Source organism: Bacillus rossius (assembly GCF_032445375.1).
Source record: "Bacillus rossius redtenbacheri isolate Brsri chromosome 4 unlocalized genomic scaffold, Brsri_v3 Brsri_v3_scf4_2, whole genome shotgun sequence".
Classification (NCBI taxonomy): Eukaryota; Metazoa; Arthropoda; class Insecta; order Phasmatodea; family Bacillidae; genus Bacillus; species Bacillus rossius.
This window is the reverse complement of record NW_026962011.1, coordinates 23,588,705-23,821,911: the sequence shown is the minus strand read 5'-3', so window position 1 is coordinate 23,821,911 and position 233,207 is coordinate 23,588,705. Positions and strand designations below refer to the sequence as shown.

The 233,207-nt window shown below is 35.9% G+C and overlaps 5 protein-coding genes across 11 annotated transcripts; 2 read left to right on the top strand and 3 right to left on the bottom strand.

Annotated features, from left to right (window-relative positions):
• Nucleotides 1-1,791: 1,791 nt before the first annotated feature.
• Nucleotides 1,792-55,802, bottom strand: LOC134542259 (ribosomal protein S6 kinase beta-1). The gene is made up of 12 exons (XM_063386374.1): nucleotides 55,536-55,802; nucleotides 55,332-55,372; nucleotides 48,781-49,039; nucleotides 40,865-40,998; nucleotides 39,364-39,426; nucleotides 36,264-36,392; nucleotides 35,629-35,719; nucleotides 35,384-35,500; nucleotides 30,951-31,082; nucleotides 29,936-30,043; nucleotides 28,925-29,160; nucleotides 1,792-23,555 (listed from the first exon to the last, which is right to left on the bottom strand). Coding segments are annotated over exons 1-12 (1,395 nt in total). The 5' UTR covers nucleotides 55,620-55,802; the 3' UTR covers nucleotides 1,792-23,554.
• Nucleotides 55,803-56,142: 340 nt separating this feature from the next.
• On the top strand, nucleotides 56,143-77,302 carry LOC134542409 (uncharacterized). Its single transcript, XM_063386621.1, has 4 exons — nucleotides 56,143-56,338; nucleotides 57,605-57,724; nucleotides 62,112-62,290; nucleotides 73,159-77,302. The coding sequence occupies exons 1-4, from the start codon at nucleotides 56,284-56,286 to the stop codon at nucleotides 73,246-73,248; spliced, it is 444 nt and encodes a 147-aa protein (XP_063242691.1). The 5' UTR covers nucleotides 56,143-56,283; the 3' UTR covers nucleotides 73,249-77,302.
• Nucleotides 77,303-78,834: 1,532 nt separating this feature from the next.
• On the bottom strand, nucleotides 78,835-115,608 carry LOC134542408 (long-chain-fatty-acid--CoA ligase ACSBG2). Of its 4 annotated transcripts, XM_063386616.1 has the most exons (16): nucleotides 115,531-115,608; nucleotides 111,542-111,635; nucleotides 110,141-110,342; nucleotides 105,673-105,807; nucleotides 100,394-100,589; nucleotides 99,163-99,264; nucleotides 94,453-94,602; nucleotides 90,773-90,841; nucleotides 89,233-89,414; nucleotides 87,734-87,899; nucleotides 87,429-87,557; nucleotides 85,793-85,942; nucleotides 84,969-85,109; nucleotides 80,431-80,556; nucleotides 79,196-79,316; nucleotides 78,835-79,086 (listed from the first exon to the last, which is right to left on the bottom strand). In XM_063386616.1, exons 2-16 carry the CDS (start codon nucleotides 111,633-111,635, stop codon nucleotides 79,007-79,009), a joined length of 2,043 nt encoding a protein of 680 aa, XP_063242686.1. In that variant the 5' UTR covers nucleotides 115,531-115,608; the 3' UTR covers nucleotides 78,835-79,006. The 4 variants fall into 4 exon arrangements, with proteins under 4 accessions (XP_063242686.1, XP_063242688.1, XP_063242687.1 ...); XM_063386618.1 differs by lacking the exon at nucleotides 94,453-94,602; XM_063386617.1 differs by lacking the exon at nucleotides 111,542-111,635 and having other exon boundaries at nucleotides 115,531-115,576.
• Nucleotides 115,609-144,313: 28,705 nt separating this feature from the next.
• LOC134541771 (large ribosomal subunit protein uL11) lies at nucleotides 144,314-156,034 on the bottom strand. Its single transcript, XM_063385435.1, has 6 exons — nucleotides 155,877-156,034; nucleotides 153,185-153,258; nucleotides 150,887-151,067; nucleotides 150,041-150,159; nucleotides 149,490-149,589; nucleotides 144,314-144,353 (listed from the first exon to the last, which is right to left on the bottom strand). Exons 1-5 carry the CDS (start codon nucleotides 155,911-155,913, stop codon nucleotides 149,503-149,505), a joined length of 498 nt encoding a protein of 165 aa, XP_063241505.1. The 5' UTR covers nucleotides 155,914-156,034; the 3' UTR covers nucleotides 144,314-144,353; nucleotides 149,490-149,502.
• Nucleotides 156,035-156,289: 255 nt separating this feature from the next.
• LOC134542377 (dystrophin-like) lies at nucleotides 156,290-229,869 on the top strand. 4 transcript variants are annotated; one of them, XM_063386558.1, is made up of 15 exons: nucleotides 156,290-156,364; nucleotides 157,929-158,054; nucleotides 162,516-162,588; nucleotides 162,686-162,746; nucleotides 173,603-173,739; nucleotides 174,079-174,286; nucleotides 184,740-184,983; nucleotides 186,338-186,449; nucleotides 192,864-193,030; nucleotides 194,602-194,655; nucleotides 195,282-195,400; nucleotides 197,134-197,277; nucleotides 212,258-212,381; nucleotides 212,931-213,330; nucleotides 225,476-229,869. In XM_063386558.1, the coding sequence occupies exons 4-15, from the start codon at nucleotides 162,694-162,696 to the stop codon at nucleotides 225,613-225,615; spliced, it is 1,902 nt and encodes a 633-aa protein (XP_063242628.1). In that variant the 5' UTR covers nucleotides 156,290-156,364; nucleotides 157,929-158,054; nucleotides 162,516-162,588; nucleotides 162,686-162,693; the 3' UTR covers nucleotides 225,616-229,869. The 4 variants fall into 4 exon arrangements, with proteins under 4 accessions (XP_063242628.1, XP_063242627.1, XP_063242630.1 ...); XM_063386557.1 differs by lacking the exon at nucleotides 157,929-158,054; XM_063386561.1 differs by lacking the exon at nucleotides 194,602-194,655 and having other exon boundaries at nucleotides 156,305-156,364; nucleotides 225,476-229,868.
• The last annotated feature ends 3,338 nt before the right edge of the window (nucleotides 229,870-233,207 follow it).

The window sequence follows — 233,207 nt, the reverse complement described above, 5'->3', positions numbered from 1 at the left end:
TGAGGTCACCACAATCTACGAGAGAGATGCAAGCAAAAGAATAAATAAATCAAATATACATTTTCTATGTAGTACAAAAATAAAGCTTTAGGTCCTGGTGAATGACTGAAACAGCTCTCAAAATTTTATAGTACTGACTTGAAAATTGTATTTATAGACAATTGTGAAGTTTTCTGGTATTTTATCCTAAACACTACAGTAAAAACGACAACTCAAAGTTTCCTCAGTACAGCCTCTACACTGTCAGCTTTTACATTTCTTGATTGTGAAAACCATCAGAATGATTTCAATGTACTTATTTGAACGAAATTTTATAGTAGACCTACTGTATTAGCACAATCTGTAAACATAAAACCAATGTGAATTTCAGAAAAATTTTCAATTTTAATTTAGAAAAAATTCATTGATTAAAAATACAAAAGCATTTCTGTGGAAGTCAGGTACTGCTTTAAAGCATAAGGGCCAAACTTCAGTTGCCATGTGGTATTTTCATCAGTGATAGATGCAAGGAGAAGTTATTTAAATATGGAAGATAGCGATCGGTGAAGGCAGTATGCAATATTTTGGATGATGCAATGTAAGCTGTTACAACACCTGGAATTCCAAACCACACAAAAATTGATGCATTTAAAAGTGATAATAATATAACTGTCCAAACCTGTTGTTGTTGATGTAAGATTCCTAAATATACAAATTCTAATTTTAAAATATTTTTTTACAACTGTTTGTCATGCCATTATTTTTTACCAAGCCAATTATACGCTGGCAGAAAAAAGATGTACGACAGGTTTTTACTTGTAGCTGACTGACTCTTTTTTTTTCTTTCTTTTTGGATTTGGGAAATTATAATTTATTCACTTAAAACCCAATGTCTGCTGACATACAGCTAACACCATGTGAGCAGGCTCTTTCTGTTAGCACACAGTCAAGTTTATCCAACTTTGGCCATTTTGTTACTTATACTGTTTTTACTTAGCAGCCTAGGATTTATAAATAGGTTGCACTAAATTGCATTGATTTTAATGTTTTCTAGCAAATTTTGTCATGCAACTCAAATATTTGCTCAACTATTAGTGTTGTAACACACTAGAACTCATTGCCTGAGCTATATTTGGAAAACATACAAAAAAAACTTCTGTACCAATTCTTTTGAAATAATTTTTTTTTATAAATATCAGAAACTAGCAAAAAACCTAAAAATTCAACATTGCTAGTGAAGCTGAGCTTTAATGAACAAATGCAAACTAATGATTGTAGACACCATTTTTGATCATTAAACTTGGATAGGTCACAGATGGTCTGGTTTAAGAATGATGACAATGACAGGTTATCACTATCCTGCTGAAGCAAAACAGAGAAATTGTTTGATTTAAACACACTTCAAGTATGTATTCATGATTTTTTTTTTAGCCTAAACTAACTTTCCACAGAATTGCATAACATTGATAAAATAAGTCCAAAATTAATTAAAATATAAATTAAAAGTTCTACAGAAACAAACCAAAATTATTAAGATGTTGAATAGTATATATGTGTGTTAACACAAACACTTTCGATCCTTCAATCATGACATGTGAATAAAAAATATGGTTGTAAAAAGGTTGCTTAATGACTAACGAGCAAACATACAATGGAACTAGTATAGATTCATTTAGACTAGGTGTTGCTGAAATGACAACCACACCACTTAGCAATGACTTTACAGCTCAGATACAACACAATAACTACTAAAATAACATCCAATCAAAATTATGCTTTACAGTCTTCAGTAAACATGGTTCTAACATTATATTTCTTCTTTTTTTTTTTTTTTTGGCATGTTCAGTTCTGCAAAACACTAGTAGTTACTTCCTTAAAATTGTAGATGCTTAAGACACTGTACAAAAACCTTACATTTTTTTCAGTAGTATTTGGTGTTCACAAAATGAGCATAATAACAAAAAAAAAATACAAACAGCAATGGTGTTGAACAGCAGCCATAATATTATTCATTGGGGAAAAAAATCAGTTTTTTTAACAGTGAGATGTCATATTCTGATGCTGAATACAGTATGTGAATGAATAGTTTCAAACTGACTGTTTTCTGTTTCTTGTTCTACATACAATAAAAATACATTGTGCCCCACACTTTCAAACAATGTAGCCACACTACTGAACACTACCTAACTTCAGTGAGATGAGCTGAAAAACAACAGATAAGCATCTAAACTGTCTGAAGGAAAAAGAAAAAAAAAAATGCAAGAATTAATTTTACAGCCAATGCATGAACCATTCCATTAATGTTGAACATTCATCTATTCGCTGTTTGGCACAACTCGAAAAAACTTGAACGAAGAATTATGCGCAAGGCAAGAGGGCATCTTGACCTACCATGCAGGCAAAGGCAGCATGTTACGTTGTGCTCTTACACCCTGATAATTCGACTACGGGGCCTTCAAGACTCGAGAGGATGCTAGATGTCCTCACACACACACGAGTATTTTGCCTCAGCAGTCATGGCCACTAAGCGAATCCTACTGTAAAAGAAATTTGTAAGTTTAAAATATGTCAAATTTCTTGAATATTTTAAGCCACATTCATTCAGTTTATAATCCAATCATTTTAGCATCTCCTTCCACAGGTACTGTTAAGACTTACAAGGGGAAGCTACGATGTTCAAATCACAGATTTTATTCAAACTTTGTACACTTTTGGTAGTTCATTACTGTACCGGTGCATTGTGACCATGAGCGCGAGATGGCGGTGGTCCAGTGGTTAGTATTCAAGCTCCGTAATCGCTGGAGCTCTGAATCAAGTCCTACTCATGGTTTTTTTTAATTATTATTTTTCAACACTGGTCATATTCTTTCATACATATTACAATTAAAAGGTAATATAATTTTTAAAAAAATGTGTATTTGCATTAACTTTTATTGAATTTCCAATTTTTTTTGTGTTCACTAATGTTTATTATTACAAAAAAATTCATACAAAAAAAAAAAAGAAGAAATGTCAAAATTACGACAGGAAAACATTTCCAGCAAAACTTTATGTTATGTCAGTCGTTTCCTTGTCCATAATTATAAATGAAGTATTTGTTGTAATAATAAAATTAGTGAACAAACAATAAAAAATAGGAAATTCAATAAACTTTCACGCAAATACACATATTTTTTCATTGTATTACAATTGTAATATATATGAAAGAATATGACCAGTGTTGAAAAAAATATGAATTTACAAAAAAAAACCATGAGTTGGACTAGATTCAGAGATCCAGCGATTACAGAGCTTGACGGCTAACCACTCACCACCGCCATCTCGCTCTCATGGTCACAACGCATCAGAACATATTTGACATGTAAAACTTCTCTTGCGATTTTCTCGAAAACGCCCAAGTAATACGTCTTACTACTTGCACATTATGGTGTCCTAATGAAATACTTAAAGTGTACAAAGTTTGAATAAAATCCGTGATCCAAACGTCATAGCTTCCCCTCGTTAGTCTCACATGCCACGTTGGTTAATTAATTATTTATTACAGTCAAACCTCAATAATAAAAACCTGAAGGGACTATAAATTTGTCACTTTGCAGTATTGAGGTTTGTATTAATCAAACTATTACAAAATTTAATTACAATTTTTATGTAACATCTAAATAAAATTTGAATCATTTTTTTTTTCAATTTATTACATGCATAACACTCCTAAAAAAGGATATTTTCCAAGAAATATTGCAAACAATTTAATACAACCCAAAATGTACTTTGTAAAATTAAATTTTAGGATGGCTACACCTATGACTAAAACCAATACTTTGTACGTTACTTTTTTAAAGAATTTAAGACAGAATAATAAAGCAAATGTTTGGAAACTAACTACATAAAGACACATAATTATTTTGTACGAATATAACATTTCTAAGTTCTTTTCCCCAACCAACACCAAACCAAAAAAATGGCTAGAATATTATTTTAGATATTTCACATTCTCTATATTATTATAGGACATTTGTATTAAACATCCTTTAATACATGTAACGATTTCCCCTAGGAACAAAAATACTTTGTATTACATAATAACCATACTTTTGTACTAAAAAAAATACTTAGCACTATAACTCCAAAATAATTTGTAGGGACTGTGAGAATACTTTGTATTAATGAAAGTTTTGTATTTTTATTAATGATATTTTACTGTACTATAGATGTTATTTAAGGGTAATTCCTGTAAATTTATCATGATAGCTCTTTTTAATTTGTTGTTTGACAGCAAATTTTGCCACCAGATGTTTACTAACCATTATTAATAGCAATGGGTCAAATCCCAATTTTCTAGAATCTGAATCCCAAAGAGTACTTCAATATACCCCTCAAATCCAAATCTAGAACTTAAAGGTCCGAAATAAAATAAGGTACAAGAAATGAAACACATTAACTATGCTGTTGAAACATTTACCCTTTTAAATGGTTTATTCATTAACTAAGTTTCCAGGATCAATTTCTTAGAGAATGGTAACAGGTTAAGTATGAAACAAATTAACTTAGTAAACTTCAGAGGTTGTCAGTGTTGAATTTTGTACTTTACGTCATTTCCTCTAATATTTTTCTTAGAATCTTTTTCCTCCAATATCGAATCCTTCGTATACTAAGGATTGGTCCATCCCTAGTTATTAGCAAGCTGTAAAATATCACACAAGTAGGTTATGAACCTTTGCATCACATTTTACTGCTATTAGATTAACATTTAGTAGTAACAACTTACACAAAATTGTGGCAAAATACAAACTGGAAGAGAGCTATCGAGATTGAAAGCAATAGCCCTTGAAAGGAAGAAACGGCATGAAATGAAATAACCATCAGTGACATGTGAGACATAATACCTTGTTAACTCTTACCTTGATAAAAGTCCTGAAGGTATGTGCAGAAATGTCAGGTCTCTGCAACTCTGTACTAACATAAACTCAACTATGGAGCCGAGCCAGTAATAATTTCAGAAGCTACTCTCATACTTAAGAATGAAACAAAGGCCCAAGAAGCAACATTCAGTCACACATCATTATAACATGCAAGTTACTCTTATTACCTCATGTACTGTATATAAAAGTAAATAACATCTGTATTTTCTTCTATGCAACTTTTCTTTCTTTTATATATATACATTAATACGTTATTTTGTAAATACAAAAATTATTGATTATAATTGTTTGCTATTAAAAAAGTACATACATCATTAGAAGAAAAATCAAGACACTAATAAATATCTTGAAAATATGAGACTTTTTTTACAGCCAATTAAGTCAAATAATTATGAAAAATTAAGCCTGGTACAAAAAGGCATATTCTGTCAGCAATAAACATGAACATTGAAAGTACTCACTGCTGACTCACAAGTAATATCATAAAGGGAGAGTTAAGCCAATAATTTTAGAGGGGGAGAGGGGGAAAAATTCTATGTCACAGGCATATTACATAAGAATTCTATACTTGTATATTCACACATACACACATGTAGCCAAACATCTTTAACGTGTGTATATCATCCCTTCTAATTGAACCATTTACTAAATGCTCATCATGAAATTGTTATTCTTTATAAGTTCAATGTGTACAGATAATTATTAAAAGGACTTATTTATTAAAATAAACAACAAAAATAAAAAAGTTAAGATTTCTTATTTGTGCATTCAAGGTAACTTATTTCATTTCTGACATTCTTACAAGTTAATAAAACTGTCATATTGCTGAATGTTTATAAAATTTTACAATTTTATCTAGCGTTCTCATCCACCTATCGACTCATTCAGTGCTCATAAAAGAGTGTACAAACTATGAATTATCTGGCCTCCTTACGATACCCTAACTGAGTTCGCTCTCCCCTTGCTCATGTTTGAGCTGAAGGAAGCTGACCGTATGTACCAGGCTTTGACAAACTGTTGAAGTTAAACAGACACAAATGTTTTCATTCAATGACTTAATAAAAGAAAAAGTTAGAACTGTTAGCTACACACTCAAAATTTTAAACTGCTTGGTTAATACAAATCTTCAACTACACCGCCATAAATATATTCTTAAAACTGCAATGATCAATCTCAACAAACATACAAAGTACATTGTTTGATGAATAAAGTACCATATTCTTGACTACTGTCACAGCAAAATCCACATGGGCAACAAACACCAATCAGCAGTACCATCACGTTAGGGAAAATTGGGAGTATAGACAGCATCTTAGCAAACATTTCATTGATAATTATTTTCTTACCTTATCCCATCAGTTTTGAAAATGGATCACCATATTCCAGATCAGATAGGCCTACATTTTAAATTGTGGGACTCAACTTTTATTGAATTTATCTACACTCAGCCCAATGGTGTGTAAATCAACATTTACATCATGTAACAAATTACAAGAAGTCATTTCAAGTGAAGCAATTAATTGAAAAGTTATATTTATTTACATTAAATAACATTTTAGTAAAGCAATTTTCTTTTTAGTTAAAAGATAACTGAAAAAAATATATCTGCTAATTTCGAGCAATTAAAACTTTCGAACGGTTTTCATGTAAAAATTAGTGATCTCCAAACACCACACACTGTATTATAAGTATTTGATCTTTAGCCATGAACATCAAGACTGATCTGGTTGGTAACTTGTGGCTTGCAGCACATGCAGTCTGTACCTTTTAAACATGATTGGCCTTAACAATTCTTAATAAGAATAATTTAATACAGTAAAATGTTAAACAAGTCAGTCAATACAATAAAACTAAAACATAATAAAGTGTTGGTAAAAATGATAAACATAGGCAACACATTTCACAGAGAAAAATAAATTTTTGATGTGAAATTTTAAAAATAATTGGCTAAGGTTTTTGAATTCTGAAATATCATTCAAATAACTATAAAAGCAATTTTTCATTAAGTTTATGAAAAATAATTTTTTACTTGTTAATGATTACTGCACTGAAGTTATTTTAACAGTTTTCTATTTCGTTCTTGTAACAATACTAGACATGATAAGTACACTATTTTTTTTCTTTCAATTTAATAAGTACAATCATTTTTACTAAATGTCTGTGCTTTATAAAAATATTTTTACAACTTGATTCATTGCCACTGTGTTCAACTTTGTGTGTATCTTTGAAGAACTGTTAAAAGTGTAGAACCCCCAACTTGGTGAAAACAGATTAAGATCCAGCAAAATTATCAATTTCTGGTATGACACTGAAAACATTCTTTTACACTATAAAATTTCTTTTGATGTTGGTACCTTTTGATGCAGCAAGTTTTCTACAAAATAATCTACAAATGGGATGAAAACTACCTTTATAAATTAACATCATCATTGTACAAAGTAATGCCAAACAAATGAATAAACACTCACCGTTTCAAACAAAACAAAGTGTTCAACATTGAGTCATTATTTTGATATGTCATTCCATTTAACTTTAGTAAGCTACAATAGCAGTCTCCTGTTGCTTGGAGTTTTTCCTGTTGTCAAAATCTTTTTTAGTAAAAAACTTCCTGAAGAAGCTTTTGGAGTCGGTTAGCAGTGAGCTCTTAGCTTCACACAACTGCATTAAGCCAGTAATTCATTGAAAAACAATTTACACCAGGAAAAAAGCTGCATGAACTCTAGAGTCTGAAAACACTACTCTTGGATGACAACTTGTGCTGTTGTTAAGTCCACACAAACAAAATGTGGCTAGAAATATTTTCCTTCCATTGCAAAGGTCAGAATCTCTGCGGGCATTGAATTCTGGTGTCCTTCTAGTCTTTGGTGTGAAAGGCTAGATAAGATTCTATTCAGCACACTCAGGTTGATCACTACTGCCTGAATATATATATATGTATGTAGGTATATATATTATATATATGTTTATATTACACACTCATGTATACACATATACAACAGAGTTCCCACTCTTACTTCAGCTCATTTCCTTGAGCATTCCCCATTTTCCCTGTGCCATATCATTGGTATATACGGCAAAATAACATATAAACTACATATAAACTCTTTTCCTGCATATACAGTATGCACTGTTATTTTGAGCAACACTAAGAAACCAAACACTGCCAACCTGATAAAGATAATGAATATATTTTTTGATCAAACTTTTAAGAGATACATTATAAATTGTGATTAAAGTAAAGACTATGCCTATAGATATTTGATTATGCTTCAAATTAATACAAAATAGGTTGTTTGTATCCCTTACACTCAATGTTAGCGAAAGTCGGATATGGATCACTAACAGCAAATGAATTTATAATTAAAATACATGTTCGTATTATGAAAAATTACGGACATGTTTTTAACGTAGATACTGATGATTTCCCTGTTTTTGCAGGTTTTCAAGACACATTTTCAATTCCCTGAGTTTTTCTTGGTTGCGGGAATCCTGTATATATTACACACACACATGCACAAGCACGTAAGCACGCATGTGTACACAAACAAAATATACTGGCTTTTTCTGAAACATTTGTTGGGCATAAACTTAATGGGCGGAGAATGGGGGTAAAATTTTCCCAAAAATTCTTTCCTGGAAAACTAACATCTTTAGTTTCTGTAGTTTCCTTCGTTGTGCCTGACGCTCACCAGAAGCAGTTATGCCCCACGTTCTTGGCGTCTAATCATATATTCTTAACTCGTAAGCCATGATGTTTGAAATACGAGAGAGAAAGATAATGGGGGGAAGAAAAGGAACATATGTTCAGAAATGAAATTCTGCAGAGTTGCAGATGTGAACAGCTTCGTGCAAATTTGAATTTTGCTTGCACCATGGCAGATCTCCACTGGCTGAGAGGATGCCTGATCACAGTAAGTGATGTTCAAATGCTTCTCATTACAAGCCGGTAGGAGTAGATGTTTACAGTCATACGCAGAAGTAACCAGCTCTCTGGTCTCCCTTTGTAGTATAAAACTCCCTGTTTAAGGCAGTTGCTGACAAAGCCGCATGAACGTCTTCCTATCTGGTACATGTCCTTTGTAAAAAAGTCCTTGGTAACTGCACACTGTTCCTGATGAAATTCCTTTCGCCTCCCCACACCCCACTACACCATGTGCATGTTGGCCAATGTAAAGTCTACCAGTGCATGTTGGCCAATGTAAAGTCTACCAGTGCATGTTGGCCAATGTAAAGTCTACCATGTTATTGCTGTTTGTCAAATCTGTAATTCCAGCACTGTGTACTCACTAACAGTCAACACTGCGCTAATTTATCACAACCAACCATCTACAGTGTTATATATTTACTGGTGCTAGCTGCTAGCACATGTTGTGAACTATGTATGTGTCCCGCTTGTCACCTGCTTCTCACAGAGCATTTTATCATCACTGCACCACTGCTCACTTTGGCATTCCCTACCACCTACTAAATTTGTGCCCAGCAATTTCCAAACACACTATTTTTTTTACCACAGGATTAACCAATATAATATTTAAACAAATCTGGTTATTACTAAAATAACTTTTTTTAAGGACATATATTTTTGGATTTTTTTAGTAAGATACCTGGAGTGAACACAACACCAGTATAAAACATTTTAGGAGCATCCAATCAAATGTCATTAGATTCACTCTTCAAGTTTTATCTTTTCTGCCCATAACTGATGAACATAATATAAAAATATCAACTTTCGAGAAAGCATGTGTGGCTTATTATTTTGAATCTTGAGAATTACCCATATTTTAAATTAAATTTATGGCATAATTTTTTTATCTTAACATTACATGGTATTTTTGGTATATTTCTTTTTTATTAACTTCAACAACTAACAGGAACCTTACCTTCACTTCACTTTCCCTCACTGCCTAAGTTTTCCTATCAGCCTGGCCAGCTATGAGGTGCTGCTAGCTTCCCACCATCTTACCACACAGCTACCTGTTTCAGGTAGCTGTGATTACGTATCAACTTAGCCTGCCTCGCTGGTTACTACGAGAATGTATGCCTGCTTTGCTACGCTCTGATACCAACCCAGGTTGGCACAACGTTCAGTGGCGATATACCAAGGACCGCTATGCATACTCTGTTCCCAGAACATCCGCATTTCCTCCCCTCACCACGGCAGTGCCATTTAACCTCCAGCTCCTCTTGCCACCAATATGTGAAAATAAAGCCCCAACCAGAAGGCAACCTAAGTATTCCTCCGCTCACCAGTAAACCCCCTCCCTAACACCAGTGCGGCAACTAGTGGCAGAGCTAAGAAATACAGCCCCCACCACATAGCCTCTTCTGGGTAACTAATTATGCTTCTGTATACCCTCTAGTGACAATTGTTCTTCAGCTGATTTGCACTTTGTCTCATCAGTGCACAGTTTAACATAAAGTTCTTAGAAAACATCTTCCATGCAGTCAAATACATAGCGAATAGTGTTTTTTTTTCCCCTGAATTTCTATCTACTTTGGGTTTTCATAACTTCTGCCATGATCTGATTTCGTAACAACCCACATTATTTGGTAAGTGGATGCCAATATCAGCTATTATATATCTTACATGTTTTCTCTCATGCTTATCCTACTTTCTTCTTGTTTTTAGTACAGGTTAATTTTTTTGTGCAGTTAGCACCTAGACCAGATCCTACAATACCGCCATGGGCTTTGTAACACTTTCTGCGCTGCTGCCTTTTCGGATTCATCTCTTCCAGTTTCCATTCAATGCTTTGAGAATGGAAGCAGTCTTTAGGCTTAACAGCTGGCGTGCTGTGTGCTGATCCAGATAAGGCTAGTCCTTGTATTATTATTATTACTATTATTAGTTGTTGAAAAAGACAAGACAGAGACTGCTCGCACCACTCACATGCCTCAAGGCAAAACCATAGGTTACCTGGTGCAGTAAAAGTTATAAAGAAGTGGAAATTCCATCTTTTCTAGCCAATTAGATGGAAGAGCACCCATAAAAAAAAATGGCGACAGTAAATTTCATGGGAGATGCTGCCTGCAGATGCACAGAGAATTGAGACATGCCTCTCATAAAAGAACTACTAGAGTGGTTCTTCAACGGAAGATGAGATGTAAAATAGGATAGCTGTGAGCTACAGGAAGCCATGGAGATAACCACCACTGTCGTCAGAACTCTGGTATGGTAAACACCAGGATCCAGAAGGGAAAAAGGAGGGGGGGGGGGGGGGGGGTCAACTGGGAAGAGAGCGTACATTTATCCAGAATTCAATAATTTGCATAATTTCCCTTTCCCTGAGAAGATGATTTGGATACTGGAAGACTGCATGCAGCGGTGTCCTGAGAGATCCAATAATACCAGCTGCCACAACAGCCTGGCGATGCTTCAAATTGTGTGTGTAAGAAGGGAGAAAAGAAAGGTTTCTCAATTGAAAGGAATACTGGCCCACCCACCCACTCACTCACTGGTCTGGTGAAAAAACTGCAAAATTAATCGGAGAGAGGCAGTTGTTCACAGACAATAAATATGTACATTCAGTTGTGCTGATACATTTGTATATGCACAAAAATCTCCTAACAATCAGGGCAGTATCAACTAAACTTTCAGATGATTGGTAAAAAAAAATTAACCATAAGTAGGTACTGAAGTGAAAATTTGTGTTACATTAAGATGAAACTGATAGTGTACAGAGTACATTAATGTTTTCAGTAAACTGCTTACAATCATAATAATAATTTATAATTTCTTGAATGGGTCACAGGAAAACTAACTCAACACATTACAGTGGAAAAACAAAAATTAACGGTACCAACAACATTTTCAATCTCACATATTTAATTACAGAAATAGTCTTTGCACATATCAAATATGAAAATGACAACTAGGAAAAAAAAAAAACACGAACAAAATAAAAACACAGTAAGCAAATGTCTTTTAAATTTAAAACATATGAAGAAAAGAACACTTTGCTGCCAAGTCAACACACATTTAAGAAAAAATAGCAATATTCTAACTATCAACACATAATTTATTATTCAACATAACCCTACCTGCTACCAACACGAGCCTGTCACTAACTTCAGGTTTTATTTTGTTTTTAAAGAATTGTTATTTAAATAATAAATAGTATATAAAGTTTTTACAAGTACAGGTTTTGCCTTAGAAAAAGTAACAAATTACAATTTCAAAAATAAAAATTTTTATATGAAACATTTAAACTTTCACTCAAAAAACTATAATTATTAATGACAGCCGAAACATTTTTCTAAACTTAAAACTTCCCCCTGGGTTTAACACTTTATCAAAATCAAGTTTATCACACTTAAAAACACACAAATTACACTAATATACTAAAGATAATTTCTAAATGAACAATTTTAGCCTGTTTTTTCAAAGCAGCAGGAGTCTTGCAATCCTCGATACAAAGACGACCTCAAGAGTCAAGACATACCAAAAGCAATCAGGATCACAATTAAGCACAAACACAACTTGACCTAAATATGGTGCTAAATAGTAATATAAGAGTCAAATGAAAATGATAAACCTATTCATTCTTGTGTCACACTGACAGAGAAAAAACGTGACAGACCATAATAATTATAATTGACCCTTTGTTTTTAGTCAGGATCGGAAAACACATACAGCAAATGCTTAAACGTGACAGACCATAATAATTATAATTGACCCTTTGTTTTTAGTCAGGATCGAAAAACACATACAGCAAATGCTTAGTCATACGGACTATGGTTCATCAACTAACAGTAATGCAAGTATTTGAAACATATAGCCCTGTCAAAACAAAGCACAGTATTGCTACGATATTTTGATGTCTTGGAGAATGCTACTCGAAGTAGGAAGCTGATATCATTGCCTAAATTTACAATTCTGCTGGAATGAGTTCAAAGCAGGTGTTCTTATGTGGATGCAGTTGACTGCAATAAAAACAATAAAAGGCACTGTGTGTCGATCCTATAGGACGACGCTGCCCAATCCTAGAGACGATTGTTTCTGGTCAGCCCAGAAAATGGTGGGAGAGTTGAGGGTAAGTGGAGCGACAGGAGGAAACCACAGTACCCAGAAAAAACCATCCCCACACATTATGAGAATCTTGATACATAATTTTCTTTTACACCCTGTTCAATGGAAGGGTGGGGGCAAGAGGCCAGAAAATTGTATCTCTAAACATTGCACACTAGAGTTTTATAAAATTCTCTTGTTTAATATCAAAGAGCAGTCTAATAAAAACTACACAAGAAAATTATAAGTGTAGTTTAAGTTATAGGATTTTTACCCTTCTATCTTAGTGAGCGGATTTTTTTGGGCAGTGTATTAGAACAGTAGAAACTCCGGTGGCAAAGTTCTGTGAGTGAAGTTATTATTCATCTAAATCACATTATCCGATTTTGAACTTATTTCACAGTTCTGGCACTATTGTGGATCATAAATGTTCTACCACCTCCATTCTGCCACTACCCCATTCCCAAATCTCACCCTGAACACAATACAGAATGACCGGCAACAACACATCTCTCTCTTGGGCCAGACAGCCAGGTTTGCTAAAGAACCAGTCTCTTCCGTCCATTTCGACCAAGCCTCGGGCATGGACGTGTGGATACTGATACAAAGCTGAACAAATAATTATCTACAGCACTGAAACCACCTCACAAAGCTTCCTTTATGTACTGATAAGTTCAGGGGAACTATAACACTTAAAAAACTCATCAGTCACAATCACCTCGAACCAATCTTAACTTCTAACTATAAAAAATAATAAAAGTATTTCAATTATTTCTCTAATTAACTGGTTTATACTACTGAAAACTGAATTTCTAATAGATATAACTGCTAAGCTATAACTAGTAAAGTCTAAACTGACGTACATAACAGAGTTGCAGAGGTAGTTGTCAGATTATTTGATCGCAAGCCAATGTTTGAAATACTTATGGTAACAATTTTTGCACATTGTTTGTTGGGTAAGTTATTTTCTTTCAGCTTACAATGCAATTCTTGTCAGAGCATCATAAAATGACACAAAGTCTACAACAGTAACACCTTCATATTTGATGAGAAGCCATGGAACATTAACATTACTGTCTTTGAGCTATTATAGTGCAACACTATACATTTCTGTAGCTGGTAGGAGGAGACTAACTATTTATGTCTATAGGGGCAGAAGTATTCATCAAGAATATCAATCACATAATTTTTTTGACAGTATTATGTAGGAGGGTGTGCATTGGAAATTATTTCAGCTTTTACTTCACTTGGCAAAAACCCACAATCCTAGCCAATTCAGACAGTCAAAACTAGATGCATTGAAAAATTGATGTAAAATCAGTTTAACAGATTGATGTATTAATAAATTAATGATGACTCAACATTACATCAACATAGAGATCATTAAAGACAATCAGACAAATAAATCTAAAGTCAATACTGTGTGTTTGGGTTTGTCTTTTAAATCTTTATACGAACTGCAGGAACAAGCAGTTAATTGAAATAACGTAAAATTAAAAAAAGCAGAAAACACAGGTGAAAATCTTTAATATTTTTTTTGAAATATTTTCTTTCACAAGCAAACAATGACTTCACTGAAAATTTTTACCAGTTAATTTCCAAGTGCACAATTTTGGACCAAAGAAAGGACAGCAGATATGTATTCAAAACTGTGCAATTCTAACAAACGGCTACCATTTCACTTGCTAAAAATGCTGCACTAGATGACACATATCAAAACTAATGCCAACTTCTGCTAAATTAATTCACACTTGTTACCAAAAAACCTCTTAATTTGTCATAAATTTTTATTCAAAAAATTTATTATATCTGAGCTAGACCTTAGTTAGCGGTAAATGTAATTAAATTTGCTACTGCACCAGAAAACGTAGTGACTGCTAATAACTGCTGAGGTAGAACTGGCAAACTAGTTATTTAAGACAATTATATTAATTTCCCAGTTAGCTTGGTTAGTGATTTCTGCTAAAACTTTCTGTTAAAAATTTACGAACTTACCTTTTTGTATAGTTTAATTTTTACATAAAACAGATCAAGACACATATAATGCTGACAATATAAAAACGTAAATTCATATAAAAATTTTTAAACTATATTAGAGTATATAATAACAAAGCTGAAAAATCAATGTCCATAAATAGCATGAATACTAATACAGAATGTGTGCACATATTTTTTTAAAACATAATTCTACCTCGATGTTTCAGTGTAACTGGTGCTACAAAAATTAACATACCACTGCTGGTGCTTATAACTTTCAGAAATGCATGCTCCAACAAGACACAACCCAGACAATAGTTACGGTTAAAAATACAGATTAGCTTTACATAGACACTGTAGCAAAAAGTAACACAAATGTTCAAAAATAAATTACACAAATTTCTTTAAGGAATTTCTGACTGAACAACAAAATTTCAATTTAACCACAATAACTAATGAATAGGAACATATGAAAACATGATTTACATTTTCCATTCCACGGTTGAATACCAGTCCATGCTAAAATATTGTGCCCTCATATTTTAATTGATAATATTAAGTATAAATGTAGACATGGGTTTGAAGTTCATCATTCCAGAATATATATCTATAAACATTTCTGAAGTAATCCAGCATGTGTTGGACATAAAACTATTATGTCCTTACCTAGAGATGCCTAGTGTTTAAATGAAGAAAGTGAATCAACTCCGGAGGTGAATCCGGAAGACCCAAATGAACAGATGTCGGCTAAAAAGCAGAATACCTTGTTCCTTGAATTACAGCCCAGGGCTCATAATCTACCCACATTTCTATTGAAAGTTTGTTGTGAATGCTATAAATAGCTGGGTAACAGTACTGTCCCAATGCCCCACATTACAATGTCAGTTGCTCTAACTTGAACAACTGTCTACATTTTTATCCTCATACGCAATCTTTCTCGAAGTACAAAGGTTTGATTTTAAAATTGTGCCCCCTCCATTGGGCATTATATCGTTCCTTTAGTTATTAACTTTATCTACATTTTAATTTAGTTAAGCATGCTCTCAAAGCTAAAAACTACAACCTAGATGTGGTTGACACAGTGCACTCAACCCACCTACTTCAACCTCCCGCACACAAGAACTGCACTGCACTCATCCACAATCAAGAACGTCACACACCAAATACTGAAAATGCAATCCAACAATCTCTGAACGTGATAATAACCGCTAGTGCTGGAGAATACAATACCATGCATGTCTGTTACAAAACAAACACAAGCACGGATAACTGTGGACAAAAAGACAAGTCTCGGGAGAAAAGAGAAGGAGAAATGGTGGGAATCTGGAGGTAGTGGAGGGATTTGTTCTAGACCTTGCTACTGGTCGGAATGTGCGCACGAATGTGGCGAGGAACCAGAAATTTTAATGCAACTAACTGCCCTGTAAACTAAAATAAATCTTAAGTTCTTTGTACTATGACTTACTTAGGCTTATAGATCTTTAAACATAATGTAAATTTGATGCTTCTGTTCCAAATACTCAATGTAGTATACACAGTAAGTAAAATTAGTCTTACATCATCTAGGGGCATTAAAAAAAATGTAGATACACACAAACCATGTGAAATGCATTAACATTTTTATGGTCATGTTGTGAAAGCCTGAACTATGCTATACCTAGTATCAAAGTTACTAGTTACCAATTTTAATACTGAAATGTTTAACCATGTATACAATGGATTTTTTTTGCAGCTCAATTGTATACTCTCACTTTAAAATTTCAAAAAAGCTACATAAATAGTGGCTGTAATGAAAGTATCTTTATCTAGACATAATCATAACCAAGCTGTAAATATAATTTTGCAATTAGTTTGACATTTTCACAAAAATTAGAGACAGATATTTTGTAAAAGAAACTAAGAATAAATATGAATAATATTTTGGAAAACATTTATTTTTGTACGCCTCAATGTATATTTACTAATAACTCTACAACTACTCCACTAATTCTTACAAACTATTATTAGTTAGCTTAAAGCCTAAATTAACAGCTAATGAATGGTGCAAATAAGGCTAGGTGACAAACTCGTTGCAAGTACACTTCATATTTTTCATTTTATCAGTTATCAATCTAGCTAATCCATTTAAACAACATCTCTTCCCTTCAAATCTATATTTATTTCTGAAATCTTGTTCTTGTTTTAAGGCTTGTAATATGCTGGCATTAAAGAAACACTAACATAATATTCTACTAAGGGACCAGGATCATTTTATCTACTACCAAATGTTAGCTGTAAACAAAAGTTTATGTGGATGGATATTTTTTTTATCTGGCATCCTCTAAAATAACAGGAACCAGTTACTGATACCACAATAAAACCAGCCATTGGTGCTTGCACAACTATACTAAATAAAAACAAACAAAAAAATATCAAAGAATATGTAGGAACTGCAGCATGTAACAGAGAGCAAATATTTAAGTACGTTTAAATTTGTTTATTCTAAGCAAAATTTAAATTTAAATTTATTTTGAAATTAAGAAAATTGCTTTCTAATTTTTTATGACTTAACATAAAATAGCATAAACAAGTTATTCCACTTGATATAAGATAAATTGTCAATGATTTCAAATTGCAAAAGAGTACAATAACAATCAGCGCTCTTTAATTAATTTTCTTAGATTTAATTCTCTTTAATTCATATTCACAGATCGATCCGCTCACATTCAGGTTTCTTCGGGTGCATTACTGCCGTTTTCTAGTGGGTTACACATCATGTTTGCACAATACTACAATAATGTACATACAGTATACAGCCATATAGCATCTTATTATCACTAACTTAAAATATCATTGTACTGTGCATTAATGTTTTTGGATTCCAGTATACATAACTACATTGATGTTAGATAATTCGTAAAAATCACTGATCCGACACCACCATGTTCCTGAACGTAACAGATTGAAAAGCATTTACTGTATTACAGTATTAGGTATTTACATAAATATATGACCTAGAATCTAAAAAAACTTTTAATCCTTGATTATAAGATTATTTCTATTTATTATTAAACAACGTACAAAATAAGTTGAACTTGAATGAAAAGTAAATAAAATATAAGACAACCTTGATTATGTGCCTGATTTTATTAGAAAACATTGAATGAACATACTCAGACTATAAAAAAAACCTAGAAAATAAGACCACCTTTAAAAAATATCTACCTTCAGCATGTCACAAATATTTTGCACAGGTTTTAAACATTTTTCAATGTTTTTAAATGCAAGTGTTTACAAATTTTTATGCACTTCAAATTACTTCAATGAAAACACAAGAATATAATATTTTACAGCATATACAACTAAAATGTGCAAGTTGAAAAGCTTAAAGCTACTACTCATCTTGTATGATAGGTCAACCTGTGTGATGGTAGTACTTATGCTACTGTTACACCCAGGAGGATGGAAATGAACTATTTTTAGAATAAACTGACTAGCTTCAAAACAGTTTTTATCCTTATATGTATATCCACACTTACAACCTCCATGTGTTGGTGCTATATATTTAGGTCTCAATCTTTTAATTTCAATATTTCAGCAGATTGGCAGGACTACAATCCTGACCTATGTTTCACGACCACCAATGAGGAAAACCTGCCCAAAAACTATCTTAGAACAGGTACTAGTTCTTTTAAACAATGGTAATCATTTAACAAACAACAAGGTAAATGAGCATGAAACACCTGAACACAAGAACCTTTGTAGTTTCATGTCCAACATGAAAATAAATCTCCATAGGCATTCTACACATCTGGCCTTGACGCAGTAGGCAAAATCCAATGCCCACCAAGCGCTTTTGTTCACAAAAGCTTTTCCTGCAAATTTAAAGATCACAAAATTTGACACTTTTTAACCAGGGCTGACAAGCATGTTCCCCATTGTGCAACAGTTGTAACAGACAAACACATAAATTAACCACAGTAAAACCCTGTTAAGAAGTTTCTTGAGGTACTTGGAAATTCAGACTTATTAACAGGGAAAACTGATTAAAATTGTTTAATTATGTATATGTATTTATAAGTAAAGTGCTAAATTCTTTTAAACTTATTATGCAAGAAATTGTCTTAATTGGAATTTATTAACAGGGTTTTACTACCCACTAAGGAATCAGCCTTACACCAACACTGTGGGAAACAGCTTATCATGCCAATTAATTTTTTTTGCTAAATCAACTACTTACTTCAAATTGTTCAACTTTTTTTTTTCAAAACAATATAAATCATTATTTATTTAAACACAATTAAAAGTGTCAAATTGATAAAACGGTTCACTTTAAAATAACTATGATAGTATCAGACATCAAGTAACATTAACTTATATACATAATTGTAATTTCTAAATTATAATAAATAAAATAAAAAAATATTTCAAACCTGATTGATAAGAAAAAATCAACTCCTTACATAACAATAATATAAGTATTTCATACTGAATTTTAATATTAACATTCCAAACAAATAACCAAGAAACTGCAATCAAGTGATTGCATGCTTTGTTTTGTTTAAGGCTGGAATTTGTAAACCCTCAGAGTGAACGACCATTTTCTTTAGCAGTTCTACAAATTATAATTCTTTGTTGCATGGTCAAAAGGGCTTAAGTCAACCTGGTTGCCATAAGACTCGTGCTCTTTTGACCATGCACTAAAGATATTGATAATTCAGGTTCAATATTGGTTTGGTGGCACTCACATCCTTTGACATTAAGCTTTTTCATTCATGTTCATAACATTTTTTTGAAAGGTTAGTTTTGAAGCTCTCAATATGTCTTGTGATTACATACAACTTGAATCCTACCAGCATTCAGTTGTGACAACAGGAAGCCCAGCATTCCTCACACTTTTCCAACACATTAACAGTTTACACGCAAATGCTATTGAGCTACTAAGACTAAGATTTTTTCTGCCCATAAATTATTGCCAAACCTGACAAACAGAAGATAATACCAATCCGAAACCACTGTGAGGTTCACGAGCTGCCTCAACAGATCATCTACAGGTACATGTTAAGGAATAGACTTATATTCTCTCCCTAGTTTCAAGTTATGGCCCTTGAATATGCAGTGGTCTTCATGGTGTTATTTTCTTAAAAAATAAGGTAAGCAACTAAAAATACAAAAAAAAAAATCTTTCTAAATACTAAAAAAACCCTAAAGGTACCACTCATAGTTTTCCTGTTTAATAAATAAAATAAAATAATTAAAAAAATTATACAATCATATTTATACTTCTTTCAGAAAATATTTAACTCAGTTTTACTGCATTGTAATATTTTACATACCAAAAAATAGTGATCTTGAACTACAGTACCACATATAATAACTAACAGAATTATCATTTTAGTTCCGTTTAAAGAATTAAATATTTTTTTTTAAACTGAGGTGTGGTGAAGAGATTAACAGTGGAGAGAGAGAATAAAGGTGGAGAGAGAGGAGTGGAGATATTGGTTGAGTTGAGTGGTTGATAGTATGATAAGTCATGGTAGTTTTACTCCTACACACAAAATTGACCTGGCTACAGGATGAAACCTGTAGTGAATAATGCAGAAGTCCCAAAATCCAAATTTTAATGTTATTTTTGAAAACTTGTATAGGGTTGGGAAAAATTAGCATCTGGCTATAAATGCTATTTTTTTTCAGCTAAATCCATTTAAATTTCATTCATTTGTAAAAATATAATTTATAAAATACTACATAACTGCTACATATAGGTATTTGACAGTTTTCAAAATCATTGTACAAAATTATCTTCTTACACTCAGAAATAACCCTCTCTTGTAGACTTTCAGTGACCTGAACCAGCTTGTATTCAAACTATGCTGTTTGTCTAGGACACAAATGTATGTATAATTAAATTATTTAAATTGATGATTGTCACTTCAGAATTATCAGCACTTCAGTTAATACAAAAATACAACAGGTCCACCGCAGACTTTCCCATCTCACAGACGAAAGGTGTTTGATTGGCTAATAAGATGAAAACAAAATAGCCTGCACTTTCTTGTATCATACTTTAGTGAAAAGTGTGAAAGTAAACCACAGCAATAGTACATATACTTGGCGTTCCTCCAAATGTGACTTTTAACCCATGCATTCCAGTTATCATTCTCTACACTAGTTTTTGTTACCATACTTCGTGATATTGCCATGTCTCTGTGATGCAACCAAATTATATACATTTCGAGAAAACTTTAAAATACAACCCAACCTAACCCAATTGATCCAGAATTTTTGTACATTACTCTTAAATTAAAACTGTAACTTAATGTTTGTTGGCATATTGCAGTCTCAATTATTATTTTTTAGTTAAATAAGCATTTAAATTTTTTTGTGGTATTAATCTAAACCGACATTAAAATATTGTGGTTTTTGTACAAAACCAAACTAAAGGGTTTTTTGCAGGTATTTGTACATATATGTGAATATTTGGTTTGCAAATATTTACAACTTAAACATTAGGTTTTTAATTAATTGCATCTAAAATGCTAATTTCACAATAACAGATGCTTATATTTATACAATAATATATGGTAATTTTGGAAAAAATAGATGCTAATTTTTCCAGACCCTAACAAACCTCAAATAAAATGTTTCCAAATTCTCCAGTATAATCAGGTGAATGCATTTTTTTTAAGCAATCAGGCACACACATATGTACACATATATGCACACACACACATTCACAAACACATTAACTACACACACATGCATACACACAACACACAAGAAGTAGGCAGGCAAAATTTCACACAATTTTTCACTTTCTCCTGCCAAATTATTGCATTAGTTCAGTATTGGTTGGTGACATTATGCCTTGTGTACTTGTACAGCGAAGTTTCACAAACCAAACTTGTTTAATTGATATTGCAAACATATAAAACACGAAATAATTAAATACATAGGTAATCAACCCAAATTGCAGCAAAGAATACAACACTGTAAATATAAATACAATAAAAAATGTATATGGTAAAACTTAAAAATATTACCTAGATACACACAGTAACAAATTAGTATCCTCTGCTCACTATGATATCATGTGGATCGGACACAATGACAAGTCAAATATGTAATGGTACACAATCCCAACTAACAAACAACAGTTTTTTTTCCAGAATAATTATTGTATAAGTGAGCAATCACATTGTTGTTTAAAGTTGGAAAACTTCGAAACCATTTTGTCTATTTATTAAGACTGTCATTTCATCCAGCCTTGAGTCAAAAACTCCCAGCACAGTCACTTCAAATTAAAAGAAGCTTATTGCTATTGCAGCCAACCGTCAATGTAAAATAAACTCATCATGATTATAATAAAACAAATAAGTAAATTTATACACACAATTTCCCAAACCTGCGATTTCATTTTGCTGAGGTGAGAACTTCACCCATGTTTGGAGTGCTGAAAACTCACTGCATTAAAGGTACCAATGTTACCATTACCAAAGACCTAATTCACCCTAAAGCTTAAACTAAAACCTTTATGTACTAATAACCTCCATCATCACTCACAAAGAATTATTTTTGCCAAGCACAATCACAAAACCAAATTGTTTGTGCATGTGTGTGCAATAATACATAATCTATAAAAGTAATCAAACCATGTCACAGCACAACACATATTTCCTACTTGCTTGGCTATATTTGTAATACTTCACAGCTATTAAATTTGTCTCTTGAATGGCAAAAATGACTAGTATTACAATAATTAATTCACAAAACATGATAAAAACACTGAATTACACATGCACACATTTCTCAATTCAGTAAAAGTATGACCTCAAAACAACTAGTTTAAACTATCGTGTTACAAAGGCAAAACTAAGGCCTACAAGATTCTGTCCAAGAAATAGACGCAGCACATCAGCGAAATGATGGAAGAATTCATACAAGTTCAGCTTTTGGTCCGTCGTCGTCGGGCCGCGGCGAGGTCGTGAATTGGCGAGAAGCAATTAGGTTTAGTCGTAACGATTCAGCGCTGGTGTTCGAGGTCTCTGCAATCCTGTGTTCTAAAGGGTGCTGTCTCCACAGCTGAGAAACTGCTCTGCTTAGCAAGTAGGCAAGATACTCGACCACACTTCCCTGTCCGGTCGGTTTGGAATGTGAGTGATTCCTTCGGTAGTCGACAGCCACAGCATAGATGACCTGAGGTTAAGTGTAGAACCGTAGTTGGTAGCAGTGATGGCTTTTGCTCAAGTCTGTACGCGATATCAAAATGAAAAATTCAACTGCTCACGTTGAAGCCACTAAAAAAATCTCAGCCGGAAGTTTTGGGATTTCTACGTTGTTTCCGAAGCACGAAACTGAATGGTGATGCACGCAGGCTACCGTGGTTATGGTAACAAACAAGTGCAAAACCAAGTCCCTTGTGAGCGCTGTTCGTTGCTGGGAAGCGACAAAGATCAACCCACAACCCTGCACTAAAAACAAATAAGTTGCATATGCTTAGGCCACGGCAAAACCTTGAACACTTTCGGTCATTGCTAAAAGTATGGTTCTCCACTTTTCTGCAGTTTGATATTGATATACTTTTATATATAACTTAGAAAACAACTAAATATAAATATTTACATTGAAGCTTTGCCAAATACAACCATTGTCAAACAAACTGCTTCAAATTGTTGCTAAATTCAAACGTACGCCTGTGAACAAAAACACAACAAAATATAAGATATTTGTGTTGCTTAACCTTAACACCATTTTTTTTTTTTGCTACCAATATCTTTACTGAAAAATGTTTAAAGGTTTTCAATGTGTTTTAAAAAAATATAATATAAAATATTCATTTATCACTGTCAATATTCATCATTCATTTCATTATTTTCTTATTTTCTTTCATAAAAAAAATGACTTCATTCTTTTTATATATTGGGGTGTTCAAGTTCTTTTTTATAGGGTCGAAGTCAAATTCTGAATCTTCAAACTTCCAAAGTTCGAAGGCGAAGTTAAAACTTTTCAACAGGATAATTGCAAATTTTTCAAAGTCTGATATCTGCACTTTAATTTAAAATATATATATATATATATATATATATATATATATATATAACACTGATTTAGTAACAATGTATGTTACTATATTATTATTTTGATTCAAATTTTAACAGTATTTACAGAAATCAAACACAAGAGTTTGATCATATATTACTAACTGGATGGTGCTGATTATTTACAGTTTAGCCTAGGATAAGGCTTATTTCTGGAGTCATCCCTGGCTTATCAAAAATTTCATATTGATATTACTACCATAAAGTAACTATTAAAGAATTATTTTGAAATCAGTTTTAACAAATATTTATATGTTTTAATTAATAATGTTTAGGAAACCATAAGGGATTAAAAGACAAAAATTAACATTTGATATAGAATTTTAGAAGTAACCTTAAAGTTTTTACACAGATTGTTTGCACCATGTTTAAGTTTTAGCACTAACTTTTTGCACCACTCTTACGAATTTTTTTTTACAGTTTTTTTGAGTCCCTACTGATATTACAATCAACATTTCAATTACTGGCCACATTATATGAAAACACATTTGAAACATTTTTTTTTTATATAAATATGTTAGGGAACATAAATTTTTTCTATAATTTTAAATTTTAAACAAGATAATTGAAAATTGTGAACTGCTTATTTAATATGTTACTTGTAGTTAAACTGTGCCCATGTTGATAATTTTTTAGATTTGCCTTTAAAAATTTACTTACAATTATTCAATAAAATATAAATATTATTAAATCTATCTTAAATAAACATAGCAAGTATTAAAAAATAACGCCTATACCTGCAGTGTCGATACCTTGAAATTGGCCAAGAGCAGATTATCGGCCGATACCTAATAGAAGTATCAGCTATTGGAACAGCCCTACTTATTAATGTTATTAAATATTTAAAGAACATTTGTTGATGAAATTGTGACATATCTTAATCTGCAAGAGAATTTTTAATAGAAATTAGAAGAAACGCCTTCAAATAATAGCCATAAATTTCCCACTATGCACCAAGCATAAATCTTTACACAGTTCCCATACTCCAACTGTAAACCATTTCCTCGAGTTTTCCCTATAACGTAAATATATTATACTAAAACTATTTATCGAAACACATTTGGACCACACATAACATGTAAAATTGAACATAAAATTTTCTCCTTATACATAGATTGCATCAATGCTATGCAACCAATGCTGTAATTCAATAAAGTAATACAGTAGAACCTCATTTTTACGTACCCGCGATATACGAATTCCCGCGATTAATGTATTTTTTTTACATGCACTGTCAATTTCCCTATACTAATAATGCATTCTTTTCCCGCCTTGTGCAAAAGCATTTCCCACTGTTTACGTAGAATTAGTGCTGTATTTCGTGGCAAACCATCGGAAAATTTAGAGAAAACAATAAATTCTCAAAATGAATAGCGTGAAGTTTAATTATTAAGCGTTACTGCATGAGTGTATGGTCACCACAGCTTCGTTCGCCATTGTAAACAACTTACTTTTTTTTTGTGCCACGTGCTATTGTACACCATACGGCCATGAACCAAACGTATGGTGACATAAACATGAAAATTAATAAGTACGTATGTACTTTTCTTAGCGTTTCTTAGTTTAAATGTATTATGCATGAAAATAAAGGCGAAAACTTGCATTTTAAATACACAAAAGAGCGGATTACTGTTCCATGATTAAAATACGTTTTAAGCAACGTACGAGTTTCCTATAAATATGGCATCTTCGTGCATATTCGGCGATGTTCATTTTAACACATTAGAAACATTCTGAAAAGTCAAATGGCTGCAATGAATATCCAAACAATGCAATGGCAATTTAACATCTATTCCTCAACGTAAACAATTATATTGATGGTGGTAGCTATCGTTTTATAGTATTATTTCTCAAAAAATCTGAAATTAATAAAACTTTAACACGTAATTAAATACAAAGTTCAAAAATCGTGTTACAAAATTTCAGCACCAAGTGGCTATATCAAGATGCTTCAACATTCTCATCTCTTACACAAGAACAGCAAATTTCATGTTTAACTTTCGGCAATAATGAATAACGGAGATATTGGATATATTTATAATTTTAATTATGTGAGATAGTGAAGTTCTAGTTAATATATAAAAACGTAAACGTCTCTGACATATTATTAAGTGTGGTATATATTTTCTTATTGTTTCCCATATATGTAGTGAGATGATAAAAAAATTTGAACATTTCCCTCATTTTGCGTTTTCCCGGTTTTTACATATTTTTTTCCTGGTCCCTTGAAATATGTAAAAATGAGGTTCTACTGTATGTAATCTGTAATATCAAACCACTATATTAGATCAAATTTTGAAACAATACATTATATTGATAGTGACCAGATAAATGACTATCGACATTTGATTGTGCTTTGAATCATTAATCAATACACAGTGTATTCATTAGCTGTTCCTCAGTTTAATTATTAAAACATAAGATTTAACACTTTTAACTACAAATGAATTTTTGTTTAAAGTATCATTTTTTAAGACATTAAAGAAACACACTAGTATGAAAAAATTACTAATCCAGTTATGTAATTAACATTATGCCAATTTCCCTGAGTTTTCAAGGCTTTGAAGACACCTTTTCAATTCCCTGAGTTTTCCCTGGTTTCCAGATTTTGTCTGTCTGTGGGAAACCTGCTCTATGTACACAGTTTTTCACAGAAGAAAAGCAGTAAATGATGTAGTTGTTCACCATTGAGTCCAACAGACATTTGTTTTAGCAAACTGTGTGTAATACATACTGTTTTCACCCAATATAAAATTAAAAACCTTGCTTAATTCAAAAGATTTACAATCAATTGGATGGATTTCTTAGTAATTGAAACTAATCAAACAAAATATCAATAAATTAAGCACAAAAAATTAACAAAAATTCTGATTAATCTGAGAACTCCTGTTTAAGTACAAAAAAACCTCTGAAAGTACCAAGAAATAAACTTTGACTGAAAAGGTTTTATTGAAAACCAAACCACAGGAATCTGAATCCTTTCAACTTAAAGGGAATCAATGTAATCAGAATTGACACCCAAATACAATAAAATAATTGAAAACTGAAATTATTTATCAAAATGAATGACCTCGTTCAAAAGATGGAACACATTATTAAATTTTTAAACTTTCTTATGATTAAAATGATCAAACCAACTACAGAATGCCAAAACTAACAAAGAAAAAATATGATTAGCAACTATCTACACATTGTTACAGATAAGGCGTCTTTTTTTGACAACTGCTTCAGCAAACAGTCAGACTTTGGCAGCGGAATATAGTTATGAAATTTTAAAAAATGTAAAAATGCATATACTTATGTACACATGTTGTAAGCTATACAGAAAAATTCAGTTGAGAATTTTCTCAAGGGACTCAATATTTATAGGTCAAATACTAAATTATTTTAACCTTTTAGTAGAAAATTTCCTAATACAGTGAAACCCCATATTTACGTTAACAGTATGTATTTACGTTTTCCCGTTATTTACCTCCTTTGTTTTTGGCCCAATTGATTTTCCATAAGGCGGTATATGTCGTTTTCACGCTTATTATGTCGGAAAAGTTTCTTCATTCCCGTTATTAACGTCTCATTCAGTGTTTACAAACATCAAAACATGGCCGCCATAGAAGAAAGATACATCAAAAACTGCGTATGTGAATGCGTTCGCGCCGTGAACAGTGCAAGTAACCTTGCACAATTCACAATGACTTTTATTTCCACAGCTTTCCGCTACGAGCGCTGGTAGTATCATTGGCTTTAGCGGTAAATGTATTTGACACATCTTTAACTCTTTGTCGTTATCAATATGTGAGAAAATGGAGAAAGTGAAACTGCGAAAACCTATCACCGTTGCCGATAAAATTAAAATAACTCTGCGAGACTACATTGGAGTATCTGCTGGTGAAAACTGTGATGGTGTTTTTGATAATTGTTATACTTTAGAGAAGCAGATCATGAGCATGAACACTCAAAGATGCAAGCAAACCAAGATTTTTGATTATTTTACAAAGAAATAGGCCTAAGTTAGGCTTGAAAGTTTTTGCACATAAGCCTACAAAACTTTTTTTATGGTAACATTTTATCATGGCACACATAGCTTCAATGCTGTATTCACACCATTTTATAAGTTATATGTTGTAAATTTATTTTTGTTTACATAGGCCTAATGAAGGATTTTTTTTAAAGATATTTCGTTCGCAGTGTCTTTTTTTGAGGTCTCTGACTACTGAAGTAAAAGGAGTGCATTAAACCAGGTATGTTACATTTTAAAAATATGTTTCCCTGAATTTAAACTTTCCTGGTATGTATTTACACTTTTTGTCTCTGTTCCCCTGAAAAGTGTAAATAAGGGGTTTCACTTCTTTTTTCTCTTCTTTGGCATGGTTAAAGGAAAACGAAGTGCAGAGTTCATCAACCAACAAGGTGGTAAATCTCGTAGATAACTCTATGTTATAATTTTCAATTTTCTCTGCAAATAAATTATAATAAAACCTGAAGAAAACCAAATTGCAGTGTTCACTGGCATCAGCATTACAAAAAAAAAAATTTTGTAGTTGTAGTTGTTGGTTCAATATTTATAGTTGTGTTTCGTCGTATACATTGACTTTGAACACAATTGGATGAATCATGCATGCACACAGGGGCTGTGTAATCAATTTTTAGATAATAAAACTGTTTAAATAGCACCATTTTCCACCTTGAAGTACAAATTTTCCCGGGGGAGGACCCCCCGAACCCCCCACTTCAATAGGGGGGATCGATGATTCTTTATAAAAAGGTATATTGCCCCCCCCCCCCCCCCTTTTGGAAATTTAGTTGTTGCACCCCTGCATGCACACATGTATACTCTCAACATGCCTACAGAAGTATAACTTGGAAAATATTTATTGATTCATGATTAGCTAGCTTGGTTGAGCTGTGATGGTGTGAATGTTCGCTGAAGCACCTTACTCGGAGGAAGAGAGGACTGGTGCACTCACTATACATGGGGCACTCCTTGAACCTCCATCATCTCCTCTTGACAGCTGCCGTCCATGTGGAAGCCCCGGTTGTTCTGGGCGAAGGCGAAGCCGGCCGGCGAGAGGTGGTGGCGCGGGCTGAAGGGGTTGCGCATCACGGGGGGCGGGAAGGCAGACTTGCGGGGGGACCGCGCCTTCACGATGCGGGGAGGCTTGTACATCTCATCCAGCACAGAGGGCGCGACGTAAGTGAAGCCCTGGAACCAGTTTGAGAGGGCGAACTCACGTACCATCCATTCCCGCTCGGCTGAAAACTTTTGAAATCAATAATCATTTGGGGAAAAAAAAATCATTACCGGTAGTGAACTGGGAATAAAAAACTAGAGTTGGGCGTGATAAAGAATTATGGCTCGGGAAAAAAGAATTTCCCATGGGAAACAAGACAGGATCAGGAAATATTTGAGGTTACAAATTTCAAAAATTTCCATTCTATTTTTTTTTGTAGGCCCAAATCTAGGAAGAAGTATACATTGATGTAAGCAAGTAATTTTCAAGGACCATAAAATAAAGCTTTTAATGCTAACCTTATTTAATTTTATGATAATGGTGCAGTGCTTCCTTTGACAATAGTTTGTTAACAAGTTTGGCAAATGGTCATGTATACTACCGGAATAAATTCAGGAAACAAGAAAAAGTAATTTTTACCTGACATTTAGGGAAAACAAATTCTCAGTTTTGGGGGGGGGGGGAGGGGGGGGGGAAATCGGGATTTTCACAGTTAAAATAAAACCACCTGTTCATAATACGCTGACTAATCAAGAAAGTGTTTCTCATAAAAAATTATATTTTTGGTTGCTCCTAAAACTTGTTTATTTCATTAATATGCATTCAAATAAATACTAAAAACCAACTATTACATGCTTATACCTGACCAGGCTCCGACAATACAACTTCGGCGTATGGCTAAAAGATACTAACATAGTTCATTTGAGCTAAAATCAGCTACTGCAAGAAGGAACCCAGGTGTCCTACCTGGAATACGAGGTTCGCACTTTCACTCAGGGACGACTCGTCCGGGGAGTCGATGGGCGTCTGCTTGGTGAACTTTGTGTCAAACTGCGATACGTCATCTTCACTAGACTGAAACACACCAAAATCACACAAAATAAAAATAAAAACCTTTTGGAAGGAACCATAACTTAATGTCGAAGTTTCACTGGAAAATAAAAAGTACAACATGGACACACTACATTATTGGCTCCATTGAGGATATTAGTAAACTGTCACAATTGTCTAAAAGAGTGAAAATATGCCCATCATAAGTTTTGATGCTAACATAAAAGGATTCGAAGTCCAGCAAATCAAACACATAAAGTTAGTATAAACTCATAAAACATTGGTACAGCACAAAAATAAATTTATCCATGAATAATAGATCTGTTTAAGACTCCTTTCTCTGTTTCACACTTTTAATAAATGTTTATACAGTAGAACACTGTTATAACAATTTTAAAAGGGGGCATAAGGAAAGAAATCATTATAAACAGGAAAACGTTATAAGCGGAAAATATCAAATTTGGCACAGCTCAAGTGTTTGAACTTTTTACCAAATGACTCATCAAGCTACATAAACAAATTTAATGTTGGTGGAACCTCTGTGGATCTGGAAAACATTATATCAAGGTGTTGCAAACTTACTATAATGCAGGGCTATGAAATGATAGACAACATTGTTCACTGTAACATTTACTGGGCACCATATCTCTGCATGCACAGTCATGCGCAGAGCCTACAAGCACACACTCACCTCGTGCATGAGCTCTGCCGCTCCCGCTTCACGGCACCCCTCTGTCCGCTACCCTTCAAAACCGGTTTCAATCCTCCCCTGCCTGACCCTCTCCTGCCAGTACAGTCTGTCCATCACCATTATTGATACACAACATCAAACACAAGGTTATCCTACATCTGTAAACAGCGATATAACCAAATGGTCCGGCAGAGACATGCAGCAAACATCCCTGCCCTCAGGAGGGAGCGTCGAGCTCACCAGTGAAGGCTTGAAGGGGGGCTCCAGCTTGCGGCTCACCACGTCCCCCCAGTTGATGTGCCTGAAGAACGGGTGCACGCGGACGGCCTCGCCGTCCCCGGGGGAAGACCCCAGTCTCTGCGACACTTGCCTCTACGAAACAAGCCCGCCATCGTTCCACCCGGGCTCCCTCCTCGGTTCGCACAAGCAAAACAGCACTGTTTCATCACGTAAATTACAAGTGCACAAAACAAAATATGACTTCTGTTACCATTTTTGTGTGCAGATTTTCGTAACTCAAGTGCAACATAAAGTGCTACGTTATGCTAGATACTTCCCGGCTAAACTTGTCCATCATCCGCACACGGTTGAAAGCACAAGAAATCAATTTGCTGGCATCATAACATAAGATCCGCAAACATCTGGCGAGGCTGATGTGATTTATAGACAAGCCATTAAATAAATTATTTAATACTTACTTACACAAATAAAATACTTGTAACTAGTTGACAAGAAAGAGTAAGTAGATATTCAGGAGACTCCCAAAATGGAAGAAAGTACATGTTGATATTTTAGTGTAAATACTCCAGATACCAAAAAAATTAGTCAATTATTTTGTTGAGTTTTATAGCAACAAGACCAAATTACAACAATTTCATTTACTTGCTTGTTTATGAATGGAATTCTGACACAGTAGACCAATACAGTGGTACCTTGTTATGATTTTTTTCAAGTGGGCATAAGGAAAAAACATTATAAGCAGGCAATATCCATTTAGCACTTGTCAGTGTTTGTGAAATGCCTATTTCCAATTCCTTCAACTTGAAAAAGTGTGATTTTAGGATTCCCACCTGTAAATGAAATAAATTAAACTATTAGCAATAGAAAACATTTTTTTTTGCCATCACACAATAGTTGGCAAACTAATAATTATAGTACTACATAAATCTGAAAACACATTCAAACACAAGGAACGCAAAATTTGTTATTATTAGAGACCATATTTTGTGGTAAATAAGAATGACAGATTTCGGTATTTAAATGGTACTGTTTTGGTATATTAAGGCGGTGAATTTTATTATATTTCGTTGCAAAAGCTGCGAAAAAAAATTGGCCTATATATTATTTATTGAAAATTTTTGGTTTAAAAAAATGGCTGTATGTAGCAGTCTTGTAAACAAAACCATATTTTACACAAACAAAAATGCACAAGAGTAAGAGTGGACTATATTATATAAGAACTTCTAAAAGTTACTCACCAGCAGTACAAAACACAAAGGACAGAAACATATGAAAAGTACATTAACAACTTAACGCTAATTAAAATATGATGTTAACATTACTTCCATGTTGGATGGTGTCAAGTTGCATCTTTTGTCTGTTAATACATTTCCATAAGCTGAAAAAGCACGTTCACAGTCAACATTAGTCACTGGCATCCACAAAACATTTTCTGCCAATGTTGCAAAAACTGGATGCTCCTCCTTCAGTCCTAAGACAACATCAAGGATGCTTCCAGAGTCTTGCTTCTTGAAGTGCTTTGTAGCCTTTCAGGAAGTCTAATTTACTGTGTTCTTTGAGCAGTGGTACTTTTTGTGTCAAAGCATGAAGTTTATCGTCAGCAATATTACTGATAATATTGCGCAAGTCAAACAAAATACCCAAGCTCTTAAAACACTCATGAGCTGGATCTTGCAAGACTAACTCATTCAATTTTGTGAGACACTTTGCACCTAGGCTTCTTAACTGAGCTTTCACCTCACCTGACCGAACAGACGGAAGTGTTTTGATGATTGTCGTGGTCTTGTCACCCATGATGCCATCTGCCAGCAACTCAAAACTGTTCTTGAGGTCACCAAGTTTGCAGCACAATTTTATGCACCAGTGGTTTCTTGCCAGATTCCAGTTCCACTATGTAATTTCAGAGTTGCTCAAAATGCTCAATTACAAAAGTGGCTTGGCAACTGATAACATTAATAGCAGACTGTGACAAACTCTTGTAGTAATCAACTGCTGTAACTGACAGATCTAATGTGGATACAACATATTCCAGTACATCAACAAGATAATCAACAATGTACTTAACTGCAAAAAACCATGAATTCATCTAGTCATTATGGGTGATGGAAACAGATTGCTGGCTTTCTCCCCCTCAGGATACTTTTCTTTCAGGAAGGTGACATAGTTGTGTTTCCTTTTGCGAGTATTTTGAAACAGCTGCTTAGTCTTCGCAATGCATTCATTCAATTCCGGCAGTGCTTGTGGCCATAAAGACTGATTAATACTGAGTTTGTGGTCCCAGCATTGCACATTCAACAGTTCTTCTGATATAAGAACTTTCATTGAGCTATCATTCATGTTTGGTTATGTTGCTTCCTGTATAGAGCACGTGCACATAGTCAAATATCAATATCTCGCCGATTGCATGCAACGCGTGCTCTCTGTCAGGTACCGAGTTAACATTTGATAGCCCGCATTCTTTCATGACAAGCATGTACTACAACGGTAGTTACGCGTTAGTTCACGTCACAGTTTCAAGTCCCTTGCGTTCGGGTCACAGATTTTGTTTTTCTATTTAAAGTGAAAGAAAGGTTTTGGTTTAATGAATTATTAATAAAAAATGGTTTCGCATACTCCACCTTTTTTTTAAATAAACTTACTTTCCATGAACGTGTTTTGTTTTTATTAATAACTTTACCTAACAAAATTTTTTTTTCCGCATAATTGTCGCACCCCTACTTTTCAAACTTGATTTTAGAATAAAATGTGCGACGATTATGTGAGAAAACATGGTACATAAAAACCTTCACTTTCAAATTCTTGCGCACGCTGAAACACGGACACAATTTTTGGCATGATTACGATTACTCTACTTAATTGTCTGGCGTATCCAAACGGTCAATGTGGTTTGTTTTTGCAATATTTTATTTCCCTTTTCGTAGCCCATAGATACAATATTGACGAAAATGACGCACAATGGTCTGCACATCTTAAGCCATCTACCTTCAGATCTATCTAGCGGCGCAAATGGAACTACCATTATTTAATCCACGTTCAGATCCATCTAGTGGTGCTTATGAAACTACATACAATAGAAGTTTGCTTACTTTTTTTTTACATAATAATCTAAGGAACGGAACTTTAATATTATTGTTGACGTGCCACAGACGACAGTCCAGCTCCAGCACATAATAAACTGTTTTTGGGAGTTATATGTGTTATTAGTGTGACGTTAATATTACGTTTAACGAGCGTTTTCAACAGGATTTCGTGTAAAAATCTGCCAATTTCGCGAAAATTTGAAATTAATGAATTATTTCGCATTCTCCTTGGAAATAAGTCAATTTTACTGTTAATTTCACATCGCGAAAAAATAGGGTCTAGTTATTATTTTTGAAGACAAGGGTGCCACCAGACACGTAACTGCCAACTTTATGCAAAAAAAACCTACGTGAAATGTAAAGTAAACATTTGCATGTTAAACTTCAAAAATGGGATAAGTGTTAGAATATTTAATTTAAATAAATTTAAATATAGGCAATGCATCATTTGTGAAACTTTGTATGCAGTAAATAAATACACTGTCCTTATTGGAAAAATGTCGGGAATTAAAAAATGTGATGTTATAAGCAGGAAAAATTATAATAAGGAACATTACAATAGGGTTCTACTGTAGTAACAAACTTTGAGCAAACTAAAAACAGCCACAGTGAAATAATGTGACCAGAAGGCAAAGATCACCAGCCGGAAACCACCCAAAAATATCTGAACGTGAGTGGCTTCGTTGGTACCACATTTATAGAATATGTCGAACCACTGAATGCCGGATTAAGATCTGTAAGAAATTAATTTCCCCAATCAGTCAAAGTATTTACACTCCCACAGACATTACATTATTCCACCTCAAAACCTGCATTAAGGCCCGTCTACAATAGTCCGAACCTGTGGGTCGTCCGTGTCCTTATCCTAATGTGAATGATGTCACATTGTCACACAGAAAACAGCCCAGTCTACAATTGCAATGTCCGAAACTATTGATCTCTAAAGTAGTCACCAGAGCTCAGTAAATTATAAGTGCCAAAATAATTGTTTTTCAATTTTTTTTGTTTACTATAGTATGCTTTGTAAATATGTACGCAGCTAAGTTTGAATATTTAGCTAACTTGTGAAATTTGTGGGAGTTCAATAATATTTCTTTATTCTGTAAGGCAAAAGTAAATGCTAATAAATTTCCACTTGTTTACCTTTTTAAACGGGAACAGGAAATTCAATCATCGTGTGTTTTTGTTTTTCTATACTACCAAAGGATTGGGACAAAAATCAAGTTGACCAATGTACTCGACCATCGCCCACACCATGTACGGCGTCAGAAGGTCACGTGGGCCAATCAGTGATCAGTGTACGTCGGACACAGTTTAGGGCATCACAATTGTAGAACAGGCCTTTCAACGTACCTTTAGAAGCTTCCTGATCAGGTCACGAGCATCTGGGGTCAGGTAAGGAGGAAGCGACAGCTTCCCTTTCAGTATCTTCTCTATGGTCCGTTTCCTGTTTTCTGCTGTGAACGGTGGCTAGGAAAACAAACGTCAAGTTGTAACATTTGTGCGGGGAAAACACACTTTGTGAGATGTTGAGTTGAAAGCAATGGCAACGTGAAATTCAACTGCACACTACGTCTACGAGTCAGTGATGCACTCACCGCCCCCGTCAACATGTCGTACATCAAGGCACCTAATGACCACCAGTCCACAGCCTTCCCGTGACCACTCCTCGTCAGTATCTCCGGAGCCCTGCACAAGTACACCGTCCACAAGAGTAACAGATGTATGTAACAAATGCTATATAGAAAAAAGAAAGACTTTTCTTTAAAGCACCCTAGAACACAATATAGTCACATACAAGCATGAAAAACAAATTCTTCTCCACAAACAGTTACAGATTGTTGTAGATTTTAAAATTTCTGAATTTTTATGACTAATGGCAGAAACATCAGAATCATAAAATAACACTACAGCTGCTACACATTAACAGTAATTTGTTTTACAAAAAACTAAACTGACTGTATTAAGAGAAAGAGAAAATAAAAAGAAGTGAAATGTTTGAAATTCAAAAGTCAAAACAGCTAAAACTAAATGCCAGTAAAAATAAGGAGAGAATACAGCACTACCTATGATTACTTTTGGACAAAATAGTTTGAAGGCCAAGGCACTTTGCACAATCTTGGAAGATCTATTATCTTACATGTATGTATCTTAAAAATAGCTTAGTATTTTACAATAAATGAGTTGATAACAGCAATTGTTAAAGAACATATCAATGTTTAACCATACTCACATATACTCTATAGTTCCACAAAATGTGTGCGTAACTATTCCCTCCTGAATGTGCTCTTTACAGAGACCAAAGTCTGTGAGTTTCACATGACCATGAGCATCTAACAATATATTTTCTGGCTTCAAATCCCTAGAACACAATATAGTCACATAACCAACCAAAATACATTATTAGTATTTATTTATTCTTTCATGTGTAATAAAACCTTATAATGCATGGCACAAATTACAACAGGTGATTTACCGGTATAAAGGATAAATTTCATATTTATAAAAAAAAAGTTATATTAAAAATTTTTGGAAGAAAATCCTCAGTATTTTTAAGTGAAAAATTTGGGTTTTTAACCAAACAATGCCAAAATTGGCATAAGAATTTGAGTTATCACTAATGCTAAAAAAGAAATGTCCATACTGATAGCAAGATACCATACAAAAACAATTACAAAAACATTTATTCACAAAACAATTATCCATGTAAAAATGTAAACAGCAGAGTAAACATCCAATTAAAATATTAAACAAAACCTATTTTTAAAAAAAATACATATAGGTAAATTATTTTCACTGTTTCACAAAATGAAGTAAGACTGCAAATTTACTAATCAATAATCTGTTATGAGGATTTTTTGTTTTGTACACAAATGTAATGTGATGCTTGGTTAATGTGTTTCGACAAAATACACTAGAACCCAGATTTTATGAACCCCAGATTTAACGAAGCAGACAATTTTACAAATACTCTCAGGAACTGTCAAAAAAAAGTCAGAAATTTCGACACCAAAACACAAACACTGGTCGGCCTAAAAATTGGCCCAGACACAATTCCTGCTGATTCTTATATAAAATGATATTTTGAATCCGAAAATGACTCCCATTTTCCCCCATAACCCACTGTTTTCGGGAGAGGTCACCCCTCCCCCCCCTTCCCACACTACCTATATTTACCACTTTTCAATAATTTGAAGGGATGAAACATTCAAAATGATGATAGATTAATGAAAAAAAAAAAAAAAAAAAAAAAAAAAAAAAAAAAAAAAAAACTCAATCAATAAATAAGCTCTTTTTTTTTTTTGAAAATTAAATTTCTCCAAAACTTGCATAATATGAAATGTTTATCACAAAAACACATTAAAATTAGTGCTGTGCCGATATGAATTGGCAGAAGCTGATTTTTCCGATATCTTTTTGAATCGACATTTGTTTATTTTTAGGCCAATATTACTGAAGAAAAAAAATGTCTGTCATAACGTAAAAATCCACCAGTACCCTTTTCACTTTTCGTGTTACTACATACTTTGACCTCATATCATTTCTTAGCTACATGTACCAGCCGTACATATCAACCCTAAACATCCTGTGTTTTAATAACATTCATGAATCTAATACATAGTAGATAAATGGATCACCATTGCGGTAAAATTAGATAAGAACACAAACTTGATTTATTTAGAGAATGACTGTCGCCACTATAAACAACAGAAAATACCAACTACATACTTGAACTGCAAAGAAATGTTTAACATCGTGACAAAAGACTTTTTTTTAATCAACTGGGCATCAAATTTTTAAATTGAAATTAAAAAATGCAATAATATAGGGCTTTACATAACGTAAATTACTTTTACTGAATCCAGTGCAAAGCAATTACATGAAATGCACTTCCATGTAAATGTTTGGTACCGTGAATTTTTGCTGCTGCACATATTAAGTTAGTATTGGAATTCCCATTCTTGAATTGTAAACAATTAGTCTTACAATCTTGCAGACTTTAAATTCTTTTTTTATTCTATGTATTTCATGAATCAATATATTTCATAGTTACCTGCAAGTTATCTTATTTTAAATAATTACATATTAAGTAATTAAAATTTCCAGCCCCCATTAGTAAATTAATTTTTAAATAAGCAACTGACAGATTACCAACAAACAAAATAAGCTAAAAATTCCAGTTTAAAAAAAAAGGTAATTTTTCTTTTATAAACTGAAAACGAAGAATTTTTTGTGACTAGACTGAACACAATTATGCAGTTATGAATATCAGTTTTACAGTTATAAATGCCAATAAATATTTCTGTACAACAGAAACAAAGTATTTCTGCTGCAAATTAACCTTGTACCTGCTACTAGTGTTCCAATGGTGAGATATTTCAGCACAATGTGATATTTTTATGTAACTAAAAGACATTCATTGAAAAATTAAGAATGTTTTCTATAATGTGCCATTGTATGGCTATGTAAATTGTGTTGAATTGTTTACTGTAAAATGTTTAATGACAGCGAAATTTAGTTAAGCACTCACTTGTTTTTGTATTTATATTACCTACTGCTGGTAATAAAAAAAAACACCCCATTCAGATCATCTTAGGTTATTTTTCTTTTTAATCAACTTTTATTCACGCAAACGAAAATACATGTGCATTTGCATTGCATGCTTTTCTTACAATGAGACATTTTGGGTAATTTAGTACATTAATAAATTTTTTTCAATCAAACTGTGTTTTCCCCATAATGGTTCGGAATAGGTGAATCAGCAATAATTGTATTGGCATATCTGCAAAATTTTGTGAATCGGTACAGCCCTAATTAAAACCATTGACATGAACTTCAAAATATTACAATGAAAATATAATGAATTATAATTTTGTAACCTGTTATTTTTTTTAGTAACAGTAAGATGTAAACAAATACAGATAAGATTTAATCTATGTATATAGTATGCCTGATACAAGCATGTTAAGTTCTTGAAATGAAATATTTTAAACTTGGAATATGAATAAAACAACAATAATAAGTATGATTTTAAATTGTTACATGGCTTTATTAATCATAATGTTACAGTTGCAACTAAACACATTTAACTGAAAATTAACTTTAACCATCACAAAGATTTCTTTTCAATTAGGGTTTTTTTATCTTAAATTTCAATCTTACAGAAAATAATATGAATTGTATTTGAGCCAATGGTTGTTTGGTCATGATTATTTAATGTTCCGCAGTTTGACTATTTAATTTTACTAAATGTCACCTCACAAATCACAACACACAAAATTAATAATTACTTAATTTTGTTAATTATTAATATAATGTAGAAATGCTCTTACCTATAAATTATTCCCTGTACATGTAAATGCTCTAATGCTAAAATAATTTCAGACAGGTAGAAACTGGAACAAGAAACAAAACATTACACACAACTATTCATTAAATATGAAAAGTTTAATGTTTTAGAAAACTTATTTACAGTGAAGTATGTATGTACATACTGTATATTCATGAATTTTAAAAGCACAAGTATAGTGGGTAGCCACATTGCTTTGTAGCTGCCATAAAAACTTACTGTACTTAAAACGTACAGTACATATAAATCACCAAAACTATAGCAAATATAGGTATAGTGTCAGTTATACATAAAACAAGAGTGTATTTTTAAAAATATTAATTATGTTGCCACTATTTTACCGAGATTGAATAAGCTTAAATAAAGGAGAGAAAAAGAGGGAAAAAAATATATTTTTTTTTTCATAACAAATCTTCAGTTCAGATAATGAATAGTTCAGTATTTTAATGACATTGTGGTGAATTCAACATACAGCATTATAGGAATTTATATTTGGTTTTTTCTACATAGTAAAAGTGATTGGGCAGAACTTCATGTATATGATTGTGTGCTTATGGGAAAAGTACAAGCTATCTATTCAAAAAATGTTAATTAGAAATTGTGAATGCAAATAGTGAAAGTTAAAATCAGCAAACAAGCCATTTAAGAGCACCTTCAGCAACAGTATTGCGACTGACTGTTTGCTGGTGATCATTCTTCAATACTGGGGAAATTACAAACCATCAATTCTCCAGCTAACAACATGAATTTCTATTGCCCAGTGGAGAATAGTTTCCGAGTCAATCATCAACCATTTAAAGAAATGTTGCCATTTTAACACCATAAATGGCACTGTGCTGGCAAAATGAAGATGATGGCAATACCAGTAGCAGCAGCATCGCACATACTTGACAGTGAATAATTTGGACTTACTGTCATCTCAACAAACACTACAAATACATCCAAAAAAACTAGAGTAAACATAAATCATTTTGTTTAGTGATGTGACAAGTTCAAATTCATACTGGTCTAGGTGAGTTAGGCATACTTTAATTTTATTGCACGTTTATATTCAAAGAGTTTTCAAGTACTACTACGTATTTTGAATTGTGATTTCCATTTCATAAAGACTTTTTTATAGACTCACAATAAAAAAAGTTTTGATACATATTATATTCAGTCATATTATTTTTGGGTGACTACGGTGTTTTCAATCATAAATTCATACATGCCATAGACATTATACACAAAAAAATTATAACTAAAAAATACTATAGTTTGAAACAAGAAACAACTAATAATATAAATTACTGTATTTGAAAAAAAAAAAAATGTTACTGTTATGGTCATTATGGACTACAATAACATCTTACAGTAAAGCTGAGTTAAGTAAATAGCAGAATGTTATATATATGTGCATTTAAAACTAAAAAATAATATTTTCCCACCCGACGAGTCGCAAAAGAAACGTTGAAGGGAATGAAAGGCGGTGCTGGGTAAATTACCACGCGGTGTCTTCCAGGAAGATGCCTTCCCTCTCCAGGTGCATGAACAGCTCCCCGCCGCTCAGGTACTCCAGGATCAGGTACAGCTTCCCTCCCGTTTGGAACGCGTAGATGAGATCCACGATGAAGGGATGCTGCAAACACACACTGAACAATTCAGAGCCAAGATCCGATAGCTATGTACATTTAACAGTTTCATTGTGAAAAAATTTAAGGAAACCATCTTCTGGTTGTTATTTTCATGAATGTGTGTTTACATGTAAGCTAGTATTTTCACAAAATATTGCATTTATCACATTATTTTTTTTTATGAAAACATGGAATCATGTAATTTGAAGTACTAACATCTTTTATTAACAGAAAAAAAAAATTATTGCATGATTTTTTTGTAACTGACAGTAACATTTTTTTAAATTTTACCTTTTGTTACTGCCTTTTTACTACATTATTTTTTAATATGAATCTAAAAAACTTTGTATGCAATGTTGATAGACCAATTATATATTCTTATGGTGTTTATCTGTAGGCATATAGCCTAACGTTTATTACATCGCCCAGGTTGAAATGGTGCACGAAATTTCTTGTTTTCTTCTTTTTTCTTTAAAAAAAAAAAAAAAGCTTCAATTCAACTTTGACACTACACGAAGAACGTTATATATTTGTTCGTTAAGGATTTACATCATACAGTTCAGTGACTAAAAATCACTAGTTCTACAAATCATTTTGGTAAAATGTGAATAAAACCTTCACAACAAACTACCTGTCCACTGTATAGGTGGGAACAGCAGTAATTTGAGTCAGGCTCTTCAGATGGGGACAGTGTGTTTCTCCTCCCTTTTGACCGGCTTTAGACATGCAAAGCCAGTCAGCCTGCCCCCTCCCCTGAAATGTGGGAGTTCAATTCCCCCCCCCCCCCCCCTGCATGCACAGGAGAACTGAAGGGCTGAAAACTGCAGTGTTGCCAGTTCTGCTCGACCCTTCTCCCTTAACCAGGTCAAGACTCTGCAGGTCAGTCAAGGTGACATTCCGCCGGAGAGCCGAGAAAAGCTTGATGGCCCAACAGAAAAACCTTCTCGCACAATTAGACTTTTTAAAGGCATTACTGCACTGAACGCAATAACTGGGGTTAATTATTTTGAAAATAGAACATTAATACACATGTTATGCACTAATACATTAAAAATGGTTGGATGAATTTTACTAAATCAACAACCTATATACCTTGAAATTAGATGTTACAAACATGGGTGATCATGTTATTACGTTTAATTTTCTCATGGTACCTTACTCTGGGAGTCTTGATGTTATAATTTATTTATAACCCATATGTTAGGAACCAAATGAATCAGAAACACACATTAATCCACCACTGTCATTTTTGCCGGATAACTGTACGTCAATAGTTTTAACGAGAATATCAACGAAAATACAGTACACACTATACATAAATAGTATTTAAAACTAGTTTTAATAAGCTTCTGTAAAGAAAGAAAAAATACAGATAAGAAATAGTATTCTAAAAATTTTTTTATGAGAATGTACCTGCAAAATGTTAAATTTTACACCTTAGAAAACAGGAAACACCGTACTAAATGAATACCTGCAGTATCTATAAACTTTAAGCGAACAAAAAACACCAGCAGGGCAGTAATACGACCTTGTGGCCTAGATCAATATCTGAATTCCACCCCAAAAAAAATTTGAACACAAGCAGCTCAATTGGTGCAGGATTACTGAATATGCAGTATCATAGAATGGACAAGTAAAATTTGTGGTATGATGATACACATGAAAAATCATGAATTTTCGAAATATTGTTATGAACCACATATCCCAGTAATGACCAGATCAGTTTAATCTGGAGATAAATAAACACATGTGCACTATCACAGATGTAGTGGGCTGACATACCATTTGCATCCAATCTCAGACAAACATAGTGATTGCAAACAAAGATACACACAGACGTAATGACATGGTAGATCAGGTCATGAGATATCCTGCTATCTGTGACCTCAAGGTCAAAACAGAGCCTAGCCTTGTCAAACACAAATAGCAAGGACGTTGGCGGGAGGACATCATCCCAGTGCCACAAGATATTAGATAAATAATTTCATTAATATTGATACCTCACTTTTTTTATGGTGGTTAAAGACTGATAAATTTGTGTCTCGTTTATCCAATCTTTGCTTATCTGACATTCCATGTTATCAACATCCCACTGTAAAAAAAAAAAAAAAAAAAACATCAATCTACAACAAGAACTGCAAATTGTGAGCATGAGAATTGTCTAGTTTTTGTTGCTCTTATATACTGCTGCAGCTAATTAATTTCTCAGTTAATTTTTTTTCCATTTTTTTGTTGTAAAACATGATTATTTTCATAACATGTAAAATGCTAACATACTTTGATGTTTAGTAATCTTCTCTTAAATATCCCCCCTATTATCCACGATTTCATTAATTCAACGTTCACATGGCCCGCTTATGTCGGATAAGCGAGACACTACTGTAATAACACTTCATGCAGCCACATTGACAAAACAACCAAATTACCATGTAAAATAACAAATCAATTTCAAAGTACTTTTCTGTTAGGTCATATTTCATTAATGTTTTAATTATATCAGAAATGCTACTTTTATTTAAAGGTAAACAGTGTAAATAGTCAGCCTACTTACAGAATTTATTTTGTGTAGCTAATGTTAATTTGCATGCTGCAAATTCACATATCTTTTATTTTGCAATATATTAGCAAATTTTGTTAACTAACCCAGCATTGCTAAAATCCAGGTCCATCAGTTTCATTGCTAATTTTCATTGGGATTTTCTTCATTAATATCCTTTCTAACTGATTTATTTAATTATTTCCACAATTTCTTTAAATGTCTGCATATTTATTTTACCATATTGTTCTATATGCTGTTTGCACATTGGCATGGAAGAAATTTATACAGGGGCTTTGTAATGGAGAGTAAATGCAGTCACTGTGATGACTTATGCGTGTGACGTGGTCAGCCTACCGCCGATTGTCCACACAGAAGTCACGAAGATATGGTCTTTCGTGATTTTAGTTAACCTGCTGTGCGCAATATGCAGGGCCGAACTATGAAGATGGGCGAAATTTGTGCGGGCCAACTTATGCTGTTACAAGTCACAATCGTGCCCGGCTAATACAACAATTGTTCCTTACACATACAGAAAACACTTGAAAATTATTTCATCCCACGTAGTAGGTAGTAGAGCGTAAAGTTCTGTCTATGATTACTCATGTACTCAAATCTGTTGATGACTGTTTTAAATAAATAAGTTCAAAATTGGTTTTGGTCATTTATTCTTCTTACATCAATAAATTTACATGTCTTTTACACTATGTATCTGGAAGATTAAAAAAAACTCCCTTTTTCAAATTGCTCTCCGGTCCTGTGCCTATATGAAATATTGTTCTTAGCGGCTTTGTCGTCTAGTTACTGAACAAATGGGAACCATTTATGGAGGACCAACAGACAACCTGAACTTGCACGCACGTCTAGGGCCTACATTTCTAAATAAAACTTCCAAAAATTGAAATGGGGGGGGGGGGGGGGGGGGAATAAGGCCGAAGCTTACCGAGGAATGGTCCTGGTACACATACGTGAAATGTCCGCCTCTATGCACTTATGAAATTTTTTTTTTGGTGAGCCGCAGAATGGTGCAACCTATCTGCCAACCACTGAAGAGACTACGCAACTGCGTGGAAAGTGGCCGCTGCGTGACCTCGCCAACCAATCAAAATGCACCTCTCATATCCAAGGATACAACAACACATAAAAATACAAAATCCTGGTTCTTTCTGATTGGCTATTACAAAACCTGGTAATTTTACCATTTCTCATAAGAGCTAACACCTGCCCATTTTCTAAACATAAAGACCACACAAAGAGCACACCAGAAGTCTCGGTAAAAAATAAACAACGTCTGGAACATTGGCGTCACAGTGTCGCACACCTGTATCTCATCCTTCCTTTCCCCAAAAACTACACATGTTCTTGAACCATAATTATAGCTTATAATGAACACAAACATAATATATACGCATGAAATCAATACTGAATATGCATTCAAACAAATACTACCCAAGCAAAAAATACTAAAATCAGTAAAAATATAGTTAAAGTGCTTTTTCAAACAAAATAATTAAATATCACACACTATTATAAAAATATTCATGTTAATAAAACAAAACCACAAAACGAGGTGACCATGACCCTGAACCACATAATCAGCTGATACACTGACTCCATTACTGAAAAATATTAGTAATACTCTGCAAAGTTGGCAGGACAGGGGCTTTGCAATGCTGTAACACATGTCTGTGCTGATGGTGCCTGAGGTGAAGCCAATATCTGCTACTCCCACACCTAGCAGCTGAGATTGGTAAATTTGTCGCCACTACCCCAGTTTCAAGCTTTTCGACAATAAATTCTCCAGTGCGCTACAAAACTTTGCAGTATTTTTACTTAAGTGAGTCTGTTTCTTCGATGTCATTTGCGTGTTACAAACAAGTACTCAACAGTCCAGAGATTATAGGCTTGATAAATTTACAGACTAGCCACTGAGAACTTGCATTAAGATTTTGAAACCTAATTATTTACATAATTTAAGAGAATCCATAACTTGCATTCAAGGAACTTTTACAATTCATCATTTTCAATTGACATTGTTCTAAGTCAAAGAGAAGACAACATATGGTGGCCGGGTTGGTTACTCAACAACATAATTTATATAATTAATAATTTTTATTAATGTTAATTTGATTGAGTTGACATAATAATTAATTAACATTTTAATACATGTCATTATTTAAGGGTCAATGTGTATGTGTAAGTTTATAGTGTGTTCATTTTGTCTATTTCACATACACGTGAACACCACAAACAACCTCATTTCAATCACAAATCATTTCCTAATTAATATTCATTCAATGATACCCATGCAAAACACACAGCAAATATTCATCATCATCATCATCATCATCATCATCACATTCATTCTGGTATCGGCAGAAACTGCCTTTCACAACTGTGGATCATACATATTGAAAATCATCTTCCTAACTGGGAAACAACCAACCAGACACACTACAGAATTATGACTCGCCAACGTGAGGCAAGCCTCTTACTCTACACAACATTAACTACTATCAATTAAAATTGTTACCGGCCAGGTTGATTCAAAGCTAAAGTATGTTGAAAGGGTAATTTTTGAAGTGTGATCGGAAACAGTTTTAACAATAAATAGGATAGTTTTATCCCTTTACTGTGCATGTCTCAGCATACTCCAGCACACCTATAAGAAACTGAGGATAGTTAACGTCTATTTGTCTGACTAGCAAAATTAAAAGCAAAGGAAGAAAAATGTGTGCCTTAACAGACTGTACTTAGTCAACCAGCTATTTTACACATGCCCTGTCATGAATTTACAAAATACATCACTTGACTTTAGACAAGAGTCCCCGGAAGTAGGCAGAATAATATCCCAAAGCATGTTGCCACTATGATATGCAAGTTTTGAAAAAAAAATATTTGGTATTCATGAATAATTTGACATTTGATACCACCTCAGACCTGCCAACATTCAAATTTAAAAAATCATGAGGTCCTCGATAAAAATTTTCTGGCCCATAAATACATGTTAGATATAAAAAACAACAAATGAGAATCTTTAAATTTAAGTGACCTACCTGTACATAAATTTACATAGTCTCTGCTTCAAAATTTATTTCAACAAATTATAGGTTGCAGATTTAATTTAGTTGAACATAATTTAGCGCTGTCGTGTAATGATCATGCAGGGCCACAACTAAAAAAGATGTAAAATAACATTCTGCTAGTGTAACACTATTATCACTGTTCACAGCAAAATTAAATTTTTTATTGGAAGCAATACACTTCACGTGTTAGTTGTATTTTTTTAGCGACATATTTCACAATGTCTCCTCTTCCACTATGCGAGATAGAAAAATCAGCATGGCACACGCTACAAAACGCAAAATTTCTTCCTTTACGTGACTCGAGTATTGATGGAAACTCGTTACTGTAAGCTTACGTAAAACTTGTTTTGTAACTTTTACAAACAAAATCTCGGGGCCCCGAAAAATCGTGAGGAAATACTATTTTGGTGTGAGGGCGTGAGATGGACCTTAAAATCGTGAGCCTCACACCAAAATCGTGAGAGTTGGCAGGTCTGCCACCTTTCAAACATATATTTACTTATTTGTTATCAATGCAATGGATAAACCAAGTGAGACTCATCCACGAAAAAATTTAAGTGATAAAAAAAATGTACGAGGATAAGATATAGTCAAATTTGGATTTATTTTCGGCAACATAACACACATGTTACAAATCATCTGCGATTACAATTAAAAATTACTAAAAATACTCTATTTTTATGCATAAAACCAGGTGGATCAACAAAATATTTTTCAAACTTAAAATTCTACTAGTTTGAAAAAATGTATTTTCAGAATATTTTTCTAAATTTTTTGCATATACAACACTCCATTAAGGTTTTATTTTACTGTATTTTCCATAAATTTACTAATGCTGGTAAAGTATGTGAAAAAAATCACTATTATGTTTAAAATCAATCTGAAAAATATTTGCTATATGATTCAAAATTAGAGTTGAATAAAAAAATGATTTGCAGAAGCCTATTTGCCACTAGCTGTCCTGCCTGGAACAGAACCCAGATCCCCTTGAAAGAAGGGAGTTATCTGACCAATCAACCACCGGCTGTGAAGAGATAAAGGTGAGCATGGAAGCACCATGAGAAAAACTTTAAAAACCCATTACTTTGAATATGGTCTTTGAATGATTCTTACATTGGGAAAGACTGATTGAAATCATTTATTTTGGACATACGCCATTACTAGTTTGCACTGAATGTCTTGGGGTAAACATGAAGAATGGACAAAGAAAGATGCATAAACTATCACATGGAAAACAAGACAAAAGAGGCCATGTCAAATGTTAAAAACATAGATAGCACAGACGAATACAGTGGGCTGTATTGTCCAGATCATCTGTTTAGTATCATCATTGGGTTCCTTTGCCTGTCCTTGTGTTATCTAAGGTGGTTGTTCATCTGTATTTACTGTTTTTTTGTTGCAACTGTCTCATCTTTGTCAGCCCACTGTGTTCCTCTATGTCGTGAGTTCATTATAATTCCTTCCACAGAATTCTCTGAGTCATATATACTTTTAACATTTGACATTGGTTCACTTTAGATTGTTTTCCATGTGTTTATGTATTCATCTTTCTTCATCAGTTCTTCAGGTTTTCTCAATGACAAACAGTGCAAACTAGCAATGGTATATGTCCAAGTGATGATCTGACCCATGCCTCCTCTTCCGAGTCTACTCTTTAAGGGGCCCGCCTCGTCAGGGGTGTATGTGTGTTAGTGAGGCGGGATGATAAGTGCGACGCTCGCTCGTGCTTCTAGCGCGGTGTCGCCTCTAAGCGCAAGGCTCTGAACTGGCGCGCAGTCTTCTCGTCGTCACAGGATAACTGTGAAATTTGAGCGGTGACCGTAAAATTATATGGCTGAGCAATGAAGATAAAAGTGTAATGCAAGTCCCTTAAGTGCTTTAAAGAATCTGTACCGGTTGTTTTACGCCTAAAAATTACTCTGAAAACATGCGTTTAAGCCATTTTAACTCTTCTAGAAATACCGTTTAAAAACTTAATCCAATATCAAAAGTACTTTTCGGCCCTCAGCGAACCCTAAAATGCTTTTCGTAAGCAGACCCCACTCGGATATCACGAGTAGTTTTGAAATTGCGTTGTTTTTCCTGAAGCTCTGCACACCGTATGTGTGTCCGGGTAGGCGGGCCCCTTAAGGAGACGACCCCGACCGCAGGGAGCGGCAACGCACCTTCACCGCCTCCAGGATGTTCCGCTCGGCCTTGGTGTGCGCCGTGTCCTTCTGGTTGCGCACGATGGAGGCCTTGCGCAGCACCTTCATGGCGAAGATGGTGCCCGAGTCCTGGCCGGTGACCTTGCGCACCTGGAACACCTTGCCGTAGCCGCCCTTGCCCAGCACCTTGCGCAGCTCAAAGTCCTGCGGCCCCGTCTTCTCCTTGCCTGTGTTCACGTTCTGCTCCGACAGCTGCACGGTCTCGCAGCCCTCCGACCTGCCGACCCACACGGCCGCGTCACACACTTCCCCAGCACCCGAGCTCCGTGCCACGCACCAGTCATTCTCAAACTTGTTTCAAGTCGCGGCACATTTAAAATAAATGATAATAAAGTCACTTATGTATTACTGCAAAAAAATTTAACATGCCATAAGTTTATGAGAAACGAAAGCCCATAGTCATTAAAATAACACATAATTAATAACAAGGTGTTAACAAAGAGCAGTATATTCGTAACGAAATGGTAGGTCTATAATAGAGCAACTATATTTATTTTTAATCTGGACACACATTTCTCTGGAACACCACGGTGCGCCCTGGTGCACACTTTTGAGAACCACTGCTACATGCACAGTTAACACACAGTTCTTTCATTCAGGCTTCACTTCCCACAGACCAGGGATAGTGGGGAGAAAAAGGCAAGGAACCATCCCAGCAGTGGTCTAGAGTGGCTTCGGAAAACCGTGGGAAACCACAATCAGAATGGCCGCACCGGGATTCGAACCTGGATCATCTGGAATATGAATTCAGTGTCTTTCCACTGCGCCCACTAGCTCCACGAATCAGAGTTTATTTAGCATGTGGAGTTTCACACACATTGAAGCGTCCTGCCACACAATAGCTTGCGTGAAATTTATGTTTCGTTAACAAACTAATAACACAACTTTAACAAATAGTTTTTGAATAATGACTCTTTCAGCATAATGTTAAATACATTTTATTCTGAAAGCTACGCAGATGTACAAAGCAAACCAACTTGAAATATAAACAAAAAAAAGACAAAAGTTTTACTTTTGTGAAGTTGACAGTAGTTAATAAAAAAAATACAGGCTCTGCTTTGCTTCTTACTTCTACAAATTGTGTATACTTTCGCTACTTGTATAAACTTAGTCATTAGAAAATATAAATGTTTATATGTTGTTATCATGTTAGTTGTTTCTCTAATGAACATGAAACAATAAACTGACTACTTGATACATATTTTTAAGAAGCATTTTTTTTTCTGCATGAAAATGGGCTTTTGACAAAAGTTATTTTCAATAAAAATAGGTATTAAAACTGCAGTTATCACTATACAGCAAAAAGCTTTTTCATTGGTTTGAAATTATTAAGCCATTTCTCTGCACCAGCAGGTATATAGCAAACTATAAGTTATTAAAGTTGAGATGTATAATGATTTACTAGAATAAAGATCAAATCAGTTCACTTCGATAATAACTACTTGTATACCGAAACCAAATATACATTATTTTAATTTGAACTAGGCTCTGCTTGTCGGATTTGAAACCAAAGGAATAGAATTTAAGTTTAAAATAATTGTAGCACGTAAGCACGTACTCACAGTTTGTTTGCACTCTTGATTTTTAAAATGACAATACGTGTAAACAAAAAAAAAAAGGTAATTTGTAGTTAAGTGGTACAATATGAAACTTATGCATCCATATCCTGCACAACTGATCTAGTGTCAGATGTAATTTTTTTGCCATTCTTGGTTGTCGAGTATTGCACAGATTTCTTTATACCGTGAGTTATGTCAAAGAATATACTGTTTATAACTAAGACATCACAATTGTCATATACTTTTCCCATACAGAATACAGAAAATAGCCATAATTGTTCTTATCATCGTATGATGCTTATACTGCAAGAAAATATAAAGGTACAAAAACCTACACACTATAGACCTATTAAATCATCTGCAGTATTTTTTCAGCACTGTCATAGCTGAATGTCCAGTCCTGGAAATTGTCTCCGGTGTTGCTTCAACAGTAACTTGTAGCCTACAAGTGAACTAAGTACACTTCCATAGTATACAGCATAGGCAATCAGTCTGCTTCACTTTACTTCTGAAGCGTATGCAGAAATTTTTTACGGGGAGAGGGGGAGAGTACCCTTTCAGGGAGGGGAGAATACATTGACTTTATCCCCCATGTCTATATCCCTGCTTTACTTCCAGGAGTGCAGAGGACACACCATCACACCTGCTTCATTTTCTTCTCGTTACTTTTTACTATTCTTGTTTCCTGCTCACCTCGGTTAGGTTAGGAAGCATAGCTCTCTGAATTACCCATAAAAAATACATTCTGTTGAAATTTCAGAGAAAACAAACAAATTATCCTGAAACTCACATAGCGTGAGCTCGGGGAAGCCAAATGGCTGACATTTGGGACAAATGAAAACATTATTACAAATTTTATAAAATAACACCCATCTCTAGTAAACTACAGTTTTTTTAACACAACAAATGGTGCTGGTATAAATCAAACATTAAAATTAAATTTAACAATAATTCTTAACATAATTCCAAAATGTGCAACACAAAATATAAAGAATTTTTTTTAAATGTTATAAACTCCATATTTGTTTAAATTCTTCTTCTTCTTCACACATTAATACCAACTGCTTCTAAATATTTCACATTAAAATCACATTCTGGGACCACCTTCAGGATGGCTTAATGCAAAATAAAAATACTCTAATCAACTGGTGATAAACTAAATATGTAATTTCCTACAAATAAATTATCAAAACATCAAGTGCAAGTTAAGTATTCCTGGCAGTAAATAGTCAAGATAACTGTAAAAAAAAAATGCACAAAAAATTTGTAGGTCCAAATTAAGTAAAGTTGAGTGGCACTAATGACAGCAAAAACCTACTTCTCATGAGAATTAGACAATTCCAAATTGAAATTATTTCATTTTAAAGTTATGTAAAGCAAAGCCAACAGATCTCTGGTTCTATATGTTGTTGTTAAATGATTATTTTTACTGTGTAAACCAGCAGTTTGAAAACCCATGGTTGTGAACTAAAACTGTCTCACAGGAACAGTACTTAAGTCACAACCTGGTTCTTACGACACAATCGTAGAACTACTGGATTGTTACAAAACTACGGGGAGGGTCACTTCCTCAAACTATCACAGAGAAGGATTTTATTTAGGATCAGAATTAAATTTTTTTTTGAGAGGTACAGACATGAAACGTTTGTCTGATATGAGTGTGCACAAGCTGCTGTACAAATTCCTCAAATGTGACAGAACATGTTATTGAAACAAAAATATAAAGGATATGCCAGACCAAAGATCTTAACAGGCCCACCTAGCCAGGGGTGTATGTGTGTTGGTGGGGCGGGATGATAAGTGTGACGTTTGCTGGTGCTTCTAGCATGGCATCTCCTCTAAGCACAAGGCTGTGGACTGTAACACAGTCTTCTTATTGTGCACAGGGCAACTGTGAGTTTCGAGTGGTGACCATAACATTACATGCTGGAGAAATGAAGATAAAGGTGTAGTGCAGTCCCTTAAGTACTTTCCAGAATCAGTACCGGATGTTTCATTATATAAATTATTCTAAAAACATTCATTTTAAACTTTTATACTTTTTAAAAATACTGTTTACAAACAAAATCTGGACACTAAACTACTCATCCGCTTTCAGCATATTCTTAAAATGCTTTTCGTAAACAGACCCCACACGGATATCTTGAGTATATTTCAAATTGTGTGGTTTTTCCTGAAGCTCTGAACAAAGTGTGTGTGCCTGGGAAGGTAGAACCCTTAACAACCATGCTGTGTGTAGTTTTAATACATGTACATGCAACACTACTATTCCATTACCATTTTTTAAATTAGTTTTCAATGAATTTTAGGTTTACTCCTCGACACGACAAATTATGCATTGCTTTTAACACGGGGGCAAGTTGTACCCAACCACAAATCTATTAAAGCTCTGGCAAAATGAGCTGATGATCTGCCGATGGGCATACTGTCTGTTGATAGTGATTTGGCATCTGACTGGCTAAGCTGTCTGTGCATGACTGTAGAGCCGTACCATTAGGTACGGTTAATTTTAATTATTTAGGCATACCGGCCAACTGTCGATCGGCAGCCATTACTAATAATGCAAAACAATCATGAGGCATGATAGATTTGATCAAACAGAGTAACAAACATGAAACATTCATTAAATTGTATTACATTAATATATTTATTATATTAAAATACTAAAATATGTTTTCAAATAAACACTAAAAATATAATTCTCTTATAATCCATGCAGCAATAACTATTCATAGTTCACAATAGTGATTATCACTATGCCACCTAATCATGCCAATTGACAATCATACTAAGCTCGTCAGTAGGGCTTCAAAAGTTTATGTGCAGTGTGGATTGGTATAGCAGTTGGTAGTATTTAGTATTTTGGTTCAAAATACATCAGCTATTTTATACTTTTTCTTAATTTTAAACTAATGTGGGCTGACAGGCAAAGTTTGTGTAAATATGCAGCTATGAATACGTAATGTTTCATGGGGCTGATTTATAAACGTGTTTGCCATAAAGTTAGATTCTAAAAATATTCTTTGTTTCCTAATATTTAAAAGAATCACACAAATAATTATAATGGTAAACTAATACTTATTAGCCAACAATTAGTAAAGACAGCAGTTCTTAAAATTAACCATAAATTAAAATTTATGCATACAAGTAAACTGTATTTGTTGAAAGTAGTGGTTTATATAAGTATATATTTCTTCTTCTGAAAATGGTATAAATATTTTAAATGTCCACCAAATTCATATTTATAAAAAATGTTAATGCATTTATAACACATACCTATCAAGAATTATTGTGACTATAAACAAGAAGTGTTGAATATGTGATCATAAATCAGGTGAAAGGTTGGTTAGATTAGTTCAGCAACATTAAAATACTGTAAAATTGTGAAAATATATAAATTCTTTTATTATGGAGATTTATAATTGCATTGGAATTTTTGGAAAAACTGTATAATTTGAAGTCCTGTCGGTTAATGAATAAAAATGTGTAAATATTAATGGAAAATTAATGATATCACTGCAGTTAAATTACTGTAGATAGGTAAGTTACTAATTTAAATTCATATATTATAATCGTTTTTCATGGGTTTCCCCCCACACCCTCTCCGCTTGCGATTTTTTTTTAGAATCCATTGGGTATTGTAAAACACTAATTTGTGGGATGATCAAATCACATTAGTAGAAATAAATAAACAATTTCCAGATTTTTTTCCCCTCAACATATGCTACTTTTAACATCTAAGTTATCGCCATTTTTTTTATGCAACTGGTTGCTGGTTGAAAGGCAAACAGCTCAAATTACTTAGAATAAAATGAAGCATTGCATTATATTATAATATTCTTACATGACAATAGTAGAGAATTTAGGGTATACCTCATTACGAAGGTCACAAGAGAAGAAACACTTATTAATATTTATATTAAATTAGGTAAAAGAGAAAGTATGCAACAGTGACTTATGTGATTTAATTATATAATGAACATATTTCTGGAACAAAATTATAATAAAGAAATTATAAATAGCTTTCAAATATCAGTGTAATATAGGTTTAATCAGGGCCGCAACTAGTCTCTGGCACCCGGGGCATGAATGGATTCATGCGCCCGCCCCCCCCTCTTTTTTTGCACATACCACACCAATAAAGCGGAGGAAGGGGGGGGGGTATCCGGGGGCCCTTCCACGGAAAAATTGTGTTATTTAAGCATTTTCCATACCTACATGTAACAGTTTCTGTGCTACTGTAACTTCCATGTATGAACCCACTACCAGTTGTAGTAGGAATTACAATTCAAGCCGGCGATTTCGGCACCCCCACAGCTCTTTGCGCCCGGGGCGTTTGCCCCGCTTGCACCCCCCTAGTTGTGGCCCTGGGTTTAATCATCCAATTCATATGAGTGATACATGGTGACCCATGTTCACATGCCCACCTTTGAGTCACCACCAAATAGTCGGTTTAAATACTGTAGTTTAAAATACCATATCTAATTTTTATTTTCTACAGGACCACAGTACAGAATGTCGCTCTGCCTATATTATGTATTTTTACCAGTCTACAAATAATTTTTTGCAATGTCAACGAATTCCAATAGCAAGCCATTCTTCTAGTGATTAATTAACTATGTAAGATTATACAGACTGAGGCTGTTTTAATTTATTTCTGGCTAATCCTACAATAACCATAAAATATATGTTATAAAATCACCAACAAAACACTTTCAATCCTTAACAAATTCTCAGCCCATATAAACATAAATCTCACAATGAACAGCAGTATTCTAACAAACTTTACAGATAACGATTAGTTTCATTTGTTCCTTTAGGGATAGGGATCCTAACACACATTCATTAACCCCTCTAAACTTTAGAAATTATTTTACCCCCAATAATTATGTGTACACAGAATTCCACGTTATTTCCTTCAAAGAACTTACAAAGTTGGCTACTACTCACTCTATTATGGCATTTACATTTGGATCTTGATCATAATCGCCCTGAAATAAAAACAACATGGTTTTAGCCACATGACCATAACCTAATATCTAAAGAGTTGTGACTTAAATTTAATGACAAAGCTCACACACTAACGTGTGTTGTGAATCCTTAACGTAAACAATATAATAGCATCTGGCTGAAATCACTTAAAAATAATATCACCTCGTCCAATTCAATGGTATCATCGTCAGAATCATCTTGATTAACATCTGGATTGTCTATATCAATGTCAAAAACTCCAGCCATGATTTTACTGTTACATTGGCATAACGTCTTAAAGAATTCTTTACGAAATTTTGACCTTCCCTAACGTTACACTAACAAAACCCACACAATTGCTCCACCTGCTAGTAGTGTGGAAATGGGGTTATTTGCGAAAAACCAATGTTATGAAAGGTATGGACGTCACTTCTAAAGCTTAGCTTCGCAAGTGCTGATTTCTTGAATTACATCTTCAAAAAGTCTAAAAACAAATACAAATTACTTTTTGATTTGAAATAGTTTATAAAATGTTCTAATAATTGTATTATAATGTTATTTTTTTATTGTTTATACGCCTTTAATTTTATGTGCATTAATAAATGTAATGCAAGTGAAATATTTTCCATCAAATGTTAGTTAATAAATAATAATTTCTTTTTATTTAATTTTTACGTAATTTTACAAGTAAAATAGTTTTTTTAATGTAGCTTTAAAAACGTAAATTTTTAACTGTGCTACATTTTGCCAGATATTGTTGGTGCACGTCATTGAACATCTTAAACAAAACACTGTCATATTATTAATTTCTCAAACATTAAACGTTATTTGTTTTGGGCGTGGTTTTTTTTTGTTTGTAGCAAACTAAATATTGAACGTGTTAATGTATGACTACAAAATATACTGCTTATTAAGCTGAGGGAATTTTAAGATGGAACCACCTTTTGTTTTATTAATAATTGCAGCTTTTTGTGCTATAGAGTGTGGTAAGTCATCTTTTACTTGTAATACAAGTGCTTGGTTGCGAGCCACATCTAGGTACGTTCAACTCATTACAAACTCACATGTTTTGAAGAATCCAGGGACTGTGCCCTTATTACTTTTAAATATTCCTTCACGTTTGGAGATAGTACGTACATGGCTAGCTTCACTGCCACTATTTTCTAATATTGAGTAAAGTTTACTTCACGAAATTTTTATGGGATTAAATGGGTGATTTCACAAATTGTCTTTTAGGTTTCAATACTGTGGTAGGCCTAACGTATGCCATCTTTAGGTAACTAAGGCTGTATCCGAATACTTAGGGATGCATCCTTTAAGTTCACATCCCTTCATCCCTAAACAAATGCACCCACAGTTTAAAGGATGCATTCTAAAGGATGTACGATATCCGAATTGTTTTACAGCTAGCACTACCTGTTGGTTTGTTGTACTTATGTGGATTGGCATTTTATATTCATGACATCTAAGATGGGCCAGTAAAACGTAAATGAACATTCAAAATTGTAAACAATTTCAGATGATTTCAATTATCGTTGGGAATTGAAATATAGAAGAAAATTTGAATTGGGGACTTTTTGTTCCTACAAATCAAATTAATTCACTATTTATGTGAATTATGTAAACATATACTTATGGTATAGGCCTAAGTATTTATAAATACCATAGTTACATTTCACGTGTTTATCTTCTATTTCAAAATCCATTTTGATTAACTATCTTGTATCACAAGTTTGCTCTTTAAGGGTTATGTTCACAATAACAAAGCTAAGGGATGTATGGACGTATCAGTGGATGCGAGACTCGCATCCCTAAAAATCTCGAATTAGTGGATGCATGAGAGGATGCATCGACATCCCTTGTGAGAATTCGGATACAACTCATAGATGGCTGTGTCCATTACGATGCACTACCTATGGATCCCTTAGCTAAGGAATCCATTAGGCCACTATTCGGATACAGCTTAAGTATGTTGGGATGCAGCATACTTTAGTCTCTTTTGCTGTAAAAAATAGACAGCCACTATTTGAAGTTTCATAACAAAATAACTGTTATTAATTTTTACTGTAGATAAATTGAAATGGCTGCAGCAACAAAAGCATTATAAATTCATGAAACATCTTAAAAATATGTTTCAACTCACAAATCCCAAGAAGAAATTATTTTAATCATTTTGTATGATGATAATTTTAATATGCTAATAATGAATCTGAACTGGCAGGCAGATTATTCGTACATTGTTTTTGTTACAGCCCATGGCCTGGAGTGTTATGTGTGCACAAATCAAGATGCCAACTTAGGAAAGTGCCTCCAAACAATTAAAACTTGTGAGCCTGGTGATGACATGTGTTTGTCGGAAACAAGTTGGGGATGTAAGTTCTATAACAATTTTACTGTGCAGACTCTTAACTTAAGATTTCTGTCAGCCCTAAATTTTTTTAACTTTTATGTTTATAGTTCAGTCGCTGAATCTTCATGCTCTTTGAATAAAACCTTTAAAAGATCATGCCGTATGTGTCATGTTTGGTTGTTTGTTGCGGTAGTCCTTGGTGGCCGCTCTGCTGAGGCATCACTCGTGCTTGTATGTAGTGGTTGTGGTGGTTGTGGCGGTTGTGGCTTTCATTCCTGACCTTTGCATGATTTAAATTACAAGAACTGATAAAGGTCCAAGTGGTTTGGAACCCACTGTAATTTTGGAGGTTCTGCCATTGTAATTGTGCAGAACCGTATGATTTTAAAACTTTTACGTTTTATGTAGTTTGCACTTTACAGGACTTTAGTTATCTAACGGTATTGTTAAGGGAGGAGTAGGAACCAAAGATGCAATTTGGTTTCAGCAGATTTCAGACCAAAACAACTAACAATTTTTTTCTAATATAATTGTTTAGGTATTAAAAATTGAGCTCAGTTAGAGCATTGACATAATTAAGTAGAATGCCCAAAGTTAATATTTACTGGCTTTTTTTTCCTGTGAAGTCATTATCATTTAGTATTGAATTAAGTTTGGGAAATGACTATAACTATAACTAATGATGCTGTCAATATACATTATATTATAGTTATAAAAAATCTTGTGTGCCTTCCACCTTAACAAAATAAAAATTTCAGTATTAAACTATGAAAAATTAATACTGTACAAGCTAAAAGCTGTTGAAACTAAGTTGGCATTTTTTCTGTACCTATATTTCCTCCTTTATATGAAATTAAAATGGTGATGAAAACTATATACATACTCTAAATTTTTATTACGTTTGGTATTTTTAATGTCCGAGCTCCTTACCTGCATATTTGTGGGTTTGCACAGCTTTGGGCAAAAGAGCAGTGCTCTTTGCAACTGGACATTTGGTTTGCTTAGAGCTGGCAATAAGCAGTATTCTCAATATCTTATGCTTACATTCATGACATGTAAACAGGGGTGTAGAAAATGTTATGTATTCATGCCAAAACTTTAATGCTTTGATGTTCTTTAATAATTTTAGTCAGTAATATATTATAGTATTATTGCATCAATCTATTTAAAATAATTTCTTGAGCATAGGTACATCATTGCTGGTTTACCTTGGATGTCATAAAAAAACCTCAATAGGTCAACAAAGATGAACACATAAACATACCTACGGAAAACAAGCCAAAAGTCAGCTGATGTCAAATGGTTAATAACTAGAGAGTTATTTAGGTAGAAAAATAAAAATAAATAAATTACAGCACAGATGAACAAAGTGGGCTGCATCAGTCTAGCTGCATTAAATTCAACGAGAAATGTTTTAGAACTAGGAAATGATGGCAGCAGCCTAAAGACTTTGTGCATTTTGTTTGGAATTGGAACTGTGGGCCCGCATAATAAACAAATTTCAAAGGTGCGGAGCTATGTTTGGGATGTTTCAAGAGACGTGCATGGGTACATGCTCCCATGGGAATCTCACATCTGCTTCTGCTGGGCAGTAGTAGCTAATGATAAGATATGGAATGTTTGCGTTACAAGAGAACTGGGGTAACCCAGCAGTAATGAGAGTGAGACAATCGTGTCTGTCTAATGAGATGGACCTAACAAAAAAAAATGTTATTTTTAATTTTCTAGCTATTCACTTAAATTTGATAAGTTTTTTAAACATGAATTTTTACATAGTTATAAACTGACTGAATGGCAATTTTTCCAATTTAACTTGTTGGTCCTCATATTAAAATTTGTAATTTTTTAAGATGGTCACATGGTCTAGCTAACCAAAAGTATAATTTGCTTTCTTATGTACTATAGGTGATTTTTAAGCTTTTAATTTTCTTCTGAAATTTCATGTTACATAGTGCTATTGAGGGGAAGTTCAATTCTAATTTTTTTCTCTTCAGTGATTTTTTTTCTTCTGCATATAACCAACCATCCCCATCACGGTGAATCATACATCAGACTATCATTTTCAGCACTGAACTATCCATGAAGCTTTTAATAATGTTGCCACTAACACTTCAAATGTTTTTAAAAATTTAAACTACCATTTTGTTTACGATTTTTAAGTTAGTGTGTTCAGGTTGGTACTTGTTTGGAGCATCACAACCAAGTTAATCCTCGCCATCTGCAGCGACTGAATTACCTCACCTCTGTGATTTAGGTATTGATATTAGTGACTCTAGTTGCATTTATAGTGAAGCATTGGCTAATAGTTCATGGTCTCTGTGGAAAGTGCTGTTGTCACCAATCGATGAGCAATCTCTCTCCCCCCCCCTCCCCTCCTTATCCACCCCCTCAATGAAATAAACCTTCCATTATGAAGGGGGAGAAATAAAGGTTGCCACTGGGGTGTTGTAATGCTGTTAGATGTACTGAGAAAACTGAGTGCAGAATAGGTGTATCAACAAGGAATTGTGCAAGCAAGCAGTGCCAGAAATTTTATTCCAGCAATCTTCAGATACTCTTCTTTGCTTTATTCGATTTGGAATATTCAACAACTGATAACATAGTTTGACTGGCAGTGGGGACATTAAAAAAAAAATGTTTTAAACTACTACTACTCCAGTAGAACTGGTCTACTGTGTATATTTTCAAAAAAGTAGCTCCAAGGAAGCATGCAACAGCAGGCAATAGCTTTAAGTTTGCCTGACCTAACTTATTAAGAGCCCATGAGCTTACGAAACAACCTACTTGTTACATTCAGCAGTGGATGAAAGATTGCCTTTGGAATTGTCTTTTCCAAATTTTTTTTATTCAGGGACTCCTGACTACTCAAGAAGTCAAAAAGAAGTGAACTTACAAGAACCTGTTGTCTATAGCAATTAATTAAAGAACTTTCTTCTGAATAAAGGTTTCTTCATAAGACATAGAAATGTAAGATCACTGTTAGTAAAAATTTTTTTACAAAGTCCAGGCCAGTGTCGAAAATAATTATAATTGGTAATAATTTCCAGAAACTTTTTCAAATGTATATAATATTCAAAATTTATTTTTTATTACTTATTAAAGAATAGCTATATTGTGATGAACAGCAATATAAAGCTAAATAACACTGAAATGTAATTAATGGATTGTTTAATCATAAAATAGAGTGATAAAAATAGTAAAAACCAGGAATGTTATTTAAAATAAATCTATCCAAAAAATTGTTATTTTATTAATTTCATTATTTTATACGTTTGTGCAAATTGTATGGCTCGTGTGGATTGGAAAAAATAATTCCTTGTAGCACACTGGTTTTTTATAGTTATTTTTAAGATTTTAAGTAAATATGCCTCAACTTCTAGAAATATATTTAATTTGAAAAGTATAGATAGACTGTACAACAGATAAAATTGCACTATTCTGAAGGGGAAAAAAAACTATGTTTAAGTAAGCAAAATTGTAATGTTCAGTTTTTGTATACTGGCTGCAAGATATACAGAGTTGTTAAGTAACGAATTACAAGTAATCGGATTACTTTTCAAGTAACTTATACTTGTAACGAATTACATTTAAAAAATGTAATTCGTACTTGTAATCGGAATACATAACATTAATTGTAATCAATACTTTAAGGTAATCAATACTTTATATTTACTTGCCGTTACTTTTATTCTCGGAACGTATAATGAATACAATTAAGAACAAGAAGGTCATACACTTTTGTATTAGTAAAGTTTATAATTTTACGCTTGTAGTGCTACGATCGTATGCACAACATCTATGATCAAAAATGAAGAGCCATAGTCACATGCAGTGTCTCCAACATTACCCTATCCTAAAGTCTGCATTTATAAAATTTAACACATCGCTGCCGTCAAGTGCTCCCGTTGAGCATCTTTTTAGTGTTGGTAAAGATGTTTTTGCCATCACGAGAGGGAATCTATCTGATAAGAACTTTAAAATGCAATTGTTTTGTAAGGTCAATTCCAAAATTTAAAGACTGTTACTTTTATTACAGGTAGCTACTTGTATGAAGTCTTTTTATGTTATTTAAGCAAGTTTGTCCTCAAATATTATTCATTTAATTAAAGATAATAAATTTAATCATTACATGAAATCATTGTTTTAACAAAACATATATGTATGTATGTTTATTAATGTAAAAAAGTGTAAAAAATTCAGTTGTAGGTCAGTTTTAAAATGGTAGCGGAAATTAATTGTAATTTTACTGATTACTTCTATGTAAAGTAATTTTTACTTGTAATTAGTTACATTATCACCCCAGTAATTGTAATTGAGCCCAATTACTTTTTTTGAGTACTTTTAACAACACTGAAGATATCTCAGGTAGAAGTTCATTGCGACTAGTATTTGTGCGTGATGTGTTGCAGCGGTGCCGTACTGGTCGCAAGGAGCGGAGAAGCAGTACTACATCTCCAAGCGCTGTGCCAACAACAACACGTGCGTGCGCACGAGGAACAAGTACATGGGCCTGTGCACGCACATCTGGTACGAGGACTGGAAGTGCTCCGACTGCTGCCGGGGCGACAGGTGCAACTACTACGTCTTTGTGAGTTCTCCCCCCCTCGCTTCACTCGTCCATCACCGTGTGTGCGTTTCTCACCGTGTCTTCAGGTCACGATGGAAGTCACACGCAGCCTTTTTCCAATGTGACACCTCACTTCAGTTCATAGTTGCGTATTAAATGTAAATACAGTCGAACCTCAATAATACAAACCTGATGAGACCATAATTTTGTCACTGCAATAATAAGGTTAGTAATGACTAGGGGTGTTCGAAGTCCATTTTTTTATGGTCGAAGTCGAAGTCAAATTCTAAATATTCAAACTTCCGAAGTTCGAAGTCGAAGTCGTAAATTTTCTACAGAATAATTGAAGTTTTTTCACAGTATTGATATTTGTTTATTTATTTATTTTAAAGACAAAAAAAAATGTTTTTAAACAAACATCTCTAATGTATGAACTGTATTACATTCGCCAGCATACTTGGAGACTGTTTGCTTGTACTGGGGATAGGATTGTCTTCATCATGATCACGCTTGCGTGCAACCGATATCACTTCTAAAATGTTTAGTTTTTCACATTAACAAAATCAGTATGCTCCGGAACGTATGTTAACCTTGGGGATAAAAACACTATCAACGCCGTGTCTCGTGTACTACGTGTGTATGGTAAAAAAACCTCCCGCCATTCAGTAGTTTCGATGTTAAAACAAATGCTAAAAGCCAAATATCGTGTTGGAATATTGGAATTGGCATAAACAGATATTTTGTTGACATAGTTTACTTACCAATTTCAACATTTTCCAACATTTACGACAGAAATCCGTACGTTGATACACTGAAACCCATATATTAAAGGATTAGGAATAATCTTTATTGTGCAAGGAAACAAAATATATAAAAAAAAATGTATCCACCACTATTTATTTACATTCCGTTTAGCCTTATTTTTGGTTAAGATCATAAGGCTCACTTAACTTCAATAGTTTCAGACCACAAATAATTAAATATTTTAACTTCATCAATGCAGTCATTTGTAACTACCCGAAAACTCTTTATTGCTGAAACTGAAAGTAACGTTTACGTAATTTAATATTGAGATAATTATTTGGACGCGCACAATCATATAATGATGCTACCAGGATGGCCAACCGATGCTATTAGAAATCTTAAGACTTAATATTGTTAAAATGTATAAATATAATTCCCAAATATCCTTTTTTGATATGCACATTAAGTATAACTGTAATATTTTTATGTGTTTAGGATGAAACAAATATTTATTTTATTACTTATTACCATTTCATCGGAGCATGATGCAAATGTGCTTTTTTAAAAATCATGTCACGTTGGCCAACCTGCATGAAAAAAAAAGATGTCGCTGCCGACCGTCGCCGTAGATATTATTTAAATTATTTTTGCTTATGAAGTAACTAATATACGGTTCTAAACTCAGTTTTACTGTAATAAAGTGATATTATATTTACGCCAATCATCGTTACAATATTTTTGAATGAAGCTTCAAGATAATTGACAAGTTATTCATGATTCCTTCGAAAAAAATTCTTGGTGTTAACTTAGAACCGAAGTCAGCAAGCTCCGATTCAACTTCGACTTTTTCGAAGTTTCAAACAACTCTAGTAATGACCAAACTATTACAAATTTTAATTAACATTTTTTTTAAATTTCTAAATCAAATTTTAATAAATTTTAATCTTGCATACAATTTTATGCTGCACTGTATTTTTAGTTCTGTAAAATACAGTTTTAGGATAGCGACAAAAAAATTTTTCTACTGTTTCACACTTAAAAAGATTTACGTAATCAGAAGATTAAAGCAGATGTTTTGGAATTACCTACAAAAAGATATAACATTTTGGAAGAATAAAATTCTTATGATTTTTTTCCTAATGGCATCATTGTTATTTTAGTTTATACTTCACATTGTTTCTTTTCATTATCGGAGATATTTATATTAACCATCCTTTAGTACATGTAATTCTTTACCCCTGTATAAAAAATGACTTTGTATTACCAATAGCCATACTTATGTATTAAACAAATTACTAAGCACTATAACTGCTATGTAATTTCTAGGGACTATGAAAACACTTTTTTTATTAAATGAGATGTTTGTATTAACAGGGTTCTTTTTATAAATGAAGTTTTACTATAGTAAATAGTTGAAGAATGTGCATTTAAGTCATATGAAAATGCACTCTGATAGGTTTTAGTTTTTTAACATAAAAATATGCACATTATTGTGAATAGTTAGTCCAAGACTTCCTTAAATTTGAAGTTGTTTTATACCTGAGGTGACATACATATGAAGAGGTGGATTTGCATTCAATTCTTTTTTATTAGAAAAGAAACTATTGACTCCATACTAGTACAGTAATTACATATAAGTAAACCAAATGAAAATTCATTATGTACTCAAACATTCATTTAACTCGAATAAAAAAAATGTTTCATTTACTTTTACTGAGTGAATCTCTTATCAAAATTTATTGAAAATGAATGTTCAAAATGTTTTACTTTTATCAAATTCACTTAAAAAATTTTACACAGGCCTTATTTAGTTATTTGTTCATAACCATAGCAGACATGATAATGTATCCAACAATAAGTTAAACAAGGAGAGCCTTTATATCTACTACAAATTAACACCACATACAGTTGTTTATTGAATGTAAAAAAAATACTGAAGGTTTTAGGAACCCCAGAAAGGCAATGTTATATATTAGTATTTGGTCATAACTTCACTCTAAATTCATAAACTAATCAGTTTTTCTGATGAATTATATGTCCATTAAAAACTCTAATGTACTTTAATACAAGCTTGAAAAGAAGAATTTTGTTTTTTTGCAAGGTGATTTACCCTTATCACAACTGGTTCCATTTGCTACAATGAATAGAAGCAAGATTATATAGTGGATAGCGATAAAACAGAAAAAACAGCGAAATAAGTAAATACACTGCCAAACACTGAAATGGAAATCAATAATGACACATAATACCAACATTCAGCAAAATTCACTTAAATAACCTTATTATAATTATTAAAATACACAAATTATTTATTAATCTTTAGTTTAGATTTTTTTTTAAATATCCTAATATGTTATGTTCAAAGTAAAATAAATAAAAGCAGTCTATAGCTGATACCATATAATCATGGGTAAAGGCCTATAGAGAAATATCACAAGAAAATATACGTGGGTGAACCGGTAGAGGAGGAGAGTGCATCAGTGGTGATGCCACTTCAATGCATGTGCTAGCAGTCGAATGGGAAGAAGGCAAAAAAAAGGAGGGGGTACATAGTGTAGCATGCTATATGCTAGTTGTAACAGCCAGAATGGGAGATGGCAGGGGAAGATAGAAATGATGCAGCAGTGATACTGCGGAATTCTCGTAACAGTGGTTGTGTTTGTCTACCCATCATTTTTCTTAATGGCTAACGATTGATGCTACAGAATCTTTTATTTTATTTAAAGTGCAAAAATAGGACATGTTTACATGTTATTTTTATTATTAGTATTTCACTAATCAGTGTTGTTTTTTTTTTTTTGTTTTTTTATCTTATATATGTTAACTTGTCAATTTATGTTGTCATAGTATTGATTTTGTGAATTTGACCAACCCAGAACTTAGCCAGATATGATTTATCTAGAAGTTTACATTTTGATTCTATTTATCTTTGGTTTTAGTTTCTCTTCATATTTTTTTTGTTTGATTAAATATTCCATTTTTGGCTATGCTATGCATCAATACACATTTCATTATATTCACTTACACCTTTGCTAAGCTCATCAAGTAGGTATTTCTGAGTCTTCCATAGTTTTTCTTAGGATGGTTTTTCCTTGGCCAGTGAGTGAACGTGAATATTAATTTTTCTTCAATAATAATCAGAAGCAGAAATGTAATGTCGAGTCTAGACTTCAGGTGTGGCAAGACATATCCCATGCATGAGGCGGTCCCGGGATCTCGCATTGGAGACAGAAAGATACGTGACAACCGCAATTTTAACTATATTTCATCTAGAGTCTAAGTCTAGGAAGTCTGGATTGTATTTTGATCAGACTTAGTAGTCGTCACAGTCCGAGTATACAACCGCGTCTTGCAATGGACAATGTTTATTGCCTCAAGAAATCTTCAGAGCTGAGATGTTCCCTGATGTCATCATTGGTGAGGGCAATCCTATTTTAGAAGTTTTCAGCCAACCCAAAGGAAGACAGCATTTTTCCAGAACTACAGATTCTTACTAAATCGTAGTGGTATACACCTTCAAAGATTCATACCAGATATCCTGAATCAAAAAGGGACAGGTCCAAAGGTCCTGAACTCCAAGAATATTCTGTTACACTCCCTGAGCTAGTAATTTAAAATTACTCGTAAATTGTTTGAAATACTATATGCAGATGGTCACTCTAAGACCATATTCCATATTGAGCTGTTATCATAGGTATAGTTTAGCTGAATACTTGGGTCGTTCAGTAATATATTAAGTTGGAAACTTTTCCATTATAAACTGCAAATATTGTTTTTAAATGTGTGCATATCATATGCGTTAACTGCATTAAGAATATACATAGAAAATGGAATTAAAAATAACATTTTATCTATGTTTCAACCTTTTATTTTTAATGTTTTATGTTAAAAAATGAGACCCATACAAGGCAAAGACCTACTGAAATAATTAACAAGCGTTTATTAGGTGAGTGTATTGTTTATAGCCTCTTAGCCGGACACAAAACACACACAATTTTTTATATTACAAATATATCAAATGGTTTATCATTATATCATTATATTTCATATATTATTTTCATTGTATCATTCCTGCATTTCCACCACAAAAGTATCTACAATTTACTTATCGTTTGGAAAAGAGTTATTGATTTGTGCAATTATCTTCATAAGTATCATTCATTTATATGTGGTTGAAAATGTAAAAATAAAAAAGATGTATAGACTTAAGAGGTTAGCATTATAAGTGTAATTTATTTTTGGTATGTGAACACTTTTATTTGAAATGTCAAAAAGATAGACTTGTGAGGTGGACTTTATAAGTGTAATTTATGTTTCATGGGAGTATTTTTTTATTGTTCTTTCATTTTATTGAGTTGGAGATCATGATTTAACTTCATGCCTAAAAATAATAAAAAGGTAAAAGCAGATAGGAGATATTATCAAAGCAATGTGTAAATAAACTGCCAAAAGAGGCGTCATAAATTGCCAGTGAATGGATGGGAGAATACAGCAGCGGAAAAAGACATTTTTTTTCATTTGAGAGCACACCCGCATCCTTACTATTATCAATTATTATTATCTCTTGTTCAGTTAAATGAATAATTGAATAACCAATAATTTATCTTTATCTATACCTCGTAGTTTCACTTCTGTCGCTCTAGTACTCCACGCACACAATTTTCTTTATTATTGAATGTTTTAGTTGCATATTTTGGTTTAACTCAGTCTAATCAATGTATGTACTAGTACAGTGAACTCTCGATATCTCGGACTTCGATATCCCGGACTTCGGATAACTCGGACATCTGCAAAAGTGAGGTGCGAGTCATACGTGGGTATTTGCTGGCGCGAGGTGCGAGAGACTTGGCAACAGTGCGTGGTGGGTGGATCGGGAGACGTGGCAACGGTGCACGGTGCGCGGCGCGCCGAGGTGGCTATTGTTATTAGTACGAGCTCGTCACGCCGGCGGTAACAATGCCAGTTATTGATGCACTTGTGAACTAATGGGTAGTTAGAAAAAATAAATCGACACGTAGCAGTATCTTTTTTGTTTATGTTCAGTTAATTCTTTGCACATTATAATGGCGCCTAAACGAAAATGTGTATCTTTAAGTATTGCGCAAAAGTTAAAATTGATTGAAAGGCTAGAGTCTGGTGCATCTGTGGCTAGTTTGTGCGTAGAATTTGGGATTGCTAAACAAACTGTTTCGGATATAAAAAAACAAAAGGAAAAGTTGAAGGCGTTTGCTGTGAAGTGTGATGCTGAAGAAACTGTTGCTAGCAGAAAACGTTTAAAGTTGCCAGGCGATACAAACTTGGAAGAAGCTGTACACAGATGGTACGTACAGCAAAGATCCAGTGGTGTAGCAATTCGTGGTGTTGAGCTACAAGCAGCTGCCGACAAGTTGGCTAAACACATGAACATTCAGTTCAAAGCAAGTGACGGATGGTTGTGGCGTTTCCGACACAGACACGGCATCGTTAATAAAAGGATGTTCGGAGAAGCTTTGAGTGCAGACACTGCGAGTGTCGAGCCATTCAGAAAACGGCTTTGCACTTTAATTGACGATGAAGGACTGACAAAGGCGCAGCTTTACAATGCGGATGAGACGGGCCTATTTTGGCGTTCGCTGCCTGAAAATACACAAGCTTATAAACATGAGGGCACTGCGCCTGGGCGTAAACTGAGTAAAGAGAGGCTGTCTGCTCTACTGTGCGCCAATGCTGACGGCAGTCATCGTCTTAAGTCGTTTGTCGTGGGAAAATCACGCCGACCTCGAAAGCTAAAGGATATAATGACTGATCTGCCAGTTCACTATACCAGCTCAAAAAATGCTTGGTTTACACAGTCAATTACAGGTGACTGGTTTCATAAACAGTTTGTGCCTGAAGTAAAGAAGTTTCAGACGGAAGTTTTAGGCATTAATCCAGAAGATGTCAAGGCTTTGCTAATTGTTGACAATGCACCATCCCATCCCAATACGGAGAAGATGTGTAGCCAGGATGGAAAAATTAAATGCTTGGCATTGCCTCCTAACACCACATCTCTTATCCAACCCATGGACCAGGGAATAATTTTAGCATGCAAGAGAATATACAAGAAAAAATTTTTAGACGAAGTGATGGTGGTGTTGGAAGAACCAGAGGACAAAGAGGATGATACTCGAGGAATGAGAACACTGCAGAACATTCGAAATTACAGCATTAGGTCTGCAATTTTCAACTGGGCTTCGGCATGGAAGGAAATCAAGACATCTACACTTGCAAATGGGTGGAATAAACTGCTCTTTGACGATGCCATAGAGCCAGATTTTCTAGGGTTTGAAGCCAGTGACTATCAGCGCACACTAATGGCTGGAGGCGAAACAGATGTCACAAAAGAAGACGTCACTGAATGGTTGGATGCTGATGAAGGAGATCTTGGTTATCAGTTTCAGACTGAGGAAGAGATAGCTCAATATGTTTTGTCTCCTACTACCACGCAGCAAGACACAGACGAAGAGGATGAATTAGGGCCGCTATCAAAGCAGGACCTTTCCAGTGCTAGACAAGCCCTGGATACTCTTATCAACATTGTTGATTCAACTTCAGATGCTGACCTTCAGTCATATTACAGACATTTCCGAGCAGCACGGGAATTAGTAATCAGTAAGCAGCAACACAAGACCGTCCAGAAGAAGATTGACAGCTTTTTCAAGCCTTCGAAGTCAACAGAATCTGCAGAAGCTAGGCCAGCTGATTTACTCTCCCCTTCATGCTCTTACAGTGACAGCCGCGAAAGTGTGTTTTACTCAGACTCTGACTAAACGATGTAAAATCAGAACATGTTACAGTGATAATTAATGTTTATTTTCACAGTTATAAATTTATATTACATACGCTCATAAAAACCTTTATCGGTACGTATTTGTTATCGGTAAATATTTTGTATCATTATCTCCCACGTTTTCCGTCCGCCCCCTCCATTCCGTAAGAGACGTTAAGAAACAGACAGCTGACCTCGCATATCTCCGTCTCTCTCTTTCATCTCCTCCCCTAGACCATTCCGTAAACAACACGAGTCTCCGCTGTAGGCAAACACTGGATTCATTATTCAGCATATAGCACAGGCTTATCTTATCACGTCCCTTAAGTTTTTTGTATTTAAGATGCAATGTAATACCACAGTCAACCGTAGCCCTAAAATAACTTGCTGTGTTGCCACTTCCCTCGTGCCATGTGTACTAACAGTACAGTCTGTCCCGTTTGTTAAAACATATGGCTGTCTTCTCTCCCTTTATTTCCCTTCGGTATCTCGGACAAACGGTAACTCGGACCACCTCTCACCCCTTTTAGTCCGAGATATCGAGAGTTCACTGTATTGTTTAATGTACACATTTGAAGTGTCTTACCATGAATAATTGTTGAAGCAGTTGATCAGTATAATTGTGCTTAACATGTAAATTCAAATTTTAATGATGATAAAGACAAAATTCACTATACATATTTAGTAACGAAATGTGGTTTTTTACACCACCATATAATCGTGGCGCTCGCAATGAATTATAGAGGAGAGTTAATGCTAGTATTCTTCCCCTAGTTCTCCTGCTGCTGTTCTCTCCAGTTTCTTTGTTTCTCTAATCCTGTTGGATGTGAAACATATCTGTGTATGTTTGACTGAGATTTTGAAGGCTACGAGAACAAAATTAGTTTCTTCATATCTTATGTTCATATTTTGACAATCTTATCAGTATCCTAAATTTGGAGGTCAGGTAATATGTTTTTATGCTCTCTCTCTCTCTTTTCTTTTTAAAGCATCTGTAAGATGTTTGTTTTCCCTTATCTGCATGTAGATAATGGTGGTCAGTATGCACAGTCTGATATGTGCCCTTAATTACAGTTTCCATGTTATGGCTTTATCGTGTTGTAGTTTTTGCTCTGCGGCAATAATGCTGCAGAAATTGCAGCCTATCCTCCAGTTAAGTTTATTAACGCCTGACTGAATGTTGATAGGAACTAACATTACTAATACGGTAGTTTCTTCCAGGGGTTTTCATAGAAATTTTATTTATTTTTATTTATTTTTAGTGTCGAGTAAATTCCTATTTCTGAATATGCTGTTTCCATCAATTCTAATGGGATTGATGAATTTAAAAAAATGGTTTTTGAATCAAATCTAGTTGATGTATCATGTCATAATAATTGAATAAGATCATCAAAGTCAGTTTGTCTGTAGTACATTAAAAGAAAAATTTTGATCGCTTAATATGTAGCGTTTGATTACTGTTTTTTTAAACTAATAAGTATTTTTTTTAACTTTTTTTAATTTATCATTTTCGAATTTTCTTTGGGGTATCTGGTCTATTATACACATTCATATAGTGTTACAGTCTAAACCTCCAGCTAGCTTAAATTGCTCTGTGGTAGATGCATAAAACACTTGAAAAATTGATTGAATGTTGAAAAAAATATTTAAGTTCCAAAAATAAATGTTACCACCAATGATTGATTACTGAAATAAAGTCTCTCAGACCAACTGATTTTTACTGTTTTTATTTATCATTCACGAATATTCACAATTCAAATGGCCGCCATCTTCCAACCACGAAAAAAAATACATTACGACATAACAATCTGGTCGCACAAAAAACATTCAATCTTTACTTGTATATTGGTACCGAAATATGAAAAATACATACTGTTCGTTTGTAAATCTTGTAATTGCTTGCAGTTCACAGTACACACAGGTGTGTATATATTATGCATGCTAGCTAATCTGAATACTTTATAAAATTCTTCAGTTGGTATTGCATTATATAGACTCCACTGGTTCTAACATGTGCTCATATTAGGTTTGCGGCTGTACCAGTCTATGTTTTAGTTGAATTTCGTGCAGTTGCTGTTAGAAATGACTATCCGAAAATAAGATTACAAATGTTAATACTGCAGTGGAACCTCTTTAATCTGGCACGTTTTGGACCTTTGCTATATTATATTAGCAATTTTTCTCGATTATCGAACGTCAGTATAGTTCTAACAGGAATAGCAAAGAAAAATTAACTAACCTACAGTAGAGTGATATTTTAAACACACTGTAAAAAGTTGTGTGTATAAAGAAAAAAATTGCAGATGTACATTGGTCTTTTTTAAAAAAATTGTTATGAAAATATACTTGTTAAGTGTGAAATGTAACCTGGTATGAAACAAGAAGCACTGTACTGAAACGAAAACAGACAGTAACACTAGACTCTGACAGGGATCGCAAGGTTCCTTACTGCCCTTAAATTTCACCATTGATCCTAAAAACCAATTTAAAACATATTGTGTGTATTATTTTTATTATTTCCTTTTGGACTTTGGCAGCAAAGCAATGTTTCGCACATGCACTTTGTCAGTGTTTCACACTGGTATTCAGCTCCTCAAATACTCTGTGTGCCTATGTTTCTTTCGTCAATGCTGAAGCAGCGCATGATCATTTTTTTTAATAATAATAATTTTACCTAGGGTAAACTTTGAGTAAAACAGAACTATATTGATATTCATGTCTATCTGCAAATATGTAAATACTTAAAAAAATTCTTAATTTTTATTAATGTTTAAAAGTATGAACCATGTCTGAGCCACTGAAAATGCCGGCAGGGCAGTTACGCGACCTGGTGACTGTCATCAGCCGGTATCCACCCATTTACAGAATGTCATAAACCGAAGAATACTAGATGCCGAACTAAAGACTGTTACTGGAATGCATTTTTTTTAGAGCCATGATTTTAGGGTATTTTTAAATTATTGTACATTAATAAATATAATATAATCACTCAAGTATCAATGGTGTTAATGGAACTTATACACCTACATAACTTTTAAGCAATGGCAAATAAAAAAAATATTTGATTGATTGTGCAGTTTATGTTTATTTCTAGTGCCAACATAAATTATTCTACTTGGTACATATACTTAAGTTTTTTAAATAAAATCATAAACTAAAGATGTATGAAATGAATACTATCTTTTCGTAGACAAACTCGGGTAATTGAGGTGATTTTGACTCGCACGTGTGGCAGTGTATTGAGCTCAGTTTAGCCGTTATTTCTATTTTATCTCTTATTCACCATAATCTTGCCTCTGACTCTGTATATTTGGATGCAGATGCAGTGCGTTGAAGAGATACTCCCTGTGTGTTCCAGCTGAGTGGCAGCCTGGCCCAGTCCAGCGCTGTCGTCTTGGGGCTGTGCGCGGCGTCTGTCGTGGCGATGGGGCAACTGCTGTGGACCTAACGGCACGGCTCGACTCGGACGTCAACCATCCACACGTGCAGTTGGTGGCTGCACCCACCTCTCGCATGTTTTATCTCAGTGCAGACGTAGACCACTTCCGTCCAAAAACTACCGTTAGGGTGGTTCACCGATATCTAATGCTCAGTGTAGTGTCGTCTTTTTTTTTTTTTAATCAGTGTTCAGGCATAAATCAAGCCGCTGCCTCGGGGAACTTTGTAGAACTTTAATGATTTTTTTTTAATCAACTAATGTTTATATAGTTATGGAAACTTGTTCTTGTTGAGAAAATGGTTTGGATATTTGATTCTTAGGTTGTGTATAGCCCAGTGATCTCCAATGTAAATGGTACAGATTTTATCTGTCAATCTGTTGATGATTTACTGGAAGGAGTGGTTCTGAATATGTTAATAGTATCAATAGCCAGGAAAGATTGAAAAGTCTTTTGTGGGAGTTCCGTGGACATTATTTATTGAACTAACTCGGTAAAGTCTAGGCCAAACCCCCTTGATGCCTGTGTTGTTTTAATTTTCTCATCGTCCATGATCGTACCTCTGAATACACTGTACCGGAAGGCAAGGGTTGATCACTAGGTGGCTCGATTGCAGCTACGTGCACTGACTGACAAGGTTCTTTTGTACCATCCTCAGAAATAGGATGGGACATACATGGCTGGCCAGCGTATCTCAACCTTTGGGTTGAATGTTTCATCATCAGTAAAACCATTGCAATCATTATCGTGGAAATCAGTTGTCAAGATCTATTGTTTCCAATGTGTAAGTTAATATGTATTTGTATTATGCTTGGCAGCTTTATTTGTCCACTACTTTTAGTGCTGGTTTCGTATTAAATTTAATTTTTAAAATAAGTGTTTTTTCATGTAGATCTGGATGGTTCCAGAAGTCAATGAAGGAGAGTCAAAAATTCATAATGATTATTACCTTACATGCAGTCACCCGCATGTTCAAATCTGTGATGTCTGACTATCACAAGCTTAAAACTTTTTATTGTTAGCAAACCATAACTACTTGAAAATTAGGGTACTAAGGTCTCACTGAAAATTAAATGACCAAATGACATAATTGGGGGGTTAAGAGTAGTGTTCTTCCTCTGAATATGTGTATCTCCTGAGTTCCAACTTATCCCAAAGATTTTTAGATCTGATAAAATTGTTAGCATTGAGATCTGTTCAAATACCTTTACTTTTTGTTTTTCATATTTAGTGATTTGTTTCGAAAGCTGTCTCGCATGTATGAGCACTCGTAGTGTTTTTTCTTTTATTATTATAATTAAATGGCAGAGCCGTGAAGGAATAAGGGTGTAGCAGCACTTAACGTAAAATGAGATTGATATCATACAGGCAGGCCTGCCTATATCAGGGTTAATTTATATGCAGTTGTGCCAAGTGATGAACTGATTAAGGAGTATTTATTAATAGGAAAATTCTAAAAGGATTTTACAGTTATCAACTAAAATATAGCACCGAGTACTGATACTTTTGTTTGTAGACTTTGTATACACAGATTATGTTTAAAAAGCAGGTTTTAATATTAGAACTGTAACATTCATGTTAGATGCATAGGCGTGCGCAGGACTTCAGTATTGGTGGTGCCAGATTACACAAAAGCCCTGTCATTCACGGACTCCGAGCCTAAAGCGGGGGGGTCCGGGGGTCCTCCCCCGTAAAAATTTGGATTTGAAAGCACAAAATGGTGCTGTTTAAGGTGTTTCCGAACAAAAACATTAAATACACAGATGTAAAAATTTTAACATTTTTTATGACAAATTATGGCTTTGAATGTTATAATCACCAGGAAAACTACTAAACTATTTACAGTTTTAAGCTTTGTTGAGCCATAAAGTAAATTGCACAAATTGTTTGCACGGAATTTATGCTGGTGGCTTTGAAAAACCGTACTTATATGTTTTCTGAAGACGCCAAATAAATGCTAGAAAAAACATTTTCAAATGTTAAGTTTTAAAATCAACAAATGAAGGGAGTTTTTGTAACATACCTAAAATATATAAAATATTAAAATAATAAAAATACACAAATACACAAATAAGAGTGGGAAAAAGTTTTAACTTTTGGAATACAACAAAAATGTTTTGTCGGCGACTGCATATAAGTCATCGAGTAAGCCTATCCTTTTAACTAACTAAACTCTCTCTCTTTTTTTAAATAAACCTTGGCGGACGGCGGCTATTATTCCGTGCGCCTGCCGAGTGGAGTGAACAGTGGACACCGAGCGTGCATTCTATGTAATTCGAGGAGAATTATGAGAAGTATTTACATTTCAGAAGTTTCGTAGCCGCGGCCCGCATGTACCACACAAGTAATTGCAACTGGCTTGTTTCCGTGTGTATAGTTGGTTCAATTGATAATTGATATACCGATAGTGTTATGAGCACATATCTGTAACTCTACACGATTGGAAAACATATTTTTTTGGAAATAATACGGATTTTTGTAAGTATGTATTATTTCTGCTTGTAAAAAACAAAATAACGTTAACCCTAATGGTGGTGCCAAGGCACCTGTGGCACCTACCGTGTGCACGCCTATGGTTAGATGTATAAAACTTTGCAAATACATAGATTAAATCTATTCTTAAATATCTGAAATATTGTTAGAATTTTTTATATTAACGTAACTGTGTAGTATAGACACCAACTACAAAGTTTGTATTTTTATTTATACAAATTGGTTATGCTGTTGTAATCGTCCATTAAATGTGGCAGTTCTGGGGATGTAACATGTATTACTGGTTCTGGTTGTAATAATTGTTTTAGCGTTTTACTGAATATCTTTAACTGTGTAATACTTAATTTTAAAATGTGCTGCTTCTGCAGATTAAACAACATTTATATTTTATTGACCTCGTGAAAGAATGATGTATGTGATGCAAGAATTTTAGGAAGCATGAATTTTGTATGCAAAAATTACATTCCACTTTTTTAATGCCACGTGCAGTTTCATTTTTCTTTAATGGTTCAACTGATGATCAAGTATACTTGCTGTAGGTATTTGTGTTAATTAAATTCAGATAATCTTGTTTATGTAAGTCAATTTCTGTTTTTATATTTTAATTTTTACATTGTTCATGTACAAAAAAGTTTTTTATAAGCTTCAAATTAAAATTTGTGCCTTACCTCATTGTGTTTTTAATTTGTATTTTAATTCTATAAGCACTAGTTTTTTCTTTCATCATCTTCATCTTCATTGTCAATTCTAAACCACATGTTTCTCTAAAATAAATTTGGAAGTTAATATTGTAGCTTAGAATCAGAAGTATCTAAATGTTTGCTGATTTGTCACATGTTTAATTGGCAACATTAATTGATAGTACTGTGTATCTACTATAAACGTTCTAAAACCACTTTCCACTTTGTAAGAAACCAAGAGAGACATTGCTTAATACATTTCAGGTTTGCATTTTGCCCTCTGCTCCCATTCATGAAAGAAAAAAAAAATTAAAAACAAGTAACTGATTACACAGTTTGTAATACAGATGACCTGCTGGTGATTCAGAATGTAACAAGATCCCATCCAAATTTTCCTGGATTGTAATAAACTTTATACTATCAACACAGCCAGCATGCTGAAAATAACAAATGCAGAATAGAGGTCATTAAAAATTACCATAAATTTGTAGAGCAGTAAAATTAGGTTTCGGTAAAAAAATAATTCATTATAGGTAATTTTGGTATTGTGAATTTCAAACGAATAAAATTCTGTTACTGTACACATCTTAAGTGATCTATTGAACCTGTATGGCAACAGAGGTTTTCGAAATACCCATGGCCATAAGAGCTGTCAGGTTTAATTCTCTAGAGTACACTAGAACCCCAGATTTAACGAAGCAGCTATTTTACGAATACACTCTCAGGAACCGTCGAAAAATTGGAAATTTTGACTCCCAGAATATAAATAATCAGAATAAATTTGAAATAAATCAATCGCAATGAAAGCTTATAAAAATATATATTTTTGAATGCACTGTGTATATTATGTGTGGGTGTTAATACTCTTGATTGTGTTCCAAAAAGAACAAAAAAAAATCGGACATTCAGTTTTAAAATACGGCAATGGCAGCTTCTGCGATGTTCGTGGACACACGCGTAATTAGTCTGCCTGGGCTGGCAGCATCAGCGTGATCATAACATATTGCTTACCTCTCCCTCCCCTGGTTTTCGTTCTCTTCAAGGCCAAAGCTTATCCTTCCCAGGGACACAAACCACCTTGTCTTACCTCTCTTAACATTCCCTTCCCTCTCTCATTCTCTACGTGAGAATACTATTAACAACTCCCCCTCCACATCATTTCAGCGATGAAAGTCAAAACACCACACAGTGTCGTATAGTCCATTTGTGGTAAAATGAATCTTTTTAAGGCCCACACGACAGCTTTATTTACAATTAATAATTACGGTGTAAGCTGTTATGGTATCGGACATTAAATTAAAAAACAAAACTGTGGACTAGGTGAACTTAGTTTATTAGTCACTTAGCAGTATTTCTGCTGGAAACTCACAAATAAAGATACTCACTTTTCTCTCACCGCATTCCAACAACTATCATGTGACGTATAGCAACCACAACCGTGTGCAGCGTGAGATGAAAGAAAAGCAACTGAGTAGCGACTTCCTCCCCCTACAGCTTAATTCCTTAGTTTGGCAACCCATAGTTATTTAAAGCACATGTCGTATTCTTCACATCTGTTAGGGAGGTTTACCAGTAAAATAGTGCTAAAAAATGGTTTTAGTGATGTTTGTAGCCATAGAGAGTAGTTTTTCAACTAAACTTGCACAGCGCTCAGAGACAAAATGGCATAAGTGAAGCAGTTTGTAGGTACGACAGGCAGTTTTTCAAATAAGCTCTTTTCAACTTGCTAGACAAACAAATAATTTCCACTGGCTTTTAAAACTCACTGCTTTTTTGCACCTAAAGGTACAGTGTGTCTTAATGGATGTGTTTGTCATTACAGTGCAGTGTTCTTAACCACAAAAGCCTATGATCACTTTTATGTACTTCTTACCCTCGATTCTGGTAATTCATATGCTTTCGTAAACATTTCTAACTGAGAGTTGTTGAAGATTAACTTATAATGTTGATTAGGGGAAGCTTGCAAGGCATCAAATTCTTTCCAGCTTATTACATTACGCAAAATCATGTGCCAAATTTAAGTGAACCGACATTTTTTTCAGTTATAAAAATTTGGAACCACAAACATTGACAGTGCATGTTCATGGCTGAAATATTTTCAAATATGTATATTAAGTTTACATTTCCTTTTGATTTAGTATCGATGGCTTAGAATTTATATATAAAATAAAGTACAGTTTTGGTACCAATGAGTCCATTGAAAATTTTATAGATGTAATCTGTAATCACTTAATTACAATATGTAATTTTTGATTAAAGTAAAGATTATGGTACATGGTAATTCTTTCTTCAGAATTGTTTGCAGTTTCTGTTTTGCGTATGTATGTAGAACCTATGTAGTTATTTTTTATACTTCCGGGACTTCATTATGTCTTGCACAGCAAAATAATTTGAGTTATTTTCTTAAATAGAATTGGACAATACTTTTTTCAGTAAGAATACTTATGGTTTTTTTTATTAATTTGTTACACTGTCACTCCTCAAAAGGAATTTTTTTACAATGTGTAATAATGTATTGTATTTGTGTTCTGACTCATAAAAACTGGCTTTACTGTCACACAGTTACTTACAGCATAGTACTTTTATCAAATGGACTTTACACATTACTGTAAAGTTGTTCGATGGTGCTTCTGTATTGTGTTTCAATGACTTTCCGTTTGAGTTTCAGTGTCGGCCCTGCAGACAAAAACATTAACCATGCATTATTAACTACGGCCAGAGTCATATGTAGTTGCGCCACAATTATAAAGTTTTTTTTTCGTGTGAGTAAAAAAAAAATACTTGCCTAGTTCACCGGTTTTCACGGAGAAGTCTTGTGGCAAAATGGAAAACTTCTGAATCTTCTGTGCGTTGGAGGTGGCTCTGCTGTTGACCTGGTCTATGCCATCTTGTATTGCTGCCATCACCTTAACAAAAAAAAGTATTGTTACAGGAGAGGTAGAAATCTACAACTGACTTATATATTTTTCCCACTGGCTTTAGTTGTTAAATCTCTCACCTCAGGCAAGTATGATTTAGATGGTTGATGCAAGAGCAGAAGCATAAATGGAGAAATTTATTTTAGTGTAATTACATTTGTAACATTATTTTGCTGTGTTAAATTGATTTGGTAAAGGTATTTTACCAAAAGTAAATCTTTAATGGTGTAATCAGCTTGTTGCTGTCAATGTCATGCTTGTCAGATGTTTTATTTTTATTCTATTTTTCAGGGGAATATATTACTCTAGCACCCTCTCAGCTATGCTCTGTGACACAGAGCTGGTTGCCTCCTCTTATCCAAGATACAGTTGTGTTGTTTTTAGCTTATCACTAGGGGCCAGAAAAATTAGCAATTTACCATAAATGCAATTTTTTTGCTAATTTTAACTTTAAATGCAAATTTTTTTTGATAATTTGTGGTATATATGCCATTTCAGCTCATTTTTTAATACTTTTTTTTCTGCTAAATTAGTTTAATTGTCATTCATTTGTAAAATACCCTCTATAAAATTCCCCAAACTGCTAAACTTTGTATGACTGTTTTTAAAATGGTGATACAAAATTTATCGCTTTACATTTATACCTGATTCATGTTATATTTGTACCTGGCAGTTTGTCTGGGATTCATGCACATGTAGAATTAAATTTTTACTACCCTATATTTGTTACTGAAGACTTATTTGCAAATCAGTTAATGCAATATCTTTGTTGCAATTTTTTTGCGACTCATGGACCTGACCCAATGAACCCAATTATTTGTGATTTTTTATTATAAATTCAACCTCCATCTTAATATTTGCTAGAATATAGTAAGTACAGTACTTCTTTGTAAAATTAACATTTGAATGTTTTTGTATTTTCAATCTGAAAAGGCGTGAAATTTTTTTTGTACAAGACTATTTTCAAAGATTTCAAATGTAAATATTGAGTTTTAAATGTGTTGTATGAAAAAAGCTAACTTCACAATAACTGATGCTGATTTTTCCAGCCCGTACCTGTCACGAAGGGAAGGGTATGGAGAGGGGAGGGTGGTCAACTCACCTTCTCGTTACCAGACTGCAGCAGCTGTGCAACCGTGCTCGCGTCACATGACAGCTTCTCCAGCCACCTCCTGGAGTCGCTGCTGAGCCGGTCCAGCGGCAACCCCGAGTCCGGATCCTGCTCCGTCTGGCCGCGAGCAGAACACTCCACGTAACTCCACTACACACCTTGGTGTCTCATGTGGTACATGCTATGTTACCTTACCAGTACTGCCAAGTACTACAGGTTTCGGGCATGTGTCGTTTTGCCTAAAGGTGTTTTGCCTAATTTTAGGCAAAATGCCGTTAGGCAAATCGCCGTTAGGCAAAATGCCGTTAGGAAAATCGCCGTTGGCCAAATAGGAGTTAGGCAAAATGCCGTTAGGCAAATCACCATTAGGCAAAATGCCGTTAGGCAAATCGCCGTTAGGCAAACCGCTGATAGGCAAAACACTTTTAGGTTAGCTTAGGTTAGCTTAGGTTAGCTTAGGTTAGGTTAGGTTAGGTTAGGCAAAATGCTGTTAGGCAAATCGCCATTAGCAAAATGGCGTTAGGCAATTTGCCATTAGGCAAAATGAGGTTTTGTCATCAGAGTAACATTTTAGGCAAAACGCCGTTAGGCAAATCGGAGTTAGGCAAAACGCCGTTAGGCGAAATGACTTTAGGCAAAATGCCGTAACAAATTCATGTTTAGGCAAACCGCCGTTAGGCAAATCGCCTGTTACTCCAGGTTTCCCATAATCATTACTAATTCAGGGATCCAGCTACGGAATTACAGACAAGAGTATACGGTGAATTGCGATAAAACTGAATAATACCAAAAAGCATGTCAATACATCAAAAAGCACCAAAATACAAATAAATTCATGAAATAAATTAGCATTTTTAATTAAAACATTAACTGACTTCACAAAACCATAATTTAGAAGATAAAATTAAAACAATTTAATTTAATTAGCATGATTTTTGTACCAATATGTTTGTATTAAAAATATATTGCAAAATTTTTTACTTGCAAACTCATTTTTACGTTACAATGTTGATATATTTTCTTAACACACAAATTCCTTTGATTTATTTTTATTCCCAAGAAGTTAGTAAAGCTTATTACAAATGATTATATTGTGATTTTTTGCAAAAGTATATCAGTCAAAAAGACAGGTTTTTGAGTAAAAAAAAGTATAATGAAACTGTGAGATTTGTTTATTATGCTCTCTTTATGAATAAACAAAATTCATAAAAAATAAAAACATTAACACAGTAATCTTCTGTTTTAAGAATTAACTTGGCCGGAAAATAAAACCATAAAATCTTGTCTCTATTAATGACAAATCAGAACGTATGCATGTCCTTCAGCGTTTCACGCGATAAATCTGATACATGTAGTTGGTTAGACATTGGCTGCATTAATGGCATATAAAATTTGGTAAAATCCAGTTTGGTTGATTCCAGTTTAACTTGTTAGGTTTGATGTACAAACAAATTTACATACCTCCAAGGAGATTCAAGAATTAACCCGCCAGTGCACGGGTTGGGTCTGTGAGACCCAGCATCATGCAATTCTTTGAATCGCTAAGAGATGGCAGAAGCTGTTCACTTGTGCAACCTGATAGCTTCCTTTCCAAAACTGTTTAGTATCTCTGTGGACTTGCAGCAGAGTGGCAGTTATAGTTTCCGAAGTACTGTGCATTTTATCGACTAGTGGGTCTGTGGGACCCAACCCGTACAATTATGTAAGTTTTTTTTAATGTATGCTTTGACTGTTTTTTATTTTTCTTGCTTCTTCACACAGCCTTTTAAAATAATACATGTGTATTATAATAAGTATAGGTTTAGTCTATATATGGTAATGATTTTCTCTTCTAGGTCCCGTAGGAAACAGTTGTACAATTTGAGTAATCCACGCGATGTGGAGCAAGTTATGGCACTTCTAGAAGAAACGTTGTCCGATGAAGATATTTCTGACTGTAGACTCTGATGCCGATCAAGATTATTGAGTTAGCAGCGACCATAATGTCCATAATAGTTCTTCAGAAAATGATTCAGATGAAGGAAAAATACAATCAAATAGCACTGAGAACAATTACTTTTTAGGGAAAAACAGGAAGACAAAGTGTGGAAAAAGTAGACCAATGCAAAGTGTTCGTACTAGAAGTCACAATATTGTAAAAAAACTTCCAGGTGTTACAGGGCTAGTGGATGCTGGAGTTTGTTTTTTGACAACAATATGATTGAAAAAATTGTTGTGTTCACAAACAAATACATTTTAAAAATTTATTCTGGTTATAAAGATTATAGTGACTGTAAACCAACATCACTGACAGAAATAAAATCTCTCCTTGGACTACTCTACGGAATGGGTTTCCTGCATGGTGGAAGAATGAATATCCAAGACTTTTGGTCTACTGATGGTTTAGAAACGGAGCGGTTTCCAGCAACCATGGCTTTCAGACGCTTCCGATTTCTTCTGAAATGTATTCGCTTTGATGATATCGAAACCAGGCAGCAGAGGAGAGAGAGTGACAAACTGGCAGCAGTGAGGGAAATTTTTGAAGCATTCAATGGAAACTGTAAAAAATACTATTCCATGGGTGAGTTTATGACATTGGATGAAATGCTTCTTTCTTTCAGAGGACGATGTGGTTTTAGAATGTATATTCCATCGAAACTAGGGAAATATGGAATAAAAGTTTTTTTACTGGTTGATGCTAAAATGTACTATACATACAATCTTGAAATATATTGTGGTAAGCAACCTGCAGGGCCATATCAAGATGTGAGCTTCAAACCGAGTGATATTGTTGAAAGAATGTGCTTAACTGTTTCTGGAAGTGGGCGTAATTTGACGATAGATAACTGGTTCACATTGTACGATATTGTTGCAAAAATGAAGAATGAACACAACATAACTATTATTGGAACTGTCAGAAAAAATAAGGAGCTGCCACCACACTTTATTACAGCTGCAAAACGGGAACCTCACAGCAGTGTATTCGGCTTTCAAGAAAACATGACTCACGTTTCTTATGTTCCAAAACGAGGAAAAACTGTATTGTTGTTGTCGTCTATGCATGCCGATGATAAAATTGACGAGAGCACAGGAGAACAAAAAAAGCCAGAGATCATCACATTTTATAATTCAACCAAAAGTTGTGTGGCTTGTGTCGATGAGAAGATTGCATTCTATAATGTGGCTTGTAACACTAGAAGATGGACAATGATAGTTTTCTACGCAATGCTCAATATTGCAGGTGTCAATGCTTATTTGGTTTATCGAGCTAATGATCCCACTTCCCAAGATGGAATAAACAGAAGAACTTTTCTGAGAAAACTGATGTTCAACCTTACGGAGGAGCACATCAAAGAGAAAGCCATGTGTAAATTTCTTCCTAAAAGCATTCGCAGTGCTGCAAAAAGAATATCCGAGTTGCCAGAAGAAGAAGAGCAAACAAGTGATGGAAACAAAAGAGGACGATGTGCTTACTGTAAAGACAGGAAAACTCGCTACTCATGTTGCAAGTGCAGAAAATATCTGTGTTTATAGCACAGTGCCATCATGTGCAGTAACTGTAAAAATGACACGTGAAGTTTATGTGAAAAGTAATGGCAAAACTTTCATATCAACAGTAATTTTGTAGTTTTTATTCCATAATAGGTCTTGTGTGCAATATTATAGGGATTTGTAAAATAATGGCTAGGAATTGAGCAAACAAGAGCACAAGAAAATTGTGTGTATTAGAGAGAGAGAGAGAGAGAGTGTGTGTGTGTGTGTGTGTGTGTGCGTGTGTGTGTGTATATATATATATATATGTATATATATATTTTTAAAAAATTTTGTATTGCTGCAAAGGTTGGATGGAGGAATATTGAATCGAATAAATTTCATAAATGGGACGAGCTGTGAACTGTAAAGACAGGAAATCTCACTACTCATGTCGCCAGTTCATAAAAATTAATATATATCTTTTTAGAGTAAAATGTGTTTATGTAATGACTTGTAATGATCCTGTGTGAAGTTAAGTTAGTTATTGCTTCTCCCATAATGGCATGACAGAAGTTTCAAGTCAATTGTAATTGAACATTTCTGCTTTTTATGCTTTAGTGAAATATTCTGCAAAATAATGTAGTCTTTTACAAAAAAATATATCTGAAAATTTGTACTCAATTTTTTTAATGTGTATGATTGCGTATATTGTACGTCGATTTTTTAGCAATTACCATAACAAATAATAAAAGACATAGTCAAAATAATAACTTTTTTCAGCATATTTATTTATGGGTCTGAGAGACCCAACCCGTTCAATTATGTAACTTTTTTTAACCCGTGCACTGGCGGGTTAAAGCATGCAATGCTAGCATTATAAAATGTTAACTAGAATGTAGACCTTTTGTAAAGAATTTAACATGTGTGTGTGTGTGTGTGTTTTAGACCTGTGTGATTTTTCAAATATTTAATGAATGTGTAAGTTATTTGGTGTCACCCTTGTGTCTGTTTCGTGTGTGCGTGAATGTGATTACTGATACTGAGACGTGTGCCAGGAAGTTGCTGGCACTGCCTACCTTGAATGTCAGCAGAACAGAGAGAAACTTTCTCTTGTCTCCGACCAGGAAAGCGTGACTGACGATGGGAAGCTCCTTTTTTACCTCGTTTTCTATCTGCATGGGGGGGACGTTTTCTCCCCCGGAAGTTATTATTATCTCCTGCAAGGAAAGAAAAAAAATTGATTCATGTGCATGGGACAAAGAAAAAGTTAGTTTACCTTCAATATGATGTACAATTTTTTTTAATAGTCTAAATTAAACCTTTATAATATACCATTGAAACTGTGACATCCTTTTATGGAAATCCTGTATTTAGGAAATGCATGCCTACAAAAAACAAACATACAGAAGCATGGGAGCGCTCAGGTCAACGGAACGCTTATGTAATGCCTCATTCATTATTTTTAAGTCGTAGACACTGAGCAGGTGTACATTCTTTTGATTGTAAACTCAGCAATATTTAAATATATTTCTGTGGATAAGGCACATCTGAAAGGTTTTTACAAAATTCTTATAAATAAAATATAGTGGTTTCATTTCACAGACTGAAAACGATTGTTGATGAAAACTATAACGGTGCAAACTGTGTATTGCGTGGGAAAATATTTAATATTTAATTTAATTTTACGTATGTATGGTTGAGATGCGTTTTTTTTTTAGAATTTGTAGTTTAATATATTTTTTGTATCTTGCAAGATTGATTGAGACAGGTAAAACAAAGAAAATTTCTGGGAAACTGTCTAGAGTAAGAGTGTGGGAACCCTTGTCACCAGCGAGTAATGTCAAAAATTTGCTCTTGCGCTTTACAAGTTCACTCTCTGCCGCTGTGCAATTGTTCGTACCTTCAGCCTGCCCAAGACGTAGATGAAACCACAGTCGTCTTGCCGACCTATGTCTCCGGAGTGAAGCCACCCTTCGCCATCCACAGACGCACGGGTGCTGGCCTCGTCGTTGAGGTACCCCATGAACACGTTACGTCCCCGGAACAGCAACTGGTCACAAAACGAGGCCACATTAGCGAGAGAATGTTCTGTAACGCCACTCCTCGTTTCACACCATCATCATTGTAAATCCTCAGCTTATCTTATGGATGATTACTGACACCTAACACTGAATTACTAATTGTAATAAGTAGAATCTTACTTTGTAATAATCCATCTTATTTTATCTTCAGTGCTACGCTATTCGGATTTTATATTAAGCTTTAATTTTCTTATTTTTATTTATTTATAATACTGTTACATTTTTTTCTCAAAGATCAATATTTTAACTTATACTTTTTAATCAGTTGTGTGTACTAGTATCTGTTAGTTGTTCAGTAGTATAAATTTTCTGGTTTTAATGTGTTTTGTGTCTTAGTTGACATTTTGTCTTGTGTTCAGTGTGGTGTATTGTCCTGCTTCATAACCTAAAAGTTACAATATTTTTGGTAGGCAAGTAACAAATAATACATTAATTACTTGAGAAAAATGGTACTAAATTATATTAAATAATATAAAAAATACATATATACGTCTTTACGGGATTTCAGCCTCAACGTAAACCAGGGCCATTATCGCTAGTGTGTTTCCCTCGGGGCAAGTACCTTGGGTTTGACCCCAAACGAGGGCCCTTATTGCTAGTGTGTTGCCCTCAGAGCAAGTACCTTGGGTCTGATTCAGAGACTGCAATAATCCTAGAAAGGTTCCGTCACCTTAAGGGTCCCGCCTTCCTGGGCACACATACAGCGTGCAGAGTTTCAGGAAAAACAATGCAATTTCAAAACTATTCAAGATATATGTGTGGGGTCTGCTTACATAAAGCATTTATAAGTTTGCTGAGGGCCGAAAAGTACTTTTGATTTTGGATTAAGTTTTTAAACGGTATTTTTATAAGATTTAAAATGGCTAAAATGTGTGTTTTCAGAGTAATTTTTAGGTATAAAACAACCTGTTCGTATTCTTGAAAGCACTTAAGGGCCATGCATTACACCTTTATCTTCATTTCGCTGCCATATAATGTTACGGTCTCCGCTCAAATAACACAGTTATCCTGTGATGATGAGAAGACTGCACGTCAGTTCACAGCCTTGAGCTTAGAGGTGACATCACGCTAGAAACACCAGCGAGCGTCGCACTTATCAACACGCCTCACTAACACACATACACCCCTGATGAGGCGGGTCCGTTAAGCTTCTGTGCATAGAAAATGTGTCTGTAAACTTTACCTTAACTATATCATCTTAATCAAATATCAGCATAAGTAATAATTGTTGCCAATATTCATCATTAAATCAATTATGTCAAATTGAAACCCAGCATCTATGGTGAGTTAATACAAACTATGATGTGGAAATTTGAAGAAATGGAGGATCCTTTCAATATTTATTTGTGTAAATTGAGCAGATGCTTCAACAAGATACTCAAACTCGTGCTGAGAAGCTTATACTCATTTTTTTTTATATATTTCACCCAAAATGCATTTAGGTTCGTATCTTACCTCTCCAACTCCTTGTGTAGGGACTTGTATTTTTGTTTCAGTTCCAGGCAGATTCCTGCCTATACTGCCCACTCGAAATGCTGTGTGCAGCGATGTCGTGTGTACTGGGATCTCAGACATTCCATAACCCTAAAAAAGGAACGAACTGGCATTAAAGGCCGTTTTACGCATGCACGTAAAATAATATTACTTTTCTAAATGGTTTGCTTGAAATATGTTCTCAATGGTAAAAATAAAAAATTACGCTCGTGAATAAGTTGTGCTGTATTTCCTACACCTTTTTAACATTACCATTACATACATACTTCAAGTATAATCATGTCGTAGCTCATGAAGAACTCCTTTGTATCATCTGATAATGGTGCGGCGCCCGAGGATAACACTGTACAGCAATCAAACCCGAGGGCAGTCTTCACTCTGTCGAAGACTAAATGTTTCGCCAGTCTGTAGCCAACACTGATGCCCTCGATCCTTTAACAACAGAAGCAGTTGGGTGACAAAAGATATTCTTGATTACAAGAACAATATAAATTAAACTTTTTTTTTAGTAAATGCCTATTTAACTGTAGTTAACTCAATCAGTCGTGTTAGGTACTGAAAGACCTTTATTTCTTTAAAAAATACTAAAAACCAATTTTAAGAGTGTTTATATAACAATATGTTAGTCTTTTTTTTTTTTACATGTGTAAACATCTTAGCTCTCGGTGTACAGCATTTGATACGAGTTGCTTCGTGAGTGGAACGGAAGTTGAATAAACGGAAGTGTGTAACCAATGCGCCAAGATGGCAGACCCACGTGTAGCAACATAAACTCGTGTTTAATCACTTTCGAAAAATTAGGGGACATACCAATTTAATTGATGTGCCAAGTGAAATTACCCTGGAACATATTTGGAAAAAAAATACTCATAGTAAAAAGTAATTGGAAGTTTTAAAATGACATTACAGGGATTATAATATGTATTTTCCTTGCGAAACCTCAATAGGCTCAATAGCACAGCGGCAGAGAGTGAACTTGTAAAGCGCAAGAGCAAATTTTTGACATGATTCAAAACTCATCACTGAAAAAAAAAAATTCTTTTACTTTATTGACATAATAATAATATATGATGTAATAGTTTGGAACCAGCTCAATAAGGTTAAGGTTTGGTTGTAGTAAGTATTTACAGACTGATTTTAGTTATTCAAGCAAAAACAAACATACACTTAGTGTTATAAAATGTTTTAAAATGTTTCAGGTTAATATTTTTGTAATGTCTTAGTAACTTCTTGCAATACCTTTATAGTATTAACTGTTAAATGAATTTTTACAAGTTTAGCAGTATTATAATAAAATTCCTTGTCAAAAATCAGGTCCAAAGATGGTGTTAAGGATATTTTCAAGTCTTTTTTTCTTTTATCATAGCAATTTCTAATAGTCAAAAATTTCCATGTGTTTTGTACTGTTATCTACGTGTGATGGTGGCAAGCAACATTTATGATTCAGGCAGCAAATTCTAGCGGCAGGTGCAGAAAGTACGTTTGTGATTCACATCGGGAAATTTTGGTATTTTAAAAGTGATTTTTTTTATCAGTACATTTATCATGCTCTGCATTATTTTAAAGAATGATATGTTAAATTTTGTGACCAAGTTTTGTGTTATAAATTTATTTGCATCGTGAGAACACATGAATTTGCTCGTTACTGCGAGGTTAGATGAGATGTTTACACATTACTGGTAAGTACTTAAGTGCAATATAAAGCTTAAATTCACATGTTACACTTTAACATCCTGCATTCTACAATATTTAAAAAAAAATTCACCCATTCATTTTGGCGATGTTATGCTGTAGACTTTGCCGCCTTGCCCACGATACAAAGCTGTTTTTAAGATTGCTGTTCTGATTGGTACTGTGGTCAATCGCATCTCGAAGCTTTTCCCATACTCGCGGCACCCCGAAGAAACTGGTGGGTCGAACCTTTTGCACTGTTTGGAAGAGTGTTCCCTGAAATTAAACACCAAAAGTTTATTTGAAAAAATCAATTGAAGTTACATTCTTATTATGAACAATAGTACCAATTGTATAGACTCCTGGTTGCAGTTAAGATAAGTAAGATATTTAGTAAGTTATGACCAGGAGTGAGTATCTGTATGATTCTCAGGGAAATAATTCCCATTTCACAGTTATGATTTTACAGGTTTAAGTGGGCCCCCTCAGAGATGGGCTTTTTAATTCCAGGGGGACCAGTATTTAAGCCCATGGTTTTGATCAGATTATGGGCTCTAGTTGCGACTGAAATATTCTAGACCTGATGAAACCTTACGTTAATATGTTAAATTTGTGCCACCATACATAATATTATAATGCACTGAATTAAATGCCTCTTCTGCCACAACAAATTTTCATTCATAGAAGCTGCATTACTAATAGGTTTTGGTGTTAGCATACGCAAAATTTAAGTGTTCCATTTCCATTCTGTTGCTGCTCCTAATAAATACAGCATTGGCAGATTTTACTACACTTAATTTAGTTTGTGTGTTACATGTTTGTAGCAACACCCTGGCTGAACTGGCAAAGATGAGAACTTGTACAAATGACATTGAAATAAACACACAGACTGGACAGCGACTGAATAGATGGCGGTGAAAACTGGAAAGCTGTTTTAAAAAAATATATCCACGTCAATCATGTTGCCGCTTGAAATAATCTAGACCACGGACCCTCCGAGGTTTGGACAAGGATTGCTGTGGTTGACAGCCAGAGCATCCACTGAGGACATTCTGATGAAAATAGTTGCAGTTTAGGAATGGTCATGTAACCATAGGGCCATCTTTGTAAGTGCACCATTCTGCCAAATGACTGCGCCACCATAACAGTTTATTCAGTACGGATGAGCCATTGCTTGTAAACAGAATTATGTACGTATTTTAAAGTATAGTGTTTGTATGGAAAAATTACATGATTAAATACAGTACATTGCGTGTGCCTGAAAATGAGTTAAAAATGAAGCTAGTTGCTGTAACCGAGGGACAGATGATGACTTGTGAGTGTGCGTACCAGAGCAGCAGTGTAGTACTGATGAGGGAAGGAATAGGAGTAATTAGTTGTCTAGGTAACATTAGTTCTCATTCTGCTTCTGTCTCCCCCCCCCCCTCACCCAATACCAAGAGCCACTATTTTTAGACAAATTTTATAACTCATATAAGTTCCTAAGTTACTATATGGCCCTTGTTAATAGTTTGTAACTTTTAACTGAGTATGAATGTGTATTAAATAGTCATTCAAATATTATAATTGAGTCATTGAATTAACATGCTAATACTTAAAAACATATTATTTATAAGAGAAAGTGCATTATGTACCTTCAAAGCATCCTTGTCTGCAAAATAAATAGTTATTGCTGCTTCTATCGGTACGTAAATGTCAATAACCTGCAAAATAAAAATTCAGTTCACAAAACAGCTTAATGTGATGTAAAAAAATCAACATAGTTTGACTACATTTTTGTATGGAAAAAAAAAAAACACCGGATTGCGAGGAATTGAAACATTAAGGGTTCCATAAATACTGTCTCAACAGTTTCTGTCCGTCAGACCAGCTCGGGCAGTCTCAGGAATCAAACAGAACTGAATATTTTTCAGACTCCCACTGCGAGAGGAGTGCCAGACTGAGGAATCACCGTTGATCCATCATTCTACCATCAGGGGCATTTAGTGTGTGTGTGTAGGGGGAGGGGGGGGGGGTGGTGTTGAGGTGGGAGGGAGGGGACACAGAAGAGTCTATGAATGCATTGGCCAGGTCTTCGGACAAATGACATTTCATGCCACCCTACTTCACCAGTTTTTTTTTTAATTCTTGTGCTAACTGTGGTATAAATTTTCTTCTATTACTCTATTCTCATTGTCCAAAAAAAAATTTTTTTTAGCTCTTTCTCTGGCCCTTACTTCAAGGGGTTTACATCTTCCAACTGGTCAGAAGGTTGTGGAAGAGTAAATATTCCCAGGATTGGAACATGTGTGAGTCCTTCCATTATTAGTCAATATCTGCTCTGCCCCTCCTTCCTCCACCTGCTCCATTCAGAACAGCTATACAGAATGAGTCTGGATTCAACCACAAACTTCGTCTTCAGGTCCTTCATAACAAAATAAGTTAAAATCAACTATATACTACTTACGGTATATAAACTGTCTCCCAAGTATGGTATATCAATTAAACATAATCCAAACATTCAGTGCTAAGTACTTTCTATATTATTTACAATAAAAATGTTGTTCAACCCCAACTTCAAAGACATGTAACAGACTTGGGAAACAATTTATACCATAAGATGTATTATGTTTTCAACTTATATGTAGTGATGAACCTGCAGCCCTGCAGCCAAAGTTTGTTGGTCACACTCAGTCTGTATAGTTGGCTTGACTGACTCATAGTTTGCTCCGCAAGGCAGCAGTTGGTCGCAAAAAAAAAATTGACGCCGCTGTTCATTCCCATCTCCCTCCTCACGGTTTTTAAAATAGCAAATCCAGGGAGGGATGATATTGGAATAACTACATCCCCTCTTCAGATTTTACAGGGAGTACGTTTTCTTTTGTAGCTCAAATACTTCATTTTGTAAGTCAATGTTGCCTAATATGATTTGTAATATAGCACACTTTAGATTAACTGGTAGAATAAAACAAAAATCCAAAGCAAATATGAAGTGCAATAATAATTCATCTTTAAAAGACAGAATCAAACAAATCCTTCTGTGAAATGAAATCCTCGCTACGCCCTTGTGTACCACTTATTAAGATTTCATTTTATTAATGGGTTGATATTTTAGCATTCTGTAACTTTAAGGTTTATTGTATTTATTTTGGGCATTTTTATACTTTCGCGGGGCATTTCATTTTAATTTTCCCACTTAGGTCTAGCTTCCGGCGTCCAAAACCCCCTTTTACTTCCGTCTGGGGACGTCCAAAGTTTGTCCCCGTTCGTCGTGCAGCCTTTGTGCGACATCTGGTGGCCAAGTGTGAACTACATCTCAGGCCCTATGACTACCCCTGAGCCATCGATGCCATCAGCTGGCGCCTTCAGAAACTTCTCACAACTCCGTCGCAGTGTACTACACAACACGCAACAACTGTCAGGATGGGTTCACATTTAAAAAAAAAAAACATAAGCTAGTACATAGCAGGCCATGCGCTCGTCTGTGCACACGACCTATGCGAAATTGATTACATTTGAAATTGTACTGTTAATTCCAACCAATCAAATTTCGGGATATATCCGACATCTGTTTGCAGTGTTAGTAACTATATTAACTACCACATGATTATCCCGTGACATCTGACCAATTTGTGAGAACAGTTTTTCAACGTATAAATAAATGTTATATAAAAAAATTTTAGTTAACCATTTTAACCAAGCATCAGGGGCGCAGCCAGTTGGGGGGGGTTTAGGGGTTCTAACCCCCCCCCCCCTCTTTAGCCCCCATTTTTTTTTCTTATCTGAAAGCAGGTTAGCTAAAAGCCTGGGTGTCTTACTGCTATCACCGGCCACTGCACTGGAGGGGAAGAGTAAGCGAGCCCTACCGATTCTCCTTCCTTCCCCTACCTCTGTTGCGAGCAGAAGCTATAATCTAACTGGTGGGGAGCTTCACTCCCTCGCCGAATTAGGTACACGTAACTTTTGTAGCATTACACAACCTACCAGCGCACACACAGGCCCGTGTGTCAAACTTATCCCACAAGACACGCACCCCCGCCGTCGATTCAAATGATTCTTCACCAGTGTGGGGTGCACCTGATTTACTATGCACTTAGCGAGTAATAGAAACTTCGGTTTCTGGCCCCGCCCACGCCTACTGCCCCGGATGGCAATATGTTGAATCGGCGGCGGCAGAAGCTATAAGGTTGTGACGCCATGATGGGTCCCAAGTTTTCAAATATCTTACTAATGTATTTAACCAGTAATTATAAGCAGGTGGTGACTGGGTAACTCTTCAAGCTAAAGCTAATTGTTTCCAGGAATAGGCCAGTTCTGCCGAAACCCAACCATTTTTATTCCCTTTTTTTTTTTTATATTGTCGAGCTTCGAGCATGATTTATAATTTTGAGTGGACGTGGACAAGGCACTTGGATTGATTAAAATATCTTTAATTAATTTCTTACTTCATCACTCAAACAATTTTTTATTAAAAAATTAACAATATATTTACCATTACAATATTTAAAGTCAAGTACCGAAAACTGCTCAAATAGCACTATTTTACACCTTAAAATCCAAATTTTTCCGGGGGAGGACCCCCGGACCACCCACTTTAATAGGGGGACGACGACCATGCTTCTTAACCCCCCCCCCCCCCCCCATCATACACAAATCCTGGCTACGCTACTGCCAAGCATGAATTTATTTTTCAAACAGGTAGTACTCCTGAGCATTGTGATATCTCGACAATTTATTCCCACTTAAACAGTTCTCTAATCCCGCCAAAATGACTTCCTACTCTACTCTCATTGGTTGTTGCGCCATGCGTCCGTGACAGAAATACAATATATTAATTTCCCTTCTACGCGAACGATCTGTCTCACAATCACACGACCGTCCTATGCGCTATTGTCAGTAGCGTAGCCAGGATTTGTGTATGGGGGGTGTTAAGAAGCATGAGCCCCCCCCCCCCCCCCCGAATTAAAGCTGGCGGTCCGGGGGTCCTCCCCCGGGAAAATTTGGATTTTAAGGTGTAAAATAGTGCTATTTTAGCAGTTTTCGGTTCTTAAATTAAATATTGTAATGGTAAAAATTTTATTAATTTTAATATGAAATTTGTTTGAGTGATGAATAAGAAATTAATTAAAGATTTGGTGCTAAAAAGGGGGGGGGGGGGGGGGGGGGTTCGAACCCTTAACACACCACCCCCCCACCCCCCCGGCTACGCCCCTGGCTATTGTGAATGAGTAGGTTCGAAATCATCGCGGTAAAATGCGACTCGTGCGCGCGCGACCCCACTGAAGTTGCAGCCCTGGGCCGGCGGTGTTGACGTGTCTGGCCGTGCGGCACGCACCTGGGCCGCGACGTGGCTGAGCGGCAGGAAGCTGACGGCGCGGCGCGGCTCGCCCGGCACGAAGCCGTGCGTCTGCGCCACCCTCTGCGCGGTCCACGTGAGGTTGTCGTGGCTCAGCATGGCGCCCTTGGGAGCTCCCACCGTGCCGGACTGCGAGCAGCCGTCAGCCCGGGGCGGGAGCGGGGATTCATTTCAAAACAAGAAGAAAACAAAACATCGTGAGCAGGGGCTCAGCCAGGGGGGCGGCGGCGGGGGGGGGGGGGGGGGGGTAGGGGTTTCAACCCCCCCCCCCCTTTAGCACCAAATCTTTAATTAATTTCTTATTCATCACTCAAACAAATTTCATATTAAAATTAATAAAAATTTTACCATTACAATACTTAAATTTAAAAACCGAAAACTGCTAAAATAGCACTATTGTACACCTTAAAATCCAAATTTTCCCGGGGGAGGATCCCCGGACACCCCCCCCCCCCCCCCGGGTTTAATACAAGGAGGGGGGGCATGCTTCTTAACACCCCCCATACACAAATCCTGGCTACGCCACTGGTCGTGAGCGAATCTTTCAGTGCTCGCCAGAGATGTGCAACATCTACCCTCGGTAACGCAGAGGTGCCCACCCCCCCCCCCCCCCCAAACACTATGACTCACCCCCCCCCCCAAACACTATGACTCACCCCCCCCCCCCTAACCTAATGATGCACACCCCCCCCCCCCGAAATATTTTATGCCATTTTCTCAATGATTTACTTAATTATTTTATAATATTATACTTTTTTAGTATTATATTTTATCACATTTTGCATTAATTAAAACTGATTTTATAATAATAATAATAATTTTGGTCATATCAGGTCATATTTCCATCCTGAACCGATAGATGCCAAACTGCTTTTGTTGAGGAAAGTGCGGGGTTGCCAATTTGATTTAAAAGATCCCTTTCAATTATCAAAGCACCAGAAATGTATTTTCACATTAGAAGCTATAATTATGTAAATAATATATACATTTTTCTCGTCTTTTAACCACCACCCCCCCCCCCCCCTGAAATTTTAATGACGCAGTCTGCGTTGTTACCCCCCCCCCCCCCCTCGCCCTCCCTGTAGGCACCCCTGGGTAACGAGCAAATACACGTGTTTCTAATGTTGCAAATACACTTGGAATACGGAACTCGGACACGAAATTTTTACGTGGAATCCTGCCACTGTTCATTAGGTCTGACAACGACGCTCGTCTACAAATCCCGCGCGCGGTGAATGTAGAAGAAATGCGCAGGCAAGGCTGCGCAGTACCGCATTCTCTTGGCCGAGTTCCACCGTGCCTAAAAAAAAAAAAAAAAAAAACCCACGCGAGGCAAATGTCGACTTATCAAAGATTTGTGCCGAGAAAATAAAATAAAACTGCTGCAGACAGACACCCCCTCCCCGAATGTAAACTAACCCTGGTGATTTAATAAATCCAGAGGGTTGGCAACTGGGACCTGCGAATATGACCACCCCACAGTGCCGTAGCCAGGATTTTGTGGAGGAGGGAGTCCATTATAACCACTATATCATATTTCACAAGTATTAGTCATAATGAAATTATAAAATAAAATTGTTCGTCACACTCAAAAATACCAGGGATTACATAGTAGACATTTAGTACTCCAACGTTTACACATAACATATTTAAGTAACTTTTTCGTCTGAGAAAAGAAAAATTGACGTCTTATACATTATTTATTTTAATTTAATTGTTTTTAAAAAAATGTCCTTAAGAAGTCCATTACTCTGTGATTTCCTTAAGACAAGGCATAAGTACGTATGTGTAAATGTTAATAAATACACGAAACACGCATTTCAAGTTTGTATGAAAGACATACTTACAGTAACACATGTGGAAACTGGCATGAAATATGGACTGTACTTGGGAACACGATTCCTACGGCTTCTGTGCAGGAGGGTTGTAATATTGAGGAAATACACTATTGTTGACCACTATGGATTACAATAATATTTCCAAAAAAATGATATCTCTGTAACTTTGTGTAGTTAAATTGCTGTTATTTTCTAATTTTGTTTTAGCTTTTTTGACGTGACAACGTCTAATAAATCTTTGAACGCCGGCTGCACGCACGAAAAAGTGTCCCGTAACGCACATTGTCCCACTACGGATGTGTCCTGTTATGCTCATTGTACACATGCGTGGCATCTCTCTTCCACTCGATTGGAACAACCATCGATTTTACTTTTCAATCATATTTTCGTCGTTTGAATTATTAATATTATGTAATTTAACGATCGTCCACTGATTTTCAGCACAATCGGTACGGTTATTTAAAAGTAATGTTGAATATTCAAATCAGGGGCGTAGGGAAGGGGGGGGGGGATCATAGGGATCCATCCCCCCCCCCCCAAAATGATGTGTGGAAGGTTTTTTTTTACCTGAGTTGAGTTTGTAATTTGTGTTATTTTAATATTCAAAATCAATAATGTTTACAGCAGAACAATATTCAATGTTATATTATGAAAACTGCTAAAATAGCACCATTTTGCACGTAAAAATCCAAATTTTTCCGGGGGAGGACCCCCGGACCCCCCCGCTTCGTAAAGGGGGGTGGGTGAATAGCCAAATGTTTAATCCCCCCCCAAAATAAAATCCTGGCTACGCCCCTGATTCAAATACGTTTTTAACTAACAATGGTGTTTTACAGTTACACATAATAATTCAAATTACACCTGGGATCTTTTGCACAATGTTTTTAAAAATATTGTAACACATTATAAATAAGTTTGGTGTATTTGGGATGCGCATTTGTTATACAATCTTGTTATAAAATAGAAATAATATGTATAATTCCCCTACAGTGCTGATATCTACGGTGACGGACGCGAACCGAATGAATCGCGAAATATATCCGCTATCGTGTGAACCAGGCACTCCTTAATATATATTTTCCTTTGTTTATCGCGAGGGGCGTCATTATTTATGAATTATAAATAAAATTGCGTGGCCGGGGCCACAATTGCATATCATTTTGAGCACTGGAAGACATAAAAACAAAAATATTCTCGACGGATTTTAATCTCTGGTTTTCATTGCTTATTACAGCAACATTTTCGGCAATAAAGGTAAATTATTTTTGCATTTTAAAAATCTGATTACTAGTATAATTTCAAGGATTTATTCTTTTATTATTTAAAAAAAGTAGCATCTGTCGGCGAGTGCAGTAATAATAGGCTATGTTAGATATTTGATTACAATTTATTTATATGAAAACTTCTTCATAATTATATTTAAACGAAAAGTTAATATGGTTTTCATTGCTTATTACAACAACAATTTCGGCAATAAAGGTTAATTATTCTTGCATTTTAAAAATCTGATTACTAGTATATGATTTCAAGTATTTATTCTTTTATTATTAAAATAAAAATGATTCAATTTTATTCGCAAAAGTATGCAATCATTTCATCAATGTTTTGTTATGACGTCACAAACTATCGTCCGTAAACCGACTTTACAGACAAACATTTTTTTTTTTTTTTTAAATTCCTGAAGGGAGGGTTGTGGACTCTCAGACCTCCCCACCTGGCCACGCGCCTGCGTACCACAGCCTCAACTCTAGCCACGCCTCTGCACGCGAGCATCTGTCGGACCCGCGTCTACTCAGTAGCTCAGTGCGGTTCGCTCCGCGGAGGAGCGAGCTGCTTGCAACGGGTGGCACGACTGCTCTGGGCTCAGCTCCGGGGAGGTTAATAATGTTGGCATGGTCTCAAACGTTCCTTAACTGGACCCGGATATTTTCTGAAGGTAACGAAAAACCGGAGAAAAGTACCGATGCTCCAGCAACCTTATCTCGATTCACCAGGAAAAAAAACTCATAAAATAATGCCCGATTTCGTTTGCATCTCACCATCTCGTCATTTGCCCGGGGAAGAAATTGTGATTTGCTTTCTCTCTCTCCGTCGCCCCTCTTTGTTTTTGCAACAGCAATAACCGTACCAGGCAACCGTGTTCACTATATGCCAAATTTTAATTTTTTTTTTTCATATCCCGTATACTCAACCAGTGTTTTAAGTGTAGGTTTATTTTACCTACTGTATTTTAAGAAGTAATTTAGAGATCAAGGTTCAATGGCAACACAAAAGATTATTTTAAAAAAACTCAGTTTTAATTGTGTTACATTTTTTAATTACAGTATTGAAACAATTATTTGACAAAGTACAGAAACTAAACTGACTTTTACTGTTGTATGACGTAAATACTAAAAAATTTCAAATTTCAATGAAAAAGTTATGTTAGGAATAATGTATATAATATTAGATAATTAGGACATATGAACTTTACAGTTTTCAGTCGATTAGTATATGTTGGATACACTTTAATATCCGCCTTGTTTTTACACTTTTTGTAGTCTACAGAAATTTGTCGGTCCATCCTGCTTCGGGATAGGCCACATCCCCCCCCCCCACCCAAAAAAAAGCACCCCCCTCTCTCTCCCCCCCCCCCCCCAATCAAGACCGTCTAGTATTCAGAAGGCAACAAAGTAATATCACAATTTATGAAAAAAAAAATTGCGACTACGAGTCTGCAAATGCCATAAACAGTTTTGTTTACCATTGTGCATTCCAAATATAGCTAGTAACCTTTAAGTGGGTAATATGTATAGTTTTTTGAGATACTTTTTTAAGCCTTATACAAATCATATAATATAAAGCAACCAACCGTGTACACGAGAGTGCAGCACTCGTTGATTGCCAGAGTCTTCAACGTACTCTCCAGCTGCTCGTCAGATTGCTCTCGACCAATCCTCATGACGTCTTCCCACTGCAACAAGGGTTGGGGTACCTATTATAGTATAGCAACTTGCCTCAAATGTGTCTGTTCTCTGTAGCAGTAACTGTGGTTCCCATTCCTCGAACTGTCATCTTGCAAAAGCATCGCATGATGTTAGTTTGCGAACACTGACAACCACCTGAAGTTGTTCACGAAAACTGTTCGCAATGTTATAAACAGTTGTTTTTTAATATATGACCAAAATAAAGAGCGAGTGTATCTCAGTACACGTGATAGAAGTGAAACTTATTTTACAATTCAAACCTCGACTCCTAAGTATATCATAATGGTTAAAATGGCAGAGAGAGAGAGAGAGAGAGAGACAGAGAGAGAGACAGAGAGAGAAGTCAATTTTCTAAAAATAACACAGCGCGGGGTTTTTGGCCGTCATTTATTTTTCAAGTATTTAAGAATCATAACCTTTTTTTATTTATTAGAAATTTTATTGAATTGAAAATAAATTAATAAACATGAATGAACAAAATAAATAATCTGTTAAAAATAACTGTTCAGGAAATCAATAATTATTTATTAATCATTAATGATTAACTAACAATAAATTTTACTCGCTGTTGAAATACATCATAAATAATAACTGTACGTGTTACTGTTTCTTCAAACAATTCTGCCATTTAGAACACGCCAAATCTTTGAACGATTTATGAAATTAATAACAGGTATTGCTATCTATGCGGTAAATGCAGTGACTGTCTCAACAGGACACTATACGTTGCTAATTGAACAAGGAGGAACGCGAGCGCGTTGGCAGAAAATATAAAATTCAAAGCATTCACAGCTGACTGTATAGGATGCCTATATCTATTTTCTGAAACGAGCGCATGCGCACACTCTTGTTTTATTCTTCCGTTCATTTATCTCTCTCGGTTCTTTTTTTTTTTTTGTGGGACGAATCATTGCACAAAGAGCAGAAAGAAAACGAGCCCAGCAACGTATATTGCATAGTGTTCTCTGTATATCTCTTCGGCCGAATTTTCGCGTCAGAAACTTTTCACAACAATGTTTCACTGTTGCATTAAAATTTGCGCCCAAATAAGCTTCAATAAAAAACGAAAAATGCAGATGGCGAGTGTTGAAGATGAACCAGCCGTGGGGCCCTTACCGACAGCACGCCAGGAACCCGCGGCGCGCCCGAGTACTGGATCACTGTCGCGAGCTCTGGCAGCCGGTCCTTCACTGCCAGGATCTTCTCCAGCTGCTCGTGGTCCCCCGCGACCGCGATGTTGGCCCGGCTGTCGCTCAGGCAGTGGTAGCACGCCTCGGGGGAGTTGGTGGCGTAGATGCCGCACGCCACCCCCCTGCATGTGCATTACGTTCCATTTAGATACATGCGTGGCGGATGCGATGTCGTAATTCAAAATGGCGGAAAGTCCTAGAAAACAAAATGGCGGAAAGTTCTAAAAAACAAAATGAAGGAATCCAAGATGGCTGAAGGTTCTAGGAAACAAAATGGTGGAAAGTTCTAGAAAACTAAATGAAGGAATCCAAGATGGCGGAAGGTTCTAGAAAAAAAATGGCGGAAAGTTCTAAAAAACAAAATGAAGGAATCCAAGATGGCTGAAGGTTCTAGGAAACAAAATAGCGGAAAGTTCTAGAAAACTAAATGAAGGAATCCAAGATGGCGGAAGGTTCGAGGAAACAAAATGGCGGAAAGTTCTAGAAAACTAAATTGCGGAATCCAAGATGGCGGTCGGTGTCATGGTATAAGTCCCAAGACGGCCGACGTGACGTCACAATCCAAGATGGTGGCAGGCACCACAGCATCACAGCCTGAAGCATGTTGTTGGACCTAATAAATTATAGAACTCGAGTCACCTAACATACCTGTATGTTTACATTATATTCAATTTCCTGTTTTAATGTAGCCACAACACATGTGCACCATATAATTTTACTTAGTCAGGGGAAATATTTCGGCAATTCAGATGTACATGTTAATAATCTCAGTCACAATAAATTTTAAGCAATGATAAAACAGTGCATTTTTTTTTTTCGGCTAGTGGGTTTTAGCCGCATCAAAAGTGAAGAAACAGTCCTCTTGCCTTTAAATACTTTCGCCCGTGAGGTGAGTGTTCTTTTTTGTTGGCTGCAGTTTTGGGTCAATCAGATTGGCCAGCAGCTCCGTCCACACACACATAAGCCCATCTCCGATAGACCAATTCTCCCAGCCAACCAGAAGGAAATATGCCTTTGATTGGCGGCTCACAGCTGCAGTCAATCAGGAAACACTCATACCTCAGGCGAAAGTATTTGAAGAAAAGAGGACCGCCAAGACTGTAACCCTGATGATGGCGACTGCAATGTGAACCGAAACGTTGGTGAACTCTTCGCTCTTGAAGCAACTAAAACCCGCAAGTCAAGAAACCTCTGTCACTGGGCGCGAAGTCTGAGATCATCAAGAATTATAAAACGAAATATAACACTATTTAAATGTTAAGAACATTTAATATATAACACTATTTATTTGATATGTACATGTAATATATGCACTAACTTTTATGTACATTTAATTGTTTGTAACAAATAGTTTAAAATTTTTAATTGAAGATTTATATAGCCTATGTATCTTGATTGTATTCAATATTAGGAAACCAGAGCTAGGTTGCGTACACAGTAAAAAAATTTGTGTAAATTTTCACATTCAGTGTAAGTGTATTTTACATTTTTGTAGTGTAATTAAGAAAAAAACACATACAGCTTGTGTACTTTTACACATTCCTTGTGCAAAACTACTACCATGTCCTATAAACTATAACTTAACACCATATGTAGGCTGATATTCTAAAAACCCATCATTGTTGTGAAAATACACAGTTGCCGTGTAAATTAACGCATCTCCTAATAGTTTTATAACCCACAATGTACTAGCAAAATGTCATTAACATATAAAGTAAAATAATGTGTTATGTTATGATAATAATGTACCAACGGTGTGTGTGTAATTATACACAAACAGTATGTATTTTTAAATACTTTTAGCAAGTGTAAATTTACTCACTTTTATACCCTGGGTGTCTATAAGAAAACATTCTTTGTGAAAAATTACCACAATATCGTATAGTTTTAAACCAAAAGTAGATTATTATCCTAAATACTCAACATTGATGTAAAAATACACAGTTTCCGTGTAAACGAAAAATTCTCTCGAAAGTCTTACGCCCATTACGGTAAAAAAAAAAAAAATAGATTTACATTTTAAAAGAGCCTGTTCGAACTCTGGTCCGCAACACCATGGTTTTCCGAAACCTTTCCATACAAATGCCAGGATGGTTCTTAATTGTGGGCTGTTTTTTATCCCCCAATATATTTGTATCTTCCAGTTTCTGTGCTAATACTCGCTGTTGACTGGCTCGTCTAGTGAAACTAGGAGCAAGGAGCCCATTTCCTCATTACTTAATGTACAATTTTTCAAACTAAACAATAAGAAAAAACAGCGAGCGAGTCACTCAGTACTCGCCAGAGACGTGTAACATGTAACCTTGGTAACAAATTCCTGTGTTCTCATGTTGCAAATACACTTATTATACGAAACTCGGACACCAAATTTAACGTAGAGACTTTAAAATAATGCCGAGCGTGATCAAATGGTGTAATCAATAACATTTCTGGACGTGAATGACTAGTAGTTTCCGAACCTACCGCTAGAATTCGTTGCCGCGACAGCTGCGTCGACTATTGCATCATTCGATTTGCAGAGAAAAGGTTAAACTATTTATTGAAACGGCTCCGATAAAAGCGAAAAAGACTTTTTAAAACCCTAAACCCCGGGTTTGGACCTGATTTTCTAAAAAGAATTTCACTAAAATGCTACCCATCTTGTTAAAATTCATTAAACCGTTAATACTATAAAATTTCTCCTTGGCTTTGTGAACTTTGGTTCGCGTCATCCGCCACAGATGACAGCACCTAATTACACATTTCCGTTCCGTGCTACTTCCCTTACATTCACGAAATTATTCCTACCAAATGCCTTGTACCGAGAGCTAAGATATTAAATATAAAAAATATATAAACAATAAGTACCTACTGCAAACGTAAACGTTACTGTAAACGTAAATTTGAAGAAAAGAATTGTATGTAACTTGTAACGATTGCAGTTTTTGTCCTTTCAGGGCAGATACAAGTATATTTCGGAACTCGACCGGGCCTCCTTTTGTACTTGGGTCTCGTGGACCCCCCTCCTCCTTTTTTCCCACCTTCGACGAAAGCCATGGCTGTAAACGAATAACTCCTCCAGCGATGACCGCAACAGTAATTTTTCCACAAAATAATATTTTTTACATATGAAATATTACCGAATCCCTTAAAAAAATTTTTTTTAACCTTTGATTTACCGTTCAGGTACCAGATCATTTAAATATTAAGTTTTACAGAGAATGATGAAATAACCTGTGGGGGTTAACGTAGTTTAAAACATGATCGGGATCCAATCAAGGAGATGCTTAATCTCTATTTGTCTGATGCACCACGCTGTGTGTCTGCCTTAAGGTAAAATGGTGCTGCCAAAATTGAGCTGCAACACGCTTTGTAACTTGAATGTATGAAACAACTGTTTAGAGCAGTGGTTCACAAACTTTTTCAGCTGGCGACCCACCTTCATTTATAGGAAAACCTCCACGGTCTATCGGTCCATGGTGGAGTAAAAAACCTTTATTTGTATCGTATCCTTTCCTTATGTGTATATAATTTACTATAAAATATTGCATATATAAATGTGTGTGTATTTGTGCTTTTTTTTTTAAGATACCGATTGATTATTAATAAACAATTTGTGTTCGGATTTGAAAATGGTTGACAAAATATAAGCACTTTGTAGCAAAAACAGTTATTTATTTAGCAATAGATATGTGTTTGCACACAATTCGATTTGTTTCGATTTTCTTATCTTTTCTGACGGTTTATTAGATTGTTTCTGATAGTTTTAGGATCGAGTCACGAACCACCAGTGGGTCGCGACCCACCGTTTGGGAACCGCTAGTTTAGAGGATAATCCCAAGGGCGTAGGAACCGGGGGGGGGGGGGGGACAGGGGGGACGTGTCCCCCTGGACTTTTTGGGTGGAGGGGACTGTCCCCCCCAACTTTCTAGACCGTGATATTTATATGTTATGATATTATTCTGCCCAACTTTATTTGTAATTTCTTCACTCTCAAATTATATCTTAACCCTTAGCCGGAGACGTGAAAATATTTGACATATCTGGTGACGTGGTGCCCCTCAGACCCCCAAAATGTTTTGTAGAAATTAACTGATTAGAAATTATTTTTGTTCCATGTAAAATTATTTAATGCATTTTTATACTTATTAATTTAATTAAAAAATAAATTAGTAAATAATTATTTACGAATTATAAAATACAATTTTTTCCATTGGTGCTTGCTCAAATAAATCTAAAAAATGCCTATTTGTAATAATTGCTTTTTTTTAAAAAAAAAAGCAGATGGTAGCCTAAAAGTTTTATTTGCTATTCAATATAGATATAGTGACCAAACAAAATATAGAAAACTTCTATGAATAATAAGACTTTTTCATAAAATCTACAAAAGATAAATTTTCCCAAAAAAAGAAATTACTTTTTTCCCCCAAAAATTGTTTCCTTGCATAACCAATGCTTAAACCACAACAAAATATATAATTTAGCTAACTAGAAAGCACATGCATACTTATATATTTTGAAAATGGCATTTTTACATAAAATCTGTTAAACATTGTTTGAAAAAATTAAATTTGTACGAAAAGTCACTGTTTGCTCTGTAATCATCACACATTGCTTTTCCACACACACTTTGATCACTTAAGTCACTAAAAATATCTTTCAACCACTTAGAAATAGTTTCGTCATAATCTAAATCGCCCACACTTACACATGTTCGTTTAGAAGCCATTTTATCACTTCTGAGATAGAAACATAACTGGTGACGTGGTGCCACTACGACCCCAAGTTATCTTTGCGACCTGATATCTAGCGCCAGACAGCGTAAACAAATCTGACACTGCAGGAGGAGACTATGTGATATCCAAGCGAAAGGTAGATGGTACCACAAGCAAGTGCCTTGAACTGCACATAGATGGCAGCAAGTTAAAGTTTTGCTGGGGTCACGGAGACCCCACGTCTCCGGATAAGGGTTAAGGAAACAATAATAATGTTAACATCGATGTATCCAATGGTTAGATACAAAAAACTGCTTTAAAAGCGCTATTTTGCACTTTTAAAATCAAAATTTTCCGGTGGAGGACCGCGTGGTTTTTTTTTTTTTATTTTGGACCGCCAGACCCCCCCGTCTTAATGGGTTTACATGACATCGAAATCATTATTTGTCCCCCCCCCCCCAACTTTATGAACTCAGCTACGCCAATGGATAATCCCCAGATGTGTACTCACCCGGCGTGTATGGCCGCCAGGTCCGAGATGAACCACTCGGGGGAGTTGAAGCCGAGTATGCACACTCCGTGCCAGCGCTTCAGCCCCAAGCTGAGGAACGCCTTGGCGCAAGTCCGCACGGCCTCTCTGTACTCACTGAAACAATAGTGACATTTACCTACGGGCGTGGTTCCCTTGAATGTTTTGCGTCTATTACGAGGCGTGTCGCGTGTCCAGGAAGAAAGTACCGTTTGATCATTAATGATAAAAAAAACTACAATCATAAAAGTACACAAAGACCATTTTAATTTTTCAGGCAAAAAAAAATTCATACATATACAGGGTGGCCATAAAGTCTTTGTACAATTTCAAAAAAAAAATCATAACACAAAAAGCATTGCAGTTAGAGATGTACTGTTTGTGGCACAGCTCACAGACAAGGCGTGGGTGTACATTTCTTGAAATTAGACGTAAAAATAATATACTTAAACTGTATGTATTATTTTTTGTTTGTTTTTATAGTTCTTATATATTTTTCCCTAAGTCTAATTCTTAGTACCTAGGGTTTAGGTACCAATATACATTACTCAAATTTGGTAATAGTAGGCTACTAGATGAACTGTCGGCGTGTAGAAGTGACAGGCAAATGGGGAAACAAGCATTCATATTTAATGTCTAAGTGATTTTAATGTGCAGTTCAAAATCCCAAGCCTTCCAGAAACATAACCGGCATTGGAGGTAAGGTCTGCCATCGGACATAGGAGTCAGCCTTAACACAACAGGCAGAGCACCCAAGGGGGGCTGACCACACGCCTGCGTGCTTTGGGCCATTTTGAATTAGTGGTTTGATAAATTAAAAGCCCTTGCTGCACTACGCAATGTAAAGGTCACTGTCAAAGTTTTCTCACCAGTTAGCAACGTCCGAACTGGGTTCTGCTCTTGGATTTTACGTTGCGTTCTGAGTGACAGACAAGCCTACCAACCGCAGCGCGTCTACGGAGGCATCTGTTGAAAATTCGTGATCGGCAATTTATATTTACGGTGCAAATTTGGATCATGTTCCCCAAGAGAAGAAATAAGAGGGTTTCTACTTATTGCACATTTATCATAAAATTTCTCAGCAGTTCTGATGTAATAATCCTTCAGGAGTTCGAGTTTAAGCTCTCTGTGAGTGGCCTTGACGGAGCAATACACAGGCACATCTGCCGCGATACTAATGCTCTTATTCTGAATTCCCTGCAACTTTATTACATGCATTTCGGCTGGTGTTGCCCACACTGACAACACATACCTTATTATTGGTTTTATTAGAGCGTTATAAATTACTATGCCGTTTTTAACAGAGCTACATAATCGTTTACTCATGAGCCTAGTGAAAGCTGCTTTTCTTTTCGCGTCTATGTGATTGCACCATAGTAGTTTTCTATCCATGTTCACGCCTAGATATTTAACAACACTTTTGTGAGGAATTTGTTCATTGAATAGTGTTAGTTGTGGCCTATTATCAATTTTTTTTTTTTTTTTTTTCCTAGCCTAAGTTAATTCTAAGTGTGTAGGGGAGGGTCCAGGTTAGGGGAGGACCTAAGTGTGTCTCAGGCCGAAGCCTATACACTCTACCATGCGGGTTTTTAACCATGCAGGACAAGGGCGCGTGCATCGTGTGCTATTGGGGTTTACTGGCCAGCCATGGCTGCAATTGGCGCCATGACTGACGCCCCATTGGTCGCCTAGCTTAAAAGCTAGCTAATGTGACCCAGGTAAAACCTGCATAGACACAGGGAAAACCCTGGGCCGGTTCATGCGGGGATCAATTAACATGCATTAAGCAAGCAGGTAACTACTGGACAAGAGGAAGAAGGGTCCAGGTAAGAAGAGTTGGAGGGGCTGAAAAATCAACCATGCTGGAGTTGGGTGCTTGGGCCTTGCGGCCCGCATTTAAAGGTTGGGAACTCCTGGGTTATTATTAACCAGGGGCGCAAGCACCCCCAGGGGCGGGCGACTTCACTCGTCAGCCCAGCCACAGCTGCCCAGGCAGCCACAGTTAAAACAGAAGTGGGCAGACGAGCCAGTAAACCGGCTCGAACTGCTGGCTCTCGGAGCGAAAGGCAGCCTGACATTGCGCCATCTTCATCTTCCTTCTTCCAGTCAACAGCCAACGACCTTTCAAACCAGGGTGGGGGTAAGTCGTTCAGGCGAATGAAGTATCTTGCGAGTCGGACCCTCTTGCCCCCCAAATTCCCGGGTCGGTTGAAGGTCGCGCCGCCCAGGCTACCACTGGCTCCAACAGGGCCCCAACTTGAAGGCGCCGCCATCTCTTCCTTCAGAATTCCGACGCTGTTCAGTTCCGTTGCGCGCGCGGCAGTCCACAGTTCCGCAAGTTCCAGCCCGCAGTTCGTCTACACTTCGCTACTAAGGCACATCGAGCTCCCCTGCGGTGCCTTCGCCGACGAAGCTGCTTTCTGCCGCGCGCCGAGCTACATTCAGGCTACCTTTCTCCCCGACAGCCGTGATAACGACTCCACAGGCCGGCCATTGGTCCGCGGACTGCTATTGGTTATTCACAGCCACCCCAGCGAGATTGCAACTCTCGGGCTGGGCTCCCGTATCCGCCACCCGCGGGACGCGGTCGGTAGCAGATGGCGCTGCTAGGCCGCCCCCAGCACGCACACAAAACCAACACGCACTGCCAGCCTTCGGTTACCCAATAGGTCGCAGGGAACTCCCAGCCAACAGCCCGCGAGAGAGATGCGCACGCCCCGAGAGACGACCACCGACCGGCCTATTATCGAGTGGAGAAAGATCACCGATAAATCCCGGATATATCCGAAGTACATCTCTTGCTCGTGAAACTTCGACGGTAAAAAAAAAATTATAAAAAAAAATTGCGACCTTTGTACAATTTCACGATTTTTGAGTATTTTAACATTCTCTGGCTTAACCCAACCACATTTTCGTTTTAATAACGATCACCTTAGCGTACGAAAACATAACTTCAAAAAAAATTTGCTAGAAGTTTACTCATGTAACGCACCTAACATACCCTACGTTTTTCTTTCACTACATTAAAAAAAAATGGTGGATGGCCGCAACGCGCGTTAGAAGAAAAACTTCACACTTCAACAATACACTTGAACAATAAAACAAAATATTGATTAATTAACTTGCACGATGAAAATAGTCAATAAAGTGCACAATGGAGGTTTACAGGTGTAACAAAAATGGCGGCGCAAATTCTGCAAAGAATCTTGCAGTTGTCTGACTATACTTTATTAGTTACAAGCTCAAGTACCCGGCGTTGTTTTACACAGATCGAAGAGGTCACATTTAAGGAGATGGGAATATTTTTTTCTTAATCAGAAGTAGACAGTATTTTTCCTTTGTTTTGAACTTCAAATGTGAAAAAATTTCATCCATAAGTACCAATAATCTGCTTTAAGGGGCGGGAAAGGTATATGAGGGAGATTTTTTTTAAAAATCTCATGTAGTCAGTGACCATATTGTTTTGAACGTCAACCGTACAAAATTTCATCACTCTCTGAGCAAAACTGTAGATTTGTGTAAGAAACAAACCCACAGGCAGGTAGCCATCGAGAGCCCTACTACAAGGAGTTGCAGTTTTGGTTTTTCGTTGCGTTCTGATGAGTCATGACCTGGACAGTAAAGACCGTCTGAGAAGAAGTTTCACTTGAAAAAATAGATCCGAAGATGCAGGAATGTGGATCATTCGGGCGCCCGACTCGCGGATCAGCCAGTGAGTGGTAGGTTCCTTCGCCTCGCCGGTGGGAGCACCCGAATCCTCACATCACTCAGAAAGACACAACTTAGAACAGTGAAAACTTATAATTCTTGTAAACATCCAATATAATCAGAACTGACATTAGTTAGAACGATGATAACTTAGAAACAAGAACCCCGAAACACAACTTATAACCGCCATAACTTAGAAACATGTTACTTAGGGCAGTATTCCAAGACGTTCAGGTGAAGTAGCGAATAAGCACTGCTTTTTTGGGATGCAACCGTAACCCAACTCGCAGGCCGTATTCCAGAACGTGTCCAAACCGAATCCCAGTATGGGAACAGAAAAGCAAAAATGCATTCTAGCGGAAGTTTGGCAACTATAGATACACTTGTTACGAAAAAAAAAATCCTGGAGATCGCAGCACCGTCGAATGGTGTTAATCTAAATTTCTCAAGTACTTTTGACGTTGCCATTATTTTTAAATATGACCATTAAAGTGTATAAAATGTATTCCAAAATAGTTTCGTTACCATACAGTTACATTCGGCACACCAATCAATTTTTTACGTTTTCCCAGATATTTACAAAAAGGCCCGGATCGGAAATGGATATGACACCAAAATCCGTGTCCCAAAAATGAGGAACTGGAATACTGTCATAGTACAGGAGCAGCATATTCAACACCTAAACCCTTATTTAACGCGGAACCGAAGCGCTTGGGAAGTGGCGAGAGGCATGGACGGCGACCTGAAGGTGAGCAGGGCCCAGTCGTCGCGCTCGGCCCAGGCGAGGGCGGGGGTGGCAGGCTGGCTGGTTGCCGCGCGGTCCAGCAGCCCCGGCACGGACACGGGCGTGAGGGATGCCTCGCCGCTTTCCCCCAGCCGCAGCCGCACCCTCCCGGCCGGCGAGCTCGTCCCGGCGCCGTCGGCGGGCACCACCTGGTCCGGCCCTGCCGCAGCCACAAGCAGCATCTCACAGCTTCTCACAGGTTCGCACAGCATCTCACAGCGTCTCACAGCTTCTCACAGGTTCGCACAGCATCTCACAGCGTCTCACAGCGTCTCACAGCTTCTCACAGCATCTCACAGAGTCTCACAGCTTCTCACAGGTTCGCACAGCATCTCACAGCGTCTCACAGCTTCTCACAGGTTCGCACAGCTTCTCACAGCATCTCACAGCTTCTCACAGCTTCTAACAGCATCTCAAAGCTTCTCACAGCTTCTCACAGCTTCTCACAGCGTCTCACAGCGTCTCACAGCGTCTCACAGCTTCTCACAACATCTCACAGCTTCTCACAGCATCGCACAGTGTTTCACAGCCTCTCACAGCATCTCACAGCTTCTCACAGCGTCTCACAGCGTCTCACAGCTTCTCACAGCATCTCACAGCTTCTCACAGGTTCGCACAGCATCTCACAGCGTCTCACAGCTTCTCACAGGTTCGCACAGCTTCTCACAGCATCTCACAGCTTCTCACAGCATCGCACAGTGTCTCACAGCCTCTCACAGCATCTCACAGCTTCTCACAGCTTCTAACAGCATCTCACAGCTTCTCACAACTTCTCACAGCGTCTCACAGCGTCTCACAGCGTCTCACAGCTTCTCACAACATCTCACAGCTTCTCACAGCATCGCACAGCCTCTCACAGCATCTCACAGATTCTCACAGCGTCTCACAGCGTCTCACAGCTTCTCACAGCATCTCACAGCTTCTCACAGCATCTCACAGCTTCTCACAGCATCTCACAGCTTCTCACAGCATCTCACAGCTTCTCACAGCATCTTGTATCATCTCACAGATTCTCACAGCTTCTCACAGTATCTCACAGCTTCTCAAAGCAACTCACAACATCTGACAGATTCTCGTAGCATCTCACAGCATCTCGCAGCATCTAACAAGCTTTATCTTGAATCAAGTTAGATCTGTTAGGCACGCATGGCAAGCATAATTAAAGCCAGTGTCAAGTTTGTCGCAAGCTCACATGCTATGTATACTGAATTTGATTACTTGACAAAGTAAAACATTGCAACATTGGAACATCAAAGCATGTAAGTACATATAATTAAATCAAAATATTAATAATGTATAAAAAGCAAACAAATCTACACACAAAAGAGATAGATCTTCCGAGACGTTATTTCGAAATACCTTCCAAATATTTCTCCGGGCACATTTCTGCTGTGGTCCTAGAGTTCCTTGGGACGCCAGGCTTATTTTTCACTACAAACTTTGGAAACATCATCTGAAACCATCGGGGATGAAACATATTCAGTGACCAGTACAAATCAGCGCACGTTAACATACGCAACGCCCTCAAATTTTTTGGCCAGTCATTCCAAAATACGTGACTTAATGCCTCCCCCCCCCCCCCCTTCTCCAAAATGAAAAAAAAGTGCACATCTTTGAGGAAACATCTAGATAGTAAAATACGTTGAATTACTAAGCTACGCTATTGAGAAGCAGGCAAGCGAAAACACACTTCTCCGATAGGGCGAGCATGACAATGAATCAGCCTAGCCAGGAGTGTGTTTGTGTTAGTGAGGCGGGATAGTAAGTGCGACTCTCGTTAATGCTTCTAGCGCGATATCTCCTTCCTCTAAGCGCTAGTGATCTTAACTGGCGCGCAGTATTCTCGTCTTGTATAGCGCAACTGTGAGGTATGAGCGGCGACCATAACATCAGATGGCGGAGAAAGTAAGATAAAGGTACATAGCAAGGCACTTGGGTGCTTTCAAGAATCGGATCTTTTTATGTCTGAAAATTATTTTGAAATCACGCCGTTTTAAAAATCTTTTCAGTCGCGTAAAAAAAAACAAAAAAAAAACAGTTTAATACGGAAACATAACTACCCATCCGCCCTCGTAAGCGGACACCACTCGGATATCTCGAGTAGTTTTCAAATCGCGTGGTTAATTCTGAAGATCTGCACGCAGTTTGTGTGTTTGTGTGCGTAGGTGTGTGTTGGTGTGTGTGTGTGAGTGTGTGTGTGTGTGTCTCCGTCCGGGTAGGTGGGCTTCTTAATGCTGCCGGCTGCAATCGTGGGAGAGGATACAATTAAATGCAATACTAAGCGGATCATTGGCGTAGCTGTGTTCATAAAGTTTGGGGGGGGGGGGGGACAAATAATGATTTTGATGTCATGTAAACCCATTCCCCTCTTACTAATACGGGGAGTCCGGGGGCCCTCCACCGGAAAATTTTGATTTTAAAAGTGAAAAATAGCGCTTTTTAAGCAGTTTTTGTATCTAACCATTGGATACATCGATGTTAAAATTATTATTGTTTCTTTAAGATAAAATTTGATGAGTGAAGAAATTACAAATAAAGTTGGGCAGAATAATATTATAAAGTAAAAATATAACGGTCTGGAAAGTTGGGGGGGGGGGGACAGTCCCCTACACCCAAAAATTTGGAGGGGGGGGACACGTCCCCCCTGTCCCCCCCGGTTCCTACGCCCTTGAAGCGAATCCTGACTGAGCCACTGAGAAAAGTGGCGGGGGAAAAAATTGTGCACGTGACCACCACATGCGTTAGAAGTGAAACTTCGCAGAGAGAGGGGTGGGAAACTTGCAGTGTACTACAGGGCCGTGGAGAGGGTGCGGAATCCCCGATGTCTGGGCACCGAGGGGATACTAGAGATTATTTTTAATGTTGGCTTTACTCTGATAGGACGCAATTTCAAGTCTTTTGTTCATAAATGACCAAAGGAAACCTTACAAGTTATGCGATGCGCGCACATATCACGCTTACAGTTATTACTATGGTAACGCTAACGTGTTGTGTTGTACATTAAATAATAATGATTGGGGAAAAACAAATTATTTGCCGCCGGGACTTTGGGTACTCTAGAGTCTATACGGCCTGTGGGTTCACATATATTTGAATCACGTGTACAAGTAGTGTGTAAGTACACAAGTGCGCAGGCGAGTGCACACGTATGCGAGTGCATAAGAACGTGTGCAAGTAGCCGAGTGCGGGAATATACGAGAGAGCAAATATGGAAGTACATAAGTGTGCGGGTGCGCAGCCAAGTAGGTACACAAGTGCGCAAGTATGCGAGTGTGCCAGAACGAATGTGTTACATAATGCAAACATTTGAGGGTGCTGCTGCTGCCATATAAATTATGCTTTGGCAAGTAATTTTATAGCTTGACTGTTAGTGTTGCATTCTTCGTTACTACAAGAACGTCACGGCTCGACTTACACCGCCACTTGTAAAGAAGTTTCGCTTCAGAAATGAACTCCGTGTACGACTTAAGAAAAATAATGAATACAGCGTGTCGAACACTTGGATAATATCAATACTCAAGAGGTTTGGGGGACTAGGGATGGTGAATACACTGTCGCGGCGATTTTGTCGAGTAACTGTAAGTCGCGACGTCGTGGAAGTAATTTATTTTTTCAAACCTAACTAAGAGTAAGTGTATTTGTTTGGGAGTCATCTGTGTTAGGGAAGACTCTAGGTGCGCCCTAGGCCAAAGCCTTTACGCCTAATCGTGCTGGGTGTCAGCCATGCGGAAAGGTTAGCATGCACGGTGTGCTTTGTTTGGGGATTGGCCTGCCACGGCAGCAATATGCCACGTCCACTCGCTCGCCGGGAGCACGGAAAGCCACCGTCTATTGAGCAGCGCATTTTCAGCGACACGCGACATGCGACACACTAGGCGCTGTTCGTCCAGCGACAAACGAAAACTTAACTTGCGCGACGTGCGACGCCAGAGTGGCCAGTAACTCCGTAAGAAATGTCTTGTGAATTTCAACTAAATGTTATCGTCTTTCGCGAAATGATGAACAAAACGAGACACCGCACCGTACGTATTCCGTGTGTTGGGCATTATTTTTGTGTAAACATATCAGTTCTCGGTAAACAGCATTTGGTAGGAGTAATTTCGTGAATGGAACATAAATGTGTAACCACGGTCTCGAAGTCGTACAGATGGCGGACCTACGTGTAGAAACATAAATCCGCATATAGTCACTTTCGTAAACATTAGGGGGCACAAGGGTGGGGCTGGGTGGACCCCTGGGTCCAGTGTCCCAGCCCCGCCCTGTTTATTTTTAAATGTTTAACTATTATAAGTTTTTGTACAATCTGGAAAAAACATATTGAATAATTTTATAAATAAAGCTTAGTCTGGACTTAGCCTATAAAATAGTAACCATAATTATACCCCGATTTTCAGGTTAAATAACATTCTTAAAAACAGTGTAGGTAAGAAATAACCTTGCAATTTCAACGTAGCACATGACTGTAAAATTGCCGCCCTCCCCTTCCGTCCCCTATCCTGGGTACAGGGCCCGTAATCGAATATGGGGGCCATGGGACATACCAAACATATTGGTGCGGTAGCACAGTGATAGAGCGAGCGCCTGCTGAAAGACACATTTTCAAACGTGGTTTAAACCTCATCACTAGAATTTTTATTTATTTTTTCCAATAAAATAAAAATATTATGATATAATAATGTTAAATAAGCTCAATAAATATAAAGTTGGTTTGTAGGAAGTATTTGCAGGAGGATTTCCGTCATTTAAGCAAAAAAAATACATATGCTTAAGTGTTATATAATATGTATTTTAAAATGTTTCAGATTAATATTTTAGTAATGCCACATAAGCGTAACTTCTAACGTGTGCGGAAACTTTATAGTATTACCTAAGTGTTTAGTGAATCTACTAAAGATGACGGTAAGCAACTGATCATAGATTGAATTATATGCATAAAGATTTACGCAATCATTGTGTCTTTTCCAAGTTTTCGAATTCAACCGCTGAGGTAATGTAAAGAGGATAAGTTTGGATATATAATAATAAATCATATATTAATTTAAGGATAATCAAGAGAGAAACAATATTGTATATTGAAAAAAAAATTAAACATAAAAATTAATTTGTGAAAAAGAGCACTATATTTGGATACATTAATGAGAATATTTTGCAACGAATCTTAAATATAAGCCGTTAATGAATACTTCAGCTAGTTTTAAATCATGCATAGGTTTGAAATGATATTATTTGTGGTTTCCAGGAACCTACGAAGTACTGACAATTTTGGCTTGGAAGACCAGGCAACAAATTATTTTTAGGTTCAGTCGTACGTATATAAATTAATTAATATATACATTTTAGTCACTCACCTAACACATTTCCTTCATACATAAATATGCCGCACCTAGCTCTACAAAAAATAATATTACGTTTTTCAGAATTTTTATTTCGATGACAATGATGTCTGTTTATCTTCTGAAATAAGCTCAGGGAAACATTCGCTTATGAAAGTCCCGTCTAACTAATTATCTGCCACGTTGTTGAAGTTCTCCTTTGATAAACGACTGGATTAACCACTCTGAAACGTGTTCGGTTATCACTGAAAAACCACAAAAAACTGTGTCACTTTCATTAACACGTATGTGTTTACTTTCTTCGATAGACGTCCCTGCAATTGAGGCAATTTGGATGACGAAGAAAATTTTCAACTATCTAGTAAAATGTCACTAAGCTAGAACATTTTTAAAAATAAATACTGTTTTCAGGAAATTATAAGTTGGAAAATGAAAAAAAAAAAAACTAGATTATAAAACATTCATAAAAATTAACGTACAAAGCCTGCAGTTAAGTTAGTTTTCGTTTACCATTAAATGAGTGCTAATGTTTTCAGTTTCGTGGCATTGTAGCTGCATACAATAGAAGTGGAGATGTGTTTTTTTTGCAACCTACATAAAATGGATTAGAGAACTGAAAGTTTCTAAATTTAATCTAATGGTATTAACTGGCTAAATGTGAACATCATTAAAATTCGACTTGTTGAATTTCATGTTAGGTTATTTCGGTATCAAAGTTAGTACTATGTAGCCTAAATGGGGCTCCGGGGACAAGCTTCAGGCTGTGGAGCCGTGGAGCCGCCCACCATCTTGGATTATGACGTCACAATGGCCATCTTGGATGGCCGTGACCTTGATCTTTGACCTTGACCCCGGCGGCCATTTTGGATCCGCCATTATGGATCCGCCATCTCGGATGACGTCATTTTGTTTTCTCGAACATTCTAGCATTTTTTTTCCCGCCATTTTGAATTATGACATCACCATTGCAATTTCCTTTATGGCCGCCATTTTTAAAATCTTTATTTATTACCCGATTTTAATGAAAACAATTTTAAAATTTATAAAAAATTCAATTAATAAAATTCTAATAAAAAGATATTTTAAAAACATAAATTTAAGACTTGGAACTCGGAGTCCTTGGTTCGAACCCGGTGAGGGAAAAAAATAAAAATGGCAACCGATCCTTCCCTCATGGTGGTTCCAGGCAGACTGACCCCACCACTTTTTTCATAGCATATATATCATCAGATAGTATGACACCATGTCCGCCATCTTGAAAATCCGTAATTTTAATGCTATATATTCGGTAAAAATTCCAAAATTCATTAAATAAATTTTAATCAATATTCTGATTGATTCGATCGATTCCTGTCCTTCGTTCGATCCCTGGATAATGCAGAAAATTGTAATTTTATGTAAAAAATAATAATTTCAATAAATCATGATCAAAATTCTTAAAGAGGCTTAAAATCCTATACTACCAGTCTCCAGTAAGCCGTTAGGTCCACCATCTTGGAAATTTGTATTTATTGACACATAAATTTATAAAAAAAAATTAAATTCATAAAAAAATCAATCATTAATCTACCTATTGAATCGATACATGGTCAATAAACAAAATGAAGTAATTTCAGGTAAAGGTTACAGGTTTGAGAAAATAAAAACACCACGAGTTCTTTTAAAAAACAAAAAAAATTCATAAATTATACACTACTACAAGAACAAAAAAAAAACAATCAAATTACTAAAGTCTTGAGCATTTCTCGATTTCTGCCTCTACCACCCACGAATTAAAGCGAGGTGGAAAGCCCCACCACTTAACGTAGGATCGTCCATTTCTTCGTTTTATAATCTTCTCCACCAAGTACGTATCGGGATACAACGTAGGCTGAATCTCTTCGGCATAGAAGGAGCCACGGACAGGTTTGTGGTCCAAATCTTCGAGGTAGTAGGCCCTAGGCTCTGATTCACGTACATGTGTCACACGGAAAAGTTCGGGACTCCAGTTCACAGTGAAAACTTTCTCGAAGATACCTTTCTGCTTGGAGATTCGCACAATGTCGCCGACGTTAGATTTAAGCTTTCGTGGATCTTTCTTCTTCGTGTTGGAAAACACTGTTCGAAGTAAGCGATTGTCCTTTATGTCCTTTGGCTTCATTTTCGTGGTAGAATGCACTGTGAAATTATACTCGCTTATTAGTTTCAGCAAGACGTCAAGCCACTTGTAATTTCCGTTAGCCGTGAACTGTTGCCACATCTTGGAACGCAAAGTTCTGTTAAACCTTTCGACAACGGAGGCTTTGACATTACTAAATGTAGAATAGTGTTTGATATCATACTTCTTCATCAAAGCCTTGAAGGTTGCATAGAAGAATTCTATCCCGAGGTCCATTTGCAGGTGCGACGGTACACGACCACCCCGCAAAATATTGTCCATGGCCTTGGCTACTTCAGTTGCAGTCTTTGATTTTACAGGTCTAGCCCAAGCGAACTTGCTATAACCATCGATGACTGTCAACATGTACTTGACACCTTTATTCAATCGGGAATACGGTATCACCTCAACAAGGTCCGCCTGGAATAAATCATCAATTCCACGAACTATAAACTTGCGACGAAGGTATTTTCGTCTAGCAGGAGCATTGAAGTTCGCGAGCGATTCCGATTCGACTCATTGTATGTAGCCTGCTTCCCTCAGTTCTTCAAGTATTGAGAATATTCCGTTGATGTGTGAATAGTTTCCTACACTAAGCGAAGCATGTAGAATTCTAAGGCGATCAACTAATTCATTGGGGTCGTCCAAATATACATAGTCAAATTTCTGACCACTTTCTAGCTTTTTTAAACCTTCACCATGTATTGTTAGTTCACTAAAGAGATCAGCGAGAATGTCGATTTTTTCATGATCTTCGTCTTTATATACGCCACTATCTGGATCGTTATCACAAAAATGTGCATTGGTTAGCTCTAGCAGTTTTTTGTACTCTTGTAAGTTTTTGTGAGAATATCCTTTAGGCTCCCTGCGAAACAGCAATTCGTACAGACCCGGAGTCCCGTGCGTTTTGAACGCTTCTACGTGCACTATATTCCTGGTAGAAAGTCTATTTCTTTAGCACCGAGGAACCACTTATTATGTTTTCTGTACACTCCATAGGTCGCGTCATTATTCCGACTTGTAAACGATATCAGGTATGGTCGGACCATTGCATTAACTTGGTGTCCCTTTTTCGATATTTTTTTCTTGCGCGTGGACTCTGTACTCGTTAAGTCCTCTTCTTCTCGATTTGGTTCATACTTTCTCTTCTTTACAGTTGGAATTTCATCTTCAACTTCTTTCTTCACATTGATGGCTGGTTCTTCCTTATTTTTAAGTTCGTCGAGGCGACTAGTGATTGGTTTAAATATCTCTTCATTTTCCATCTCACGTGCAAGTCTGATTCGCCTAGCAAGTAGATATTTTTCACGAACAGACTGTATAGCTCGATGAAGGTCACTGGCCAGGTCTGACCTTGTACTGGCTGAAAACATATTGCAAGACCTCCTTTTATACTTTTTTATTCGTTCGCAGAAACTTCTTTCTTGTGTTTGGCTAGATCTGAATTTGTTGACAAGTGAGTTAGTGAGGTTTTCAGACTACTTTGAAAAGTCCTCAAATCGTCACGTCTGTGTGCATTCGATACTTCGATCATGTCGCGAATTCGAGAATCCAAGGCTTCCACGCGCTGGTCGATTGCAACGAGATACTTAGTAATTGATTTTTCACACTTTCTACTTTTTGAGCCAGTAGCGAAATGTATTTGCGGATAACGTCGTCATGAGACTTGAGAGCAGTACGCAAGTCTCGACTGCTACGACCGAATTTCGAAATGCTATGATTCATGTTTTTTCGATAAACTGATCGAAACCTTATCTGCAACTACCCTTATATAGAGGCCAGTCTTTGACTATAACTAGGAATCCGTGTTATTTTTTCCAACACAAGGAGCACATGTTTTTGAATTCCTGGAATTTCATGTCGATGTTTACGTGATCGTCATAAGCGTGACGTAAATTAAGTTCGTCCATGCGAAAAAGTACTATGACATTTGCGTTGTCTCGTAGGAGATGTTTTGGAATACGACTGTACGTCTGACACAGGTAAACGCAGTCTACTTTAGCGTGTCTGCCCATGGAAAAGTACTCTTGTATTATGCCTTGCTTCTCACACATTACATCGTCGAAAACAAACACGGAATTGGCTTTCGTTTCGCAGACAAACTTGTGAAAATTCTGACATAAATACTGTTTCGTTTTCGATAATAATTCAGTTACGACCGAGCATTGCTAGCGACAAGATGTACTGCAACCTGCAAGGTTTCCAGAGCCAAAATGGATTCGTGCTCAAGGAAATTAGCGTCACCTCCGGAGACAAGATTCGAACCCGCACGTTCCGACCTCCGTATTTCTGTAAATTATTAGACGAAAAAAGTAAACGCACGAATGAATGACTACGTAAATACTACCATGGCCTGGAGTGGGATTAAGGTAAAATTCTGTACCAACAAGTGAAAAACACTATTGAAGATTTATTATTTCAAAACGAAATAATTTACGTTGCTGGACCTGAGCAGAAGAAATGGCTGAGCAAGTTGTGTGATGCGTCAGTTGAAATTGTAGACCTACAGACCGACTATGGCTGTCCTTCCCTGCACAAGTTTAGTGCAATATATGATGTGCAGCCACGTGACAAGTTTGAACGAGTATGTGCCGGTGCAAACTCGCAGTTAATGCAGAAATGGCACACACAGTGTTAGTAGGAGCCTGCATGTATAAAAGGCGTACATCCGTTCGTGCCTTCAGTTGACGTTCGACCTGCAAGAAGATGTTTACGTTTCATCCTGCTAACGTGTACGTGAGCGTAAGACCTAGCTTCAGCAGTGTCGAGTACAGCTACTGGGATGCCGGGTATCTACGTACTTATAAAGTAACCTGTAATGGAGGCGCTCAGCATTGGTGGTTTGCGCACTTTCCCGTGTCCTACGAACCGACTCAGCAGCTATTAGATTGTTGCGAACTTGGAAACTGCGCCGTCTATCACATGAGACCACACACAATCCTTCCTGCTAGCATCGGTGAGGTAGTCGCCTTGTCTGCACGAGCGTGTTGCAGCCTGTTGCGACCTGTGATGCTTCTACGCAGACGTCCAAACGTCGTGCGTCTCGTCGTTGAAGTTCAGGCAGTTAATCTGTCCCAACTAGAACTGAACCAAAGCCCAGGCGCAGACGTGGTCACAGACGTCATCGACCATGCCTCACCGGAGGTGTCGTCGGCGCAGAAGATGACCAGCTGGAAACCTGTGTTCCTGATCCCGTGACCTGCGAACCTGTTGGAACCGGAGTCAACGAACCAGTTGGAACCGGAGTCGACGAGGCAGTTCGTGCGGCATTAAAGACTTTGCTTGCGAAAATGCTTAATTCCTTAACTTAATATGCATTTGTGTAATTTTTCTAAATAAATGTGTAAAACCTGAACTTGTGTTTTTTTGCTATAATTTTAGAGTAACTAATAAAAATTATTATTAAATACAGTCAATATTTTGACTCAGTAGTATACCATTAGGCCTCGAGTATATAAGCGAGGTTCAGACGACTGGACCCTCAGTTCACCTCTGGCCGCATTTCGGATCGGCTCTCTTCAGTAAGTTTCAAGAGATTTAGTTACTGCTCCAATGTCGACCGGGATAGACTGTTTACCGTCAGCAGCGGGGACCTCGATGACAGCAACGTTGATGGAGTCAGAGATCCTGATACCGGTTGCAGAGAATACATCGATATGTACTGTTCCAGCATCAGCTGAAGTTTCAACATCAGCATTACATACTTCAATGAATGAAGGGCGTACATCGCGTCAGTGTAAATACTGTGGTGCATCATTTACTAAGCCTACATAGCGCGCAGACATGAAAGAAGCGGTTGTCCGAATATTGCTCAAAGAATACTGTTTCAGTGTATAAAATGTAATAAACTAATTTCACGGCTCGATAACGTAAATCGACATTATAAAAAATGCTCCGAGAAAGTTAAGTGCAAGTACAATGAACATGGTTATTGTTTTGACTCATGTGTTGTACCAGATAATGAGAATATATAAGCGAGACCCTGTCGATGAGAACTTCAGTCCGCCTCTGACCGCGTTGTCGTGCGGATCGGATAGTCAGACTTGTATAACATAATATACCAATATTTAGCTATTCTTGAGAACTCGATGGCATCATTACCACTATCAACACCGACTTGGATCGAAGGTCTACCATCATCAGTGCAGAGCCCGATGACAAAGTCGTCTACAGCTACACCTACTCTCTCAGTACAGCAGGAGATTTCGACGCGTGCAACATCTTCCGCAGAGCAGACCTCGAAGGCTTCAGAATTGAACATTTCGGCGGTGTTACAATGGTTGTCAACAGTGCCAGTGACATTGATGAAATGAAGGAAGGAGCATCCAGCGGTGTTCCTTCACCCAACTGTACGTACTGTGAGAAGATCAAAAACTTGAAATTACGAGATTATGTAATACACAATAGTAGTAGGTAATAACTCTGAACGAATTAAATATCAGTGCAACAGGTGTTTAAGCAAGTTTATATACTATGGAAGATTAAAACGACACCTCAGGAATTGTGATGGACTGGCTGTACATTCATCAGAATCAAGCTGTATATTTTGTAACAAAACATTAGCAAATATTCAAAGTGCAAAACAGCATGAAATATATAACTGTCCTTTTAATGAAATCGATAATTCTTCTCTGTGTGAAAAATGTTGACTACCAATTTGTCGACCTGATAAACTGAAAAGACATTTAAAGTCATGTAAAGGACTTAGTCCGTACAATAAGAAGGCTGTTTATATCGAGAAATGCTCAAGACTTTAGTAATTTGATTGTTTTTTTTTTGTTCTTGTAGTAGTGTATAATTTATGATTTTTTTTTGTTTTTTAAAAGAACTTGCGGTGTTTTTATTTTCTCAAACCTGTAACCTTTACCTGAAATTACTTCATTTTGTTTATTGACCATGTATCGATTCAATAGGTAGATTAATGATTGATATTTTTTATGAATCTAATAATTTTTTTTATAAATTTATGTGTCAATAAATACAAATTTACAAAATGGTGGATCTAACGGCTTACTGGAGGCTGGTAGTATAGGATTTTAAGCCTCTTTAAGAATTTTGAACATGATTTATTGAAATTATTATTTTTTACATAAATTTACAATTTTCTGCATCATCCAGGGATTGAACGAAAGACAGGAATCGATCGAATCAATCAGAATATTGATTAAAATTTATTTAATGAATTTTGGAATTTTTTCCGAATCTATAGCATTACAATTACGGATTTTCAAGATGGCGGACATGATGTCATACTACCTGATATATATGCTATGAAAAAAGTGGTGGGGGTCAGTCTGCCTGGAACCACCATGAGGGAAGGATCGGTCGCCATTTTTATTTTTTTCCCCTCACCGGGTTCGAACCGAGGACTCCAAGCTCCATGTCGTAAATGTATGTTTTTAAAATATTTTTTATTAAAATTTTATTTATTGTATTTTTTTATAAATTTTAAAATTGTTTTCATTAAAATCGGGTAATAAATAAATATTTTAAAGATGGCGGCCGTAATAGAAATTGCAACGGTGACGTCATAATTCAAAATGGCAGAAAACAAAATGCCAGAATGTTCGAGATAACAAAATGACTTCATCCAATATGGCGGATCCAAAATGGCCGCAGGGGTCAAGGCCAAAGGTCAAGGTCACGGTCATCCAAGATGGCCACCGTGACGTCACAATCCAAGATGGCGGGTGGCTCCACGGCTCCACAGCCTGAAGCCTGTCCCCGGAGCCCCATTTACATACTACTAAAGTTATCAAGGATATCGCAGGTACCGACTTTGATGCTCTTCAATTTGAATTATACTGTATGTCAGGATCGAACCCTCGAGCCTCTTCATGTGACCAGCGCTGGACTGCATAGACCGACCCAGCTTCCAGTTTTAGATGACAAGACGGGGGAGTAGGGGAGTGGGCAGAACGGGGAGGAATGACCGTAGATTTTTGAATGGTAGGTATGGAATTCCTCCCAGTTAAATGGGGAATCAGAAATTTTGAAAAATACTATCCCCTTAGGCCATTTGACGCAACATTGTCGCCTTGAAATGTAATTTTTACATGCTTTATATTAGCTTCACCTGTATGTTTGTCTGTCCGTCTGTAACTCTTTCGACTAAGAGTGAGTGGCTGATCACTGTTAAATGTCCCACCTATTTCATTACGTTCGTTAGCCGAGTGGTCTAAGGCGCGCGAAATCTGTGACGTCAGCTCTCGGATTCAGCGATCGTGGGTTCTACTCCCGGCCACGCCGAAATTTATAATTGTTTTTTTTCCCGGTTAATTCTAAGATTATATCCATACATCTAACTGTAAATGATTCGGAGAGACTTTACCATTTCTTTGTGACGTTGCAACTCCAAATAGTTATCTCAGATGGTAATAGGTAGTGTCGGTAACTCATTTCCCTATGATAATTATACATAAATATAGTTTAAAAAACTAAAAAAACATGCTTTTAAAGAATATCAAACTAATAGTTAAAAATAAATATATTTTAAAAAACTAAAGAAACATGCTTTTAAAGATTATCAAACTAAAAAGTTAAAAATAATTTTAAAATTTAATTTATGACAATAGTATATAAGCAATACTAGTATAAATGAGAAAAAAGCATGGGGCGCTTAATATACAAAAAATATGGCACAAAGCGCCTCAAGCTTTTTTCTCGTTTATACTAGTATTGCTTATATACTATTGTCAAATTAAATTTTAAAATTATTTTTTACTTTTTAGTTTGATAATCTTTAAAAGCATGTTTCTTTAGTTTTTTAAACTATATTTATTTTTAACTTTTTAGTTTGATATTCTTTAAAAGCATGTTTTTTCAGTTTTTTAAACTATATTTATTTTAATTGAAACGTCTTTTCTGAGGGGGCTACAATTTTCAAGCATTGCGAAAATCCCGATCGCATGAGGGAAATAGTTAGTGCGTGGTGGGGGAACCGGCAGAGGAGGAGAGTGCGTCAGTGGCGACACCACTCCAACGCATGCACTAACGGTCGAATGGGAAGACTGCAAGGTGTAGAGGGATAGGTATGTAACGTAGCAAGCTATATGCTAGTTGTAACGGCCGGAAGGGAAGAAAGCAGGGGAGAGGTAGAAATAACGCAGCAGTGATGCTACGGAATCCTCGTAACGCTGCTTGTGTTTATCTATTCCTAAATTTTCGTAACGGCTAACGATTGACGTAACAGTATTTCTTTTATTTAATTTAAAGTATCTAAGTAGTATGTAAGTGGCGGTACTGGGACTGGTTTCTGTTTGTGGATTGTAAATGGGGTCAATGACTTTGAACTCTGATGTCAGGGCGGCCATCTTAAAATATCTTGAAAATTTAACAGAAATTGCCAAAAAAATTCTCAAAATTTATCAAAAATTTGCCAAAATTCGTCAAAATTTCATGTTTAAGGTTTAAAAAAATCCGCCAAAAATATTGTTAAAATGTATAATCAGAAAAATTATACAATTGACCTATTTCAAGGAAAAAATTTCCGTTTTGAAGAAAAAACTCAAAACTCCAAGAAAATTCAAAAATTCGAAATGTACACATTGAGGCCTCAATTCCCCATAGGCAAGCCTCCAATAAGCCTCTGGAGGGGAGATTTGACCTTGAACTTGACTGCGGCCATCACGGTTGCACTTTTCGTTACGCCCACCATCTTGGATTCTAGAACATTAGACATACTGGAAGCGCTGGAGGATGATCACCATACTACTTCCACCTACCACCCAAGGGCGAACCCAACAGAGTGCCGCAACCAGGATATCAAAGTCCAGCTGAGGTCCATCTGGGGAACGGTCATACAAAATGGGACATGCACCTCCCAAAACTTCTCCACCATACTGTCTCCGGTGCAGCCGGAATATTGTCACTGGCCACTCCCCTGCGGAGTTACGCCATGGCCATGACCTCACTCTCTCAGAACTCTTAGTCGCGGACATGGCGCGAGTTTGCCCGCCGAAACCAAAGCCAGTTCGTCACCACGACCACCCCACACACCACCGATCCACCCCCCCCCCCCCAACAGGAGCCGGGACAACAGGTCTTTGTCAGATGTCAACACCAGTCTGATCACATGTCACATGCAACACCAGTATGTATGACGTCAGATGCCCATCAGTAGTATGTTTTGGTATGTCCGGGGACAGGGTTCAGGGTGAGGTGCTGAGGTGCCGACCGCCATCTTGGATTGTGACATCACGGCTGCCATCTTGGATGACCTATACCTTGAACTTTGGTCTTGACCTTGACCTTTACCTTCAAAATTAGCCAAAATTTAACCAAAAATCGCCAAAATCAGCAAAATTTACATTTTTTGGAAAAAGAAAACCGCCAAAAATTTTCGAAAAATTCCACAATTCGAAAATTAGGATTTCTAAAACCTCAAGAAAAATTTTGCCTTATAAAAAAACCAAATTCCTAAAAACAGCTTAAGCAATCATGTCTAAAGCCTCCGATAAGCCATTCCTAGGAATTATGATGCTATGACCGCCATTTTGAATTATTATATCACCGTTGCAATTTTCGTTATGGCCGCCATCTTGAAAATCTATTGTTTTTAATTTAAGAAAATCGAGAAAATTTTTAATAATTATAAAAAAAATTAATCAATCGAATTGAATAATAAAAATTTAATAAAAAATTATTTAAAAAAATTAAATGTACACTTACGCCATGGAGCTCGGCCAGGTAAAAAATTTAAAAAAAGATTATTGCTTGGACTAGAACTCTATCTTTGCTCAACAATGAGATGTTCACAAGCTAGCAGAATCTGCTTTTGTATTTTTTGTATTTTTTTGTTTTTATTTTAATTTTTTTAAATTTATTTTTACTTTTTTTTTTTTTGTAATTTTATGATATCTAAGAAAACGTGTGGTGGTTTTCTCCGTGTGCTCCCAATTGTTCTTGTCATTATGATGGATTCTCCGTGTGCTCCCGATTATTCTTGTCAATATTTTGATGTTTTTTTCCGTGTGCTTGCGATTATTCCTGTGGTTTCTCCAAGTGCTTCTGGTTATTTCTGAGAAACCGATCTCTCCATGAAGGAGTTTTACTCTTAATGAGAAATGTCATTTTATTCAAGGTTACATTTAATTAGTGGATTTCTGCTACTAAATCAACACTTGCAATATTTTTATAAGTGGAATTAAAAAAATATATCATTACTCAGTCAAATAATAATAAGCTCTGAGAAATCTGAGAAACACTAACATGAAGGACGAACTTCCTTCTCCTTGGAGTCTAGCGAAGCCATCCTTCTTTTGCGATCGTTAGTGAGCATCCCGCATACCGCATAAAAGAAAAAAAATATATTATTTACCTGCAAGCAACACGTGGCATCATCTGTTGTTGAAAAGCAGAACTACTTACAAGTACCTTTGAATTAGATAACTTAACTCTCGCTGACTAAATATTAAAAAAAAATTTTTAAGTAATGGTTTCAATTTAAAACTTTTAGTTTGCATCTGCCATTAGTCGCAGAAGCTAACATGTACCCTGGTCCTGTATCAAAACAACACTGTAGATACTGCAGGAAAGTGTTTACCTTGAGAAAGAATGCTTAATTATATGAGAGAAGCGAGTGTATTTTGGGTCCTTGTCAAAAACCATTTAATTGCAGCCAGTGTCAGAAATCCTTTGGTAGAAGATATTACTTGAATAGACATTGCAAAACCTGTACAACTAAGGTGAATAAAGATAACGAAGACTGGGCTACAACATCGCGAAGAGGAACGAAGGCGAAATATTAGACGACAATAATGATTACGAAGAATTAAAAAAAGCTAATGCTAAAAATACTGATCTAGATCACGATAATATTTAAAACAAACGAAGAAAGTAGCAACCTCATTAGAAATGAAAAGATATTTACACCAATATCTAGTCGTCTCCATGAAAATGTGAAAGATGGCGAACCACCTGAAGCTGACAAGGCTGAAGACTGTGATGAATCATCTGAAGCTGACATGATTGAAGACTGTGGTGACACATCTGAGGCTGACATGATCGATGACTGTGCTGACAAATCTAAGGCTGACTTTATTGAAAACTGTGCTGAAGCACCTAAAGCAGGCAAGATCGAAGACTGTGATGGCGGCCCGAGACCAAAACGATGGAAACGACGTAATAAAATAAATTATCCTGATCAAGTTTGTGATGCTGACATGATTGAAGACTGTGGTGACACATCAGAAGCTGGCATGAACGAAGACTGTGCTGACACATCTAAGGCTGACATGATTGAGTACTGTGCTGAAGCACCAAAAGCATGCAAGAGTGAAGACTGTGATGGTGGTTTGAGACCAAAACGATGGAAACGTCGTAATAAAATAAATTATCCTGATCAAGCTTGTGATAATCACTGGCTCGATGACGAAAGTGACCTTGTGGTTGGTGTTAAAACGGAAGACACCATAGATAATAATATTTATTATAAACATGCAAGAAAGATAAACGTAGCAGAAGAGATTGATTATACCTCATGGGAAGATCCTAAAATATTGGTTGGCAGGCTAAGACTTATACATGGTTCGCTTTGTGCAGGAAACTATTCGAGCATCAATGAAATATCCTTCATACTCAAAGAACTGAGGGAAGCTGGCTGCTACATACAATAATGGCTTAAATTAAATGCATGTGTATAAACTTGAAGAAAAATTAATATTTTTTTCAAAATGGATTCTATCATTTCTCGAAATCTGATTTCTAAATAAAACTTATAACTTAAAGGTGTAAAAATCGTCACCACTGACAGCCAAAATGTATACTTACTAATAAAGTGATGCAAGTAATCATGTCAAGTTCGATTTAAAAAAAGTAATTGCAATCAGTTGGAGCCAAATGAAGATGGTGCAGATGGAGCACTTGGAACAATTGGAACTTTGGAGCTCTTTGAGCAATTGAAGCTTTGGAGCCAAAAGACTGTTGGAGGCATAGACTGATGGAGCCAATGACTATTAAACGTTGGAGCTTTGGAGCTTTGAAGCATTTGGAGCTTTAGAGCTGTTGGAGCTTTGGAGCTGTTGGATCTTTTGACGCATTTGGAGCTGTTGGAGCTGTTGGCGCTTTGGAGCTGTTGGAGCTTTGGCGCTGTTTGAGCTTTGGAGTTGTTGGAGCTTTGGAGCATTTGGAGCTGTTGGAGCTTTGGGCACATTTGGAGCTGTTGGAGCTGTTGGAGCTGTTGGAGCTTTGGTGCTGTTTGAGCTTTAGAGCTTTGGAGCTTTTGGAGCTGTTGGAGATTTGGAGCTGTTGGTGCTTTGGAGCTGTTGGAGCTTTGGAGCTGTTGGAGCATTTGGAGCTGATTCAGCATTTGGAGCCGATTGAGCATTTGGAGCCAAAGACATTTTTATTTTTCTTGAGGATATCAGGCAGAACATAATAAATCAGCTTACTTATGATGTAGCAACAAACGATCCATTAAAATATAACTTGTTGCTGGACTTTGTTTATGGCAAACCATATCTGTTCGATCACAAAGTGAAGAAGTGAGCATTCAAGACATCGGCTGCAGTAATTTACAGTTCTAACGATGTGAAGCAAACTGTTTAACACGGTATCCAGAAACTCTATCAAGAAGAGGAAGACTACATCAGTAAAGGTTCTTGTTGGTCTCTGTCTAGTATAAACCGATTGGAGCTTAGAATTAGTCATTTCACACCGATGTGGAACTAAATGTTTATGAAATTGTTAACTTTCGCAAGTGTTTCTGTAGTAGAATAGAAGATATATAATAAAATGTAGTTTGTAAAAGAACTTGTGCTGTTTTATTTTCGAACCTGTCACTATAATGCTAAATTGATTTTATATTAAATTAATTTTATATCGTCCAGGAATCGAACCAAGTTTCGAATCAATCATTACTTTAATGAGTGAATTTTTTGATGAATTTTGGATTTTTTCCGAATCTCTAGCTAAATAATTACACGATTCCAAGATGGCGTCCAAATTTCCGGATGACAGGCACCTCAGTAATAATAAATGATTACTGCACTCTAGCAGGTTAGAATAAAACTAGCATGATGGTAATGCACTCTATAAGACGAGTACACACACAAGATGGTGTCCTCCAGCAGACTAAAACAAGATGGTGGTAATGTCCTCTAGCAGGTGGTAGCTCCTGGTAGCATGTACTGAACACAAAATGTCGGATCCATGATGGTCGTCAAGGTCAAAGTCAAATTTCAAGGTCAAGGTCAAATTTCAAGGTCAATATGAAATTTCAAGATCAATGTCAAATTTCAAGTTCAAGGTCAAGGTAAAAGTTCAATGCCAACAGTCGAGGTCAAAGGTATGGTGAACAGAAAATTATACTAACATGGCATCAGCACACTCTAGCAGATGAAAACAAGATGGTGGTCTCCAGCGGACTAAGACAAGATGGCAGACATGACGTCATACCAGCTGATGATATATACCTTGTTATTGGTGGTGGTAGGTCAGGTTGTATGTGGCTTCAATGGAGGAAGGATCTGTCGTTTTATATTTTTTTGCTCTTAGCGGTTTTGAACCAAGGACGGGAATAGATCTAATCAATCAGTATTCTAATAAGTTATTTTTTTTTGGTGAATTTTGAACCTTTTTTCATTAAAATCGGATAATAAATAAAGATTTTCAAAGATGGTGCCTTTAACGATAATTGATACAAGTGGTGACATAATTCAAAATGTCGCGTGTGTCGTAAAACGTTTTTATTGTATTTTAATGAGAATTTTTTGAGTATATTATAAAATTACTGGTTTACTCTCGCCATAAATCGAACCGAGGACCGAATTTGTGTTGTGACTAAACATTTTATGTAGGTAATTTTTAAAATATGTTTTGGAATTTTTTTTGGAATTTCTAGCATTGAAATTATGGATTTTCAAGATGGTGGTCGTAATGAAACAGGCAACAGCTTTTTAAAATATTTTAAATGAAATTTTGATTATTTATTTTTTTATAAATTTTAAAATATTTTTCATTAAAATGGGATAATAAATAAAGATTTCCAAGATGGCGGACATGACATCATACTAGCTGACGATATATTTACCTTAACGGAAGTGGTGGGAGGTCAGTATGCCGATAGCTTCCGTGGAGGAAGGACCTGTCATTTTTTTTTGACCTTGCTGGGTTTGAACCGAGGACTCAGAGCTCCATGGCGTAAGTGTACATTTAATTTTTTAAATAATTTTTTTATTAAATTTTTATTATTGAATTCGATTGATTAATTTTTTAATGTTTTTTTTTAATTTTTCCCGATTTTCAAACATAAAAACTATGGATTTTTACAAGATGGCGGCCATAACGAAAATTGCAACGGTGATGTAATAATTTTAAATGGTGGTCAGGGTATCATCATTCCTATAAATGGATTATCGGAGGATTAAGACATGGATGCTTAAGCCATTTTTTTTTAGGAATTTGGGTTCTTTCTAAGACAATTTTTTTTTAGGTTTTCGAAATCATAATTTTTGAATTGTGGAATTTTTTCAGAATTTTTGGCGGAATTTTTATTCCAAAAAATGGAAATTTTGGCTAATTTTGGCGATTTTTGACTAAATTTTGTCTAATTCTGAAGGTCAAAGGTGAAGGTTATCTAAGATGACTGCCGTGACGTCACAATATAAGATGGCGGTCGCCACCTCAGCACCTCACCCTGAACCCTGTCCCCGGACATACCAAAACATACTACTCCCATCCTATGTCACTATTCACCACACATGTGACATCAGTTACTTATCACACACCTCCAGCCATGCATGTCACAACGAAAGTACCTTCCATGCCCGGTGCAATGCCAGGGCACATGACATCAGGCAGACGCCGCAAGTCATCCGCCACAACAGATGTGATGGCAACCGCTCGCCTCGAGTTCAATGTTACACATGACATGCCAGAAGCGCACCGCATGTCACATGCCATGATCCATGCAGCAACAGATGATCATTCTGTATCCCATACAAGTGGTGCCACGATCCGCAATTTGGAGCAGATCATGGGTTGGTTGGGATATTGAGATCAAGATCACTCACCCACACCCACCATCGCCGTGGGAATGTCTCCGCCCAGGTGGCCAGCGGACAAGAGTATGACTGACTTCTCATTCACCGTACGGATAGACGATCCCGAACCAACCAAGGCCGATCTACCCCTGGTCAAGCGATCCAGCAGGACACGCAGAAACCCGGTAATTAATTTCGATCTATGTGTTTGCAGTAAAATAACAGTTTCTTGTAAGTACGTTCGCTAATAATTTATTACATAGTTTACTGCAGCTAAAATTAACTAAAATCCTGTGTAGTTAGCAGCCAACATCTTCATTTTAATCAAAGAATGTTCTGTAAATACTTTGTAAAATCTTTTTTCTTTAAATCAGATGTCTATCCATTTGAAGTTTAATTTAGTAAAATAAATTATTCAAATCAGTTCCTTGACTTTATTATCAAAAATAATTACATTATGCTACATTTTTTCATGTTTTGATAACCTTTGAATATGTGTTGACATCGTGACAGTAGCTTACGTTTTGTTAAAATTTTAGCAAGCTCTCTGTAGATACAGAAGCCAAAGAGTGATCTTCGTATGGCAAGCTGTCAAGAACGACAAACTTCAGAGGCGGCATCACAGACGTGTTTGTGTCTATGAAGGTCCGCTGGAAAGAAGACGAGCCTTCTTGGCGCGCGGATCGCAGCGACTCGTTCACTTGGTCTTTCTGGATGTGGCAGCGCGCCAGCTGAAACAGTCGGTCTGTCGTGCGAGATATGAAGTCGAGTTCCCTGAGCACGTCCAGGACTATTGGCTTCTCACATTCGTGAAGAACGTCATACATTTTATTCTCTTCTCTAGACTCCTGGCGAACCTTTCTGTCCACGAGGGCCATCTGCTGTTTCTGAATGGTGACGGCCCAATCTCTGTAATTACGACAGAGAGTCTTCAAGGCGTCAGCATCCGTGTTCACTGGTTCTATGCCGATAACTCTCAGCTCCTGCACCACCTCCAACCAAACTTCGCCCAGTTTAAGAGGCAAATAATTATCCATCAATATCTTCGTTACTTGTCCATCAGTATCCAATCCAAAACTGTTACCTTGCAATTCGTTCTCAAATCTTTTTATATGCTGTGCGATGGCGTACGCTTTCGGACGAACGCTGCAAAATACATCAGATATAGCTGGAGAAGTGGATGGCTGCATCGGATTGTCGAAGACGAGTTTACGTTGTTCCCGACCAACCAGTGGCATTGATACGTCTTTCACGCAACCTCTTTCTGTTCTCTCCACGCCCAAGTGGTACTCTTCTTCGCGCCACATGTCTACAAGCACCTTCATGAAAGATAAGCTTCTGCATTTCCTGTGCCTCCAGGACAGAAGTTGAACAACACAGTTTCTTTCCTCGGTCATATCAACAATAACGCCTAGAAAGATGAATTTCACAGAGAACACAGAATTCGTCATAACATCCAAAAGCAGATGCATTCCACACTTCTCAATAAAAATTTCCCGATTGTGGGAACTCGTGGCAGTATTTTCCCATAGTAATCCAGCAAGAGCAATAAGCATTCTCGTATCCTCTACCGAATCGCTTGGTTTGGGGTCGAGGGATCGCGATAGTCCTAGAAGAACGATGTATATTATTCTTGGTCCATGCAAATCCTGGATACAACGATTGTTTCTCGTGAGCACTTCCAGAACATAATAAATAAGTGTAAGTATTCTTTGCAGAATTATTGTAAGAGATGACTTCATCAGAATACACTCACACAGATCTATGATGATGTTTATTTCAGTTTTTCCCCTAAACTTGTTGAGTAGAGGAGTCAGCTGCTGATCTACCATAAATGCTACGGCCTGCATGCACATATGCAATAGTTTTGGATCGTATGCTTCGTACTTGTACTTGCCGAGGAAAATTAATAGACTGTGTGGAACTTCGTTATTTATAAATCCTTCTGAAATTCGAGTAACGAGAATACACAGAGTCAAAAACACATGTGAAATGAGTTCCTGCGACTGCGAAGGGCTCCACTTGACATTTGAGTAACTGGGCCTAGGATTCACAACATATAAGATATACTTTAGAACTTGCTCACTTTCCAGTAGTTCTTCTATACCAGGTAAATGAAGACTCAAGCATATGCACATTAAGAGCAACTTTTTAAACTGTAAATTTTCAGCTGTAGGCAGTAGCAGCGCTTTGTTAGTGTACCAGGGGCTATTGTTTCCCATTTCTGGTGCTACAGATAGCGTAACGACAATGCGGGCAAGGCCAGACTCGACAAAAGGCAATGCAGGGTATGTACTCAACAAAAGAAGAACAACAGATACAATGTCGTTCTTCAAACCTCCCTTCTCATGCTCCAGCTCAGCACACAGAAAATCTTTTAGCATTTCCATTGACTTGTGAGATGGTGGTGCAAGGGAAGGTTGCGGCCTTTTTACTGGCCACAACAGGCACCACAGGACATTGATTATCGTCGTCCTATCTCTAACAGAATCCAATCGTAAGAGCAAAGCATTCACTGCACCTGCTTCCACCATTACGCAACAGCAGTCCACAGGTGAAGCCGATATGACGAGTGTGAGATTCAATAGACTAGAAAATACGTCAGGGCTTGCTATTTCCATCATTTCTGCGACAATTTGCGGCAGGCAGCTTTGTTGAAGTGCCAAATGACAATATTTCGGTTTAAGTGAATCTGCATGAGGTGGTTTCTGGTGTGATAACAGACAACTTACTGAAGACACTAAAATATTTTCTATCTCTTCATTTTGAACAGCAGCAATCATACTGCTAATAACAGCAAAGTATTCCTTCATTATATTTATGGCAACTAGCTCCTCGGATAATTTGCGCAGTAATGGGAGTTGGGATCCCAACTCCAGTAAGTCCAGTAGGCTTTTCTTGTAGTGATCTGACTCCACATAATTCTCAGATAAAAACTCCAGCACAGAAGACACATATGGAATATCGGTTATGTAAAAACCCCGTGGAGAAACTTTGACATAGCTGTTCAATATACTTAAATGTCTGCTTACCATTTTACAAGCTACTTCGTCATTAATAAGTTCATACAACTTCTGTATTAAATAGCTAGGGTTATTTAACTTGCATTCATCTATGGAGCATGGTTCTCCCCAGTGTGGTGATTCGCACATCTTATATTTTAATATTTGAAGATGCTACAGTTTCAGTTGATAATATGCACTCTCTTTCTAAATACTTGACTGGCCATAGATACACTGGAAACAGTGTGTTACTAAAAAAAAAATATAAACTTGAATAGTATTTTGCTAAAGGAAAAAAAACTGTGTGCTACAATAATTATACCATCGAATCAATTAATGCAACATAAATGTAATAAAAGTTTAAGACTTTGCATTAAAATGTAAAACTCAACGTGAGCAAAAAATCCATTGGCTAAATATATGATCTACAGGCCAAATCATAAATCACAGATTAAATTTTTTCCTTACTACATGAATTATCTGTTTAACGGTTAATATGCTACAAATTTATATAATAGCTTGAAAAGAACTCGCTAAGAATAATCGTAAAAATGCAATTATGTAATTAATATTGCTAACCAAGCATCAAATTTCATTATAATAGTGGTTTCACTATACAGAGAACGAAGGGGGTGAGGCATAATTCCAAAATTGAATTTAAGTATTAACATGGCTAAGATAGCACACACCAACTCCCTTAAGCTGGGTTTACGATTGATTTCCTTAAGAATTATAACTTAACATCGAGCACACGATTAAGTCAAAACTACATTTTCCAGTTTATGATTGACATAGAAGTCGTTAATTCTAACCAATCACAGCACAAAACACATGGCCATTGTTCGAAACGGAGAAGCAGGTTTGAAATAGGTTATTGACAAATGGGATATCTATTTTTCGAAATGGATGATGATTACAAATTACAAATATACGAATTCTAACCCAAAATACTGCCTCGCTCGGTCCAATAATAAGACATAAACTTCCGGTTAAAAGGTTCCGGTTTGTTGTGATTGGTCGCTTCCCACAAGTCTTAACGAAAAATATAAAATATAACCATTTCTGTTAAAGGTGGGTTTACGATTGAAAATTAAGAATTAAGACTTAAGACTTAGTCGTGTACTTACCATATGACTCTATGTAAACTAATGGAATGGTTTTTAAGCTGGGTTCACAATTGAAAAAATAACAGAAGGCTGGGTTCACAATTGAAAAAATAACAGTAACAGTAACAGTAGGTCGTGTGCATAGGATATGAACGCCATGTTTCCTAACCTAACGATTCACAATAGCAGAAAGTTGGTCGTGTGCATGGGAGCGAGGTCGTGCGCATAGGAGTGAAATGAATATATTTTATTTCGGTCGCGTATGCATGGCACAACAGCCAATGAGAGAAGAGCGGGGTGCTTTTTTGGTGGGACTAGAAATATGTTTATATTTAATAAACATATTGTGGTAAGAAAATGTCGAGATAATATAAATATTATCGTTATTTTGAAAGTTAATATGTTTATTTACTAACACTGCTAACAGATGTCGCATAGTTCGCGAAATTTCATTGGCTGAAATTAACAGTAATAATTCAATTGTGAACCGATTTCGCAGTTCGCATAAGTCGTGTGCACAGGTCGTGTGCATGGCTTGCTATGCACTCGCTTAATTTTTTTAATTGTGAACCCAGCCTTTAAGGCTGGGTTCACAATTGAAAAAATAACAGTAACAGTAACAGTAGGTCGTGTGCATAGGATATGAACGCCATGTTTCCTAACCTAACGATTCACAATAGCAGAAAGTTGGTCGTGTGCATGGGAGCGAGGTCGTGCGCATAGGAGTGAAATGAATATATTTTATTTCGGTCGCGTACGCATGGCACAACAGCCAATGAGAGAAGAGCAGGGTGATTTTTTTGCGGGACTAGAAATATGTTTATATTTATTAACCATATTGTGGTAAGAAAATGTCGAGATAATAAAAGTATTAACGTTATTTTGAAAGTTAATATGTTTATTTACTAACACTGCTAAGGCTGGGTTCACAATTAAAAAAATTAAGCGAGTGCATAGCAAGCCATGCACACGACCTGTGCACACTACCTGTGCGAACTGCGAAATCGGTTCACAATTGAATTCTTACTGTTAATTTCAGCCAATGAAATTTCGCGAACTAAGCGACATCTGTTTGCAGTGTTAGTAAATAAACATATTAACTTTCAAAATAACGTTAATACTTTTATTATCTCGACATTTTCTTACCACAATATGGTTAATAAATATAAACATTATTCTAGTCCCGCCAAAAAATCACCCTGCTCTTCTCTCATTGGCTGTTGTGCCATGCGTACGCGACCGAAATAAAATATATTCATTTCACTCCTATGCGCACGACCTCGCTCCCATGCACACGACCAACTTTCTGCTATTGTGAATCGTTAGGTTAGGAAACATGGCGTTCATATCCTATGCACACGACCTTCTGTTACTGTTACTGTTATTTTTTCAATTGTGAACCCAGCATAACAGATGTCGCTTAGTTCGCGTAATTTCATTGGCTGAAAATAACAGTAAGAATTCAATTGTGAACCGATTTCGCAGTTCGCACAGGTCATGTGCACAGGTCGTGTGCATGGCTTGCTATGCACTCGCTTAATTTTTTTAATTGTGAACCCAGCCTTACAGTAACAGTAGTTCGTGTGCATAGGATATGAACGCCATGTTTCCTAACCTAACGATTCACAATAGCAGAAAGTTGGTCGTGTGCATGGGAGCGAGGTCGTGCGCATAGCAGTGAAATGAATATATTTTATTTCGGTCGCGTACGCATGGCACAACAGCCAATGAGAGAAGAGCAGGGTGTTTTTTTTTTTGGTGGGACTAGAAATATGTTTATATTTATTAACCATATTGTGGTAAGAAAATGTCGAGATAATAAAAGTATTATCGTTATTTTGAAAGTTAATGTTTATTTACTAACACTGCAAACAAATGTCGCATCGTACGCGAAATTTCATTGGCTGAAATTAACAGTAAGAATTCAATTGTGAAACGATTTCGCAGTTCGCAGAAGTCGTGTGCACAGGTCGTGTGCATGGCTTGCTATGCACTCGCTTAATTTTTTTAATTGTGAACCCAGCCTAGATTGTCGTGTGTGATGACTTAAGACTTAACAGAAGCGACCAATTACAACAACCCGGAACCTTTCAACCGGAAGTTTATGTCTTATTATTGGACCGAGCGAGGCAGTATTTTGGGTTAGAATTCGTATATTTGTCATTTGTAATCATCATCCATTTCGAAAAATAGATATCCCATTTGTCAATAACCTATTTCAAACCTGCTTCTCCGTTTCGAACAATGGCCATGTGTTTTGTTATGTGATTGGTTAGAATTAACGACTTCTGTCAATCATAAACTGGAAAATGTAGTTTTTACTTAATCGTGTGCTCGATGTTAAGTTATAATTCTTAAGGAAATCAATCGTAAACCCAGCTTAAGTCTTAAGTCATCATATGGTTCGCACACGACCCGTCAAAATTTACACACGACTATCATAAACCATTCCACTAGTTTACATAGAGTCATATGGTAAGTACATGACTAAGTCTTAAGTCTTAATTCTCAATCGTAAACCCACCTTTACTTTTTACCTCCATGGTTAACATTATCAGTTCAGAATTAAATCAAATAGCCAAAGCCAACGAAATAAAATATTTTTACTGTTTTGAATATACCAGAATTTATATACCAGCTAAAAATGTGTCGGTATAACTGCGATTTCTTAAACCAAATTATTACACATATTTTGTTTATTAAAATTAGTTAAATAATATGACATTAAATCTAGTATTTACAAATATAACATTATAAAGATATTTATCAGATGAAGCTAGTTCAGAATGATACAGCATTTTTCCTGGATTACCGCAGTCAAATATTATTACTGGTGTGCTTTATAAAAAAAATATCAGGCGATTTAAAATTAGATACAATCAAGCAGCTTAAATAAATACACGATAAGGTAAATCCGCAGAGCTTAACCAAATACAATTTAAGAAAGCACTAATGCAAAAATTAATTTAGGAAGAATTTATCATAAACCGCGTCTACACGTGCGTAGCATAAACTCGTGGCCAGTGCAAACCGTCGACCCATCATCTTGCAGCCCGTTGTAACACACTGTTCCCACAGCGTGCTGGAACTGGAAGTCTTCACCTCGGCGCAGCATCATTAGGGCTCTCAGTCGCATAGGCGAGACGGTACACAGCAAGACGTATAGTCGCATGATGGCGAGACAATGCAATGTCGCGACGCATTCCTAGTTCTTCCATCAACTGCCCGGCCGGATTGTGCCTAGTCTAGCCGCTAGCTCGTTCATTTTTAAGTAGATTCGCTCCTTGTTTCACATGAGGCAGTTACAAGAAATGGAAACTAAATTTTGATCACATTGCTTAGCACTTAATTTCAAAAAGGAAACACATGTTAAAGGTTTTGTTACGTTTTTAATTTTGTAAGTTACTTACTTTTGCCACAATGATTACGTTTCATTTTTTCCATTTCTTGTGAACGCAGGTTGTCACCCGAGCAACGGGAATTTAGGTTAAGATGAGTAAGGTGCTGGTGCTGCGGCAAGATTCTGAAATCACGTAGTGGTTGGCCTGCCAGCTGACTGCGTTGGTTGTGTCACTTTTTCCGGATGTCTGGTAGACCAATGCAAGTTCTGTGGACCAATGACCTGGTTTAGTCTCAGATGAGTTTTATATGGTCAGCACGCCGTGCAGCAGGTCTTCGACCGGTAGGTGTCGCAATCTGCCGGGCAAACGCTGAACTGCGTCGGTCGCTGGTAATGGGGAATAACCACGCGGTTTGTTGCGCCAGGAATGTAAAATTTATTTTCGACTCTAGAAGCCACGTAAGCTCTCTAAATTTTTATCTAAGGCAGTCACGAGAAGGGCAGGAGCTTCGTCCTGCCTACTCGCTCCGACTGAATGGCTGGAGTTGGAGAAAATGTCAGTGCCCTCGTAGAGAATTTTCGGTACCTAATATATGTCGAGCTAGTTATGAAAACATGTTCAAAGAATAACGGACAGACATCTTTATTAAATAACTAATAAAGTTGAAGTAGATTCTGAACCTATATGATTTTGGTAATTCTTGATAAAAATGATCTTTAAGTAAAGTTTCTTAAATCCTACCCACTTAATTCCTATTGGTTGTAAACATAATCAGAAATACTTTGATGACATTTAGTTTTAAATGCTCAATGTTAAGCATGTTGAAAAATTTAAAAAGTGTTTTCATTTTAGATAAACAGAGTTGCTACTTTTTTTGAATATGAAATCCCCTGAATTTTACAGGTTTTTGAGTCTATCTGGAACATTTTTGAGACCATACATATAATTGCAATCATAGTTGGTAACTTTCTTTGTTATCAATTTATTTCCAGCATATTATATAGCATAACTATTTAATAATGGTTTTAAATAATGTCCTTTCAGAAAATCTATTAGCTTTACTTAACTTAATAACTATTTTTAATCGAGTGGTTTAACTAAATGAATTTATACTTCCAAGTCATGGGCAGATCCAGCGTTTGATTTCAGGGGGGCGAATGTATGTTTCAAAAGTATTTAAAATGGGAGAGTTCGAGGGTCCACCCCACGGAAAAATTATAGATTTTCGAATGCAAAATGGTGTTTTTTTAATAGCAATTTTGTGCTTAAAATGTCAAACTTTTGGTATAGTTGGTAAAAATTTTCACAGAACATTAGTTTTGGTAAATGATAAAGTTAACAGAAAATAATAAAAAATACAATAATTAAAGAATGGGCATAAAACTTGCAGTAATAACTAAAATTAAAATATCTTGTACATATAATGATTGTACATAACTAGAAGTTGCAAAACAACAGTTTTTCTTTATCAATCTTGCAGCCATAATGGATATGCAATAATGCAAGTCCGGTCAGTCTGTCTTCCTTTGTGGTAGATCTCAACCACGTCTTAAGTCTTCTCAATGTCGAAAATGTTCTCTCTGCCTAAGCGTAACTTACAGGTAAGGTGACTTAAGATTTTCAGGAGAATGTAGATGCCTGGATACAGCTCCTCGTCACATGAAGCGAGAACATCGAGAGCTGTGGAGGGTATTGTATTGTTAATTTCTTTCTCACGGGTCCACTTCGCCTCCCATGATCGAACCTCGGCATTAAGTTGTCTTTCCACATATTCCAGCCCATTCACTCCAAGGAGAGAGCCATACTTTGTAGAAATTTTTTCGACATTCACTTGACTAGAAGAGGAAGTTGGTAACAAAGCTGACAGGCTGTGAAGCTGTTGTTTCTTCCGAAAACCGATGTTTTAAATCTTCGACAATGTGCTCCAGAATGGGAATGAATACAGCTCTTTGGAAATATTCAACAGGGTTCGTTGATGGGTAATTTTGTCTGTGTTTTTGCCTTTTCACAAGTCGAGGTATAGTTATATTTACACCAAGCTCCTGAGCAAGACCATCAGCTTCGTTCAAAAGTTGAGAAAATAGCTCTTCGCACTGTGTACGTTTTATATTTAGAACAGAAAGAGTATCTGCCAGAATATATTGGGCAACCTTAAGGTCTATTGAAGTCTTCTGATATAGTCTACTCAAAGGAAGAGTGTCTCCCAGCATATCAGATAAGCAGATGACTGTGACAATAAATTCACTCTCACAAAGTGCAGTCAAAAAAGTCTTTGCTTTTGCAACACACTCTGCATCTTTCCAAGATGCGACACACTCTAAAGCCTGAGCTACTTTCAGAAAATATGTTCGGAACTGCACAACGCCATCATGTCTTTCGATCCAACAAGTTTCACACTGTCCAGAGAGTTGGTGACATAAAACTTTCTTGAGTAAAGCTAAGCATTTTGATGATGTAGTGAAGAACAAGATTATCGTATTCATTGTTGCAATGGTATTTTGAACTGCTTGGATGCTGGAAGATTTTGATATGGCCAAATTAAGAGTGTGATTGTGACATGGACAGTGAACAGCATTCACAGCTTCTCGCCTGACTTCAGCCACATCACCACGAATTTATGACACCATGACACTGCACCCATCTGTGGATATGCTAACACAATGGCTTAGGTCAAGACAGTGATGCTTTAGAGCAGAAAGTACTACTTGCCCAATATCTTTGCCACTTACAGTTGGTTCATATACTTCATCATGGTCCTTGTCCTCACTGTTCACAAATCATCGAAAATTTAAAAAATCTTCGTGCACTGAATCTTTGTGTACATACATCTAAACAAGTGTTAACTGGGACTCGTGAAGCATCAGTAGTTTCGTCGAACATGATGCTACTTTCACTGAACACTGTCCTGTCACTGACTATACAGTAGGTTACTGACGAGGAGGCAAGGCAGTCATCTGTTGGCACAGCGTATAGTTGTGGAGGGGGGGTTGGTTGTAGTCGCACTGCAACTCTCCTCACTGCACCCTCCACTCCAGTAACGGGACAGCCCAGCTTGTCGCCCGCCACTCCCTTCCAACATTCCAAGTCACGCTTTTCCCTTGAGCTCAGGACAGCTGAAAAGATGAAGGATGAAGGAAACATGCGCAGAGTGAAGTTACTCTGTGTCAATGTGGCACACAGCTATCAATATTTCGGTTTCATGTAAGACATTGCGCGGGTCTTTATGTATTTGGCTACATTGATTTTGATTCCCTGGGCGAAGAGAGCAGGGGGGGGGGGGGGGGGGTGCGCGATCGCCCTCCCTTGGATCCGCGCCTGCTTCAAGTAGAACAAATAAATTAACAGTCAATAAAGTACTAATTCATAAATTTTTAATACTGTATGTGCAGGCCCACAAATGAACCACATAATTATAAAAAGATTAAATTTAAAAAGTACCACATTTTAAAGTAGTACCTAATAGTAAATAAGCCATTTTTCAAGTTTAAAATACTGAAAATATAAATATTTGTAGAATGTCCAGTTTCTGATGTTTCCAAATGCTGATGATCCAAGTCTAAATAAACCACACACAAAAATAAAAACTTTTCACAAGTAGATAAACAAAATCATTCTCATTTTAAGGTTGTTGCTTGGCAATGAAGATATTGAATCTTCTATTAGTTGGGCTTCCTTCAGAGGCCCTGTTAAAATTATGTTTCTCTACTTGCAATTCTTGAACCGTTTGTATTATAGCTAGGCAATAATCACAGTGCGCCACAGAACTTACAAATCATAGGACACATTATCTGTCAGGTTTCGTATCCTGACAAGAGTTAAATATTACAGGAAAAAACAAACAAGTTTCCTTTAAAAAAAATTAAAATTGTGTATTATAACAGTTAAGGAAACAAGTGTGTTGTTTCATGTATAGTAATTCCCGAAATGTTTTTGATTTCCCTGACTTTTCCAAACCATAGCAACCCTGAATAAATAAACTAATACCTACCTCCAATATATGTAGGAGGCCGACTTCTTTCTTGATCTAGTTACCAGCTCTACCTAACCTAATTGAGTTGTATAATTTACCCACTGTTTTTCATCCGAGTCTAGGTAGCCCGTTACAACATATCAAGTACGAACTCACAAAAATTGGTCAAGTTTTAAATACAAATTGAGTCACATCACAACTTTGTCAACAGATCTGCCCATTCAAACACAAGACTTGGTATTTTAAAGTAGTAAAACTAAGTATTAAAGGATATTGCATAAACTTGCTCGCTTATGGCTGCAAAATCAGTTTGGAAACCATGAAATAGAGTGAAAGAAACTATCACACCTAATACAGATTGTGAAAACAATCTTCTGTACTTAACATGATTCCTACAAACTTATGGTTGCGATAACCAAAACCATCTAAAAATTTAGTGATTTCAACCAAAATATTTAATATTACTAGTGGCCATTTCTGTTTGTTTTTAACTGTTAGAGGACTTACGTGACCCAGTACACACACTGTGTAAGGAACATGCAGCACAGCTGCAAAAAAAGTTGGATAAAGGATTGGTTTAAGTTCATGCATGTTTTATAAAAAGGATATGTGTAATACCTTAATTCTTACCTCTAAAAATCAACAATTTCTACATACTCAATTTTCAGTACTATTTCTAAAGAATCCACTGCATTCAACTATTAATAGCAATTATACTTACACATGTTTTTTTTTTCATTTTAGAGGCACAAAAATGGGTTATTTTTTAACCCAGTTATTTTGCATGGATACATTTTTAAATCTAAATATTAACATCTTTATAATGGCTTAACTGTACATTTTGCTAAAAAAATGCAAAATATTTATCTTCTTGAATTTTGTTAGGTAGAAGAAACCAATTATTTATACATTAGTTTATTTTTAAACACCAATTTCATGGTATTCCAAGTTTTTGGAACAGATTCCTCAGTATTTTATGAAAAGCAAAAAATTTGCATTATAAAAACAATAGCCAAAATTCAAGTAAACAATGGCATTATTGTAAATGGGACAAATGCAAGTCCCTCATGATTATAAAAAAATTCAGTCATTATGTATAATAAATAATGCATGTTTCAATTTTGTGATAAGTATTTCCGGTTTTCTGTTATTTCAGTTTTATCACAAACCTTGTGATATCATGTCAACTGAATATATTATGGACTTTTAAATTTTGTCACATTAAAAATATGAATTGAGGTTAGAGGAAAAGTCATGTAGTGATATTTTGAAGTATATTTATTTCAATACTGGTACAAATCTGGAAATTAAAGAGAAAAAAATTAGTACATCCTTTAGAACAGCAACAATCAATGACAAGAAGCCCTTCGTAGGGCTGTGTGAAACTTCCAAAATTCAGATTTTAAGACCTGTAATTTCTTAAGAAAATATTTTGACGATTGGTGTTCGATAGGCCTGTGCGCATATAATTAAAAAATAAATAAATAAAATAAAGGAAATAAAAAATTTGTAAACAAATATTGAATAGAAAGAATGAAAATTAGAATCCAGCTAAATATTTTTTACATCATGTAGCAAATACATGGGGAAAGAAAAAGTAAATGTACAGTATAATGGCTTCAAGGAAATTAGACAAATGAGAACTTAGTAAGAATTTAGTCGACTAGGGTGGAACCGCTGAGGCTGACACTGGCACTGTGTAAAGAAGGACATTTGAAGGGAAACAGTCCTACTGAATAATGGGGTGGGAATTATGATCTCCTCGACTGGCCAAGTGACAAGAGAAATGAGAGGGACATGTACTTGTACCGGATGACGACTCTGCAGTCCTTGAAGGCTTTTAGAGAGAAAGGCGAGGGGACATTACAAAGCAAGTTTAAACTGCTGGGGGAAGTTTGGTTGAATTCAAAAATACAGAGAACATTCTTTGAAAACATTAATTTTGTTCTTAGACTTAATTTAACTAAGGGTTAATATTAAGTAATATTAAAACATGTTAGGGCTACAATTACTCCTATTCCAGAAGTGGGGTGGATCTGTACTGAGAATTTTTAGAACAAAGTTTCATTGTTAAAAGCAAAATATTTAAGCTGTACACAAGAAACTTACATTAATTGTGAACCAGTGAAATTCAAGTCCAAAGTCCAAATTTCAGCTTCGCACAGCCCTATTATTTCTTGCCACTATTTAATCAATATCAAATAATGTAAATGCAAAACACTCACAAAATATTTATATTGTACATTAATTTGAAAACATCTACATCTGCCAGAATAATTTGATTAATCGTGTGTGAATACTGCATTTCATTGCTTATTGAAGTAAGAAAAACTATTCATATTAAGCCACAGTAACTGAAATTTATCAGATTTGGAATTACCCTCTTTTATCGCATAATGGTCGCACACGCCTAACCGTCGCACCCATATTTTAAGGGCATCAAATTTTGGATAAAAAAAAAACCTCTCGCGTAAACATCTGTAAACAGTCAACCGTTTACAGATTGATTTCATTATCTCATGTTTATTGTAAATTAATTATTATATTTAAATATGTATTTGTATTATAAGTTGTACCAGCAATCACACTAATATGGATAGCTAAGGCCAGCCAGTATGTTTAGTCTTTGGAAATTGCAGCAGTGTAATAATTTATTGTCCTCATTTAATTATTCTTTGGACGCCTATTCCTTTTTATGCAAGCTTTACATGAGTTAAACACAGGTTTAATTACCGTACATTGGATTTTACTACAACTGCTGAGTATTTCTTCCTGCTAGTTGCGAGCTCGCTGGTTGCTACAACAATTCCTGGGAAGTTGAGGTTGAAAAGGAAGGAATAGAGGAGGATTCTAAGACGCCATGTTCGAGAGAAGACGTTTCCCTTGCGATGTGTCGCCAAAACCCTGGTGCCCGCAAAGGAAACAAGAAGATCGTGTCCGCTACTATAGTTAGATACTATAGTGTAAACGGAGTATTCAGATAGGAGAATTCTGAGTTCATCTACCTCAGAATACAGGGTATACGCCTTAACACGACATACGCGGCGTTTCGCGAGTGCTTCCAGCATCGCGACTTCTACCTCTGATTCCTGCCATCTCGTGGTGAGAACTTTCCTTGTACCACGTTTTTCAGGACCATTTTGGTGTCGCCGATCCAGTCAATGAGTCGTAGCCTACGGCAGTCGTAGTGGATTAGAACTCTATTGCAGCGTCCCTTTCTACAAGTTCCTGCGACCATACACCGATCTACCCAGCAGTCCTGAATGGCTGAAGAACCTGCCCTACCCCAAATTGAGCTAGTAGGTACCGGTAGTTGCAAACCTTGATAATTCAGTAATGACGGTGTAGTATCGAAACTGGACCCAAATCCATTCATGTCTGGCAATCTGTATTTGGTAGGTTATTTAAAAGCTGGTACAACATTTGGATAATCTGAACCTAATCTTCCTAGTCAAATTTATTCAGATCAATAATTTTCAGTTTCAGTGTTGTACATATCTATGTGTTGAAATTATATCAATTATAATATTACAATACAATTAATACCATTTGATATTGCTTTAATTATTAAATGTTATCAGTTTTGGTATTAAAGTACAGCCAACCATCATACTTTGCCAGCCATTTAACACACACTACACCGTACTATCATCTGTAATTACTCAAACACAAGTAACTGTGACGTGTTAACTGTGTCAAACGCAGTTGTAATAGTCATAGACAGAGACACGTTCGCGCCACACATCGCATAATATTTTTGGTCCCGCTATTAGATTCAGAGCGCTTTGTGTGGGTATTTTTTCCGTATAAAACAATGTATTTTAAAATAGAAATCTAATATATATTCGGAAATTACCTCTTACTTATTTACCGGAAATACAAAGTTGTCTGACGTGTAAATTATCTTTTAAAGACTTCTTAAACGTTATAACCTTTATCCGTTCGTCAGCGTCGCCGCAGTGTATCCTGTTCAGAACTGTAGCCAGCGCTCGTTGCAATCATTAATGTTTGGTTATGTTGCTTTCCGTATAGAGCGCGTGCACGTAGCTGAATATCAATATCTCGCCGAGTGCATACAACACATGCTCTCTATCAGGTGCTGAGTTAACTACATTTGATAGCCTGCATTCTTTCGTGTTGTGTAATCATACTTTCCACGAATGGGTTTTGTTTTTATGAATAACTTTACCAAACAACATTTCCCCCCCGCATAATCGTCGCACCCCTACTTTTCAACCTTGACTTTAGAATAAAATGTGCGACGATTATGCAAAAAAACACGGTAACCAAAAGTAGGTACTTTATCGTATGATTCTAAAATTCAAAGTAAAAATAAACAACACAAATTACAACAGGTAATTTATCAATTATGTCTCTCATGAATTATTTATTTCTAGCCTATTTTTATTTTTCTTAAAAAAAAATTCATTAATTTAATAAAATACCTTGTTCAAAAATTATATATTCACAATGTGAGTAAAATCATATAGAAGTGTTTATCAATATTATTTAAGTTTTTAAATTAATACTTGAAGTTGAATTCCTAATCATAAACACAACAATTGCAGCTTTTTATTAACACTCAAAATCTAATTCTTCTGACTAAGATCCATAATTGTTCACAAGCAATTATCAAAATCACAAAGACAAATATTCTGGAATACTGTATTCACACACACCAATAAAGCAACAAAGGTGTAGCCAAGCACTTTTTTCAGCTAGAGAATTGTTTACAGTAGAATCTCACAAAGTACCAAATTTGAAATTATTAAATTTTTCAGACCAAACAAGTTGTTTTAAATTTAGAAAGAAAAAAAACAGCAAATGTACTTCAATTATTTTTAATAATAAAAAAAGGAGAGAGGAGGAGTTTAATGAGATTTCACTGTACAAATGTCAGATGGTACACATAATGCAAATACAGTAGAACCTCATTTTTTACACATTTCAAGCGACCATGACAAATATTAGTAAAAACCGCGAAAACATAGAGGGGAGGTATTTAACATTTTTTGTCACACTACAATGATGATAATAATAATAATAATAATAAAAATATACACCACACTAAACAAAATTTCAAAGATACTTACATTTTTACATGTTAACCAAAAATGCATGAAGATGCCATTATTACAAGAGTTTGACACGTTGCTTTAAAACTTATTTGAATATGGGTCCAGTAATCCACAGTTTACAACTCATTTTATTTCATGCACAATACATTCAAAATTTGAAGGGGAGATATATCAAAATGAACTTTATTTTTTGTTTCATTTCACCAAAGTTTTGGTTCATGACTGTATGTTTCACAATAGCACAAAATAAAATGTAAGTTCTTTACAATTGCAAAAGCAGCAGCCATGACTACACACAGTAACATATAATAAACAAACATAACATAATTAACTTAAACTTTTATTGTTTCGCCTAACTTTTCTGATGGTTTGTTTTTAAATGCTCCCCTGTTGCAATGAAAATTGCAGGAAATTCATTAATAATACAGGGAAAATGACATCGGAGTTTGTGAATCCCGGGTATGTAAAAATGAGGTTAGACTGTTACACCCAAAAACTAACAGCTACAATTAATAAAAGAATGATTTGTTATTGGGGTTCTCTCCCCAATGGCTATAAATGCCCATTCCAGCAGTTTCATTATGGTGAGGACTAAAGAGCAAGTCGAGGTATAAAAAGAATCCTTCTGAACTGGATGGGTGGATGGGATGCCAACCCCTACCCCCTGCGTGCTGCCACTGGGCTCCCGACGGCACACATGCACAACTACAGACTCACACACCCACACACAGACAATGCACTTACCATCAGTGCCAAGTAACGCTTCTTCTGCGACACTATAGCACAAAGGTTTTCAAGGATCACAATGTATAAATACAGTAATTTTTAAGAACGTCCCAAGTATTTCTAAAATAGTTTGCAACAAAACTATTAACAACATATTAAGCCAAATTGTTAGAGCAAATATATCTTCATTTACAATTATAAACAACCCCACTAAATATACCCAATATTGTGAATCATTGCATTTCTAAAGATAAAAAAGTAGATATGTACTTAACTTTACACTTAGCAGAAGTCATATTCCTTGGCCATTATTTAGAATTCTTGTCATTACTATTTTTTAAAGACTATTCCTATAAATTCATACCAATTTCCTTTGGAATATGATGTTTCGTCACAAATGTTACCGATATTTAATAACATTTGCAAGTGCTTCAATGTCATGTACTATAAACACTTGGGAGACTCTTTCACTGCATAAAGCTAAGTAGATATCTGGTAGCAACTGTTAAGTGAAGATGCAAGATGCAACCAAAATAAACTTTCCTCCAAACAAGCAGAACCAAGAAACAAAATAATAAGCACACAGACTAATCGTACTGATTCAGAAGCCCAGTTGCAGCAGTAAAACTTACGGTGAACTATTAATTAATCTTCTGGAACTTCTATCTCGCCATTGTTGATCTGGTCAATGACATCATGTGGGTTCTTCCCTTCGATAGTGCAACCCACCGACTGGAACACACACGCACACCACTTGCACACCATACAAAATAATATAACAATCCTTTTTAAGAGGTTTTTTCTGCCTAAAAGTGTTTAAATTTATACTTCATCACAACTTTTAGTTTTAATAGATTCAGTCTTCGGTACTTCTTAAATATTCTTAATGGAAGAACCTCATTTTCATAAGTAGACATTGATAATTTAAATTAATAAATGGTAGTTATATTCAAAAATTAATTATCCAGCCATTGTTTTAATTCAACAAATAAACTAAACAGTAATACTATGGCTGGGCCAATCAAATCCTCAAATCCCATCATATCCTTAGTATTAGAAGGATTTGATATTCGAGGAAAAATATTCAAAGAATAATATTTGAGTAAATAAAAGTAAATGAAAATAAATAAAAATAAAGAAAAAAAAAAAACCCCTGTCAGTCAGGTACCACAAACACGCTCACCTGACACGTTCCCAGTACCTCCTTGACAGTGCCTTCCATCTTCTTGGACATTGACCTGTCCCGCATGGTTTTGGCTATGCTGACTACGTCATCGAACGAGAGGTTCCCGCTGTGCTTAACTGAAACAATCACACAAAAAGGTTGCTTCACACACCCAAATACTCTGACGAGCAAGTGTATACTGGAACAAACTGCTCGGCTAGAGAATTACTCACAGATGAATGGACACATGATGAAAGAAAGTGAGCAGCACAAGTTTTCAAGGTCGACAAGTAGTCTGTGAACCACTGATGGGTAAAAAAACAAATTTTTTTTACATGAAGGGGCCTGCATAATCCCAGGTGTATTTATGTCAGTGAGGCAGGATATGTGCAATGCTCGCAGTTGCTTTTAGTACAGAATCACCTGAACTGGGCAGTCATCTCTGCTTTTAAGAATCAGTAACAGGTGTTACATGCCTAAAACTTATCCTGTAAAAACATTTATAGCCCTTTTCACTCCCCTAAATATGTTGAAAATAAAATATGGAAACATTACTCATCCGCCCTCAGCTTATTCTAAAAAAACTTTTCGTAACAGGATATCTCGAGTAGTTTTAAATGCGTGATTTCTTCTAAATCAATGCACACTGTATGAGTGCCTAAATAGGCAGAGCCATCAATTTTTTTTTTTAAAAATCTTTAAATAAAGAAGTGACTTAAAAAAGGCATATGTACAAGTCAAACAAGGCATCTGCTCACGTAATTCAAACAGAAGTGGCCAAAACTGTAACCTTAAAACCCTAAGTTAGGCACAAGTACACGCAACCGTGTGTACAATGTTGGTGACAGAAAAAGGTAACTCAACTGTTCTTCTGCTTCTTCCTGTCTCTGGGCGGCTCCTTCAGTGCCTTGATGATGAGGGAGGCCGCGGAGGGGCAAACAGATATGGCCGCCTGCCTGTTCTGGATCGTCAGCTTCACTGTGATCTTCAGGCCTTTCCAGTCAGACGTCGCCTTGGCTATGTCATCGCCCACCTTCTTGGGAGACTTCACAACACAAGCAATACACATCATTGTGAAAAACACATACTGAAATAATATCAGTAATTGTTCCACACCACATATACAAGATCATCTCTTGATCCTGATGGCATGATCCTGCATACATTATCGTAGCAAAAACTTGCGATGAAACAAAGAATTATTTTATGTTGAATACGAAAGAAAAAATTCTCACAAGATTGACAATTTTATTATATTATGAAATTCAAGTTTTTATTTTCAGGATCATGCCAACAGGATCAAAGGATAAACTTGGCTACACAATATTAAACCACAAAATTAAACCACAATTATTTATATACTAGCTGCAGTACCCAGCGTTGCCCGGGCTGAACACAGGGTGAAGGGGAACTGTTTAGAGATCAGATGTAGTTAGTAATTGTCTTCTTAATTTGAATGTCAAGTGTGCAAAATAATTTACATCACTTTCAGATCCCGACAGACGTTCTGCCAGTTTATAGTTATTTACCTGGTCTGTATGTAATCGAGACTCTATAAAGCAGTATAGAAAAAAAAAAAAACTCAAAAATAAGGGATTACTAATATTGAAAAGATTCCATTATCTAGCTAATGCTCGGCATGCATTGCAATGCCTCATTCAGTTTTGTTTTGTAATATGTTTGAAGTAGTTACACATATACAAATAATCTATCCATGTCTCTAAATATATACCTTTATATCTATCTACATCTATAGTCCTATAGATCTATGTATCCCTCTATCTGAATTTATCTCTTTATATCTACATATATACCTCACACTATCTCTATGTATTCTATATGAGGGTACTGATTGCTTCGTTGTTAATATCACACAGGTGTTTTTTACTTGTATGGGAAAATTAAGAATGATAAGGCATCTAGTGCATGGCAACAATGTTAATAGGCAATAGGAAATAAACTTCTAGCGCCTGCGGCATTGTCAACACACACTTTGTACGTGTACTGCATGTTGTATCTAACCCCCTCCAACGCATTTGATTCTAAATTGGACTTTTAGTAAGGATCCCTAATGTTATTGATAATATAATATAGCCTATAGCCTTCCTCGATAAATGTACTATCCAACACTGAAAGAATTTTTCAAATCCGACCAGTGGTTCCTGAGATTAGCGTGTTCAAACAAACGAACTCTTCAGCTTTATAATATTAGCATAGATTTTTAGACTTATTCTTTCCAAAATATTTTTGTGAAAATTACCTACAAGCTTGTTTAATAAAAATAAGCTTCTGAGCAAGGCGAATGTATGCTAAATAAACTATCCTATTTCAAAGCAATGATGAGTATACTAATAATACTGCATCACCAATGACGAAAAATTTCACTACTGTCACCATATCTGCTCAGACAGATTACATAACAATGCTACAGGATAAGACTTGGAGCCATCTTAAGTTACAGTATTTCTCCACCTTGCTTCTTACCAACATATATTTAATAATGAGACAATAATGAAGAGGTTAACACAACAGAAGCTAATAAATCATCTGAGTACAAGTTCTCCACATCACTTCTGTCATCTCACAGACATGCACTAAGTTTGTTATACTTGCAGGTTTGACCTTTAAACTTTCGGGGCATCCTTGCACGTTTCACTTGCCAGAAAAAGTATGGTGTATGGTCGTGGGAGCATGATGCTCTTAAGTCGAAACAGGTTCTGCTCTCAATGCCCCTCTTGAGGAAGAGATGTGAGGGAAAATTGTCTGCTTGTGTGTTGTTCATAATGTTCGGTGTATCGAGATTATTTCTGACAATGAATAATGAATACACGTAACAATGATGATTGTATATTCATATATTATGAATTAAGTTTTTTTATATTATTCACTAAAGGTTATGTGGAGTATCCTTATTGATGACCTAACTTTTAAACACATTCAAATTAATTTTATTATGATCTCATCATTTGTAATGACTAAGCAGTTTCACCTTCAGAAAAATCTTAATTCGCAACTGCATTTTATTCAAGACATTTGCATTAGTGCCAGATAAAAAAAAAAAAAAAAACTAAAGTAGTTCTCCTCTATATAAAAGTTAACTCTTTTTGACCTAAGTTAATTAGCTTATAATGACAAAAAACTATACCACAATTATCTACTTACCAAGCCCAGAGGTCCTATCTTAGGGGCAAGGGATGAGGTTGCTCCAACTTCTCCACCCACACACCTCAAGAACACTATAAAAAAAAATTGAACGTAATTACATAGTAACTTCTTTAAAAACTGAACTTTATTTTATCATGGTAATTTTCTAAAACAAAAAATTCTGAAAATAGTAATTTTGAGCCCATCTCATATCTCAAAGAACTTGTAAAACAGCATTGTAATAATTCAAGTAGTAGTTTACTATTTAAAGCCTCAGCCACACAGATTGCCGTACTCATTTTTATTAGACTTACAATCATAATTAATTTTTTATGTACCTACAGGAACTTCCGACATATTGAATTAAAACAGCAAACATCAGGAACAAGCCATCAGGATCCAGGAATAAACTTCAATATACGAGGGGGAAGAATTAGCATATTTTTAATTGTCCATAGTTGGCTGCAGTTGTGCTAAACACAGATACCTATAGGTATACAATTGCATGTAAACAATGAATAGAGGCAGCAGTGAGAAAACACAGGTATTGTAATGTAAAGTAAGCTTTAAACTGTTATTTTTCACAAACTAATAGGAATTAGGAAACCATGTTTTCAGGGTACATTAAGGGATGTCTCTAGTATTTGAAAAAACACATACTGTATTCTTTTTTATTTACTCCTCATTCCCCGAAGCCGCGACATCCAATGCTGGTATAGTAATGTAAGTTATAAACTATTTTCACAACCTAGTAGTAATTAAGAAACAATCATTCAGGGTAAATTTAGGGACGTGTGTGGTGTGTTTAAACTATGTTTTCTGATATTTTCTTTCCATTATAAAAAGCTGCAACATCCGATAATTATCCACTGCTATTTTTCTAAATATTGGTGACTTTGGGCATGCACAAATAACAAAACCATCAGTTTTTGTGTAGTTGCACTTATGTGCTTTTATTTAATCCTCTTAGTATTCAGCTTTATTCATGTCAAAAGAAAAGTTCATCGAAAAAGTATGAAAATATCAATCTTATGGAATACTGTTAAACTCAGTTCCAATTTATTCAGAAATTATCCATAAATTTGGCTTCCTCCTCACATGCAACTGCTTCATGAAATGATGAAATTCTACAAATATTTTATTTTGTATCAACTTCACGAACCCATTCCAGTAAATATGTAGAGTCGCGGTATATGCGGAAAAAAAAAAATGCTAAAAATCCGAAAATACTTTTATTCTATGCTCTTTCACTTCCTCTTTTCAAATCAACCGGCAGAGATAAGAAATTCCAAATACTTTTGGAGATATTGAATTTTTTAATTTTCATCACAATACCTATGTACCTATTCATGCGGCGATCACCATTGTTTCTTGTTTACTAGTATCTATAATGTTTCTTATTGGACAATTTTGTCACGTGACAGTTACGTGATTGGCCAGTATTAAAATGAACCAATACGTGATTATTTATTTATTTATTTATTCATGTTCCGTCGGAGGTATCGCGACGTAGGAGAACGACTACATCATTTCCTTCTAATAGCAAAGGAAATGTACCCGCCTCCAACTTAGGTGGGTTTTCTAATTTTAAAGCCTAATTTTTTATTTGGATATTGTTGCGCAAGTAATAAGTAACAAAATTTTTTTTACGTGAGTTGTTAATGTTCATCATTTGTCCGGGTTTGTTAGGTCCGGTCAGTTACATTATAAATACTTTAAAACTAAAGAACCATTGAAATTAAATCATATTTTTAATGTCCGCTTAGTTTGAATGTATTCATAATGTAACTGACCTGACCTAATCGACCATTTTAGTTCCTACTGTTCATCCTTTGTCCCGGTTTGTTTGGTCAGGTCAGTTACATTATAAATATTTTAAAACTAAACAGCCATTAAAATTAATTCACATTATTTTTTATGTCCACTTAGTTTGAAAGTATTAATAATGTAACTGACCTGACCTAATCTACCATTTTATTTATTACGCATTTACAAACACACTGCAAAATAACAAAAATGGCCACGGTCGAATGGTTGTACAGGTGTTGTATTGCAAAATTAAAAAATTCGATATCTCCTAAAGCATTTGGAATTTCTTACCTCCACCGGTTGATTTGAAAAGAGGAAGTGAAAGAGCATAGAATAAAAGTATTTTCGGATTTTTAGCATTTTTTTCCGCATATACCGCTACTCTACATATTTACCCCCATTCCTTTATATGTTTACATACTATGAGAACCAGCAGAAAATTACTTTCTTCAGAATATAATAATCACTCTAATCTCATTGCACGCCTGTTTGACGTTAATTTCAGGGCAGTGCCAGTCGCGTGTTAGGGGCCATTCTAGGGTAATATCTCTGCAAACTTGATTGATCTATTGGCCACCTAGCACAGCAAACATTGAATAGTTTTCTGTGTGGCCTCGGCATACAACGGGTTGGTTTGCAGCATTTAAATTATTGCAAACTGACAACTGTTGGTTAGGTACGATGGGCTCACCGAGATGTAAAATACTTAATTTTTGGGGGTAGATAAGTAGAATTACACACCATATTTAATAATATACACATTTACAAACTTTTTACATGAGCGTATTATCAAGTAAACAACCCAAAAGAGAATTATCGCAGTTTAGAAGGAAAACAAAGATGTAAAAGCCACATTTGAGCAACACACAAAAATCAGCATTAGTACAATTATCAACCTTACCAACTTTCACTTCGTTTGGGTCAAATTTTGGAGGCATTGTTACACAACTTTAAAGAACTTGCAATATTACGATACTATACGAGATCCCTTCGGATTTTAACTAGAACACGCACCACGTTTCACAAATGTACTTGGTAACAGAAGAAAGCTTACGGAAGTAGATTTGCCAAATGCCAACATGACAGAAATGTCTTTCGTATCCGAAGCAAAATATCCCCATTATTTTTAGTTTTACGTATATTTTACTGTATTAAAATGTTTGAGCACAGTTAAGTAGTCAAGAATAGAATTTCTCCTTAATTCTCTTCATGAGAATATTTTAAATTAGTAAGCTTATTTGTAGAAATTGTTAGCATTTTTTTTTTTGGACATTGGTGGTTTGAAACTTTTCTAGTTTTTTTTCCCCCAGTTCATTTGTTCTTATTGTTGATTTGTTATTTGTTGTGAAATGCCGGTGTTTGATAATATTAGCGGCAAGTGACCGTTGGGTAATATTTTTTTAAGAAATAAGTATTGTATAATTACTTGTCTGTTTTTGTGTAGTGACTATGAGGCCTACCTTATTTACTTACCAACTTAAATAAGCCTGGTAGTTCTCTGAGCTCATTTTAGCTGTAAGAGGCATTTAGGATTAAAGAAGTGTGCACTCTCGCTTTACACACTAGCTTATTTACAAAGTGAATTGTGATGTCGACCCTCAGCGGTGCTCACGGCACACTATATGCGCTTACGAATTTTTAAAGATTTAATATTGTTTGATCACAGTTGAAACATATTTTATGAGTCTGAATGGTAATTGTAAAGCTTCAGAAAGAAAATGCAAACTTTAGAAAAAAAAACTGATTCCAGAATGCAATTAGTTATTTACAAAAAAACAAACGGATAATATAAACCTTAAATTTTTCCCTATAATTTCAATACAATCGTCATATTAAGTCCATTTTCAAAACAATACCGCTGTTTACTAAATTTTTCAAAGGAAAGAAAAACGCACAAACCTCCAGGGAAAACAGTAAAAAATGCCCACGGCTGCGTCAATGTACAAACATTGTAATGTAAGCTATAAATGGTAATTGCTCAGAAACCAGTAGGAATTCAGAAACACTTCAGGGTAAGACAGGTACGCGTCTAGTGTTCAAAAAAAGAATATTCAAAATATTTTTACTTTCCATAAAAGTCCCTCCGTAAGAATATTACCATTTTAAACTGGATAGTAATTAGGGCCGTGAAGACCAGGGAGATTGTGGGGTAACACATTGGAAAGAAGAATTTTTAGATAAAAAAAAGTTAAATTTTCATAAATTGAAGTAAGTTGGGAAAGGAATTGAAGGTGTTAGGAAGTGGTGAAGGTTAAAGCATACACCATGCTGGTCAGACAGATGCTGGAGAATGTAGTTGCAGTATGGCTCCTATAGGGTGATGGAAGTGCATGAGTTGGAGAAAGTACAGAGGTGAGTAAATTGTAAGGGTCACTGCTTTTTCATAAAAAAAAAATGATAGAATTCTAAATTAGATTTTGAATACTACTGACATTTACTCTATTTGCCCAGAAATCTGCTTTCAAAATTCCTACTGGTTTGTGAGAAATTACTGTGAGATTGTATATGTTACATTAGGAAGCCTGTGCAGTGACTCTGCCGCCACCATTGTGCTTTAGTGTAGCAGAGATTGTTTTTCACAAGAGATTGGCCTGACAGTTGTCGCCACCCTACTGTTTACTTGATACTAGCTGCAACTTGATCTAGTGGTTCTCCAGAGATCCGTAGGAAGACAGCGTAGCTGAGGGTTTTTTCAAAATGACAGTTCTGTTTGATGTCAGTGTGATACGGCCGGGGCCAAGACTGTTTTCTACCCTAACGAGGCACAACAAGCATTCTTGGCCCCGGTCGTAGGGTACTGACACTAAACATCCTTGCCATTTTGAAAGAAGCCCCGGCTATGCTTATGAAGCACAACATGGCGACAGCTGCGTCACTGCACAGGCTACATACTGTAATCTATAAACTGTTATTTCTCAGAAACTAGTATGAATTTGGAAATACTTTGTTTCAGGATAAATTGAGGAACATCTGTAGATGTCTAAAACACAACCGTTGGATTTTTATCTTCTTTCTTTTTTTTATGGAAAAGCCACAACCCGTACAATTTACTCAAGGTGTCCTGCAATATGGATGACAGGTATGTGCTGATGGTGGCGAGGTGGTGATTGATGCACAGGCATTCTATGATCCTGAGGTGAAGCAATCTTCGAGCATAGCTTGCAAAATGAATAATGTAGGCCTACCCTAGTTGTGGCACAGTTGTGTCATGTTCACCGAAGTACATCAGTTTCATAGTGTATAAAGCCTTGGTCATATAGTACATGAGAAAAATGTGTTTCCTGAACACTTCAAAACTTTGAATCAAAATTAGAGGCAATAAACTTAAAAATGGAATTTAGTACCATATAGAAGTAAATGCCACCATGAATTATTCTCTGTTTAGTAAGTACACTTCAGTATAACAGTGCTTAGAGAATGCCAAGCTAAATCATTTTATGGTGGGTTTAAACTTTCAATTTTTGGAATTTTTTTCATCCATATTTAATTATTTTCATTGCATCTAATCGAAAAATCCGTTTCTTCGTAGCTCTTCCGTATTTGAGAGTTTTATAGGATTCTGCAAGACTAAATAATTTATAAAACTGATGAAAAATTTTCACTGCTTATTAGGTTCACTGGAGAACCTAATAACCAGAGGTGCCCACCCCCCCCAAACACTAGACTCACCCCCCCCAACCTAATGATGCCCCCCCCCCCCCCCCCCCCCGAAATATTTTGTTCCATTTTCTCAATGATTTACTTGATGATTTTATAATGTTATCCTTTTTTAGTATTATATTTTGTCACATTTTGCATTAATTAAAACTGATTTTATAATAATAATTTTGGCCATATCAGGTAATATTTAATATTATAATTTGAGCATACTTTGACATGTGACAATGTTCTTTTCAATCCTTGCTTGTTACCTTAATAGCTTAAAAATGAGATGAAATAGTATCGCAGCATCATTCACAATAGTTTAGTAGTACAATGGAAAATTTTAAAAATTCTGAATTAGACATATATTTAAAACAGTTAACATTGAGTTATATGTAATATATACATCTTAGCATAACAAACAAAAGTAATACAGATAACTGCCTGTTTGAAAATCTAGCTCAAATTGAATTTGTGTCTCCTTGCAATAACTTTCACTAGCAAAAAAAATTGCATGATTAAAAATTAACGCTGATCTATATCCTTGACAAAAGCTTCTTCCTTGAAGATGTAGATAGAGAGAAGATCTCAACGATTTCATCATTTGAAATGGATGCAAGCACATCTTTTTCCGAACACAGAACCATTAGATTTGACAGCCATCTGTCACCCATGCACGATCTCAGCCTGTTTTTCACTATACGTAACTTATTCATTGCACTTTATACGGAACAACTTGTAACTGCCAATGAGAGTAAAGTTGCATAAACAACTTTAATAGCTTTAAACCCAGAAAAGTTATTGAGGCATCGATAAGGTTTCTGAAACCCTTAGGATACCCACAAAACATTTTTCTTTTCATCTCCCTTATCTTCCTTTTCCTCTTCATCACCATCGATTTCTTCTGTATCTATCAGGTTTTCATTAGCCACTTCAGTCTCTTCATCTTCCTTTCTTGATGTTCTTGGGCTTTCTTTTACCACATCGGATAGTGAGATATTTGGATGTGTGTCAAGGTACAGATCACTGAAGCTGTTCAGTTCTTCAGCCACCGAGTCACAATCCCACTTGTAGAAATCACACAACTCTTTGATGTCTTCAGATTTAACATTATCTTTCTCTGCATTAAGAACTCCTGTGTGAGAAAATTGGCTCATTTGCATAACCATTTTTAAGGAATGATCGGAAAATCTATCCTCGAGCTGACGATGCAGAGAATCTAAGAGCTTAAAATACATTTCAATTTTAAGTCTACGATTTAGGTCTATTTTGGGCTCGTCAACTCCAATCTCGTCCATTGCCCTCTTCCTAAACCTTATTCTTCCAGGTACTGATACAAGTGGATGAATGTCATATTTTTTCGCAAAATCTTCCGATTTTTTTAAAAAAAAAAAAAGTGTTTCTAATATGCGTGTTGTCTTGAAAGTACTTAAGGCACCCGCCTACCTGGGAGCGCATCCCGAACTTTCACTCGCTATCGAATCAGCCTTCACGTGCGACAGCGGTCGTTGCTGGAACTAGGCTGCATCCGCGTTCCCTCGTCGGGAGTGTCATTCATATTCCCCCTTCCAAGAATTTTCACAACCGTAATAGGGTGTTTCCAAACCTCTAATACTTCTGCTCTTATGGCGGAAAGAAAGATAACTGATACCGCGTGCAATTCTCTCTCTTTCAATCCATCCCTCACCCCACCCCCTTCCTTGTTGTTCTGACGCTACGTCCGTCGCATACAATGCAGTGACCTAATATTTTATTTCTGCATAGTTTGTAGAAAGGTCCAGCGCATACCCTTATATTAGTGCCACATACATCGCGTGAATAGTTAGTAAGATACAGAAGCCTGAAAAACCCATTTTTGGCCATGTTCAGGGATAATAAAATATTGTTATTTATGTACAGTTCATTTTGAAAATATATTTTAGTTCTTGTCTAAAGTTTGAGTTCTTTTCATACCGAATCCGATTTCTAAAATTTTCTGTAGTATTCTGTTTAAACATGTATTTTAAACACTATGTAACACTCACTGTTCACTTGCTAGGTAGGCGAGCGCCTTAAGCAAGGGCAGTCGTTTGAAATGTGTGTTCTTTTCGTAGATAAATGGCGTGAACACACATTTACATAGTTTCTGTATAAAAACGTGTTCTAACACGCTGCAGCGCGATTTTCTGACATGTAGACGGGCCCCGTAATAAGTGTCTGATACCGATATGTACATTTGTATTGCTTATTATATTTTACACTTACCTTTCTCGTTATGGTTCATAAATAGCAGTAGATGTCGATGTTCCCTCAACATAAGGTTTCCACGCAGAACTATCACTGCACTTCACCTCAATTATTTTTTTTCCTAATTTCTAAATTGTGCTTAACTTTATTAAAATGCTTCTTCTTGCAATGGTATGCCCACTTATCATGTCTAACAGTCCCTTCACACAAAATCTCTAAACATTTATATTCATATTGCGTTTGCTTTTTAGGCATGGCTACAATACCAGCATTATATCACGATTACACTTCAAAAACTAATTAATTCGAAGATGATAACAATAAGAATAACGCACAAGCACAACCCGACTTCGCACTGATACATTCAGTAATGACAGACAATAGCTTCAGTGTGGTCCAGCCAATTCTGGGCTGTCGCTGCCAGCTATAACAAGCAAAACAATGAAATGAGAAGGAATGCGTGTAAAGTGATAACACTTTTCCTTTTTCTGTCCATATCTTTTGACTTGTAAAGAAAGTGTGGGGAATAATCGGAAATATGGTCTCAACTATCCGGCGGGCATGAGCTGAACAGAGGTATAGAATTTCCAAGCCTGATAGAATGCATCAGATTCTCCTTTCAATTGCACGGTCTGCGCAGGCGGGAAGCTTTTTTTTTTTTTTTTTTTTTTTTTTCAGTGTGTGCGCTTATTGTCGAAGCGGGGATAGGGACCATCCTGAACTGACAGATGCTAAACTGCTTTTGTTGAGGAAAGTGCGGGGTTGCCAATTTGATTTACAAGATCCCTTTCAATTATCAAAGCACCAGAAACGTATTTTCACATTAGAAGCTATAAGTATGTAAATAATATATATTTTTTTCTCGTCTTTTAACAACCCCCCCCCCCCCCCCCCCTGAAATTTTAATGACGCAGTCTGCGTCGTTACCCCCCCTTGTGGGCACCCCTGTAATAACACTAGTCTGTAATTGCTGAGGTTTCACAAATTATGACAAGTGATGGCAGAGCAAATGAAAGGAATAAAAAATTTAAGAAATGGGAATGCAGTGGAAATAAACTCTATAAACCTAAATTATTTTGGAGCTGGTAAAATCCTTTAGATAACTAGTTAAACTAACACAGAAAAATCCCAATGAACTACTCACTATCACTAAACCTTCACAAACCAAATTTATTTTTCCTCATCATATCCCTTAAATAATTTTTCATTTTTAGGTTTGAAACTCCAAAATGTTGATCACAATTTAAGTTATTAAAGATTATTATTTGTGAGTTTTTTATTCAGGTAATCAACCATTTTTCAGAACAGCTGTTATGGGAATGAAAACTTCATATAAAAAAAATGTAGCTGTTTTGATTTATGTAGTAACTCCATACACATACAATGGTTCTGATTCGCTCAGAATTTTTTTTTTTTAAACTTGCACAACACTGATGTAATTACAACTAAAGATTTTACATTATAAAAAAAAATTTGAAAGAAGGATAAAATATATGAGTCACAGAATGAATGTGTGTGTGTATGGATAATGAAAGAGGCAGAACTGAACAAAAAATTCACAAAAAAGATCAAAAAATGTGCAGATTTTCAGACACAAGGTGGCCTTTATTAGGAGTTGTTAAGACACTTGAATTACTTAAAACTATTTGATCTCTGTCAATACTGTTTTCAGTACCTACCTACCTCTTGTGATGCTAGAAGAAAATACCTTCTGTGATGCTGAATCTCAGGCACCAGATGGTCAGGTAAAATAATTGCAGAATATTTAATTAAGTTAGCATTTTTATAGTGTGTTAAGAGTATTTCAGCTTATTTCTACCTTTATGTCTGACCACTCTTTAGATGAAGGAATGGCATCGTGGGTGAAAGCAAGAACATCATCTGGGATGCCGTACTATGTGACGTAAGTTGTCACACACAACAATCTTAATTTGTAGAGTAGGATTAGGTATGTATTGATTTGCATAATTTGTTTGTATTGTAAACATTTGTTCACAAGGAAAACAAATCAATGTTAATTGAATGTTCAGCACATTTATTCCAAAACTATTTTACTTTTTTTATGCACATCATCTTGTGAATAAAGATGTTCATAACCTTAAGATCTGAAAAAAAGTTTTGTTATAAATTTTACGTCTCTGCCACTTGAGGATGATCAGATATATATTATAGTTATTAGTTTTTGAGAAATGTTAAATCATAAATCCGTAGTCATGTGAATGAAAGTTTATATTATCTTCTACTGGGTTGGGGGTATGGTGGATATATATCCCTCCCCATCCCCCGAAGTCATGAAAAAATTTGCCTTGCAAAGTATCAGTAAAGACAGTATGTTACTTGTGAGAAGCCACATCACCTATGGCTACTACTATTGCCCATATGTGAGTGTGTTAGTGTCAATAGTAATATAAGTTTTTTGAATCATTTTCAAATTATAATTATTTTCTTTTTTTCTTTTCGCCCCTGAAAAAATTTCCTGTATCCGCCACTGGTTCATAAACATTTTTAATATCCTTAAAAAGTCCTTAATTTCTCTTGAATTAAATAAGGATCCTTAAAGGTCTCTTTAAAATTCACTAAGAATCCTTACAAACTCCTTAATAAAGACTGATAGCATGAAAGGAATGGATACATGCACGTAGTTAAGGCTAAGATCCTTAGTTTTGCAGCCTCCAAGAAAATTATTTCTCCCATGAATATCGTAGTAGATAAAAAATACATACTAGACAGAATTGTAAATAAAACTTTGAATTTTGTAAATATGAAGATAAATTTTTTTTCAAAAAATGCTTTCTTATTTCATTTTAATTTTGAAATTTTTAAAACTAAATATTAGGTATATATTTAAACGGTACACGGCTGTTACTTTGCACACAACTTAAAGGAGTTACAATGAACAATTCTGTCTATTAATTTTTTTAATACAACATATACAGAATTTAAATAATCTGAGTATTAAATACTGTGATTTAACTGTCACTTGCCGCTGATGAAAGGAACGAGTTCAACAGTTTGCCGCTAGAGCTCCGATTAGTTCCGAGTTTACTCACTAGATGGCTCTAATATCGCAGGAGTTCAGGCGGGAATATTATCGCTTCGAAACGGTCAAAACACAACACTAGTATCAGCAATAGTAATGAATGAATTGAAAACCGTCTCACGTTGTCGACAATTTCTATAGATATATTTGTCAGCTTTTCAGTGATATAAATTATTATTAATATTCTTCACTTGTGACAAATTTATTCATAGATAATTTTTTATTTAAAATCATCTAACTACAATTACTGAATTGTTTTAGTAGATAGAGATTTATTATAATAGTTGGGCGTCTTAAAAAAAACTTATTTTGGAAATACTAAAGTGCTAAATATGATTATAATATCTAACCTGTTTCGTTTACGGGCATCTACGTGAACGTCGCACATTACATTTTATTCAGGGTTGGCACGTTTAAAACAAAATGTTTAAAACAATATGTTCAAAATTGTTTAAAACAATACACTCTGAATAAAACAAGTTTAAAACACAATGTTTAAAACATTCTGTTCTAAACATGTTTTTTTATATGTATTTTAAAAAGGTTTTATTTCTTACGAAAACAAAAACTGCTTATTGACATTTTCATCACAAGCATCACTGTCTCATTGTAAGTCACCAATTGTGATAAATATCCAGGGTGCCAGTTCCACTAAGTTCATCTAACCTAATTAAAATTTGTTTTTGTTAGTTAAGTGCACGGAAAACAGTTACAAGTTTGGCAGCCTTCTCTGTTCCTAGCCGGTTCCTTACAGTACTATGCACAAACCCAAATGTGGAGAAAAGACGTTCAATACCAGCTGACGAAGCTACTGCACTGTGTAACTGATGTGCCAGGTGCAGAGTTGCATGATAGGTACTTTTCTCCAAAGCCATCCACCCTACTAGAGGTTTAATCTCTTTTAGTGTTACAGGACTGAATAAGTATTATCTTTGAAAGATTTGTGCAATGGGAGTGCATGACTTGATGTAAGCTTTTGGACATACGCCATTGCTTAGCACAAGTATGTCTGTAGAAGAAAACTACAAAAAACACAAATAAAGCAAAAAATTGCTGTTGTCAGGATATAAACACCACACAATAATCCACAATAGGAATTTGGTCACACCTGTGTTTTCGTACCATGTGCGTCTTTGCCTGAGGACAGGAGTAGATTGCAGTTCCCGAAACGTCGCTTGTTTCTGTTTTGGAAAAACTATTGTGTTTGTTTCGTATTTTCGTTTTGTCGTGTTTTTGTCTCATTTTGACTGTTGTGCTGAATTTTTTTGGGTTCAATATTTTTGTGCTGTCATCATTTGTGGATTTTTTTTTCCGTTCTTTTTTGAAAAAACTATTGTATTTGTTTCGTCTTTTCGTTTTGCTGTGTTTTTGTCTCGTTTCAACTGTTGTGCTGAATGTTTTGATTTCAGTATTTTTGTGCTGTCATCATTTGTGGGTATTTTTTCGTTCTGTTAGTCCATTTTTCTTTGTTTCGCTGACCATATTCCTGTTGTGGAGTATTGTGTGGTGTTTATATCCTGACAACAGCAATTTTTTGCTTTATTTGTTTTTTTTGTCATTTGTTTTTTTTGTAGTTTTCTTCTACAGACATACTTGTGCTTAGCAATGGCGTATGTCCAAAAGCTTACATAAAGGCAGGACTGAATAAGTACTCCTTGAAAGGTGAACTTTTTGCCTTGTACTTAATAATATCCGGAATGGCTACAGTCAGGGAAAACCGGGAAATGCCAGGGAATTCCATATTCAAAAATGTGTAGCAATATACCTTACACCTGATGGGACGTCTGCTGAAACCATATGTGCAAAAAATATTTTGATGGTTTTGATTAAAATTAATATTAAAAACAAAAAAAAAAATTAAACTTAAAAAAACTCTTTAAAACATGACAAACTGTTTAAAACAAAAAAAAAACAGTTTAAAACAATAAAAAACATGTTTTTTGATTTTTTTTAAAAAAACTGTTTTTTCCCAACCCTGATTTTATTACAACATTATTTCACATACTTATTATATTAGTGACTTCATTATGTATTTTGATATGACTCTTTACCTTAACATATGAATGAATCCTGCAATCACGGTGTATTACAATAATAGCAAAATGGTTTCATATAATAATATAACTTCCAAAATCAATTTTAATTATTAAATTATTATTTATATTTCTATTCAAGAATCGCACATTCAAGACAAATAAATAATGTTTAAGATTTTATTAGAATATTTCAATTATTGTAAAAAAAAATTATTTGCAAAATGACAATGACTTTCTATAAATTTATTTATTATATTTCTTTAGTTATATTTATTTAATTATGTTTCTTTAATTATATTTGTACCTCGACTTTAGCTCTGGTAGAATGGGCTATACCTCTGGGTGTAATGTTACATAAATGAGTTATGATCAAAATAATAGTTAGTATTGCAACTTTATAGAGATGTTTAAAAAAAAATAGTAACTGAAGGACCAGCCGCCTATGGCAACTTCCTCCCGTAATGATTTAGTTATGTATATAACGATACAAAAATAAGGGCCAATCTCTCGATGCTGTCGTTGAACAATGGTTAACTAAAGGTCGTTTAAAATTACTTTTGATTTTTAACAATAGATTTTTCACTACCCAAGCATTTATTGTATCACTAACCTTGAGCAGTTAAACATTTTCGTTAGTTACACAATTTCAAGGCAGTGGCGATTCTTTTTTTTTTCTTCTTCTGGGGTCATGTAAAATTATGTTTGTAAACAAATATTGGCCAGAAAGAATTATATATTTTTCAATTTAACTTCCGCTACATTATTTGCAACTATAAATGATCAAAGAAACATAAGTTCCAAGTGCGCGCACACACGCACGCATATGTATACATGTAAATACTTTTGAACAAGTGAAATAAGGAGTTTTAGAAAATAAACATTCAGGTAATTTTCCAAAATAAAATTTTAAAGACCTTTATATTGTGTTCTTACATTTGCAGTTAGATTTATTTAAATTATTTGGCAAATATTACAATCTAAAAACTTTTTTAAGTATGTCCAGTAATTTTTTTAGGTAATTTTATTTGTGTTACAAGAAACCGAAGACCTTGCTGAAGTGAAATTATTATGTATATAAAATGTGTTTAAATGGGTGTGTTATACTTAGATGAAATTGATCTAGAATTATATGAAATAAAATTCTATTGTTTTACCAGCATTTGAGCTTTCTAGCTTACGTGAAATTGTTATAGTTAAACTTTATTGCCTAAATTTTGAATTGCTCGAATATGCAAAAAGTAATTCACTCGCTCACACACTGGCCTATACAGGGGCGTAGCCAGGGGGGGGGGGGGGGTTCAACCCCCCCCCCCCCCCCCTTTAGCACCAAATCTTTAATTTTTTCTTATTCATCACTGAAACAAATTTCATATTAAAATTAATAAAAATTTTACCAATACAATATTTAAATTTAAGTACCGAAAACTGCTAAAATAGCACTATTTTACACCTTAAAATCCAAATTTTCCCGGGGGAGGACCCCGAACCCCCCCCCCCTTTTTAATACGGGGGGGGGGGGGAGCATGCTTCTTAACACCCCCATTCACAAATCCTGGCTACGCCACTGGGCCTATACAAATTCCAACCCACTACCAAAAGGGCTGGAAACTTGAAATTTGGGTCGCAGCCTCAATGAGGAAATTCAGAAAAGTACCAATTTTTATTTTCTAATTACTAAAAAAATAAAATTAAGAAATAGGCACGCACCTTTAAAATCGGTGTATACCTTATTTCGGAAGAACGTTGTTGCAGAAATTATTGTTTACTTCTCATGCTTGTACAAATTGAACAGTACTGTAAATGTATTTGATGACATTAGCAATAGTAAGTTATTAGCTGATATTGAATACAATTTTTTTTCGTGACTACAAACAATAAGGTTCTCTGCTTGGCGAGTGATTAAATTATACTAATGTCAAAAAAATGTTATCGGGAAAAAATAAATGAAGTTATTTTATACCACTGATTCACTACCCATAAAATCAAACTGCAAAGTCTTTGCAACTGGTATCTCACACAAGAAATATAAAACATATTCGTGCTTCATTTTGTATAAAAATAAAACACATATATAATATTGGGAGACAGCCTTGGAAATGATGCTTATCACCAACATGACCAATCAGACTCATAGTCATGTTTACGATGGCAAGACAGCTAGCAAACCAGTTCAGTTTATATGCAGCTTAACTGAAAAATTTATTCAATATTTTCGGGGTAGTTTTACGCTCAAAATTAATACAAAACCAAATCAGCAATCCTTGTATGATCATTTATAATACTACAAAAAATCTTCCATTTCCTTCGAATTGTATTGAGCACTAAAATATTGATTTACTTTTGGCCCAGGTTTTGTTTGACGATACTCTGTAGAGTTTCGCTTGTTTGCATTGTTTATTTATCAGGTTTAATTCATGGCCAAATTAATTGAAGTGTAACACAAATTATTTATATATGTGTGTCTGGTTAGGAATCAGTATGATGTACTAGAAAAAATATGTCCTATCAGTGTAATGAATGGTTGTGCCCTTACAAGCGTGGAATATTTATGAAACATTTTATTTCTTTGGTATTTAAAGTCGCAGACTTGTATTTTATTTATTTCATTTAGACAACAACATGCGTCCGTGTTTTCTACATGGCACGCTCTGTGATATTTTGAATGTTATAGTAATTTTGGCTTTTTAAAATCAGTGATTTATGTGCAGTAGACTAATTTGTAATTTTTTATAATTTCTTTTCACATTTTTAATGATCCATTTGCTAATAGTATATACACTTCTCCATTAATTATAATAAACACATATTCCATTATTGGAATTCTTTCAGAATGGGTATCACAAGACTACAAAAACTATTCTCCTGCATAAGAAAGGTGATAATACCAGTAAAGAAAATTATTGTCAGAGAGCAATTACGTCTTATATCTAGGGACACCTGAATTTCGCGAATACATTTCGTGTCAAGGTATTTTACAAAACACTGTAGATTTTTCTTGTAATTATTGGCTGCGGTCGGTGAAGGCTGTTTTCCCGCACTTGACGAGGCCAATGAGGACGTAGTTACCGTACTGCTGCACGCCCGCAATTCGCCAAACCTCTTAAGGAAAAAGTTACAGTTATGTGTGAAATAGCCTGACACGAGATGTATTCGCGAAATACAGGTGTCCTTAATTGTATCGAAAAATATTTGAACATTGTAAGATAATTTTAAGTATGAAAAGTTCAAAATACTTTCAAATTTTATACATGGTTTTATATTAACTCTAAGCAGTAAAATATATACTGCTTATTTTATACAAAATATATCTATACACGGCAACTGATTATGAACCACTTGAGTTTTTTTATAAAGCATCTAAGCCCTTGACTGTATAAATATATTGTTGGATAAATTAACTAAACTAGGAATACTATAAAATGCACAAAAAAAAGAGTTTGATCTCAATGACATAAAGCATAATCTATCTATTTAGCACAGCCTGAATAATTCATTCCCTATTGTCAAGACTAAAATTAAAAAAAAAAACGCGAAAGAAGCAGTATAAAATAACTATCTCATTATCTTTGCGGGTAACTCAAACATCATACAAACAATACGAAATATTATTAAACGTAAGAAAGCATATTGTAAACACTGTAAATAACTTAGATTTTAAATCAAAGGATAATAATCAGTCTGTAAAATTTAGTTTTAACGATGAGTTGGAAACAGAACATCAAACATATATCATAGCTCATAGGTGTTACTGCCAACAGAGAACTCTCACAAACAATACAATTCCTTTCTGCGCAACCTGCAAGCTCCGGTACCTTCTGTATGTATATATATATATATATATATATATATATATATATATATATATATATATATATATGTATGTAAAACTTTTCCGGAAGTCGTACCATGGTAACGACTGAAATATGAAGTCTTACTTCTAAATCTACTTATCTAGAGAACAAATTGTATTACATTATTTTCATAAAATTAACACCTTTATACGAACAGAAGTTTGCTCTTTTATTCATTTTTTTAGTTACGTGATAATTTTTTTGAGTTATAAAGGAATCCAACCTGAACAGTAAAAAAGAAAGGCTTTTAATGAACAAACTAACTAAGTCATTATAGATAACTGTTCAAACCATTTAAGATTCATCCTGTTACATAAATTTTTATATTTATATACATCTAATGTATAAACAAATCTGAAAAAAAGGCAATAAATTCCGATTGACTTCATTATCGAAATAGAATAAAACACAAAATACACTTGCAGAGAACCACCAAATATATTGCGTAAGTGTTTCTGCAATGGAGTTAAGGTTTAGAATTGCCTTTATTATTTCAAAAAAAATAATTTAAAACTCTAAGCAAATGTAAGAACACGTCTTCTAGATATAATGGAAGATTATAATGCCGTGTCCGAATTCGCCTGAAGAATATACTTGTAGATACTTTGGAAGTGACTTCGCAAGGCTGTCAGAAATGGACGTGAAGTATGCTATGCAATACGCAAGTAAATTAATCTATGTAATTCTCGCGTACTTCCAGTTGAAAATACGTCTTCATTTGAAAAACATTTGGTCATATTTTATATATCATTTAAATAATTTAAGAGGTCGTAAAATAAATATAATTTATTTTGTATTTTACTGGTATCAATAAATAAATTGACAAAATTAATTTATGGATGTTTAAAACGAAGTTTTAACAAACACATGTACATATTTAGCCTACCGATCGTTACTACAAAACAAAAGTACAATAATAATGTAAGATGCCGTAAATTCACGTGACAGCGATGAAGTGTTAAAAGAAAGGACTAATTTCACATGCGTTTAAAAATAAAATCTAAACATCCTTTTCGGCTGGCTAAACATTGAACATATCCGGATTCGTCAAAGGCAAATGAAGTACGCAAGGTTGTAAACATGTAACTGCATTACTTTCTGATTAATTTTAATAAAATTATGCATACCTCCAAAAAAATTTTCAGTTAAAATTAGTATTGTATTGGTGTTTGTATTAAAATATAATGTATACCGGGTATATTTTTATTGTGTTTTAAGATTTGTTGACTTTTGTACCTCATGTACTTTTGGTGAAAAGGTAATTATGTAGGTATTATTTATTATCAGGGCCCAAAGCATAACTTTATGTTCGTTGGCCGAAAATGAATTGTAGTTATACTTGTATATCTAAGAAAAATATTTGTATTTTGTATGAATGTAAGTATTTTATTATGTAAATTTTTATTACTTACAAATATTTTGTACTCATAATATCTAGTTTCCATTTGTCTTAAGACATAATCAAATTATACACTCAGCAGAAAATATTTATTGGTTCGCAATTTTTCATTGTTACAATATTTTAAAATGTAAATTTGCTATTCAGCAATATCAACTTCTAAAACGTGAGTAAAAATTATCATTAAATTATATCAATGGCATATTTATTGCATTAGTATTCCTTGCTCCTAATCACTTACTCTGGTTGATTACCTTCTGTATAACCTCAGTCAGTGACCGTAACTTATGTACACCTTTTCCCCACTAAGACGATTCAGGTGCAGATTCTGGAGCAGTGTTTTTTTATGTACGGATGTGTCAATAAATCCGTCAGTTTGTGAGTGATGTTGGGGGGGGGGGGAGGAATTACTACTCTTAAAATATCACTTTATGCTTGATAAAATATCCTTTGGTTAGCTCCCTCCGAAATATTCTTATACAACCTATGACGTGTAATTATTATTATTAGTTACAACTGATGTTTATTTCGAGCCTCTTTGACTTCCAGTTAATACATAAAAGACGAACTACCAGTGATGCTTGACGTCACCAGTAGGGATAGCATGAAGGAGCTCCTCATTTCGCCAGACGCGACTGGCATACACAAGTATTTATATTGCAATAATAAATTACTAAATGATAGCTTATTTTTCGCAAATATGATTATGTTTTTTACAAGAAGTACGAATGCCAGGACATTTACTAATAACATCGTTTTTAAACATCACATATTAAAAAAAGGAAGTGTAATCAAAAGCCACAAGCTGCAGGTCAGTTAAAAACGCAAACCAAACCTTTTTCTAGCTCTAGCCTCATGTATACATACTTAAAAACATAATACATTGAAAACACTAAAATTAATGCAATAACCTGCAATATTTTGAAGACAGATATTCAGCTACAAAAAATTCTCCGATAGTATAAAAAGTTTGCCTGTATATATAGTTGCACAGAAAAATACAGTCCTAATGAGATATCAAATATAGCAAATAATACCGCTTTGCAACATAACGTCATGCTATTAGATGGTCAACGTTCAACTGTTTGTGTAATACACATACGCAAATGTGTAAAGAAATAAAATTTGTTGGAGCGCAAAACATTTGTAGTACACAGTAAAAAATTATTATTTTTTTTTACGGGGGCAGGAAAACTACATTACTGGCCAACTTATTTGAATGTAGTGGTTAGCTGTGAACGAGCGTTCTTGCAAAAGAGACCAGAGAGGCAAAGGGATTGGAAATCTAATGCTCGCCGAGGCAGAGTACACCCTTCTCCCACCCCCCTCTCCATGGCCGGTCGTAAACATGACACCCCGCTGGGCGATAAGAATTCTGAGAACAGTGTCCTCTTTCCCACCCCCCTCCAGTTTTCCGCACGTCGCTACATCGTTCAACCGTACTGCTAGTGCGCTCTGTTGAGGACGTAGATAACTACGCGTGTCTTTGCCCGCTCGCGAGAAACTCAGGATCTTAGCCTTAAATGTTTTGTTTTTAACTTGGCAGGAAACAATGTTTTGTGCATGCGTAATGCACAGTACAATTGTCAAATTTTCAGCCACGTTATTAAATTTTGTGTTTAAAAATCATTTTGAATTCTTTTTGCATGTTAAGTATCTAACCTTAAAACTGAAAAAAAATATGTGGTTTACTGTCTTACTTTGAATGCATTAAGTAAATATAATTAATTAGTTATCAAATTATATTTTAGGGCTATAGATTTCAGATAGACACTATGCTTCGGTAAAATATGTGTTCCAGAATTATCTGTAAATATTGAACTAACAAATGAAATAATTTTTTTGCATTAACTATTTAACATCGTTATTTTCTTGAAGGATTTTTTTATATTACCCACAATGAGTTTTCTGTCTCTTAATAGTGGTGAAGGCAATGAAGTAAAGGGGTCCTTAAAATATTCCTTAGTTTTTTGATTGCACAAGAGGGTACGAACCATGTGCTATAGAAGATTACTCCCTGCCCTCCCCTTTCCCAGAACCAAAGTGTATACCAGCCTAGCATTCTACCTATTCTTTAAGTCAGTTTGCATCACACTGTCTAAGTGTGAGCCAGTAGTGTAGCCAGGATCTGTGTATGGGGGGTGTTAAGAAGCATGGCCCCCATGTATTAAAGTTGGGGGCCTGGGGATCCTCCCCCGGGAAAATTTGGATTTTAAGGTGTAAAATAGTGCTATTTTAGCAGTTTTCGGTACTTAAATTTAAATATTGTAATGGTAAAATTTTATTAATTTTTAATATGAAATTTGTTTGAGTGATGAGAGTGATGAATAACAAATTTAAATAAAGATTTGGTGCTAAGGGGGGGGGGGGGGGGTTGAACCCCTAAAAATCTCCCCTGGCTAGGCCCCTGGTGTGAACGTTGGTGTTTTCCAGCCACTCGACCAGGAAGATGCAGTGGAACCACCCCAAGTACGCTGAGATCCAGGAGCACATCAAGGAGTGCAATGTCATCAAGTTCGCCACGTATCGCATGGCGGCCAAACTGCTGGTGCTCAGCAAATGTCTGCACAGTGAGAAAATCACATAATTTGACTTGTAATTTACTGTTTTACCAAGGTTTGAAATTTGTGTCTAGCTAAAAATACAATTGTCTCATTAAAAATAGTCATGTATTTTCTGTGTTATGACTGCTGTGTACTAATATATCTGACTGCTGCTACCTCCTTGTATTACGTATTACTGTGTGAGGTTGTATTGAGTGTGTAAAGTTCTTGTCATCCTGTAGCTCTCTACTGAACCATTCCCAGCAGTGCTTGTATGCATGGGATGGGCGTTTCAGTCATCATCACCAGAAAATGCACTCTAACAGAATGTCTATAGGGCGTGCTGACCGTGTGTTCTCGCCACAGTGGAGTATGTTCGGCTGGGCGTGGTGGCGGGAGTGTTCGAGAGGCACCGCCTGCACTGCACTGAGAACACCGTCGTGCTGGAGGGTGACGAACTGGAGTCCTTGCTCTCCGACATCTTCTTCGCGGCCCAGAAGGAGACCCTGTCCCAGTTTGACGTGGACTTGACAGTGGAGCTGGCGATGAACCTTTTGCTCAACTGCTTTGACAGGTAAATGCTTTGTCTTTGCCGTTACTGTTCACTTGGTCCTAACACTGGCCAGAGCTATTAAGAAGCTGATCCTTACCTACAAGTATGTACCTTTTTTTTTACATATAGTTTGATTCCATTTCTGGGGTATTATACACGTCAAACATAGTACACTGTAAGATATTTGTATGTAACAGGTGCGGCAGAAAAACAGGCGATTTTGAAAGGGCGGTAAAATAAATCATAATCATGGTTTCTAATATTTATTTCCACCTCCATAAAGTACATAAAAAAGCATTTATGAAACATAACTTTGCATTGATTATGTCCTAAAAATAACGTGGAGAAGATGACGTTCGTCCAACCGCACATATTCTTCTAGTCAGGCCCTGAAGTGCCCCATTACATTCCGCAGCATGGCCGGTGTGATGCGACCCACTTCATGACGTATATGAGCTTTCACCTCTTCAACATTCATTGATCGGTTATCTGGATACACCTTGCTTTTCAAATAGCCCCACAGGAAAATGTCACAGGCTGTGAGGTCTGGTGAACATGGGGGCCATGCAATTTTCTATTTCGTTTCTTATATGCACATTATTTACTTTAAGGTGGTGGTAATACATTTTAGAATTAATGATGTATTTAATAGTTACAGCACTTTCAAATTCACTGGTTTTTCTGCCGCACCGTATGTGTGTTTGTGTGTGTGTGTGTATATACATTTTTTTCTTCTCGGATCCAAATCTTGATTCTGAATCTCAAAGAGTGCCCCAAATCCAACCCTTGAATGCGAATCGAGGTTTCAAAAGTCAAAAATGAAATAATGTACAAGAAATTAAAATTTTAACGAACATAAAATGCTTCTTCATAGTACTTGTGTGATTATGATATTGTTAGCTATATTTCAAATTGGTTATTCCTAATGATTTTACATTATTTTAAATGTGGCTAACCTATACCAACCAACCCATTTCACAATATCACATTATTAGGGGTATGCAAAATTCGCATTTGCGATAAAACATTTTTTTACGCGAATTTTGACATTTTAAAGCGAATAATCACGAATTTGCAATAAAATCATTTTTACGCGAATTTTAACAGTTTAAAACGAATAAACCCGATATCCACATTATAGGATAATATTTTTACCCGAATCTTAACGTTTGAAAACAAATAAACCCGATATACATAACTATTTGATTAAACTATGCTAAAAATACGTACTTCTGACAAAGTCCGTAACGTAGGCCTAACCTAGTGCAGAATTAGTAAATCAACACGGCCGCCATAATTCAACTAGAGTACGATACGCTGCTTCCTCTCACACGCGAACATGTGACGATGTTTTTAGTATTTATGGTAAGAAAAACGGTGTAAACATGTACAGAGGCGAAATTGAATGTTTTGAATAAGTTGAACGATGTAAGCAAAGACGTGAGTATAGTTTGATACACTTGTACACAAAACATCAAACAAATACGCAGTATCTACACAACACGTCGTTACTCGCTGAGCTCCACTGAGCTCACACAATGATGCAATCAGCAGCAGCAGTGCAGCTGGCAGCCGGTAGGTTGCGCGCGCAGTCTCGCTCACGCAAACTCACACGAAGTGACAACAAAACAAAGCTGTTTACGGCCGTCCCGCGTGTGGTTGAATATGACAAACTTGTAAACGGTATGAATTGAACTTGCGTGGCGTGGAAGTTGTGCTCTAATACTCACGTGGCGTAGGCCTACATACTTATCCGAAGTAATAAATATTTTTAACAAAAATTCGTTAATTTACCGTAATTAGCTACTTTTGTTGACAAAAATGCCGAAACCTGTATTTATTTATTTATTTAATATTTGTTGCATGCCTACCTACAGCTTATGGTCTTGGGTGGTAGGCACGATACAAACAACACATATACATACAGACAGAACAAAACAATACAAAATACAAGACAACAAAACAAAACAAAACGATACACACAACATGCAACATTTAACAATTAGTAAATAATTTATTTGTAATTTTTATAATGTAGAAAATAAGAATAACACAAAAAAAAAAAACTAACTTGAAACAATATGATTATTAACCACAAGAAAGAGAAAAAAAAATTAAGTTAGGAATAGTTGTATTTTTTTAAATTTTATTTTGCTATCTAATTCAGGAAATAACCTTGCATATTTATTGTAATTTTTAGTTATTCTGTTTAATAGGTCATTAGTTTTACTTAACGTACAAATTAAAGATTGATTGCGACTATTGAAAGTTGGTATTCTAATTCCAGTGTTGTGAAGAAAATAGTTACAATTAATTGTATTTTTGTAACAATTGTGTACAAATAATGCATCTAATACTTCTCTTCTTAATGGTAAGGAACCAAGAAGGGAGTGTAAATCTACATTAGATTAATGTTACTTTTTAGGTTTATAATTTTGATCAGTTTGAATTGTATATTATCCAATTTGTCACTATCTGATTTATTAATGTTATTCCAAATCAAAGAACCATATTCAAATTTAGATCTAACCAAGGATATATAAAGACTAAGTGTTGAATCTAAATTAGATGCATTAAATGTGACATATTTAATCAACCCTAGCATTTTATTAGCATTTGATCTAAGTGTTTCAATATGATTGTGAAAGAATAATTTTGAATCTAGCAAAATACCTAAGTCTCTGACACAGTTTGATTTTGCAATAGTACGATTGTCTAGTTTATATTCAAATACAATAGGATGATATTTTCTTGAGAAGGTTATTGTGGTGGTTTTACTGTAGTTAAGTTTAACGAGATTAGTCTTAAACCATGCAACAACAGAAGAAATGTCATGTTGAAGTAAGTGACAGTCATTTAATGAAGTAATTTTTCTATATATTTTTAGGTCATCTGCAAATAACAGACCAACAGAATAATTTAGTGCTTTGGTTATATCATCAATAAAAATGTTGAAAAGAAGGGGAGAAAGGGTACCACCTTGAGGTACTCCAGAGTTTGCCATATGTAAATCAGATTTAGTTTTATTAATAGAAACAAAGTATTTCCTATCTTTTAAATAGCTGCCAAACCATTTGATATATTTGTCGCTCAATCCCATAATGGATAATTTGCTGAGTAATATCTGATGGTTTACTGTATCAAAAGCCTTTGCTAAATCAAAATAACAAGCATCCACTTGGCCTCGGGTTATCACTTCAGAATAAATTGGATTTATGAAAGTTATCAGATTGGTAGTAGTAGATTTGCCAATTCTGAAGCCATGCTGACAATCAGATAGTTTATTTTTGAGATTGAAATCGAGGTCCTTAAATATTATTTTATCAAAAACTTTAGCAAATCCATTTAAAAGAGAAATAGGCCTATAATTTGTGACATTAAATTTACTACCTTTTTTATGTATAGGAATGACCTTGGCAGTTTTCCATATATTGGGGTAGATGCTGTTTTTAATACTGCTATTGAATATAAACTGAAGGATAGGAGCAAGAACCAGAGAGCAACCTTTTATTATGAAATTAGGAATACCATCTGGACCTGTTGACATAGTAGATTTCAAGGATTTGATCCCCCAAAGTACAAGACTCTCAGTAATAGTGGACATAGGAATGGAGCAAGCAGTATTATCAGATATCAAAGGAGTGCTGTTATTGGTTGGAGTTACATATACGCTAGAAAAATAGTTCGCAAAACTGTTTGCAATACAAAATGTGTCATTAGTAACAGTATCATTGACCTTGAGAGAGAATGGCTGATTGTATCCTTCTTTCATGATTTTTATGTAACGCCAAAATTTTTTTGGATTTTGTTTGATTTTGTTGTTTAGAGTTTATAACCAAAAAATTTTGTCTCTTGAAATGAGATATTTAGCCTCTTTACGTTTCTGTGAAAATAGAGCATAGTAATAAGGATTCATGTTTCTTTTGTATAATTTATGGAAATGTTTTTTATGTTTTAGTGTTCGTATAAGTTGCTTTGAGTACCAATGCGGGTAACTATAAGTAGTTTTCACAGTGACAGGAATGTAACTCATAATATATTGATTAACTGTAGTAGTTAGAATGTCTACCATAATATTCACGTCAGTAGTGTTATATAATATAGACCAATCATAATTTTTAAGAGCATTATACAAACTTAAGTAATCTCCTTTTTTATAATTTATAAAGGTTGTAGATGTATTTTCTTTTCTGATTATTCGACTTATTTCAATATTAACAATAAGAGCCGGATGGAATGTGTCTTCTTTAATTAATGACTCTAAGGCTTTACTAACCACACAATGCTGTAAATTAGAAAAACATAGGTCCAATAGGTGGATAGGAGGCTGAGTGACGTTACATTGGGACAAACCCAAACCTGAGATAAAGTGGAACACAGCTTTAGCTTTGGATGTCATACCAATAGGATTTAGGTTTTTTGTATGTAAGTAAGACCAGTCAACACCAGGCACATTAAAGTCACCAAGAATAAGGATATTATCTTGGCATGTTGCAAACTTTTCTTCGAGCTCTTCAAAGTAGGCACCATACACTGCAGGTGATGTATCCGGTGGAATATAAATATTACCAAGCACTAGGGTATTTGTTTGAGAGGTTTTAACTTTAATCCATACAGCTTCAATTCCTGTATGATCGAAAACATGGGTTGGGTAAGCATATTTAAATTTATTTTTGTTGATAGCAATTAATAGCAATTAATACCCCACCTCCCCTTTCCTTCATTGTTAAGGCTGGATCTCTATCTGTTCTAAAGATGAGGTATTTATCATCAAAGTAATGCGAGTTAATGCTATTATTGTTAAACCAAGTTTCAGTAAGACAAATTATATCGAAATCATTAGCTGCTAAGTTATCGTAAAACTCAATTGATTTTGATCTTAGACCTCTCACATTTTGATAATAAATGTCACACACGCACGCACACGGACTAGCCAGAAGAGAAAGGGCCAGGCGCTCCTCCAGACGCTGACGTGGAACATGATGATAAGGGCGCCTCGTTTACTTCTGACGACGTAGCAGATGACTGCGGTTTTGTGGGGTTTGTGCTATCGGTAACGATAGATGCTTGACTTTTAGCTTGATCATACCCGAATATTTGTTCATTGTGGAGTCTACCCCGAAATTCCGTAATTAAGCATCCCGAAGGCCAAAACACAGTATTATTAAGTCTATCATAGTCCTTCTCGTGAACAGCCACAAAGAATGATGCGTATGTATTGTATTTGGTCTTGAGCTTGGCTACGCGAAGGTAGGAGATATCAAGTTCACCTTTAATATATGCTGTGACTTCACTTTCAGTAACTGAGGGGTCGAATCTAGAGACAAACAGGGCTTTAGATTTAAACTGCCTAGGGTTCGTTACGGTTTTCAAAGTGGATGTGGTTCTAACACCAATTTGCATTTCACGTTTTTTTTCGGAATGCTGCGCCGTTTTTGTTAAATTATTTTTTGATTTTTGGCGATACCTTACTTCAGTAAATCCTTCTTCATCTTGCTGTGTTTTTGTTAATTCATTTGCTTTAGATAATACTGAATTGATCTGAGCTGACGGACTATGGACTGGGTGATTTTGTACACTCCTGGCATTCTGTTTCCTCTGCGGTGACAGTAACCGGCTATTGTTCACTGACCTACTTACCGCTCCCTGTTGTGTAACACAGCTGTAGGTCGCCTTGCCTGGAGATGCATTAACAGGATTAATGTCATGTTTCTGCTGCGTTACCGGAGCATTAGTGAGCTGCGATAATTCACTTCTTGTGTCATTCAATAATGTTTTTAAAATACAATTTTCATTTCTCACTTCTTCCATTTGTACTGAGAGTACATCCAGCTTGGCGCATATTTTTTCTAGTAAAGATTCATCAGTCTGAACGCCTATCTCACAAGCAGTTACACACATTTTGAAAGATAAATTTAGGTCAGTGCCCTTTGCGGCGGCTGACTTCCAAACAACGGGCCGGAGAGTTTTCACAACACAATTTGTATGCAAGCGATGAAAAAACCATTTTCTTTCGTTTTTGTAATGTGTCTGTGACATGGGACCGCAAAGATTCGTGTGCGAAGCATATTGGCAGTGAAAAACATAAGAAACGGGCAGCAGAAAGTGTGAATAACTTAGTGAGCGTAGCCTACTTACTGTGTTGTTTTTAATATTCATTCATTTATTTTAAGTTAACTTTCATTTAAAATATTGTTTGCTGTGTTGATTAAGTGTTGTAATAATTTTGAAGCGGTAAGTTACAGTAAGCAGTTTGCCAATGGTTTGAAGTGAACAATTCAGTGAGTACAGTAAGTATTTAAATAAGAATTGAGAAATGACTTCATACTTCTCCAAATACTGGACATTCAATTTTAATTATACCTCTTTAAATGTCATCTTTTTAATATTAAGTAGTTAGTATTTGGTGTGTATTAAGTGTTAAAACAATTTTCACGACACTTGAGATATGAAATTGGTATTACTGTTATCCATTTTGGTAGTCAAAATAACCTCCCTTTCAGAGAAAAATAACACCGATTTTCCAGAAAAATAACCTCGAATTCTGTGAACAAATAAACACGAAAAGTGCATACCCCTACACATTATTATATTTATCCCCAACTTAACCATTTGATAGAATACAAAACTACTCTAAGTATCACAATGCCATCACGCAGAATGATTTGAAAATATGCTAGAAAATTAAGAAATATCTGTTTAAGGTCCCCCCCCCCCCTTTTTTTTTCTCCTGTCAAAACGGAAACAAGGCTTTCTTCAGAATTATTGATTGTTTTTATAAAATAACCATTTTGGTTTTCTGAAACCATCTCAAAAAATATTCATAAGATCATCTCCATAACTGTCTTAAATTCAACCAAAAAAAAAATAAAATAACTGGCTGTTAAATCATTAAAACACGTAGTAGGTACTAAAGGAAGCAGTACACCAACTCTTTCTTTTGGCATAAACAGTGCAGAATCTATACAATGTGTACATTTCTAGCTGTTATAATAACTAAAGTAAATGAAAACATGGGGATGGAACTAAACATTTCGTTACACACATTGTAACATATCTTCACATACCATTAAAAATTATTTCTTGGCCTGACCTTTAGGGAATCTAAACCGATAAGTGTAAACTAATGTGAAGATACTAGGTTAATACCATAATATTATGCAATTTTTTTTTTGGACGTTTAACAGGAAACCAAGTTTATCTTCATTTGGAAAACAAAATTTTTAATTTTGATATCCGAAATGATGTATTTTCTCTACTACATTGTTGAATGACACAAACGTGACAAATTACTCTTTGTGCTATGCATGACAAAATGAACGTTAAAAATCTGGTATTTTCGGATCTTTTGTTATTTAGTGAAATTGCAGGATGGCTTTGTTTACAAGAGAGACTACCACTGCAAAACAAAATACTGAACTAACATATCCTCTCATTTGTTCACACTTTTTCCATTGCAATTATTTTATTATTTAAGCCAAAAAATAAATTATTGAATATCTTACATTGTGTTTATGTTTAATGAACAGTTTTGTATGTGTGTGTGTGTGTGTGTCTGTCTATATATATGTGTGTGTATGTGTGTATGTTACGTTTGAGTTAGTTGATGTTCTAACATCTCGAAACACACAAATGTCCAACATTACTTTGAACTCATCTTTTATAATGTAGACAGTTTTGGTTTCATTCCTTTAAAGTGTCTTATTTAATGTTTTAAACTTTTTTATATCTTTTTATCATCATTTTGCATTATTTTGAAATGTGAATTGGTGTGATATCATGCACATTTATCTATGACAAGCGGAAACCTCCTGTAGTCATTTTATTATTTTACAGGGTGTCTACTGACCCTGGAAAACCTGGAAAACCTGGAAAAATCAGGGAATATTGTAATCAGGGAATAATCAGGGAAAAATCAGGGAATTTTTTCAAAAATCAGGGAATTTTTGTTTGGTAGGTTGTAGTTGGCAATTTTTTTTTGTTTATTGATCAGGTTGCATTAACGTAGCATCAAGTGTATCCCCTCCCATTTTTTATTTTTGAATGGCAAATAATGAACAGTTCCCACGTCCATTTTCGGATTCGGAAGTGGCGTCAAATCACGTGATACAAACTGGTTCAAGCTGGTCTGTTATCCTGCTGACGTACGTGCTGTGGCATATGCTTCCCACGTTTGGATTATATGGACAGGTGCATTTAATTTTAAGTATCTATGGATGCTCCCATCATAAACTGGGCATTTTTGTTAGCTTTGAAAACACGTATCACAGACAGTTTTGGTGAAGATTCGCCATAATTGCTAGAAATTGGTAGCTGTGGGCTTCATACGGTCCATGGTGCTTTCAAAACTGGAATTTCTGCTACACAATGGGACGTTGTTAGTTTTTTGAGGCACAGTTACTTTTTGTTTAAGCATGTACCTGCATGGAGGGCAGATTACATTAGAATAACTGGATCAGAGCTTTTTCCCAAGAAATGTTGTGCAATCAGATGGTTAGAAAACACTGCAGTTGCTGAGCGTGCCATGAAAACATTACCAAACCCAAAGAAATTTGTTTGTGATGTTTCTATTTCATCTGTCTCTTTCAATGTAGTGAAAAGTGCTCTTGAAGATAGTCTTCTAGAAGTAAAATTGACATTCTTCCACTCTTTAGCATCAGAGCTGGAATTGTTTCTTACAATGTTCCAAAGTGAAGCACCCATGGCACTTTTTCTCTATGATTCACTGGTAGACATTTTATTAACTTTGGCAGGAAAGTTTGTGAAACCAGAGGTACTGAAGAGCTTTAGGGACAAACGTAATGTATCTCGATTGGATGTAGATAACCAGGAAAATCTATTGACTGCTAACAATATCAAGTTGGGTTATGCAGTACGCCATGCCATCAAGAAAGAGAAAGTACCAGAAAAGTCTGTCCTGTTACTGAGAAATTATGTTAGGACTTGTCCAAAGGTTATGGTAAAAAAACTTCAAGACAAAATTCCCCTGAAGTACAAACATACCAAGGGAATTTCCTGCTTATATCCGTTTGTGGCTTTAAATTCGGGTGTGAGGAAACAGCGTGTGAAGTACAGTTTATAATGTCGTCTTCGAAACAGGTGGCTATCAGGACAAGAAGCTGATAATATTGAGTGATCATATCAGTTGGTATGTTCCTCGCAAGATTTTGAAGCACTGTGGATGCTCATTCTTAAGGCACATACAGTAGCTGCTAAAACAGGCCTTCTAAAGTTTGTGAGGATGATGTTGGTACTTTCAATGGAAATGCATCATTGGAAAGAGGATTTTCAGTGAATTCTAATCTGCTGACTGAAAACTTGCAGAAAGAAACACTGATTGCACAAAGACAAGTGTACGACTTTGTTCAACGTTCTGGAGATGTAGAGCATGTTGATATCACCAAGTCCATGTTACAGTATATAAGAAATGCTAGTTGTAGGCGTAAGGAAGCCCTGCAAACAAAACAAAAAGAAAGGGAAGCTGCAGACAAGAAGAAGGCAGAAAAAAGAGTTGAAGAGGAGATCAAGGCATTGCAGTTTAAGAAGGCTCGAGTGTTGGTTTTGGCTCGTTCTGAAGCAAGTGCAATAGATGCAAAAGTTCAGTCACTGCGAAATTGACGGGAGCTTCCTTTTACTAATGTTTTTTGCAAAAGTAATTGTGTGAAATATTTGTAGCAGCATGTTTTATTTGCCATCAATTGAGTCACTTTGGCCACGTCTGGAAGAAGGTAATTTTTTTACTAATTTAAGTAAGTTGAAATACTTTGAAACCCGTCAATGTACTGTTATGCAGTTTTTTCAGTTTCGTGGAATGTCGTAATTGTGTTAAAGAAAACCTGGAAAAATTCAGTTTTAGACCTGGAAAACCTGGAAAAATCAGGGAATTTCATTTACTAGATTTGGTAGACACCCTGATTTTAGCATCTAACACTATCATCCATTAAAAATAACGAAAGGGTAAGGCAGTTTACTTTCTCTATATTTATACTGTATTGATTGTATAGTTTGATTTCACACTATTTTAGTTTTTAATTATTTCCAGAAAAAAAATCATATTTGGAACTAAAATAGACCGCATATATTTCTTTAATCTATTCAGTGAAAAAATATATATATATATATATTTTTAAAGTTTTAATCATACTTGATAAATATTAATTTGTTTTTTGTTATTCGTTATACATAGGGACACCTGTATTTCGCGATTTCATTTATTTCATGTCAAGGTATTTCATAAAATACTGTAGCTTTTTCTAAGAAACGTGGCAAATTATGAGGGTGCAGCAGTACGGTGACCACATTTTCATTGGCCCCTTGTGAAATACCTTGACACTAAACGTGTTCGCGAAATACAGGTGTCCCTAGTGATACACTTAAATCCTTAAAAATTATTTGTTTAGCTGTGTGCTGTGTTAGCGTGACATGGTGCCAGGACGGGCAGAGAGTGCCGGAGCGCGAGCGACCGTGTGCGCAGGCGGAGGCTCGGCTCGCTCCAGGTGCTCCAGGCCAAGGTGCTGCTGGCGCTGCTGAGCGGGGCCCGCCTCCAGGACAAGTACCAGTACTGGTTCCAGCAGCTGGCCGACCACAACAGCTGCGTGTCCCGCCGGAAGCTGGAGCTGCTGGTGTCGCAGCTCGCCGCCGTCGCGGACCACCTGTGCGAGGGCGCGGCCTTCGGCGCCGCCCTGGTCGCGCCCACCGTCGACTCCTGCTTCCACCAGGTCCGCACGTTACGGCTGTGCAGGGCTTCGGGAGAAATCACACTGTTTAGAAACTGCTCAATATATCCGAGTGGTGTCTGTTTACGAAAGGCATTTGAGAATAACCTGTGGGCGAATGATTAGTTCTTTTCCATATTGCATTTCTTAATTGTAATTTTAGAAGACCGAAAACGCTTAAACGTGTGTTTTAAGAATTTTTACACATGAAATGTGTGGTACAGATTCTTAAAAGCGCTGGATTGACTTGCAATGCACCTTTAGATTCATTTCTCCACCATCTATCGTCATGGTTACTGCTAAGATCGCACATTTGTTGTGTGCACTACGAGGAGACTGCACCACTTCAGTCTCTTGCACTTAGAATTATTGATACCACACTAGAAGCATCAGTGAGTGCCACACTTATCATCCTGCCTCATTGACTTGAATACACCCCTGACTAGTTGGGCCCCTTAAACAATGTGATCATATTTGAAACAATTTGTAATAAACTGCTCTATGGGGGAAAAAAAATATTTGAGTGGTACTATTAAATAAGCTCTGATATCACCTTGTCCCATAGTCCACAAATTAAATGAAGAAAATAAATTATCAAGAATAGTTACAAACATGAACTAATGTAAATAATTATGACCATATAACACATTACTAATACGTACACAAATACCTCTGAAGTAGATAAATAGCTTTTATTTACATTACACCAACAAATGACCCCCTTGTACCTCTAATTATAAAAACATAATAATGAATAAATATTTACACAGCAGTTTAATAAAATGGAAGGGTAAGGGCATGGGATGCTACAAGGCTATGATCAATTGCTTTACAAGACCTTAACATTGAATAAAAAAATAAGAGTCTGGTTGTAGGATAGTGTTGTATTAGGACTGTGTGAAAGGGGAGTTTGTTCTAGTGTGTTTCACTGTAGCTTGCTGCAATGAATGAAGCAGTGTATACATGTTATAACAGTGACTTCCTTCAAGCAACATGATGAGCCAGATGTACAATAGACTTCCGATAATCTGGAATCCAACTGTCCGAAAGCCTGATGGTCTTGAATTACCTAGGAATGTACAGACTTAAGTCAACTAAGCGATTTTAATCTAAAATATAGTAATATAGTAATATAGTAATTTCTCATGTCCACTTTTACTCTGCATCATGTCTGTATAATCTTTGTTTCAGATTAGGTAGATAATTGAGATTTTGTGGGTGTTTTTCAACCATAAAGTTAATAAATCAGTTCAATACAATGTCATTACATTGTTTTGATTAAGTACACATTGTATCAGATTTTTATATATGATTTTTTTTTTTTTTTATTTATTTTTTTTTTTTTTACGATTTGCAGTTGCAAGGCAATGTGGGTGTCACCGAGGAAGTGTTCATTGGCTGGTTTTACAAGGAGCCACAACTGCTGTCTTGGCTGTCAACATTCCACCGCTTGAAGGCAGCAGAAACTGGTGAGAACCTCAAAACACTTGTTGTATCAACCTGAGGATTATATTTGCTATTGTTTTACAATGCTGTGTTCAGTGTAATTATCAAGGTTTACCATTTTGATTGCTGTATCATCATTGTCTAAACAAGAATGCTGTCAGTTTTCCAGCACTAAGCTTCTACAAATCCTGTTTGGTTTTTTTTTTTTTTAAATATTCTTATTGAATATCAAATTATTTATGAATAAAAAATATTTTTCTTATCAAAATTTAACATACAGGGAAATGGTTTTTTTTAGAAGTCACAGGAAAATTAAGCAAACTTGATTCAAAATACAGTCAAATGAAAAAGATAGTACAGAGATTTATCATATAATCGTCACACCGTTATTTTAGGACATCAAAATTTGGAGGAAAAAATTTCTCTCATAAACGTCTCATGATGTTTTTGGTCCCACTGTTAGATTCCGAGTGCTTTGTTGTAGGTTTTTTTCCCATATAAAATGATTTATTTTACAGTTGAAATGTAATATGTATACATTTGGATATTACAGCTTATTTATTTTATTAACAGAAATATGAAGTTGTCTGATATGTAAATTTTCTTTTAAAGACGTTTTCAAATGTTAAAACGTTTGTGGGTTCCTCTTTGTCGCCGCTGTGTACTGCTTATAAAAATGTAGTCAGCACTAGTTAGCATTATTCATGTTTGGTTATGTTGATTCCTGTATAGAGCGCACTTGTAGTCAAATATCGATATCAATAGCTCGCCAATTGCATGCAAGTTATCTGTTAGTTTGGCTCATGTTTGGGTCACGGTTTTCATTTTTCTATTGAAAGTTGAACAAAATGTTTGTGTTTATGACTTATCAATTAAATTGTTAGGTGTGCTTTTGCATACTCTACCTGTTAAATAGTCAAACTTTCCATGAACAGATTTTGTTTTTATGAATAACTTCACTTAACAAAAAATGCCTTTTTCGCATAAAAATTGCATCCATACTTTTTGGTAGATTTCAAAGAAATACTACCTTTTATTTATAGCAATTATCATGGTTCGACTTCCAGAAAATTTGTATATGGTTTTTCGTTTCATGGTCAATAGACTCCAAAACCTTAACCAACTTAAAAGTTTATATATAGACATAAAAAACACACACACATATCACTATTTTTTGGACACGATAACTGTCGTAAATCTTCACAAATCATTTCCAAACTGATTCATAAAATCTACTAGTGGAAAATCTCGGTCGAGTTCGTTAATGGGCAATATCAGACAAAAGGGATAGAAATAGGGTAAGTTTTTTGAAAAACCTAAAAAATTGCTGTAACTTCCATAATATAATGAATATTACATCTGTATGAATGTATTATAGCTTGTATGGAGTAATACCAAAAACTAGTGCTGGGCGAAGTTCGAAAATTTCGAACCGAACTGAACCGAACCCTTACGTTCGGTTCGGTTCGAAACCTTTAAAATATATTCGAAAAACCGAACGTTCGTTAAAAAAAAATTACGTTTTTCTAACCCCCATTTGAGACCATTCACAAAACAGCACAACAAAATTCAATTACACTAGAGTCCCGTTATAGCGAGGTGTCACGGTTCCGGGTTTGATCCTCGCTATAACCGTGTCCTCGCTATAACCAAATTGGACAGATTTTGCCCCCAAAAAATAAAAATTAACCGAAAATTGCATAAAAATTATGTTTGAACCTGTATAATTGGAAAATAACAAGTTTTATTAAAGAAATATTCATTTCTGTGAGCAGATGTGTGAATTCTCTTTAAAACGATACCCCACAAGTACGGATGCGATCACCGATTGCGTCAAAATAACCAGAATACCCTACCACGACACGTAAGTATAGCATCTCAGCCCGCAATCGATTACTCGACTTGGCCCGCAGTCGACGCAGCATTGCTGTCTGCTGACGACCATGTTGGTTCGGGATGTAGCTAACAGGCGGCGCTAGTGTATCGCGACGATTTAATTCCTTACAAAAAAAGCAGGAGTATGGCAACGCACGTACGCCTCAAACGAAATAGTCGCTTGAAAACTATACTTTTTTCATTTAAAGAAACCTGTAAACTTTCTTTGAAAATAAATTTGGGATTAAACTCAAACCATCACCACCCCCTTCCTGGACAGATACCCCAACAACTGACCGAAACAAAACAAAACTGTCCTAGCGATTCGGAAATAAATACGGTAGTGCCTACTATTTGTCAGATAGTAAAATAAATAACGTGACCTGTCTGTAAACGTGTCACGACAAATAATTCCAAACAAGTTTATAAATATTTGTGTATTATTAACGCGATCAATTAGCAACAAGTATACAGACGGCTCTAACTTTTTTGCCCTAACATAGTTATAAACAATGTTATTATTCGTTAATGAAAATGTCCCAACAAATTAATTAAGAGCATTTATATTTTAAAAAAAGTGCGCATTGTTATGTTTATTGGCGGGAAAAAATAGATTTTGTCTATTTTCTAAATAATAGGAAATGTGCACAAGCCCGAAGGCTTGGTTTATTCGAGTCGAGCATACCTTGGCCTTGAAGCCAAGCGGAAGTTTGGTAAAAGAAAGAAAGGATGGGATTCTATTTTTAAAGTCACGCACTTAGGTGGCGACTGCAAGGCTGAAGAATGTGACGGCAAGATGTCTAGTGGCGAGCGAGAGGGGTGAAGATATAGCAGACAAATAACCAAGGCACCCGTAAATTCCTGAAAAAGACCTCGTTATAGCCATAGAGTAAGTAAAGGGAGAGGCGCCACTCCCATAGTAATAATCGTTTGCTTAAATTTGTAAACAAAACCCTTGCGATCATACCATTTCTTTGCAACTTGACAACGAAAAAATTACAGCCAGATACAACCCGAGAAAGGTTTAGCGCGCGATAGTTGTCACCTTTGTAGTTGCCATATTTTATATTTTTTCGATAAAGACTACCGATATTGTAAAATTGCTTTATTTTTGTCCTTATAATGGGACGTTAAACTATTTCTACAATAGAAAAAAATTTCCACAATAGAAAAAAACTTCGGTTCAAGGTAGATTCGAACCCGCGATAGTTAGCTCTGAAACACGATGCCTTTAAACGCACGACCACCATTTCACCTTACAGTTAGTACTACAAGTGTACTTAATTATGTAATATTTTTCTGCACTAGTAAAGTTCAAATTATACAGCCAGATTGAAACTGATGATCGTTTAGTAATTATTTTTTTTTCTGTTTATTATATTTATTTTCCATTCCGTTATATATTTTTAATTTTCAACTTCAAAAACAGTAGCAGGTAATATGGAGAACGACAGGCCGACGTGCTCTAATTTTCGTTTTCGGCAATATGCCACGCAGCATCTAGTTTTCAGTGACAATTTAAAAATATATACTTTTACTTTCAAATCCCATTATTACCACGAGACAATACAATACAATATGTAATTATAACAACTGGATATGTAATAAACTAGAGATCAAAACTTGTAATCTTTTTTTTTTTTTCCGATGTTGGTTTAATTCATGAAAAGTTCCATCTAAATTTCAAAAAGACTACCTTTCTTTTTCAGTATACACTAACCTTCATTTATAAAAATATATTATAAAGATGACGAACATTCAGCATAAGGCCACATAACATATTTTTGTGGTAGACATAACCTAACATTTTTAATAAGTAAAACTTAAATTAAATGCGAAATGATTTTCTCTAAACTGTTTTCTTTCCTTCATTATTTATTGCATAAACTTTATTTATAAAATGTTTTGCAATGTTTTAATAAAGCTAAGCTATATAATGTTTTAATTTTACATACATATGGCTGGAGAACCTTTCTTTCTCACCATTCAGTTAAATACCAAAATGCTGGTCGTCGGTTCATTTTAATTCAAAACAATTATTTCTGTATGAGGTTCGGTTCGGCTCGAATTTTTTTTGCTATGGTTCGATTCGGTTCGGTTCAAAACCAGAGAACTGAGGTTCGCCCAGCTCTACCAAAAACTTTTGTCTAAAAAATTTTTTGATATGACCAATTATAACTGCAATGTGTGGAAAAAACAAGGGTCAGAGGACAAAACAAATCATAACTCTGTTTGTAGCCACACCATCGAATTCGTTCAAAGTGTTAGTAAATATTATAATTTTTATCTAAAACTTTTGACTGAAACAATTTTTGATAAGATGAACAATTGCTGCACGGGGTTGAAAAAATAGGAGTATAAATTAATAAAACAGTAATAATATCCGTACATTTTACACTATTAAATCCATACCTTTTTATTGTAAAACTTAAAAATATTATCTACAACTTTCGTCCAAAATTATTTTTTATTTAACCAACGTTTATTGCAAAGGGTGGAAATTGAACGGTTTTGAAAGACAAAAAAATTTGTAACTTCCTTAATACGCACACTATTAAGTCTTTCCAAATTGTTGGTAAACCATATAAATATTATCTAAAACATTTGCTTGAAACAATTTTTTATACAATAACGTTTATTGCAAAGGGTGGAAATTGAACGGTTTTGAAAGACAAAAAAATTTGTAACTTCCTTAATACGCACACTATTAAGTCTTTCCAAATTGTTGGTAAACCATATAAATATTATCTAAAACATTTGCTTGAAACAATTTTTTATACAATCAACCATAACTGCAAGGGTTGGAAAAAAAAGGGTTGGAAGACAAAAAAAATTCCTAACTCCCTTAGTAAGGACACAATTGAATCTGTTCATATTGTTTGTAAATCTTATAATTTTTATCTAAAACTTTTGTATAACAATTTTTTTTAGATTAGTCATTGCTGCCGGGGGTTGAAAGGAAAGAGAAGAATTAAAAAAAAATGCATAATTTCTGTACCATGTACATTATCAGATACATTCTAATTTAATGTAAAACCTTGATTTATTATCTACAACTTGTATCTGAAATAATTTGTTATACGACCTAACATGACTGCAAGGGGTGGAATAAAACGGGGGTTAAATAACAAAAAATTCAAAACTCCCCTAGTGGGCACATTATAAATTCCGTTCACATTGTTTGAATATGATATAATTTTTATCTAAAACTTTTGTCTGAAACAATTTGTCTTAAACTATTATTGCAGGGGGTGGAAAAAATAAAATTAATAAAACTTCCCTACCATGCATGTACTCTATTGACTTAATGTTTATTTTTGTTTAAATTTTTGTATTACTGAAAACTTTTGTTTAAAGTAAATTTTATGTTCAAACTGTCACTGCAAGCAGTGTAAATAAGGGTAGAAAGACAAAGAAGTCTTTTTAATAGATATACTATCAAATCCATTATAATTTATAGTAAAACTCCTAAACTTTATCAATATCCTTTAGCTGAAACAATTTTTAATGAAACAAACTTCTAGGCCCTACCATTAAAAACAGGGGATGAAATTTAAATAAATTAAAAATTCCTTGATATCAAATTTGTCATTATTTATTTTTAACCATCTTAATAATGCATTAAATCTTTGTCCAAAAAAATATATATATACGACCATGTATTAGTACAAGGAATGAAAAATAGTGTTTTAAAGTCAAAAATCCTGGTCGTTTTCAGAATTATGTTTGCTGGAAAGTATTTTACTGAATTTTATCATCTTTATTAATTGCATAACTACCTTAGTAGGCATAATATGAAATTCATTAAGACATTCAATGCTGGATGCATTGAGTTTTAAAAACATTCAAAATATTTTCATTGCACTGAATGTGAGAAAATGTTTAATCATTCTTTTTTGAATATTGGTGAACATATAGTATGTTATGTACTTACTCTAAGTTCTTAAAATGTTCCAATAGTTTTAGAAGTTTCCAAAACATTTCCAAAAGAAGACTATGCCAAAACAGATTTTCAAACTTGATTTTAGTATAAAACGTGTGACAGTTTGCGATAAAACACAGTAATATATTTGGAACCAAAATAGAGAGGGGTAAAATGAAAGGGAAAAAAACAAGCTGGGATTGCATTTTATTAAACAAGTAAAATTTTAAATTTAAAAATAGTTTTGTTAATCAACTTATCATATACATAAAAATAAAGTATTATAAATAAATTAAAATCATAATTACATATTTTTCACACATAAAAACAATGTGTGTAAAAATGTTTCATAAAAGAAATCCAAATTTCTCAAATATTATCTTTTGTACAATTTAAATTTTTTTAAAAATTGCTCATGCTGTTAATGAGTCCCACTTGGTGTATTTATTGGTAAAAATTAAAAAATAATTAAAAAATTAAAATTAAAAATTATTTGATTTGAAATGTCAAATTGAGTAATCAGAATCACATTATTCACGAATAACAAATATTATTGGCGTACTGGCAGACTCACAGTCCAGATGTCAGGAAACAGGGATTGTCAGTGGCGAGTGGTGAGCGGTTGTGTTTGGTGCCGCAGTGAGCCACACGGTCAAGTGCCATGTGTGCAAGATGTACCCGGTGCGAGGACTGCGCTACCAGTGCCTCCAGTGCCTGGGGTACAACCAGTGCCAGACGTGCTTCTTCCTCGGCCGCACCAGCAAGCGCCACAAGCTGAAACACCCTGTCCAGGAGCACTGCACCCAGGTGACTGCATCAGGGGCGTCTTCCTACAAGTGCTGGCCGAGAACACGCCTACATTAAATACTGTATTTTCTTTTCCATGATGTCTGTTATTTTTGTTTGAGCCAATTTCATTACTTTTCTTGGAACCCCATCTGTATCACAATCATATGTGGTTACATTAGCACACTTCTCCACTAATTTATCAGGATACATTCGCTTGATGTGGTTCCATAGGTTAGTAGTAGTGTATCCCTGCTGATTGGTCAGTCCACTACCACCACCACCATGAGAAATTACCATTTTACGATGTAAACATGTTGCTTTATTTTGTTTACTTAAGTTTATAAGAAAATGTTTCCACGCTTCACTGTTTTCCTCCCTACTCGCCATCTCACTATAATATTATAAAAATTACAAAAAAACCAATTCTAGTACATGTGATTTTATTTATGTTGACTGAATGTATAAAATTATAAATACTTTTTCACTTTTCACGTCACACACAAATAACACAACAACGAATAATGTTGGCAAAGACGCCCATAACGAGTTGGTAAAACACAGTGATAAACTCTAGAAGGTATCGGGACCACGATTTTGAACTGCTACTACGACTCAAAAAGATTGATTGTCATAAAATCCACTGCAACTGTTGTATTTCGATTACGTGCCATCTATTTTAAGTTCCTGGCTGTAGGTAATGTACAAGGCCACTAAACAAAAGACAGAACAAAAGACGCAACATAAACAAACGTGTAGGAAAAATGTATTTTTATTGTTCGAGGCAATTAGATATATTAAACTTTATGAAGTATCTGTAATCAAGATCTGACGAAGTTAGATGAATTTTGTAATATATATATAAATATTACCATATTTCGTCCTAAAATGTACTTTGCACAAATGCGGTATGTATCGTATTATTAAAAACATTTCACCTCATTCCAAATAATTTATCTGAATCGCAAAAAATGGTATCATAATATCCTTTTTAGTTATTACTTAAGATTAAATTAAACACGTAGATAGTCCCCAAATTAATCTTCAAGATGATCGCCGATTACGATTAATCGGAAAGTACCCATAATTGCCGATTATGATTCATCAGTATCCATATTGGTGCACCACTAGTTATTATGCAATACATTTTTTTTTATAATGGTAAAAAATTGTGTAAATTAAAGGATGGTTAATACAAATATATCAGAATAATGTAAAGAAACAATGTGAAGCAGGGGTGCAAATCTGTAGGATTCCCAAGGAGGGCCCGCAAAATCCGAGAGTTTCTGGGTGAGGGTTTGAACCGACACAGGTCATCTCTCGACAGTGTGCTTGTGTGGTGTATACTGCCCATATTTTGGCCTATACACATGCAATAAGCAGAAAACTTTAAAATGTACGAATGTTTTCCATGAAACATAGATTTGATGTTTACGTTTATCAACCCCTTTTCACAGTCACGATTTTTCAATCGTAAGCGGGTCCCCTCAGTGAGGGGCGTCAAAATTCCGGATCCCCTGGCCCCCCTGGAATCTACGCCTATGATGTGAAGTATCAACTAAAATTATTTTGTTGGTATTGCTTTGTTTCAGGATAGGTTGGAGGATAAAATGCTTAGAAATTTCATATTTTTCCCTAAAATTATGGTATGTCTTTTTGTAGTTAGTTTTTAAACCTTTGCTTTATTCTTCTGTCTTAAATCCTTTAAAAAGTAGCACAATAAAAATAATTTTTTTAAGCTACAGGTGTAGCTGTCCTAAAATTGTATTTTACAGTCCCCTAAAAAAAGTACATTTAGTGCAAGTTTACTGGGTGCATATTGGATTTTTTAATTTTATAATGGATGTACTAAATAAAAAAAAAATCTTTTCATCTTTATTTGTTTTAGATTTAGAAATTTTATCAAAATTGTGTTTCTATTAAGTAATATGGCTAGTACAAACCTCATTATTGAAAATTATGATCCCCTCATGTTTGTATTATTGAATTTTGACTGTATTACCGTTACTTGCAAACGTGGAAGATACAACTATAACACATACAGTGAAATCCATTATCTTTTTAAAACTAAACTTTGTGTAATCATCAGAAACTAATTTTTGTGTGAGCATTGAATGTTTATACTGTAATTCAACTCAAGCTCTAAACATTTCTTCTTGAAGAACCTAAATTTGCAGGTCCCTGGTAAAATGTAGTTGAAATAGTTTTAACACTTCACCTAGGGCATCATAGCGAAAGAACACCAAGGGATTGCCATCGTGTTGTGTTTCAGACATCATCCTCGGACTCGACCAGAGCGTTCTTCAGGCTACTGGTGAACAAGATGAGGAAGAACTCTTCGCAGCTGCGTAGCTTGCCGTTGCAGCCTCATGATGGTACAGGTGACAGTGGGTAAGCACGGCAGCTGTAGCGGATTGTAGTAAGGGTTCTGTCTAATGGCTACAGTGAGTTATAGTATGTTGTGTGAAGCAGATTTTGTCAGAGAATGAAAGTTTTTCCGCAGACTGAGCTCACAGGTTCTGGGTATTTTAGGTTGGGTTGTTACTCCCACACCCACCTGCGACCACCTGCATTGGAGATTCTTCATATACTTGTTACTATTATTATCGAAGGCAAATGGCTGAGGAAAAGCTTTATGTCCCCATTAATGCATTTAACAGATTTGGGAAGAACGCTTTGCATGCAGTGTACGAGCACTCGTTGCCCTGGGGTCTGTAAAAGGAAAGGAAGGGTCAGAGTACAAATGTGGTACTCCCTCCCTCCCTCCCTCCCTTCCTCCCTCCCTCCTTCCTTCCTTCCTAGTCATCTGTTTTACTTTCATTATTCTCATGCTGTGAGGAAGATGGAAAGGACATTGTTAGACTCGTCCCAGACTTTCAGACTTAAATTCCGTTCTTTCCCAAAGTCTGAGTTATGTTGCCATAAGCCTCATTTTTCTATAGTGGAACTGCCCTTTCACCCTCTTATTACAAAAATGCCCAAATCTTCATTTTTTGCCCTTGTGGGTCTTTTTAAATCACTTTTTTCTCTCTCTAGAGTTTAGGGGGGAGGGGGGGGGGGCAGTTCTCTCTTTTATTTCCCTGTTTTCAAGGATGGGGGATTATTCTCAGATCCCTTCCCTTATGTTTGCATGAAATGTTTTAGACAGGTCTCATACTGCATTGAGCAGTATTTCACTAATTCATGTGTTTTAACCAAAATCTAGGTTCGTAGGGACAGTCTGGAGGGTTACAGTCTAGTTCTTGGGAGACAAGAATACTACATACAGTATATGTAATATGATTGGAATTGGAATACCACGAAACCATGGGAAAGAGGCATTTCGAGTCCATGAACTGGTAAAAGATTTTATTTAGGTTCGTACAAAGATACATGACTCAAATGATAAAACGTTGAACTCACTTTTTGGAGGATTTGGGTTCGAATTTTGGTCCAACCATCATGTTTGTGGTTTTCCATTGTTTCTGGAAATCACTCGAGGAAAAGTGGGGATGATTCCTTACTATAGGCCATTATAGCCATTTCCTTCGTCAATATCCCAGACTCCAGACTTATATGTGTTTGTGCTTACCTGTAGTGAAAGAAATAAAACTGAAATTGTTTGGGAACCTTTAGCCTGGAGCAGAAATGGCCAGATTCTCTCTTTTCGAGGGCCAGTTAGTGTTTCTGAAACCAATCCGAGGCCCAGACAATATCAATTAATTTTAAATTTCTTAAAAAAAATTTGAATGCCATGTTACTCTTTACAATAAATAACCAATATGTGGCAGTTGAAGAAGGGGAAAAAAATTACGCTCTTAAAAATTGTATTGCGAAAAAAACTAAAAAAAAAACTTCAGGTCTAAGAAGAGTTGCCAAGAAACAATATATGGATTATACAAAAATAAAAAAATATATATTTTTACAGTATTTTGGTGAGAATATGGCTTCATAATAATGTCTGCTGACAACTTATCCTACGTATATAAAGCCAAAAAAAAAACAAATGATAGCTAATACACTGATGATATTTCGTTGTTTAAAGATTCTTGAAGCGGGCCACATGATGTTGTGATGTGGGTAGAGGGTAGTGACGATAAGTACAGAGGAGGTGTGGTGTGCGAGAGGACCATTGCGGCATGCAGGGAGGACGACAGCAACTTGTTGCTGGGCGACACGGATGGCGAACTCTCCGTCCAGACGGTGGTCCGGGGCTCCCGCCTGGTTGGGCACGCCCAGCCACAGCTCGAGTTGCAGAGCATCATATTCCACCTGGAGGAGCAGAACAGGTTGGTTTGGCTCCTGACCTGGTGGGAGTTCCAGTTACAGATTATACTTAGCCTGCCCGAGTGCAGTTAGCTGTTCACTGGACGTCCAGCTCATATCCACTTACATTATGGAATTGCTGTGTTTGTTTTTAAGAGTTGAGTAAAAATTAGAGTTGTTCCGATACCGATACTTAACTTTTTTTTAATGTACTTGTATCGGGCATGGTATCGGGCCGATACATTAGTATCGGGTTACAAAAAATACAAACGGCCTTTTAAGCACTATCAATACATTGTCAGCAATATTTTTCAAAGAAATAAAACGGCAGCTATGTTTGCTTACTAATAGACCATTGCCGGCAGTGAATACCTCATGTTATCGTTATCTTATCTTTATAGCCTGCCCGTCTGGCGCTCGCGCTGCACAACACAGCAGCAATAACAAACAAAAACGACTACTACGACACAGCAACGATAATATCACCAGGTACGGCAATGCTGACTCATACAAGTTTCGACATGTCGCATCTGCACGGAGACCACTGTGGTAAAAACGTGTCTCGGGGTGGTAAAGATAAAAGTAGTTTCACGACATCAAATCTAACCAAGCATTTGAAACAGGATGGGAAGGAAGCGCGGAGACAGTCAGTTACAAATAAATTGAAAAGGCTGTTCAAGATTGCTACATAATAGCTTACAATTAGGCCTGTGCGGGATCCCGAAATTCGGGAAAAATTTCGGGAACATAGAGGCTCTTATCCCGTCGGGAGGGAAAATAAATTTCCCGAAATTTTCGGGAATTTCACGTTTATCTTTACTAGATATAACAAAACCTCAAATCAATCAGCTAATGAACCTAATACAGTAGAATCTCAATGATACGTTCCAGTTTCATACATTTTCCCGTGTCATACGCCAATTAATCTTGGTCCCGCCGAAAGTACTTTTACAAATGGTTTACTTTCCCGGAACACACACTTATAAAATCATTAATTTCCCGTTTCATACGTTTTTACGAAGCGGAAAAGCCCTAAAATTCACAAATGTTTTTTTATATTCCTCCTTATAAACTACGTTTTAATGCTTTTATTTTGAAAAACGTTCATTGTTTACAATTGCAAATGTAAGAAAATAACTTTATATCACCATAGATATGGATAGTATCAGGAAGACTGCACTTCGCTAGTAGCATCTATAGCCAGCACCGAAGCGAGACTAGGGGCACAAACTAGCAATTATTATGAAAATGGTGCACGCGTTTTACCAAGGCACGGATCTCATATTTTGTGCATTCATTAATCTTTGAACTGAATATACCCGTTTGTTATTATTTTCTTACGATCGGATTGTTTTGTATTTTACGTTTCTCAAATTAAAATTTTATTGATAATTGTTTAGTTGCTTAAAGTTGTTTGTAAAATAAAACAAACAAGCAAAAAGTTATGATTTTTTTTACAATAGCCTAATTTATTTTTATTTTTAATTTAGGCTTGGTGACTTTTCCCCCTCCCTCCAAGAAAGGACTTCATAACATTTTGTAAGGCCACTGTTTCTCATGTCAGCTTTACTTGATTATGAACTGTATTTTACATTTCTGGTGGTTTTATTATTTATATATATAATATAGATTTTATATATATATATATATATATATATATATATATATATATATATATATATATATATATATATATATATATATATATAGATGAATTCATATCTTTTATTAATATGATGCAATTATTTACGCATATGTATTTATGTTTGATCTGACATTCTGCTGGTATGCTAGATTGAAAAAAAAATTGTATTATTGCCATTCCCTTTTCATACACTTTCCCGCATCATACACCATTTTTGTGCCCTCCGTTGAAAAGTGTATGACAGGGGTTCTACTGTACACATTTCCTTCAAAATAAACATTTACAGTGCTGGAAAGAAGGAAAACCGCAAATCTTTATTCTGTTTTAGCAATCTTTAAACTTTTTTTTTTCCAGGTTTAATGATTACTTGTTTTCATAATGTCTGACATACGTACGTAATTATAACATACCCGAAATACGACAGCATTAAAAATAATGAATGCCTCACTTGATGTTTATAGCAAAACAAACAAAAATACGTGAAAATGGTTTTATCCCAACTCTACTCACGAGAGAAACTTGTCAAACATGACAGCAATACGCCAGTTTTGCATTAAATAATGCCCGAATTTTCTATGCCATTAATTTTCTTAACTAAAATATAGACACTACTAATATTTTGTCATAATTAGTATTCTGCCGATTTAAAACACCTAAAATATTTTTCTTTATCAAACATCACGAGATGTCCGAAAATCAGTTTCCTTTGGATGCCAACAGGCCATAAACAAAGCATAAATGATTCCTGTTGATCGGATCACGTATTTCTTTTGTCATATTTTCGGAGATTTAAAAGCCAAAATAAAAAAATAATAATATTGTAAAATTAAATACAAGTTACCGTAATAGCTTTGAAATGAAGAAAAGTATATTTTCTTTCGGACAGTTAATTTTTTAGTGATTTTGAGTTTAAAGATAAACAAACTTCAGCGTTTTGGAGGTATATTGGTAGTTGGTTACACTGTCTAATAGTTTACGGTGCTTGTCGGCTATCTTTAGTGGAATTTATGTGGTATTCTGTAATTCGTTAATATTTACTTTGTCCGTATGGAAAACTCGGGAAAAATAACGTCCGAGTTAAAAGGCGTGTGGAAGTTTTATGAGAAAAATGCTAACCAAACCGCAAAATGCAAGCAGTGTCAAAAAATTATTAAAACAAGTTACAGTAGCACATATGGGTTGATAAGGCACCTAAAACAGCATCCCACATTGCAAAGAAAATTCAATACAGAATAAATTATTTTGAAACATATTTAAAAAATAAACATATTTATAGGATACAAAATTGATATGAAGCATATATTTCAATCAATTTTTTCCCGATCCCATTCCTGTTTCCCGCAGGAAAAATATTTTCCAGACCGAGAATTTCCAGAATAAAAAAATCCTTTCCCGCACAGCCCTAATATATTTCAATCAATTTTTCCCGATCCCGTTCCCGTTTCCCGCGGGAAAAATATTTTCCCGCCCGAGAATTTCCCGAAAAAAAAAAATCCTTTCCCGCACAGCCCTACTTACAATATATCCAATTTTAAATTAATAAAAAAAGATGTGCTCATGCGCATTAAGGTATTTCACATTTTCTCAACAATAAAATAAATAAAATAATGTAGCTTAGGCAGACACTCAAGCTGTAAGAATTCCAGTCCTTGCATTTCTAGTGTTTCCCCCCATCAGTTGTATAAGTTAATCTCCGTTGCTATGCGTCAGGTGCCATGCGTCAGGTGCCGGAAATGTTGTGAGGAAGGAAGGGTGAGTATAGTTCATTTGCGGTAAAATAAATAATTTTACGGCCCTGCTAATTTTTTCCATTCAAGACATTTCAAAGATTCTGTAATTTCCCAGCATAAATACTACTGTGTGGCTAAAAAACAAAGTGTATCATAGTGACTTATACAGAATTTACTGATGGTAAATGGCTGTCGCGTGAGCCTTAAAAATATTAATTTTTACCGGGAATGGACTATAAGTCTGGCTTTTGTCACACGCAGTGTGGAAGCTTGGGAGGAGGGCAAGTGGGTGTTGAAGTGTTGATGTCTCTTGAAGGGGGGAAATGTAGGAATGTGAGTTGGGGTGGGAGGGAGGGAGGGAGAGAGACAGGATGGTCTGTTTTTCTGGGAGGGTTGAGCCTTGAAGAATGTCAGCATAGAGTAAATAAAGTACTAGTACAGAGTGGACACTCAATGCTATTGCAGTTCTACGTTTTTTTTATTCAGAAATGCCCTAGTTGCTATACAAAAACGCAAACTTGACAAACATTAAACCGAAGTTGCAGTGGCTTAAAACTGAGATAAAATACCTTATGGACTAAGACTTACGTTGAAAATTACAATTAAATTTTAATTTAAATACAACATTGATCGTAGAAAGTACAATTTGCAGTTAATATGCTTAAAACACGAATTTGAATAGTAGGGAAATTTTCAGCTTCAACTGAATGTTGGCGAGCTTGTGACTTTTTTCGTGCATGCATTAATATTTATTAAAATATTGATTTTATTTTTTTTCCCCTTATATGCAAATCATTTAGCTAAATATCGGTAAACGTAACATATAATGATTTAGGAGAGCAATATTTTTAAAACAATAAGTAAGTTCCTTACCTTCGGGACAGTGTTTGCCTTAACCTCATTATTGTTAAAAATGTTTTGTTTACGTATCATTACATTTGTTAAAATGCATAACATGTAACATATTTTCGGATTATATTAAATTGCTGCCTTTTTTTATGTCCAAAAAACAATTTCTGTTCTAGTAGAATCACGTTGATTGAAGTTAAGGTTAGGATTTTCGTAGGTACCTACCGAATTGCATTACAAATCGCAAACAAAACTAATGCATAAAAAAAACGTGCAGAAGTATTTAATCATTAACACAGGCAATGTGTATTTCTGGCAAAATTTAACTGCCTAAGATGTACAATTTTCCCACAAAAACTGAAATGAAGCTGTTACCAATGGCATCTAATTCTTTATGGATTAGGTGAAAGTACAAATCCTTCTCGTATCTTCACTTCTTGAAGACAGGTGTATATCAATTGTTAAGGGAAAAAAAACTTTAATTTCAACATAAAAATTAAAAAGACACTTCATTTTATCGCAACCCTCACCTGGGTAATTGTTCCGTATCACGTATCCAAGTTTATTCCTTGATCCTGTTGGCATGATCATGTATGATTTATCCGGTGGCACATGATGCTTGCTGTTTTAATTAATGTTAAAACTAGTGGTGCACCGATGCGGATACCGATGAATCGTAATCGGCGATTATGGGTACTTACCGATTAATCGTAATCGCAGATTATCTTAACGATTACTTTGCCGATTAATTACGTCCCGGCGTAATTAAGTAGGTTTTTACCGTGTAATATTTTGTTACACATTTTAGGACGAAATACGGTAATATCTGTATATATTACAAAATTAATCTAACTGCGTCATATCATAATTACAGATATTTCGTTACGTTTAATAAGTCTCATTGCCTCAAACAATAACCTCCTCAGTGGGAATGTACACTATACTGTACATTCCAATCTGGTACGCTTTAATGCCAAGAAAGCACTTGTAAAAAATAAATTGTCAGATAGTGGTTTTATGACTAACTAGTAATTTTGGAAGAGGTTCCAGCAAAGAAACCTTAAATATTCTTATTATTATAATAATTATAGCATGTACAGTATATTGTACATTTTCTCAGAGTACAAAAAATTTTTTCTGATAAATTGGTACTGAGGAGGATAAAAAATACATTTTTCCTACACGTTTATTTACGTTTCGTCTTTTGTTTAGTGGCCTTGTACATTACGTATAGCCAGAGAAGTAAAATAGATGGCACGCAATCAAAATACCACAAACAGTTGCAGTGGATTCTATGACAATCGATCTTTTCGAGTCGTAGTAGCGGTTCAAAATCGTGGTCCCGATACATATTATTATTATTATTACTTAACCTGCAATTGGGCTTTCACCCGGTGGCAAGAACTCCCACTCACTCCCCTCTCCCCCCCCCCTCCATCAGCTTTCTCCTCAGCTCCCTCCCATCCCTGACCTCCACCATTTCCTCCCCCAGCCCATTCCACTCCCTCCCCGTCCTCACCAGGAAGGTGTTCCGCCCTCTCTCTGTCCGCCTCCACACCCTCTGGAGCTTACATCTGTGGTCTCTTCGTCCTCTGTACTCCCCTCTATGTACTTTGCTTCCCAATTGCCCCCATCCCCCTTCCCCCTTCAGCACCTTGAACATCCTGACCAACCTTTCCACTCTTCTTCTCCTCTGTAACGTTTCCCACCCCAACTCCTTAATCATTTCCGTTGGGCTATGCAGTTTCCCATCCTGCCCCTCCCTCCTTCTCCACATTCCCATCACCCACCTAGCCGCTCTGCGCTGCACCCCTTCCAGCTCCTTCACCTCAGTCACCAGGTAGGGGTCCCAGACCGCCGCCGCATACTCCAACATTGGCCTGACCAATGTGGAGTATGCCTTCTCCTTTGTCCTCCTCCCAGCTCCCTGCAGGGTCCTACCAAGCAACCCCAGCGCCTGCCTTCCCCTCCTGACCACCCCCTCTATGTGCTCCGCCCATCCTAGGTCATTTTTCAGTGTCACCCCCAGGTACTTATATCCTGCTGCCTCTCTTATCTCCTGCCCCTTCCAGTAATATACATTTCGTGTGACTTTCCTCCTCTTTGTAAATCTGACAACTTTTGTCTTACCAACATTCAAGGACATTCCATTTTTCTCCGTCCATTGCTCCAACCTTATCAAGTCCTCTGTTAAACATCCCCCTTCCCCCACAACCTCATACACTACACAGTCATCTGCAAATAGCCTCCATCTGGCTTTCATGCCCTCCCCCAGATCGTTTATCATAATTGTGAACAACAGAGGCCCCAGCACACTCCCCTGTGGCACCCCCGACGTCACTTCCCCCTCCTCGGAGCTTTCCTCACCCACTCTCACTCTTTGTCTTCTATTCCTCAGGAAATCACCCACCCAGTTTACCACCCTTCCATCCCTCACCAGCAACTCAACCTTTTCCATTAACCTCCTATGGGGGACCTTATCAAACGCCTTTTCAAAATCTATAAAGATTGCATCTATCTGCTTCCCCCCGTCCACCGCTTCCACCAGGTCTTCCAACAGCCCAGCCATCTGGGTCTCGCATGAGAACCCCATCCTGAATCCATGCTGCCTGTTATCCACCCACCCCAGATCTTCCATTTCCCCCTTTACGTACCTTCCTACCAACCTCTCCATCACTTTTCCTACACAGGACGTCAAACTGACCGGCCTGTAACTTCCTGGCTCCGCCTTATCATTTCCCCCCTTGTAGATGGGAACTACCACTGCCTCCTTCCATTCCATTGGTAGTTTCCCCTCCTCCAGAGACTGCTTGAAAACCTCCAACAGGTACTTCCCAATCTCCCTATCACCCAACTTCAAATGACTATTCCCTATACCATCTGGCCCAGCTGCCTTTCTCCCTTTCAACCTCCTGATCACCTTAATTACATCTGTCAGTCGCAGCTCAAAGGCCTTCCTGCCCATTAAACTGTCGTCCTCTTTACCCTCCCATGCCTCCCCCTTTGTAAATACTGCCAGATATTGCTCCTGCAGTAAGTCTGCCTTTTCCCTGTCCTCTGTATATTCCTGCCCCCCTCCTCCTCTGAGAACCCCTATTCCCTCCTCACCCTTCACTCTTCTTATGTATCTGTAGAGCTCCGCCCCATTTACCGTCCCCCCTTCCCCCATCAGCTGTTCCATGTAAGCATCCCTTGCTTCCCGCGATTTCCTCCCTAGTTCCTTCCCAAGCGCCTTCATTTCCGCCTCTATCTCCTCTCCCCCAAGCTTCCTTGCCCTCGCATGCAGCCTCCTACATTTCCTTTTCAACACTTTCAACTCCCTTCCATAGTAGGGAGGGTCACCTCCTTGGCCTACCCTCCTCTGAGGTACAAAACGTGTAGCCATCTGCAGCAGAATATTTCTTAAGGCAGCCCATCTACCTTCGAGGTCCTCTATATCTACCCATCTACTGTATTCCCCCTTCAGGAATGCCTCTGCCCCCACTCTATCAGCCTTACCCCAACAGTTTACCACGTTTCCCCTCCTTACCCTTTTCTCCCTCCAGCCCACGTCTAACTCCACTACTGGGATCCTGTGATCACTGATGCCCTCCATTACCACACTTCCCCTGACCGCCTCCATTGGTCTCACAAGTACCACATCCAACAGGTTCCCGTCATCCTGCTCTCCTCTCATGGCACCTTTTCTGGTGCTTTCAGTCACCACCTGCTCCAGTCCTCTGTTTGCCAGTTGAGATGCCCATCTCTGTTCCCTTGACCCCATCCCCTCCGGCCCCTTTTCCCATGCCACCCCTGGCATGTTCAGATCCCCCGCCACTATCACCCACTTGCCTTCCCCTAGCATGTCCAACCTGTCCTGCACCTCCCGTATGGCTTCATCCCCTTGCCCTGGTGGCCGGTACACCGCAATCAGCCGTACATTTTTCTCTCCTACCTGGAACTGCATCTCCAATAACTCCGCTCTCCCCCCAACCCATACAACCCTACCACAGAGTCCCTCTCGCATGCACACCATTACCCCTCCTCCATTCCTGTTCCTGTCCCTTCTAAATATTTCAAAGTGTGCTCTCTTCAGTTCCCCATCTCTAATTTCCTCGTCCAACCATGTCTCCACCGCTACAATGATATCCGCCCCATAGGCTTCCACCCTGCCCCAGAACTCCTCCACCTTCTTATATATACTTCTACAGTTTATAACTGCGACTTTTACATATTGGCATTTTCCCCTTTGCGCCTCTGTCCCTTCCGCCCTGATACGAGTGCCCCTTCCCCTTAGAACCCCGATTTCCAGCACTCTTGCAGCCCTATCCAACTCCACCCCCCTCTTTCCTCCTTCCTCGCTCCCCGTCCAACCAATCTGAGTTTTGTTGACTTTAGCTGTCACCTCCTCCCTAGCATTGCTATCGGCTCTATATTCACAATCACCCCCCTTCTCTCCACCTTCCTCACTATCTAGTTGCTATCTTCTTCCCTGCTGCTCAAACCTTGCCCTTTCCAAATGGCCAGAAGTCTCCCTTCCTAGCAGGTCTCCTAGCATCCATTTTCCCCTCTCTGTTAGGTGAACCTGATCCCTGCCCACACAGTCCTGCCCCACCCATTTCCTGCTATCTACCAACATGGCTCCCAAGTCCCTACACACCCTCTCATACACCTCGCTGACCGCCGCAGCCTTGACATAGTTTATACCCCTCCTTACTAGTACCCCACTGACCACAACTCTGGCTACAGGGAACTTCTCCTTCACCTTGCCCACTAGCCCCCTCATATCCTCCTCTACTTCCCTCCCCACCACTCTACCAGCCACATCATTTCCCCCTACATGAACAACCACCACCTTAACTTTACTGCTTCCTTTCATGCAGCCTACCCTCTCCCCCAAGTTCCTAATCTTTGCACCCCCAAACGCAGCTTTATATATACTTCCTTTCCCCACCCCCTGCAATTCTACCCCCTTCACAATAGAGCTGCCCAGGAAAATCACTTCGGGCTCCTGTCTAACTATTGTACCCCTTTTCGTATCCCTGCCCTCTTCATGCCTGTTCACATCTACGTTGCTTGTACCCACAGCCTTACTGCCGGCCTCCTCCCACACCCTCCTTGCTACCCCTTCATTCTGCAACCTGACACCTGTTTCCTGAACTTCCCCAGTACATGCCTCTGCATATGTGGCCTTAACAGCTTGAGTCCTTACTTTCTCCCTCCCTTCCAGCTCCTCCACCCTCCTGCGCAGCCTATCTACCTCCACATCTGCCTCCTTTCTCATCTGCCTTTCCTTCTCAACTTCCTCCTTTGTCCTCTTCAGCTCGCACTCCAGCCTTTCGACCCTTACTAACACACTTCTCAACCCATCCTCCCTTTTTACTTCTTCCTCTACCCTCTCTAATCTATGTTTTATTTCCATCTCCTTCCTGTACAACACCTCACCTAATCCTTCTTTCAAATCGACTTCCCTCCTTGTCCCACTCAGACCCTCAACAATCTTTCCTCCCAGAATATCACCAATGAAATTGAGTGCCCAGTCCTTACCCACATCTACATTCCCTCCTTCCCTCTGAGTTCCTGACACCCCACCTACCAGCTCCTGGCTACCACTGCTTCCTGCCATTGCCACTACACTTCCTGAACCCTTGTTATCCTTGTCACAATCCTTACACATCCACTCCTGCCCCAGACTACCCAGCTCCCCCTCCTCTAGTCCTGCACACTCCGTATGGACCCAGCCTTCGCATTTGTCACACCGTACACCACTCTCTCCATCTTTCCACACCTTTTTACAACCCACACATTTAAGCTTCGACTTACATTTCACCCTACCCATTTGTCACAATTCACTATTCTACACTAACCTATTACCCAAATAACTTAAATAATATATAATCCTACTGTAATAACCAACAGATAATCCTACACCTTAGATCTTATTTCTACTCTAATTAACGGCCACGTGGCGACCGCAAATCAACACAACACTACTACCTCCTTATGCAAAAGATTAAACACTAAAACCCTTAATTCTTATCTACATTGATACAAAATATATAATGTTACGCTGCTATCTTAGTATACTCCCTTCTCAACTCCTTTGTACTCCTATAATTCCACCATTTCCGCAGAGCTCAATTCCACATCACATTACTTGCCCGCCATCTTGACTTATTATCACTGCGTTTTACAAACTCGTTATGGGCGTCTTTGGTAACATTATCCGTTGTTGTGTTATTTGTATGTGACGTGAAAAGTGAAAAAGAACTTATAATTTTATATATTCAGTAAACATAAATAAAATCACATGTGCTAGAGTTGGTTTTTAGTCATTTTTATATAATTATGGTGAGATGGCGAGTAGGGAGAAAAAAAGTGAAGTGTGGAAAAATTTTTCTATAAACTCAAGTGAACAAAATAAAGCAGCATGTTTACATTGTTAAACGGTAATTTCTTGATGCAACCTTATGTGATAGTCGATAATAATGCTAGTTTTCCGCAACAAAAACTTAGCCATTGTAAATTACAATTATTAGACTGTGGTTCAAGTTGTTTACAATAACAAATATTTAAATAGAAGTTAATTTAATTTCCCCTTTCAATGACTTAATAGTGTATTTTATATATTTTTATACTGTTGTTATAACTGTATTCTCAATTTTACCTAATCTTGTTATTAAATTAACATGGGAATAAAAAATTTTGTGTGCATTGTTACACTTAAAAAAATTTCTTCCTTATAATCGGTAACTGAATCGGTATCTGCCGATTATTGCTCTCATAATCGGTAATCGAATCGGTAATCGGTAAAGTCATATCGGTGCACCACTAGTTAAAACAGCAAGCATCATTACCACAGGATCATGCCGATTATTATCAAGGGATAGACTTGGATACTCAATACAAAATTTTTACCCACACCTCCCTCTCGACCTAAAAATAAAATTCATACAAAACATTTAGTCTAATTAAAGTACATAAGCAGCAAGTTTGAGCAGAATTTGAGACTCATTGACATTTAGAACAGTACCTAAATATTAATGTATTGTGTGCTTGTCCTCAATGTGTGACTACACAGTACCTAAAAAGAGGAAATTCTGTAGGGCATGAAAACAAAACGCTCATCACTATTTTAGCTACACAAAACTTTTATTTTGTTTCGTTTTAATAATTTACACATACCTAGTTTCGTCAAGCGGAAACTTAAAGTAAAGTTAATTATTATTATCTCTTCTCTTGTACCAGTAGTTAACACAACACGTAGCCGAATCAGGCATGTTTAATAACAGTGATTTATGAAGTAGTTCATGAAATCATTGATATTATTTAACGAGATTGCTATTTCAACATGATTGAAACAAAATTTCCTTAAAAATTTTTTATTAAACCTAATATTGCTTAATTCAACGCCGACGCCATTAATTATGGTGTTGTTGGATAAACAAGTGATTCAACATGCCAACGAAAACTTGTTTATTTTCTTTTAAGTAAATATATTATTTTCATTTCAACAATACCAATTTATGCCATTAATTTGATAAAATGTTAAAATAAATGTAATAATTATTTAATCATCGTGGTATTTTGATTATAATTTTTGTGCTCAGATGTTGGAAAAAGTTGTATAGCAACTAGAAAAATGTGATTGCTATGCCCTATGAAGTGTCCCCCCCCTGAATGTCAGCAGGGTAGGGAGAGGTAAGCCATATGACGTCATGCTGCCGCCGCCGCCGCCGCCAGCCTGACCGGACGAGCTTAGCGCGCACCACTACATCGAAGAAGCAACCGCCGCCGCATTTTTACTTTTAGCACAAATACCGAGGCTGTAATAAGTAGCCTAGTACTTGTTTTGGGAATTCTTTACGATTTGGTACTGTTTGAAAGGAAAATAAATCATTATTAAAGTTTTTTACATTATTTTTGACAGACTCGATTTTAAGGCCCCCCCCCAATGTTTTGAGATAAAAATTTTGGGAAAAAATATATTCGAGTAAATACGGTATTTCAATTATTACTTTTTTACTTTTAATAGTGTAGTAAAAATATAAGTATTTTTTAAATTTTAATTGATTTTTTTATTTTTTTACATTACTGCACAACAGTATTGGCATGTAAAAATATAAAATAATAATAAAAAAACACTGGTATCGGGATATCGGAATGGTATCAGCAATGGTATCGGGGTATCGGTATCGAAAAATATGGTATTGGAACAACTCTAGTAAAAATTGAACATTGTTTGGTATTTTTGATGTTATAATTTTAATAATTTTAAAAGCAACTGCTATACAGTAAAAGTCTCTTAAGAAAATACAACTTTAATTTTTTTCTTGCATCATAATAAATTAAAAAAATTTAGAACCGGACACATAAATAGATACAAGTTTACCTTTTTAATAAAATTTCCCAGTTAATATGTCTATATTTCTAAGTACCTTGAGAAACTTCTTAACTGTGATTTACTGTATTATTTTCTGGTGTAAAAAAAATCTCATATAAGTTTGAAGAACTTAAAGCTGCTTCTTATCTTGTGACACCTCATGTTATGTGATGATGCTTATTAGAGCAGTGCCGGCACAAATCGGCAGAAGCAGATTTTGCAGATATTTAGTTGAATTGGCATTTCTGCCTTTTCATGATTTGCTTGTTAATTTTTGGCTAATATTATTGAAAAATTAAAGTGTTTGTCATAACCTAAAAATTAACTTACATAGTGTAAGTGTTTAAAATTGAATAAAAAAATAATAACCAAATAATATAGGACATCACATAACTTAAATTACTTTCTGTTTCCCGTGTAAAGTGACCACATGAAACACACTTCTGTATAAATGTTTGGTACTGTAAATTTTCACCGCTGCACACATTAAGATGGTATTGGAATTCCTGTTCTTGAATTGTAAACATGTACATAGTTTTGCAGTTTTTCACATTTTAAATTAATTTTTTTTAAATTTCTTATTTTGTGAATCAATATATTTCATGGTCACCTATTAGTAAAAAATCTTATTTTATATAATTGTGTATTAAATAATAATTTTTCCAATCTCCATTAGTAAATTCATGAAGTTTTCAATAAGCAACTAACAAATTTAAACAAGCTAAAAAAAAGTTTTTTTAAAAAAAAAAAAGGTTAAGTTCCATTTATAAAAAAAAATGCATTTGCATTTGTATTGCATACTTTTTTTAGATGAGTTATTTTGGGTAAATTATTAAATTTATAAAAATGTTTTAACCAAAATGTGTTTTCTCATGTATCAGTTCGGAATCGGTTAGTCGTTAACAGTTGTATCAGCGTATCAGCATATCGGCAAAATTTTGTGAATCTGTACAGCTCTAGTGCTTATATCATTTTTGCATGAAGGAGGATAGGAAAAGCAAATTTTATAAAGAAATAACTAGCTTCAATCTTTTTTTCCTGGGATCCATGCTGACAACCTCCCTGTGTTGATATAGTCCATAGCTGATTCTTTCCCATATCCTTGTTGTGTAAAGTTGTGTGTTATAGTCTCTAATGACCTTTTTGTCAACAAGAGGTTAAACCCAATAAAATAATAATAAAACATGAATAGTATGCACATAAAGCTTCAAGAATCACTATTAGTTAGTTTCTGGTATTGAAAAATCAATATCTCAGCTAATCCTATTTTTATATTCCAAGCAAAAATTAAATTATTCATGAATATTGAATATATTTTGAATCAAAGCTAAACGTTTTGTGATACTTTTTTTTACACTATACAATAGTCCAAGAAATTTTATGCAAAATTGAGTAAAATTAAACTCTATTAAAATGTTGTAAAATGCAAGAAAATAAAATACCTGGCAATGCACATTTTGTAAACCAAAAATTTTAATTTGGAATAATGTTTTGCTGATTAAATGATTATATAAATAGAAATACAGTATTTTTAAGTTTTAATCATAATCACATATTATTTGTTGCATAATAAATAAATCTAAATTTCTCACTGAATCTTCATAACTTCACTTACGTTACTTTTTCAATTTAATTTTTTTATGAATGAGACCCACTTGCTGTATCTATTGGTAACAAATAATCAAAAAATTATATGATTTGTAAAAGCATGAGATAAATCTCCAAATGGATCATTTTACGCCTGCTGGTCGGGGCTAAGCAGTAGAGAGTGGTTTTGCGGGAGAATGTGTACCTGGTTAAGTGAACTTAACCTTTTTTATATAAATTTTTTAATATCGAGTGACAGGAAGCTCTGAAGACTAACTGGAACTGTGTTGGTATGTATTGTAATTTTTTTTTTATCTGAAAACAATGTTACCAATGTAAAAAATTTTCTGATTAATAACTTTGACCAGAGGACTAGAAGACTGAACTGGTTGGTATGGTGTGCGAGTTTTTTTTTTAAAGTAGTAAACACAGGAAGTTTAAAAAGTTTATCTTTTTGTTTTAAATGAAAACTCTTACCTAACTTAAAAAAAACTTCCTACGTATCTACAACAGCAAGTGTTTCAAATGTATTTTGTTCTTGTTCTGGGTTGTGTTGCCGGGCCAACCTGGAATGTAACAGCGTGTGTCCAAAACATCTTTTAAATCAATCTTTCCAGTGCAAGAACCATTCAAAGGAACATATCTCATGTTTTATCAACTTGCATTTCGGTGTTGCGACGGGAAGCTTTGCGGTGTTATTTCAGTTTTATTCACATCTTGTCTCGTAATCTTGTCCCTATCCACTGCCAATGCTCCAGATCAGTGGGCACGGCCAGCGCTCTGCTGATCTTGCTCCGTGCCTAAATGAAGCACAAGCGTTGTGTCGCCAGACTGCTGCAGAAGGACCTGGAGAAGCTGTGCGCGCTGCCCGGCCAGTCCGCGGAGGTCGAGGACTGCTTCCAGGAGCACAGAGCTCGTGTCGAGGTGCAGATCACAAGGCTCAAGCAACTCAAGGTTTCTACACTCGTGCATACATTAAACACCAAGGAGATGTGCCGCAGGTTCCGACATTGGTGCCGATGCCTCGAAAAGAAAACCTTTAAGCGTAGATGTATAAATGAATGCATTAGTAAGATGTGGACAAGTATCTTATTTGCTGATTTAAGTAGACAAATTGTAATATGATTCACACAAGAAGTGAGTTATATACTGGCTTTATGTATAAAAAATCTTTTGATTTTATATGAATTGTGCGGTTTAAAGTGCAGGTTTTTTAAAACATGTTTTTAATGGAATTTCGTAATCAACTTTGTTAATGGTTTTCAGGATTAACGCACGTATAATTAAGCTGGCGTACCTACAGCTATTAATCTGATTTCGTGGGAAATGGGCTAGCATGTGAATTAAAAAAAGAATTACAGGTTTCTGCAGTCCACATTCATGATAATTATCTATTAAAAAGTTTAAAATCTAATACCACTTAAGCAGAATATCTATTTATTGTTTTGTGTGTCGTGTTTTTATTACACATTACTCATCATGATCTGCACACTCATGTTGCAGTTTTCTTTGGTGTCGACCCCGCGGCACCGCATGGACCGCATAGAGAGCACACCGATCATAGCCCCCGGAGGGCCCCTGGGGGAGGCGCGTACCCTGGACAACCTGAGCCCCATCCTCCGGTCGGGGGACGACTCTGCCGGGTTCTCGTCGCAGCTGCAGCGGCTCCGGCTGTCCCCCGCCGGCCCGGAGCTGTCCTCCAGCATCACGGAGGTGTCGGAGCGGGACCTGAGCTCCTGGACCTCGGCGCAGGTGACGGCCGTCCGGGAGGCGGACGCGGTGGGAGCCTGGTTCCGCGACGCACAGGCCTCCTCCGACAGGAAGCTGGACGACCTGCGAGACGATCTCGACTCCATCCTCGACAAGCTGGAGAAGATGCTCGAGGCCAACTTCACCTTGGATGGTGAGTCCGTGTCTCGACCTACCGAAAGTTCTGTTTCGTCATTTGTCACATTTTCACCTGATGTAAGGATGGTGTTAAAAAAAAAAAATTTGGCATCTAGAATTAGAAGTGGGACGATACCACACTTTTGATACTCGATTCTGTATTGTTTTTTCAGTTCGATACTTTCGATACTTTTGATACTTTCGATACTCCAGGAAAAAATACTGAGGAATGCATATTGTTTTGCATGTATTTAATGCACTCCCTGCTTAATTGAAAAACAACTAGCTCGAAAGGCAAACTGCATGACTTACACACTTTAAAACACATTTCAGGGCCCCACCCCACCCCCAACTACAGTACTTGTCTTCATTCTTAACTAGGCCACACTTGACATGTGCACCAGTTTGTGAGTCACACCTAGAGACCCAGCAATAACTTCAGTTTCTTGGGGTGGTGGCAGAGAGTATATTTGAGTATACAGTAAAACCTTTTTGTTGCGACCCCATTTATTGCGACCACCTCTCTATTACAACCAGATTTCGAGGAACCGTGAAAAAATTGCCGAAAATCTGAAGAAAATCGGACAGAAAATAAGTTTCTTGTGGTGAGTAGCGTGTTACTGCGTTTCTCTTGCCGAGTGCTTCCTGTCGACCGCTGTCAGCGCTTAACAACCCCCATTCCATGTCCCTTTGCCGGCAGGGTGCAGATAAAGGTTTTTGTGGCAACGTGCTTACATTTAGCTTTTTGCGAGTGTCTAGTGTGGTACACAGTTAAGGCAAAGCTACCTGCTTGCTGGATTTCTCTTGATTTTGATTATTATCGGTTGACAATGTTTGCTTAGTTTTTGAAGTCCGATTTGGTATATTTTCTGGCTTGAATTTGTGAACTATTGTTGATGACTTATGCAGGTAGTCATGCTGCATCGATTATGCAGCCGGTTAATCGGCAACTGCGATTATTGACCCAATGCCGATTAATCGTAATCGGCGATTACCAGGTTAGGTTATAACTAGTGGTGCACCGATGCGGATACCGATGAATCGTAATCGGCGATTATGGGTACTTACCGATTAATCGTAATCGGCGATTATCTTAACGATTACTTTGCCGATTATTTACGTCCCGGCGTAATTAAGTTGGTTTTTACCGTGTAATATTTTGTTACACATTTTAGGACGAAATACGGTAATATTTGTATATATTTCAAAATTCATCTAACTGCGTCATATCATAATTACAGATATTTCGTTACGTTTAATAAATCTCATTGCCTCAAACAATAAAAAATGCATTTTTCCTACACGTTTATTTACGTTTCGTCTTTTGTTTAGTGGCCTTGTACATTACGTATAGCCAGAGAAGTAAAATAGATGGCACGCAATCAAAATACCACAAACAGTTGCAGTGGATTCTATGACAATCGATCTTTTCGAGTCGTAGTAGCGGTTCAAAATCGTGGTCCCGATACCTTCTAGTTTTTATCACTGTTTTTTAAAAACTCGTTATGGGCGTTCTTTGGTAACATTATCCGTTTGTTATTTGTATGTGACGTGAAAAGTGAAAAAGTACTTATAATTTTATATATTCAGTTAACATAAATAAAATCACATGTGCTAGAGTTGGTTTTTAGTCATTTTTATATAATTATAGTTAGATGGCGAGTAGGGAGAAAAAAAGTGAAGCGTGGAAACATTTTTCTATAAACTCAAGTGAACAAAATAAAGCAGCATGTTTACATTGCTAAACGGTAATTTCTTGATGCAACCTTATGTGATAGTCGATAATAATACTAGTTTTCCGCAACAAAAACTTAGCCATTGTAAATTACAATTATTTGACTGTAGTTCAAGTTGTTTACAATAACAAATATTTAAATAGAAGTTAATTTAATTTCCCCTTTCAATGACTTAATAGTGTATTTTATATATTTTTATACTGTTATTATAACTGTATTCTCAATTTTACCTAATCTTGTTATTAAATTCACATGGGAATAAAAAATGTTGTGTGCATTATTAATTATTACACTTGAAAAAATTTCTTCATTATAATCGGTAACTGAATCGGTATCTGCCGATTATTGCTCTCATAATCGGTAATCGAATCGGTAATCGGTAAAGTTATATCGGTGCACCACTAGTTATAACCGATTGCCGATTATTGTAAAATTTGTTGCTAAAACCCATACGACTTGAAAGAAAAGAAAATACATTTAAAGTTTAAACCTTAGTAAGTTCTTGAATTGAAACTACAAACGGCTGAAATCTCTTAACGAATATGACCGTGGAAGGTAGGGAATGTCAACGTCTTGGAGTGTACATAGATACACTCGCCTAATAATATTTGCTTGTTTCGTGAATTGTGCTCGTACATACATAACTGCCCCGTTTACTATTTACAGTATTTACCCCTTTCAATTCAATTACTTACTGTACAATTTATCCTGTTAAGTTAACGTCGTGAATGGTATTATTGTCACAATATTTACCATCTTGATTTCTTCGCACAAAATATTTAGTTAAGAAAATAAATGCATTTTTAAAGCTGTCACAATTCACAATATGGCATATGTTACTTATATTAGTAAAAGTAAGTATGAAAAAAAAAATTGGACATGGTATCGTAGAAACGATGCGCCTAACTAATTTTCACTGCGTACCGTATGTCGGCCATGTTTGTTATGTATGATGTGAGGTTGGAACGGACAACACGCACAAATACACAATAACGCCATCGTTTGGGAAGCCTACAACTCACGTAGTTTCGGTTCCCTGCAAGAATTGCCGAAGATTTCCGAAGTTTTGCGTGGTTCCCTGCAAGAATTTCTGAAGATTTCCAAAGTTTTGCATTTTGGTATTAACGCCACTTCAGCGCTAAATCAGAAGTTTCCAAAGAAAACAAGCATGTTGTGACTGACCTAACCTAACCTAACCCTTCGATTTTTTTAATTTAGATTTTAATTTCAATTTTGGAGAGAAATCCGAAGTTGCACGAACGTGGTAGGGAACCGAAAATACGTGAGTTGTAGGCTACCGTTCATGAATATTGAATACTGCAGTTTTTTTTTCTTAGACAATGGCCATTAACGTAAACACATTGTAGTTTAGCTTTGTATTTTGATTGTTGATCAACATAATGACGTCTTCAAGATCGAAAAGTGACATATGGAAATTTTTCTCAGTGAATTTAATAAGTGAATCGAAAGCAAAATGCATAATATGTGGAACACTCATCTCACGAGGCAGTTGCAGGAACCAGAAGTCGTACACAACTACAAACATGTGGAACCACGCAAAATAATTTCATTTCAGTGAAGTGATTTCAGAAAAAATAAATAAAAGTTGGGAAAGTGAAGTAGATGATCCTGATGTCACTCCTAGACCACCTGAAAAACGTGCACTGTCTTAAACAATACTACCAGCCATGGTATCAAAAAAAATAAAGTACTTGCCCACTGATCCAAGAGCACAAGAAATGACTCGAGCTGTTGCAGAAATGATCTGTGTTGACATGCAGCCAGTCGATATTGTCAACAACAAAGGTTTTAAGCTACTAATGGAGAAAGCAGTACCAAAGTATGAACTTCCTTCCAGGAAACATTTGAGTACTGTAGTTATACCATCTATGTTAAACGACGAGTAAAAAACGAACGGCGTTCAAGTAGGAATATTTAGTAAAAGACTTTGTTTTTTTATTTCAACTTTACGCAAAAACTGATAATCGGTAATTGCAATTATTAGTGTAATAATCGGTAATCGTAATCGGCAAAGTATAATCGGTGCATCACTATATGCAGGTTTTTTCTTTTTTTTTCTATTTTGTGTATTACTTAATAAATAAAATACCATTAAATATTAATTACTTTTAATACAACGCAGGAAAAACCCTCTGCTCACAGCGTGTGAACAAGGTAGTCGGCCGCTCGCTCGCCCTTGCTCACCCTCTTCCCGTACCGTGCGCTGCTTGTACTTGTTAACAATCACGTTGTCTGCTTCATTTTAACGAGGAGAGTAAAAATATATTAAAACTGTCAGCAAATTGATAAAAGCTTTATGTGTCCGCAAAACAGGGCACAACACCAGCCCACCAGTTGTTTTCATTCAAAACGTGTCTAAAGAACTTAACTGCCGCAGCGATGTTTATTTTGACAGCTCAAGCAATTATCTTTTTCCGTGGGTTGACAGAAAAAGGTCGCTTCACCCAGCATAAAAAAAAAGGCTACGCCACTTATTCCCCACGCAGGAAACACACTGGCTGCCGTTGGTCTCCCCCGCATTTATCTTTCTTCTAACATTCCACGTCTCGCCTCTCGCGTGAGCAATAACGAAGCGACCACGCATTGGGCCGTTTTATGTTTTGTTTGGTGACAGCAGCTCTATTTTATTTGGTATATTCCTTTTCATAGGACCCTTGTTATTAAAATACATTTATATTTAAGTTTGAAAGCTTGTAAATTCCTTGCCAGAGATGACAGAACTCTAACTTGGTGTGAAAAGTGACATATTTTGACTTTTTTTTTTTTGGGCGTGTTTGGGGGGAGGGAGGGGTCCGGAAATATTTACAACGATCTTAATCCTCCCTCACCGTTTTAGTACCCCATTCATAATAGCCAAATTTTACGGGAGAAGGGAGGGTGAAATGAGCATTTTCTCACTGAAGGTTTTTCAAAGGAGAGCGAAGTTGCGGTGTTATAAGGGAGGACACTAGATGGTTTGTGTGTCTGGGAGGGATGAGCTAGCCTTGAAGAATGTTACAGAGTAGAAGGAGGGGTGAGCTTAGGCGTCATGAAGCCGCTGCCGCCAGCTAGCAGGGCGAGCTTAGTGTGCGCCCACTCGTGTTGCAGAACCTACCGCTGCCATAAAAATACTCTGTGTGTTAAAATTAACAGATTTTAATGATCGTTAATTTAATTTTTTTTTTTTCCTGATTTTCATATTTTGGTCAAAATGTCCAATTTTTTGACGGTTCCCGAGGATGTATTCGTAAAATCACTGCTTCTTTAAATCCGGGCTTCGTGACATCGGGGTTCTAGTGTATTTAACTAAGGCAAGCAGAAAACGTACATGTAAACTAACCAGTAAAAATAAACTGTCTTTTGACATATTTTCTTTAGAGTGGCCTGTAGGGTGACGAACTTGTCATGAAGGTTGAAGTGGGTTTAAAGCAAAGCCGTCTAGCATTGTGAGTGACAGCATCCTGCCATTGTACGGCTGGTTTCTTAGCGAGTAGCGGTTTTGGGGGGGGGGGGGGGGATTTGGGTTGAAATCAACTAAAAATTTCGGAAATCATCTATTACGACCCTATTCCTGGGAACCGTGATGGGTCGTTTCAGAGAGGTTTGACTGTAATTGGAGAAATTCATGTGTAGAAAATTGATATCTTCAGTGGAAAAGTCATGTATACCAATCAATTAGTCATAGAAAATTATTTAACATGAAATCAACTAATAGTTTCAAACTAAATTATTTCTACTCATATCCTAACTAAAAAAATTATTTTCAGAGAAGCTGATTTTAATACGTCTTAAATATATTGCAATATACGCTATCCTTCAAAATTAGCTCCTTTGACTTCAAAGCTATCCTATCAAGTTTTTTTTTTGTCAGAATTGAAAAATGACCCTTGTAGAATGATTAAGTGGGCTGTAAACAAACAGAAAATTCATCTTAATTATTGTTTTCTTTTCTTCTGCCATTTTATAGTTAGGAATGATTGTCCCTACTTTAAAAATTGCAACACTTTGGCATTTTCGAATGTCACGTCATACATTTATTCATATAGTGGTACATATTATACATAGCTGTAAAATATGTAGTAACCTTTTATAAACAAAAAATAATGAGATCTGACTAGCTGAATAAGGATTTAAATATACACACTGTATCTCTTTCATGTTTGTGCTGAATGATGATACTATTTATTGCACCTTGAGGGTTAAAAAGGTTAATTGCCGTTATTAAAATATTTTATTTTTGTAATTTGTTTACTGTGTTGCTAATCTATAATGCACAGCAGGAAATTAAAAAAAGGGGGTCTATTTTATAGTGTTTTGAAACATAAATAATGAAATATACATTTTATGTTTTTCAGAAAGTGTTATTATCTGATACACTGTACATGTACTGTAACTGTTTATTAAGAAAACTATGAGCACCAAAATACATGATTACTTTTATGACGTGTTTACTAAATAATAGTATGTCATTTTATGATTGTTCCATGTACCAGATATTTATGTAGTTTTAAAAAGATACTATCAAGTCTCTTCCTGTCTAGCAAAATTTGAGTTTTGAGTCAAGTTTCAGCTACTCGCTTGACTCAGCTTGAGTTTTCTAGTCTCTGCCCATCTCTAGTTTTAGTTCATTTTAACTGCCGCTAATATTTATTTTGCATCTTCTTACCTTTATCCATTCACTTTTTGATAGTGAACATGAGCTGTTTTGCTTTTATAAACAAACTGATGAAACATGTACAGAACCATAAAACCACTATATGAGAAAAGTATGTATATGTAATATGTATGTGTGTGCATGGAGTCCACGTGCGACAGAACTGAAACTTCTTGCTATTAGTTATAGATTTAGATAAATGACTAATATTTGTTAATAGGACAACAGATAATAATTGAAAATAGTCAGGAGGTGGGTATAATCTCAAATAAAATAACTCTTTTCCACACTAAAAAAATAAATTTTAGATTCTTTGAATAAAGAAAAAATTTACTGTACTAAACAATTTTCCTCATACATTTAAAACAAACTTTGATTTTAAATAATTCTTAAACTTGAAGATTGACGATACGTAATTGGGTAGTTCATTCAGCTTATCTCAATGCTACTTTTTTGAGCCACAGTCACCCACAGCTACACTACGATCGAGAAATATTCACGCCTCTTAGTTGAACTTAACATATTTACACACTCGTGGGCTTGTAACTATAATTCAGTGTGTGAATTAGTTAATCAAATAATTCATGACAAATAATTACCCTAGTCATGTCAAACTAAAGCGTGAATAGTATTATACCAGCAGAAATATTTAGTTACACAGCTAAAACAATTCTCACATAACACTGTTTAACATTACTGATTTATACACGTAATTAAATCAATAATACATACATGAAAGAACCATCCTTTCTTACTTTCTGTGGTGCGGTGCATAACAATAAGCTCAAACCCCGTTGTGTTGCCCTCTTCCCAAATACTCCCCAAAGTCAAGTGGCATCAGGCACAGGCGGGTCCCTACCGCCGTGACCCGCCTATCCCTGCAGCATGGCAGGGTTCAACCTGAGCCGTACGCCGCCATGTGGAGCCCGCTCAAGGCTGCTCCGCTGTGCCGCCAAATAGTATTTTTTGGCACAATTTTAAATATGAATTTTTTTAAATAATGTTTCCAACCATTACTCTGCTGCATGAACTTAAACTTGTTCCTCCTCCTGTACACTCCCATCCAACCTTTGTCAGACTCGTATCCCCTAATTTTCCCAGCCTCTACTATTCAATGACCCAGCAGGGCGATCCCATTATTCCCACCTTGGCGCACGGACGTCTCCTGTAATTCGTCCCCGATTCGTGATGAGAACTGCTATGGCCTGCAAACTCTCAAGACCGGGCAGTTCCTAGACCTCGCCTGACATGAGCACTCCTTGGCATGATCGTGAATCATCTTCACCAAAGTATAGTCACGTCTCCGGGTCTTGTAGATCACTTTCCCACTGGCATCGCAGTTTTAACCCCTCCCCTCTCTCTGGGTTTCCTGGGAACACCGCCGCGGGTCTTTGATCAACCCCGACCAGGCGCCACCTCTCCCCAAGGCCACGACTGTAGTACATGAAGTACATACTCATGCCATCTAGCGACAGTTTTGTGAATCCATTCCCCTGGAAGTTTGAACGCCCGCGGAATGCCTGCCCTGTGGCGTCTCCCGCAGGAACCAGCCCACGTAGTTACTCCTCAGGCCACCAGAGCGCTGGCTCAGTCCTCTCCATAAGCTACATGCTACTACCAGCTGCGCAGTGCAAGTCGATCTCTACTCAGTACAGCCACACCTCAGTAGGTCGCGTTGACATCGGGCAGTACTACCAACTTCGAGATATCTAAGTCTGCTTTCCTCAACAAGCACCTCGGTAATGTTCGGAACCTTTCGGTTCGAGAGCCGAAGCCCTCCCACCTTTCTTTCGTTAACATCGCTTTTAATTAAGAGTCTCTGCCGCCACAAGCTCACTGCGCGCCGTGATACAGGTCTGACAGCGTAGAACGAAACGTCATCGGGACGCCTCTCTGTTTCTCTTAAGATGTGATCAGATTAGCCAAGGGATGTTTCCCAACATAGTAGTGTGTAGGCGTTAGTCAGTCCACGTAATTTTAGCTAAAGTTAAGTAGTAATGTATTAGTCATCGTAGATAATTCTTTTTGAGAATCATAGATCATCAGTGTTGCGCTCGTCTGCTCAACCCTGGAAGACATCACCCGGTTGGTGAGTTTATAGCACCACCCCTCCCCCATCTGTCATTGTAATTAGAACACATTTTCTGCCTATTCCACCTACTGTCTGTGATTCAGTCCTAAACATATGTGTTTGGATCTGTTCAAAGACAGGGACCAAGTATCACAGTACAAGTTCTGGACCAGGCACCGAGTACCGAACCCGGGTACTCTTCCAAGGACAGATCAGCCTCCATCGGGGCAGATGACCCAGGCCCTCTGACATCTTGTCAGCTGTCCCACTACATCCAACAATCTCCAAAACGCCAGCCTTTCAATTTTTTTAAACCTTTTTCGGACTAGCATCTAACCACGACGTTTCTTGGATCTGAATTCAAGAACCTTACTACGATAATTTAATGTGTTTACTTATTATGGACTGTAATTAAAAATTGTTAAATCTACTTATGTTAATGACCAAATAAGGGCCGGCCCTTTCTTGTACCCATTCTTGTATTAATTTAATCTAAGTTCCATGCTGTTGTAATACCCCAAGTGTCTTAAAGAATAATTAAATAAGTAGGTAAAAAGATTTGGAAACTCTGAATACTGGGGCCCACAATTAATATCTATCAAAAGTCAACATCAGAGGCGACACTAGGAGTAAACAAGAAAATTTAGTGACTCCCTGCGAACACTTGGGAGAAAAAGGATCGTTATTATAGATTAACTAAATAAAAATAACAGTTACGTCTATAGACTTCCTTATTTTATTAATCATTGTTCTTTCCTTTTTTTATAGATTAAATTTTCCTTTGTAACATCTGTTTTTCATTGATAAGTGATCTTACATTAATTCCTCAAAATTACACTTATTATATTATATTCTTTAAACTTATTTTTACGAGTGGGCCGGCCCTGAATGTTTAACAAAAATTACAATATTTAAAAACATGAATGAAATTAACATCGCTAACTTTAAAGGTTGTACATATAGTCCTTGCAAAACATCATATGAATTTCCTCTCCTCGAACTGCTTTAACTGCTGTCCGCTGTCCTAACTGGGTTACCCTATTTTTGAGTTCGTGAATAAAATGATAGAATTATGCGGGTATCACCCGGGGCTGTAGGTAGACGGTGATCGAGGTAGTAGGCCTAAAGATGGTGGATTCTGCTCAGGATCCGACTCCAGAGGTTCTGGCAGAGGATTTTGGTGGCCCCAAACTTGGAACCCTGTCTGAAACAGAAGTCCAAATTCCAAAGAATCAGACCTGTTTCCAGACAGTATACTTAAATGGCGCAAAAGGTCAATAAAGGGAAATGAAAGGGGGGATGACGTCAAGAATTACCAGAACAGGGCGTCACGTTTCGGAAAACCTGGACCACGATGCGCGGTAGACACGGAAGTCTTCATGATTTAAGAAAAAAATATATAAAGTTTCTCTACTTTTAACTAAACTACTGGCTGGTTAATCTTAATTTTTAGATAGGGACTTCATCCCTATAGTCTGAGAAGACTACATAATATAAGATGCGATGTCTATAATTCGCCGAAGATTGCAGTTACAAAAGGTACCAGTCAGTCAGGAGCGGGATATCATCAGTATATAATAAGCGCGGGATCTCTAGAGAATGGGAGGGGGGTTAGGCTCTGAGCCGAAAATTACCGAGCCCACCCGAAGGTGTCCGGCATAAAAAAATATCAGATCTTACTGGAGTGACTGCGCGACTGAGGCGCTATCTTTTGGTGGCGAGAAGAAGTACTAATAAATAGACTTGTGGCCGACGAGTGTGTCAATGCTAGGAGTATATGGAGTAACCAGTGTTGCCACTTAGCGGCCCGAGACATAAGGGGGAGAAAGATTGTCGTTACCTCTGCGCGAAAGCGCTGGTGTCGGCGCTGCCGACGCCCACAAGTGGCGTTAGTGACCACAGCCGTCGCTAGATGTCGTTAAAGTCCAGAATCGTATCTGCGGCTGTCAAGCCTGAGATGGCCTTGAATTCGGATACCGTCCCCGTGAGTTCACAAGCGGTCATCGCTCCTGGCTTCACTTCTGAGAAGAAAGGGTGGGGGAGCAGGGGTGGAATGGCTTCAAAAAACGCATGGTCTGTGGGACGCAAGGCCCACGGGATCCTCTCATTGTGTCTTGCTGCTAGTGAACCTTATACCGATTCGTGACAGAGTTAGCAGGGCTCAGGACTGCTCCAGAAGCTGCTGTAGGCAAAATTAGACATGCGGAGAAATTAAGTTACCGGCCTCCGACGTGCCTATAGGCGGGAGAAATATTAGCCAGACTGCTAACCTAGCATTAGGCTGGGAAAAAAATCAGCTCGCCTCTGAGAACAGAGGCTGAGGGCCTGGCCGTAAAGATATAAGAAGAGTAAAAAAAAAAAAAATTTCCAAAAATATTTATGATAAAATTTTAACTAAAACGTGCCTAAATCCCTCATTTCGGGCACACTGTTTATGCTTTCTGTTAATTCAATCACATGTTCTAACTCTACATTATGACAAATAACTAAAATTAAAATAAAAACAGAGAAACCAACGCCTGAACGAAATCATTGTTTTACCTTCTGGAACTTAAAGATCCATTCACTCTTTCCCCTCAGTCATCAGGTGAGAGTGACGAGGCGGAGCACAGCGTTCACCGTCCACGCCAACGGCCCCGGAAAGCGGATAGTGCGACGTCCACCCCCAAGAAAAAACTGTGCACATGAAAGTGTGCAAGTTCGCGAGAGCACAAGTATGCTGTGTCATTTCTACCTTCCCCCACCATGTACCTAACTATCCCCCTCCTCTGCCGGTTTCTCCGCCTCATTTCCCTCATGCAATTGGAATTTTCGTAACGCTCGAAAATATTTACCCCCTCAGCAAAGAAGTTTCACTTCAAAATGCTTTAATGCAGAAATGTCATGTTTCATCATTGTACATAATGGCCAGTCATTACACCATACATGATTGTTGGATGCAGCGTTAATTTGCAATGTAGTGTTTTTTTCTTTGTGCTAGCATCAAAAAATATATTGAAAGCACCTTGCCTACACCCTTTCTTGAATCTATTCTTGGAAAATCCTAGATTTCCCATTGTTTAGTTATTTGCAAACTATGTGAAAAATCACAAAGTTTAACTATTTTGTCTGCAAAATGTTTTCCCCCTTGAGGGGCAATCTGACAAAGGAAGAGATGAATGTTTAAATTTTTAATTATGTTATCATATGTGGTCTAGACGTAGAGTTGAACATGCAAGTTTGTTAACACGTAACATGATGTCTTCTTTCCTGATAAAAACACATGTATAATATTCAGCCTATTAGCTATTAGTAATCTCATGAGAATAGGTGTTATTTTCAGAGCAATCCTCTCCAGCATTTTTGTTCTCACTATATTCTTTGTCATGTGAAATGGGGAAATATATCCCCCTCCTTCCCCCAATTTCTAAAAAAAATATATCATTCTCACCAACAAATGGAAAGAATTTTAAAGAAAACAACAGGAAAAGTGGTTCCATCCATTAATTTTGCACACGCTCCTGGTTCTACAAATACTGTTAGCAAACAAACTCGATGTGGTTGTCTGTGTTGGTAAACAAATATATTGTGTTCCCTTTGCAAGTATCATTTAGGAAATAGGCACCACTAGTACTACTTTTGAAAACTGTCATGTTTGAGGCACGCTACTTGGCACAGACTTCACTGCAGCGGTAAGCCCGTATGGTGGTGTGATTCTCAGACCCCGGCGGCAGCGTGGACAATTCGGAGCTGCAGCAAGCTGCAGTGGAGATGGAGGGCTTGGTGTCCGGCCTGATAGCGGGCGTCGAGCGGCAGAACAAGTTGTTCCAGCCACCTCCACTCTCCGACAAAATGGAATAGTAGTTTAGATTGTTTTTATTTTCATACAAACATTTTTTTTAAACATCACATATTTATTACAGTACAGGTATCGGTACTAGAGGGTTGGACTGTATAGATCAGAAGGTAAATCAGTAGTAGGGTGCAACTGGAAACCTACCTAATCTGTTGACATCACTTTTATAGGGAAACTGTTACAGTTTTTAAATGTATTAGAGAAAGTAGGTGACCGTTCGTTTCAGATTCATATTTAGAGAGGTGAGTGAGTGGTTTTGGTCTCAAAATAATGTTTTTAATTCTAGTGGATTTGAATATTTCTCTCTTCTCTACATATACGCTCACACACACTTACACACACAATGTGTGTAATTGCAACAGGAAGAATTCCAAACCAAGTTAAGTAACCTTTCAGTGCTGTTATAGTTTGTTTTTTTTTGCAACACGATGAATGTCACATTACAGGATGCCCACATATACTGTAAGTCATGAAATGGTAATAGAGCTGGATGTTACGAAACTTAAAATTTGCAACTTGTGTTATCTTGCATTTTGTATTATGACACCCGACTTCAGTTTACAGTCGCTCGTTAATTATAAATGTTGGAGACTATCCACTTATGGTATGTGGAAGTTATGCCTGAAAGTTTTAGCTTTTTAAGAAAAATCAATACATCTACTTATTCAAATCAAAACATTTATTTTTATTTTTAAGTTGAGGAAAATTGGAGTATTTGCAAGAGGATTGTTTTTATGTAAAGAGTATTAAAATAGAATATGGTATAATACTAAGCATCAACATAAATATGTGTATATACATATAGAAACTTACTAGTACGGTATATACGTATATTTTGCTAAATGTTAAAAGTAGTTCCTCGTTGTTGCAAGTCGGATAAATTAAAGACATAAATTTTATCTGTATCTAGGTTTAATATTACTTTTTTGCCTTATTGATGAATACAATATGTATTCTGCAGAAGAGGGACTACTTGTAATTAAGTGGAATGATAACTAAATTTCAAGGTTTGTTAAGGTAGCTCAGCTACATTAATTATGCTACATTTATGTATTACATAATTACATATGAAATATTTGTTATTAATGTTTCTAACATAACAAAATTTACACTTAAATTTTTATTCGTCTTTCTTCCCATGTTTTGTAATGTTTTCACTATTTTTATATACTAATAAATTAGTGATGGCCCGATATCCAAAAACCCGATACCGATTCCGATATTTCCAAATTTACCGATCCGATACCCGATATTCCGATAATAGGCCTATCTCATTTCTAACACTGATTCTATAAAATTGTGGTTCTGGAGTATTGTTAGAGACAATAATGAAAATGTTAAATATTAATAAAACATACTTATGTGATTGTATATTATTTTTATTAATTGTAAAATATTGTAAATTCACATTAAATGAAAGCTAATAATGAAATTATCATAATGGCCTACAAATAAGCTCTCTAAATTCAAGGTCTTAAAAAATTAATTGTTTTTCAAGGCCAGATAAAGCAATATTCTGGAGTAGGTATTACCTACAGTATGCAAAAAAAAAATATTGTAACTACAAGGAAACAAATTTCAGATTTTTGTGGATGTTGTGGTTGAATGTGTTCAGGTGAAAGGCGATTCCATTTTTTGGTACAAATTCCACCTGCAGAGCTAAACAATCTTTCAGAATGAATTGAGGCAGGTGGAAAGCCAAGATATATTCTGGCTAACAATTTCAGTCTCAGGGATGCAGGGATAAGTGATTCCACAAATTTGATGTATTGAATGTCCTAAAAAATTTCCCACCACGCAGTATTTCTTTACAGCAATAATTGCAAATTGCTTTTGCCTTATCATTGGTTTTTACTTGAAAATGTAACCAGATGTTACTTTTCGGCGGCATTGCGCATTGTACTCACAAAACAATAATGCTTATAACCCGGACAGCTCTATACTAACAACACAGGCGGGATTGTGAAAAATAACCTAGCGGCAAGAGGCATGCCGTCTGCCATCTATCGGACTGAGGTGAAAGCAACGCCACGTTTTCACACAAAAATCTTGTAGCTATCCGATTAGTCTCTAGTGTATGTGCTTATAATGTATGAATCACAAGTCACTGAATGTACTTAATCCAGTGTCTCAACTGTAATCTACGAAAAATACCGTCCGAAAAACATCAAACTTTTGTACCCTTTGTAAAATTTCATCACGCTAAACGACACGCTAGAAAGGAAGGTCTTCAAGTAGCAAATTTTGTGACCATTGTTCAAGTGTATCACTCCATTTATTGTTGCGAAAACACGTTAAAAATACGTGAAAAGTAATTATAATACAACTTTGAAACGTACTGCAGAGTTTATAAAACCACACATCTTTATTTATGTTGTTGGCAATGCACTCAATATAGTCAACATAATACCTTTGCTGCAGCTTGCCCTACTTAAACACGTTTCATATTTTAGCTTTTGTAAAACTTACGTAACATCTTTGTATAGAACAGCAGTTGGCGACCATGAAATGACACGGAAAGAAAATGCCTGTTATATCAAGCAGTAACTTTATTCTTCTTCATGTTTACTTACGGCTACACCACTTATTAAATTAAATATCGTAATCATTTTCGTTTATGTTTTCAATTTATGTACACTTAGTGAACTTCGAAAATTCATCAAGGGAAAACATTTTGTGAATGTCTGAAAATAAGCTTAGAATCACGGTTAATGTTTTTTATAAGTATTATTGGCGAGAGCAAACATCGGTTATCAAAATATCGCAAGTATTTACCAATGTCCGATATTGAAAAAAATGCAGATATTACCGATCTCCGATATCGAATATCGGGCCATCACTATAATAAATCTTTTTAATACCATTCAATGTATGTTTTAAAAACTGCACTTAAACTATAAAGTTACCCAAACGAAAATATAAATTCAACTGGGAGAAAGGTTAATGCCGTAATTATTTTTCCATTTTCATCTGCCATTTTCTGATATAAAAAAATGAATTATTTAAATAAGAGACTGGTGAAAAATGTATACAAAAAATTCTAGTTCCCCCCTCTCCCTTAAATATTGTTTTCTATAATATTTGCTTGCCCTATCATGAAAATAAAGTTGAAAAATAATGTTTACAGGCTGCTGGTCACCTGTCGTGGGAAAATCTTAAAATATTTATTTACTACCACGACCAACATAGGTTATTTTCATTGTGAAATTTCATTGGTTAAAATTAACACATAATTCAATTGTGAACTGATTTCACACAAATTGTGTGCAATTTCTGTAATGCTTTCATGTTATTTAATTGTGAACCCAGCCGAATAGCAGCCTGTTTCAAAATCTCTCGTATGTCATAAAACGATCCACCGTCTTGAATAGATTATTAGAGATATGAAGACACAGTTCAAGATGTATTACAAAAAGAAAATGTTAAAATATTTTCTTCTGAAAGTTTGTTTGCAGTGTTAACAAATCCGTTGTGGAATTGGTGGTGAAGTGTTTTCAGAATTTTCCCTTTTCTTCTGTTATTTTTCAGACAGCTCCAAGGATGAGCGACCAAAATTTCAAAAGGGTGTGCCACCGTTGGGTGATCAAAAATTCTATAAGTATTTTCAGAATTACTCTATGGAGTATATTTCCTAAAATGCCAATATCTATAATGTAAAATGTGGTCTAGTTGGGCGCCGTGAAAACTCTATAAAGTACTAGTGCTGTGATTGTGTATGTAGCACAACTACTAACCTCTACAGAATATTAACTAAAATATGTCTTGTTATGTTGATAGTGAAAATAAATTATTCTCAAGTTGTATGTACTGGTGTAGTTTGACTCAGTGTGAATACCAAACAATAAAATGTCGTATAATTCCTTAGCAGTATGTCTCCTTCTCTTTGGTGTAAGTATTCTGACCTTAAAATCAACAAATATAAGTAGTATGTTTAAAAGCATTAACTTCTCTATGACTGCTGATATCAGTGTAATAAAAACTAATTATTCTTTCAAGACAATCCAAGCTAAATATTTCTGTCTATCTGGTTTAACATACACATGATATGTAAGTATGGTTATCAATCGGAAAAATAAAATATAATGAAAATTTAACTTTTTACTAGGGTCAAAATCATGGTTGTATGGGTGACAATACTCTTTTGCAACATATCCAACTGTAACATGAAAAGTGACAGAGTCAATGATTAGCAAGCAACATACAAATACCTTTGAGACAATTATTCATGTTTAAATAGGTTTTTCATTAAACAAAATTTCAATATCCGTTATACTTAAATGTCTTTCAGAACTAATTACGTTTTACGTAATTGTATCACTGAATAATAGTTTGGTTATCAGTCAATATTTTAAATATTATTGAAACACATTTTAACTGGCAAATTAGTCTTTTCTTTGTTTTTACTAGCTCAGTCTCTTTCGGTAGATCAAACTGTCTCAAGACTTCTGGACCTGGGGCTATTCTTTAAACATTCAAGACAATTAATGACTTTAACAGATTTTAACTTTGATATCGTACATATTACTGATCAAGGTCAGTTAACCAGGTCCAGTATGTACAAGCTACAAGTCTTTACGTAGTTAAGTAGTATTAAGTTGTTTTTGCGAGTTTCAAATTAGGTCTTGATCGTAAACATCATAGTTTAAGATATCTTGCCATTAAAATAGGACAGGTAACTTCTCGCTGTTCTTGTTAATTCGGGGATGGGGCAAACAAACCTCGTCGCGTCGTTACAATACCAAGAGGCTGTGGAAAACCTCTCCGAACCCCTGTCTCTCCTCCGATGTTGCTGGTTAGATCTCACTCTCCTCCGATGTCGCTGGTTGGGTCTCCGTCTCGATGCACCTCCTCTCGTGCTGCTGGTACTCCAGCAGGACTGGCGTCGGTCACCTGGAGTCGTCTAGAAGGATGATGTCCTCCGGTACACCGTCTACGATGCCGTCTACCGCTGTCGAACTCCTTCCATCTCGAAGATTGATAGTCCTTTTCTTCTTTTCTTCTTAATTCGTCGTTGATCCAGTTCTATTTATGCTGTTAGTCAAAACTTATCGTCGTCGTCGATTCTTTAGTAGAGCTTCGAACATCGGTAACTACCTCTTCTTCATTGTGTAGTTCCGGTATTTATTATAAAATCATCAATTTCACGTAGATTCTAGCTATTCAGTCGTCGTACCAATGTTTTACGTGATATTCTTACATTCATTTATGACTAAATCACGGAGCTCTTTCTCTCTAATCCTTCTCCCATGATAGTAGAACAGAAACTCAAGTTCCAATTTGTTTCAAACAGTCAAAGCTTTCTCTATTGAACACTCTCCGAAATCACACTGGAAATACTAAATTCTTTAAATAAAATATATGCGCAGTCGAGCGTCCAATCACATATACTCTTTCCTCAGTAATGACCCAAAAACAATATTAAAAGGTGTAAGCTCATTTCCTATTCGTCGCCGTTTAACAAATGTTTGCAAAGACATTTCATAAAATTATTACTTAGATAAAACATGAAAATACTTAAAGAGTAAAACCAAATTGACCTGACCATAGAGATACAATACTGGTAAATATAATTCATAACAGGACTAAGACAAAGTCATAGAGGTAAGAAGTAAAATAATAAACATAAAATTCATTTCTATTGAGGGCTTCTCAAATACCTCTATAGTGGCCTTTTTTTCTTCTTCTTTTCTTTTCAAAATTGCATTGAACATATTGTTTTAAGATGTCAATAGTGAGATATATATTTTCTGGGTATTGATAGCATGAAGCTGCAGTCAGCTGCCATTCAGTAATCAGTACATTTAAATGCTAAGAGAACTGTTTTGCTTGGAGGGAATGATAAAGATCTCAAAGAGTAATGACTTTGACAGCCTAGTCAAATAGTGGTTTGTCTTCACTCAAAATAAATTTAAAAGGATTTTTTTTTAAAAGACTTAAAAGACTGTGATAAAAAGCAGGAGAAAAAAACTGCCAGATTTATAACAATATCGTCAGGCGATAATCGTAGCCTGCACCTGGAAAACCATTTCTGTTAACAAAATGGTAGATGGAAATGAAATAATAAATGAAATTAATGATACTAATGCATGTTTAGGAAACTTTGAGGTGGGAAATGAATACCAATAGTTATTCATTATCATTTGAAGTACATACTGCCACTGTTTACTGGACAGTTACTTGCTTTACTAGGTACTTTAGTTTATCATATATTTTAATTTCTGTCCCTCAAATTTTCATATGTTGGGCAAGTAGTATGTATTTGTTTTTGTGACATGAAACATGTTGTGGTCATCCATGATTATGAGCATTTATGTATAGATGGCTATAATTTTGTTACACTGTAATTTTTACTATAAACACACACATATATTTACTTTGTTTAGACTTATGTAAATATTCTTTTTAATGAAAATAGGTAGTAATTAGGTAGTTACACATAGTATGTACTGCAAAATTTATTGCACCAGCATCTTTATATAACTGCAGAAAATGTGAAAATTTGTAACTCACTTTTATGATAAATTTATAATATAAAGATAGTGTATAATTTGGCACACAAAACAGTGAAATGTTTAGTACTTTTGTATTTAATCCTTAAAAATAATTTTATATTAACTGTAATTTGTATTGTACTTTTACCTTTAAAATAGTTTGCAATAAGCATGTGTTGGAAAGATCAGATATAAAATAAAATGGCAAGTGTTCATGTGTTTGCAGCTAGTCGATACATAGTAAAATTTATTGAGGAACTTTATGGAAGCAAGCATTTCACTGATACATGTGAAGAATTCAAAAGATCATAAGTTGTTATTATTCTGCATATAAAATTGTGAGTTATTATATACATGAATACTCTATAATTGCTTCATAAAGTATTGAAGATGCAAAGTTTATTGTTTGCCTTATTACAGATTACTTCCCATCAGAATATTTTTTACAATATAATTTTAAGTAGTGAAACTGTGCAGTAATGTAAAGCTAAATATTTAACTGAATTGCATCATTATATCTTAATGTTGGGAGCAAAGATTTACTGAAATAAAAAAAAACTTAATACGTGTGTTTTCTATTCAAAATTATTTGTAACTATTTTAAAACTATTCACATTTGATTCCAAATCATAGTATTCAAATAAATATACACACTGATAACAGTAGCATTTGCATCTTTTATGGCAGGTTTTTTCCCCCAATATGTTAATAGTTATACTTAAATGTTTGATGTTTTTAGTGATAAATTTTTTATTTGGAATTATTAATTTCTAATGTAATGAACTGTGTGCCTTTACCAAAGACTGTATTTTCACATGACCAGTAAATATAATAAATAATATACTTTTTTTTATATCTACAATTGACTTTTATTTTAATTTTTTGCAAAATATTTTATTAATTGGACTGACAAGTTCAAATGACAACCTATTAAATAAAAACAACTCATAATCAGTAGGAATTAAATGCTATAACTTAAGATAATGTAGAACAAGTGGTGTTTGTAATTTGTACATAAATAGATAACTGATATATGTAGTGATATGTTTACAACAATAAATTTATTTGGTATAGTATTACTAGAGATGCACGAGAGTCTAAAGTTT

Coding starts and splice junctions, on each gene's coding strand:
- LOC134541771 (XM_063385435.1), bottom strand. CDS start 155,913: ATGCCTCCAAAATTTGACCCAAACGAAGTGAAAGTTG. Junction 150,160..150,886: donor CAGGAAGAAGCAGAAGAACA/GTTGAGTTACCT, acceptor TGATTGTTTCAG/TTAAGCACAGCGGGAACCTC. Junction 149,590..150,040: donor AGGTACTGGGAACGTGTCAG/GTGAGCGTGTTT, acceptor TGTGTGTTCCAG/TCGGTGGGTTGCACTATCGA.
- LOC134542259 (XM_063386374.1), bottom strand. CDS start 55,619: ATGGCTGGAGTTTTTGACATTGATATAGACAATCCAGATGTTAATCAA. Junction 49,040..55,331: donor AATGTAAATGCCATAATAGA/GTGAGTAGTAGC, acceptor GTGGGTCGGCAG/GTCGGAGGGCTGCGAGACCG. Junction 31,083..35,383: donor TGATCAGGAAGCTTCTAAAG/GTACGTTGAAAG, acceptor CTTGTTTCGTAG/AGGCAAGTGTCGCAGAGACT.
- LOC134542408 (XM_063386616.1), bottom strand. CDS start 111,635: ATGATGTTTCCAAAGTTTGTAGTGAAAAATAAGCCTGGCGTCCCAAGG. Junction 89,415..90,772: donor CAGACAAGGATGCTTTGAAG/GTACATAATGCA, acceptor GTTTAATTTCAG/GGAACACTCTTCCAAACAGT. Junction 87,900..89,232: donor AACATCGCCAAAATGAATGG/GTGAATTTTTTT, acceptor CTGTTGTTAAAG/GATCGAGGGCATCAGTGTTG.
- LOC134542377 (XM_063386557.1), top strand. CDS start 162,694: ATGGCATCGTGGGTGAAAGCAAGAACATCATCTGGGATGCCGTACTAT. Junction 173,740..174,078: donor GCTCAGCAAATGTCTGCACA/GTGAGAAAATCA, acceptor TTCTCGCCACAG/TGGAGTATGTTCGGCTGGGC. Junction 194,656..195,281: donor TATTTTTCCCTAAAATTATG/GTATGTCTTTTT, acceptor GTTGTGTTTCAG/ACATCATCCTCGGACTCGAC.
- LOC134542409 (XM_063386621.1), top strand. CDS start 56,284: ATGGAACCACCTTTTGTTTTATTAATAATTGCAGCTTTTTGTGCTATA. Junction 56,339..57,604: donor TTTTTGTGCTATAGAGTGTG/GTAAGTCATCTT, acceptor TTTTTGTTACAG/CCCATGGCCTGGAGTGTTAT. Junction 62,291..73,158: donor GGTGCAACTACTACGTCTTT/GTGAGTTCTCCC, acceptor TGTGTGTTCCAG/CTGAGTGGCAGCCTGGCCCA.